Source organism: Aptenodytes patagonicus, chromosome 6 (genome assembly GCF_965638725.1).
Source record: "Aptenodytes patagonicus chromosome 6, bAptPat1.pri.cur, whole genome shotgun sequence".
Classification (NCBI taxonomy): domain Eukaryota; kingdom Metazoa; phylum Chordata; class Aves; order Sphenisciformes; family Spheniscidae; genus Aptenodytes; species Aptenodytes patagonicus.
Genome location: NC_134954.1, coordinates 38,462,357 through 38,750,714, shown reverse-complemented (window position 1 = coordinate 38,750,714; position 288,358 = coordinate 38,462,357). Strand labels below are relative to the sequence as shown.

General features: G+C 39.0%; 1 long non-coding RNA gene and 1 other non-coding gene across 2 annotated transcripts; one reads left to right on the top strand and one right to left on the bottom strand.

Moving 5' to 3' along the window:
- Positions 1–75,266: 75,266 nt before the first annotated feature.
- On the bottom strand, positions 75,267–75,344 carry LOC143162648 (small nucleolar RNA SNORD19). Its single transcript, XR_012995739.1, has one exon. It is a non-coding gene; the product is annotated as a small nucleolar RNA SNORD19 (small nucleolar RNA).
- A 28,553-nt stretch (positions 75,345–103,897) lies between these two features.
- LOC143161631 (uncharacterized) lies at positions 103,898–243,110 on the top strand. The gene is made up of 4 exons (XR_012995566.1): positions 103,898–103,954; positions 105,253–105,354; positions 230,363–230,484; positions 242,703–243,110. It is a non-coding gene; the product is annotated as an uncharacterized LOC143161631 (long non-coding RNA).
- The last annotated feature ends 45,248 nt before the right edge of the window (positions 243,111–288,358 follow it).

Genomic DNA, 288,358 nt, shown 5'->3' with positions numbered 1-288,358 from the left:
ATATTTACATAGAAACATCAAACAGTTTAACAGAAATTTCTGCAATCTTTATAAATAATTTAAAAGGAGCAACAGTCTTGGGAAAGTAATCGCCATTTAAATCTGAACTGAGCTACCTCTTTCTGACTGACAAAAATTAAGATTAATTATTTGAGAAATGTAGCTATATCTAATGCACCTTTTGGAAGTAAGAGCCTGTAAATATCCATACTGCATAAAGAAAATATATTGAATTATTTTATTAGATATTTGTCAAGATAATTCAGTTCTCAAAAAGGAGTTAAAAAATAAAGAAGAAGATATGGTTGCTTCAGCCATAGCAATGGCCCACAGTTCTCATGCCAAATTATTAACTTTCTGGTGCTCGTTCCATGTGTTTGACAACAGATTATTTATTCAAGCTTGTGGACATTTTAAATGTTAGAGGGAGACTGTATAAAAGTGTAAGATTCCCAAATGGATAATATACCATATGTCACAGTTTTGGAGGATCTCTGTGCGTGTTCAGTTATCACTCAATCATTCCAGCTGGTTACTGACAGACGGTTTAATAGATGCAGTTCCAGGCATTATCTTTCCCAAGTGAAGTTAACGCTTAACAACAAGTATTAAGGAAAGACATCTATTATAATGCTTAAAACTAGCCTTCTACCTCAATCGATGAACAGCGCTCGCACAGTCACAGGGGGGCGCTGAGAGCCACCAGAATTGTTGGGCAATGTTTGATTTTAGACCTGGTAATGAGTTCTTTCTCAAATTTATTTTCCAGGTTCCCATTGCACATCTATGCCAGCAGCAGTTTCAGGATGCTGTTTCAGATTGACAGGTTAAGAAAATTTTAAATTGAAAACAGAAAAATTACAGCATGCTGGGGACAGACATGTTGATGATGCCCTTCTTATGATGACTAGCTAAAAATTGTTTTCTGCTAGGAAGTAGTGAAATGCATTTTTAGAAATCGATTAAATCTGCACCTTGTAATTTGATCTAGTCCTGTGATAGTTGGTGATGGCTGAAAAGTTCATATAGTGGGAAAGCTAATTTTAGTAGGTTGTTGTTTCTCTTTGTGCTCTAAATTTGCAAGTTTTGTCCAATTTATTTGGCTTCTTCCAGCAACCTTCAGTGAGGCTAGAAGTGTCACCCAAGTGACAGAAAACAAGGAACTGAATGTTCTTGCTCACCATTGCAATGGGATGCATGTGTTTTGACATTTTTTTAGTAAAGTACTATTTTGAAGCATTCTGAGTATTTCCCTATGAAATTGAAGCAGGTGAAAGGACAGAAAGCCTCGTCTTTTAGTTTACAGTTGGGAAATGGACCGGTGAATTCCATCTTTCCAAAGATAAGCTGGATACCCCTGCACACTTTACTATGGAAATAAAAATAGCCAAGTGGTAGCGTCAGCAACTGCAGGTGCTTCTGGGACACATAAAGAGGCAACATTTGTTACTATCAAGCTAATATCTGTGAGATGTTCTGTGCTGAATTTTTATATCTTTTTAGCTAGACTCTCAAGGGATAGAAAATTTTATTGTCAATTTAGGATGAAGAGTGACCTGAAAGTATGGGATTTGGTCCTGAACCACTATAATGGTGCTTGATTTTGGTGTTCAGGATTGACTGAGGGAAGGAATTCCTGGTGTAGTCAGATGTGTCTATTTCCATTTGGTTTTCGTGTGTATCTTCTTGTATTTTCAATGCAACTTTGTGCATTAAAAGTTGAATAGAAGTATATAACTGTTAAATAAAGTTTTGTTTTGTTTTGTTTTCTGTCTCAGTGACAGCGATTATTGAGTTGAAAGTATTTTAAAAAAGTGGGAATACGTATTTTTTTAAAAAGTGCAGTGCATATAATCACCCAGCCTCATAATCCATTTCAGGCTTACAGATCTTCATGCTCCATTGTCTCTTCCGTATGGCTTACTGGGAGATGTATATGCCATGGCTGAGTAGCGGCAAAGTGAATGCTTCTCACACTTACAGGAATCTTGCTAGAAGTGCTAATAATGAGCTACAGGTAATGCTCATCCAACTCTGAAATCATAGATCCTGCCTTCCTTGCTGATGCTTTGAAGAATGTTTGTTTCAAGGATTTTTGGAGCATAGAGGTCTGATCTTCAATAGTCCCTCAAGTTCAATTTTTGTCCTTTATTATAAGCAGAAGGTGCATTAGCTCTATTAGTCATATTGGGTGGGGTAGTGGATTTTTTTTGTGCAAGTTTTATGATTCAGGTTGCTGTTTGCAGCAGTACTGGATGTACTAGAAAGGTCCCTGCTGTTGGTTATTTCAGATTTAGCGGCAACCTTGAGGTAAAGATGAACTCAGAATTGGTAATGGATTACAAGTAAACACTACAAGTAGAGCTGAGTTAGCTTTCCTTCATCTCTTTTAGGAGCTGCTTGTTTCAAACTTGCTAATTCTGTTGACTCATAAAAGAGCAATGTGAAATCTTCATTGTTTGGCATTGTGGGAGGATTAGGTGCCATATGGGACTACGGCAATAATTTATAACCTGAGACCTGTTCACATTGTTCCTGCAATCTAGGCAGTGCACCATGTCCAGTACCCTGGTTCCAGCTGGAAAAAATGCTGGCAGGCAGTTGATAGGGAAAATAAGTAGGAGTGATGGATAGTTGTTATATTTATAACCAAGATTATTTATTCTTGCATAAGTTCAGAGTATCATATTCTTCCTCATCCATGCTTGTGAGGGAATGCAAATATATTGATTATCTGTCACCTTTAGGGTAAGGATTGGATTCAGGATTTGTCACTGTAATTTCCATTAATCAGTGAAGATGACAAGCAACATGTGTTCTCAGGAACAAACAGCACACAGGTGTATGCAGCTGGGGGCAGCTTGAGGTCAAAGAAATTTGGCAATGGCTCCTCTCTATAAATATGTAATCAATTCTTTTGTGTTACATTATGTATTTTTCTATTTACTGTTATCTCTTACTATATGTTTTTAATTGGTGCATTTTATTGATGTACTGAAAATGTACTCAAGCTATAACAATCATTATCATTGCATATTCAGTACATTTCTTTATAACCATCTGCTTATATTCACTGTACAATACTGCATGTATCTCACAGACCTCCTTTACCCTTTGATGGGCTGCCATCCATGCTTAACTTGTTATCAAACTGTTATCAGTGCACATGCAAACATGTCAGTACTGTGGTAAAAGTATTGCGCTAAAAATATAGATGGGAAGGCTGCAAAATTCTTTTCAAAAATGCTGGATTTTTTTTTTGTCTAAAGACATTGAAGTTGTATATTATTGTACGTGAAGCAGTCTTTTAATAAGAATTTTTATGACACTTTTCATCAACGCTGTACTGATTTCATATTTCTTTTTCCCACACCTTCTCTTTAAGATACTGATCAAGTAGGATAGAGAAGAGATCACAGCATCTAGCTGTTTGTGTGTAGATAACAGCTGTTACCTCTATCTTGGTTAAATACAGTATTAAGCACAAAATCCACTCTTTTATGCTGAGAACCTAGGAACAAGTGTGATATTATGTAGATTGTGTTACGTTTCCCACATAATTGTTGTCTCAGGAAGTGATGGTATATTTGCTTTAGATTGATGCTTCTTATCTTACTCAGGTTGGTGCAAACATCAGAGTACATGGACAATTTTAAGTATTTCATCTGTTATCCTGTACTTCTGTATGCATACGCATACATATTTTTCGGCATGGAATTTGTCATAATGACTTTATTTGTTTTACTTATGTATAAAGTGTGTGTTTTCAAAATTAGGATTCATTTCACCACTTGAGCAATACACGCTGATTGAGAAGTTGCTCATAAAATATTGCTGATAGGAAACTCATATGAAAAGCAGAAAATGCCTTTAAAATTCAGTCAAATATACTTTGCAGTATTTCCTGGACCTAACTTGAACTGACTCCTCTCCTTCCAAATACAGCTCCAATCAGAATAACTCTTTTCCTTACAAAGTATCTTGGATATTTCAGTAATTCTCCAGTTTTCTGGTCCTATAAGTCAATATTTTTCTACAACACATTGGTTAATATTTTCCTAGATGTTTCAGGTATATAAAAGGTGCCTTGCATAATACTGATACATTAAACTAGTCATTCTTTTCCTATTCTGACATGAACTAGTGCCTTGTTTGCCTTTTTTTATTGTTGCTCTTCACTAAACTGATAATTTCAATATTTTCACATTTACACCCAAATCAATTTCCTGAAGACTATGTTTAATTTGAAATTACTATTATATGCTTGCTTCATCTCAAAGAGGTTTCTTCCCTCCCCTTCAGCTTTTACCCCATCTTCAAAGCTCTATTTATCCAACCTCTGCTGTGATTTAGCTAGGCAATTTAAAACCATTTACATTAATGCAAACGGGACTTATAAAATGTTTCACATTATTAAATTCAGATAGGATGGCAGGATTAATTTAGCAGGTGAGCAGTAGTGGTGCAAGGGTGGAGATTGAGCCCAGATGGATGGTTACAATAAGGTCAGACACCTAAGGAAAGCAGGGAAGAGAGAAGTTGATTGGGAACAAAGAGTATATCATTGATTTACAAGGCAGACAATGCTAGCTGGAAAAGGAGGTCTAGAAGACATGGTAGCCTTGCTTAGAAAGTTATAGATTTGTGTCAGATGAAAAGACGCTGGCTAAAGGTGACCTTGGATTAAAATAGTCCAAGAGAAACAAGAGAGGATGTTTGTTAGATATAAACATAGGAGGAAGGCAACTGACACACAGCTCCCTGACTGTGATGACTCCTGACACCACGCACTTAGAGTTCAGCCTCACCAGATGACTGTGAAACTCTGACCACATTGAAGTCAATTTGGACTGCATTGAGGTCAATAGAGCAGAGATTTCGTATTTCACTGTGGTTGTTATTGTCTTTTATTTTGCCAGTTTCCTCATCCAGCTTCTCTTGCTTTCTTATAAGAAAAAAAATATTCTTATAGCTCTTTTGCTGGCAGAGGATAGAAGAGTTCTAGCTGTGTGCTTTTTGTGTTGGGATAAACATTCCTCTGCAAATTGTTAAGAAATAGTGTGTTGTGGTTTAACCCGGCAGGCAGCTAAACACCACACAGCCGTTCACTCACTCCCCAATCCCCCCCACCCAGTGGGATGGGGGAGAGAATCGGAAAAAAAAGAGTAAAACCCATGGGTTGAGATAAAGACAGTTTAATAGGACAGAAAAGGAAGGGAAAATAATAACAATAATAATGATAAAAGAATATACAAAACAGGTGACGCACAATGCAATTGCTCACCACCCACTGACTGATGCCCAGCCAGTTCCTGAGCAGTGGTCACCGCCCGCCAGCCAACTCCCCCCAGTTTATGTACTGAGCATGACGTCACATGGTATGGAATACCCCTTTGGCCAGTTTGGGTCAGCTGTCCTGGCTGTGCCCCCTCCCAGCTTCTCTCTGGCAGGGCATGAGAAGATGAAAAGTCCTTGACTAGCGTAAGCACTACTTAGCAACAGTTAAGACATCAGTGTGTTGTCAACGTTATTCTCACCCTAAATCCAAACCACAGCACTGTACCAGCTACTGGGAAGAAAATTAACTCTATCCCAACCAAAACCAGGACAGTATCCACCCCTTATTCTATACCATCTACGTCATGCCCAGGTCCTCACACTTTCCAATACATCCCAATTAATCACCACCCCTTTTCCTGTCTTTTGATATATACACTCAGATATCATTCCCTTAGTCTGTGGGCCAGCCCTATAAAATGTTTGTTGAGTTCATTTAGTCCATGACTTTGAGCTCCATCTCTCATAACAGTCCTTCAGGGCAGGAGAGATGGTGTGTGGTGTTGCACTGTTGCATGCTGAAGTCAGTTTTGGTCCCGTCATCGCTGCACTTTGCTTGGTTTCATCAAAGTTCATTCTTCATTAATCTAGGTGATTCTTACTGTAATACCATTGATATGGCATATAGCCACCGTAGAAGTGAAGATACACAGTGTTATATAGCAATTAACATAATACAATTTAATTCATTGGCTATTCTCACCCAAAATCAAATCCCCTTGAGGTACACATCGGACTTCCCCATCCTTCCGCATCACCCACCAAGTGCACCCAGGTCCTTGAGCAAAAGCAATCCCACGGATGGGTTTGCCTTTGCCTGAGGCAGGAATAACCCAGACTGTCTTCCCCAGCATATTTTTTATGTGCGCTACAGGGACTTTATTCCCATCTACAGTATGTAGACGTTGCGACTGGGCAGGGCCTGCTCGATTGGCAGATCCCCTCGTGTTGACTAACCAGGTGGCGTCTGCTAAATGCGTATCCCAATGTTTGAACGTCCCGCCACCCATTGCTCTCACCCATTGTAGTCTTTAACAGTCCATTGTATTGTTCAATTTTCCCAGAGGCTGGTGCATGACAGGGGATGTGATACACCCACTCAGTGCCGTGCTCTTTGGCCCAGGTGTCTATGAGGTTGTTTCGGAAATGAGTCCCGTTGTCTGACTCAATTCTTTCTGGGGTGCCATGTCGCCATAGGACTTGCTTTTCAAGGCCCAGGATAGTGTTCCGGGCGGTGGCATGGGGCACAGGATATGTTTCCAGCCATCCAGTGGTTGCCTCCACCATTGTAAGCACGTGGCGCTTGCCTTGGCGGGTTTGTGGGAGTGTGATATAATCGATCTGCCAGGCCTCCCCATATTTATATTTCAGCCATCGTCCTCCATACCAGAGAGGCTTTAACCGCTTGGCTTGCTTGATTGCAGTGCATGTTTCACATTCATGGATAACCTGGGCTATAGTGTCCATGGTCAAGTCCACCCCTTGGTCACGAGCCCATCTGTATGTTGCATCTCTTCCTTGGTGGCCTGAGGTGTCATGGGCCCACTGAGCTATAAATAATTCACCCTTATGGCGCCAGTCCAGATCCACCTGAGCCACTTCAACCTTAGCAGCCTGATCCACCTGCTGGTTGTTTTGATGTTCTTCAGTGGCCCGACTCTTGGGTACGTGAGCATCTACGTGACGGACTTTTACAACCAGGTTCTCCACCCGGGCAGCAATATCTTGCCACAATGCGGCAGCCCAGATGGGTTTGCCTCTGCGCTGCCAGTTGCTCTGCTTCCATTGCTGCAACCACCCCCACAGGGCATTTGCCACCATCCATGAGTGAGTACAGAGATGGAGCACTGGCCACTTTTCTCGATCAGCCATATCTAAAGCCAGCTGGATGGCTTTCACCTCTGCAAACTGACTTGATTCACCTTCTCCTTCAGCAGTTTCTGCGACTTGTCGTATAGGACTCCATACAGCAGCTTTCCACCTCCGATGCTTTCCCACAAGACGACAGGACCCATCAGTGAACAGGGCATATTGCTTCTCATTTTCTGGTAGTTTATTATACATTGGAGCCTTCTCAGCACACGTCACCTCCTCCTCTCACCATATTCCAAAATCTTTGCCCTCTGGCCAATCCATGATCCCTTCCAGGATTCCTGGGCGGCTGGGGTTTCCTATTCGAGCCTGTTGTGTGATCAGTGCAACCCACTTACTCCACGTAGCATCAGTTGCACGATGTGTGCAGGGGACCCTCCCTCTGAACATCCAGCCCAGCACTGGCAGTCAGGGTGCCAGGAGGAGCTGTGCTTCAGTGCTGATCACTTCCGAAGCAGCTCGAACCCCTTCATATGCTGCCAATATCTCTTTTTCAGTTGGAGTATAGTGGGCCTCGGATCCTCTTTATCCCTGACTCCAAAACCCTAGGGGTTGACCTCGAGTCTCCCCTGGTGCTTTCTGCCAGAGGCTCCAGGTAGGGCCATTCTCCCCGGCTGCGGTGTAGAGCACATTTTTTACATCTTGTCCTGCCCAGACTGGCCCCAGGGCTACTGCGTGAACTATCTCCTCTTTAATTTGTTCAAAGGCTTGTCATTGCTCAGGGCCCCATTTGAAATCGTTCTTCTTTCGGGTCACTTGGTAGAGAGGGTTTACAATCAGACTGTAATTTGGAATATGCATTCTCCAAAAACCCACGACGCCTAAGAAAGCTTGTGTTTCCTTTTTGCTAGTTGGTGGAGACATGGCTGTTATTTTGTTGATCACATCCATGGGGATCTGACGACGTCCATCTTGCCATTTTATTCCTAAAACCTGGATCTCCTGTGCAGGTCCCTTGACCTTACTTTCTTTTATGGCAAAACCGGCCTTCAGCAGGATTTGGACTATTTTCTTCCCTTTCTCAAAAACAACTTCTGCTGTGTTGCCCAATATGATGATGTCATCAATGTATTGCAGGTGTTCCGGAGTCTCACCCTGCTCCAATGCAGTCTGGATCAGTCCCTGGCAAATGGTAGGGCTGTGTTTCCACCCCTGGACACCCGCAGCAAACTGTGGCTGAAAGTGAAAGCAAATTGTTATTTCTTAACAAGCCAAACTGCAGTTCCTTCACAGCCCTTTAAATCAAAGGAGGCAGTCTTTAAAAGAAATAATAATGTATGTCTTTAAAGGCATCTGAAAGGCATTAACCTGTTAAAAAAAAAAAAAAGAGGCAAAATACAGCTAAAACTTGCTGTATGATACTTCATATTACTAAAAGTATAGTAATGACATTTTGAGCTTTTGAATGTATCAGGTAAATCATTCACTATTTTAGTGAAGCATCTCTGACATTTCCTTTTTTATAAATAAATATGTATTTATAGAAACTAGTGCTTTGAGAGGAAAACAGGATCTGACATAAAAATGATGCTAGTATTTAAGCTTCTGGAAGATGATAGCTTCAATAAATATATAAATGAGTATTTAGAAACAAAACAGACAATTGGAGTTATGCCTTTTTTTTTAGTGAATATGCAGATTCATATATCTGGTCCAATAGATACACTGGTTTGTCCTTTAGAAGAAAATTAAATTTTCTCCAGCATTGTTATGTTGTTGTTGATAGTAGGATAGGCTGTCTCTGTCAAACTTGAGACAATGGATTTGGTTTGTGAAATTAACTTTCTTGTATTATCTCATATTTATACTAGTTCTGTTGCTTCTTCACAGAAACAAAAGAGAAGCAAGGGGTCATCCCTTTCTTACATTTCTCAGTTCATCTCTTCTGCCATGCTGACGTATTTCCTCCTTACAGCTCATCTATTTCTTTAGTATTTTAGTCTTGTTCAACAACTTATTGAATATGTCAAAATATTTTGGTGTGAGTCTTCTCAAGTAGTGCAGCCATATACTCCCATGTTATTTATACTGTATAGCAGAGATGAAAAGCTTGACATACGTTTAAATGTGCTGCTTTCTGTCCATGTTTCTATTTCTCCAACATTTATCACTTCATTCAAATATTCATTCTTGCTTTGTGATTTCCCACCATTACATTTAATTTTTGTCAGTTTGAAACATGGTGTTAAACACTTAAATGGAAGATGTAACAGGGTATCAAATATGACAGTGGCAAACAGGAGCTCCTCTTCCCTGATAATTTGCAAATATCTCATTCATATTCAAAGAAAGAAGAGACAAAAATAAGAGACTTTTCTCTATGAATATAAAAAACAAACAAAAAAAGAAATTAGGGAACAGAATGACAGGTCAGACTGTAGTGTGGTACATATCCTGTTAGATCCACAAGCACTGTGGTGGGAACTGTGAGCATTTTCTCAATGCTCGTTATAAGGGTGGGATTTTATTACACTTGTCAGGCCAGATCCTGAGCTGCTTTAATCTGTTTTTGCTCTACTGTCTTCAAATGAAACATGACAGTTAAACAAGTTAGGATTCAGCAAGTGCTATGCATTAATTTAACATTCATACTTTTTGTTGTTTTCTGTCACAAATAAGGTTGCTGTTTACTATTCATACTTACATTGTATGAAATAAATTTTCAAAAATGTGAGCTCTTAGATCCATGCAAGTAACCTCAGATTATTATGCACACATTAAAAAAGTATTTATAAATCAAAGTGCAGTTTTCTTAATGTCTAAGTAAGAGGTTGAGATGCTGGTAAAAAAAAAAAAAACAAACCCCAACCTCTATGACTACATATGTTAGCTATTTGGTTTACAAATTTTCTCCCACTGAGTACATTCTTTATTAAATAAATATTAATAAATGCTTAAATATAATATAATGGTGAACATAGACAATACCCATAACAAATATGAAGATTGTATAGGGAGCATCATTAAATAATTCTATACTGCTCTAAAGATTTTCACGTAACTTTCCAGTAGGGAAGAAACAACGGATATGAAATACACATTTGAAGGCAGTAAAATGTCATGTAACTCACAGGATTAACTGTAAAACAGTCTATCACCGTAGGATTGATTAAAAATTTTTAAAGAAAAGAGAAAACTAAAAAAGAAGAAACAAATGTAGCCCTTTCCACTTAAAAAACACTGATTCAGCAGTTTTCTTTATCATGAAAACATACGTACTGTATAAGTGCAGGTATTACAAGTGACTCATCATTTTCATCATAATTTTTAAAGCTAGAACTCCAGTCACTAAAAATGTTTGTCTGTCAGAAGTGTTGTTATATCTGGAGCAATAGCATGTCTTTAAAAAAGTAAATTGTTTCATACAAGGGCTCTTTAGTGGAGCCATCTGTATATATCTGCAAAACAAAAGGCATTTAGTGTGTAGCCTGAGATTATATTCTCTTCTGGATTACTAGAGTGCTATATTACTGCTAGTCATCAGCAAAGGGACCAGGCGCAATATTCTACATGTGGCAATTTAACTTAGAATTAACTTAGAAAATTAAATCCTAGAAAGTTTCTTAAATCAAGTTCGTGTGTGTCCTTGCTTCTTGCTTTTCTCTGATTTTTAATTTTTGTTTATTCAAACTGAAAACTGTGCATGCTCCCATATAGCACATATATTTTCCACTATTATCTATAATGGTTTTAGAAAGAAGAAAATTCAAAATAGAAATTAGATATTTTACTATTCAGCAAACTTCAATTCAATTTGCAATGTTTTCTTCCCTTGGGATTTAGGTAAACTATATATGTTTGCAAAAGATCTATGTTTAAAGATTAATGGGACGAAGGTCAGAAAGCCTCCATTTTTTAAAAGTCCCCTTATATACAAAGATATATGTGTATATATGTATATATTTAAAAAGTTATTTAATAATATATGTTTAAACTGTTCTTGAGTTACTTAGCTATTTATATGTCAGGCTAATAAAATTAATACCTGTATACCTGTGAAAAATCGGCATCCCAAAATTCTCGCAGTGATATTTTACTGTGTTCTAAATGAAGGCCTCATGAAAATGCTTTAAAGCTATTCTCCCTCCCTACATCCTTGCCTTTTTCTCAAATAATAGGAAATAAAAATTAATGCATGTTTCAAAAATATTTTTCTTTCTGGGTTGTTTATTTTATATTACACTATTTGAATGTACTTTTTTCAACTTATGAACAACAAATGTTCATGAATTAATTTCTACATTTGGAGTAAATGTTTTTGAAATAAATAACAAATGTTTTCCTTGCTACACACATTCTTAAAAATCAGCAAAGTCATTGTGTGATTCCCCACTTATTTGCAGTAAGGTTCTTCTGGTTATTGCCACATACTAAAATAATTTCATTTTCCCCATACCTAGCAGAATGCTTTTTGTAGAGAGAGAATTTCCATTCTGTTCCCAGCAAGATTCATTAATTAATCAACATTTTTTATTAATTTATGGATTTGGGTTTTTTTAATTATTACTGTTTAGACAAGGTAGACTACAAAACTGAGAGAAAAGATTATCTTCTTATTGTCATCCAATGTTATGAACTCAATAATTTAGATCATAAGTAGAATTAATTTAGAAGAAATTTTTAGAGCTACAAAAAAGTAAAAATATAAATCTATAATAATTTGATACAGTACTTACATTGATATATGTATGACAATATATTTATTTAGGAAACATTTAGGATGTAAATTATTAAAAATACATTTAAAATTATAAAATGCTTAAGTACACTTATGAAAATGCTTTAAAAAAGTAACTGTATTTTGAACTTAATACAAAAAATAAGATTTGTTCCTCAGCTGAAATAAATCTCTAAGGTAACTCATTCCAGTGAGTCGAACCTTTTTTTCACCATTAAATGATACATTTTCTTCTTTTTCATAGTACGTCACCCATGCTGCAGATACAAGCTTTAGAATGTTTGAAAAATAATAATTCTTTATACCTAACAACTAGAGGTTGGGCACTTGCAGAAATTTGGCCTGTTTTTTAAAGTAAAAAGAAAGGAAAATCACCTTTTAATGCTAACAAGATCATTGCTTTATTAAAAATTAATTCATTACTGAATTTTAATAGAAGCATTTATCATAAGAAAATCTCTATTCCTGGTGAGCATTTATAAATCATGCTATTAAGATGAACAGTACTTACTCAAATTACTCTTAAATATTTAAAATCTTGTACCATTACATTCTTATCTTAGTTTCTCTGTCTTGTTTTTGTTCAGTGCTCAGGTCTGGTATTGTAACAGTAGAGGTGAGAATTTGGTAGTTATAGTCAAGTAAAATGATGTGAAGTCACATGTTCTGAATGAGTACGTAATTCACAAATTCATTACAGTTCTATATAATGTTAGATTAGAAAAGAGAATATGGTTTGTTTTTCTTAGTGTAAATAATAATTGATGGACCTTACCCTATAAAAGTATATTAAAAATGTATTGTGAGTGGCAGAAGTAATTATAGACTCGCTTTCACGTCACTATAGTTGAAGATTTATTAGCATTTTATTTTTTATTCCTGTTCCTTGTGATTTTATAACTTGGGTGTAAGATGTTACTTGATGGTAACTCGTGCAGCAGAAGGTTTCTGCATCAGAACAGTTTCTGAGAAAGTAATACGTGAAAAGGCATGGGAAGAATTTTTGTTATTTCCTTATGAAATCCTTGTTGGCTACAGCTTGGCTTCTTGGCTTAAAGACATGAAAATTTGCTGAAATGTGCCTGTGTGTTTTCCTGTGGGTGCAACACTTGTCACAGCACTAAGTATTGCACACAGGTGTTTTGGTCTTTGGCATTTCCAATGACAACCCTGATTTGTGCTATTGGGAAGCTTTCTTTACTCCCTGGTGGGAATCTGCTGTGGAGCAGTGGGTGTGAAAGCATCTGTGCTAGGGCAGGTCTCAAAAATAGCCATGTCCGTCAGTGTGGACTTCACTTAGTGTAAAGGAATGTCAGCAAATGGGCTTTAGCATAGACACTACTCAAGGAAAGAAATGTCATACTCTCTTACAATAGATTTATGAGGCTATATGTAGGATTGCTAATGAATGTAATCTGCTTGAGCATATATTTTTGGGAGGCAATTATGAGATCCCATTAACTTGTCTTTGCACATGGTATGATGAATTTTGAAGGATCTTATCAGGAGAGTGAGTCAGGGGCTCGGACAGACTACTTCAAGTCCTCTGGGAGGGGTGGTGCCTATGGAGCTAAACTGAAAGGAAAGAAGCACATCTCAATGCACATGAAGTCATTTTCTTACACCTATCCTTATGTTCTCTAATGAACGTTTAATTGTAGGTAGAGATTTGTGTGTGTCAGTTACATGGGGATTCATTCAGTTAGATGGTGTAGTTTTTGGTTAGATTAGAATATTTTTGCTCTTTCAGAAAAAAAAAATCAATGGAGTAGATTTAAAAGACAGTTTCCTTATTTTCAAGACTTAAATTCCATTTTCCTGCTATATACTTTGTTGCTAAATAATAATAAATGTCATGCATTTCAGTTCCCTTTGAGTCTTATTTAGGATGGCCTCTCTAAGGGTATCTTCGCAGGTCTTGTCTAATAAAGGACGTGTACAGTAGAAGTGAAATAATTCTGATAATGTTAGCTGAACACTGGAGGACTTTGGAGAAGTAAAAACTCGATTAAAAATATGGATTGCATAAACAGAAGCTCATCCAAGTCCAGGAGAATTGTCATCTCTGTAAAAGATGAAGTCTTGACCACACTAAATTGTTTGTCGAAATGCTTATAGACTTCAAGGTCCAGAATTTCACCCCAATATTCCAGTAGAAGTACAAGCTGTATTACAGCAATGCTGTGAAGAGTTATTATGGAGATGACTGGAAAAAATGACTTTGTATAGATTTATATGAAAAAAAACCAACCACCTGTATACAAGGAGCTCATGAGAGGTGAACTGGAGAAAAGGGACAACTTAGAAACTACCAAAATATTTTTACTTATAATCCATACTTCCTATTATTGTACATTGTGGCTTAAATAGGTATAGTTTAAATATGATTTATTCATGTCTTCATGACACAGTAGCTCTAACGTAACACAGATAATGAGGTATTTAGAACCTCATAAATGCATATTTAGTATGCATTTTTTGGTCAGTAACTAACTCACCCAAAGTATTTTTTTAGTTCAGTGAAACCATTCATATAACTGCATCAACTCCAGGGAATGGTTTGGTCTGGGAGAAGTGGGAGAAAAAAAAAATGATGTGCAATATTTTTGAAAATTTAAAAATCTTTATTTGAGTGGCCCCAATTGTCCCAAAGATTTGTGGCTCTTGACTTAGTTCCAGGGTTATGTATTATTATTCCTTTCAGACCTGCTTATGATGGACTTGTACCAGATGGCAGATGTTACTTAATTTGTGGTGGTTTTATGATGTCTGTATGTCCACAAATATAATTTTCTGTACAAATGCAATGCAAAATACTGTTCTTTCATTTTAACAAGAATGAGTAGTTGATAAGAAGTTTAATATCAGGATCATTTCAAACTCATTTTTTGTAGGAATATAAGCTTTACATTACAGCAGACTATTGGCCTACCTACTCTTACAGTTTGTCCAGTGTCAGATACCTCAGAGAGAAAAAGAATCTAAAACTTCATAATGGGTTAAGTCAAATTACTTTCTCCTGGGTCTGCTTTCTTCCTAACCGCAGCAATTAGTACAAATCTTATGCTCATGAAGCATGAGAATATAAATTCCTCATAATTTTACATCTAACCTAGAGTATCTTTGGATACTTTAAACACACAATGCTGTATGTATGTGTCAATGTATGGCAACTTTTAAAGCTATTGTATGCTTGGCCTTCTCACTATCTCTTGAACTCCAGGGATTGTATAGCACGCTTAGAATTATAAATGATTTTTTTAATTGATAATTGCGTTTTATTTTTACTTTCTTTGTATTCTTGTTTTGTGAGAAAAGGTAAAGAACATGCAGGTGACCTTCTCTGGATACAATGGTATAATTTGTTGTACTGTCATGTGCTATATCTACCCACCAAACAAATACATCCTTCACTTTTTCATTTCCCTTTTCTAAGTGTCTTTGCCTTTTAATCCCCCTGTATCCTTTCTGAGATGGAGCAGTGGAAACAGGAAATTATATTCTTACTTTTCTAACTCTATTTTTGTCTATGTAAAATTTTGTTTCTTATTCTAAAATTTATCATCTTCTCGATAAAGTGTATTGTAGTTGCTATTGTGATGTTAATAGTGAGGCTGAGAATAGTTTTCTAAATGTTTATCTAATTGAAGATGTGCAAGTATCTGAATCAATTATGTATTTTAAGTGTGTACAGTACCACAATTATCAATACTGCCTTTTGTTTCATATTGCCTAGTTACACAGATTTCTGTTGGACCTCACAATCTTATAGTTTGCCTTCTTTTTAGACTTTGTTTTATATTTCTACTGGGAAAAAAAAATCCAAGACAGTACCAATTTTTTGTCTTGATAAGGAATACGTAAATATTTTGTACCACTCATTCTTCTCAAAAGAGTTACTATACTGAGAGATTTACAATTAGTTCATAGTCTGCAATTTGACAGCAGGTTGAAAAAAGGCAAATATTGAGGCTCAAATGCACAAGTGCTTATTTCTGAGACAGCCAAGTCTGTTATATGCCTGCATGAGAACGTGCAGGCACATAGCAAATGAAGAGAAAAGGATTCCACTGATTCCAACTGGCTGACTATGTAGAAAACATTACTGTGTTTCCAATTATATTTTTTTTTGGAAGGATGGTTTTGTGTTTGTGTTTTTGTTTTGCTTTCATTATGGAAGAAGTGTTTTCTCTTCCTAATTAATCTCTAGACACCTAATGGCTAAAGAATTCCAGACTAGCTAGACCCTAGAGGGACTAATGCGAAGACTCACAGAAAAGTTAATTTTCTTGCCAGGCTTGAAATATGAATCTGAATGAGAGCATAAAAAATACTTTTTAAAGTGCACATGCAGACATGACTCAAGACATGCAAACTTTTTCTACATCTCAACAGTGGGCTAACTTAAGTATTCATATGGAGCCTACAGAACTTGAAGGCTTCAAAATCAGGGTAAAAAGTCTGTCTTTTGACTGTGTTCAGACTAATCTCAAGGACTAAGGAGCTCAACATTTCCACTAGAAGTGTCTTTACGATAGTCTTAGCCTTTCCCAAAAACTGCACTCAGGTTTTGAATTAGTTTTTAGTAGGGAAAATTCACAGGTATTCACTTGTATCTTTTTGATTTTTTAGTTTTGTCACTGGCAATAAAACATATGTAAGGTATGGAAATATTATGGACCAATTTGATAAGAATGTGCACATCTCAGATATGTTTCCTTTACCTCTTAAACACTGTTGTTGCATTGAGGTGAAATGCATTTATCATGTAGTTTTTTCTATAATATACACTGCATAAATAGAGTTGTAGATTGAAGATGAATGTTTGAATACTAAGCATTAAAATAATTAATTTAAATAAGCAAACATATGTGTAACATACAGAAGGTTGAATATTTTATCATGAAAATCCATATTTCCCTAAATGGAAACTCTTCACAGAAATGTATTAGTTTTGCTGGCAGTCCTACTGGGTAGTATTTTTGAGGTCCAGTATGGAATTTCAGGAGAGAAGGAGGAAAGAAGGGTGGCCAGTCTTAGGAATTAAGGCAGTTTTTATGCATCATGCCAAGAATGCAAGAATACAGCCCAACTCCCTGTAGCACTGTCAGACCTTCCAGTAAAAGCTGGCATTTTATTAAACCACTGGGTACTGAACCAATCTCAGGCAGAGTCCTTCAGTCTTAGCATCTGTGGAGACACTCCAAGGCCCAAACTGTTCAGTGAAGTGGTCTTCACAAATACTTCTATGATTTAACAGAGTTTTAATAAAAGTTTCCCAGAATTTTGCATAATAATTCTTCAGAGAGCACATGGGAAGAGGAACATGTAGGAAAAGATAAGCTTTGTCCAAAATTATTAAAGCTGTCAGTGGTTTCACTACAATGCCAGAGGACAAGAGATAAGAGAGCTTTCTAAAATAACAGTAGAGCATTCTGTGTTTCATTCGGGAGTCCTGTCCATGTCCAGGAAAGCAACAATTCCACTCTGCCCCTGGCTTCTGTCCCCACTTCTCATTCTGTTTATCACTGATAGCAGACACAGAATTAATGTCTCGTTCCTTGTCTTTGTATAATGTGTGAGCTCAGGAGGAGCTGATCGCAAATCTTTCCCAAATCACTTCGACAGTGTTAGTATTATCCTGAAAAAAGCAGTCTCAGTAAATTCACTACAGTGATTAAGATGTTTACTTTTGAACATGCCCTGTCCTTCTTCTCTTAGGTCTTTTAGAGTTACGGCACAACTTGGAACTGAAAAGACAGGATTAAAGATAAAGTTATACATCCAAAATATAGTTAGTAGCTCAGTAAATATGCATCTACAGGATTAAGCCTTTTGATACGTTCATAAAACGTGCATAACCCCCCATGGGGATGAGACAGTAAGTAAGGCCATCATGGCAGGGTGGTAAAGTTTCTTGTAAGGTTGCTGGAATTGGAGAGTCACCCACTAACTGCATGGGACTAGCAGAGAGAACAGAGAAAGCAGAGCAAAGATGTTCCTGCAGGACAGGCTGATGTGCAAGAGGGGGAAATCCTCTTTTCTACTGAAAGCATTTTGAAATCCCCCTGACCCTTCTTAATCCTTGCTTTCTCCTAGCATCCTACTGATCCAGGTATTCTATTATCCTTTAGGATCAGCTCTGCCATTTCTGCAAAATTGAATTTTTACCCTCTTCAAAACATGGACAAAATCCTGACAAAAGAAAAATTAAATTCTGCCTATGCTGCTGAGAAACCATGAGCTAAGTCTACAAAGATCTGCTCCTCAGATATGAGGAACAGAAGAACAGGCCTACATGTCTTTCATATCATGCAAATGCGTCAATCACTAGACTTTCTGTGTTTCCTTCTTTCTGGTTTATTGAGGGGAAAAAACAACCAACTAAAACAATACCTGTAAGATGGCTTTGGGTTTTGTTTTAATGTGAAACAGGACCCTCCCTGAAAGGTAAGTAAAGGTTTGTGGGATGAATGTATCGGTACGCACTCAAAAGAGGGATATCTGTTTTCCTACTGATGCATAGGTATCTCTTTCTTAGGTTAAGAAATATACTTGCTGAAGGTTTTATTGGTTTTATTGCTAGCCATCATTAATGTACTTTGCTCACTCTATTAAATCCCATTTGAACTTCTGCTGACTGGACTTTTCACATGGGTACAAAACAAATTGTGCCTGACATAAAATTTATCTGGATGGAGTACTTTAAATTATGTCAGTGAGTCTAATGAACAAAATTTAATGGGTCACTTGAGGCTCTATTAAGTTGAGTACATCCAAACAAATTTGTTTTTCAGGGTTCAGATGCCTTTTATAAAACTGTTGACTCAAATTCACTAGGAAGTTTGGCAAATTCTTTTAGAAGAGAGCTCAGATTTTCAACTGGAATATAAAACCTTGGCAGGTCTATTCAAAAACAAGTCCTTTTCTCAGCAGATGATGCAACACCAACATCTAAGACTTACAGAGTATTCACGCAATAGGCATAGTGGTATCTTTACTTTTTGGACAGATACTTTTTCTTTCTTACATTGTTTTCCAGATGATAAAACTGGACATAGCAATTTAGTGCTTCATAATTCCTGTAGGTTCTAAAAAATCAGGAAGCATGTCCCCTGTTAAATCATTATGTCATAAATTTTTTGTTCTGGTATTGCATGACAATGGGAGGCAATCCATGAAGTCTTTGTCTGAATATGCATGCTTGTACTACTCACTGAGTTGTCCTGTTATATTTCAAGTCGTATAAGCTATTGTTACTTCTGCTCTGAGTTTTGGAAGCTTGTCTTTTTGTACAAGTCTTTCTTATGTTTCCATCAAAGACAGTAAAAAACTATGGGCCAGCTCTAATGCCATTGCCAATTTAGACCAGTTCATAGTTTCCCGTCATCTGTTTTGTTGTAACAGTGTGAAGTCTGACTTAGTGCGAGAATTGGGAAGATAGTAAGATTTTTTTCCTCAGAATAATAATAAAAAAGTTGAATTCCATGGCAATATATTGTCAGTATGGAGGCATCAGTTTTACAAAATACTATGTGACTGCAAAACAAAATCAGAAAGATGGGGTCACTGCAGCTTGTCCCTGCTTGACTAGAACATCAGTAGTTACAGAAAGGTTCTGGTTAGGTTTATAGCATTGCATGCAACAACTCAATTAGGCTAATGCTCTCCTTTGGTCAGCGTGAGATTTTCCAGTGCTGCACACTGAACCTTTGCCAGAGAGCTTCTTATCTGGCTCCAAGTAGAGATAAATATCAAACCATAGTGAAATGCAATACCCCCAGCACAAGTGATAGTCAGTACTCAATCTAGTGCTCATGCTTTCTGTAGTCTGATCTAGTACAAACTGTGGCCCTGACTGACTTCATAAGTAAGTTTTCCTCACTGAGTAAAATAGTTTATATAGATATTATATAGTGATATATGTTATATAGCTAGTTATAGTGAATAATAACAATATTAGGATTTAGGAAAAAAAAAGACAAATATCATAGTGAAGCAACCTCTCTACTATGGCACAGCTTTCAGCCAGGTCATGGCAGTTAGCAATTACTCCATAGGAAAGAAATGGGAATGACTGATATCCTTGAAAGTCATCAAAGCAATAACAGAACTTCCTACAGGCATGTTCTGAAATGCACCAAATTGTAGCTGTCTACTGATTCTGAAGATAGAACCCCACTGTTCAAAAAGCAGTATATTTTCATGTCACATATAAGATGGGATTCTTTTGAAAACTCAAGTCTGAATCCACTTTCTTTGAGATGAATTTAAAAAATCCTCTAAATGATTACAGTGGGAAAAGACTAAGGGACAGTAAAGTAGTTTGGAAAACGTCTATGACATTTTTTCTCTCAAGCCAGTTGTACATGGCCTCGCAAAGAGTATAGGCAAAGTTAAAGCATAGTTTTATAATAAATTGTGATTATATAATATCAGATAATCTCAGGGCTGAGTATTTACAATCTGAACGTGTTGCTCTGTATTAAAGCTTTAAATATATTTGAACATAAGTTCGTGTTTCAAATGTATTCTTATGACAAGTGCTTTCTTTTTATCAAGAACAAGATTAGAGGAGAGGACAGATCTTAGACTGATGCAGAGTAATGGATTAGAAGAGACTCTCAGAAGGAGTTGTATCAAGAAACTGTGTCATTAAAACCTCTTTCATTTCCTTTTGCTTTTAAGAGGTATAGTGTTTTCAGGGTTTTCCTTCCTGTAGCAGGTAGAAGTTTAATACCATCAAAAAATTTTATGCTTCCTTGCAGCTGATAAATTAAGAACAATCTTTGGTTGGGTACATTGAGCATGCTATTTTAGTCTCTCTAAATGCTTAGTTTTTGACAAATTGAAATGATCTCTGAAAACTGGTACAAAAAAACCCCATTCATCACACAAGGAGGTCAGTTACAATTCACCATGATTTTCTTTGCCCTGAGAAACGTGTCCATAACTCTTCAGCCTTTGATGAATGTGGTCTTAGGAGACTGACTTACAGCACATATTTTGTTAATTTACACAATATTAGTCTATTTCCAAAATCTGTTAAGCTGATTTGGAAAAGCTGCTTCAAAAGTGAAAAATATTTTAGGTTAACATGTAAGGGAAAGCATGGTTTCTTAGCCCAAAATTAAATTTACTTCTATTGGCAATCCAGAATATTCTTCTTCAAAAGAAGGAATTTCTATACTAAATCCCAGTGTGATCATTATTTATTCTGAGCCAAGACACTTGCTTTCCTTCAACATTTTGGGATCTCATTGAGGCTTTAACCCTCTTTAAAAGAAAATACTTGAAAAGAAAGGGGACTTTTAAGGAAGAAAACGACGTTGCAATGACATGAGAGGAATTTATGAAGAAGGAATTAACAATTCTGAATTGGAGATGATGATGGGTGCAGACTGAATTAGAAACATTAGACATATTTTATTTCTCAAAACTTCCTGAAAGTAATAATTAATACACTGAAATCCATGTGATAAGCCCAAAGTTAGTACACTTCCTACTGATGCTACCAAATGGGATTGCAAAATGAATTTTACTTGCCTTAGATTGATGCAGATAAAAATGGTAATCTTGGATGAGCATAAACTGCACACAGAGCAGAATAAAGGTAGGAAAGTTATTAGTATGTATGTTGCCCTGTGACCCATTTGTTACTCATGGTTATTACCTGATTGCTGTATTTCGTCTCACCTTGAGCTCCATGTTGCTATGTATAGATTACTTCAAACCACTACACCACCCTATTTAAAACTAGCCAAGGTATCTTCACAACACATTGCATATCCTAAGAAGCAGAGGAGCTTGGCAGTCTGCAACTTACTCGGTCTTGGTTCATGTTTTTGGGCTTTGTGTGGATTTTTTTTAGGAAAAATATTTACACAGTAAATAAATCCCCCTGAAGATGCAACAGTTTACAGTTTTTTCAGAAGTTAGCAGTTTAAGTTAAATGCTTGAATTACACTTTTGCATTGTACTTCCGTACATCCTACTTTTTTCAGCTTGCTATCAGAGAACGCAGAGCTCTAGTGCCATTTATCTGGGTCCTGTGGTTCTCATTTCTCTCTGTGTTCTGGTGTGTCATATGGATCTACGTGTACCTTTGTGAACTTGACCCTGCTGTGATTCTACAAAATGAGGTTCCTGTCTGCTGTAATACATTAAATCTAAAGTCTGCCTTTCATCCGGTAGTAAGGAACTGCCTATATATGACAGAAAAGCAGACTTTTTGCTCTGGCCCTTGTTGGACACTATATATGCCTGGAAAATCTTACTTCTATGCAGTGAATAACAAAATCTTTCATTATTTTATTTTTTCCTATATTTTGCTTACATCAGGTTTGACCATTGCATGAAATAAATCAGTTTGTTGGATAAACAGCCTCTCAGCATCTATCTCTTTGCAGCATCTATGTCTTCTGCATACAGAATTACTGTATATCACTGGCTTCTCATAGAGTGAACAAAGACCATGTCACGTAAAACTACGTGCAGAAGAACGTTAAAGAATTTTTTTTTAGACTTCAGCAGATAATGAAGTGCCTGCTATCAGCCAATTCTTTCTCCCTCTCTGCCACTCTGAAAATTAATCTCTGGAGGAAAATCACATTTCTGATATGCACATACTCTTAAAATTTTTTTTTTTTAAAAATTGAATCAGCATTTTTGGCTCTGAGATGTCATTACCATTCCACAAAGGTTGTAATTATAGAAAATTTTGCCAGTTATTCTAAAAGCAAAGAGAAATAAAACACAGACCATGCCTGGTGTTGGACAATTGTGAACTGGCGTCATTTAACCATATCATTCTAGAATATTTTTGTAGCACTTTCTAGTCTAGCTACTTTGATCAACAATACAGTTGATGTAATAATTAAAGCTAGTTATCAACAACAGAAAAATATATGACTTTGAAAGGGAGGTGATAAATAGAAAAAGTAATTTTCACATACTCTGGCCAGGTACTGTAAAAGATCTACATTTTTTTTATTGAATAAGTCATGATTTAAAATAATTCACCTGGTAATGTTTTTTGTGTATAGGTCTAATTATAACACTTTCTAAAGTCATTAAAATGTACAGTGAGTTTTATATGGGCTAGTCACCAGTAAATAAGATTTTAGATAATAATACTGCTGTAGAATGTAATTATTACTTTCTAAAGTAAAGTTGTTATTACTTTCTGTAGTAATAATTATACCTCTTTTTACACTTTGATTAAATGTACATCTTTTTATTACTTCAGTGATTTTTGCTGGTAAAATGTCAAGGAACACAGTTACATTTTCAGACAGTAGGTTTTTCATGCAACATAGGCAACAATTTTTTTTTTTCAATCAGGTGTTTTGGATGATATGTGTAAAGCATGATGGTAAATTTTATTTTCTGTTTTATTTTGATCAAAGTAAAATTGACAGATCACCCGTTATGTAACACAATGCCAGATGGTAAGGCACAAAAACTGAGCCTAATCTGCCGTCTGTAAAGGTGAGTGCTAACAGTTCTGGAAGGCTGGAAAGCTCACGTAATTGGAAATGGGTTTGGAGCATTTTACTTTTAGGTCACCAATTCACAGCTGATACAGCTGGATAACAACTGAAAGCTATCATCATGTTGTGGAAGGCTGCTGTCTTAATAAAATACTATTATAGTACTAGACCAGACAACAAGGATAAAAAACCATACCACAATCTAGACTTCAAATATCAATAAGTAGCAAAATCCCTTCATGCAAGGGTTGGACGGGAGTGGGCTGAATGACCTTTACTTCTCAAAGGTTCTTCTAAGATGAATGGATTAAATGGTAGGAGGAAAGCACTAGGGAAAAAAAATCTGTTTTGGGAAAGCAAGCCGATTACTCTGTAGACACTAGTTTAAGTCAAGAGTTATTTTTCTTCTCCTGAGAACACTTTTCCCCCCTTAGGTCTGAATGATTTCCATTTACCTTGGATCATAGTTAAGCAACTTCATCTACAAAGAGTTGCCAATAAAATATTTGCAAAATAGCTTGCAATAAAAAGAGCCAGTTATAAACGTGCTGCAAGTATTTATTAAATGTCTCCATTCCAGGTGGCAGGCAGGTATGAATTGTTACTCTGAACACCAGTCCCATAATTTCACAAACCCCCTCTCTGTGCGCTTGACCAAATACTATATTTAGGGTGACAAGAAATGGCTACTAACCCAGCCAGAGCATACCTTTGTATGAAATGTTTTATGTTAATATTAAAAAAAACCAAACAAAAGCACACAAACAAAAACCCTCCTGTTCCACATATGAAGGGTGCTCTGTTATTTTAGTACTTGAAAAAAGCTCACATAAATAAAATGAGGATGGCCTAGGCAGCTGATGATTTTTCTCATGGTTTTGGCTCCTGTGTTTTTTCTGTGGTGTAACAGTCTTGGGAAGATTCCTAATCAAAGAAAATGGGACCAAATATGTTTTGATTTTTAGGGGTTTGTTTGTTTGTTTAACCTTTGTGAAGATATCATATCCTAATCCATAGAAGTCCTAGTAAACACTGCTGACTTTATTTCTATGCCTTTCTAAACCTTTTATTCTAGTCATTTGCATATTCCTGCTCACCCTGGACCCCAAGTGTCCCTGGGGTATGTGAGCATGATCTGGCATGTCCTGATCAATATGCAGATATCAGGAGGCTGTTCTGGGCCCTATAGCCCTGAGACAGCTATTTTTCAGCATGTCAGCTCTGGAGAGAGGCCCGTCTGCTCAGTGTCACTTGTTGTGTCAAACACCAGTTATCTAGATTCACTCTATACACATTTATATGATTTTTTTTTTTTTAATATATATAAAAGGACTTAATATCTCTATATATTCAGGCTGACTGCTTGTACATTGCACAGCAGTAGCCATCTCTTTGGAAGCTTGAACTACAAATTTCTCTCTGTCATCCTTCAATACAGCCCTGACTCTCACTCTTTGCCAAAAGCTGACCTCATGAACAAAATTTTTCTAGAAACACAGAAAAATAAAGTAAATAATAGCTGAGGAGCATTACAATTTTAAGAATGAATGGCTTTATTGTTAGGAATGATTGCAAATTTATTACTTGTCTTTAGTAGTTCTTTGGTAGATATTATCTAGACAGTGATAAAAGAAAACTGCATGATATAGTCAGGGTACATGGTTTACGGTGGGGAAAAATAAACCTCTACTTTATTTAGAATGAAAGACATTAGAAAAATATCTTAGTCGTGTAGGTTTTGTTTGGTTTTTTTGTTTGTTTGGTTTTTTAGAATGTATGTATTTTTTGTTATCTTTTCTTTCATTTGCGGTAAACTTGGGGGCTTGCTGTTCTGCCTAGCCCGAACAAATGAAGTTGAATGTCTTGCACTTCTGCGCTAGAATTAGATGATCTGTTTAAGGCTCAGATTTGATTGTAAAGCTAAACTATAGAGGTAAACTAAATATAGTAGTGGAATTAAGACTGAAATGTTTCTAATTGCTAGGAGAAGTGAGGCTCTAAGACTTCGTTTGCGTAATGAAGAAGTTACTTTCCTGTTTTGAATGCAGCTCCAAATACTTTACAAACACATTTGATTTTTTTTTTTTAATTTGAAAATATAAATTTATAATGACTGCTGTGGTAGAAATTTACCTGTCTCTGGAGTAAAACTTAACTATGGGATAACACTGAGCTACAGTAGAGAAGTAATTTAGAGTGTAAGTTGAATAGAGGTCTTAGTGAATGGAAAGAGAAAGCATATGAAAATGAAAGCTTTGCTTGACTTGAAACATGGGCGAGCCAAAAGCATTAAAAATCCTACACAATTAATAGAACACCACTAGCCGGGTATAATGTCTCACATTACTTATGACTTAGTAGTTAACCTCCCAAACATTAGTTATATTTCTAACAGTGAACAACACTGAAGTCCAAATAATTCCAAAGCTGAAAATTGCTTATTTTATCCCAAAAGTTTTATTCATCTTGCTAACCAATCTAGTGGTTAAGGTTCATGCCAATGCTGCTAAGCCTGAATTAACAACATTTTTTACCAAGTTAAGCTAGAGCACAGAAAAATGGATACTGGGACCAATTCTAATTACTTTAAACCAAAATTCTTGGTCTGTTGTTTTTTTTGGTTTTGTTTTTTAAAGGTGATAGTTGGCATCTAGAGCTTCAAAATAAATTCCAAATCAAATTAAAAATAATTAGAGCAGAACTTTGATAGGAGACACTCCACTAATCAATGCAACTTAATATTTTACATTAAAAAAAAAAATTAAAATGCTCAGGTATTTGGCCTGATAAAGAATCTGCTACTAAATATTGCTGACAAGTAGGAGTAAGGATTATTTATTGTATATGATTTATAAACAAGAATTAACATACTAAGTGGTATTTATCAAAGAATTAACAATTAAAAGGATTAATTACCAATTAAACATTAAATTAAAAATTGAAATGAATAACTAATTATTAAAAAGAAATCCTCTGAGCTGGAAGCAGTTGGAGGCTAGTTGTATATGAAAGGGAAGCAGCCATATATGTTTGCCCTGTTTTACTTTACTCTAAGTACCCTTTAACTGTGCTGAAAACAGAGTAGTGGAGCAGGTGGGCTCTTAATTGGGACCACCATTCTAGTTCATGTGTTTTAAGGAAGAACATTTTTGCACCTTTTTCATTTTTTCTGCCCAGGATGCTTACACACTCCCAACACCTGTCACTGAATGAATCTGAATTTCTTCCAGGTATGGAAAGTCATAAGTTGGACAGGGCTCTGAGCAACCTGATTTAGTTGAAGATGTCCCTGCCCACGGCAGGGGGTTGGACTAGATGACCTTTAGAAGTCCCTTCCAACCCAAAGTATTCTATGATTCTATGTAGTCTGAGATTATACAGGACATGGGAAGTCCTGTTATTCCACTTTACAAATTCAGAACTGAGGTACAGAGGGGTGAATTATGTTGTCTTTGGGAGAGAACTGAACACAGGGTTCTTGTCTGAATTAGTGCTCCAAGCAGTTTTGCCTTCTTAATTTGTTTATTCTTTTTCATTTTATTGCTTTTTTCATAAACATGCTACACACGTAAAATGCCCACACAGTGCTGCGATGAGGCTTAACAGACATGAGGACCTTTGCTGGTAGAGAGGACATTCATTCAGCAAAGACTGATGTTCTTATACTCTTGTTTTGAGCTTCATGTCTTTGGATGACTGTGACACAGGGGAGATTATCCAGTGAAATAAAAACAAATAGGTGGTAGACTTATATAGCATGCACTTCTCATCTCTTATTTTTGGAATAGTGTTTATTGGTATTCTGCTGCATTAAGATCCGTGGCTAGTAAAGATGACTGTGAGTTATAACTCACATGTCAGAAGGGAATGAAAGCTCATTCAAATCAAAAGGGAACTGTAGACAAATAGCCAAATGATGTATAGATACCAGAAAATACCATACTGTATATCAACATTCAATTCTAAAGGTTTATTTTAGTCAGATGGAGTTTGATGTGACAGCTAGAAAATGAAAAAAGATGCACAGACTGACTGATGGATAATGTGACAAAGAAAATTACATTTTTTCAGGATTGATTTGCAAGTATTTAATGAATTTGCCTTTACTTTATCTTTCACCTTTTTCTCTGTATAGTATTACAAGAATAAATGTAAAAAAAAAAATCAAATTCCTAATTCCTTGTGTCTGGAGGTGAAATGTCCCATTGAAGAGTTGTCGTCAGTATGAATTGCTGTGTGAAAAACAAAAATTTGATTTTCTAATACTTAACATTCAGTAAGCTAAATAATCACTAACTGGTATTAAAATACAAAGTCTGGAAAACCTTTTCCATTTCTTGTTACACCTCACAGTTTTCTTAAAAGTGGATGATAACTAAATGATTACCCTTTCTCTAGTGAATGAAACATTTCCACTTTCATTTAACACAAGAGCGCTTACTTAGAGATTTAACTGGAAATAGAGGGAGACAAACTGGAATTGCAATTTCAGCTTCCTCCAGGATCTGGAACTGATCCCAAAATGCGTATTTTTAAGCATCCTTTCAGGATGCTGTTAGGGAGAAGGACTTGGTGGCAAGATGTTACTTATGATTTTGCAGCTTGCTATGGTGAAAGCTTCCACCCACTCCTATTATATAGTTTTTCAAAATCACTACTAGTAAACATAAACAGGATGTTTGTCTTGAAATGTTTGATCTACCTCTGCATAGGATGAAACACAGAAACTAAAAGAATAGAATTTGGGGGGTTTTTTGCTCTTGGCTTTAGACAGCTATGCTGAGTCTTAATTCTTTCCACCAACTACAAAGGTATCCCACAAAATTAGCTGACCTGCAGTCTTTACACAATAGAAAAGATGAATCCCATCCAGGGAGCCCTAAGTTCCTTTTCTGCTGAAATACTCACAGCCACTAGCGTTGGCTGTGGCTTACCCATTCCGTGTACTCTCACGTGAGCTTCTCTAGAGCTGTCAAGTGCTCAAGTCCTCTCGGTAAACCTGGCAAATCATTCGTGCAGTTCTCGCAGCCCTTGCTGTTGTTCAGTGGTGTGGGTTACCTGTTGTAGCATGATTGTTGCACTCAGTTCTGTGTTCTGCCTTACCGCGATCCAGTCAGCCTGCCTGTGACTCTCTGCTCTGAATTCACACCTTCATTTTTGGTTAATGTTCAGTGTGGATCATAACTGGGAAATGCTCAAACAGATTATTCATCCTCATGGTTAATTGAGATGAAAGGTACATTTCTGAGAGATCTGGCTACCTTGCATATTGAAGTATAAATGGCCATTTTCCACATCAATATTAAAATGTTCTGTTTAGATAGGCTACATTTTTAGACCACTAAAAACTTGGAATTACTTTAAAAAGTTGTTACTTTCTTTGTTGTGGCTTACTTGGAATATTTACAGCTGTTGTAAAGCTGTATGTGATAAAATTATTGTTTACAAATGAATGCTCTTAAATACTTTTGTTTAGAAATTTATTATGGACTTTTCATTTTTAAGTAAGAATAGTGTCATTTGTATTTTGTGCAAAGCCATACTTCTTCCTTCACTCTCTTGCGTTGCTTCCCACATGACATAATATTTTCATGGTTGTTTTCTAAAAGTTTTATAAAAACGTTTTAAATCAAACAAGTATTCCTTGTTCTCCTCATTGTGATTGCTCTCACAGAAGTGTAAGAGCCATGTTAACCAGCTGGCTAAGAATCTGGCTTTCTTGATTCAATGAAATAAGCAGTCTTGCAAAATGTACTCAGTTCAGCAGAGTATGAAACGTCAAAGTTATTGGGAGCCTGAGTTCTGGACTCTGATATTTCATTAGCATAATTTTTTCAGTCATGAGTTTAACCTTGCGTTGTAAGATTGAAATCCTTGAATGCGTCACTGTGGATACAAGTTTCTCTAAAAACTCCTCATGCTGAGACAAACTTTCCCTAAATTCAAAAACCAACTGGAATACTCAATTATGTTTTATTTGTCTGTTGATTAGACCAGGGCAGTTGGAGAACAATCAGAACCTCCTTCTGAGTGTCACTATGTCCATTGTCACTCTGTATGGCTGTAGCTTTCGCTGGAGTACTTCAGAGGGAATGAAGGAGGAGGTGAGATCTTAGTGGCAGCAGCAGCAGCCTGGCACTGGAGAACTTAAATAAAAATGACACTTACCCAGTCTCAGCCTGTCTCTTCTGAGGGCATTAAAAATATCGCACTTGGGTTTGGTTGGGGTTTGGCGTATTTTCAGTATGTGTGCATTTTGCCATGTGTTTTCATTAATAATCAGGGTGGTGAAACTTTAGATAATGTTTCAGAAAATATATTTTCCTGTAGCAGAGAGAGAAGCTGATGTGAACTGAAGTGCAAATCTATCATTTGTTTGAAGCAGCCGTAGAAAACGTGATAGTAATTGTGACAACGATGATGGAAAAGGCAGGGTGAGAAGTTACATGATCTATTTTATTACTCTGGGAAGTAATTAAGTACACTCTCCTGCTTTCTGCCCCCCAACCTATCATGAATTCTGCTGTAATTTGTGAAATTTCGATTGTCTGGTAGCATGCAATAGCAGCTTGTGCAATCGAGTTACAGTGTGTGCAGATGTTTAGACATTATGCCCCCCTGTGGCAAGGTTCTCCCTCTTGTTTTTCTCTTAGACAAGATGGAGCAGAAGATTTTAAACACATGTATTCTTGATAACTCTTCCTGTCCTAAGAACCTTAGAAGACAACTAAGCTTTGAAGGTTTCAGAATTTCCCAAAGGTTTGTAAGTTTTATTAGATAGAGTTCTGAAACAAAACTATTATATTCTTGTCAAGGATATGACAGGAATTTATTTTTCACTATAAATTTAAATATTTTAATTTTTCCTCGGATCTTAAGATACCACCTTCTTTTCAGAGTTACCTGAATAAGACGTTGATAAATGAGGAGTTGGGCTTATCTAATGATTGTGCTATTATCTGCCTAGAAAATATGATCAGTTTAAAATGCTAGTATAATTCACTAGTGTACTATTGTAATTCAGTGAAATAAATCCAATGACTCTTGCTGTCAGAAAATTGGAATGAAGGCAGATTAACATGTGCACCGAGGCTGAAGGTTTTTCAGGGGAAAAAACCTCCTTCCTCCTCCAATTAAACGGGCCTGGCTCAGTAACGTTTCGATGAGGAGAGACAGAACTGAATGCTTACTGTGTTATTATGTGCTTTAGGTGAAGAGAGTCAAATTGGTATAAGTATTAAATTTTCTGCTCATTTTATGGAGCTCTGTATTTGCTGATGAATTGTCTTTCCACAGGAAAGATAATATTGCATTCATTTTCTCTTCAGACCTCAAATGCTGAAAAGGTGCCTCAAGTAAAACAAATTTATTTGAGTGCATGTATCCAGCAGCATTCATCCAACAGAAAGCAAAGCCAAATGTCACATATATTTTATGTAGTGATGTTGTTGTAGCTATGATGGTCTAAGGACAATAAGCTGACTAGTCTAGTTTGAAAAGTTTGCATTTTGAAAATATAAGTATTTCTTCAGCTTTATAGTAGACTATCAGCAATGACAAAATACCTAACTTAACACAGAGATTTTGTTACTCTGGTGGTGAGGACTCTGTAGGATGACCACTATAGGATTGTCACAGTCAATTCACAAAGCAGGTTACGTTCTCCATTTAATGTTCAAAGTAAATGTCAACCCCAAGCGTATGAGAATCATCATCCACTAAAACAATGCACAGAGCCCTTTCACCCTTGAGGACCAAAACCAAGTCTTTGTCCGCACATCAGGGAATTAAACATCTAAGCAATTACCACATGCTGATTTTGGTAGTAGTATTGGTAGTCTTTCGTAGTATTCACACAATACTACTGACTTTTTCTTTTCTCCCTATTCAAACTTGTTTGGGTTTCATTACACAGAGAGGCTAGAAATAAGCACCGGTAATGAATCATAAGGTGAAAAACAGACATAATGAAATGGAAAATTTCTTCAGGCTCTTGCTAAGCTTCTCTTCCCAGTCAGTTTTCCTTAAACTGCTATATCCTGTTGTAAGGTACTATTTTAGGATGGGGAAGAGCTTTGTCAGTCCTGCATTGCACTGTCCAAAAAGATGCAGGCAAACAATGATTGTAATGAAAAATTACAATTTTCTTGTCTGTTGAAATAGAAGATTCTGTGCGATGGCTCAGTTGCAATAAGGAATTGCTAGAAGCAGTTAACAAGAGACAGGCACGAATCAAATTTTGTGGTGGATAAATGATCTCTTTTTTTCTCTTTTCTAGGTACAGCAAATTTTTGTTGTATCTTTTCAGTATGTTAAGTATTTAGAAACTATAATAATGTAGATGATATAAGAATGGGAATGGAAAAAGCAACTGTACTGCGTGCATAAGCTCCATAAATACTATTTTATGAGAAAGTCGAAGGACATAAAATGTTTCTGTTACTAGAACTCTTGTTGAATGTAATGATGAAAGGTAATAGTCCCATTTTCACCTAATGTTCTTGCAGGAATTTGGAGGGAAGAAATGTTTTAAATTAAACAATTCTTTTCAAAAAAATAAAGAGTTGCAAGAACACTTTCTGAGAGTTAGGTGCAAAACAAGTATTTTGAAAAGTTATCTGCCTACTCGGGTCATGGTCTTATGTGCTGTTGTGCTAACTGGAAAAATCAATCAAGGAAGGTTTTGAAACCAGTGTGTTGAATGGATGTCAAAACAGCAGGGCAGTATCAAGGACCTAGAAAATACAATTGGAGTCGATGAGGCTTTCTAACTCCTTCTTGTTAACAATCCCTTTTCTTTCTTTATAATTATATTTGGACTGTGTTTTCTTGGGTTTTTTCTTTCTTATGGAGAAGTGCTTAAGTTCATCCTTTTATTGCTTCTTATGGTGATGCTGGTGGAATCTCCAGTTAACAGTCAGTCAAGGCTATCTCTGACATCAAAACCCAAGAGTCTCAAGAGAAAAATTCTTAATATTATATAAAATGTGGAAAATACACCCAAAAAAGTACATGGACTACATTTTCAAACAGTATTAGGGAAGCTGAGCTCTTGGAAAAAAGTGACTGCTAATGTGACATCGGAGCTGCTGGCTGCATGGAAAATATTGCCTCCTTTGTGCATTTTAGCAGTTGCAGGTAAAGCCTGGAGTACTCCGTTTTGACTAAATCTGAAAGGAGTAACATATAGTTTGTCTTAATTTCTGCTTGGACAAATTTAGGACCTACTTATACTAAAATCAAAATGTATTACCAATAAATGAAAATAGCTGCAAAATAGCTAAATTTATCAAGTCATCATACATAAATTCATTTCCAGTAACAACCTGCTTTCTTTTGGCTAAGTCCTTTGTGTGTAATATAACTGGGGTTTTACTGCCATGGTGGGTCGTGTTTTCAGCAGCAACAGCTTCAATGGCTTGCAAGATATGGACTAAATGGGGATGAATACTTACAAATAGTTTGAAACAGAGGTTCTTGAAACATCACACATATCGAGCTGCTGATTTACTGAAAAGCTTAGAAAGAGCAATGGTGTAACTGCCTGTATCTTTTATCCTGTTTTCTTTGATCTAGTCTCACTGGAGTGAGTGACTGCTTGCCGTTTTCAAAAAAGATGGAGCCCCTGAAGTTGCACAACCAAGGCTTTTATTTAAGTTCAATATGAATTTAAGCTGAGGGAGAAGTGTGTAATGGAACATTGTCCATTTGGGATTGCCAGGAAAACTGGCAGTCTGCTCTGCTTTTGATTATGTTAAAGCCTCCTTTCAAAGAGCAATACCTGATTGCTCTTCAAAGCTGTGTCAGTTAGAAATCCCCTTTGGGACTCTGAGAGGATCACAAGCAGTCCTTTTCATGAAGGACAGAAATGATAAAAATGTAAAAAGGTATTTTCTTCGATTACAGTATTTGGCTTGTTATAATGTTTCTTTTAACTGATGTCGAGCTGAAATATGAAGAATGAAATTGCTAACTTACTGAAAATTGATTCCAATTATTGTTTCTGCCCTTTACTATGGTTGTTATACATTACCTTTTTGCTAAGAGATGGTAAGTTTAAAAAAAGCAAAACAGAGGAATAAATTTTTTAAATAACAAGTACATCATACTTTTATAAATGTCTTATACCCACTCTTATTTTCATGAATGTATGATTTTGAAAGTCCCAAGAGAAAAGATTTAAAAGCCTAAATTTTTTGGAGGTTGTCAAATTCTCTGTGTTCCCAAGCAAAGGAATTTTAAATTAATTAAATGTTTATTTATGGCAATTCTGTCACTGATACAAGACTGAATCCTTTCTCCTAACACTTGACAGCTTTAGGTTTTCTTTGGTTTTTTGAATTCTTTTTGTGTTTTGGAAGAGAGCAGAGAATGTTAGAGTACTGTGAAGGGAAAAAGTAAAATATATCTCTGACTTGCTGATTTTAGAAAATGGGCACTGTTTGAAGTTGCTCAGAGATCTCGCATGTTACAATAAATTCTGGGGCCACTGGATTAACAGGTGATAAAGTCAAATGTGGATGATAAATTTGTTTCAGACAGGACTGTGCAATTTATCATTTGGACATAGGCTCCAAAAAAGAGTCTGTTTCTGTATAACATAGAACATACACTGGTCAACGGTACAAATTGCATGAATATTGAGCATATAAAATGCTGTACTTGGAATTAGCATTTAAAAATACATTTGGATGCTGCTAAGCATTAAAGCAGTGCATTTGGAATTCTTGAATGGATTCTTGCCCTTCTTCTCCCCTAAAATCATTAATTATTGAAGATATGTGTTTTGCATATATAATCAGAAGAATATAGAAGAGGTACTTTCAAGAGGTCAGAAAATCATTTCAGTCGATTGGAACTGATAAAATCAAAGTCAGTTTTACGGACTAGAATGATGTAGAAAAATTTACTAAATTTACTGAACATAGACTGGTAATACAGTTATAATTACAGTGTAGTACAGTATGCCTAACTATGCAGTAGAATATATGGAGTTTGCTGTCCTTATCACTGCCCTATACAGTTTCCAAATATGCTTTTTTCTAATTACATAATCTTCATGGCATTTTTTTTTTCATGTTAGATACTCCCTTAAAAATTGTATTGTTGATCTGTTCTGATACCTCTAACTTTGGCAGGATAAAGTGAATACATAAATGTTATTTTTTTGCAGGACAGTACGGATATATAAAACCCACCTACTAGTGAAGAAAAGAATTGAAAGTTCTGTTGATGCAACACAGTAGATTCATACCAAGACACTCGTAATAAATACAAGCTACAGAGGTAATGGCAATTTTTGTGGTGATTTCATAGCAAAGCAAATATCTTCTTAGGACTGATTTTTTTTCAAGGGAGACAATAGGATTAGAATCATATTCCCTACATCGCTAGTTTACTAATTTCTAATTAATTTTGTTGGTTAGATTAATGAATGTCCTGAGACTTTTATTTTATCCCATGTCATATTATATTCCACTATTGCAGAAGAGATTAATAAATATGCAGCAGCATACATCAGTATTATAATAGGCATTTTATTAATTTTAGTATGGGTTGTGGCATTCTAATTTTCCAGGGTAGAAATACCAGTGAACAATCACAACGGAAGTTTTGTCTCTGAAATACAATGTATTCAATGTCCTTGGCTGCCATTGAGATTGCTATCTTGAACATTCAGAAAACTGTGGAATTGAAAGAATAAAATAGTAGTTTCATCACTAATAAAAGAGATGCCACATTTGGGATGTTCACTGGTGCAGGAAACAAGGGCATTTCAGTTCAGTTCACCTTAATAATTCAAATCTCAGCTGTCAATAGGTATATTCTCCTTGTAAATCTCTCTATGAACTGCTAAAGGAATCGAAGTTGATGAGGAAAGAGAGGTTTGAAAGCTCCTTTCATCTGACACGTTATTTGGACATTGAACTGTATAAAGTAATTATTTTGCCTTTCTGTCACCTCCAAACTTTCCATCCCTTAACAACTTACAGAGTCATGACTGTGACTCCTAACCCTTCCTTTTGTCGTTACACACTCTGAAAAGAATCTCTTGGCACAAAACTTAGGGCATCACATATGTAGGGTCAGAAAGGACCCCAGGAGAGCTCCAGAGCATTTGCTCTTCTTCAAAAACAGAATCTTGTGCAGTCTTGACATATTTGAAATTTAGACCTTAGTTCTTTGTTCCTCTTTTTAATTGGGAAAGCATGAAACAACTCCTCCTCAAGTTAAATGACTGTTTCATGGTGCAACTTTCAAAAAGTACTTCCATTTACACCTTGTCTCTCATACCACTCAGGTTGCTTAATTTATCTCTCTCTGTTGAAACAAGAAAAACTGACTGAGATTGCTAGGCTGAGCTACAAAAACATTATTCTTAAATGCTTCCACTTGAGTCAACAGATTAATGTGAGTGCAAATGGGGAGTAGCTATGAACAGAATTTGACTGTGATTTGGAATTAGGGGTGATGGATTCAATAACATGAGTTGAAAGCATTCAAAAGCCTGGCTGATTTTCCAAATGAATTAAGTCCTCGTAGATAAAAAAACAAAAGAGGATGAGATTTAGTATACTCTGATATTATTACTAAATTTAACAATTGAATGAAATTATGTTCTGGCCCTGATAGAAGTCTGTTGTGATGTAATTATGGTTTGTTTGCAAAGTAAACACTCAAAAGACAGCATAAAGTCTTGTAACATACCAGTTGCTTTTGTTCCTTGTATACTCATCATGTGTATCAGAGAGGTGAAAGCAGACAAAAAACCATATGAAACCTCCTTCAAACAAGTCTGAGATAAAATTAAAGTTGTTCGCTCAACCTATATCCAAAATAATCATAATTTCATGTAGATTTTACTGCAATTTCCTATTACTTTTATCTGTCCGAAAGCTGTTCTCTTTAGTCAGCTCTCCTACCTGACATCTTTTTACCAAATGCTTCTGTGGTTTGCATACTGGAGACTGCCTTTCTACCAGCAGGACTGCTGGAAGGTGTGGGTTAGCTCCTGTCCCGAGGCAGGACCTAAAATATCTCCCCAGTAAAAAAGCAAGTCTTACCCCGAGTTTGTTTTCTCTCACTCCCTGAGGACAGCCGTTGCTGCTGGGAACATGCTGTATCCGGCAAGGTTTTGGCTGACAGAAGCTTGGGCTGCCTCTCTCTTGTTCCCATTGATTTAGCCCCTTTTAGAAGCCATTAAGAATTTTCAACAATTTGTCCTTCTTCTGTTTTTCTTTTCTTTATGTTTAATAACAGTAAGGACATTTTGTATTTAACAGTGGTATGGTTATATTTTGTAGTGCAGTAGTCAGATCTTGTAAATTTTACAAGTCACAGTCTTGAATGACAGAGGGCATTATCTTAAACATAGGATGGCCTTCGGTCTCTGCCTGTCCCTACCAGACCTCTCTGCAGCACCTTCAGCAGCTTCCCACGCCAGCCTCTTCGGCTAGCTGCAAGCTCTGCTCTGCAGGACATTCCTATGCGCAGATTGTCTTAGCAGGTCTTCCGTATGAAGAAATGCAGTGAAGAAGGCAGAAAGTTTGTATCTGCCCAAAATCAAACAGAACTGCAAGGACTCATGAGGCTGTCAGTAGTCCCAGCTTCAAGAATGACAGAAACAAACTCGGTTCTTCAGGCTCCTCTTTCTTGGTCCCACTCCCCTATCCCAAATCTCTCTCCAGTTCTTCTCAGATTTCCTATCCCCCTCATCCTTCCACAAGCGATAAACCCGTGATCAGATCTGTGATTTAGGGCAGCATTTAGAAGATCGTACAGCAATGAAAACGTCTATGAAGCTTTGCTCATCTTTGACCATTGTATCCATGAACTAACAGTGAATGTTATGTCGCAAAGTAGGTGGACAAAAGGCAAAATATTTCTGGCAGAGAGACAGGAAAAAAATTGGCATTTTTGTTTTGATAAATCAAAAAGTAAAAATAATTTAAAAAAAAGATTGAAGAACTAAGAACTGTAAATGGCTAAACAATGTATTTATTTATTCAAGCTGTAGAGATCACATTCATTTTTCTCCAAGACAGATCTTTGAAATACGATCCTATTACTGCCTTGTGTCCTCTTTTTCAGTGTGGGAAGGGTTGAAAATAGGAGAGAGGATGACAGTCTGTGCTGCAAAAAAAAAATCTTCCTCCACACCTCAAATCAATAACCTTGTATATTTGTTCTAGATTATGAGTGCAAAATAAAATCTTTACATAAAATGTCATCAATAAAGTCTTGTCATTTGGCCAATTTCCTTCCAATTCCTGAATTGATACTTAATACTATTCTTTGAAATAAGTTTCTACAAAATATTTGCTTAAAAATGTGATTTCCAGCTTCCCATATTTATCAGGACAGCTGTCTGAATCAATGCATCTTAAATTAATAAACAGCATACTTATATTTCAGTTAACTCCCATAACGTTTTTTTTTCTTTTCCCTTTGGGACTTTGTTTTAACCCCAAATGGAACCTGGTTTTGGTGTATCTTGACTGATAATAGTGAACAGACGTTACAATTAATGCCAGCAAAAAAACTTTCCTAAGTGTTAGACAAAATATTTCTCTAAGCTGATGTGTTATTAATGGCCAGATATGATACACTGTACTCCTTCTGGTGTTTAAACTCTTATTCACTCTTTAATATTGGCATAAGAGTTTCACAGAAGAGAAATTTATCTTCTTTGAACAATTGAATTGCTGTCTGAGGGTAGGACTATACCAAATTTTTCTACTCTTCCTGACTCTCATTGTATTTCAAAGAATGGGGTGAGACTTGTATACTGAAACCAAGATGCAGTTCCCCTTTGCAAGCTTAATCTTGTCTATAAAAGGAAGAACACAGTGAAACAGTATTATAATTTAGATCATTTATCAGCTTTGAAAATTCTGCTTAAAATCCAGTATTCCTAATGCTCTATCCTTACAGTTTTGATTTTTAAAAATTACATTCTCATTAGAGAATTTACTGCAGATGTGTTTATATAACAAATTTTATGTAATAAAAAAATAAATACCATTCTTAGCAGATATTTTTTGAAATTACAAAAAAGTATATCATAGAAGAGAGTATAGAGATTTAAATCTGAGCCGTGTTAGAGAAAAAGCAATTTGAAATGAAATATAGATACTTAAGCATGTGTTTATAACTGCTCTTGTCAAAGCACACTGTCTTGCTACTAAGATTCATGTTTAATACAGGCAAATGCAGTTACTGTGTGTAAAAAAAAAAAAATCGTTCAAGGTGAGCTCTGCAAATTTTATTAATATTGACATGCATTCCCTCTTCTATTAAACAATCTTCACAGAAAAATTAATATCTAATTTAAAGTATAGGATGATCTTTATGCTTAAAAATATGCCCTGGTGATAGCTTTTATCAAAGACTTTTTGTCACAAAGAGGAAATCTTATAGATACTAAGTATTTCCTTTTGCTGCCTTTGTGTTTGAAAGATGCACAAAGTTCACATCTCTCTTTTTTTAGCCAGTTAGTATTAAGAACATAGAAGTGGAGGTATTGGAGAAGATGAGGCTCTTAATCATAAGTTACACCTTCTTCAACACTAGACCGTAACTGATACTTGGGGAGGGAAAATAATGTCAGAGCAAGTATCAGAATGATAGCTTAGCTGATATATCCTCTCATCTGGGATTTCTTGCACTAGTTTGTGTATGCTAATAGCCCCTGATGGATTTTCTTTCATTTACACTTCTGGCATCCAAAACAACTTGTGACAATGAATTCCACAATTTAATACACAAACTAAGGAAAACAAATAACTGCTATTTAACTACTAAGTTGTTCATTCATATATTGAGAGAAGCATTTTTGTATTTCTTAAACAAAGCTTGTATTTTCATACTCCATATATTTTGGTATACATTTAATATTCAAATATATTCATCATAAAAATAAAGTTAGAATTTCAAGAAATGGAGTTTTCAAGTAATAAAATGCATTATTCATTGTTTTTACAGCCATATAACAAGTTACAAAAGAAGTTCTCCCCAGACACTGAAATCTGATTCAAAAGTTGCCTTACCTGTTCCACTTCATTTGTCAGAGACAATATTAAATGGTGTTTATATACATAGTCTCTCTAGGATTTTTAGTTTGTTTTATGACAGTGACTATATTTGCAATCAGTGTATAGCCCTGCAAAATACCATATTGCAAAAATACCCATATTTAATTTAAGGAGATCAGATTATATTTGTTCAATCTATTAAAGTAGCAACCACATCAACTAATATGACAGCTGTATTACTCAACATCATTGCAGGCAATGACATATGGTGAAACATAAGGACAAACATGCAAATATGCATTTTATCAGAGGCAGGGCATTGTCTAAGTTTGAACAAACCTTTGTTAGCACAGCTGTACTTAAACAGCAGCACATTAACCTCAATATTTATCTGTCAGAGATTTTCTTAAGTGAACAAATGAAAGTTCCCCTTTTCGAGCAAGTAAAATGGTTGACAAATTAAAATATGATTGCTAAGAATGAATAAAGGCTTCACTGACCTCAGTGAAGTATTGAAAAATAATAGAAATTGTGGGTTTTGAAACTTTTTATTTACAAATGAAGAATACCTGTAGATATTTAAATAACTACTGTAGTAAGATAAATTAATACATTTCTAAAATGACTTTTCAGAAAAGGCCATATTTTAATTCAAACAAGTTTGATGTTTGAAAAATTTTGACAAACGCTGTTGGCTGTTAAAGGAACACATATAAAGTATATTCTCCTTGACAGAATATACTTCATGCCTTCAACTGGGAGTATTAACTCTTTTTTACTGAGAATGAGAGAAGAGATTCCTGGCTTAAAGAGTTTATAGCCTTACCAGTGTTTCTTCTTGGGAGCTATCAGCAATAATTCATCTTGGTGTCCTGCCTCAGTGTCTACATCAAAGCAGAGGACCTAACCCTGTGCTGGCTACAGGGCTTCCCGTGCAGGAAAAGCGCTTCGTGTTTACGAAGCACCTGGTGGGTGCTGGGCTAAACTTCTCCCGAGTTTCAGCAGGCCCACTCATTCAGATGCATCTCTCCTGTTTCCTCCTCACCCCTTATCTTTCCTTCCCAAATGAGGCAGCCTTCATGCAGGCTTTCACGACGTAAGCGCAAAATGTTTCCTGCAGCTTTGAGATAGCAGTTTTATGTGTAACTTTACATTTACGTGGGTTTAGTGACATGAGAGGAACTACGAAAGGGCAGGAATAGCCATGCCGTGGTATTTTCCCCCAGGCCTTTCTTCTGAAGGAGAAACAGTAGTCATTCTGTTGTTGTTCTGAGCATTTCTCTAGCCCTGAAAAAATTAGCTTTCTGTCTGCTTTGTGCCATCAGACTAGTGCAAAACAACTGAACAGGGAATGCAGCCTGGTCCCAAAACTATGTCAAGTTCACAGTCTGTGTACTAGTTGAGATAACACAAAAGTCTTCGTAAATATATCAGTAAAACATATTTAGTGCTGTAGGTTCTTAACCAGCTAAACAAGGTTATTTGAACTGGTGCTCCATTCTTTTTCTTCCTCCTTATCAAATAAAGATCATATGGTTTGAAAAGTGGGGATTGACTTCAGAGGGTTCCAGACCAATAATGAAATAATTCAGTATTAGTATCTAAATCCCCATAGAAGTACAAGTCAAGCTGAAGTATTATGCATGAGTTGGTAGATCCTCCGTATGTTGTTTGTACTTACTCCTTGAGGCATTGTGCTATAAATAACAGAAACTAAAATGCAAAGTAGCACTTATCAGGGACAATAAAAGTAATAACGCAGAGATTTATTCATAAATACAGCTGGAGGGGAGCCATTATGATTGCAGAGTTTGGTCTTCTGCAAGACACAAACTTCCCTTGTGTTAATCTTTACTGAAAATAGGTGCAACTTTTTACTTATCCAAATAGTGTAGAATTGTGGATTTATTTTAAGGAGGGAAAAAAACCCAACCCTGTCTTTGAAAATCATTTTTTTTCACTTAGTAGCGAAGAGACCTGAGGTAAGATGATTTATCTGAAAAACTAGCCAAGGTAGTATCAATATAAAAGACTTCCCAGGCTTATTAGAACTCCAATGGAGTTCTTAACTTTCTTCATAGCATTAAATATATATATATTAGTATAAATACTGGATTTTTTTTTTTTTTAGTACTTGAATGGAACATTGAAATAATAAAAAAATTACAAAAATTGTCTCTTAAATAAGCATGTGTTTGGAAGAAATATGCATTAGTCTGAATTAGTCTTAGATTTGCTGTATAAATAATAGAGAAGAAAAATTTAAGAGTTGACTTTCTTCATGGACTGTGTAGGACAGTTACTCAACCAGCTACATCAAGGTATGTAGATAATCAAGCATCCAGCAGTTGGTGGACATTTCTAGTAGTCTCTAGATCTAACATGCACCCTGACTATGTCCTGACTGCATTTCAGGGCACAGCCTGGGTGAGTCTCCTCCTTGGGCATGCTGCAAGGAAATCTGGAAGGAGTCCTGCCCCAGCAGATCTGCCAGGCTGGCTGATCTGGGGACAGGAGTGAACACTGAGAGCAAGTATCCTGCACAGCTTTAAAAAACTATATTTAGGCAATGCACATACCCAGTTCTGCATCCGTCTCCTGAATTTGAAGCACATTTGCCCCGGAGGTATGTACTTCGAGTTGTAATGATAGCAGGAATTGTAAGAGTCATCCAATAACTTCTCAGTAGAGGTGCTCAGTACTGTTGGCTTTTTACTGCTCTTTCTCACTGTTTTTTTTTACATAACCCTATTTATGGCACTGTACAGTACAACATGTGAACTAATTCATTGATTCAAGCCTGTGATTTTCTCAGAATAGCCTCTTTTAATGAGCTTTGATTTGTCTAGTCTGAAATACTCATTTTTTAAAAAGACAGTATTTTTGCATTCTGAAGGAGTGATTATATCTGCTATAGATTCTGGATTTGTTTTATGGATTCTATTAAATCAGAATTATAACTTAGATTCATAGGTTCTGTTATACGTTGTATTCAGGAAAAAAATTATAAAGGTATTTATTGACTTTTTTCCCAACAAATTACCCTTTAAAAGCCTACCTTATGAGCAAATGGGATCTTACTTTCATTGAGTGGTGTATGGCTCTTTGTGTGATCAAACAGAAATTAGAAAAAACTTACAAGCCTCTATAATTTAGACTGCTTTATATTAACTTGCAAGGTTTAAAGGGCTAATAAATAGTAAATACTTATACTGTCATATTAGAAGAGTATAATAAATTGTAGATACCAAAGTTATGCAGAATTATATAACATTTATTGACTCGTTGTATAATAATTAAATAGCTAATTACTAAAATCTCCATAAGTCTTCCAAATTCTTTGTAATGGTTCTTCCTATTATGGGGGATCATAAGTTATAGTCTATATATCAGCACCTTTGATAGAGACTGATTTTGTGTAGGTTTCAAGTAATTGCAATAGCACTGGTTTTAGATATCTACAAGACATTTTATAGCACTCCTAGCATGCTGTTACAGGTTTTGGAAGGATTTTAAGGGGCTTTCATGGACCCTGTAAAGAACCTGTAACATGAATTCCAGTTATCTTGCAAAAAGTTGCTATATGGATGGGGCTGCAAAACATCATGATTCTCTGACACTAATATTCTCTTTCTAGATTCTCTTATAATCACCTTTTGTATACAGAAAAAAAATCAGGTGCTATAGTAACGAAGTTTTCCAAAATTAGAAGAAAATGTATTCTGTAATACAGACTATTGCTATTTGCAAAATTTTCATTTGCTACATCTTTATTTTGCATTTAATATTTGAGGAAAATAATTGCATGTAAATAGATGCACTAATAATAGCTGATTAAAATGCATTAATTTTACATCACCAAATAATCATCATTAATTTAATTCCAGTACACCATAAAATGGCTAATTCATCTTCAGCCAGTTCACATTTAAATTGATAAAGGAGATGAAAGTTTTTTAGAAAATCTCATTAAGCGTGCAAAGATATATTCTCATTCTTTGTGTGTGAAGTTTATTTCTTTAATCAATTAAAATGCAATAAACACTATGGTAAGACAATGCTGAAACTACACAGGCAAACACAAATCATAAAATGCAAAGTGAAGCATGCCCTAGTAACAGTAATTCTTTCAGTTTGCATGCAGCAGGTTTATTCACTAGGGGCTACACTTTAATCCTCTGTGCCAAAGCACTGGTATTAAATCCTGAGCAGAGCTAGTGATATACCTGTAGCTTTAATTTATGGCTGCTGTATTTTAGGGCCCGTACAAATTAGATAGCGTTCCTTATTTACTACATTGTCATGTACACTTTTTATGTAGCCAGATTAACTATTTTATTTTACTAGTTCATGCTAATTTTCTGCCACACCAATTTCTGAAAGTCCTTCCTGAGACTTTCAAGTAACACTTTCTCTCTAGCTTGACAATTGCTCCAAAAAAATCTCTGCTATTCTAATAATCATTATTTATCTACTAGTTCCTACCTTCTGTTCTGTTAGAACACCCAACGTTTGCTCATGAAATAGGGAGTTAATTGGCTTAATGAGTCATTCTAGATGGCTTCCATAGATCTAATTTATTAATAATTCAGAGGACTACTTAAATGGCTGCCATCAGTTTGTGATCTCTTTTCCTACTCTCTGTATTGGATACAGTAGCTACTGTGTAGTGAAAATATCACTTGAGGACATGGATAGAAATCTGCAATTGTTTTCAAAAATATTTTGCTGTTAGCCTTTCAGGAGGTAAGCAGAATATATAGCATTATTCATATAGAGATTTATAAACTCAAAAAGAGGTGGTGTGAATTCGGTGTTCAAAACGTATATAAGGATCTTTAGAAGTATTAATTTCTTATTCCTGTACATCAGCTATATGCATGTAAGGGTAAGCATTCTCACATTTATTTTTGAGTGCAACTCAATACATCCGATGAGTGACATCTGCGCCCCTGAGATAACTTGGACATGGCTATTTTCTTGGCAGACAGGAGTTAGAAGTGTGCTGTATTCTGAAGATATAGATATCACAGTTAGGGTGCGATTTGACAAATTCTGTAGAAATCAAAGAATATATTGTAATTTAAAACCACGCGGAATCTTCAGCATTTGCTTTATGAATTTGCAAATACTTTTGGGACCATTCAGACAGGCTGCCGATTTCAGTAACTTTTGAAATCTATCACATGAACAGAGTTTCTTAAATTCCTTGTAAACTAGAGTATTTTAATGCTAGTAAAAGAGATGGAAATGGGCGAGGAGGGGTAAAAGGTAAAGGATAAGGTTTTAAAAGAATTCAGTTATAAAAAATAAATAAATAAACTTGGTACATAGATCTCCATTGCTATATTTCTAAATATAATCAGAATCTAAATTTATTTAATTATTTAATTCAGTCTGTTCAGTGTTCATCTTTTAAGAACTTTGTCCTCTGTCTTCCTACACCATGTAGGTGTTCCACTTTCTTGAAAAAGGAAATCGCACTTCTTTCAAGTCAAAAAAATGAAGTGTTTTTATCCATCATTGAATCAAAATAGAATGCTTTGTCATTTTATTCAACCACATTTCTATAACCACACATAAAATAGCGACAGAGTGAGAACAAATTGTACCTAGCCAGAGATTTGTATAAATGCCCTTCTTCTGATCTTATATTCATCTGCTTCTCCATGTATTAGGATTACATATTACCACAAGAAGTTAAAGATTTTTACAATGCTTCAAGTAAAAGGCTCTGAATTAGAGCAACTTGCAGACAGAATCTGATGCAATGTAGAAAATTATCTAAAATAATAAGAAAAGCAGTATCTTATAATGAAGGAAACGGTTTTACTACTATCAAATTTGAAAATATGTAGTATATGAAATGGGGATAATGGCACCCAAGATCTCATTAAGAATTCCTTTTTTGTCTTTGTAACATCTGTCATTATCAAAATGAAATTCAACAGTCATTATTGTAGTCCCTGTTGTTAGAAAAAAAAAAAAATTACTTTGTACATCTTAGTATGGCAGTTAAAAATCCCTGTGGGGAATTTAATTTGGATCCTTTATAGCAGCAGCATAAACTAATATATTCCAAGAAAGTTAAATTGTCTGTGACTGTTCCAACAGTATGTTAGATAAATCCCAAAGTGTCACCTCTAAAAAAAGTCAAATGTCATGGGTTGCAAAGCTGGAGTAAGAACCGCATTTTAATTGGTCTGTAACATTTTAAGCAATAAAGCACATTACGAGTTGGCATCACACTGTCTGTGTTTATATATGCTACTAGATTGTATACAAAGCATTTAAGTTAATACTGTGATTACACAAATACTGGAGCCAGGTATGTTAAAAGGGTTTAAAGCTAGTTGTAATGTTTGGATTGGCTCCACACGTTATTCATTTGCACACACACATATGAGCAAAGCATTAGATCTCCTGGATGTCCTCAACTCTGGCCATCAGAGCTCTGGTTTGCTTATTGGCCTGAGATTCTCCTGATGGCATCATTCCTATTCAAGGCATTGCTCACAGCGGGTACCGATGTATAGGCAGGCATTCGTGTATATGCCTACTACTGAGCATGGAGGGTATCTGCTCTCTTTCTAGAAGAAATCCATACACAGCAGACTGTGTAATTATTTTACTGCCTTGTAATCCTCTCTTGTCAGATTCCCTAAGCTTTTTCCTGTTCCTCTGTTTATACCATACGATGCAATTGATGATGGCTGCGTTTCAAGTGTCAGTGGCAATTGTATAAATGTTTCATCCAAATCAAAGGTTCAGGTTTGGCAGATCTCAGTGTGTCTACTGGAGACTGAAGGACAGTCCAAAGCCATTGTGCTTGATAAAAAGTGGGAAATAAAAACATTTTTTTGAATGAATAGGCTGATAGATGTGTCATTAAAGGGAAGATGAAGTGTAGGTAGCCACCAGTGATCGTTCCACATGCGCACTTTGCTGGTGGATTTTCTTTTTAATATTTAGTGTTCCTGAATGTTTTGGTGAAAGGAAAAGATATGTTTGACAGTTCCAAACCATTTTTTAAATTATTTAAATGTATCAAAATTAATTTTGATTACAGTCTGTATTTTGAAAATTATTTTTAACGATATATTTAACTGTATTAATCTACAATGACACATTTACAGCATTTCGTTATGTCCATAAACTCTAGAATTGTTTTGAAAAGTAAAGTTAAAAGAAAACTTATCTAACAATAAGCCAGGATATCACATTTAACTGAAAGCCTTAGGAAAAAAGATCATCAGGTATCAAAACTCTTGAATAACACAGAGTACAATCCAGTGAAAGATCATTTATCCCCAAGTCTTCCAAATATAAGAATTTGTATGTTGTATCAGTTTATTCACAAGGAACATTTATTGGCAAATGAGAAGTGTTGCAATGCATTTTTCAATATTCTTTAATGGTATATTACAATCAGAGATGTTGAAGCATGGATGTCCAAAGAAGGAAATGAGAAACGGCCACTTAACACAATCAGAGGCCTTTCTGGAACACAACTATAGCTGTGGTTTTATTAATATAGCTGAGGAAATGTATTTACAAGAACCATTACTTTGCCATATAAATCCTATTTTATAGTAACAGGCAGCACGGCAGGAAGTTCTGTTGGCTTGACTGTTAAAGGTCCAGATGCAGTCCCTCTTTCCATACGGAGGAAACGAGGTGGCCCATATTATCTTCTAGGTTTTGAATGTATTTATAGGATTTCTCACAATATATTTGCTACTATCAGAAGACATGATGTAGTCAAAATAGTGGCTGTTTCTTTCCTCCTCTCCTTCCCCTGTCCTGTCCTTGAAAAAATGCCTGTGGGGTTTTTTTGTGGGTTTTTTTAGCATGATATTTTATGTTTTAATGAACATTGATTTAGTTAGTCTGGAAAAAAACCCCAAACAACAAAGAAAACATTACTTATATTACATCTTGCTATTAAGGCTATTGTTTTAGAAACCCCGGGGCGGGGGGGGAGGGGAAGATTTTATGAATATAGAGTACAATTGGGCTCTGCTTGCTGATTGCAGTTCCTAAAGTGGTGGAGCCTTGCTAGCAAGAACTTTCCTGCAGATGTTGATAGGTTACGACACATCAGTTGCAGAACCACATTTTAGCAGACAAATCAGAGGTCAGCACGCAGGTACCCGACTCCAGCGATCTGAAAATTGTCTCCCTGTGTTTTAGAATACAAGTTCAAAGCCTCACTGTCTGCTGAAACAGAGAGCTGGCAGTGGCTGTGCCTACTGGTAGCCCTTCAGAAATTTGAAAATTCCCTTCACTGTAAACTAAATAAATACATAGGATGGAAAAGCAAGAAGCAATTCATAACAAAATGACCTCTTCAATTATTAACTGGCAAAACTCCCAAAGGCGTTAAAATAAATGAACCATAGCTTGAATCAGAAAGGCAAAAATTATAACTTGGGGCTTATACTTTATAAGTTTAATTAAATATAAACGGATTGCTGAAACAGCATATGACTTCCTATATTATTATTGCTAGAAACATATTTAGTGATTTACAGACAGAAGTTGAATGAGAGGTTTGACTGTGTCTCATCTAATTCCATTATTCACTGCTACTTTCCTGTTTTCCCTGAATAGCATCAGTTGTCGCTTTAAAATTTCAGTCCCTGCAGAGTGCATATGCAATTCTCAATTTAGCCCATTTTCCATATATAAAACCCCGTGTGGGTTTTAGAAGCATTTTACTGCTGTTGCTTTGTAGAGCCTTTCATCAGCATGGAATGAATGAGGAAATAAATTTTGAAACAATTAGAAGAAATAGAATAAATGTCTTCAAAATGAGCATTGAGCAGCTTGGAGGGTGCATTTAACTGCTGTTGGATTGTGATACGTTGTGCCACTTTGTTAACCAAATCTCCAACTTCTACTGAGTTCTGTGTCTGACCTTTCCCTATCTGAACTTCATACTTTCTTGAGTCCTTGAGTGGACTACTCCAGCTAATAAAATGTATGAAAGAAAGGAAAGTGACATAATAGGCTTTCCTATCTTTTAAAAAAAATAAAAAAGATACGACCCTGCTTTGAAATGTTTTCTAAGAAAGAGCATAATTTTTAAGGCTTTGTGATTAAAATCTTTGGGTCTGTTTCTGAGGCCTTTGCTGATATACTACACAATAGTTTCAATGGAATTTTGTAGAAAAAAGAAAATGGAATCTGGCTCTATGAAATTCTTTATAGAAAAATAAAACAACACAAAAGGAGAAAATAGATCAGTCATGTAAGTGTTCGTGGAATTTCTGCCTTAAAGCTGAATTCTGCTTATCAGAATGACAGTACTCATAGCAAACTGAATTTTTTAAATCTTCCCTAGTAGTTAGGAAATCAATCTAATTACTTGAAGGCATTATGTACTTTAGCTTTTGGATACCCAGAAAGGACCAGTAGCATTCACTGAACAGCTGATCTGTGCTGGCATAGCGAATGCCATTCACTACCTGTCTAGATCAGAAAGTGGAGAGGTAATTCAATTTAACTGGAACACGGCATATGCCATCATATAAGCTCTTTTGTAGAAACTGAACTTGCCTTCATTTACCCTTTTCCATGCTCAGAATGGCATCCTCACACTTTACGTGAACAATAATTTAATCAGAATATAAAATAACAAAAGAATGGATACGTAAACTGTCAGTGCTCTCTTTTGGACACAGTGCTTTCAGTATGCACAAAAGTGCTTTTAGTATGCACAAAAATAGGAAAATACATATCACTTTAAAGGATAGTACTTTATCGGTATTTGATAGTTAATATAGTTTTAAATTTATTTTTTAAAATTATGTCAGACTATTTTAAGTCTTTTACTGTATGACTATCTTTAGAAGCATAAATGTGAGAGTTCTTATATACATACTATTATCCCCCAAACTGATGTAATCCCTTGGAGGAGAAAACGTCTTGGTAAGTATGCCCTTACAGAGGAACTATCACTGGGGGAAACTGAGGTGTATTTGAGATGAATTGTTATCCGACAAAGTCAAAAACCTGATTAAAGCTTGACACTCACCATTCCCTCTCCATTCCCATTCATACATGTACTTCATAGTAACAGCCAAAACCTCTGTGAAATGTTGTACTGGTAACTAATCATTTGGCATGCTGGCTGGATAAGATGGATGAAGAGATCTCTATATTCCTATCTCTTCCCCTTGCATGCACGAACATCCCCACCTGCCCACACAAATCTAAAATCTCTAGAGTGCAGGTGACAAGGAAAGATTTCTAATCAGAAAAATATCAGAGAAAGCAAATACAAAGTGTTCCTATGAGATGTCAATTATTCCATTTATTTTCATATGAGTTCTTAATTATTCTCGCCTTTAATTCTGTTATTGATTGTTGGTTGAATGACTGCATATAGTCTGTCTTGAAGGAAAACTAAGCTCCATCAAACTCAAAGCTGAGTGATGAAAACTGAAGGTCCACCTGGACCCTACACACAAACCAAAGTCAAGTGTATATAAATGAAGACATTTTTCTCAAAAGAACACAGAAAGAACCAAGAGATGTCATAAATTGAAAAGCACAGTGAATTATATCATTATTCTAAACAGTTCTGAAAAAAAGTAGAACCGAAAAGGTAATCCTTTACACTTCCCAAGAAACAAATATGTTTGTATGATATTCCCCAAAACAGTTATTGATACTATTCAAGTATGCAAGATTACACTTAACAGAACCTAAGTGAACAAGTAAAAGAAAAAATAATTTCCATTGATTTATTCTATCAGAATTGGATGAAAATAAGGTTAAGTGTGCAGTAAAAGAGCTGTGATATTTTTCTTTGTGTTTGTTATGAACGTGGTCTACTTTTGCATTCCTTGCACATGTAAATTCCCACTGAAGCCAATAGAATTTCTCGGTGAAGAATATAACTGAATTGACCCCATAATTTAATCAAAATGTTGAAGTGTGAGCATTTCCTGAAGTAATCTGTAAATCAATGCAACACAAGAAAAAGAATCTACTAAAAGCATAGTGCTGTGGTAGAGAATATGGATGGGCAATCAGAGCAGAAATAGCATGACTTTAGTTACAGAGAGGAAATCTGAAATGTAACTTAAATTGTACTAAATTAAACCTAAATCAACATTATCAACTAAATTGAAAACTGAAATATGTTGTTAGAAGCATTTTACAATTCATAATTTTGTCCTGATCATTGAGAATGACAAATGCATTTAAAAATAAAATGGACAGTCACGTAGATGTGGTTCCTGTATGTAGATAACAGAATAACGGGCTTCAGATTGAGCAGAACCATTATCGACTATATGTGATACAAACTATTGGTAGGAAGAAAACAAAAAATCAAGGGTATTCTGCTCTTGTACTTCGTATTTTACTGACTGTGTTTTCTTCAATTCAGCTCTGAAATGAGCACTGCAAACTAGCATCGTACTTGCAGATTTGATGCTTTCTGCACTGAGTTATGATGAATGAAATCTTTGTTATTGTCCTCAGTGGACACAAAGATTTACCACCAGTGGGCTGTCACTAAGTATGCAGTGCATATTTACATCTGTATAGCTGAAGTTTAATGAAAAATTTTCAGTATGGGTTAGCGTGGAGCTTGCAAGTCTAGATTTGAGTTTTGCCAGATGTGCTTTTCAAGATCTAATGAGACACAATGCACGCGTTCAATGTTAAAGTTAATATCGATATAAGCAGATTTTAAAGTGTTGGATACTGCCTGTAGAAGTTTGCAGGGATAGAGACGTTAATACACTGAACCATAAGTCTCATCCGTTCTTTGAAGGTGGGCTAGAAGATGTGTGTAACTCCTAACAACCACGTATGGGTGAATCTCCCTGTAGTTGGTTCTTACTCTCTAAAACACAATAAGCAGCACAACTGATCTGAATGATGCCAAAAAAGGGCTGTTTAAGTCTGTGGCATCCCTCTCTGTTCCCTTTTGAGAGATTTCCTACAGTGAAGATGAAAAGGTACCCCTGACACATAACGCACATCATGCTTTGTTTTAATTTACTCTTTTAGTTTTGGAGGTTTTTTTGTTATTGTCCATATCGAAATGTAATTTCGATCTTTTACATCCTTTATGTCTCCAAATTTTTTCAAGCTTTTCTATTAATATTAAAAAGCCTCAAAGTTTACTTGCCTGCCCATGGACTTTTCTATGCTACCAATGCTCCAATTTACACTTAAAAATCAAGATAAAAACTTGCTGCTTTTGCTAGGCAGTGTAAAACAAAAAACTGTAAAGGCGGCTATAGACATCAAAATGCATTTCTTTTGCTTAGATAGTCTGCAACCTTGATAAGATCACAGAAATAAGCTTGGGAAGCTGTTGCCTGCGATACAGAACCATTAAACTATTCTCCTTGCAGAAAAAGCAGTGATCACAACATCTCACATCTGTTCTTGTTCAACCTTAGAGCATAAAAGGAAATGAGATACTGGGGGGGGTGTGGGGGGGTGCGGAAATCCCCAACAGCTCAGTGTGCTGCTGCATCGGATTGCAGATTCCACAGTTTCCTCCTTGCTGTGAAATCACTTTCCATACTGGCTTAGAAATTATAACAAATGTAGCACTGTCCTAAATGTGTATTTAAGTACAAGGCAGAAGTAGAGCAAAGTGCTGTGAGATTGTCTGACAAAATGCTCCCAGAATGCTTCTGTGAAGAAGTGAAAGCTTGTTTATGGCCTGGTTACCCCTGGTTATACCAGTGAGTGCTGATGAAAAATGTTGCTTGGAAAGGAAAAGACTTTCATATCCCCTTCATTTAAAGATTAATTCCATGTAAAATCAACCTGCTTTCCTTGCTCTGTCAGTTTGTCATTTACCTACCTAGAACATACTCCAGGGGTTGCAAAACAAGTTCATTAATCTTGCTTGATTTCTAGGGCACAAGAAAGAGCTAGTAGTGTTCTCTGATATGTTAATTTAATCTGTGGCCTATATTAAGGTAGAATCATAGAATAGATTGGGTTGGAAGGGACCTCTAAAGGTCATCTAGTCCAACCCCCCTGCCATGGGCAGGGACATCTTCAACTACATCAGGTTGCTCAGAGCCCCGTCCAGCCTGACCTGGAATGTTTCCAGGGATGGGGCATCCACCACCTCTCTGGGCAACCTGTGCCAGTGTTTCACCACCCTCAGCATAAAAAATGTCTTCCTTCTGTCTAGTCTAAATCTACCCCCCTTTAGTTGAAAGCCATTCCCCCTTGTCCTGTCGCAACAGGCCCTGCTCAAAAGTTTGCCACCATCTTTTTTATAAGCCCCCTTTAAATACTGATAGGCTGCAAGAAGGTCTCCCCGAAGCCTTCTCTTCTCTAGGCTGAACAACCCCAACTCTCTCAGCCTTTCTTCAAAGGAGAGGTGTTCCATCCCCCTGATCATTTTTGTGACCCTCCTCTGGACCCGCTCCAACAGGTCCGTGTCTTTCCTGTACTAAGGACTCCAGAACTGGATGCAGTACTCCAGGTGGGGTCTCAGCAGAGCAGAGTAGAGGGGCAGAATCGCCTCCCTCGACCTGCTGGCCACACTTCTTTGGATGCAGCCCAGGATACACGATTGGCCTTCTGGGCTGCGAGAGTGCATTGCTGGCTCATGTCCAGCTTTTCATCCACCAGTAGCCCCAAATCCTTCTCAGCAGGGCTGCTCTCAATCCCCTCATCCCCCAGCCTGTATTGGTACTGGGGGTTGCCCAGACCCAGGTGCAGGACCTTGCACTTGGCCTTGTTGAACCTCATGAGGTTCACACGGGCCCACTTCTCCAGCTTGTCCAGGTCCCTCTGGATGGCATCCCATCCCTCAGGTGTGTCAACTGCACCACTCAGCTTGGTGTCATCTGCAAACTTGTTGAGGGTGCACTCAATCCCACTGCCTACGTCATTGATGAAGATATTAAACTGTACCGGTCCCAATACGGACCCCCGTGGGATGCCACTCGTCACCAATCTCCATGTGGACATTGAGCCATTGACTGCTACCCTCTGGATGCGACCATCCAACCAGTTCCTCATCCACCAAAGAGTCCATCTGTCAAATCCATCTCTCTCCAGTTTAGAGAGAAGGATGTTTTGGGGGACCATGTCAAAGGCCTTACAGAGGTCCAGATAGACAACGTCTGTATCCCTTCCCATGTCCACTGATGTAGTCACCCCATCATAGAAGGCCACTAGGTTGGTCAGGCAGGACATGCCCTTGGTGAAGCCATGCTGGCTGTCTCAAATCATCTCCCTGTCCTCCATGTGCCTTAGCATAGCTTCCAGGAGGATCTGTTCCAATGATCTTCCCACACACAGAGGGGAGACTGACTGGCCTGGAGTCCCCCAGGTCTTCCTTTTTTCCCTTTTTAAAAATGGGCGTTATGTTTCCCCTTTTCCAGTCAGTGGGAACTTCACCGGACTGCCACGACTTCTCAAATGCGATGGATAGTGGCTTAGCAACTTCCTCTGCCAGTACCCTCAGGACCCACGGATGGATCTCATCGGGTCCCATGGACTTGTGCACCTTCAGGTGCCTTAGATGGTCTCAAACCTGATGTTCTCCCACAGTGGGTGGCTCTTCGTTCTCACAGTCCCTGCCTTTGCCTTCTGTGGCTTCTGCAGTGAGGCTCGAGCACTTGCCAGTGAACACTGAGGCAAAAAAGCCATCGAGTACCTCAGCCTTCTTCATATCCCGGGTAACCAGGTCTCCTGTTTCATTCCAGAGAGGGCCCACATTTTCCCTCGTCTTCCTTTTATCCCCAACGTACCTATAGAATCTTTTCTTGTTACCCTTGACATCCCTGGCCAGATTTAATTCTATCAGGGCTTTAGCTTTCCTAACCTGATCCCTGGCTGCTCGGGCAATTTCTCTGTATGCCTCCCAGGCTACCTGTCCTTGCTCCCACCCTCTGTAGGCTTCCTTTTTGTGTTGGAGTTTGTCCAGGAGCTCCTTGTTCATCCATGCAGGCCTCCTGGCGTTTTTGCCTGACTTCCTCTTTGTTGGGATGCATCGCTCCTGAGCTTGAAGGAGGTGATCTTAGAATATTACCCAGCTTTCTTGGGCCGCTCTTCCCTCCAGGGCTTTTTCCCATGGTACTGTGTCAAGCAGATCCCTGAAGAGGCCAAAGTCTGCTCTCCTGCGTTCCAGGGTAGTGAGCTTGCTGTGCGCCCTCCTCGGTGCCCTAAGGATCTTGAACTCAAGATCTCAGGAGAGGCTCAGCATTGCCTTGCTGTTAAACTCTAGATACCAAATATCTTGACTTTTGCTCCTAAAGTTACTTGGCTGTGGAAGTCTAATTTACCCCCCGCCAAAATTACAAAAATTTACTGGACATATGGTCAGCTTCTTCGTAGAGGTCAGTATCAGAAAAGCATACATATAATCACTAGTCTCCTTGAAAGTATAGAATGAAAAGAACCTAACTGATTTTCAGGATATCTGAGAATAATTTTTGCAAGGTAAAAAGTATTTTGCAACCTTTGTGAGACAGACTTTACTAGACTAAAATAGGTGGCATATGGAGGGTAGTTTTTTGGGTTTGCGCCTGTTAAGTAGATTATTCTCATCTTTAACCCCAAAGTGGGGGTATACTGTATTAACACAACATTGAACTGCCAAAGAACAATTTTTTGATCCTCTTGTATGCCAGAAACTTCATGGACATAATTTCATTTTCTAATTGTTTCATCCACACTACAGTCTGTGGCTTAGTTTTCCACATCGTTCTCATTAACATGTTTTAAGATCTCCCATTTTCTGCTTAGGTGGTACGTTTTATCAGCTATGTCTTCACTAGCAAGTCATGGGGTGCAACAGCTGAATTTTGTGGAGTAAAACCATGGGTGGTGAGGAGGTCCATGATGTATGTTTCAGAGCTTTTACTGTGGTCTAGTCTCCTCTGGCTGTATATAAACTCTGTTCTGTGTAGGTGCCAGCTGCTAAACATTGTCAATTAAATGTTGCCCCATAAAATTTTCATGAGCTCTGTAGGCAGAATAATTGTCTAAGAAACAAATACAAAGACAAAAAGAAACATCAGTTCAGTACACGGCTCCTTTATGTGTTTAATGGTTCAGGCCGCTGAATACTCTGATTTTCAAAGGTGCCAAACAACATCATCTACAAGCAATATAATTTAACATAGGACACTGAAATTCTTTACCTCCCCTAGCAAGTTTGAAAAATAGCAGTGAATTTTTACTAAATGACTTTAATTTTTTGAAAAAGTACGCTATTAAATCTAAATAAGCATTGTATTATTAAAAAGTTTTAAAACTGTTATTTTGAAGCAATGCTTATTGTTAATTCAAGGGGTTTTTTTCTTCTTGGATTAGAGGAAGTTAAATCTAAAGAACAGTAACTGGCTTCTTAAGAACAAAGAAACATTTCAGAAAACTACATTTAAAAACTTTGTTTTCTTTTTAGACATAATTAAAATATTATTTAAAAAATGACAGCCAAAATTATGCAACAGTAAGTCTGTTGTACTCCCATTACTCCCAACAGATAGGATAAGATTTTAGAGAACAATACAATTAAAGTATTTTTGTAATGGAAAAATCTACATTTAAAGTTTCCCTGTGGTGTAGCTTTCTGCTCCCTTATAGCAGGGTGCTGAGGGAAAGAAACAGGAGCCTGAGATGCTAAAGGCAAACATAACTGGAATTCAAGAAAAATGTTTAATATCTTTGGACAAATAATGTCATAAAAAGAGAATGAATTAAGATCAGCAGAGGGATCTATATTAATGTACTCTGGTGAGCAGATTGGTGAGTAAAACAGAGGAGCTAGACTGCATCAGTTTAATATTAAGAAACTGAGTTCATAAGCAGTGGGAAAGGAGAGGGAATGAAAGAAGGGAGGAACAAGTCGTAGCTTATTTTCATAGAAACACAAACTTCATACCTATTTCCTGTCTGGGTTGCAATAGATAAAAGCTGAAAAGAGCTGACAGTTATCTGAATTGATACATGCTCAGTTTGAATAAAGAAGAGTTCTGTAATTTATTTTATTTAGCTCTTTTCCAGTTTTTTGTAGCTGCCACATCTAATTGTGCTTGTGTAGTCCTTTAATTTGCATGAAAGAAGATAATATAATTGAAAAACTGAGGAGTAAGACAAGTTCAGATTACTAGCAGAGGCAAGTTAATTTGTTATTCATTAAATGCTAATGAACCTGGCACCTATGTTTTATTTGTTTCACTCTGAAATTGGAAAGGTCTTATAACACAGCTAAGTCTATGATAAACAGAGATGTTAAATTAAACTGTTGTTTTCCCTGATGTTCCGCTAGAATAAGCAAGTTTATAAAACTAGGTAACTATAAATATATGCGTGTGGTGAAGCATCCTCAAAAGGCAAGCCTAAAACAGTTAGGAAGTGATTTGCATATTCAGATTCCTTTGAGAACTGTGGCTGAACTTTTTGACCCTTCGGGGCCCTGTTTTGGTACAGTTTCCATGCAGAGTGGGTAAAGTGTTAGTGCACTAAAGCTTACACAGTGATTCTGGCTTAAAATCCAGGGGCAGAGTCTGGCTTCCACATCTTTTCTCAGTTGTGTCGCCAATACGACTAGATGTAAGTACATGTAGTAGTCTTTTATTATCGCTGATGTTCCTAATAATACTGCATAAATGGCTAAAACTAAATCTACAGTTGTACATAGAAGTGCTAGAGGCATGCAGAAATCTATGGTTTATTTTCCCTTCGGCTGCTAAAATGAGTTTTGAAACAACTATTTGTGTTTATACAAGTTATATATCATTTTCTCCTTAGTGTCTTCGTTGCTTAACTCTTTAAAGTAGGAATAATGATACTTAGCCTTAGGGGTTAAATTGTATGCCTTACATGGCTAATTTATATTATTTGGTTATTTATGGTATATTATTATACTGAAGGAGAAAATTCAACTCTCTTTTTAAAAAAATTCCGAGGACAGTTTGATGATTTCTTCTTCCGAAAAGTTGCTTTCCTTTTTGCCTAATCTTCATTCACTGTACCTTTAAAGTATGTACAGCCTGGAAAGCAAATAGAGCAAAAGTCTAGTTGAACATAGTACTTAAAACATATCTCTAACTTAAAAATATTGACAAATGTCCACAGATACAGGTCCAGAAATCATTTTGCCCATGCACAGCACTGCTTCTACCACTTGTTTGAAGGACAATTCATGTTTCTGAATATGGAATAAAAGGAATAAAATACAGAATCAAGTAGCTTGACTTTGACAGCCTACTAGTTTGATTCAAGATTAACAGTGTGCATACACTCAAAAATATTCATATGGTTGGCTGTGCTTATATGGAAATGACTGCATATTGACTACAAGTTGAACAGAAATTTGGCTTATTCTATTTGTGTTGATCAGGTAAAGTGGTATGAAAAACTATTGTATAAACTCAATTAAATTTGAGGGTGTTCTTGCCTGAAGCAACACATTTTTAAAATTTAGGGAAAAAAAAATTACCTGTAACGTATGTACTATAATTCAGGGTTGCTATTTTTATTTGCAGCAATGTCTTGTAAACAACTTGAACCTTTCACTCCTGATATTTGAGAATAAATCTCCAGATAACCCATAACTTCATATATTTGCATAAAATCAGTGATGGCAGAGGGAATAGTCTGAGGCTGAGTATTCTGGTGGGGAGAGGGCTGGCAGTTCTTGGGAGAGAGAGGACTCAAGTGAGATTTCCTTTCGTATTACTTGCCGCTGAATCACAGGTTTTGAACAAGTAATGTGCGAGTTATGTATGTGAAAATTACGGTAGCCAAACTACTTTCACAGTTAGCACTCTAGTCTTGGATCAGGACATCAACATGCTGTGTTGCAGAAGGTTAACTGGTACCTTTTAGGTGAGCATCCAAAATTTAGTCATTATCTAAACTTTATTCCTATTATATCATTCTGTGGGATGTGCACAAATGAATGAGAAAACTGATAGAATCAGATTCTTAACTGTTTCAACTAAGAATTTTTGCAACATTTTAGTACCTCCTCACCATGTTTCTTATGCCAGCTATAGCTACAGATCTAAAAGTTAAAATGGTCAAAGCTAAGCTGCAAATGTGTATTTTTTCAATTTATAAGCTGCCATGAATTTCTTTCTCATTCGTTTAACTCTGCTATAAAGTAACAGAAATATATGGTTAATTTGAAAACTAAATGTGATCTCTAAGCTAACTGACAAGCTGATAATGGAAAAAAAATGGAAGTAGATTGATTTGAATTATGATTAATGCTGTGATAAGAATTAAAAAAACCTTTGCTCTAATAAGTTTTAGTATTTGGATCTTTAAGAGATTGAAATTCTCCAGGCCTGGTTCTCTAACACATGAAAAATATTAGTTGTTTTTAAAAGCGAATCTCTATCTTTTGAAGCCTGTTCTTCATATTGTGAGTGTCTCTTAAATTATCTCAGCTCTAAAAGCATTATTTTTATTTTCTTCCACTTTAGTCCATGACTGGTGTACCACTACTTTGGGTACATTTACTCACTAGATGTTTTATCTCTGCTGAAGGGAAATAATAGCTATGCTAGTGACTCCAAGGAAAAAGAGAATCCATTTCTAAGATGAAAAAATGGGCATGTTATTGTGCTAAATCAAAGAAATTACTGTTATTTTTGCGCTTTCTTGTAGCGTGGAGCAAAATCTGCACAAGAGCTTTTGTCAAGAAAAGAGCTCAGCTCTCCATCATGAGTTTTCATGGATTTAACACTTAGTTCTCTCTGATAACATGTGTATGTTGATTTTATATTTTCTGACACATTCTGGAGTAAAGTTGCTTTCCTGTAGGACTAAGCAGAGACCCTCAGACAGCCTTATCATACCACACAGTAATCTCTTATCACTGGACTTGACCTTCCTATGCTTCTGAACCTCCTTGCTTCTGAGAGTGATACTCATTGTCGTTAAATCTTTTGTTTGAAAATTAATATATAATGACAAGTGAAGACATTCAACCTTAAAGAGGCATCAATCTGATACTTTCTGAACACCGAATTAATGAAAAAACTTTAAGATCATTTTATGCATCACTTTTGTCTGTATCTCTTTCAGGTGATACTTTTGGGCTCCTTGAAGCAGCGGATCATTACTTTCTGTAGTTGTACATCCCATTCCCTTGGGATTGGTAGGACTGCTGCACTTCTACCCATCAACCATCATCCTTTTGATGCTGGCCTACCTATCATACACAGACAGTTGATACCATGACTGTCTTCATTGAGGAAAATTTCAAGGAGCCCTAGATGGGCATCTTGCACTCTATCCCATTATGAATTTGTTATTAGGCTTAATCGTATTTCTAGTAAGCAATGAAATGTACGATCATATTAGCATCTTCTAGATCACATCAGTGAACACAGCTGCTAATATGGAAAAATAATATCGAAACAATGCTTTTATATGAAACTAATGTGTTATTTCTGCCATCCACATTCTGGGTGTAATGAAATGGGTGCAATAAAATCTTTTTTAGAGTCTTATAATGCATCACAAGAAAAAATAATTGCATTAAATGCTAAAAGCCCAAATCAATTGTCTTTAGTAGAATATTTGGCTTTTTAATCATTAGCGTAAAAGAGTGGGAAGTGTAAGGAAGTAAGGGAGATCGCTTTTTCAGAGGCAGAAAAAGGAAAAAGTTTTCAAATATTCTTCTCAAATACTGAAATATACACTAAAACATTTTCAGCCAAAACATAAGACATGGTAGCCTTCAAATTGTATCCCGGTTTAATAGTGCCTTTCAAGAAGGCATCCCCCATTTAAGCTCAACTGCTAAGGCTTATAAAAATAGCATGAGCTTTTAGGTACTCTCTCAAAGAAATAGCAACTCAAGAATTGCTAAACCATTTGTTATGCCAATACCATTTCATATGCCGATATCTGAAAATGTATCTGAACTATATAAAATTTTAATCCTTGATCCTGTAATTCCAGTGATTGTTTCTCCTTTGCAGACAGATGTTTGTGAGCATTTGAATCAGGTATTGCAAGTTGCAAGATCACAATTAACCAACTAAAGTAACTCATCTGAAATACTTGTCAGATGGAAAGCATTTTGAAGTACATACGAAGTGCAAAGCAAAAAGAATATCTTAAGGATGACACAGAATTTTTTTATTATTTTTTAAAGAAAATGCTATGAATGAAAGGTTGTTTGTTTTTTTTTTTCAGGTTCTGAGTTCAGGGGAAAAAAACAGGGAGAAAAACCCGTCTCTCTTCCAGCTCAATTTCTTCCCCTCTGATTTTTTTGCATCTCTAGACTAAAACCATGATGTCACATTTTCAACAAAGACTTTCTGAAATGTACCTCATGAACTGAATTACTGTCAGCAAATAGCAATGTAAAAATAGGTAAATTAACTGAAGTATACACAGGTAATTTAATATCAGTAAATTAAAATAGATAAATTAATTGAAGGAAGTATGCATGTTTGATAAATAGAGAAAATATGACATTATTACCAGAATACAATATTAAAATAAAAAATAAATGCTGCATAATTACATTTATTCACTGAAATGATACAAATTAAAATAACGTGGGTTTCTGTTTTGGAAATTCTTCTTTTGATTGGCCTTGTAGTATAGAATCATAGAATCACTAAGGTTGGAAAAGACCTCTAAGATCATCGAGTCCAACCGTCAACCAGTTACCTATGTGAAAATTTGATTAATTCAAATTTACAGAGATTTGTTTATCAGCAGCTGTCATCTCAGTAATGCCATCAACAACTGAGAAAGAAAAACAAGCAAATATTTCAGGTAATATCCGACTAAACTATTGCACACCTGTTTCATTAAGAAGAAATCTAGACAATTAGTACTTGATTATTACTGGTCATGAAAAGACTGATTGCCCTGAAAAGGCCATGGTTATGAGTCTCAACATTAAAAGCTATTAATTTTTAACACATTAATTTTTCTTGCAGCTTTTGTCCATTTTTCTAATCTTCCCATTTACATCATGATGTTCCTTTTTTTCCCAAAACTTTATGTACAATATAATTTACTTTGGTCTGTGATGACTAGGATATTTTTCAAGCTGTTGCAATTTTTTTTTACTCCATTTCCTCACAATTTATGGCTAAAGCCTACTTCTTAGATACTCTTTCTTTGGTTTTAAATGATATTTTTTTTTTTTTTAAATTAAAAAGTGGTATTCAAGCAGACTGTGGGGTTTTTACAGCATTAAAAAATAAATGGTTTATCCTTAAAAGCTATAATAATTACTCTAGTAATATTGAAAACTTAAACCAGGTGCTTAGTAGTTGTAAATCAGTGACGCTCCACTGGAGTCTGACAAGAACCTGAGCCAAAAAGTACTGCTATACATTACATTTGTCTGTAGTTTCAACTTAATTTCCTTTGGGTGACAGTGTAGCACCTTTCATAAGAAGATATGGTACCTTTTACTGTGAAGGTAATCCTCTTTGAAGTAGGGGCTGAGTAAGGGTACAGCAATCTTCCCCTTAAGAAGTTACAGTAGCACAACTACTTCAGAATAAAAATAGGGGGGGTGGAAAGTAATGTAGTGAGAACATTTGCTGCCTGTCTCAATTTGGTGGAATGTATTTTCTGACTATTAATTTTTAAAACAACTTAACTCATTTTCAGTTGACTTTTCATTTTAGTTTGACAGCTGTCCGTTGTCTGACAAGGACTCCCTGCTACACCTTGGCCCTGTGCTAAAGAAAGTCTGGTCAGATTGTTTGAAATCTCTGTACGGCATTTACCAGGGAGAAGTAGAGCTCAAAAAGCATAACACACGCCGTACCTGAAATCTGTTGGATATCAACTCTCCTGCATACGAGGAGTTGAAGGTGAGAGCAACCAAGTGCATGGCAATAATGCCATAAATGTGTTATCAACACAGTCATGGGTTGGTGGTATGTAGGTGGTGACAGTGGGGTTAAGCAGGACTGCTGAACATTGCAGAGAGGTGAAAACCAGAGTCTCTCTCTGTTGGTAACAATTCCAGAGTTATTTGAACACGAAAAAAAAAAGATAAATTACTTTAAAGAATTTTGGAGTTACCATCTGTTCAGGAAAAAATAATTTTTGTAGCATTCATCTCAAAATCAGACACCTCTCATTTACCAACTTAAAAGTTCAGAAGGGCCTTGTATCTTCTCATTTAGTTAATGTGGTCCCACAACCATTGTTGTGTTCAATTAGTCTGTGTCTATGTAGGCAGATAAGGACCTGGTGTCTGAATGAATTCCAGGAAAAATAATTTAAAAGTAGGGAAGAGAATTTAAGATTCTATACCAAATGGGAGCAATGAACACAACTAACTATTATCCTCAGTAAGACCAATTATATATAGCTTTCATGTCATCCTTTTTATCCAATAAACCCAAATTTTTAACAAGTTTATTACAGCTCTGGTCTCAAATGTGTAATCATATCCACACAGGTGAGCCTCTGAATCCATAGAGAGCCACTGCATCCCTTGGGCTAGCTCAGCCTGACTATTGAATTAATGTATTGGGTTTGTGTGGCAAGATTTTGGTAGCAGGGGGGGCTACAGAGGTAGCTTCTCTAAGAAGTTGCTAGAAGCTTCCCCCACATCCGATAGAGCCAATGCCAGCCAGCTCCAAGATGGACCCACCGCTGGCCAAGGCCGAGCCCATCAGCGATGGTGGTAGTGCCTCTGGGATAACATATTTAAGAAGGGGAAAAAGTTGCTGCGCAACAGCAACTGCAACCAGAGAGAGGAGTGAGAATATGTGAGAGAAACAACTCTGCAGACACCAAGGTCCGTGAAGAAGGAGGGGGAGGATGGTGCTCCAGGCGTCGGAGCAGAGACTCCCCTGCAGCCCGTGGTGAAGACCATGGTGAGGCAGGCTGTCCTCCTGCAGCCCATGGAGATTAACGGTGGAGCAGATATCCACCTGCAGCCCGTAGAGGACCCCACGCAGGGGCAGGTGGATGTGCCCAAAGGAGGCTGTGACTCTGTGGGAAGCCCACGCTGGAGCAGGCTCCTGGCAGGACCTGTGGACCCGTGGAGAGAGAGAGGAGCCCACGCTGGAGCAGGTTTGCTGGCAGGACTTGTGACCCCATGGGGGACCCACGCTGGAGCAGTCTGTTCCTGAAGGACTGCACCCCATGGAAGGGACCCACGCTGGAGCAGTTTGTGAAGAACTGCAGCCCATGGGAAGGACTCACGTTGGAAAAATTAATGGAGGACTGTCCCCCGTGGGAGGGGACCTCATGCTGGAGCAGGGGAAGAGTGTGAGGAGTCCTCCCCCTGAGGGAGGAGCGGCAGAAACAACGTGTGATGAACTGACTGCAACCCCCATTCCCCGTCCCCCTGCGCCGCTGGCGGGGAGGAGGTAGAGAATTAGGTGGTGAAGTTGAGCCTGGCAAGAAGGGAGGGGTGGGGGGAAGGTGTTTTAAGATTCAGGTTTTATTTTTCATTATTCTTTTCTAATTTGATTGGTAATAAATTAAATTAATTTTCCCCAAATCGAGTCTGTTTTGCCCGTGACAGTAATTGGTGAACTATCTCTCCCTGTCCTTATCTCGACCCATGAGCCTTTTGTTATATTTTCTCTCCCCTGTCCAGTTGAGGAGGGGGAGTGATAGAGAGGCTTTGGTGTGCACCTGGCGTCCAGCCAGGGTCAACCCACCACCATTAAACAGGTAATTTCAAACATCTCTGGAGTGCTTCCTCTCCTAAGATGAAAGTAGCATTCAACACTATACCCCTGTTTTGGAAGTGCCAACAGGATTGCGTTTGCTCATCTTCACTGCAGCTTTTTATGTATCATCTAAAAGTAAAACCAGATATAGTGGATGTAAAGCATAAATAGGCTTCACCTGACTATAGCTACATAAAGGTAATGCTAAGTCCCAGTTTAGGATTCACCTGACCCTATATCACTTAAAAAGCACTATAACTTTTTCTCTGCTATACTGGAAAGGTCTGAATTGTGATGCTTTGTCACGTGGCTTTTGAGACTGAACTTTTGCAAACAAACCTAGGTAAAAATGGCTAGGGGATAATTTTCTCATTTCCTCATTTTCTCTAAAATATCAATAAGCAGCAAGAAGCCTTTGCTGATGCAGTTCCATGTGATTTTAAGATCAAATTCCCTCAGCAAAGCAAGGAATATACAGTTCTTTGGAAAGCACGTCTGCTGAATTGCTTACATTCATCTCTTGTGACTGGGAGAGTTCCCAGCTCTGTTGGTACTGCTCTATTTATGCCATGGAAGAAAAATAACTCATAATCTTGTCTACAGTGTATGTACAGGACTGCAAGCAAAGAACTTTGTCACAATGACCAACATTCTTCTATTTCTCTTTGGAGGATCCATTTGTTTATTTTCTCTCAAGCCCAAATACATACGTTATATTCTCATGTCTCTCACTCTCAAAGGAGGCGCTGCTTTTATTAACGAGATAAGGATGCCATGAGAAATAACTATTTTATCGTGTTATTGTGGTGGCTAAGATTATGGCCTCCTGACTCTATGTAACTTAATATAAAATAAAACTCAGCATTTTAACATTAGATGAATGAGCAGCCTCTGTTCCATCTGCGAAGAAGCAAACACACAAATCTCTCGAACTCCTTCGGTAGTGACTAAACCAAGCTATGATGGAGTGGCAGTCCTGGTGCTTTGTAATGGTGTACACCATGACCTCTGTGTTATTTAAATGTACTTGCTACAATTCCTGTATTTTTCTAGCAGCTTTTAGGTCTGTGGTGGCAGCTTCTTGAACGACCTTGCTTGCTCTTTTGGCTGCCCACGCTGCTGACTGCTGTGCTGTTTGTAGCAAAGCCTGCAGTCCTAGTGACAGATTTCTAGCACAGATTTCTGATGTACTGGTTTGCCCTTCTGGGTGTCTCTCTCTTTCATTCTCTCTGATTCAAAAAGATTGAGGGCAATACTGAATACAGCATTTTGACTAACTTCAGCTGTGTTAATGCTTCACAAAACACAACTGTGGAGTTATTTTTATAATACAGGAGTATAGAACATATTCTCCTTGTAGCTAAGGAGATTTCATATGGTGTTTTGAAATAAAAGGCTTTTCTTAACCTACCAGAACTTAGTAATTAAACACAACTGAGGTCATATCCCCAGAATATAAAAAAATAACATTTTAATAAAATATGCACTCACTAAGCGAAGGCAGAAAAAAACAGCAATAGCTTGTTGCAGTATGAACTTAAGTTCTAATGAAACTGGTATGTATGTGTGTAACAGAATAATGTATAAAATCCTCAGTTATACTTTTTCCATATGCATATCTATTTATTTACATATGCATATAAAACAAGAGTTTAACATCAGGATTGATTAGGAGTGTGCTGTTATCGCTAACTTTAACATCATGCATTTTCAGGCAGAGACATGTTGTAGGGATATATTATATTGGGGTTTTACTCAGAACTAGCATTGAACTGAGTCAATTGTCTCTGTTAATACAGGATAGGTTGCGGTATAGCTGAGTAGGCGCCAAAAAATCTGGGACTTCTCCAAATAACCAGCAGGTATAACATGAAAGAAAAAGCATGTTAAGAACAGGACTCAGTCCTCCTTCCTCTTTCAGCACTGATGAAGCAGACTCTAGGGTCAGCTGAGCGGCATGTTTGTAAGTTAGAGGGGGTTTTAGTTTTGCTCCTGGAAAGGAGATTTTGAATCTCTTCCTGTTATGTATAAACTCAAAGTAGGAATTGTCTTAGAACAGCCACTGGATAACAGGCGTAGATTTAACCATGTGTAAGGCAAGTATTCATGTGTGCACGCATGTGCACTGGCGTAGCATAGATAGATCCAGATCTTTATGCGCATGTGAGTGTATATAGATAAGTACGATGCATCGTATGCTCAGCTTGCAGTTCAGAACTAGTCAAATGAAGGAATTAGTTTTATTATTTTCCTCACACACACAAAAAAATGGCTGCCAAGAATCTGAGAATGTACCCATGAAATATGATACAGAAAATTAAGTTCTATAGCATAAACTTCACCTTGGGTGTGGGCTTCAAAAGCACTCTGGATTATAAAATTGTAATCATCCTTACTTCAGTCAACATTAAAGATTTTATTTTTAAGGTAATCCTTTGAGGAGGGAAAAAAAGATAAGAAACTCAAAGGTCAAATAATTCAATTACTTTTATATGTTTCTATTTCCAAAGAAAATTTCCTTACATGTCCTTTTTTTGCTTATTTATATTTTGCCAAAAGAATGCACAGACTCTATATCGTTATGTAGAATCCTTCATTAGCTGTAGAAGTTCCAGAACCAAAAAAAGCCAAAAAGCTGGAGTTTCCTGTAAGAGAGTTTTTTTACATAATGACTTCACTACCTAACAAACCTTGAACCATTTAGTATGGGAAGCATTCTCATTTTTCAGATAACAAAAATTCATCTGCAGTATTTTTTCCATAGACATGTAATGAGGCTTGTAGAAACACGACACAAAGAAATAGAATGAATAAATCAAATTGTGAGGAAAAAAACTCAAGGATCTGACAGTAGAAATGATAAACAACAGGGAGTTCTGCAGCTTTTCTCGTTGTCAGCTGAAACCCATTTCTTTTTCTGCTACTTAGGAGAATATTTTAGGACAATATCCTCTCACCGTCGTATTGCCAGTGCAGGCTAGGAACTCTAAGAAGAGATGCTTAGAAATCTCCAAAGTTCATTTTGAGGGGTATAGTGGAGAAGTTGGAGCTAAAGAAAGTGGTTGGATTTACTGAGGCTTCTATAAGGTATTCACTTTATAGATGATAGTTTTGCACCTTGCAAAATGCTTTATAAGTGCAAAAATGCTTGTAACAGACTTGTGGGACAGAGAATCCATGTCTTCAAGCTTGTGAATGCCAGAGGACTCCTCCCTAGAAAGGGAGGGGCGTTAAAGTAGCCTGATCATGCCTGATGGCTGGTACTTATTTGTGGTTTATCTTCAGTGCGGAGAGATTTTGCCAGGCTAAATGCTAATGAGGAAGCATCAGCCTTTGTTTCCAGCAGCTCTCCACAATCACTCTCTGTTTTAATGAGTCTGAGCTGAAAGAGAAATGGATCTTAATGTCAAGCAATTTCTTCACTCTATCAGAAAGGTCGTGAAAAGTGGGGGGTAAAATGACGCTTCCATATGTTCATGGTGCATAGCAGAGTTGTTCAACTGTGTTTTAAGGGAGCTGGATAGGATAAAAATTAGAAGGAAATGACCCAGAGCTGTAGCAGAATGAGCTCCAAGCACATCCCGATGCATTCAAACTCTGAAGATGGCAGGTTGGGCCAGGCTTTCCGCACCTCGCCCTGTGCTCGGGATGCATAGAGCTGCCTCTCCTCCAGGGGCTGCTGGCAGCCAGGGCTGCTGTGTCTGTCTGTCTGCTCCACAGGTCACCGGCATCACGGGCATTTGGGAGCATTTTGATCTATAGGCTATTTTTATAAGACATAGCCTAACAGTTTTTAAAGATACTTGTTTAAGTACATGGAAAAATGAGGGTATTCTGTTACTGCACCAGTCATTTTGCTGCTTGGGCTATAAGCCATCTTAGGTAGTTGCATGGCAACAATTATCATTTATGCTTTAATATTAAGTATTGCCACTGAAAGCTTTGTTTTCAGTAGCATTTAGCTTTATATGTGAGGTCAAACTCCATGAGGGGATACAAGAAAATTTGCCTTCTGTTAAAGCCAGTGGGAACACAGAAAAATCAACCAAAGGCTTGAGTTCTGCATGTCAACACAGAGGTTTTGCTTTGTATGGGGATTTTAGCTGAACTGATGCCACTAGAAAACACAGTCATGTTTTTTTCTAGTTTGGATGCTCAAATAAAGTAAAGTTGCATATGCAATTGTATTTATAGTAGTATATATAATTTTTCACAAGCTAACATTTTGGTCATGTTTCATTTAGTCCTTTTGCTTTTAAGTGGGCTCTGAAGCCCACTTGAAAAAAAAGCATCAGGACTTGTACAGCATTATGTAGTTTTATGCACGTATCTGTATTTTACTATCTGTATTTTAATTACACTATCTGTATTTTAATGTGTTTGTATTCTCAGTAGTAAAACCAACATTTCATACCCATAGTGCTGCAGTTTAGTCATAAATTTTAAACTTAAAAAAAATATATCACTTTCTGTTAAGCTTTAGTTAGTGAAAAGTAAAAATTGAAAGTTGCTGCTACAGTTGTGACCATTACTGGAAACTGCTTTATGCATGCAGCAAGATTTTTTATGAAAAAATAGAAAATTGCAAATGGAGCACTTTTTTTTTCTAAGGGATGAACACTAAAAAAAGAGCAAACATTTCAAGTGACTAATCAACTCGCCTACAATATAGATACATGTAACTTATTCTGAGTTAGTCAAACAAACTAACCATTTTATAATGTTTATTTCACATTGAACTTTTTATAGCATTCTTAAAGATGTAAAGGTTTGTATCATCTGCGACACCAATCATGACTAGAAAATGAGGCCAAAATTTCTGTTAGTAGTTTGATACATCTGTAATAGAGTATTTTTCTTGGAGTCAGAACAGAATTGTATGCGACATTTCATACAGTGCCTGAAAGCTAAGCCAGTCAATGGAAATAGAGAAGCCTAGTTAAGGATGGAAGACTATTTCTGTGTTTATTCAATTGATTGTACACTGAGATTAGGTTTTTACATTTTTTAATTGGAAAATGAGGTTTGGTTGTTGGGCTTTTTCCGTTGTTGTTTTGCTTTAGTTCAAGAAATGCAAGTTTGACGTGTCAGATTATGCGTGTTTACTACTGGCTTAAAAAACCTACATCTTTATGCTTTTTAGCCTTCACTTGTTTTGTTCTACAGAAACACGTAGATTGTCCCTACCTGGTGTGTACACAGAAAATTTCTTTTCCTTTCTCCTTCCCTCTTCTAAACCACCTCATCCCACTGTTCTCAATCCTTGCTTTTCATTTATAGGTTTCATTTCAGTTTAAATCAAAGTGCCCCAAAGTAGTGGAACAGCCTCTCTGGGGAAGCATTGCCAGACACGCAAGCAAAAGGAAAACCTGTGATTGTAACCACTTTGTGGCTTGATAATAAAGACTGCAGGCTCTTAGATTAAAAAAACCTCCAAACTATTCAGAATAAAAAATTCAGGTTTTAAAGCTCAACATGAAAATGTACATATTCTTACTGTAGTTGAAGCAGAAAATACCACTTGTCTTTTTTTTTCTTTTTTGCTAGCAAATGAATTAAAAATAATAATGTCACAGAGGAGCACTTGATGTTCTTTTTTAAATTAGCTTGGACATTGAGAAGTTCCAAGATGTGCCTCTATGTTCCTCCTATAAAGCAGTTTAATAAGATGTCATAATAAACATGTAAAATTAGATTTATTGTATCAAGAGGAAAAATAACCTCATTACACGGAAAGCTCCAACAAACTGAAGCTTGCCTAATATGTAATCCAGTAGTTTAATTTGTAAACCTGATTTTTGCTCTTAACAGAGTTCATTAGTACCTCGGAGTCCTATAAGATGTTTGAATGATACTTGTTATAATTAATATTTAGTCTTTAGTACTGTTTAGTTTCCCAAACTTTCAAAATGGTTCTTGTAATTGCTTTTTTAAAATTTGCCAGCTGTGTAAACTTCATCGCTACAAGGATAGAGGGACTTTGCAGATGCAACATGTCATTGCATTGATTAATTAACCATTTGTATTCTCCCATAATAGAAGATTTGAAATACCCTTTCTGAATGGCATTGCTTCCTCTCATTCACAGGCAAATATTATTCCTGTATCCATATTTATGTCATTTAATGAATCTATGGACATGGACTGGTTGTCTCTAGGGAACGACATGGAAGCATAAATTCTGATTCTTCACTGAATTTCAGGGAGTGTGAAAAATCTACAGAAAGCACATTCCAAAATGTTAAGCGATAGGGGAAGGAACATAGCAAGTGTACGTCTTACCCAGATTAACAGTTCAAGTGTGATTTGCATCAGTAGTATTAGTACACTTGAGTTTTAAAATTCCAGAATGCACTAACTCTAACTATGAATACTTGTGGTATGCTCAGCACGAAAGTTGGAATTAAAAGAGTTGCCAGATCTTAACTACCATCTCTGCTTTCTTGCTTAGAAACAGGGAACAAACAAACTCCCATTAGTGAGTCTGCTGCTCTGCTCCTGCAGCTTCAAAGTGTTGTGGGGTTTTTTGTGGCTCCCTGCATTTCTGCTTGCTCTGCTCCTTAAGAACTGCACATCAGCAAACTGTTATGCCTTTGCCTCCACTGTCTTCCAGGCTGGAGTGATCGTGCCCTTCAAATGCTAAAAGTCTTACTCCTTCTGGATTTAATTGATTATAGGACAGCAGTGCTTCCCTGAAGTGCTCATGTTTCATGACATCACCAGAATAATTGACAAAATGATGTGGCCAAACAATGTGCATATACTTTAAGAAGTATCAGTTACTTGATGCTAGTTCTATTGGTGCTCTCGTGATACTTATAAAAGCTCATACGGAAAGTGTTGTGTAAGCAATGGAGTCACCTCCTCCAAGGCAAGACAAAGGGGCAAAATCTGAGGGGATGCAACGGTTCCTGACAGAACAAAGGATGTGGTAATACATCTGCTGATAGTGTATATTTTAGCTGAGTATTCAAAAAGTCTGGTCTCAGTCATAAACACGGGGTTTCCCCATTGGCACAATGAAGAAGTCTTTTTCACAGCTCGATGATTTAGGGACAGAACTTCTACCTGAGATGACATGAAATTGAGCGGAAAAAATAGGTGCCAAATCCTTGCTATTCCAGTGGGAGTTCTCATCCTGTAGGTCCGGCGTTAGGAATTAAACATTGTTATCTTATAATTTGTTGCTGCACAAAGCACATTAAAAATGGACATAATTTAATTTAAAAGAAAATGTAATTTTAAATTATTTTGGTTTTAACAATAAAGGATTAATGAATACAATTTGAAATTTATACAACAGTTGCCAAAGTGTATTTTCAGATTTTACAGTTAAGTGCTTTACTTGTGCACCAACATAAGACCACAAGGCTCACCTCACAATTCAGGTATTGTGGGGGTTTCACCTGAAAGCTCCAAGCCTTCTGATGTTTGGTCTTCACTGTTTTTTGATAGCGGCAGACCAAATAAATCTTTCAGCATGGCTTGAAATAACCACAGCTGATTAGAAAGTGGTCATAAGTTCTAAATGTTGTTAGATCTTTACAGTAGTTTATCCCAAATTAGAGCTAACTCGGTGGTTTTATTCAGCACCTGCCAGAAACAGGTTCAGCATAAGACCTTAGCTATCTTTTTGCCTGCTGCTTTTGTTTTCCTTTGCTTGGATAGAGGCATTTTGAAAGGTAAACATAGTAGTCAACATCAGCTCTGCTTAGCAGGGAACTGAACTTGGAGAACAACTCTTGTTCAGGCTGTCTTAGAAGTGATCCTGTAGAATATATAGATGCCTGTTATTCTATTAAGTAAATTCTCATAAAGATATGCATTCTATTTTCATTATGGTGTACAGGAAGTCTGATAGGAGCAGGAATGTACCCTAGTTATTTTATATTATTTTATAGAGAGATTTTCATAAGGTCTGCATCAAATAAGCGACAGGAGGTCAAACGCTATGTCGGTGAGAATCAGCGTACTTGAATTGATGAGTAGTAACATTTTTCCACAGTGTACAAAAAAGGATGCTATCAGTGCAGCACTGCCATTATGCCAGCTTGAGTGCTCACTGCCGCTGTGTCTTTTTTTCTCTAACTCTCTTATTCCCAAGATGACAGAAGCAGCCACATTCAAAAGCTCTTATCTCCAGTCTGCAGGTGGAGAAGAGAAGCATGCAGTAGGCTAAGGGTGAAATTTTCAGCAGAGATTGGTAAGTTACTTAGGTGCCTAACTCCTATTTCAGAAGCGATACAGGGCCTTTTTAAAGCAGCTGTTCTGTTCACAAGAAACTAATCTACTTAGTTACTGCAGGAAACACGCAGCTTTATATTAATCATACAACAAACAGGCTGAAGGGGAAAGTGCAACAGAATAGACAGGAAACAAGAGACAGGGAAGAATGTAGCTCTATCCCTTATCTCTTTGGGCAACTGGCTGACTTTGTGACACCCATCTACAAGAAGGGCCGGAAGGAGGATCCGGGGAACTACAAGCCTGTCAGTCTGACCTCAGTGCCGGGGAAGATTGTGGAGCAGATCATCCTGAGTGCCATCACGTGACACATAGAGGACAACCAGGTGATTCGGCCCAGTCAGCATGGGTTTATGAAAAGCAGGTCCTGCTTGACTAACCTGATCTTCTATGACAAGGCAACCCACTTAGTAGATGAGGGAAAGGCTGTGGATGTGGTCTACCTAGACTTTAGTAAAGCCTTTGACACCATTTCCCACAGCATTCTCCTGGAGAAACTGGCTGCTCATGGCTTGGACAGGCGTACTCTTCGCTGGGTAAAAAAACGGCTGGATGGTTGGGCCCAAAGAGTTGTGGCGAATGGAGTTAAATCCAGTTGGCGGCCGGTCACAAGCGGTGTTCCCCAGGGCTCAGTACTGGGACCGGCCTTGTCCAATATCTTTATCAATGATCTGGATGAAGGGATCGAGTGCACCCTCAGTAAGTTTGCAGACGACACCAAGTTGGGCAGGAGTGTTGATCTGCTCGAGGGTAGGAAGGCTCTGCAGAGGAACCTGGACAGGCTGGATCGATGGGCCGAGGCCAACTGTATGAGATTCAACAAGGCCAAGTGCCGGGTCCTGCACTTGGGCCACAACAACCCCATGCAGCGCTACAGGCTTGGGGAAGAGTGGCTGGAAAGCTGCCTGGCGGAAAAGGACCTGGGGGTGTTGGTCGACAGCCGGCTGAACATGAGCCGGCAGTGTGCCCAGGTGGCCAAGAAGGCCAATGGCATCCTGGCCTGTATCACAAATAGTGTGGCCAGCAGGAGTAGGGAAGGGATCGTGCCCCTGTACTCAGCACTGGTGAGGCCGCACCTCGAATACTGTGTTCAGTTTTGGGCCCCTCACTACAAGAAGGACGTTGAGGTGCTGGAGCGTGTCCAGAGAAGGGCAACGAGGCTGGTGAGGGGTCTGGAGAACAAGTCTTATGAGGAGCGGCTGAGGGAACTGGGACTGTTTAGCCTGGAGAAGAGGAGGCTCAGGGGAGACCTCATCGCTCTCTACAACTACCTGAAAGGAGGTTGTAGCGAGGTGGGTGTCGGTCTCTTCTCCCAAGTAACTAGCGATAGGACGAGAGGAAATGGCCTCAAGTTGTGCCAGGGGAAGTTTCGGTGGGACATGAGGAAAAATTTCTTCACCAAAAGGGTTGTCAAGCACTGGAACAGGCTGCCCAGGGAAGTGGTTGAGTCACCATCCCTGGAGGTATTTAAAAAACATGTAGGTGTGGCGCTTAGGGACATGGTTTAGTGGTGGACTTGGCAGTGCTAGGTTAACGGTAGGACTCGATGATCTTAGAGGTCTTTTCCAACCTAAACTATTCTATGACTCCTTTCTTATTCCCAGTTTACGAACAAACAGATATTTTTTTAAAGCTACAAGGATGTCTTTTTTTATGTCAGATGGGAAGAGTTGCTCTCTCTTACCTTAGCTTTCCCTCTCTCAGTCCCTCAGTTCTATAGACTCTCCCAGTGTCTGGTGTTCCCAGAAGGGTGAAATCCTCCTGGCCTCCTTTCCTTCAGAATATCATTAGGAAAAGCAAGGGACTCTTGCACTCCATGTCACTTCATAAGCAAACCCTGTTTTGATGTTTCCTTACAGTTCAAACATTGGTGTAGTGCTCCTTGAATAACAAGGATCCAGTTTGCTCCAGAATGATACATGGTCTACTGGAGGGCAGAGAGCTCTTGAAACATCTGATATACGTCAGGTTCTTTTGGCTTAACTCTTTCTTTGGAGTGATATACACAGACTGATTTTGAAAAGCTTGTTTTACAGTTCTCTTGCCATCCTGGCTTAGATTTAATCTTAATGAGTTCTTGTCTTCCTTTCCATCCAAAGCTGGTGAAGGTTTGCTTTTGTCAGAGCTTATGGAGTTAGACAGCATCTAAAAAGAAATTGTTTTGTCCAAATTGCTTTTAATCATTTCTTCATCTCCCTCTTAGAAAAAATCTAGGATCTGGACCTTGTGATGGAATGGGCATGTTGGATAATGTTTTGTTCCATTCTTGTTTCAAGGGATCTTTAAAATCTGGAGTAGTGCCTGTGACTGGACCTCCAGAAGAGCCTGTTTAAGAAAGGTTTGTCTGAGCTCTCTGTTGGAGAGAGCATGGGTTGTCAAGATCTTTCTGTGTCCTTCTAACCCTTTTGAATGTGCAGCTGCTCTAATAAGAACACTTGCCATTAAAACAGACATACAGAGTCTATCTCGTGGCAGAATTCAGACATTCATGAGCAAGCACGGTCACCAGGCTTATAAGCTTTTCTGCCATGTATAACACTGCTCATACCTCTTTCCTGCTTTTTCCAGGTCTGCTCTATATACTTACCAACTATGGATTTTACACAAAAAAATGCTGGGTAGCTGAAGTGCAGATAGCTCATCTTGTTTTGTGAGTGAAAGATGACTTCTGTGCTCCACAGCCTACGTTCATTTTATAACCCTACTTCTGTACTCCTGACCTTTCCCTAGCAGCATACAGTACATGTTGCTGCCTTTGAGACATGTTAGGATCCTGTCTAGCCATAACGGAGGAAATTTTTACAGGTGTCTAGTTATGATCTGTGAATAATAAAATCTCTCTAAGACGAGCACAGAACTAGATTGGTTTAGGTGAATAGAGTGAATCTGTACTGGCACAGTGCTGCCCACTCTTACTATGAATTAATCATTGGAGTTTCAGGTAAAAGCTGAGTACTATGCACAGCCAGCTGCTTTGGCTGACTTCATAGCTGAATCTTACCAGTCATATATGACATGTCAATCTGGTAAAAGGGATTTCACACAAGTCTAAGTATGATTGTTTTGTGGTTGGGTTTTTTTTGTTTGTTTTGCTGCAGCTAGGAAAAGTACTAGCTAGAGAGATGAAAACATACCCAACTAAACATTTTTTGCTATTTTTTATATTATACTATAAAACTGTCCCAGCTATATAGGATGAACAAAACAAGAGTCATTCTTTGCCCAGATTTGTGTATGCCAAATTGTGTTCTAAATGACTGAGATTCATTCAGATGTCATGAGCTTGTGTTTCACAGAATCAATTTCATCTTTTCTTTGGTCCTGTAGCCTAAGTCTATGCTTTAGTCTCAAAGAAGCACCCACTTTTTTTGACACTGAGTCCTAGCTGCCTTCAGTTTTTGCAGCACTTTCTCTAATGATGGCAGATATTCAGCATCACTTCTGGTTCAGATGAGAGTATTGTCAGTCCTCACTTCAACAGGCTGGATAGGCATATTTTCCATGGCTGTATGAAAAATCCCAGATGCTAACGATATTCTATACAGCAGTCTTGTGATAATACAGTGCTTTCATTACAGCACTACATTTTCTTCAATTCTTCTCTAACTGAGCTTGCTAGTATGCCTGTAGCCTTAAAACTGCACAGGTAAAATAAAGTTGTCTTTTTCTGGCCCGTTTACCTCAATCAGTTTCTTTTTCTCTGAGGCAATAAATAATTCTGATTTCAGGTGGTTTTAGCTAGAGCTCATTCTGCATATAAATCTGACCTTCATACTTATGCCCCCAACCCTTCTTTAGAAGAGCTGAATATACATCCAGGAATTCTTGAATGCTGGTATTTTGTTTAGGGCCTAAGGTAAAAATTTCCTACTGATTTTGTTTCTTATAATAACTTTGCTTAATAGCACAATATTTTTGCTTTTGCTGTGTCAGATTTACAAGGATGAAGACAGGACCTATTCAGTGAGTCATTACTGCATTCACAAATGCTTCCTGCTTCATCCACATATTGCTTCCTGCTTCTAGCCTAATTATGAAATAGCAGAAGCTCTTGTATCTGTATCCATCATTCCTCTGTTATCGGCAAGAGCCTACCTTATACCCCTTTGACATCTGGTACGTATCAACTCCTCTGTGTTTCAGCTTTGAAATGTAAAATGCTCAGAGCTTTTTTTTCACCTTTAGACCTTTGAGTTCATACCCTTCAGCTAGAAATATTCTTTGATGTGTATTTTAGCATTTTCTGGCTAAATGCCCTTGCTTAAGGCATTTAGTTATTTTTGATGCTTAGACATTTTAATTTAAATAACTGATTAGATGTTAACTCTCCTGTGACAGAAACACACATTAGGAGACAGGACCCATTCTATTATGCTTTTGCATTTTCATTTCTTTGAATGAGCTGTTCTTGCTGTGTGGGTGCAAATCTTAAGTTATTCAGTGCTTACAGTGTTGCTGTTAATCATTCTGCTTTAAGCCTTCTGCAGCACTTCTAATTTTGTTTACAGATGCAAAGAGGGGCCTGAGCTCTTAACTTCTGCTGCATAAGAGCATAAGGATGTCTTAAAACTCAAACATGTATCTGTGCCTTCGAAAATCTGACCACAAGTGCCTGTGGCCCACTGAACAGCATCCCTATGCTTCTTAAAAACGTGACAGTACATACATTTCATGGCAATAAAACATGGATGCTTTACATAGGAACATTTCGAAATGAGAGAAGGAATATACCTCTAATGCTGGTGCTGAAATACATGTGATTGTCTGTCAGAAGGCCATAATTGCCCTGGTTAACTTCAGGGTATTTCTAAAGAATAATAGGTACTTCCAGAGATGACTGAACCTTCTTAGCATGTCTATTACCTTCTGGGCATTGCTACAGTACATTGACTAGCGAGGAACCAATGCTCCTGAATTTTGAAATGTCAGTCATGTGCTTAGATTTAGCTGGGATAAAGTCAGACCTAACAGATTTATCCAAGTTTGGAAATCCAAGTATGATGTTTGGAGATGAACTTGGAGGGAAATAAATCCCCATTCAGGAATGTGTTCACCACCATATGTAAATATTAAGCTTTTGTATGATAAACCCCAAATCTAAAATCTGTTTTTTTAACATGCCTTGCTAAAAAGTTATTGCACAATACTACAGCAGTATGTAATGCAGATAATATTGGGGGTGGTGGTGGTGTTTGTTTGTTTTTTGGATTTTTTTCCAAATATAAATAACTGCCTACATTAACAGACAGTTTTGCATACATGGTTCTGATACAATTCACTGAAAAAATCCCTGAGAAAATACTTGACTGACCAGACAGATTGCTTTCCAGTGATGTGATGTCAGTCTCCTGAGGAACAAGACTTTTGATTGAGAGCTAGGGAACATTCCCATACTATCAAATGATTGACACATCAAAGGATAAGGGGAAAAGTTGCAAAAACTATCCTAAGTGGAATTTAAGAGCAGGCATCAAGTTTGGGAGGGGATAGAAGCAGAGCAAAGTTAATAAATAAATGAAGGTGCTGAACAACATGGTTAGATTTCTTTCCTGATAAAGTACTGTAGAAATGGTTTTGTTTTGCACTAATTTTCTTTCAATTGTCAGGATTTTTTTAAAAAGACAAAAATGTGATAAAAGTGGTAGCTTCAGAAGTTTACTGTCTAATTTTGCATCCAAGATTATGTTTAAAAAAGATATTTGCATGTATGTAAAATACGCAAAAGACTTTAAAACTGCAAAGGGTGCATATTCCAAGTGTGGCAATGCTACAGTGATTTGTAGACAACCTTGCCAAATACTTGTTTCTTCTTTCCCATTTCAAGAGAAATATCAAAGGGAGAAAACAACTAAAAATTCTTGTTCTGAATAGACAGGCATTGTCTTGCATACAATCTACTAAGTAATTTCTTTTTTCTTTTTTTTTCATATGTGATTTTTCATATAGGAGGAACATACAAGGCACTAATGTAGCTTGAGTATGGTTCTGTGGGCAAGTGGCAGCAACAGAAGCTGAATGTTGGGACTTGTTTCCCCAACTCATTGAGGATGAAACTTGAGGCTTGAAAAAAAATAATGAATATCCTTTGGTTTTTTGCAGATGTTTTTTATTGGCAGATTCAAATAGCCAGTTCAATGCAATTTGTAACCCCTAGGAGGTGTATTCATAATTCATATGAAATTCTTCTGACACATCTAAGTTAAGATGGAAAAATATGAAAAAAAACAAGAAAAGTAGATTAGTAATAATAATTTTAGCAAGTATTAGCCGTTTAGCAGGTCCTGGTTTTCTATTTAGTTTCTCACTTCAGTGTGTCTAGAAGAAAGGAATTAATTAATGAATGAAGTGCATTAATATTATTTATTTTTAAGACTTGCAACAAAATCCCAGATGTGTGGGTATCAGAAACTGAACAACTGTGAGGTATTTTCCTTAGTCTAGTGCATCTATATCCCACCAATGGCGCTTCCAGGAATGCTTCACCTGTGAAACCGTTGTATAACATATGTGCACTAATCCGTTTGACTTCAATGAAATACACATTTTCAACAAGTAATTTCTATGAGAATGCTCAAAACATCAGAGTTGGAGACCTAAACTGTAAGTTCCTTTGAGGTTCCTACATAATTGAAAAATGCAGGAAATTTCTATTCTGATGGGCTGCAAATTAAACAGTGAGCACCTTCCATTCTGGATGAGATGAAAAAATGTGAATTCTGAAATGCCAAGAAGAAGCCTGCCCTTGATATTACCTCCTTCCAAATTTGTTTTCTTGTTGTTTCAAATAAACTTAGAATAAATATCTAAGTTATTGGATGTTCATAAAAGGTCAGCCTTTTGAATTTTTTTTGCTATTTACAGAATTGTCATGTTTGGGGTTTTTTTTTGCTCTTTAGTACTGCTGGTATTACTTGTGTAGCACTCTGAGAACGCTATTCTATAGTAATATGGAAATGACATATTTCTGATGTCAGTAATTGTATTCATCAATATCAACTGCGATGATCTCTGGAAATATTTCTGTTAAATACCAACTACTGCTCTAAAATGTCAAAATATTAATTAGTTCCTGTTTAGAGAACGCATGTGAAGTATACAAAAAGTGCATCTTGTTTCTATAACTCACAGAAGGTCTATTCCAAATCCCACTGAAGTCTGTAGGAGGTTTTTCAAAGCAAATAAAATCAAGATCATAAAGTTCTTTGTAGTTCTATGACATATAGTGCTTTCTTTGCTTTTCTAATTCAGGCAAAATGGAGTCTGAACTGGGCCTATGAGCCATAGGATTGTGTAACATTTTCATATGGTTGCAATTTCAAGCCCAATGGATAAAAATTAAGAACAATAATAAGCTTATTTGTGCACTCAGAGTAACTCAATGCTGTGCAATTGTTTGGAAGTTTGGATTGTCTATTCATTGCAAATAGCATCTAATTACATTCCGTCCATTAGGAGGTAGGGCTTTCAGAAGTACTAAAAGCATCTTAAGAGATGGTTTGCACTAGAGAGCTAATGATTTCTGAAAAAGACAGACAATTGGGTTGATTCCACAGGTACTGCAGAAAGGAAAATGTTCCAGATGAAATGGAAATTATTTCATGAATCATCTCAGGATTTCACAGAAAGAAGGGGAGTATTATTACCAATTATTCTCTATAAAATGAGTTTAGCAACACATCATCATCTAAAAAGGAAAAGTGAAAGGTTGCTAAATTGGATATTTAAATTTCGCTAATGAGAATGAAGTGCGTTGATGAATGTTGAATCTCTCCTTGGCAGTTTTTAAACAAAGATTATCATTCATTGTCTTTCTTGCACTGACAGATGATGTTTCTTGTTGAAACGAGCCTTCATGACTTTTGATAAGGCCTGCTGAAAATAGCATTCTCCTGCCTAAACTGTATATTCTGTTATAACATGTTGCACTAACAGTCAGGGATTGATAATTTGGGATGCTCCGCAGTCCTCTGCCCTTTTGAGGGGTTTGGGGTTTTTTGTTTGAAGCATGATATGTGCCATTACATTGCTGTATCACGTTACCCAACAATGAATTTAAAAGCTTCCAGAAAAAAAATTGCTACCTATTTAATATTCTTTGCTTAACACTGTCTTGAGAAAATACATGGTACATGTCTACACAGAATCTTACGTACCATGTTAAAATCAGGAACTATCTTGCCAGATGTGACTTAGCTGTTACTTGTCAATGACAATCACCTCAAAGGTATTGCAGCGCTCAATTACAGAGATAGGTACCTAGCAGTATGTTCAGTGGCAGTGCATTCACACTTTGGGATGCTACCAAGGAAAATCAAAGCTCTTGTTTCCCCCTCATTAGTGCCAAACTGGTGTCCTTTGTAGAGGTGTGTTGTATATATGGCTGCAACAGAAGTCATTAGTTCACATTTTGGATAATAACATTCAGAACAGACTCCATTCTTAGCAGTTTAATATTTTCTCCTGGAATTATAATCTTTTGAGTAACTTGTCAAAAAAGAAGATGTTCTGTTTCAGCAATCCATACTGAATTTGTGTAGCCTCTTCTGTCTCCTAAAAGTAGGGCATTGGTAAGTTAAATCAGCCTATCGGGTGTAGCAGACTAGGCAAGGATAAAGGTAATATTCCCTCCTGATTTGGGAAGTAGGTGAATTTCTCCTGCCTTTGGCTCCATCACTGCTTGTCCCTTCCTGATGGCCGCTTTTCTTAGCACATAATTTGCACTCTCCAGATAATAATAGAAAGTTTGATGGACTGCTTAAACTCCTTCCCTCACTTCCCCCGTTATTAGGATTTGTGGAGAGCTGGACTTAAGACTGAAAAGAGCATCTGGTCATAACTAAAAAAAACACAATGATGCAATTTAAAAAATGTATATGCTCATCTTTAGGTGTCCTGCCTATGTTTGTTCATACATAGCTGTGGAAGACTGTAAGCTAGAAATGAGGAGGAGTTTTCCTGCAGGGAGAACAGATTTGGAAGGCACAAGCTTGGAAATAGATTTCAGGATTTTTGGAGCAGACTGTGTGTGTGGATGTGGGCAAATGCACCTGGATTATCTGCTGAACTTTGTGTGTCTCATTGTTATTGACCAAAGAGGAAAGACAATACTGAGGGTACTCATTCATTTATAGGAAATACAAGATTAACAGTCAAAAAAGTGCTTCCATTACTAGTCAAAGGACAAACGGGAAGGAAGCGATGAGGTGGGCAATCAGTTTGTGATACTATGTGTTTCCTGCAAGAGTGCATTGGAAATATTGTAATTTAACATCAAGCATCCAAAGACAGTGTTAATTCTTATTTCGTCAGCAGGCACAGAATGATAAAGCTGCTAATGATCTAAACTTAGAAGTGAAAGAAAGAAATTAAAACGTCTTAGAAAACCAATAGATACTGTGACAGAAAGAACATAATACATTGACAGAATCTGAATAAGAGCTAATAATTCTGTCTATTTAATCTGACAGTTGATCTAGTGTTTTTCCATTACTAGTCTGAAAAATTTTACATAACAGATAGGAATCCTAAAAGTTTCTCTGCTTTTTGTTTTCTTTTTGGTTGTTTGTCAGTGTTTTGGGGTTTTTTTAAGTGCTTGCATGGATGGTCAGCTAATAGTCTTACTGCAGGTAGAATTTAGTTTGAATTTTTTTGAAACGTTGATTAAATGAGAAACCACTAGTGTAGCCATACTGGTTTGTTTCGGAAATTCCCTTATTTTCCTTCATTTTCTACTTCCCGTCACTCCCCCATTTCACTGTCAGAAGAAGAGGAAAAAAAAGTGTAAACGTTTTGTTCATGTATTTTTAAATTGCCTGGAGTGTCTTGCTATCTGCTGTCTGGGCAGTATGGCCGTTCCCTGTACTTTATATATAACCATTATATATGCCTGATTGTGACATTTGTGCTACTTTACAGCATCTGAAGTGGCAGAGTTTTGAGTTCATTTGGGAATTCTGAGCACAGATGTCTTACAAATAATACATAATAAAAAAAATCAGAGTGAAATAATTCATTTCCACTTTGGTATACCATGCTGTGTATACCACATCTAACAAATGAACTGTCACCCACTGAAGTCTTCTCATATACCCAGTGGTAGGTTTAGCAAGGCAAGATAATAATTGCTTTTCTTCCCACCTCTAAAATAAAAGATGTCTATTTTTTACTGAAATATGAAATCAAGGATGCAAAATGGATGGGTTCTGTTTAAAAAAAAAAAAGGTTGGAGCTGGCTCCCGGTCACGTTGTCTGGTCAACAATAATTTTCACAGTGAAATTCCTTCATGTTCACAACAGTTCCATCATCCCACCACATCCTACAGCTTCTCTCTCTTGAAATAGAAGATGATACATCAAAAGCCTACCACGGTGAGACTAATTACTGCAAATTAGTTAGCGGCACAGTTTCTAATGCACACAAATGAACTGTGTATAATGAAAAGCGATTTCATTATGGATTTATTAGAATAATGTTTTGAGAGTGGAAGAGTTAACAGCAGGCAAAGTGTACAACAGGTAAAGTGTTCACAGTGGGATAGCTGTTTTCTTTAAAAGTAACATTGCTGGGCCCTGTGCCATTGTTTGGGAACAGACCTACATTTTTAGGAAGTCCTGCATTGTGGCTGACAACCTTTTCATTGGGTGCTTTCTGTTTTCACCATAGTGTGGGGCTTGTCCGGAGTTGTTCTTGAGTTAGTATGTAGCATGAAATATAACCCCACAGTATGAGCCGTCTTGAAGGTATGGAGAATGACTGTTCTGGATGCTTTCTATGGAAACAGGGTTGTTGTTTTTTGTAAACAACTGTTTAAAGAGTGGTAAATCATAACTGGAACGACCAAAATTTCAGATGTCCAAAAGAAATTTAGCAGAGGACATTATTTTAATAGGAGACCCCTATTCTGTGCTCATGGATGGCCTGTCTGATCTTGTTCATTGTATTCAATCAGAGCTAATTACCGCTGCCTTTTATCTTCATTTCACAAATCAGTTCAGCGTTGTGTCTATACTTCACTAACAAAAAAAACCTCACTGAGAACCATGTCTTCAATAAAATGTAATAGGCTAAATCCTTGGATCTTCACTAAGTCTTTGTACAGCAAATCACACTGAAATGTCACTTCCCCACCCTTCCCTCTATTTGCATGAGTGTAGGAGAGCGTTCATCGTGTAGTCCCATTTTTATTGCCCCCATACATTTCTGGCAAAACCTCCCACTCCTCATTTTGTGCTTCCTGATGTTGCAGCTTGCAGAAGGAAGTCCCAGACAGTGCTACCCAAATGCTTAGGAGTAAATAGCCAGCAGGTAACTTACCTGTTTGTTTTTCAAAGCTAGAAAGTTAGACGTGTGCATTCATTATTGCGCAATTTAGAAGGAAACTTACCTGGGCTTCCTCTGTTTAACTGAATTTACCTTTGATCTTGGACTGCTTAATTTTTGTTTTCTGAATATAAGTAGTAATTATTTTTCTTCTTGTTTGGGAAAAAGAGAAAAAAAAGGGATCCGTATTAGGAAATGTTGAAAATGCCTCTCTATATTTTGTTTCATTCTTTAAGAGTGATCTCATGCTGAACCCCAAGTGAGCTGGCGAGAGAGATCTGTTTATGTGGTTTCCCACACGTTTCTTTTTTTTGAGGGAAATGACATCCATTTATCTAGAGAGCCCTATCTGGATTTGGCAATGAGCACGTTCTGTAGTCGGAAAAGAGACCAGACAGGTATTTGTATCCTTCCCAGGAACAACTTCACTGAGACCTCTCGTGTAAACATAGCTGCTGGCAGTGTGGAATGGCAAAGATGATGAGAGACCAGCAGGCTGCTGATTAATAAGCTGTTGAGTGGTGGTGGATGCTTGCGAGTCTGCTGCATATCTTCTCTTGAAATGTAACATAACTAGGTCTGCAGTGATCAGCGTACCTCTCACACTTCATTATTTGATCTCTAAACTGTCAGCGGTGTAGACAGTAAACTACAAATTACAAGCATCGCTTGAGATGCGCTTGGGCACATTTTTCAGCATTGCAGAAAAAAAAATGTAGCCGATGCATTCCAAATAAATACATTTTCTTTTTGTTTACGGAGCTTGGAGCAAGGACAATTGCTCTATATACACACTGAGATCATATGGCTTGTGGAAAAGCTGAAGCCAGTGGTCTCAATATAAGCTAAAGTTGGCTAGAACAGAAATATGACATTTGATTACAAGAAAAAAATAAATTGATACAGCATTGAACAGACTTATGGCTTTCGGCTCAGATGATTCTGGAACAGTTTATCAGACAGAGATAATTGTATAATCATAAGGCTGAAAGCAGTGAACCCTCTCATTGTCTATGCTGGCTGCCTTTTGCCACATGGGAGATCTTCACAGCAATTTTTGAATAAAGGCATTATATCACCGTCACTCAAGGAGATGAGAGCAGACATCTATTGCTCCTTTAAGCAGCTGTTGTATTATTCCACATCCGTCATAGGATCTCTATAGCAGTTTAACTTGAAATTTAAATCAGAAAGTGGCCAGCTACTAACTTTGCATATGGATGTCTGTTGTACAGGTTATCCAGACAAAGGATTCAAGGAAGAGATGTGGTAGTGGTTAAATATTTTAAGCCAAAGTGTTCGCATAACAGTCTGTATCAGAGTGGTAGACTGTTTGTAAATACCACAGTGTGAACACTTATTAATATAGCACGTTTCTTTGGATGAGATTAGAGAGAGAAAACTATTAACTGACTATTTTTAGTAAACTAATATCAGTGTAAGATTTCTAGGCTGAGCTCATGCAGAAGTGGATTGTTAGTACGTTTTCCAGGAATTGGACCAAAAAAGGCATTAATAAAGCAGCCTGTCATTAAGTAGAATCTAGACTCAGCTCAGAAAATACCCTTAGAACAGACTAATCTAATTTTCTTCATAATAGAAAATATAGAACTTGCAAGAAATAATTTTAACTGAAAGACACTTTGAGAAATATTGTACATGGTATAGAATCCACCACTGCTGCTGGTTATCTGTTTGGATGATTAATTGCCATCACCATTTAAAAATAATGCACTCTATTTCTAGTCTAAATCATGTTTCAACTTCCAGCACAGCTTTTTTCAGATTAAGTAGTCATTTTTACAAGATTTTTTTTTCAGTAAGAAGGTATATTTAATTGCAATTGGCTCGTCTTTTAACGTGATCCTTGAGTATTTTGACCCCCACTATAGTGTTGTAAGTATTTATATCTCTTCATTAATTCATAGATCTGCTCTGCACAGGCTGCATTTTCCCTCCCTGAAGCACACCAAAGCATATGACAAGGTTCTTTGCCAATGGCTGTTAAAGAAACTAACCTGCCACAAGACAAAAGAAAGTGTATTCTCAGAAAATACTTTAAAGTTAGAAAGCAGAGTCAGAAGAAATGGTCTATTTTTACAATGAAATGAGATGCTGGAATGGTTGCTATTTAACATATTCCTGTATGATGAAAAAGGGATGAATAGGAAAGTTTGCTGATGATAGAGAGTATTGAAACTGAGGATGGCTATAGACCATTGTTCTACCATCTCACAGTGCCAAGTAAGCAGCAGATGAAATTCAATGTTGATAAATAAAAAGCCATGCACACAGGGGAAAACAAGCAAACAAACAAAATCTTCATAAATCATGGTAGGTTCTAAATATGCCATTATTGAAAGAGAATTATAAGCCTATCTGTAGTTACCTATAAATGTTAACTTGGTGTTAGGTGGTGGGCAGGAAAGTGAAGGTGTTAGGAAATACTGAAAAGGATGGGATGAAACATCGTTATACAGCTCCATACAGTTTTGGGGAACTCATATTTAAATACATGCTACAAGTCTGCTCACCTTGTTTCAGAAAAGGATAATAGCAACCTAGAAAAAACCAGAGAATAATGATCAGAGGTGCAGAATACCTTCTGTATGCAGAGGAAATGAAATAACTGAGACTCTATAGCTTAGAAAAGAAATGGCTGTGAGTCATTATAGAGATCTATTCTCCTATAGAGATCTATAATCCTGAATGACATGGGGGAAGTCTTGAGAGAATGATTATTCACTATTCAAAGGACATAAACCAAGGCACATGAAATGAAATGACGAGGCAGACAGTTTATATAGAATGAAAAGAAGACCTTTTTTGTGTTATGCATAATTAAGTTGAGAAACTCATACCCTCTGAATTTTTTAGATGCCACAAGTTTTGATGGGTCCAAAATATGATTAAATAAATGATAGAGAGTCAGGTAATCATGATACTGGTGAGGCAACTATCAGTTTGGGAACCGCTGGAAGCTCAGACATACTTCTGAGCCTCTACAAATGGCTATTGTTAAAGGCCAGATACTGGGCTAAATGAATCTTTCATCTGACTAGTACAGTCATCCCTATAATCTTTAGATGTCTGATGCAAATTCAAAATTCTAGTGTGCCAGTCAATCTATCAAATATGGAGTAATCTTTCCACCTGTATGGAATAATTCTCTGTTTAAACACATTGTCACCTTCTTGGTTGCAACATGACACTAGAGCCCAAATCCCCATGAACTCCAGGAAGACATGTTTTCTATAAATTCAGTCCTTTATCTTTAATTATTAGTTGTATTCAAATTCCAGGTTAGCTGTTCCTTTAGTTTTCCCAAACATCAAATTCAGGCTCACAGATCCATAATTATTCATGACTCAATCAAGGCTGGAAAAAATTCATTTGTCATCTGGCTTTGGTCTGGATTTACATGGCATTTAAGCAGCCACGATCTAGGCTGTGTAGTCTGTGGCCAGACCATGTGCACTGTGTATTAGAAAGCATAGTAATACTGCATGTTTTGTCACTTCTCTATTTGTTTTTTGAAGTTTAATCATTAATCATTTAGTAGCCTGCTCCAGTAAGTGTTCTTAGTACCCAATTTATCACCCTTCCCTTTTACACTGCCCAAACCCAAACTATGGGGTTTTTTTCACAGTCTTTTGTTTTGTTGGGGGGGAGTTTATGTTAAAGTAACTACAAGGAATGCAGATAGTCCACAACATGGTTTTTTTCCATATTTTGATATTATTTTTCTATTACACCATAATAGGAATGCAGAGAGCATCTTGTGTACAGCTATGCCTCTTGTCTTTGCTCTGCCTTCCTACTATTGAGATCTTGCTCTTTTGGACAGTTTTACTGGAATATGAATGGGAAAGATCTTATGTTGGTGTATACTGTCCCTGTGTATTTAAATTGTATGTATTTCTTGAGTTCCTGCATGCATTTCCCCACTAGTACATTGAATCTTATGGGGAAAACTGTTTTGCTGTCTATTGAGTTGTAACTGTCACACTTTTCAGGTGTACTCAGTGGATAGCAGTACATGTCTGTACTTAAGTTCTTTGGCTTCTCCTGTAGTCGTATTAATATTTATTACTGTTATGTACTGCAGCGCTAAACGTTTTTACTCTAAAATCATGGTTCCTGTGAGGTGTTACATCTATTTATCTCAGCTTTAAAATTCTATCTATTGAGTAAATGTAGGAGAGATTATCATATTTATTGTAAGAGAGCAAACAGTTTTTACAGCATTGTTAAGTTCTCTATCAGTTCTAAAAGACATTGATAAAGAATGCAGAAGGGCCAATAAAACCAGTAATGTCAATGGGACTCCCTGCCACACCTTTGGAAGTTTCATGAAACTTTTTGTACACTTTTTACTAAAATGTTGAGTTGAGAAAAAAAAGTGGGGGATAAAGACTTGATCTGCTCCAGTCTGCAGAGAGTGAAATCAATGAGTTCTCTCTGACTGACATGAGTGAAGATCCAAATTAATTTGAGAGCCTGCCTCAAAAATTCTTGAGACAGAAAAGCAATAAAATGCTGCTGACTCATAAAGAGTGTTCTTCTACCAAAAAAGACCTTTGTATGGAACAAGTGGAATTATTTCCTCTATATTTAGATTTTTGCAAAAACAAACAGCAGTAGTTGTGTTGTGTTGGGGAATGAATATTTGTATGCAAACATACTAACAAAAAGAGAAAAAAATGCTCTTTAGTACCTACGGTTTCAAAGAATCTCAAAGATTACATCAGATTGTGTTGCTATTTCTCATTCTAAAACTGCAGTAGCTCCTAAGGACTCTGCTCAAGTTGAAGTTTCTGTTTTATGATGTGTCCAAGCACTCAGAGGCATGATACCGACTATGTAAAGAGTTACCAAAAAAAAGTTAAATGTTGCCCTTTGTCCACAATATGCTTCACACTGATACCAGTGAGAATTGTTCATATGTGTGAATGTATGACTGCCTGTTTATCACTGACAGATCAGAATTCATAACCTCAGACCTCCCAAACTGGAACAAAGATTATTGTCTGGAGGACTTTAATGAATACATGTTATCATAACTGAATTTGGGACTGTGAGCACTTTATTGTGCTCAAATAATTAGCATTAGTGCTTTTAAAAATAATTTCAGGAATACTGAAAAACAAAAGCAGAGAAAAATTCAGGTTTTGAGAGGCAAATCCTTTGTTCCTCCTATTATACCCATCATGGCAGTATGCCAAGGCGTGGTAAGCTAGAGACACTGGCTCAATGTTTCAGGGTCAGAACTGCAGCGAGCTGACAGGCAGCCTCTGACGGACGCTGTCAGGGATGACAACGCATGGTGGATTTTCAGCTTTGGCTGTAACAGTCAGTGGGGAGCTGGACCAGGCTGGCAGAGGCTCACTGCTGCTAGCTCATCACTGCCAGGGGAAGCAAGATCTTGTCTAATCACTTCAGTGTGATGGACAGCTGCAATACTGCGGGGGTCCTTCCCTCAGCGTGAGCTGAGAGGAGCTAATGTGGTGATATGTTAAACTTGTCTGACCTGCAAATAGAGAATGAGGCTGAGGAGGGAAGTCAGTGCTGAAGAAAAATGCATAGTCTGCTGTGTTGCGTTGAAAATGTTTGAATATTCATTAAGCACGGCTAGTATTTTATGTTATTAATTGAGATCTTCCGGATTTTTATCTTTTTTTCTCCTGTAAATTCTCTGTGCTTAATTTAGACAAAATGTTCTGTATCTTATGGAAATAAAAGGCTTTCTAAAACCCAGCCTGGCCTTTTATCTACAGTAGGGAAGTCAATGACTGGAAACACTTGAGCGTCCGACTGATTCTTAACTGTTTTCAGGTGTCAAAGTAGGGGATCATAAAATGTGACCTTATTTTTATGTAGCACAGCGTATGCATTCTGTGAAGCTGGAAAAACAAAACCCCATAAATCTTTATTGAAATAAGTACCCAGAGCTTTGAATTCCACAACACAAATATAGTTTAAAAGTTAACTTTTCAATTATCTAGTTTAAGCGATAACAAATTATCCCCAGAAGTAATAGTTATAATACAATAGCAGAAAGGTTGCTTTTTCAATCCTAAAATAATCGCATCTCAAAAACAATTGTTAAAATCAATTACTGAAAGTGATATGCCATGTAGCTTTTCTTGCATTTGCCTTGCTCTCAGACTACTTTTTGGGTGGAGGAAGGAAGATGCCACCCTAGTGCAAGGAACACAAGAGAGTTATCAAGAATGGCTGTGCCCCTCTTGCCATTCTGATCCCAAGGGACTCATCAAGCAGTGAACCCACAGCCTTGTAAGTATAAAGTATACGCATATCTACACATACACGTACCAATCACAAATTCCCACGATACCCTTGCCTGATCTTAGAAATCAGTTAAATAACACTAGCTGTTCACAGCCTTCTGTCCTGATATCTAAGCAGAGGTCCTACACACGCTGTGTCCATCTTTGAATGTCAGTGCCTTGATTCCCTTGTCCCTCTTCCCAGGAAGGGTTGTCATGCTGTTGAAATTCCAAATGAATGAAGCAGTAAGAAGCTGGATGCTAGTAGCCACTGTTTTAATACTGCCAGAAGTGATACTTTGTGAAATTCTTCCTGTGGTCCCAGAGGAGAAGTTAATTTCCATTTGGCTGTCTTCTGATAACCCAGCTGTGCAGATCTCTGCTGCATTATATTCTGCAAGTACTGTAGGATTGTCTTGCCATCTGGTTTTACATCTGAGGGATCTGGATGAGTGATCATTTACCAAAAGTTCATATCTGCAAAGTATTGCCTAAAGTTATCCTTGACTCTAAGCATTAGATAATTCCCTCCAAAAGCAGTACCTACACACACACTCAAAAAGGCAGATGTAGAGGACTGTAATAGAAAGGCTAAGGTCAGTGTGAATGGGGAATTGGTGGGAATGTCTGGGTGTGGGAGCACCAAAGGGACAAAGAGCGGGAAAGAGGCTCTCAGAATGGCTCACGTTAACCCACCAGGGTTGGCATGCCTTCAAGACCCCAGTGTATCTACCTGTAGTTTCATAAGGCACCCAGCTTTGGAGACAAAGGACAGTGATGACTCCTGATGACTCACAGAGGTGGGACAGGATAGAAACTCTCCTCACTGTCAGCTCCAGAAGGTATCAAAAACACATATCCAAAACCTGAACATTGTCGCCAGCCTGCAAAGAACTGCAGAGATCTGTCAAGAACTTGACAGCTGCCACCCCTTGTCCTCCCTATCATCACAACAGATCCTGGACCTAACATCTGAAGATAGAAGCACTGGGGTGCCTGACCACTGCCTGGACCATGTGAGCACCCCTGCCCTGACAGGTGGACAGACTTCTTGGACATCACAGGCATCCAGGTGCTGGTGAGTATGAGTCTCTGAGAGCCTGAGTGAAACCTGGTTTGTTTCAGGTTTTAATTTTAAGATTACCTTCCTCTCTTCTAGGATCTTAGGTGGGCGTTTGCTATATTGCTGATACAGTGTTGCAACAGTATTTACTACACAGACATACACAGAAAAAAATCAGGAATGTGCCTTAATTGTGCCTATTTTAAATGTGAAGAATCCGTACCAGATCCCCAAAGATCTGATTAAAAGCTTTTCCTTGTGGCCATTCATTCAAGACTTCCCTCTAAGAACCCTCCTAGCAATTTATCAAATACTTTAAAGTTACATGGTACAAAACACTTATGGCGGTGCATGCACATATACATTTATTAAAATGTATATATTCATTTAGTTCTCACCAACTTCTGCCTTATGAGTGAAATCAAATTCCCCATATGCTGAAACAATGACCTTTATATTATAAATTCAAGGATTCATAAAACAGATGGTGGAGATGTAAAAAAAGAAAAAAAAAAAAGACAACAAATAAAACCCCAGCTTGTCCGGCGGCAAGGACCAAAGTATGCATATTAAAATAATCTTGGAAAGGTGGCTGAGTTAGCTAAACCATATGGGCTTAGTTATGTTATACGGTACCCTTGAGTTGAAACTTACTAGGGTCTCCTCTTCTGCTGTTAATGAATAATATGTAAAAAGCTATCTGATGGTGGCATTGAGATATTTCACATTAGTGAGCATCAGGATTCATAGGATTTGTCCGTAGGATTCAGGATTCATACTGTTTTTGAATAGATTGTGATATAAAGGGAAAAGAAAAGGGGTACTAACGTGGCTGTAACTACGGTGCTTAATAGATGTAAACAAGAGAAATTCTGTAGGGTTTAAACAGCTGAAAAGAACTGAAGAAAGTTTTATGTGACAGAAAGCTCATCTGTTTTTCCAACTCCATCAGTTGCTCCTGTTAAAAGGTATTGCCTTGTTATTAAACTTTGCAAGAAATTAAAGGGAAAAAAAGCCTTAAACTGTCATTAATTCATGTGATTGTTTTTCCAAGTCTTGTAGGAGGCTTCTGAACTGGCCCCAGAAAGGATTCCTACTTTCTTTTGTCCTTAATCCTAAATCCAAGGGTTTGATTTGTGGGTTCTCTTTATTCTCTCTTATCAAAGATGAGGTCCGTATAGGGGTTTTTTGTTTGGGTTCCCCCCCCCCGCCTTGGTGTACTCCCCCTCCCCCTTCCCCCCCAAATAATAAGAGCTCAATCCTCTCATATTTCAGGCCTTCTGAATACAAGCCAGCTCTGGAGTGGTACCTGTCTGTTTATGCTCATATGCTGCTGTGCTAAGCTAGTAATTCCTGCAGAAAAGAGATTGGTTTGCTTTTTGAGTGTGGCAGTTTCTAGTCTGTAATGTCTGGATATTCAGATTGTGGACCCTGTGCACAGATTTCCTGGTCATGCCTGTAGCCAAAATAGTTCCTAAATGCTGAGACAGATTCTCACAGGGAGGATTTACATGTATGTACCATTGTAAGCATTTGAGACATGCTAATATGTGATTATTGCATGATAACAGAATCTAATCCGCTGAAAGCCAAAAAAGTTAAAATTATACTGACTTTCATATTGCTTAAGAGATAATCTATAAGACTCCAGACCAGTAGTTTTCTACGGTTTATTTATCGAGAACGAGGATAGATATTATATATACTTTGTATCTACATATATTATACATTCCAAATCTGCCTAGATTTCTGCTCCTAGGATTTACAACTGAGGTATAGAGTCTGGCACTTTATAAATGATCCCATGCAGATAAATGCGATAACTGACAGAATTAAGATACTAAGCAAAAGAATCGAAATCTGGACTGAAATGAAGTTGGTGATGGAGAAAAGGTAGAATGAATGTTGTAGAAAAATTTCTTAAACTTTTTTCACCTTTTGTTCCTCCCAGCTGGCCTTGCCTATTTCAGACGTATTTTTGTCCCATGTCTGTTTCCTGCTTTCGAAATCCTGGCTTGAGCATGACAGAATAAGAGATGGAGATTTAATCTCAGAGCTGTTTTCTGGAAAGGACAGTACTTGCGGCCACTGAGACAACTTACCAACTGATAGCATAACTTTGATTTCTCCTGCTATAGTTTTAATTTCTGTTATAGCTAAGTGGACTCACTGTGGGTTCTGTACAGTGTAAATGATAGCAGAATTTATCTGGCCTGTTGTGTTACGTTAGTATGCTGCTGACAGTGTCTTCCTTGCATAAATAAAACATAAATGATGTCTTTAATTAATTTTCTGCCATGCCATCCAACATTAAAATAGTCATCCTCAAATGCATTTGTCACTTTGACATTTTTCTGTGGAGGCAATGGTCAATAACCCTGCAAGTATCAGTTACGTTCCAAAGGTAATTTCTTACATTCCTAAAAAAAGTGTAAATCAATTGTTCTTCAGAACGGTAGAAAGAAAAAGACTTGGTATTTGTCCAAGGGTGAAACTAAGATATAACTTATTTGAGTTAGGACCTACTGGACTCTTGTTTGATCGGATCAAAGAAAGAGCAGACCTTCTTTGTTCAAGGCTTCTCTTTTGACTGCTGTAAAAGTATTTCCAATGACAGCACAAATCTTTTTCTGTCTTGATAGACAGTAGTATGCTCCCTGTGCTGCCCCTAGTTGGTACTTTGTTTGCGTGGTAGTAATTTTATATTATTGGTATATCTGTCTTTGGCATTTAGTTTATGCACCTTAATTCATTTTATACTCTAGTGATAATTCTTGTTTTGCTTTAAATGCTGCAAAACCTAAACCATTTAAGCAAAAATTTGTATTTGACCTGTCAGAGAAAATGACCGACATTTGTCATCCCTGCTCATTGTTTTGAGGCTTGGCAAGTTTTCTATTTGAAAAATTCAAATGTAATGAATGTTGTTCAAGGCTGCCAGATGTAGCATCAACAGATAAGATGGATCTTAGAATAGCAGTTGATATGCACAGCACCTTGCAGGAAGTGAATTGTTTAGTTTTATTCTGTTGCTGCTAAAGTATAAAAAATGTACAAAATATTTTTTATGTGTCACAAATGTGAATTTCAAAGTGCTTTAAATTCAGTGAAAGTACTTTTAAAAGAACTGACTATTAATTTTGGAAAAATGCCTCAATTCTGTATACTTATCTCCCAACTTCATTTCCGTGAGAAACAAGCATCTTCTGTTGAGTTCTGGTATTTTCTGCTGCTGGTAGACTAACGGTCTCTCCAGCCCCAGGCATTGATGATATGTCTTTTGCTTTCCTCACGGTCTTTTTGCTGATACTTGGCCAAACCGTGTTGTATTGTTTGGATGCTAAGGCATTGGCTTTGAAAGACACTGTGCATTTAGCCTGGAAATGCTTTCTGCTGGCAGCTGGGCATTGGCAAAGGACGAAGCCCTGGGGTCGCAGCCTGCTGGTGCATCCCATGAAGTGTGCCACAGGATGGGGAGGGAGTATAGGACCCCAGGGCTGGGGACGGAGTGGAGAGCATGATGGCTACTAATGGGCAAGTACATACTGAGGGAAAAGCAGGGATGGCAGAAGAGAAATGTATCATCAGAAATACAGCAAGAATTACTCCCCCCCAAAAAAACCCCTCACAAACCCAACAACTGATAAAGAGTCAGAAAGGACCAGAAAAAGGCTGCCATAGCAGAAGTAAATTAAATCTGTGCATCTGCTCCCTCATGCATTTTACAGCTCTGAGGCTCAGGTTTCTTTTTCAGTCACATTTGCCTATATCAGACATGAAAAACAAAATGATAGGCCAGTTGTTAGTGTTTCTCAGAAGGCTGGTTTCATTTTCCAATACTATCATGATCTTGTGTGACCTTGGACAAATCATGTAGGGAAAAAAACTCAGCCAGTTTAAATCATCTTAGTTCCACTCACCTTACTGGAAAGCCAGTGGACACTCTTGGTTTTAATGGAGCTTTGACAATTTATGCCAACTGAGGATCTTCCCTACGGTCTCCAGGTTTTAGTGTCCTATGAGTAAAAGGGCGATAATAATGCTTCCCTGCCTCACAGGGATGTTTTGAGAATAAACTCATTAAAAGAGTGTAAGGCACTTAGATGCTATGCAGATGGGAGCTATAAAAGTCTCTCAGACAGAGAAACCTGAGCCATAGCAGTTCTGTGACCTAGATCAAGCAGCTCTGTTCCCGTCACCAGCCCTGCCTGAGCTCAGCTCCCTCAACTGTGTAATTAGCTGGTCTCACATAACCCTAAAAACTTCTAGAAGCTTTTGCAGCTCTCCCCTTTCCCGTAAGGTCTGTCTGTGTCACTTTTTCAGTGATCTACAGCTTTTAGGTTATTTCCTGCCAAACACACTTCAAGGCTAGTTTCTACTTGGTTTTCTTTCCTTCTCGCAGCTGCTCTACTGACACTGTAGCATTCAAACATTAAAAAAATTATTTCATATAATAGTTTTTTCTCTTCTGTAAAGCAGAATTAGAGCTTCTCTAGAAGAATCTCACCTCCATTGCAGTGTATTTTCAGATATGGAGGATTTTAGCTGAAGGAATAAATTATTTCACCCAGCTCTTGATATAGATACTGGAAAATAAGTCATGATCATATAACTCTTCTCTGCAATAAACACTTGTTTGTTCTATAATTTGTTCTAAATGTAGAAATTAATAATGCATATTAGAGAATTCTTTAGATCCTCATTTTTCTGTGCTTGCTTCCAGTTCTTAAGGCCAGCAATTAGAAGGGTTAAGGAATTTCCTGTCCTTTACGGAGTACCATTTCTGACTTGCTACTGGTTGAAGGAGAGTATTGTTACAGCTGAGCTACATTTATCTCCTGTAGGTGACTTTTTTGTTATAGGCAGGTGAGTAATTTGGCAAATCTGATAAATATAATCCATTGCTCAGAGTTAAGGCAAGTGGAGCCACTTATTAAATGGCCGCAGTTGTCAAGCTGTGTGTGTGGAAGCAGCTTTATTCTGCAGTTTTCAGTCTGGCAAAGTATGAGCTTTCTTTGTCAGTAGATTGGTAAGAAAGCCAATTAATACAGTTGCTAGTTTGTTTGCTTTTTCTCCTGCATCCCTGAACAAATATCAAGCACATTTTTGTTACACAACTCTTTGAATTACGTTGTCTCCTTCTTTGTGATTCTTGTCTTGTGGAAGATAGCAGTGAGGAGAAAGGAGGTGGGCAAGAAAAGCGAATGAGGAATCTTTTGACGTGATTTAGGGAGCTTTTTTAAGAGCACTCTCTTCATTCCTACCCACCACTATCATCTTCTTTCACATTTCAACCTCGGAAATGGCCCTGTCTCTCTTTTGTCACAGTGTGTGTGTTGTCTCTGTGCTTGGGGAGTACCCCTGCAACCAGGCAAAGGGCTGCCCCTTGCAGTAGCTGCGCTGTCGGAGGTTCTTGGGAGCAGTGCTCCCAAACTGCTCTGTTTGAGTCTTACACTGGGACAAAGCTACGCCAGTAGTGATTTTTTTTCATGGATTTTGATGAAGACTGTTACTACCATATCTACGGGCAGAAGCCTCGGAGACTACTGACTGATACGGATCAGGTAGAAGGAAATTTCTCTTTTAGCTAATTGATGCTGGTACTTTCCTTTGAAGAGTTACAGTTTGCCACCGTCACACTCGGCAAACACAGTTCAGGAGTTCTGTGCCACCAGCAAACAACATCTCAGAAATTTATTATGAAAGGAGTATAAACCTAATCTACATCCCACTGCAAGATGGAGGCTTGCATTGTGGTCAAAGACTGACCAAGACATGAAGGACCTTTCCAGTCCTGGTGATATCCCTCTGGTTCAAGACAGAGAGAAAGAAATAGAGAAAAATGGTAAAATTTGCCCTCATTTCTTTGCTAGATATAATTTTTCTGGGAAGTGTAACCATTTCCAACCCAAAGTATGTCCCATAAAGACTCTTCATTAATATTATACCTTCACACAAATAAAAAAATTTAAAAAATCAATCAGAGATTGGGAATTGACTTAACCCCCTTTCACAAACCCTCTACTTTTTTTCTGAGTTCAATTAAATTGTTTTTCTGACACTCCACGGAAACGGGAAACTCAGAATATTCAGACTGAAAGAAAAAAATGCACAGTCCTGTACTAAATCAGTTGTGATCATTTATAAATAAGAGTAAAACAAAGGAAGACAATGGGTTGCAAAATAAAGACTATTTAGTGGCATCCTTTGTTCGCAGTGGACTTCTGCAAATTTTTTGTTTCTCTGTTTTAGAAAGGATTAGTTACCATAGCAACTGATACATAACATGAAATCCTTTGCTACTCCTGAGATCTACAGAGCAGTTTTTAAGAGAAAAAATGTTAATTAATATCTAAAAAAATAGAAAAGACAAGGTCTTTCTGCACTACAAGGAAACTGTATTGATACTTGATTTTCCTTTGCGGGTATTGTGTAAGAGCTGCATGAGGGACCTGTACTTCCATTAATGATATGGGGAAGAAGGGGAAGACTCGGTTCTGTTCAGAGATCAGTGAAAGTGACCTGTCCTGTTGAAATTTTGTCTGAAGTACACTGAAGTCAAGTTAGTTGCAATGAGAATCTCACCTCTAATGCTAGAAAGCACTACAGCATCCAAGTAAATTCTGTTCTCAACTCTGCTCTACATTACGTGCGTGACCACAAATAAGACACGCTCATCTTCAAAGCACTTTTAAATACCTGAAGAATGAAAGAAGACACTGAGACCTAGCTACCAAGGATATGGGTCTTAATTTTTCTGCTAACCGTGTTATCAGCATAGGAAAATAATACTTTCATGTAAATTCTCCAGTGCTCCCTTGGCCCTGATTCCCTGGCTGTCCAGCTCAGGGATCTCTTGGGAATAGGGTGTGCTTCTACATGGGCTGGGACATTTGGGCTTCCTTCACAAGGAAGGAGCAGGCTGGAAAACTTGGCATGAACAAGAACTTTACTCAGGCATGGGACACGGCTGGTAGGATCCCACAACCTCAGAAGCACTTCAGCATCCCCCAGTTTAGCATATAGATACTTGAGAGAAAGATTAATATTTCTCAGATCCTTTAACCCCTTAAATTCCAAATATTTATGTGATATGTGTGCAGATAGCTCTTCTTCTCAATTCTCGGTGAAGTACAAGCGGTGCGTACAAGCGGTGCATACATTTTTCTTTGCACATAGTGTGAGAATGGCACCAGTTTATATAGCTGGGCTTCTAGCTGCAATGAACTGATTTTTCCAGTGATTCCCACAGGGTATATAATACAAGTATGTCTGAACAAAATATAATATTCCATCCCAGAAACTTGTTTTGAAGGGGATATCGAATGGGGAGTTGTGATTTTCCACATCATTACTGTCTCAAACGTGCTAGCTGATACTGTCAAGAAAGCTGTTAACTCGTGATATCTCACAGGATAACAGACAGTACCTTCCTGAAAGGCATGTGCTGTTCCTGATGGAAAGTCTAGTATGTGAGGTTGACTCACCTAGGCAGGTAGCAGGAATAATTAAATAGATAAAGAAAACTGCTTATCTCTAATACCTTATGGTAATAGTCCATTGAAAAGGCAAACTGTAGGAAAAGCCCTGGATGCATAATGTAATTCCTCCTCCAGATAAATAGCACACAGAAAGAAATGCATTCTTCCTGCTAAAAGCCTGTAGAGCACGGGAAAAAATCTCTTGCTATGCCTGCTAGGATATTTTTCTGGGTAGTGAAAAACTAGTAATTGGACATTTTACTGCTCTTAGGAATAATTTGCAGATGCTATTTACCTATTTATGGTATGCATAATAATTTTCTCTTTTAAACGACCTGTGGTTTACATCCCAGGAAACTGATATCAGAATGAATGACAAATCCTTGCTTTCTCCTTGATTTCAAAGAAATTCACACAGTTTTTCTCCGTAACATCCATTATCAGTTCTCTGAGCCTGTCCAACTCCCTAGTAAATCACATTAAAAAAAATCACGGTACATTTACTTACCATCGAAATTAGGCTATCTTAGATATTTTGAAAAAAAAAGATGCTTTTGGAAGATGTTTGTCTGGATCAGGACCAATAGAAAGGCCTTTTGGCTAAATTTTCAAACGTTGTATATGGTTTTGTTTTGCTACATTGATGATCCCACTGTTTGCATGTCACTTACATGACTCCTGAACAGATGCAAATAGCATAAAATCTTTTATATTCACTGTTTCTCCAACTATGAACTAGGATTTCCTTTTGTGCTTAATATCGCGGAGAAATTAAAATAGATTGTTTTGCTCTTTACTGTGAAAGCTGTGTTTGAATGAAGAATCATTAAAAGGTTAATACCCTTTCTAACACTTCAGGAACATAAAAGTCGCTGCTCCTATCACCTTCACATTCACATCCTGAGTTCCAGCTGATGAATAAACAGACTGGAGATTATCACACAGGGTACATTCATGTGTAAAATGAAATTCCTATTAAAGTTCATTGCTTCAAATGAAATATGCTTTGTAGCTCTTCCTGTAGGGATTCCTGCTGAGTTCTGTCATGATATGCTGAAATCCAGTCTTCTCTCATCCTTCTACTTAGCCCTAGAAGAAAGTGATCTTTCTGATGAGGCTTTGTAAAGTTTTTGACAGAAAATGCCAACAATTATTCAATTCCTTGATTGGAGACCTACAGAAAGCAGTCTTGGGCCATCAGTGACATGCTCATTTAAATTTATTTTTCTTTTAAACCTGATGTTCAGTTACTTTTAGCTAAGATTTGTAAGTTATTTTGAGTGTGTGCACAGTAAATCGAACTCTTCAGCCCCATGTATGGACAAGACTGCATGAAGGTGGCTTGCTTGCGCCACCTTCCATAGTCCTCCAAGGCTATTCCAGAAGGCCATGCGTTCAACATTTCAAATGACCAGGAGATTACACAACATATTTCTCTCAAGTACCCTTTGTCCTGGCTTCTGACCCTGCAGCACTGCAAGGCTGAGTGTAGCACATAACTGGTTAGAGCTGTGCTTTCCCCTTAGTGACATGCTCAGCATCATTTTGAAGAAGCAAGGTTATGTTTGTTTTGCTTTCTCTTTATGTACCTGCAAGTAACCAACAACTCTGACATCAGTTTCTTATAATCCAGGGTTTTTTTTTTCTAATTTTCTGGTGAAAAATTTTGAGCTTTTTCCGAAGTAATTCTGCAGTTTAAGTGCTATATTAATTTGTATATTGCTGTCACCTGGGAACTGAGAATCATGAGGGCTTGCAGTGATGTTACTTATATGACATTAAACATTCCTTAAATCCATTCCCATTAAACTGTGGTCTATTGACAGAGATGTTAATTTCGGATACAGTATGCTTAGTGAAAACAAATGCATACAATAGCTTGCTTAGCCAAGTATCCTCTAGAAAAGAATCTCAGGAAAGTGAGATAGGGAATTAAGATCTGCAGAACTGGCTTTGTTCGTTCCACACCTATAGAAACAAATCTGTGCTTACTTGGCATTGGGGGTTAATTTTTCTTGTGCTACGATTAGCACTTCCACTTAGCCTGTATTTTTTGGCTTATGCAATGAGCCTCTGCTTCCCTGAGTCACTTCAAATTGTTGTAACAGGCTGGAAATGTGCTGTCCTGGGTACTCTGTTTTAATAGCTGTAATTAATTTCCTTGGAAGTATTCCTGAAAATCATAATATACACATCTGTATTTCATGTGAGACTGGGCAGTTATGTTGTCTTTAAATCAGATGGGCATGTACATGATGCAGCTCTGGACCTAATTTCATCTATTTTAATGTAATGGTCTAGAGGGTGTGCCTGCAAGCTCCAAAGCTCTCTCAGGTATATATTCTGTTTACAAATCATATCCTTTTCTAGCTAACTATAATTATGTCTATTTTAGGTGTATGTCTCTTACTGTCAGCCCCCACTGAGTTATTGTGTTAGGTTGTTTATGTTAGTTTCAGTGAATGCCAACTCTGAGGGATGATTTTACTTGCATGTTCCTATTATACCCTAAGTTCTGCTAAGAGGTGGCTGGGGCAGATAGATAAACCCCATGGGGAAGCGCAGTGGAGGGTATTTTTTCTTCCCTTGGGGATCCACTAAGCACAGTCAGGGAAAGACCATTCTGGAGTCCACGAGGCATTCAAGTGATTTGCAATAGCAGGGTAGGACTCCGCAGCAAGGAACGGCATCAGAGGGGATGAAATGAGTCTCTCAGGGGTTGGAGAGGACTGCGAAGAATTTGCTTTAACTCAGAAATTCAGTGGAAATGAAAACCATAGTGAATAGGCAGAGTTGTTTATGGATCCTTATTTCTATTTGGTCTTGCCCAGTTGCTTTTCCAGACTTAGAAAGTTAAATATGTTGGCCTATATTCCAGCATATAGGAAAGCCCTTTTTATTCAAACGCAGCTCCTTGTACTTTAAAAATGTTTTCATCTCTCTGAGAGGAGATAAAGGGCATTCACCAGAAGAAGGTCTGCACAGACCTACCACTAATCTCAGGGCAATTTGTGGTCCTATAGCACTGGTCTTTTATAATAGCAACGTTATACTTTTTATCTCCACGTGTGAATGTCAAAGCCATCTCTCCTATTCAACTGTTGAGCTCAGTTTTTGTCCTACCATCAAAATACAGAAAACTTCTAGGCTCCAAATTTGTGTATCCTGATGTAAAACGACTTCCATAGTGCTCTTACTACAGCTGCCTAGAATGACTCAGCTGTGTTAAAAGTGGGTCTTTCTCCGTTTAGTCTGCCAAGTTTCAAACTTGTTTCCTATGTAAGTGGACATATTTCAGAAATGTATCTTTAGATTAAATTATTCTTTTTTAAAATATGGCTTACTATCAAGTTATAACATTTATAATTACGGTAAGCTTAGGAAAGTAGATTAGATAAACATTTGTCTACATCCTTCACTATTTTGAAGGATCTTGGTTACTCCTTGTCTATTGGAACAAAAAGATCAATGATAACCTCAAACTTTTGCTCTAACTGGATGCACAGTTGTATTAAACTTTTTCCTAGTTACATTATTTCTGGAGAATAGAATTTTCATCTGTGTTCATCTTCAGCCACTGCACATATCTATCTGGTTCTGCTGCATTATTTTTTCCTCTTAAAAATGCTAAAAGCAAACCTGTATGGCCTGTATCATTTTACATGAAATGCAGCAAACTCCTGTAGCTTCAGTACTCCTCCAAAAATACTCCTCACAGGCAAGTTGCTTTGTCTGATTAACTGTAATCTTTCAAAATAGCAAATGCTTTGCAATTTGTTAGTTTCTGCATTTAAGTCCTTTCCAAATATGTTATTTTGCAAAGGGAATCCCATCATTCCAGCTAACCACCTTTAGGTGCTTTCCTTGGTTTCTGAGAATTTTGACTTCCACTCTGAGGTTTTTTTAAAGTTTTATTGCTGGTAATATGTGGTGTTCAGGAATCACTGAGTCAAAAAGCCTGGCACAGGACAGTTTCATTTATTGTCTGACTTCTAGCTGATTAGCATTATCAAATACAACCTCTGCACAGCTTACTAGAAAAGAAGGCCAAGTTTTTTCTTATGGTTTGTCTTACTATCTCTTTCTTTGGGCCTTTAGACCTGTTCTTTAATGACTTTAAGATGCCTAAAATCAATTTCCTTCATTATTTCTATTTGTATGTAAATAAATAGAACTATGTTATGAAAATACACCAGTGAGTTCTGGTCGATTTCTGTTACCTTAGCGCCATTTGTCAGCATCTCTTTCCCAAGTTCTGATTTACCTTCAAAACAAAGTTTATATTCCTTGGAAATGTACATCATTATTTGCAAACAGCGCAATCGGTGACAGTCAATGGTATTGTTTTCGGTGACTAAGATGAAATCTCTTCAGCTTTATTTTTCGTGGCTGATGACCGGACTGTGTTTGTCCTGTTTATGCTATCCGCAGCATTAGGATATGGTCCGAGAGGTGGGGGGCGCTCTCAATAACTGAAGTGTTGAGGGTAAAGACCGTTAAAGCTTACCTCCTAGCTTCGTTAAAATATAATTTACTCATTTCCCGTTACCTGGCCTGGAACAATAAATCAGGTTAAGTTTATTCATGTTTTGCTTTTTAATCGATTTCACGAGTTTATCCACTATTTTATTAGCATTACAGCACTGCATGAAAGGAAGTCTCTTCTCTCCCCTTCTCATAGTGGCAAACAACATTTTTTTAACCTCCACGTGAAGACTACGGCTCTAAAGATTACTACTACTGCAAAACCCAACCCTGTGAGGCAGGGGGAGGGTTGTATGGTCATTAAGAAAGGAGTAAGGTCAGTTTACGGGTGCGCTGCCCCTTTCGCAGTTGCTAAGTGGGGAATAATGGCAGCGGTTCATTAGCAGGTAGTTGAGAGATGGTGGTTGTAAAGGCGGGCTTTTGGTGAGGGTAAGCCAAACGGCCGGCGTTATTTCTACGTTAGCATTTCTTTGCCTCTCTGTAGCATGTCTTTGTCGTACATGCAACTCCGCATAGGGAAGGACCTTGCCGACACCCGTTCTTAACCTGATGGATCTTTTCATTACTTCACAAAACTCCTGAGACTCTCACAGCTGGGCAAACGGGTTACCCTTTGTTCCACAGCAACAAAATCAAACCATCCCCTACCCCCTGCGCTAAGCAAGCTGAATTTGTTCGGAGGTGAGTAAAAAGGGTTTCAGTGCACACCTGCTGGGGCAGCGCTGTGATTTACCACAGCTGAGGTTACTCGGGGAAGCTCCGTCCTGCCTGCTGCTAGGCGGCCATTTGCAGCGCCACCCCCAGCGGCCGAGCTGCGGTGGAAGAGGCTTTCGGCACAAATCTTTCTTCTCTTGAGGGAAAAAGAGCGGGATCAAGGCAGAAACAACGCTAGGAAGGATTTTGGTGGGTCTGTGAAGGAGGAAGATTTGCAAAACTTTTGAAGGCAACCAGGTAACAGTTTAACAGGTTTCCTGACGGCCAGAACAAGTTTGCTACTGGGTGTGAAGAGAAGCTGGGGCGGTGAGTGCAATGCGTGCTTGTTTATTGTTTAGCAGCTTGCTAAATTTAGCTTTAAATGAAAGTGACATTGTGGAATATGCAGTGCAAAGAGGCTTGAACTTTCCTTTCCTGCTTTTCTCATCTTTGATCTGGTGTATTCCAGTTCTTGCTGAAACCTGTGCAGTTTCTTCTAGCCTTTCCTAGGTGAGGGAGCAGAGCAGCTGAGGAGGTGGAGAGGAACGTCTGGAGTATTCTCGGTCTTTCTCTCTGCTGTGGTCTGCTGGCTGCGGGTTCCTTTTTTTTTTTTTTTGGTGACTTTTTAAAAAATACTTGTGGCTTACGCGTTCTTAAGTTTCAGAATATGCAAGTCCTATTCATCTTTGGAAGAAATCGCATGAAATAGAGGTAGATCTAACAAGTTTGTGTTGCATTGGGTGAGTGGGACAAACAGGTGTGGAAGTTAGTAGCGTAATCTTGCACAAATGGTTGCTCTTGTGTGAAAGAGCTCATTTGAGCAATTATTTGCTATCTGGATGGTGTGCTGGTTGCATTTAGCAAACTGCTAGTGTAAAGTCGTGTGCAGTGATGTTTGAAATACGCATATGCCTGGAACTCAGTTTTTGTAAACTGGATTGTAAAGTTCCTACTACTGCTCAGTAATTAATGGAGTTAGCTAGATCTTTCTGCATATGCCTTATATTTCCTGGTATTTTAGGAGTATGTGCTGGTGTGTGATAGGTTTACTGTCCTCCGAGGGCTGTAATGGTACAGCTGACTCCTGTGGAGGCTGTGCTCCTCCAGGTAGGTAGGTGACACCTCTCTGTGTTAATACAGTGGGTAATGTCCCAGCCCAGTAATGCTTAATCAGTGGTTTATGATTTTATTACAGAGAAAATTAGGTAATTGGATTGTGTGGCTTCTTTGAAACAGCCTTATCTTGTGGATCTCTGTTTATTGTTCTGAATGGAAATTCCATTCATTTTCACATATATGTATCTGGGATACATACAAAATTTCACATACATCTATCTGGGATAGAGTTGTGCAATTAAGTATGGTTTAAAAAAAAAACAGGAAAAATGCAGCAAGTCTAATACATGATTAAATACTTCCTGATTTAAATTTTGGCTGTCAAAGTTGATTTAGAAAAATCTGTCTTTGAGCAATTTATTTCCTTGTACTACACATTTATGATCTTTAAAGAGGATGAACTTACTGTGTATTCTCTTCATGGCAATCATTTACGTATTTTATTTATACACAGGTAGGGGCTCTGAGCTCAAAGCATATCTTCCATGCATTTTGTTTTCTTTAAATAGGGTTTACGCAGACCAGCCACCTACCAGAATTTGCAAGAGGAATTTTTACATTGAACCTGATTTCTCTTCCTTGATTTTGTTCATGTTTCTGCACTTCACAAGGTATTTTACATGGAACTATTTATTGAAAAGCTATTCTGTCTTAAAAAGAGAACAGAAACGAATGCTTTGAGACTATTGATATGCATATACTGTATTCAGCTTTATATCTGATTTAGATTTATTTTGACTTAACTGACCTAACTGATCCATTGTTGCTGACAATGAATGCTGGTCATGTTAGTTTTTCTTGTATGCTGTAAAGATTGTGATTTAGGACAGGACACTAACAGGAAATTTCCAGTTGTAGGATTGGAAAGGAGACTTATCTCCAATTACCCACTTACCTCTCTGGGCTAGGATTCAGAATGTGTTTTTTTTTTTTTGCTTCTCCCCCCCCCCCCCCCCCCTTCCCCCCCCCCCCAATAATATACTCAATTTTCCTTTTTTATCTTTCCACTTTAATTATGTCTTTCTGAAAGCTTTATTGATCGGTATGAAGTAACTAGAAACTCCAGAAAATGAATGACGAGGAAGAACTTCCTAAAATTCAGGAGCATGATGCATATAGAGGCAAAAAGTTCTTATCTTCCTCTGTCTGCTTAACCACGTTTAGTCTCCCTGCATGAGACATGACGATCTCCCTCCCCTCTTTCCCTGGTTTTAATGGAAATTTCTGTAAACAAACAGAAAACACTTTTACGAGGTATTTCTTTTTTCATAGTGACAGGAAATACGACAGACAAATGTACTGCAGCAAAACTTTTCCATGGCATTGTATACAAAATGCATAAATACAGGATCACTTGCCACAAGCTCTTCCCTTGCCTACCTGATTCAAAGGGCTTTTGATAATGTGCGTTAAACTTTGCATGAAACTAAGGAGCACTTTTTTGTACGTACCTCTGATAATGGAACAGTGTTAATGGCACAGTGATGCTGAACACATATATGAATTTACTTGGTTTAAAAAGTAGGGTTTACAGTAGGCAGAAACCTCATGTATCTTTGCCTTGTTGAAGGCAAGTTGTTTGGGGAATATATTAAAATGCACTTTTTTCTCTGAAGCGTCTCAGCATGTTCAGGCAGAAAAGTGCAGTTTGACTTTTTGACAGAAAAATCAAACTCACTGTTGAAGCTCATTTCTTTCTTCAAAAATTGCATACTTGAATCATTAGCACCGTTAACAAGCTGGAAGATCTCCAAATCTATTTGGTCAATAACTTTCAGCTTCAAACGGAGAACTGCAGTAATTTCTTTCATGGTCTTGGCGATATGTCTCTCACAAGACTGATGAGCATGTTCACAGACACTTTCACTTTACAATGAGACATATGGTATGTTTTGTATTTGTGAGTTTCTTTGATATTAACTCTCTGGCACAACTTAACATTCTTTCAATGTAGTGTTTTGTTTGGAGAGGTAGAGGATTTCTTAGTTAAAGTGCAGCAAGTGTGTTTTAGCAAACTTCGTTTAGGAAGGCAATAAGGGAGATGACATGGTACGGTATTTGATCTTACTCTATTAATGGATAGTTACTCTTTTGGGGTACTTCCAGCAAAAAATCCAGGCAACAAATGTATGTATTTAAACATACGCATCCACTATATGTACAGTATGCTACAGAATACTTGTGGGAGATGTTTCAGTTCTTCTCAAGGATTGAGATACCTGTTTTCTCAACAGAGGCTTAGCCTGGCAATAGCTCCATTCCTTAATCAGACCTTGAATTGCTTATATTCGTATCAAGGAAGGAGCCCGTTACTACATTTATCATAACCCTATGGTCCAGCTCTGAAACTGCAGTCAGCAGGTAACACCTCGTATGTGATAGTAGAGGTTTTTTCCTTATGTCCTTGCGTTATGGTATGTTCCATATATATTCATTTTCATCTGCCTCTTTATTCTCCGGTCATTCCGTCATGGAAGATGACTCTGGAATTCTCCACAGTAGTCCCAGAAGTTACTTCCTTCTGGGAAGTGTTGTATTTGCTGAGGATTTTAATTTTGGGAGTGGGGTGGGCAGGATTGCATGTATTGAGAAATGGTCAGTGAAGAAACACTCACTTGCGAGGTGGAGGCTAGCCCAGCAGTCCAAGGGATCTAAAGTTTCGGGAAAAAATGCTCTTTTGGAAACTATCGTCAAGAATCTTGTCAAAGAGGGGAGGACAAAAAGGTGGTTTAAAAAAAAAAAAGAAGAAAAATAGATGTAATCAAATCACTGGGGGAGTAACCACCTTGTCCTGAGTCCCAACCACTTCTGAGACTGACACAGAAACTAGATTGCTGTTTTCAGTAAGTGTCAAATAAACATTAATTGAATAAGGACATAATTGTGTTACTGTGTCTTATATTAAGATCTGTTTGTGGCTGCTGTATTTCCAGGGATAGGGTTCCTGAAAGTACCTGTAATGACCGACACTTGCTCCCATTGAAGATGATAGGCTGCTACCACTGATTGCATCCATAAGGTGCGCTTTATAAAATTCAAGTACAAACATACTTCAAGGGTATCGGGGCCTGAGCTGGAGTATGTATATGAGAACACAGTTTCTCTGATGATGATAAGAGTTGTGTTGATTTACTCTTCCTAGGGATTTTTTAGTTGGCTTATGCTGTCTGCACCACTTTAAGTACTGTTGGTATAGCTGCACTACTAAGGGAGAGCTTATATTATGACTTTTTCCCTTGGCTGTATTTTCTCTTTGCCTAAAGTAAGTCGTAAAGGGTAAAGTGTATAGTTATTCTTCATATGAAAAACTTCCTTTAAAAAAAAAAAAGCAGGGAACAGTTGCTCTGCTTCAGTGTTGTCATTGCAATGATCAGGCAGTAATAAAATTCCTCTTTTGTAATCTTTATTATCATCCAGTGATGGGAACCTTCTGTTGCTAGAAGCTGCTAAACTTTCCTTTTAATGACAGTTTGCAGCCTTTTAGACCCAAGTTATGCGCTGTACACTAAACAGAAAAAAATTGGGGGGAGGGTCATGGAAAACTCATCATTTTGGGGCTTTACTACCTTTTTAATAAAATTTTCTGACTTCTTTTTGAGCATAGAACTACCTTTTTTAATTTAGTGAATGTTAAAGAAAATTACAATAAAGAGAAAGGATCTTTAGGGGCAAACAAAATACAATGTTTTGATACGGATCTTGTATGAAAGCTATTTACCTTTCATTCTATGAAATCGCATGGCCTGTATTCCCTTTGTACTATTGTGAATACAAAGTGTATAGCAGGGGATTAAATATGCAGGTGATAACATGACTGATGGATGTATGGTCAGTTCTGTGATTTGTAAGGACCTTTCCCTGTTTAGACAATTTTGTGAATGTCTTGTGTCCTATAGTTTAAAAACCAGAACACAAAACCCCCTGGAATTGGACTGATCAGGCTTAGAGGCTCCAGGTCAAACACAGAAGTTCAGAAATAAGCAAAACTGGACTGAGGACAAGGAACTGGATTGATGGGCCGAGGCCAACTGTATGAGATTCAACAAGGCCAAGTGCCGGGTCCTGCACTTGGGCCACAACAACCCCATGCAGCGCTACAGGCTTGGGGAAGAGTGGCTGGAAAGCTGCCTGTCGGAAAAGGACCTGGGGGTGCTGGTTGACAGCCGGCTGAATATGAGCCGGCAGTGTGCCCAGGTGGCCAAGAAGGCCAATGGCATCCTGGCCTGTATCAGAAATAGTGTGGCCAGCAGGAGTAGGGAAGGGATCGTGCCCCTGTACTCAGCACTGGTGAGGCCGCACCTCAAATACTGTGTTCGGTTTTGGGCCCCTCACTACAAGAAGGATGTCAAGGTGTTAGAGCGTGTCCAGAGAAGGGCAACGAGGCTGGTGCAGGGTCTGGAGAACAAGTCTTCTGAGGAGCGGCTGAGGGAACTGGGGTTGTTTAGCCTGGAGAAAAGGAGGCTGAGGGGAGACCTCATCGCTCTCTACAACTACCTGAAAGGAGGTTGTAGCGAGGTGGGTGTCGGTCTCTTCTCCCAAGTAACAAGCGATAGGACGAGAGGAAATGGCCTCAAGTTGCGCCAGGGGAGGTTTAGATTGGGCATGAGGAAAAGTGTCTTTACTGAAAGAGTGGTTAAAGATTGGAACAGACTGCCCAGGGAAGTGGTTGAGTCCCCATCCCTGGAAGTATTTAAAAGACGTGTAGATGAGGCGCTTAGGGACATGGTTTAGTGGGCATGGTGGTGTTGGGTTGACGGTTGGACTTGATGATCTTAGAGGTCTCTTCCAACCTTAATGATTCTATGATTCTATGAACTGAACAGTCTGGGAAAGGATGGAAGCAGTGTGTTTGGTTTTTTTGGTACAGTGTAGGAGTAAAAAAGGCTTCTGACAGTCTTTGCAGCTCTGATTGCTTAAAGGCCAAGACTCTGACATGCTTTGTTCCTCGTCATGCTTTGTTCCTCGTCAAGTCTTGGGAATTATTATTTTGAGTGAAGATGCAGCTTTTTAGGCATGTGGTAGAAGATGGTGGTGGTGGTTCACTTCTCTAATGTTTGCAGTTGACTCGAAGCCACATATCACAGAAGGATCAATAGTGCATGTTCTGGTGGATCTTAATTGTCAATATTGTGTCTAATTCTTTACATTCCTCCGTGCCCTTTGCTAATGACTGCTGGTTTCAGAGGCTACTGATGTGTTAAATGGTTCCTCTAGGTTATGGGCAGAAGTGACCAAAAACTGATTAAAAACTCAGAAATGAGTGGTGAAGACAGCTCTTGTGTTGTCTTCACTAGCGTAAAAATTGATAGTAAATGAGACTGTCAGTTCCATCTAGTTTGAAAAATCTGTACTTACTGGGCCATCAGCCAGGGACTCTTGGATCTCAGGATAATTTTGCAACTTGATGTACAATAGGCACTATGTTAATAAATGCTGCTAGACTGCTGCTTTAATGAAAAGAGTGTGTTTTCCAACTTGTTACCTCAGCTCTTCCAGACCTCAGTCTGGTAATGGAAAACTGGCAAGATCAGCATTATTCAATCACAGCTACCCTGAGAAGATTTCAGGTGTATTTTTTGCTGTGAAACTATTCCTGTTGCTAGAAATACATAATTCAAGATTAGGATTTTTTGTTTGTTTTTTTTTTACTTTAAATAATATCCTCAATTAATGCAGACTCTTACGTTCATTTATGCAAAGGAAACCTATCTAACATGAGAAATTATTCCTCGTAAAATACAAAGTAAACTTTGAATATGAAAGTGATTCTTTTGACTTCTGTGGACTTAGCTTTTACTAGATTAGGGAATGTATTTTAAAACCTTTTTTTCCTATTGTATAGTGTTTTCTCCCTCATGCCCAATCTTTAAATGTCTTTAATTAGCTTCATATAAAGACACTGTTTTAAAGTGCAACTAAAGTAATTTGTAATGAATTAACAGAAGTCAGATGTGTTCCATATTAAGACTATAACTGAGCAACAGGTAGCTTTTTTAAATGCAGTCAGATATGTTACAGGAGGAGTTTTCTTAGGAGCCAGGTTATCGTGAAAAAGGGATTAGCTTCACAAACTAGAAATAAAGTCTAGTTCACTTTTGTCCTAGTAGGTGTAGTAAAGGGGAGATGATAATGCCTCAAATGAGGACATGGTACATTGTCATTAGCCATTCCAATGTGAATTCTTGCCCCACTGTTAATAATGCAGCACTATGAGACCTTCTTAGCTTGTTTTTTTTTTAAAATAGGAAATACTTAGTTTTGCCTAAATATGATAAAATGTTTCCTTTTAAGTGGTGAACAACTGTATTTACCCAAACTGCATTCTGTGGTCATTAATCCTGTGTGTTTTAGTTGCCTTGTTTGTTTCCTTTATTCTATGTAATACATGTTAAAGGATATTTTCTTTGACTGTTAAATAACATTAGTATTAAAACAGCTTGCCTTATTAAAATAAACATATACATTTGTGTGACTACAGCTTCATAAAAATCATGCTGTGAACAAAAGAACTATGAAACTAGGAGTGTAGTTTGCATTCAGATTTGCTAAACAAAAAACTAGCTGGTTAAATGGGTGACAGATTGGGTGTTATGGAAAGATTTTAACTGTATGACTCAGAAGCTGTGCATATTCTTCTTAGCACCTACCTCTGTATATGTGAATGTGAACATTTGAACTTAAACAATTTCATTACCAGATTTGACAATGGAAAACCATTAGGTTCACTGTGGAGCTTGGGGCTCTGAGGTTTGAAGTGGTAGATGAGATCGTGGGTAGATACTTGCAAATGTCTACTTACCACTTTATTTAGAAAGCTATTTTTATGGGTCAGGTGCTACTTTGGATACATCTAGCAATTATGGTGGTAGTCTTAGACTCTAGAAATTGCCATCACAAAGAAGAAATTGTAAGCTACATCTGGAGGGTGTGTTGTTATCTGTATGCTACACAACTAGATGGCAACATACCTGGAGACTCAGTTGGAAAGCAACTGAGTGCAAACAAACAAAAAAAAGCTTTTTTAGTTTTGTGGAACTTGTTATTTTTCACCTTTCTATTTTTGGAAACTTTTTTCTGAAAGACATCCATTCTCGTACTGATGAGTTAGTCTTGAAAACATGCTAATGGAGTAAGCATTAAGGAAAATAGTTTTAATAGAGTAAGGAATTAAATTAGTCTAGGATGTCATTTTTGGCCTCCGGATTTGATCTAGAGCAGTGCAAATGGTTGATTAGTGATGCTGTGGGAGGGAAGGGGAAAGGTCAGTTTTAAACAAGTTCACACTGCTTAGCTGGTACCAAATTAATCTCTTGCTAGATATTCCTTAGGAAGTGTTAGAAATGTTTTAAAGACACCATCTAATCTGTCTGCGCTTGTTTTGAACAATGGATTAGCTGAAACTATCAATATAGCACTATGTATGGCAAGATAGTTGTTGTCTTCAGTGGCTCAGCATATTAAAAAGACTTGCTTTTCCCCTTCCTTTTCTCCCAAGCTTTCAAAATTGAATTTCACTTAAATACTGTTAGGATATAGCTCTTCAAAATATAATGGGGATGTCTGGAGAATTTTTTTTTTTGACAGTGAAATGCAAAATAATGTTTACAAACACTTGAGCACGTATGGTTTTTTCTTTTCTTTTTTTCTCTTTGAGTGGTCATGATACCAGATAGTTAAGACGTAACAGTAGCTCTCCTAATTTCCCCTTTTGGAAACAAGAGTTAAATTATCTAAACACTTCATTTCCAATGTACCAACCCACTTGTGGGTACGTTGCCAGAGGTTTTGAGGTTGTTCTTGGCCTGACCACTTAACGCTGTTGCACATTCCCTTTTGTCCTGGTGGAATGACTGGATTTGTGCTAAGTATCTATCACCTTTTCAAATTATCTTCCATAGTGCCCGATAGCGTGTGTGTTTCTGCTAGAACAGCTAGATATTCCCTTAATTTGATTTCCCATAGCAGTTTCTATTTTAAAAAATATCTGGATACTTCAGTGAAATGTGATTGCTTGGTTCTCCCTGGGCTGTAAAAAGAAATGGAAAAAAAAAAATCTGAAAAGCACTTACATTTAAAAAAAAAAAAATCAAACTTTTTAAATTTCCTGCATTTATCAGAGTTGGAAAATACAGCTAGGAAAAGCAGAAACACTTGACCAATTCTGTCTTTAAATTTATGAATTAAACTTGCTGGTTAAGTCCAAGATAAGTCAACAAAGCATTCCAAATGTGTTCCTAGTTGAGTTCTGTGAGCAAAAACTCTTCAAAAGTTAAATGAGTGAGAATTTTACATGACTTCAGTGATTCATGTGATCCTGCAAAGTAAACTTAAAACTTGCACAGGTAAACTGACCAGACCTATTGATCTGTTTTCCATGGGAAGTTGCCTTATATGAAATGTGTTATCTAGACACACGTGATTACAAAAGTATGTTTTTCTGTCAGTCAGAGGAGCAAGCTAAATAATTACTTAGCTTGGTTGACTGAACTTGTTGGTTATGATTAGACTGGAAAATGTACTGAAGGGTATTGGTGAGGTAAGTGAGGCTTGGTAGATCCATGTCTGCATCGTCACATTTGCAGTAAGTTGTATTTGTAGAAAATTGGAGGGTGCTTAGGTATAAAGCTGCTCATCTGTGAATACGATTTGCTTCCTCTTTTTTTACAGTATTTTAATGAACCCAAACTTTATCACTTAAAGTTTCGGTAGAGCTGTTTACATACTCTACCTCTGTGTGTGTGTGTTTGTATAGACAATACACTAATTGGCTTTGCTAGATCATCTGCAGAAACAAAGCTATTTGTGGAGCAGGTGTGGACAAATGTTATATTCCATGAAGATGAGTAGAACTGGGTGAACATCATATTTCTAATTTACAGAACATGGAATAAATGATGTCATGCTGAGCAAAATGAAGAATTATTTGGGATCCAAGAAACACTTCACTAAAAAAAAAAAAAAAAAATCCAGCTTACTACTGAAAAAGCTACTAAATTAGGTATTTCATATGAAAACACTTGTTTGGGAAATGTGCCTTAAAAACTGTTTTGAGTAAAACAGGCAAATTGTTTGCCAGAATAATTGAGTGTGTATAAGTGAAGTTGTCTTTTGGGATAGAAAACGTTTGTCATACTCTGAAATTGTTATTTAGCAAGACCTTTGAACATAGTGTATGTTCTACTTTCGTATCAGTGACTTTAACAGAACTAATATGGTGAAAGAAGAAAAATCTTTGAAGTGGGAGTTTTTCAATTGCTATGGCTAATTGTGTCTGAGGGGAAGTCTAAAATCTCACTTCTAAATGATCATGTATCTCTTCATGGGGATGCTGGGACAAGATCTGGCTGTTACAAATCAGCTGTGCTAAAGCTAATTAATGTTACTGATGCTATGTGGCCAGTAGTCACAATCATTAGATTAAGTTTCTCAGGAAGAAAATTTATTTGATAGCTTTCAGTAAAATGAAAGTGTAGGAGAAAACTTGACCAGTTTAGAATCGGATACTGGTTGGGATTTAGAAAAATGGTGTTAGAATATCCAATTGTAGTACTTGGCAAAAAAAGTTACATTAAGGCTCCAGTTAGTTGACTGAATTTATAATCTTTTTCCAAGCATTTTACTGTACCTGAATTGCAGGTTTTTTCCTACACTACGCTTTTCCATTAAAGTAGCTTGGCTATGTTGAACTGAAGAAGTCTCCCTGCTGTGCCACTGAATGCTCTGAGCTGGGAGACTAGAGAGACATGAATGTTCTTTTCCTGTATTTTTTGAAAAATTTCATGGGGTGTTACATCTCTGCTGGCCACCAATAAAATAATTAAGTAATTAACTAGCTTGAACCCAGCTAACTTACATTATGAAGTTTATTCAAAGAGTTATTTTCTTGACCTCACTGGGATCAGCAGGCGCCAGGTCACTCCAGTCAGAGTTTGTAGCAGTGCTGTGTGCAAGCAAGCACTTGGGCACATACTTATAAAATGTATTGCAATCTTGGGCTTACTTATACATTCTTCCATAAATTATTCTGTATCTTATTTCACTTCTAAAAACTGCACAGCAACTATCAGAATTCATTTAAATCAAAATGCATCTAAAGTAAATTTACAAAAAAACACCACCAGCTCAAACGTGCAGTATATTTTAAAATGCAGGAGCTGTGCACTGTCATGACAAATTATAGTTGTTAATTGTGAGCAAGTTACTTCTTGCATATTGCAATATTCAAAGATGACTTGATTAGCTCTCTTGCACAGTAAACTTTGTGCTGATCTGCAGCAACCTCAGAGTCCTTGAGTCTATCAACAAATATGCATCTTTACTGTGCTACTGCTATAGATGTTGCCATTAGAAAAGCTTTCAGATGACCTGTTGTGGTGGTGGTTAATCAAATTGATGTGACTTTGGGTAACTGGCTTATTAACTGAGCCAAAGTTGCAGTGCAAAAAATTGTACAATAAACCACTTGTGTTTTTTTACCTTAATGCTATCAGAATGAAACTGCAGTTAATAGGGGAAGGAAAAGGAAGCAATTGAGATTGTTTGACTTTTTTTTTAAATATCCCTCCTTTCCCCATGTCTTTTCTTCATTGTGAGGATGCTGAGGGGAAGAAGGAATGTGAAAGCAGAGGAGTATATCAGCCAGGAACACACCTCAAAGTTGACAACCCTTAAAAACAAAAAGCTGCTAAGCAATAATCCTTGCTGTTCTTGGCTACGAAGAATAAAAATCAAGTGTTGCTTAATTTACTAGATAGAACCATGGTGATTCTGTACACCTCTTTTGCTACATATAAGGAAGTAACTTTGGAAGGTTGTTCACAATGGCATGTCTGGATTGTCAAAGCTAAGGGAAATTCTGTCCAAATCAACTTCGCAGGCTAAGGTTTTTAATTCAGGTAATGCTGGTATGCTTAGAGTAAAAACTATTGGCAAAATAATAGGATTCATCTCCACCTGATTTTGTTGCAACTTATGATAATAGTATGTATAATGACATTTCTGCTCCTTGGTACAGTCTTTTCATGTTCTCTGCAAGTAGTCTGACTGTAGTTTGGAAATACCTGATCTACTAACTCTTACTATGTTTCTTTACAGTTTGGAGCATGTGGTAACTTTATTGTATGATGTCTTGTGTTCTCTACCAGTGCCTAATTTAAGCTTTTCAACTAAAAAATGAGTGCTTGAATGTGTGCATGTAATGGCAATGAAAAGGTTAATGCTACTCAATGATTCTTCCTACTTACTGAATTATCAGTACATAATGAGTGAGTCAGAATTGCTGAATAATTGTTGGAACTGGTCCTGCAAAGAATGAGGATCATCATAATCTCACTGAACAACAAACCAATATAGTGTTAAAATAAAAAAAAAAAGCCTGTACAGCCTTAATAGAAGGAAGGATGGTTTGTTTATGAGGAAAAACAAAACAAGGAAGATGGAGAGGTTTTTCAAGAGTGTGAACACCCATAATAGCAGCTTGTATAAATTGTGGTAGAATGGCTGTCTCGCAACTAACTCCTGTGTTGTATTGTTTCTGAAGGAAAAATAGATGAGACGCTCCCACCCATATATGCTGAGCAGTTATGCACTCAAGGCCTTTTCCTGAGGAATGTAAATAAAAACACAAGTTTGTTTTTATGTATTATCTTGAGTCAAAAAAAAAAAATCTTATGTGCTTTCCTTTTTAACAAAACAAAAACCAACCCTGTGCCATGCAAATTTTGAGTCCACAGACAGGCTTGATTTTATCTGACTCTAAATTTTTCTCTTTCACAAATCTTAAGTTCCATCCTTTAAGCACAGAATCAAATTTACATTTATCAGCAATATTATAGTGTGAACAGGTCCTAAGCTCATAATGGCAAATTGTATGGGTTTTTTTCTGTGGATTTATTTTCTTAAACTAGAACTTCTCATTTGTCAGTATGGTCTTAAATATATTCATTAATAAAAATATGAAAACTGAATACATACAAATTATGGAAGCTACTTTGCATGTTATAAACTGTATTTTACTCAGTTAAGCTTAATTAATGTTCCTTAAAACTATTACTTTCTTGGCTCTCCATGTGTCTCATTTGTCTTAAGCTAGCTAAATCAATTATGCATGTCCTAATCTTTGACATAATCTATGAAGATACAGTTTCCCCAGGTATAGCATATTTATCTTCATTTTTAAAAAACTATACCCAGATTTTCTATTACCAGGGGTTCTCAAAGTTTACGTGTTTAACTGTTTTTCTATCTCTCTATATTTTCCCCTGACCTCAGCTTAAATGGAATGTAAATCTATAATTTTTTTAATTGCAAACTGAGGAGCATAAGTATAAATGTATTTAAATTTCCATCCAATATGCCTGTTCATCTGTTTACCGTAACCTAACCTACTTATCTGTAAGGATACCAGTATGAAAGTTTTAGCAAACAAAGTTAAGCCAATGCATTAGACCTGTTTTCCCTCTGTTAAAAATGTGAGAGATATTTTGTAGGTCCTTATCTTGCAGTTACTGAAAAGTTATTTAAAACGTGACACACCAGTCACCCTTTTATTATTGGAAGACTAATTTCTTGACCCTTGCCCTCTTTTCTCCTGCCTTCCTTCCCCTGCCGCTGACGGCCTTGCCTTTAGCAGCAAGCATGCATGAATATTGGAGTAAAAATAGTACTAGAGCGGTTATCCCCAAGGACAAGTATATTTGTTATCATTAGTAAGAATATCGAAGATCTGATGATTAAAAATGGTCATGTTAGTGTTACCATCCTCATCAAATTTAACCTAAGAGCCTGGAGTCCAGCACTGGAATAGAAGTTGGGCCTGTTGAAAGAAATGCAATTCCTCATCTGAATTATGAGCATCGGGTGTTTATCACAGCATATCTGGCTTTGAAGGTAGGCTAGACTAGGCAAAGACCTACTCCTCCACCTATATTAGCTTATTTTGTGTAGTTGGCTGGTGCACGATGGCCAGGGAACCAAATCTGGCAGCCTGGTGATCAAAGCCTGCTGAAGCTGTACAGGCAGGGTAGATAGTGTGCATCTCATCTCCATGCTCAACTTTGTATTTCTTGTCTGCTCCCCCTCTGACTCATTCCCTGTATGCAGGGGAGCAGGCATACGTATTACCTGGCTCCAACTCTGCTGATCAGAGGAAAATGTGTCAGATTTGATGGGAGATAGGATCCCTCTTCTGTGAGACTTAAAGCGGTGGTGTCCCAAGAGGGAAGTTAGCAGGAAGGACAAGCTTTGTGCTTCTGGGTTAGTGTGGACAGGAGTCAGGGCATGGAGATCCCCACCTGGATCGCACAGCTCATGTTGGGCCTGTGCAGTTGTCGTTACAAGTGGATGAAGTGCTCCAAGAACAAATCCTGAGCTAAATTCAGATCAGTTTGGAGAGATGAAGATCTTCATCCATAGCCTTTCCCTGGGCGTTCCCAACACTGGTGACCTCTGTCAGCCATGGCTCTGAGGCCTCCTGAGATGCCACATGGCTGAGGTATGGAGAAGCTGAGCTTCTGTCCAAAACTGAATTTTAATACATATGATGATGGGGGCAATACAGGTTTTTCATCCACCTTAGGGGGAAAAAAAGAACGCTTTTATCTGATGCTTGAACTTGGTCTTGTCACCGAACATCAGGAATAAAATTCCTTAACACTGGGTGTATTAAAGAGTAGGCATTACTTTATTTGGCCAGGTGCATGGGGGATCTCTCCTCCTAGCATGCACACTGGATGTTGCATCAACTGTCCCTTATATGGCTCTTTGATATACATATTCATTATATTTCTAAGAACTAATTATAATATCTGCATAGTCTTTCACACATGCGTTTTAAGTCCTTAGGAGCATCTACAGGTGTCTTAGATGGTCTCTGGTGGTCTCTTGTGGTCTTTGCAGAAGGTGAACTTTTCTTGAACCTTTGGGCCCTTCTCCTTATATGGTCACAAATTTGCTCATCACTGCCATTTGCCACAGTTTTGGTTGTCCTTTTCTGGTTTCTGCTAGTGTTTATCTATCTCACGATGTGCTTGTTAGCTTTGGCCTTGTATGTTTGACGCATGATTGATTAATCCAGCAGTTTATCTTACAACTATTTACAACAGTCTGATTTGGACCAAACAATGCCTCAGTTCATAGCTTAAATAGACTAGCTGAAATTCTCTATCCTGCCCCCAGAGCTCCCCAATACCCGAGAGAGAGAGAGAATTCCTGTTTAGCTTTTATTGGAAATGAAAATTGTCACATTTTGAGAAGGGATACTAATTTTATTATAAAGAAATATTTTATTTTCTACAAACCTGTTAATAGCTTAATAATTTCAAAGTTGCTATGAATATTTTGCTCAGTTTTATCCCTGTCGTGGTACTAACAATGCTAAATATTTCCGCATATGAAGTGATGCATTTGGATTTATGGCATTATGTATGATGAGTTTTGGTAACAGCAGTGTGCCAATGCTGTTGGCTAAAGAATACAGTCTGATCTCTTTACTATGAGGCTATTGGAAATGTATGTTTGTCAGTTCGGTTTGGAGTTGTCATGTTAGCCTTCCTATTTGTATGCAAAACCATTAGGCCAAAGAGCTTGTTGACATACTTCATTAACTGTGAGTGAGCCCTCCTTAAACTGAAGCTGAAATTACTTTAATGGAACCTTAATGGTGTTTGAAAAGTTTTGATTAACTCTTCTTTTGGGGCAAGTTTAGAAGTACTTGTCAGTATTTTTGACTAAAACAGAAAAAGAGAACCTGGAAAATAGCACTTAAAAAACAGTTGTAAGATTTTTACTTGGCCTATTTTCAACAGAGTAGCTCTTAGAAGACTGACTTTATTGTTACGACTACCTAGGACTTTGAGGCATAACAGAACACATCAACGTTTGCTTCTTGTTGCAATTATGTTTTGTGCAGAATTTGTAGTAAAATACTGCACTTAAAATGAGGAACTGTGGGAAATAAAATTGAAACAGTCTCAAATGAAAAATTTAAAGTTTGTTAGCTGTTGCTGAAGTGATGTTGTGAAAATTATTTGAGCCAGTTCCTAAGAGATGTTAATGACCTGCTGAGCATCTTCAGTTCCTGTGGCTGCAATCACAGCTGCAGGTGTTGGGGATGGCTTAGACCAGATTGGTCCACCTGAAAAGTAGTTACAGTCATCTTACCTGAAACTCCTTTAGTGTTGCTTTCTGCTGTACTTGTAATTAGTGTAGCTGAGTCCCTTTCTGTGCAACCCCTTGGAATCCATATCTGACTCTAGGACTACTAGTTGTAAATTACAAACTGTTTCTGTAGCCCACAGTTTTTTTGTTTTCATTCTCAGTAACTTAAATACGGACTGCATGTCTAAGACATTGGCAAGGTAAAACTAGTCCCACTGAACTGAACAGCAAATTTCCCCGCTAATTCATTGGGTCCTGGCTTTCAGGTGAGTTATGAAAGAACCCATGTGTGTTGCCATTGTGTTAGGGCTCCTGTGTGAGAATGTAATCCTTAAAATGGTACCAGAAAGGCAGTGGAAATGAGATAGGCATGCCAGCTGTATTTTGTTTCCTATAATGTCAGGCAATCAGGACAATACGCTGGACAGACCCTACTCTTAGGGAAGTTTTCTGCCTCCCTGGGGCCCAGGTTAGGGACATCACTAGGTGTTCTGGTTTAACCTGGCAGGCAGCTAAACACCACACAGCCACTTGCTCACTCCCCCTCCCCCCCAGTGGGATGGGGGAGAGAATCGGGGGGCGGAAGTAAAATTCGTGGGTTGAGATAAAGGCAGTTTAATAGGACAGAAAAGGAAGGGAAAATAATAACAATAATAAGAGTATACAAAGCAAGTGATGCACAAGGCAATTGCTCACCACCTGCTGACCGATGCTCAGCCAGTTCCTGAGCAGTGGTCCCCACCCCTTGTCCAACTCCCCCCAGTTTATATACTGAGCATGACATCACATGGTATGGAATACCCCTTTGGCCGGTTTGGGTCATCTGTCCTGGCTGCACCCCCTCCCAGCTTCTTGTGCACCTCCAGCCTTCTCAGTCGGTAGAGCATGGGAAGCTGAAAAGTCCTTGACTAGTGTAAGCACTACTTAGCAACAACTAACACATCAGTGTGTTATCGACACTATTCTCATGCTAAATCTGAAACACAGCACTATACCAGCTACTAGGAAGAAAATTAACTCTATTCCAGCTGAAACCAGGACACTAGGAAACTTCCTAGGGGGGTACGGCCCTAGGACTATTACACATTACTGCTTTTCCATGTGGGTGGCGATGAAGCTGCAACGTGTAGTCCAAGGGCAATCAAAAGAGACTTCAGGGCCTTGGGATGGTTGGTAAGGGAATCTGGAGCACAGGTTATTTTTTCCTCTCTCCTTCCAGTTGTGGGCAGTGACATTGAAAGAAACAGATGGGCCCAGTCTATTAATACATGGCACTGTGGCTGGTGTCACCGCCACAACTTTGGGTTTTTTGATAATGGGATGGCCTACATGGCACCAAGCCTGCTGGAGTCAGATGGGATTCACCTTTCTCAAAGGTCTTTGCTCACGAGCTAGTGGGGCTGATTGACAGTGCTTTAAACTAGACTTGAAGGGGGAGGGGGATAATATCAGGCTCACCAGTGACAAGCTGTGGGATGACATGCCAAGGTTAGAGGGACGGGGTGCTAGTGAGGGCCCTCAGCCTTGCTCTGAGACTTGCTGGGTACACTGGAGCGTGCTTGAAGTCTTACGGAGATGAGCCAGGGGCTCCTGAGGTAATAGGAGCCAACAGGGAAACACTGGTGAAGTACCTCAAAGGAATTAAGATTTGTTCCTTAAAAAAGGTCACGTGGCCGACAGCCCAGCTGAAGTGCTTCTACACCAACGCACGCAGCATGAGCAACAAACAGGAGGAGTTGGAAGCCACTGTGCTGCTAGAAAGCTACGCCCTAGTTGCCATTACTGAAACTTGGTGGGACGAATCCTGTGACTGGAGTGCGGCTATCGATGGCTACAGGCTGTTCAGAAGGGACAGGTGAGGAAGGAGGGGTGGGGGGGTTGCCCTCTATGTCAAGAAATGGACAGATTGTGAAGAGCTGTCTCTGAAGAAAAGCCACAAGCAGGTTGAAAGCTTATGGGTAAGAATTAGAGACCGAGGCAACAAAGGGAACCTTGTGGTTCGTGTCTACTACAGGCCACCCGATGAAGGGGAGCGTATTGACGAAGCCTTCTTACTCCAGCTACAGGAGGCATCACGCTCACAGGCTCTTAACCTGCTGGGGGACTTCAACCACCCCGACATCTGCTGGAAAAGTAGCATGGCAAGCTGTAGGCAGTCCAGGAGACTCCTGGAGTGCATTGAGGATAACTTCCTAAGCTAGGGAATAGACAGCCCTACCAGAGGGGATGCGATACTGGGACCTGTTGGTCACCAACGCAAGTGAGCTGATTGGTGACGTCAAGATTGGAGGCAGCCTGGGCTGCAGTGATCGTGCACTGGTGGAGTTCACAGTCTTGAGGGATGCGGGTCAGGCAAGGAGTAAAGTCAGGACCCTGAATTTTAGGAAAGCAAAACTTCCAGCTGTTCAAGGAGTTAGTCAATGGGACTGAGGAACCTGACCGTACATAAGTCTGTGGGACCTGACGAGGTGCATCCCAGAGTCCTGAGGGAACTGGCTGATGTAGTTGCCAAGCCACTCTCCATGATATTCAAAAAGTCATGGCAGTCAGGTGAAGTCGCTGGTGACTGGAAAAAGGGAAACATTGCACCCATTTTTAAAGAGGGTAGAAAGGAGGACCCTGGGAACTGCTGACCTGTCAGCCTCACCTCTGTGCCTGGGAACATCATGGAACAGATCCTCCTGGAAGCTATGCTAAGGCACGTGGAGGACAGGGAGGTGATTTGAGACAGCCAGCATGGCTTCACCAAGGGCAAGTCCTGCCTGACCAACCTAGTGGCCTTCTATGATGGGGTGATGTCCTGGTTTCGGCAGGGATAGAGTTAATTTCCTTCCTAGTAGCTGGTACAGTGTTTTGGATTTAGGATGAGAACAAAGTTGATAACACACCGGTGTTTTAGTTGTTGCTAGGTAATGCTTACACTGGCCAAGGACTTTTTAGTTTCCCATGCTCTACTGACTGAGGAGGCTGGAGGTGCACCAGAAGCTGGGAGGGGGCACAGCCAAACTGGCCAAAGGGACATTCCATACCATGTGACGTCATGCTCAGTACATAAACTGGGAAAAGCTGGCCGGGGGGGCCGCTGCTCGGGGACTGGCTGGGCATCGGTCAGCGGGTGGTGAGCAATTGTGCTGTGCATCACTTGTTTTGTGTATTATTATTATTATTATTATCATATTATTATTATCATTTTATTTCAATTATTAAACTGTTTTTATCTCAACCCACGAGTCTTTCTAACTTGTGCTCTTCCAATTCTCTCCCCCATCCCACCGGGGGGGGGGGGGAGTGAGCGAGCGGCTGCGTGGTGCTTAATTGCTGACTGAGATTAAACCACGACAGGTGACTACAGCAGTGGACATGGGAAGAGCTACAGATGTCATCTATCTGGACCTCTGTAAGGCCTTTGACATGGTCCCCCAAAACATCCTTCTCTCTAAACTGGAGAGGTATGGATTTGACAGGTGGACTGTTTGGTGGATGAGGAATTGGTTAGATGGTGTCATCCAGAGGGTGGTGGTCAATGGCTCAATGTCCAGATGGAGATCAGTGAACGAGTGGTGTCCAGCAGGGGTCCATATTGGAACCAGTACTGTTTAACATCTTCATCAGTAACATAGGCAGTGGGATCGAGTGCCAAGTTTGCAGATGACACCAAGCTGAGTGGTGCAGTTGACATGCCTGAGGGACGGGTTTCCATCCAGAGGGACCTGGACAAGCTGGAGAAGTGGGCCCGTGTGAACCTCATGAGGTTCAACAAGGCCAAGTGCAAGGTCCTGCACCTGGGTCGGGGCAACCCCCAGTACCAATACAGGCTGGGGGATGAAGGGATTGAGAGCAGCCCTGCCGAGAAGGACTTGGGGGTACTGGTGGATGAAAAGCTGGACATGAGCCAGCAATGTGCGCTTGCAGCCCAGAAGGCCAATTGGGTCTCCTGGGCTGCATCCGAAGAAGCGTGGCCAGGAGGCTGAGGGAGGTGATTCTGCCCCTCTACTCTGCTGAGACCCCACCTAGAGTACTGTGTCCAGCTCTGGAGTCCTTAGTAGAGAGCAAGCTGAAATGCCATCCTAAAACAAATTTTCATCAAACAAAGTCTAGCTGCCCTAAACATGCCTGTCTTATTTTATACAGTCTTACAAGAAGCTTTATTAATAGTTCTGAACAGCAGAGTCCGGTTGCTTTATTTGGAACTCAGACTTTGGACTCAACTCAGGTTGCCTGAGTCATCTCACTTACTGGTTTTAAATATAGCCACAGCTTTGGAGTCCCTCCAGGCTTACAGGAATTACTGAAAATCAGTTCTGTATCTTCAGATGACTCTCTTAATTTGTACTCTAAAGATTTTGTTCTAATAAAGAACTTTCTAAATCATGATAGGAGAGGGAAAGGATTGCATCAGTCTTGCAGTATGATTAGTCTAGTCTTTTTTTGTTTTTTTCCAAGCATAAACTAGGAGCATTTGTGGCTGTTAGGTCCTCGTAATAAGACTGTTGACACTTACTAATGTACTATTACTAGTAGTATTCTTACTGTTGTTTGACAGACTCTTGTACCAGAGTTCAGTATGGGGTATCTTCTTGGATCTCATATTTCTGACTCTTAACCTGTTACTCAAATTTTAATTTCTTCCCTTGTTCCATAAAAATCTATGTTTAAGTGGAAACCAATCAAACTATAAAAATTAAGTGCTTCCATTTTGCAAGTTCAAAATCTCAACTCCTTTTTATATAAGGAAACTCTTTTTATAAAACAAATCATGTTCAAAATTGTGACCTTGAGATTTTAAACTACTTCTGGAGAGTCCTGGAAGCTGTGGCTGCACTGGGGGTCTCTGCCTGATAAAGCTTTCCAGGGTGGACCTGAGTCCTGGGCATACTGCACATCCTAAAAGTCAGAAGCTTTTGAACAACTTAGTAGGCAAGTAGCAAATTTGTTCCTCTCAGGCTCGCTTGCTATTAGTTAGCATATCATCAAAACCTACTTTTTACATAGACTGCTGTCACAGTCTGTTTGGATCTCCCAAAATTTACAGGACAATGTACTCTGTAAACTTTATTTTATGAGCTCATTGGGTTTAAAAAAACCCCACCCCAAAACCATACAAATCAAATGAGGACTCAGTCCCCTTCATACAGGCTAGTCTAACATGCGATTTCTCCAATTCATTGCTTTGTTAATTCACAAATGCACTACATGTTCTCAAGTAACTTGTGTGCCTGTGAGCAAAACAGTTCCTTAGCTGAGGCGGGAGAGTGCTCCTCCTTCCTCCTCTGCCACGGTGCCGGCATCCCCTGCACTGTGCTGGAAGCACCAGAGCCTCAGCAGTCTGGCTGCTGCTGGATCTACTTCAAAAGCTTTTTGGGTTAGCTGGCATGTTTATACCTTCCAGCTGGAAGTTTGGTGATACCATTTCTGTAAGTTAGTGGATTGCAGTTACTATGCAGAGATGCAGGGGACAGCAAGCCGCAGGCGATAACCACCTCAGAAAGGCCCTTCCTTTTCCTGTCCCCTGTGTCCTGTGCACATGCTGCTCTGACACAAGGGCACATTTGAGAGTCAAATTATAAAAATATTTTCCAATTGATATAAATAAATGAGAAGTTATTGTACTCTGTTAGAATACTAGGGTTTAATGAAGGTAGTTACTCAGAAAGAGGGTTATAGTTCATTTCTAGAATAAAAAATTATCAGAGCAAAACTGCTCAGTTTTTTAAATTTTAATATTAGTGACATGACATTGCAGTCTCACAACTGCATTTGTTTTAAATAAAATTGTATTCATCTAGCAATATACTGTATAGGAAATAGTATAGTGGCAAAATGAGAATAGAATAACAATTGGAGGTATTGTGATGGACAATATATATATTAAATTACTTTTTTCTCCCACATGTGTTGGTTTAATTAGTCACGAGCTCTTGCAAGTAGTGCTGTGCAACAGTGAATGAACTATTAAAAAAAACCAAAACCAAACAACGAAACAGATTTGACCTTGTCTTGCTCTTGAGGACTGATTGACTTTTAAATTAGCTGGTAGTCTGTATGTGTTGTTTGTATGGCACTAAAACCAAACAGATAAAATGGTTTGATCTGTGCAATTACTTCTTTTAACTAAAGAAGACTTTAAAATAGATACCCGTATAGATACTTTTAAGATGGTTCTATTACAAATTTAATTCTCTCACAATGTTAACTTTTCTTACAAAAAAAAAAAAAATCCACAATGCTTCATTTGCTGTTTCCTGACAGAGTTCAGTGGGCTTTGTGTACCTCAAACTTTGAAGGACTTGCCCCCAGGTGCATTTTTATTAACGAAGCATCACAAATTGCGGGACCACATTTTAATAATTCAAATTTTTGTCATTCCTTGAGAGTCAGTGCAAAACTTGGTCCTGCACTGAAACAATACAGAATTTCAAATACTTGAAGTGAAATTGTACGACTTGTGTCAGAGCTGTCCAAGAACTGTAGAACCCTCAGCTGAAATTACATCAGAATATTTGCTTTGGTATTCCTCTGCAGAACAGGCATGTAATGGCAAAACTGCCCTGAACATTTCTGTATGGAAGTTAAAACTGTCCGTTGTTGATTCCCCCCCCCCCCCCCCCCCTTTCCTTAAAAGCACTAAAAATTCTTCTCTTAGTGTGAAGGAACTGATGGAATTAACCTCGCCTACAAAACCATCTGAATTGATCTGAGAATATATTTCAGGTAACATATGATCTATAAAATAGAACATAGTTGATATTAATAGTGTAGGTTTTCTTTTGACAGGCAGTAGAGGACTATCATGCTTATGTTTACCAAGAACTCTAATGTATTTTCCAAAACTTCACTAAAATTGAAGCTTCTAGTAGTATAACTTAAGCCAATAGATAGTGATTTTTTTTTTTTCCAAAAAATGTGAAAAGTAGGGAATTTGAATACATAGTAGATAGTTAGTATTTTCTTAGAATACAGATGATGTATTGAAAAGGATCATATGAATGGACTTGAATGTGTATGAGTGGGATACAGTGGAACGATTTTTTAAAAAAACTTTTAACTGAACACCATAAAGCAAGAAATACTGGAGATCAAACTTTTTTCTTTTATAGTATACTTGTTTTATGTCCATTATATTTAATTAATTAATTAAAAACAGACGATGAATTGATTTGGTTTAAAGGGGGGTGGACAGGATTTGAAAACAGAATCTTTGCCTTTTTCTGTTGTCTCCAAACATAGTTGTTGCATAAATGAGACTGTAGTGTGATACTTAATTAATTTTATGTGATATAATTAATGTGTTGAATAATTTAATTATATGTGATATATATAAAGATAATTTTGAATGTTCTGATTCTGCAATTTGAAAATAAGTAAATTAAATACCCTAATCACTAAATAACTTAAAGGCTTTATTTTAACTCCAATTTAGATTCCTTTATGTTGGTATTACAGCCTGTCATTTCTTTCAAAGTATCAGCAAAGGAAAATTTTTTAGGATTATAAATTTTTTCTTTAGGACAGGTATCTTCTCAAAAGTACTTTTTTCTGTTCAGTGAAATACTGGAGGGGGTAAAAAGCATGTATTAGAATAAATTACTGTGAAATGGAGCTTTTGTGGGGTTGCCAGTCACACAGTTGGCATTACCCCTTTCTTAAGGACCTGGTAGAGGAATAGGAATTTAATAAACACACTTTTCTACTTTGTTTGGAAAAAAAACCAACAAACCAACCAAAAAACCCCCAAACATAGCCTTTTAAGCAAAGGGTGAGGTGTCAGGAGTCGGGCTAGGCTGATTGCTCATCTTTTAGTGCCACCTTCCCTTCTTCTCCCTGTGCGTGGGCACTCACTGCACAAGCAGGAAACTATTTACCTTTTTATCTTCTGGCTCATTGCAATAAGCTTAATAAGATCAGAAAAAAAACACAGAACAGCAGAGAAAACAGCAAGACTGGGAATGAAGCTGAGGTGGGAGGAACGGCCTTTTTTTTTTTTTTAGTGATTGCAAGTTGCTTAACTCTGCCTCTTTGATAGAAGTGCTCTATTTCTCCCTGGTACTGTATATTTAGATGCCATAACCACCTTGTTTATGACTGTACAGCCAATATGCTGCTGATCCAGCAGCCCTTTACTCTGCACATTGTGCACCAAGTGTATGTAGTGGCCAGCCTCCACTTTGGCTTTGACTGCTGACCTAGAAGAGCTTGTAGGACCTGCAAGTTCATGTCACTCAACAATGAGAACATTATGCTGGATATTTTTAAAGAGTGTGCTTCCTCAGTTGTGTCCTCGATAGAAAAACGAGCAGTGTTTCAGTTTAATCTGGTAATTTACTTGCCATTAATCTTGGCTCACTGATAATTCAACGAAAAACATTATTGAGGGAACTATTGAGAAAAAAGATAAAGGAAGGTGAAGTGTCGTTTGTTGTTTGTTTGGTTGGTTTTTTTTCTTTCCTTAACTCTTACACTGCTTGCTCCCCAGCAGCTCTTTGCTTGCTCCCCAGCAGCTCTTCCTATAGCAGTTATGGCTACAGCGCGCACAATTTTATGGTTGTCTTGTTACCCCTGAGCTGAAACATCACCTTTGCCTAAACTCTAAACTAACCGTGGGTAAGTATGCAAGCAATACTTTGAAACTCGTGAATTTGGGAGTTCAAAGAAAATGTAATTTTCTGGGTGTGCTGTGCTGTCTTGTATTGCTTCATCAGCTGTGATCACCAACTGATGCTTTTTTAGCAAGACAGAGGAAAATCTACTCTAATGGCTTTTGCTGCACTGATTGTGCTGACTCAGTGATTCAATCTGCAAAGTTAATTGGAGAGAGACATTAAATAGGGTGGAATTTGAAGGATTTTAGTGTTCTAAGCCTCAGCCCCTCAGGCTTCACACAGAATGAAACACATAATCAGCTTTCAGTAAGCACTAGTTTTCATTAATCATAAACTGTAGGCAAAGTTGGAGCTTAGAAATTTAGGTCTTATTATTGTTTCATGTTAATGACTATTATCTCTTTTTCCTATTGTATATGACTCCCTAAGCAACTGTGTTAGCATGGATGGCTAAAATCCTTAGCAGAAAAGTAATCAGCATTTGTGAACATGATGCATTCAAAATAAATGACAGAGGAGGAAAAATGCATGGCTTTAGAAATTAGGAAGCAGATTAAACGATAATAATGCATGCAAACACATCCAGGAAAGCAGGTTGCAGCTTTGTTTTCAGTACAACTCTAACTTCAATATATGTAACTTTCTGTTGAATTTATTGACAGGACAGGAAGCAAGTAAAACCAGTTGCTCTCCAATTTTAATTTAATATCAGTAATTTGGAATGTTCTTTTTCTAAAGACTAACAAAATGTGGTATAATTGGCATAGATTAGATAGTACAGTGAAGAAAAAGAAAGGACACACTTTCCTACAGATCCTAATTACCACATTTTAATTGAAATGTGACTAAAAGTTACAGCTGTTGACAAGCACTTCCCTTTGATCAATGTGCGTAATGTATTAACTGAAGTTACTAGCAGCATTAGATTTAAATTCGCCATGTACTGTTGACTTAATCTGGAAACATTAGACTAAGAATTGTTCATAAACCCATAAGTGGGGGTTATGGGAGTACACCACTTGAGTTTATACGGCATGTCAGCTGCCGCCCTTCTCATGAAGAACTAAGTGACTTGTGGCTAATTTCTTCAAATTATAAGACCTGTACTGCAAAGATAATACCTGAATGTGCAAGTTAAATTATTATAACCTCTCACCTTTTCTTGAACTTTCTTAGCCATGGCCTAAGTTAAATGCTAAAACTGAATTCATGCCATAAACTGCGGGCTCAATCTAAATGTCATAAAAGCCTAAAGCTAAAACATATTTTTCTTAAAAGTCAGCAGCTTTTTTCCTGTGTAATTCCTATGGTGGTTCCGTTCCCTGTCCACCCTGCTTTCTTCAGCATGTGCTTATTGCCTGAGTGTTGGTTGGTGTTAGGTGTGGAAATTGTCTTCACGGTTGTTGGCCTGGAGAAAGCAGGCAGCAAGTAAGCAAGGAGAAACAAAGCAAGAAGAGCGGCAGGAAAGCCAGACACTTCCCTAGGGGTGGGAATGAAACCTAGGAGTTCAGATTTGTGTTCCTTTATCTAATAAATAGTAATGAAAGCTGTTGACTTATCTTCCTTCTAGTATTTATTACCAGTTGTCTGTCATGGTAACAGATGGAAGGTGGTGCACAGGTTTGTTATGGTTGTTAGGTGTGTATATAACACTCCTTCCACGGACTCTTCTGCCTGCTGCTCTGCAGAGGATGAATGGTTGTCTGGTAGTGAGTCAGCATCCGGTGGTGCACCCTGATGTGAGCCTTAGAGGTTAGGGGATATGATTAATATAATGCTGTGAATGGTGAGGAGAGGGGATGGTTTCATTTGAAGAGCTGAACTTTGTCATGGAAAAATGCTTTGACTCTTCCGTATGTGTATATTGATGGGAAAGTTTCTTGCACTTTCTTCTCTTCTCCTCTCTTCCCTTCTCCCCCCAGCTGATGAGAAACACATCGATAGCTTCACTGTTGTGGGTAAAGAAATTTAGACCTAAGGTTGCCTTTCAGAACTACAAAGTTCTGCCATATTTGTCTTGAGCTGTTGAACAGCAGTTCAACAGCTGCTGAGTATACTAAGGGAGATGTGAAGTGCTCTTGAATTCAGGCTTGAGCTTCTCAAAGTTGCATATAAAAAGTATTTGATAGTCATGGCTTGTTCTTCTGCCTGTAAATGGGAGGTGATATCATGTCTTTATAGGTGAAAGCTGTCCAGAATGGCTTCTTTACTCTAGGAACACTATTTTTGCTATTGCATCAGGCTGCTGGTTTGAGTTTTACCCCAATGTTTTATGTATTCTGCACCCCCACCCCCAACTATTGGGGAATCACACTTGAAATGCTTGTACCGTTTTGTACTGTTCAGACTATTTTATGTCCGATAATGTCTGGTCTAGAGGAGATAATTCGACTGACCTTATTCTTGAAGATTTCTGTAAATTGCAGTTCAAGAGTGCTTGATCAGTGACAAGAAAATGACTAACTTTTTAAATGACCTTGAAAAACAAAAGTTTCTAAAGCATGATTCCTGCTCAATATTCATCAACATCTCTTCCTGACCTCTTTCCCCCAGCCACCCAAAAAAATTATTCTGTAGTAGATGCATTGTCTGTTTTACAGCTACTTCTGAGATTTGTCACAGGACTGTCTTCCAGTATCTTTGGAGCTTTCATACCTCTGAACTACTTAAATGCCGTATGTCACCATGAAAGAGTTAATGGGCATACAAATGATAGAATTAGTATGGATTTTGGTTACATACAGAGTTTTACAGGAATCATTTTTTTCTAGCAGAGACTACTTCTTTGACCATTTTACTATTATGTCAGCACTCAAATTCTTCTATTAGTTTAGTATTGTTTTCCAAGAAACTAAAGAAAAAATACTTATTAATACAATTTTCCTAAATGGTGTCTTGTAAAATACTGGTTTTAAATAGTCATCCTGTGTAACAGAAATTAAATGGATATTTGTCTTTTTGCTCTAATAGATGTTAAGCTATAGTCCTACTCTCTTACTTTTAAATAATGGCATTGAATTTTGTTTTTAATTCAAAACTGGCACTCTCTTGGCAGCTCACCATCAGAAATTTTATTTCCAAAATATGTGTGATATGGCTTAATCCTTTCTTCTGGGTACAGAGAGGAAATTTCCAGGATGTGGGACTGTTGCAGCAGTGTCATACATATGTACATAAGAAGAGCAGTTATGTTTTTTCTTGTTGTTGTTCTCCTCCCTCCCTCCCCCCCATTTAAAGGCAAGTTGTTTTTTTTTTTCTTGCTTCATGCCCACAGCGTGTCCTTTCTCTGTGGGGTCACTTTGCTCAAGCAGCTTCTACTGTGTGCAGAGAGGTTCTGCAAACAGCATATGTTTGCGAGTCCAAAGCAATTATTTATTGGCTAAACATGCAGTAGACAGCTAGAACTAACTTGATGCTACGCTAACCATCCCACTGAGACTCTTGGTGAGCTTTTGCCAGACAACCCATCATTACTCAGGTGGAGAAGTCGGCCTTGGTGTTTCTTGAAACAGGCTGAATCTCATTGTTGTTGAGTTGCTATCTTCCACTTTGATGGGTTCCCCCCCCCCCCCCGTATGGTTTTATATCTTCTCATACTGGTGTTTTTTCTCTTGAATTCAGGAGGTACTATCACTGTCTCAGCAGCCTCACCTCTGTCTGTGATTTTTACCTTGTTAACTTGCTTAGTTCTCTCTAGTTTTTCATAGATCTTTCTCACAACAACAAGGTTGCATTGCTGAGCTGCATCAAAACTAACCCTTGGTGCACAGACACCTTTGCCCCTGGGAAAAGGCTTACAAAAAGTTCTGACAGAGATTAGGTAGGGTGAGCTGGAATGCTTATTTTCAAATGTGGAAGATCCTAACTGCTGCTCCTTCCCTTCCCAATGTAGGATTTCTCCATAGGTGAGTACTTTTATGAGTCTCCTTTTTAGAACCTATAGCTCTGAAAAAATTTTGCTGCCCGAGACACTTGGGCTGTGATAAGACAACTATTTTGGTTAAGAAGTTGTTAGTCAGAGCTTTCTCCGAAGTTTTTGTGTGTTGTCTATCATGGAAGAGTTCTTAAGAATGGGAATGGCTTATAAACTAGAACTCATTGGGATCAGTCATGCACTTCGATCAATCTTTTTTTTCTCAGTGGTTTGTTCTATGCCAGTATTTCTATGACTCTTCCCACCTCCCACCCTGTAGAAATTCTTTGTTGAAAATGGAAGGTTAAAAAAAAAAAAAAGGTAGGTATAAAGGTACATGAGCTATGATTTGCATAAACTTTTTTAACCCATACTAAATTGAGGTAAAAAATCCTTATGCATGTGAAGACTTATAATTTCAGTTCCTCTAAATGTATCTGGATGTTCCATTTAAGAGAGATCATGAATTGGCATGTCATACGTGATTATTTTATACCTGTGAATAATACGTTGCTGCATGTGACATTAATAGTTCACTGTATAACACATGATTTTTGTCTTCTCATAATCTTCATTGTCTATTACAACCTCTCTGAATTCAGTTATCAAGCAAATCTGTTTAATTTGTTCATGTTAATTGCATACAGCACACATGTAGACATAGCAAGCTGAATATATAATCTATGTATGTTACTTAGTAGAACTCAAAAATGGCTCTATCAAGCTGGATTACAAATGACTTGAGGGGAAAAATAGTTTACTGGTTTTTTTTTTTTAAATTGATAGAATGTCTGACCAGACTTGGAAAACTTCTCTTTTTAATATTGCAGATTCTTTTTGTGTAAATCTTACCCTTTAGTTGCTCCTTAGATTTCAAGCCCTTCAGAATAGGATACCTGCTCTTGTTCAGTACTAACAGAGAAATCTTGTATTAGCAGCCTACAGATGCTGTTACAATGTAGTAAAGCAATGCTTATTCAATTAAAATAAATATATAGAGTCTGATCTAGAGAGACCATATGTATAATAAATAAAAGATTATTCTCAAAATTTCAAGGCAGGAGTGAAGGATGTAACCTTGACTTGTACTTGGGCATTCTGGATTAGTCACAGTTGTTGTAGCAGTGAAATTCTCCAGATGCTTTTAATGAGGGCTATTAATTCTATGTTCTCTAATGACATTAATTGTCCGGTACAGGACACAAATGACTTGCCCTCTGAGAGAAGCTTCGTGGCTTGTTACAGTCTGTGTGAAATATTTTCTGTCAGTAATGCAACTGTTTTTATTTTTTGACTTGTTTCTTACTGATAATGGTGTATAGCAACATGCAAACACAGCAGATCATGTTAGTATCTTGATTGCTATGTACTCTGGATATGAAGAAGTTATGCAAAGATTCATGCACATTAAGACTTGTCCTGGTTTCAGCAGGGATAGAGTTAATTTCCTTCCTAGTAGCTGGTACAGTGCTGTGTTTTGGATGTAGGATGAGAACAAAGTTGATAACGCACGGATGTTTTAGTTGTTGCTAGGTAATGCTTACACTAGCCAAGGACTCTTCAGCTTCCCATGCTCTACCGACTGAGAGGGCTGGAGGTGCACAAGAAGCTGGGAGGGGGCACAGCCAAACTGGCCAAAGGGACATTCCATACCATGTGACGTCATGCTCAGTACATAAACTGGGGGAAGCTGGCCGGGGGGGCCGCTGCTCGGGGACTGGCTGGGCATCGGTCGGTGGGTGGTGAGCAATTGCCTTGTGCATCACTTGCTTTGTGTATTATTATTATATTATTATTATTATTATATTTCAATTATTAAACTGTTTTTATCTCAACCCACAAGTTTTTCTCACTTGTGCTCTTCCAATTCTCTCCCCCATCCCACCGGGTGGGGGGGATTGAGCAAGCGGCTGTGTGGTGCTCAGTTGCCGACTGAGGTTAAACCACGACAGACTACATTCTAGTTAAGCAAAGATTCATGCACGTTAATACTGTTACATAGAATGTAGTTAATAAACATTAATACTACATTCTATGTAACAGTATTAACGTGCATGAATCTTTGCTTAACTTTGCTATGGATTTTTTTTTATGTCACTTTACCTGCTTATGGGATACAGTATTTATAGAAATAATTAATGAAATCTATTAGAACCTTCTCCCCTCTCACTATGGAATTTGTAACCAAAAATTGTGGTGAAGGACTAATGGTTCATTGAGACATCTTTTGGCAGCACTACTTCCTTTACTCTTGTGAGAGATTTTTTTTTTTTTCTTTAGTTTCATCACAGTTGGGTAAAGAAGGACATTTTTACCTCGAGGCCATACAGAAAATACTGTTTCAAAACTCTTGTCTGGATGCTGGTCTGCTAATTGTAGAGCTGGTAGAAGCTCTTAGACCAAAAATGTGCCTACCCTTCTCGAAAAAGATCAGGAAGCATCTGTGTTAAGTTAGCCTTGTGAAATTGAATCCCCACACAAAGAGTGTTTTCAGAAGGACTGTCAGACTTTGCAGACTAGTTCAAATTGACAAGAGGTAAAGTATTGTGGTTTTTTTCAGCTTTGCGTATAGTGCTTTCATAGGTGAAAGCTCTCACTCTTTCATTTAATGGAAGGAACCATCTGAAACTGCTCAGGTAAAGTAGCCTGGCATTATGCAAGACTACAGGGTACAGCTGACGTAGTTGCCACATTGACTCTAGAGAGAAACACTTAATTGGGAACCTGGATTGATTTTATTTTTTTTCCCCCCCTTTAACAGAATCAGTAGTAATTTTTCTATAAAATTAGATATTCAGTGTAGCTTGATCAAAGAGAAATTTAATGGCTTTTAGGTGCATATAACTGGTTTCTGCTTGGTTTTAAAAGTGTCACATCTGATTTGGATAGTCATCCTGGTTGTAATGTATCTATGTAGCATTTGTAGGAGTATGATTTTTCTTTTGAGTGTTGATTTATTTTGAGGGATTTGTATTAGATTCCTTCTCCACGTCTGACTGGGAGTAAATGCAGGGGCAAGGACTGGTTGTTCAAAACACAATTATGCTTAGTAATAGTTGGGTGGGTTTTTTTTGTGTAAAATATAAAATCAGAAACTTTATTTTTGTGAGCAAAAGTCTTTCTCTTGAAGGTCTCTAGCAAGTGGGACCTTGAGATCCAGTCTGTATTCCAGTGGGTGTTTAATACATATCCAGAGGGGAAAAACCTAAACAGATAAACTGAGAATACTTCTCACCAGAATATTCTAAGATATGGAAATCAGAGCATTACCCTTGCAGATGGAAACCCTCAGAGGATGCAAAAGTTTTGGGAATTGCGTCTCAAGACAAAGTACTTAACCACAGTGTTACTGATTTTAAAAAAAAAAAAAAAAAAAAAGGAACACTCACTTCACGAATTTTGCATATTGGGTTTTTTGTGGCTCAAGTCACAAAAAGTTGCAAGTCAACAAAAATGTTTAATAGCAAGTATCTTAGCAAAATCTTTTAAAATGAAGATGTTGTGTACTAGGGTGAACAACAAGGCATAGTTAAAACTACCATTGTAGTGAGTTACGTATTTGCAAATGTATACATGTGAGTAAACTCTCTTGTAAATCTTACAGCAAACGCTGGTAAAATGAACTCCATATAATAATGCAAGTGGAAGAACTGTTGCCCGTGTGTTGTGGCTTAACCTGAGTCAGCAACTGAGCACCACGCAGCCGCTTGCTCAGTCGTTCCCCCCCCCCCCCCAGTGGGATGGGGGAGAGAATTGGAAGAGCACAAGTGAGAAAAAAACTCGTGGGTTGAGATAAAAAGTTTAATAATTGAAATAAAATAATAATATAATAATACACAAAGCAAGTGATGCACAGTACAGTTGCTCACCACCCGCCGACCGATGCCCAGCCAGTCCCCGAGCAGCGGCCCCCCCCCCCCGGCCAGCTTTCCCCAGTTTATGTACTGAGCATGACGTCACATGGTATGGAATGTCCCTTTGGCCAGTTTGGCTGTGCCCCCTCCCGGCTTCTTGTGCACCTGCAGCCTTCTCAGTCGGTAGAGCATGGGAAACTAAAAAGTCCTTGGCCAGTGTAAGCGTTACCTAGCAACAACTACAACATCGGTGCGTTATCAACTTTGTTCTCATCCTAAATCCAAAACACAGCACTGTACCAGCTACTAGGAAGGAAATTAAGTCTATCCCTGCCGAAACCAGGACAATATCCACCCCTTATTCTGTACCATCTGCGTCATGCTCAAGTCTCATATTTTCCAGTACATTTTCATTAATCACCACCCCCTTCTCTCTCTCTCTCTCTCTCCCCCCCCCCCCCCCCCGAGCTATCATTCCCTTAGTCTGTGGGCCATCCCTCTAAAATGTTTGGTGAGCTCATTTAGTCCATGACTTCAGGCTCCATCTGTCGTAATAATCTTCCAGGGCAGGAAAGATGGAGATGGTGTGCGGTGTTGGGTTGTTTCATGTTGAAGTCAGTTCTGGTACCATCATCACTGTGCTTTGCTTGGTTTCATTGAAGTTACTCTTCATTAATCTGGGTGATTCTTATTGTAATATCATTAGTATGGCATATAATATTATGTAGTACTTAACATCACATAATTCAGATCATTGGCTGTTTTCACCCAAAATCAAATCCCCTTGAGGTACACATCAGAATTCCCCATCCTTCCGCATCACCCACCAAGTGCACCCAGGTCCTCGAGCAAAAGCAATCCCACGGATGGGTTTGCCTTTGCCCAAGGCAGGAATAACCCAGACTGTCTTCCCCAGCATATTTTTTACATGCACTACAGGGACTTTATTCCCATCTACAGTACGTAAAAGTTCTGACTGGGCAGGGCCTGCTCGATTGGCAGATCCCCTCGTGTTGACTAACCAGGTGGCCTTTGCTAAATGCGTATCCCAATGTTTGAACGTCCCACCACCCATTGCTCTCAGCGTAGTCTTTAACAGTCCATTGTATCGTTCAATCCTCCCAGAGGCTGGTGCATGACAGGGGATGTGATACACCCACTCAAGGCCATGCTCTTTGGCCCAGGTGTCTATGAGGTTGTTTTGGAAATGAGTCCCGTTGTCTGACTCAATTCTTTCTGGGGTGCCATGTCGCCATAGGACTTGCTTTTCAAGGCCCAGGATAGTGTTCCGGGCGGTGGCATGGGGCACGGGATATGTTTCCAGCCATCCGGTGGTTGCCTCCACCATTGCAAGCACGTGGCGCTTGCCTTGGCGGGTTTGTGGGAGTGTGATATAATCGATCTGCCAGGCCTCCCCATATTTATATTTCAGCCATCTTCCTCCATACCACAGAGGCTTTAACGTCTTATTATTATAATAATATGATAATAATACACAAAGCAAGTGATGCACAGTACATTTGCTCACCACCCGCCGACCGATGCTCAGCCAGTCCCCGAGCAGCGGCGCCCCCGGCCAGCTTTCCCCAGTTTATGTACTGAGCATGACGTCACATGGTATGGAATGTCCCTTTGGCCAGTTTGGCTGTGCCCCCCTCCCAGCTTCTTGTGCACCTGCAGCCTTCTCAGTCGGTAGAGCATGGGAAACCAAAGAGTCCTTGGCCAGTGTAAGCACTGCCTAGCAACAACTAAAACATCGGTGCGTTATCAACTTTGTTCTCATCCTACATCCAAAACACAGCACTGTACCAGCTACTAGGAAGGAAATTAACTCTATCCCTGCTGAAACCAGGTCACCATGCCTCTTAATTCATTGAGCTATACATCACAAGGAATTTAATTTCAAATATCAATGCTGCACATACCCATTGGCTATATAGGTAAAAAAAAGAAGGCGTTTGTGTTGCATCTTGTTTTGATTCATTTTGGTTTTTATTTCATCCAGGATCCAGAAGACTGATTCGCACAGAAAATGTTTTTTTGCTTCTGTTTAGACCCTGAATGGATCAGCTCAAGGAAAATGGGGTTTAGTCTTTGTACCAGAACTCTCTCTCAATGGTTTGATTGCAACTCTAACAAAAATAAAAAAACAAATTATGAGAAGCATTAATGAAGGAAACTCCTTGTCTACTTACTCTAGATACAGTGAAATGATGAATCTTGCTTGTAGGACTCCCTAATGATTAAGGATGATGGGGAAATTCAGACTGCTACAGGTGGTAAGGCAGCTGCCTATTACAACCATTTAATTGTTGTGTTTTCTACAACAGATAATCTTTTTTTTTTTTGATAGTCACAAAATACAAGACTTCTGCATGTTTTTCACATGAGCGGGAGATTTAAGCTTAAGAGCCTACTAGACTGACGTACTGCTGACAGAAATAATTTGAGGGTGATTTAGTAGACCAAAGTAGCCCAAACCAACAACATATGAAGAATAAAGTATTTTGAATTGGCAAGCTGCTCAGGAAATTTTAGTTCAGAGGAGGCTGAACAGTCTATTAGAATAGAGCTGCCTAATTATGACTCTCAAGTAGCTAATCTAAATTGGCATCAGTGTGAAGCTGACTGTTCAAGATGCTTTACAGTGCTTTGTAGGTAAAATACTATGTATCCCCAGTCTCGTGGTGTAATCTTAATAAGATCTTGTTTTAAACACTTGGATTTAAGTGTCATACAGAGGATGTGAAAGGCTGACTTCAAAACTTACGTGACCTCCTGTAAATGATACAACACAGGATATTGTTAAGCCTTTCCTGAAATGGTGTTAAATATGTATTGGTTCCTGTGATGGGCTTAACCACATGAAGGTGAGATGACAAATCAACTGGGTAATTCCAAGTACATATTAACCTTTACTTGCTGAAAAGCTTCCCGAGAAGCTGTTAACAAATTCAGAAGATATGCCTGAACGCTATTTAATCGCAAATGTATTAGAGCAGGAAAACAGTCTTGTATATATTATTTCAGATAGTCAGCCAATATATTTTAGCGTAGTTTCATGGAATCCAGTCCTTTTTTCACTGCTGACATCTTTTATTGGATTAGTGTTATGTAACTACCAGTAGGTGTGCGGATCTTCTGGTTTTTTGTTTGTCTCTGTTTTCGGTTTTTTCCCCCTACTAGTGATGTGTGTTGTGCTTTATTTGGTTCACATAGCTTACTGGATAGATGGCACTTGGCTTTAACAGATCCTTATGGATGTGTGTTTCTCTTGGATGCGATGTAGCCAGTGGATTTGCTTCCTTAAACCCTTCATCAGAAGAGACCATCTTTATGGAGGTTAAGAGAGTTTGTTCTCTGTCTCTGCTCATTTGTTGATCTCAGGGTGATGGACAGTGATTGGAATTTTATGAAGCTGTGTGTAGGTCCTGGGCTGTAAGGGCTGGTGTGGTCTGTATAGGCTATTGAGTGACATTAGCTGGATGACACCTCTCTGGAAAGATTGTTGTTTGTGAAAGTGGCACACCCCTGGAAGAAAAGTTGCATTGCTTAATTCTAAGTCCTAGTTAGGAACGTCTGTTCCGTATGTCAGCCTTCATGGTTCCCAAAGTGGCAGCTTCTGCTTCATGCAGTGCATGTATATCTCTGATGTTCCACATCAGTGCAATAACCTCCACCTTCAGATAAGATGGAACGATGAATAAGCTTTTTCCTCTGGTATGGCCAAAGGTGGTGGTTTCCTTTCTTTGTAGTTAAGAGCCTGGATAATCATCCATTTTCTTCTAAATAAAGGTGTAAATTCTGCATTGAAAACCAAGTGTGTATGACCATTAATGTAATGTGTACCAGCAAGTTGCTAAGGACAAAATGAGAACTGCAGCAGGAGGAAGCATGTGCCAGTGGCTGCATAGGTCTGCACAGGTAAATGGGCAGCTTTACTGAGGAAAAATTTTGGGATGTATTAATGGGAAAGCAGCTGACTGGTGGGTAGAGACTGCTTGTCCTCTTCCACCAAGCTGCAGTCCCTAAGAGAAAATGGATAGCATAGCTACGCAAAGAAAGCTCTCTGGTGAGGATTTCATCAGCACTTCTGCAAGTGCTTCAGATTAAGTCAAGACTTCAGCTCTCAAATCTTGTGAGCTAAAGGCAGGTGCAGAATAATGTAGACATCCACCAGATAAGGTGCAATTTTTGCAATTTGTAACAGTCGCAGACAGCTCAACTGGCAATTAGCTACCTTCATGTTAGACATTAATCATTAAAAAGTCTCCCTCTACTGCAGTAAAGGTGTAAGATGTTTAACAAAAGGACTCATCTGCTTTGTTTGAAAAAGTTTATTTTAAATTTTTTATTAGGTTTTTTTTAATCTAGCATTTTAATGTTTTTAACTCATGCTGACTGGTTAGAAGTTCTTTTCTTCTGTGTACACCTATCTGGCATAAAGCAGGCTATCAGAATGCTTCTGATCTTGGCCTGATATAGAGCGGTAGGAGTCAGAAGCATTTTCACAGGTGTTGGAAGTGCTTGTCCTCTTAGTACTAATTTGCACAAGTATTTCCTGAAAGTTTGAATGACTTGATAAAGCAGAAGAAAAACATTCTCAACTGCAAGGCAAAACAACTATTTTCAGTGGAAGCAAAAATAGTCTAATCTCATTTTCTTTCTCCTCCTCTTGTTTGTGATAAACACAAAGGGCAAGAGAAATTTAGCTCCATTGTGTATGTACCTATGTAGCATCTTAGCAACTAATCATCACGCTTAACAACAGGATAAAATTTAAAAATCAGTGACTTGAAGAAAAATTTCTAGCCTTCTTGAACTAATGCATATAAAATGTCATGTAAAACAATACAGAAGAATACAACCACATACAATCAAAATGAATTTACCGACTTCAGAGAATGAATATAGTAAGTGTTTGTGGGGTAGGTTGGTTGGTTTTTGTTTTTTTCGCTGCTGAGTGTATGCCAGGTATGGTGGTTTTCTTGAGCTACTGAAGTACTACCTCTGCATAAAAACAATTTTGATTGAGTTAATGATGGAGAAGAATTTTTGCCAGAACTAGGATAGCTGTTTCTTTCTCAAATTACTTATTTTGCAGATTTCTATTGTCATGTGGCAAATAATCAGTCACACTGAATCTACATGGGCATAAATAATTCTCTGTGCCAAGACATCTTGTTTCTATACAAGCCAGCTGTTTGAAAATTGAAAACCGTAAAGAACCCCTTAGCTTATTAGTTAGAGCTTCCAAATACAGACTCTGTGGCTACCCTTTAATTAAGGGAGGGAATTGGATCAGCCATATGCATTATGCTAAGTTCCACCGTAGCTAATAGTTCGCAAATATCTTCTGTTCCAAGATTACACTTAAAGCCAGAATTCTTATTTAGAGTCTTAAGCACACTATGTACAGAATTAAAAAAGCAGGAAGAAGACAGTAGAACCTCATAATGTTAGGTTAGCTGTCCTCCTGACATAACCTTTATATTTGAAATAAATTCCTGTTTTGAACAGGTTAGTAGTTGACAGGGACTCAGTCACCCGTCTGTTTGCTAAATACAGCAGCTACGATGGAGTTAAAGGGGACCAAGAGAGCTCTTCAGTTGAGATCATTTTCAGCAATCTAAATTAACTTTCACTCCAAATTTTCTCAGAACAGGATTTTTGAGTATATGTCGTTGCTTGAAACTGGTGGCAGCACCAAAATTACTACTGTGAAAGCGGGGGAAAATGAAGAATTGTTTCCTTAGACCTTAGGCATGTCTTCACAATCTCCTGTGAGTAATTGTCGTAAAGTATGTAAAGTAAATGCTCAGATAAAAGAATGATTTAATCATTCCTAGCAGCTTTTCCCATTTTTTTTCCCAAGTGCGGTCAGCAGCCAGAGGTCGCTGTCTGATTGATTGGGGTTTTTTTCCCCTAAAATGGCATGAGTATAAACAGACCTAAAACATTTAGGGTTTAAAGGCAACTGAGACTCAAAATATAAATTGTACATAGCAGAGAATACATCATTTGGTTCATAAGAATAGGAAAACATAGTTTTCCTACTACTGTGGTCACACAGATTCCTTTAAAAGACATGTATGCACCAAAAAATTTTATGGCTTTTGTGTAGAATGAGAATAAAATCACTTAAATCCCTTTCTCTTCTACCATATTATTGATTTTTATTTTATAGAGAGCTCTTAAACAGTATCCAGTATACCCTGGTGCTTTTGGTATTTTGTTTGCAATTTATGCAGTCAACTGAAACATAACTTCTAAAAATCGTCAAAATCCATGTGCAACTCTGTCCTTTGGGAGAGAAAATTAGTAATAGATCTTACATAATGGCAAAAAAATAATAATTTGTAATCAAGCAAGCATCCAACTTGAACTTTCCCCAAGAGGGATACAGCTGCTAGTGCAGTGATCTGATCTGTCCTCTAATCCTTAAACGAGGATAAATTTTAAATCTGCATCGTAATTCTTCAGGTTAGTTGCCATGGTGATTTCTATCAGTGTTTTAGGGGACAAGATTTCTATGGAAACAATTTTTATGTAGTCTTTTGCTCTGTGTGTTGTTCGTCATCCCCTTCCTCAAAACACTTCAGTCCATTGGCTAGGTTTGACCAAGGTTATCTTGAAGATAATTGGTTTCTGGCAACTTGTTGCGTTGTATCTTACACTTTGTTGTTTGTTTTAAAGGCAGAGCTTGTTTTAGGAGGTGGCGAGAGTAAAGACTATAGAGTATACTGGCAAGTTCACACCTTTTTCACCAATTCCTTCATTTAAAGGTGGCAGTCTGCCTATATGGTTCTATGGAAGGACAGATGTAAATGGGAAAAGAGCAAAAATACTCTGTTGTGACTCGCTGTTTGAGCTGTTGTGCTTGTGTGGAGAGTAACTTAGTGCCTAAATGGGCACATTTATAATAGTCTCTAGAATGCAATATTAATGCAGATAACAGGGCAGCTCATGATGCCATTTAAAGCCTTTTTTTTCCCCCAGAAGTGGAATCTGTCTCTTTCCAGAAATGCAGTGTGATTGAAAGAAGAATAAATGATGTGATGGTTGTGAGAAGGATGGCATGGAGTGGGTAATCACAGCAGTGAGGGTAGCACGTTGACTCATCAATTCAGTTCCAGTTCACGTCGGTGAAGTCTACCCTGAATGATAACAGTACTGAACAAGTGTTAGGAGAGCTCTGGAGGCTCTGCAGGAGCAATCATTTACATTTTAGCTTGCTTTCTAAATTGACAACAACTAAATATGCTGATAGGTTAGGATATAATTGGACTATAACAGGGTGTGTGAAAACAGTCTTGACAAAAATAAATTTTTAAGACTTGTATTAGTGATGGCACTATAATGCAATCATTTCTAGCAGTTCTAGTGATCCTATCAGCTCATACGGTCTTCTGATTATGCAGTTCATTAGCCTTGCGATATCTAAGTATAACTTGTTTTTAAAGAATTGTATTGCCAAGCAAAGCAAGTCTAGAATAGCTTTTCCCTCTTTCATTTTCTCTGTGTATTTTTCCAAAATCTTGCAAGTTTGGGACTAAGCAAACAACTTTAAGCTTGGTCAAGCAACAACATACAGCTGTACAGTTGTTCATTTGAAATTGCTAAATGAGAAAATATGCATTTGTTCTCTAAAAATGTGTGAAACTGAGAAGTGGCACAATGGTTGAGCTGTATTAGGTCTATGTTATTAGACTTGACAAAAATTATGTTTCTCTGGCTAAAGTGGCCCAGTTTTTCCGAGTCAGTAATAATACCAGATTTCCTATTGACTTTAATGTATGCAATCAGAAATAGTATGTGTGTCTCAATTTTAGATTTGGATGGCCTGACCTGGCACAGCCTTCCTACGTGTAATTTTAATGGAATTGTTTTATTTATTATATATGTTGTTTTGTGAAAACAAAAATATAAGTACAACCTATTTCTGACCCTTAATTTTCATCAACTTTCCCTAAAGTCAAAGAGACTGTCACAACTCATGATGTCTTCACAGTAAAGGTGATGCTGTTCTATGTAGAATTTTGGAAAACACTTTTTCCAGGAAAATACAGGTAAGTCAAGTTGTCGTAAGAGAACAAGCCAGCCCTTAACTTGTGAACCACAAATTCAAACTGAAATTTTTTATTTGGAATCAGGCAAGATTCACAAAATGGTGAGGAACAATTGTAAATCCTACTAATGAGAAGTCCAGAATAAACGTATATATGAAGCTTCATAAGCAGGTCTGTGGCTTTTTTTACATGTATTTTAAAGTCACCCAGGCAGACAGCATACTGTGATCTCTATTTGACACGTTGGTTTCACATGGAAGTGGTTGAACTGAGTTCAGAGTAGCCACACTCTTGCTGCTTTTGACAGTTTTATCTAATAGTCATCCTTAAAGAGCTCTGCCTGGCCAATGCACTAACAAGAGGAGACCTACAAAACATGGGCCTGATACTAATTCCCTCTGGGTTTCATATTTCATACGATTTGCTTAGGAATTAGCCATTTCCTGCAGGTCTCTGTCCAGTGATGATTCTAGTCTTCATGCTTACTTTCTCATCAGAAAGTGTGTTAATTATTTATCATTAAAATGGTCAGTTGAATATGGAGTTTAAAGACCATTCCTAAAATAGTCACATACTATGTCTCCATCTTGCCATTTAACTTGTAATGCAACATAGTGAAGCTTTACACTCATGGCATGTCTTTTTTTAAAGGTCTTGTGAACACATTCTCAGCTAGGTTGACATTTCTTTCATATGCAGATATGTTTCATGCAAATTGTTGTGTCCAATGGCTCTTAATTTTTTTTCAAGTGGCTTTCAGGTTTTTCTCACCAGTGATCAGATTCTGTAAGAGACTGGCAATGTATTAAGTACAAGGTGATTGCTCTTCAGCTGTTTTTTTTTCCTCACAGGTTTTGTTTAACAGTAAAAGCCTTGATAGGCTTATTTCAGGTTCTGCCAAGTGAGAAGTACAGTATAGATTAAATTGTGATAGTGTTGCCTGAAGAACTTCCTTCCTTAACCGTTCTCTTCCACTTAAAAGCCAAGGGGGGGAGAGTGGGAGGGGGCTAAGAATTTATACTGCAGGCTTGGTTATTGCTGGCCTCTGAAAATGAAGGTCAGGACCTTGAAGTGATTGGCAGCATTAGTGTGGTGGCTCATATATAAGCAAAAAAAAGTTTCCTGTGGAAACACCTGTGTCTGGTGTCTGCCTGCCAAACACTTCAGGCCTTTCAACTTCTGAATTTGTTGTCCCATTCAGACAAGATTGACAGAAAATTAGAACCCTGAAAAGGACGATTTGGTGGGCAAATAAAAGAAAGGCTGCATGTGTCCTATCTCTGACAGACTGCATGAGCTCAGGTGTTCAAACTACAGATCAATGAAGGGTAGGAAGAGAGACCACAGAGCTGCTGCAGTCTCTCTGCGCGAGCTTCATGTGGAGAGGTTACCTGAGCCTTTAAGCTACAAAACACAAACTCGTAGGAAATCCATGTGCTTACAGAACTACTCCTTTGGTAGGCGGCGTTGGAGAGATTGCAGTCTAAATAGGAGATTTTAGAGTACATGAACTGTCATGTGCCAGTGAAATATTCCCCTTCACTCAAGCAAGATGCAATCTTACTGAGCAGTATAGTCAGCTTTTGTGTGACTGCAAGACTCATTAGCTGTTCTTGTTATTCAAGTTGTCTCTTAGGTTGCATATCACCCTGGCAAATGCAGATAACGCTGGAGAGTCAAACATCTTGCAATCCTTTTTGTTCAGAAGGTTGCACTGTACTCTATTCATTATAATAATACTATCGGACTGACCAATATACCATATTTATGTTGCTACTGGCCTTTTAAGGATTTTATTATTGCAAGATATTTGGGGGACCATTGCAGAGCATAATTCAAATGGCATGCTCACAGGGTGGATAAAGAGGTGGCATTTTAAGGAACTGTGAAGTGAAGTAAACTTAGGCACCAGAGAAACTACTGTTGACGGTAAGCTGTTTGCAAATTTTTGGAAAGCTACAAAATCCTCTTGTAACTTGAAACAATAGCTACATATAGATAAAATCATTAGTTCCCAAGAAAGTTGGAAAGCTAGAAGTATCAAAAAATTAATGTATGACTTGTCTTTTTTTTTTTGTGACCATATATCTTAAAAAAATAAAGACAAAAAAGTTTCTGATCCCATTTACCCGGGAGGAACTGGAATTTCTGCAACGCTTGCGGGGACTGTCGTGAGCATTCAGGGAGAAATATGACTGACTTCACGTCATAGGCAACTTGGGAGTGTCCCAAAATCCTTTTGGCTTTTTGTTCACCCCCACTGATATAGTCTCATTTGTTGCCCCCCCCCCCCCCCCCCCCCAAGTTTATGTTTATTGTCATGGTTTTGATGATTATGTTTGTCTTGGCGTTGAACTGGTTGTGCTGTTCACTATAATTTCCTGTTTAATTTCTCTCTTTTGAGAGATTATTGCCACAGGTATTCAGTGCTGACCAGATTTAATTGTACGTGTATATCATTACTCAATTTTATTTTGAAATAATGCAATTAGTTTACAGAAGTAGTGTTGGTGTTCTGTATTTTTATCTTTGGTGTATATGGCAGAACCGAGGAGAAGCTTTGGGTGCCTAGGCGTGAAGATGAAGCCCTGTCTTGGGCATCTTCATCTTCTGATGGTAGCTGTGATTGGCCCATTGAAGGACTGTTTCATATATTTGTGTTGCTTCAGTCTTGCAGGGTACGAGATAAAGAGTTGCTGAGCTTTGTCTCTGTCTAGAAGTATAAGCGGTCCTGCAACCAGGAATTTGGTTGTGCTCTTTTCCTGTTGCTTTCTTGCACATCCAGACATAAAGTGACAGTTCTAGATGCTATGTATATTTGGAAAAATATAACAAAACACTTCCTTGTAAAAGTAGCTTTTTGTTACTTTATGTTAACAGGCAGCATATTATTCATAATGAGTAAATTCAGTGCAAAATGTCATCTTTTCAGAACGTAAAATGAAGAGACTGACTCTGGAGTTAGTGTAGCACTATAACTGTCAACAAACTCAACGGGGGTGCCAACCATTGTCAGTATAGCTTGTTTTAGATGTAAACAGTGTGAGGAAAAATGCATTCTGAAACTTCATTGTCTTCTTTCTGCCTTATAATTTGATCATAAATATAAACAAAAGCTTCGTATTGAGGGTAAGTACCAGAAATAAAACTCTTATCCAGAACTGGGAGAAAGTAAAAAATAAGGTAATTCCTTCTTAACAATTACCTGAAGTGTCATTCATTTAAATGAGCAATACCATTCATTTATATACAGCGTCACTAATATGGGGTAAAAAGTCTCTTCTGTTCTGACAGAGGTGCTTTTCGCCCCCAGAAAAAAAAAAAACCACAAAAACCAAACCCTCTGCTCTTCACCGTGCTTTGATCCTGTAATCTGAACCTATATTAAATCAGCCCATATATCAGGTAATACCCAGATCATCTAACGGAAGCTGAAAAGTTTGTCTTCAGTCAGACTGTTTGTACTTGGTAACTAGTAGCTTGATAACTAGGAAGATCAGATTAGTTTAATACAGTCTGTGTGAAGATTTCCTCACAGGCAGGAACTGATTTATTGATTGCCCATAAACATAATCTTAGTGTTTATTTCTGTATGGGTCCTAAATGCTTGTTTTAAATTTGATGAAGAGATCATCCCATTTCTTGCAGAGAAATAGAAGACAATTTGAATTGGGGTGGCATAGAGAAATTTTTCTTTAAAAAAACAAAAAAACCAAAAAAAACTTATTTACCTTCCACAAACCTTTTGGTTTTTTTGAGTAATGGTAATCTTTAATATTTTTTAAATTATTTTTTTAACAAAGTTTCAGTTATATCAATGAGTGTGTTTACTTATCTCATTGTTATAATCTCCAAATATTTTTTCTTCTTTTATAATACAATTTGAAGACAGATTTTAGGAAAGGTAATATTCTGGCAAGGAAAGAAACATACAGAAATTATTTCTTAATTTTTTAACAGCACTGTGGTCTCTGCACATCTACGATTATTGGGGGAAAGTTGAGAGTTGTTGGGGGTGTAAAATAACATTAACTGTTTTGAACTGTGAGAAAAGTAAATTTCATGAAGACATACTGCATTTCACTTTTAAGCATTTTAACTGGGAGTTTCAGCTAGAAACACTGATCTTATAGGTTGGTTTTGAAAAGCCTCAAGGGGGAAAAAAACCCCAAACGTAAAACCAAAACTCTGTTCTTCAAAGGTAGTTGAAACTTTTAAAACAGTTCTCAAAGGCTTAGTGTTCAGATCATGGCCAGAACTGCACCAAGTATCATCTTTTTAAAAAGTTTGAAACCTGTACAGAGGCTTTTGTTCCATTGAAATAATAGGACAGTATTGCCAAAAAGTAAAATGCAAGTTGTAATTGTTTTACTGCACCTGAGTAGTCTGAGTTTTTACCGTTACTGTACTTTTCAAATACTTCCTTTCTGAAAATAGTTGTCATGATTTAGACACTGTTCTGCAAGTCAGGAATTAAATAAAAGGAGAGAGACCACTGTAAGGTATATAGTAACTGCTGTATCATGGTATGGTCTTTGATGAAAAATAGTGAAAGGACTTGATTTGCCAATTATTAATAGATATTTCAGCTAGGATGTAATTATTTTTATATGGTGGTAATATTGGCAATAAGATACTTTTTCATTCAGGCAAAGCTGTATCTTAACAGTTCTGAAATCTTAATTTAGATGAAACACTGTATTTGGGTAGAAAGAGAGATATGCCTGATCTTAGTACTGCAAAAGGCTCATTTTCTGTGAGAAAGGAATTTTCAAGGTACATGAGTTGACATGAGGACTTTGTTAGGAGCCCTAATGCTGATATGTTTGGTCCCTTCACTGGTTTTCAATGTAAATAATTGTGAAACATAGTTCTGGTGACAGCATGCAGAACAAATCCTGGGATCCTGGGCAGGATGTTTGGTAAGTCTGAAATTTTCGGTGGTTTAGTAAAGAGAAAGACGGTGAATCCATAAATCTTCCTGTATCCACTGTGTGGTTTGTCTCATTGAGTCCCTGCTTCTGTCCTTCTCTGGGGTGCTTCTGTTTTATTTTTTTTTTCAATCACTCTTCAGGCCCAGCTATCCTGTTAAGAAGAAACAATGATGGAGATGCTGGGTGTTGGAGTGACAGTGAGCTTTATACATCTACTTTCAGATCTGCTGAAGAAATTGATTGTTTAATGCTCAGAAGCTGGCCAGTGGACAGCTATCGGGGCTGTGTGGGCAGGATAGAAATAAAGCTCTGAGGTTGTGGAAAACAATTACTAAATATGGCAAAGAGTTTATCAATCACACTGATAGAAGGTGTTTGTCAGCCTGTTGCTGCCAGCATTGTAGGGTTTTGGCTACATTCCCAACTGCTATTAGAGGATCAAATAACAGCAAGTGTCCAAAACAACCTTTTACCACCTTCCCTGGAGTATGAGATTCTGACAATGTGTGTACCTGGCTGCTGTGGTTTGTGCTTTTGTCACCTGAGAATTGAATTGTCACAAATTAAGCCACGGTATCATTTATATACGTTCAGAAACAGAAGCTAGTTCAGAAAGAATAACTCAAATATCCACAGGCAGATCTTGCTGTAAAAGCAAGGCTTTAGAGGTCTGTTTGTATTTTCTGTGTATATACGAGGTAACAGTGGATACTTGTACACTTGCATGAACTACTCAATAATCTGAGTGAATTCCATCTTAAAAATGAAATGATAGGGTATTCATATCCATTTGCGTAGTCCCAAATAGACTCGTGCTGCATTCTCTATGAGAGAGCAAGTCCTAAAGATAAGAGAACACAGAATTAAAAGAAATCTCTTGATTCTCCCATTATCAACAGCAGTTATGTTAAATAACATAGATTATTTGTTTTGCCTTTCCAATTCGGAGGCTATTCCAGAACTTCGGTACTCTACTGACTGGCAGTCTTACAATTTACAGCTGAAATGTATTGATGCCCCTCTAATAGTAATTTGTTCTTTTCTTGATATCACCTTTTCCACTCCCTGATGTCTATCTTCCTGAAGCATTTGTAGTAAGTGACCACCTCTTTTCTCTATTTTATTTTGAGAAGCCAAAGCTCATTCTGTTTTTGCAATATTTTCTCATTTTTCACTTCTGTTCTTATGTACTGTGGCTACTGGCCAGACATAAATACCATGGGCAGATTGTTCGTAGAGATTTTTCTTTAATGACAATAGTGAAATCTAGCCTGCAGCGACGGGAGAAGCATCATTCAGGTTTCATTTATGAGGTCACACTTTTTTCCTCTCCATCAAAATTGTAAGACCACATGAATTGAGAAAGAAAAGAACATGTGAATTGGGATTAGTATAAGGCAATTGTTAGCTCCTTGAACATACTGGTAGCCAGCACTTCCAGTAATGGGGACATGGGAAGAGAAGGAAGTTGAGATCTTTGATATATATGATAGTTGTTGAAATGTGTTTCAAAAAGCCATAGAAAGCACTGAATAGAAGCGTGTTTTATTTGTGCACCACTGCATCCTCTGCACCCTGAATCTCTCCTGTCTGGGGTTCCTGTTAAGATGAACAGTGGCCACCAGCTTAGGTGTGCTCTGGGTTCGCTCTGCAGAGAAGCTGCAGCCAGGGGAAGAGGGCATGTGCCAAGTCTGGTCCTCATGGAAGGATCAGGAAGATGCTCTGGGTTGTAGATAAAACAGCTGATTTGTGTGAATCAAACCCGGAATGAATGCTGAAAGTGAAAACTAAAAAAAACAAAGCAAATAAGAAACAGAACTTAATAATTTTAGAACTAGTGTTTCTTAGGAAGAAGGGGCAGTCTCTGTTGTGTGGTGAGCAGTGTAACTGTCGCTAGGAATAGTTCTGGTATGACTGAGGCATAGTAAAGGACGAGATGCCCTTTGAAGGTCCTTTCAGTCCTAAGGTTAAGAACTGCCAAAATAATCAAAGGTAAAGTTATAGATGATTTTTTGTTTATGCTTTTATGAAAAAATGCAGATGTTAATTTCCAAAATAACCTCTAAGTATTATAGTGCTGACTGATGGAATAATATCCTTCAGGAATTAAGCACCTTCCCCCGAATGTGATGATTTCTTCTTTGACTGAATTCATACCCTGTTCTTCTGCATAACATCTGGCTGGAAGACACTGTGTGGCTGTTGGGAGCATCCTATTATATTATCTCAGTTTTGTCGTAACTCACATACCTATTCTGAAAAGCTTGATAGTCATAATATTTTTTCTCTTAATTATTCATCCCTCTTAGTTATTCACTACTTGAAACTTTATCCCTGATGAAGGAGAGCAGTATCGGTACATTGGAAAAGAATCTTAAACTGAAAATAACTATCTCTTCTTAATGTGAATTTTTCCCTAATTGAGGGGTTGGTTTGTCACCTGTATTTAAGTATTGACAAAATGTGGAAAATACTTTAGGAGGAAAAGAAAATTCACTTGGCAATGGCAAAACTGCTTGTTAAAAAAAATAAAAAAGCTTGCTGAAGTGCTTTGTGTGACCAATGGGCTAAGCATCATCAGAGTAGGTTCCTGCTGACTCCGTCATGCAGCACATGGCTACATTGCATAAGCCTTACCTCTTTAAAGCAATTACAAGAACTAACAGGATAGAGATACAAGTGCAGTTTCATATAGCTATCTAGGCATGTTGAAGGCAGCTCATTAGCAAGTACCCTTCGATTAATTAACCCTGTGAAAAGCATATGGCAGTTGAGCTTAAGGTAGAGGAGAAGGACCTTGCTATTTCTGATACAATCAGTGAGAAGACATTCTGGAAAGGTTATGAATAAAAATTCACTGTAAGTGGACAGTTTATATGTTGATGGCTTGTAGCAAATCATAACCTGGTATCCTTAGCCTGTCAGGCACTTTACAGTTCCTTGTGTTCAGCCATCCATCCCACAGACAACAATTAGCTTGTCCAAATGAAAACACCGTCATGAGATTTTTTTTTTTCTACGACCTGTCACCTTGGTATAATTGCTAACAGAAAAATAAGAAGTCAAATTTCCATTGACTTGAACAAGTTTTGGTTTAGAGCATTTTGGAAAATCCAGTGAATAAGAATTCTCTCCCCCCCCCTTGCTTCTTAGTCATCTCCTTTCTCACACATTCTTCCTGAGAGGAGGAAACACGTTAGGATGTCAGTACACATATACAAAAAAATCTATGTTAATTTGACCCTGTGGTCGTCAGCGTACGAAGACTTGTACATGCTGTACCGTTTTTCTTTTTTTCTCCATCCCTGAAACTGTTTTTGTACAGCATCTCTCCTTAAAATGTTTTCTCAGTGTTAGCAATAAATGAATGTTCATTATGAAGCCCATACACTAACACCATAGGTTCTTCTGCCAAGTCAAGGGCATCTTCTGAGAGGCAGTGGGAGAACCAGGAGTAAAGTTCATCACTTTGGTCCACACTGCAGAGCCCTGTTGTTCACAGCTGAGTTGCACGCTCTCTGCGTGTGCACAGTAAACCTTCATGGATATCCATAGGAGTGCTCCATGCAAAATAAATTTAGAAACATGTCTCAGTATCTGTGGTTATTCAATGACAAATACTTGTTAATTGAATGGTAAGGGTAATGGCACTAATTATTTTGCATTTAAATGGTCTGCTGTGCGTGGTAACTCTGTACATAAATCTAGATAGTAGCTTGTCGTGGTTTAACCTCAGTCGGCAACTGAGCACCATACAGCCGCTCACTCACTTCCCCCCCCCCCCCGGTGGGATGGGGGAGAGAATTGGAAGAGCACAAGTGAGAAAAACTCGTGGGTTGAGATAAAAAGTTTAATAATTGAAATAAAATAATAATATAATAATACACAAAGCAAGTGATGCACAGTACGTTTGCTCACCACCCGCCGACCGATGCCCAGCCAGTCCCCGAGCAGCGGCCCCCCCGGCCAGCTTTCCCCAGTTTATGTACTGCGCATGACGTCACATGGTATGGAATGTCCCTTTGGCCAGTTTGGCTGTGCCCCCTCCCAGCTTCTTGTGCACCTCCAGCCTTCTCAGTTGGTAGAGCATGGGAAACTAAAAAGTCCTTGGCCAGTGTAAGCACTACGTAGCAACAACTACAACATCGGTGTGTTATCAACATTATTCTCATCCTAAATCCAAAACACAGCACTGTACCAGCTACTAGGAAGGAAATTAACTCTATCCCTGCCGAAACCAGGACAATATCCACCCCTTATTCTGTACCATCTGCGTCATGCTCAAGTCTCATATTTTCTAGTACATTTTCATTAATCACCACCCCCCCTTTTTTTTTTTAATATGTATGCGCGCGCGCACACACACACACAGAGCTATCATTCCTTTAGTCTGTGGGCCATCCCTCTAAAATGTTTGGTGAGCTCATTTAGTCCATGACTTCAGGCTCCATCTGTCGTAATAATCTTCCAGGGCAGGAAAGATGGAGATGGTGTGCGGTGTTGGGTTGTTTCATGTTGAAGTCAGTTCTGGTACCATCATCACTGTGCTTTGCTTGGTTTCGTTGAAGTTACTCTTCATTAATCTGGGTGATTCTTACTGTAATATCATTAGTATGGCATATAATATTATGTAGTACTTAACATCACATAATTCAGATCATTGGCTGTTTTCACCCAAAATCAAATCCCCTTGAGGTACACATCAGAATTCCCCATCCTTCCGCATCACCCACCAAGTGCACCCAGGTCCTCGAGCAAAAGCAATCCCACGGATGGGTCTGCCTCTGCCTGAGGCAGGAATAACCCAGACTGTCTTCCCCAGCATATTTTTTACATGCACTACAGGGACTTTATTCCCATCTACAGTACGTAAAAGTTCTGACTGGGCAGGGCCTGCTCGATTGGCAGATCCCCTCGTGTTGACTAACTAGGTGGCCTTTGCTAAATGCGTATCCCAATGTTTGAACGTCCCACCACCCATTGCTCTCAGCGTAGTCTTTAACAGTCCATTGTATCGTTCAATTTTCCCACAAGCTGGTGCATGATAGGGGATGTGATACACCCACTCAAGGCCGTGCTCTTTGGCCCAGGTGTCTATGAGGTTGTTTTGGAAATGAGTCCCGTTGTCTGACTCAATTCTTTCTGGGGTGCCATGTCGCCATAGGACTTGCTTTTCAAGGCCCAGGATAGTGTTCCGGGCAGTGGCATGGGGCACGGGATATGTTTCCAGCCATCTGGTGGTTGCCTCCACCATTGTAAGCACGTGGCGCTTGCCTTGGCGGGTTTGTGGGAGTGTGATATAATCGATCTGCCAGGCCTCCCCATATTTATATTTCAGCCATCTTCCTCCATACCACAGAGGCTTTAACCTCTTATTATTATAATAATAATACACAAAGCAAGTGATGCACAGTACATTTGCTCACCACCCGCCGACCGATGCTCAGCCAGTCCCCGAGCAGCGGCCCCCCCCGGCCAGCTTTCCTCAGTTTATGTACTGAGCATGACGTCACATGGTATGGAATGTCCCTTTGGCCAGTTTGGCTGTGCCCCCCTCCCAGCTTCTTGTGCACCTGCAGCCTTCTCAGTCGGTAGAGCATGGGAAACCAAAGAGTCCTTGGCTAGTGTAAGCACTGCCTAGCAACAACTAAAACATCAGTGCGTTATCAACTTTGTTCTCATCCTAAATCCAAAACACAGCACTGTACCAGCTACTAGGAAGGAAATTAACTCTGTCCCTGCCGAAACCAGGACATAGCTGAAATCCTTCACTTCCGGGAGGCAGAGGCAAACAGAAGTGCAGACAGACTGCTCCCGTGCCCTTTCTGCCTGTTGCCTGTTCTGACATCAGAAGTGGACTCTGGCCCAAATGACAGCAGCACCCACATGATCTCATTAATGAGCCCATGGTCCAGACATGTAGCTGTGGTGTACTGAGAGTTAGGCAGCATTTGGCAGCAGAGGGGGTAGTGGGGAATTACAGTGTCCTGCAGAGGGGAATTTTGCCTAGTGGTTATGGAAGTTTCGGTCTCAGAAGGAGATACAGAGCAAAGTGGTGAAAAAGTAAAGGCTGTACCTTCTCATATGGAAGTCCTGAGGAATCCACATGTTATTTCTTCACTATACTTTATTTCCACTTAATTGTTTGTCACTGCATTTCTTTTATTTAAGAAGGTAATGTGTAGAGAAATAAAGTATCAAAGGAGTTGGCAGAAAATTGAAGGGTGGAACAAAAAGTTGAATATAAGAAGCTAGTATGTATTTCAGTGTTTCAAAGATCTGATCTTGCAATCTTCACCCATATAGGCATCATTACCTTCCCTTAAAAACACTAATAGATCATTCACAGGTTTAATAAAATCTAATTAGAACTTTGTAACAGGACATTGTAAATGTGTTCAGGATGTAGGGGGTGTGTGCATGTGGTTTTGGACATGTTTGCATGCAGGTGGTTTTACTTAGTTGTTTGCACCTAAGACGAAGTAGAAGTTTGACAAATTCATACTGATAAGTATTGCTTTTCTCTGTTAAAGAGGATCAGGCTTCATTGAAAAAGGAATGAACAATACCTCATTGTTTAGAGTGGCTGGAAATGGCAATAGGTGTAAGCAAGCAGAAATATATGATGTTAAATCCAAGCAAATGGTGCATGCACAAAGCATAATGCCTGTATTTTATAATTAGCAACTTTAAGACTTAGACCAAGATATTCTGATCGGCATTGTGTCAGGTCTAGGAGTGGATGAAAGTCAATATTAATTTGATAATAATTTCAACTGATTAACATGCAATAAATCTCATTTTTAAATAAATATGAAAGTATACCACTATTTCTAAAAACCTTTTCCCCACACTCAGCAGAAACTAGGGAGACACCATATTTCCTATAGTGTTGGCTAAATTTTACTTACTAAAGTATAACTGTACCAGCTGGAATAACGATGATGCCAGTCATCACAGGGGTTATTTGTTGTGTAAGTTAAACCTCTGAAAGATGAGTAAGTAAACTTTTTATGTCATCAAAGTCCCCAGATAGGTTTCTTCTCTCGGATGGTGATACTCTGTTTTTCTGGCAGACTGTATTGGGAACATACTTCTTTGAGGAACTCTTGAGAAGCACTTCAAAAATGGTTTGCAGAAACTACATGATCTTTCGTCAGAACTGTATAAAAAGTCATCAAATTTACTATACCAGGATACTTTGTAAGAAAGTTTTGCAAGCTTAGTCATGATTAATATTTGTAAAATATTTTGAAATTTGGAAGACAAATACTGACTGTGATAGAAATCCAACATGAGATAAATACAATTTTAGTATTTTCTTATACACTAGTGTCAATTTTTCATCACTTTACCCGTATCTCATTAACTATAGTAAAAGTAGAAGCGTGTGTAACCACATGGAATTCTTTTCTCATCCTCTTCCTGGACGCTTGCCTCCATCCCACGCACACATATCCCAAAAGGTTGGTGAAGGTCTTCAATTGCTCACTCTGTGTAAATACTTACTAGTTATGGACTTTGCAAGAAAGCCTACTAAGGCCTGTTGTCTTTTCAGTGAGAGACAGTTCTGCCTGCTCATCTGTTTTATTGGCCTGCAATTCTAACCTCATGCCAAAACTGTTATTGCTGTATAAGTTAATGAGAACATGTTGTTGCTTCAGCTTCTCAAAACTCCATAATTGCAAATGCTAGACGCTTAATTGAAACAACACTTAAAAAAAATTAGTCGCCTTCCCCAAATCTTTTTCATGACAGTGCCATTCAGAACAATTTCTGAAAATACTAAGAGCTTGTATCAAGCTTAACTTTGTGCAGCTTTTGCTTAGATGATAGAATTAACCTAGATTTTTTTTTTTTAATAGGAGGAAAATAGCATTTTTTTTTTCCCAGCCATGCAGGTTAATAGGTTAATAGAGGCACTACTGAAGTTCTTTGAAAACGCTGGAAGTACCTGTCATATAAAAGAAGATTATCAAGAATGTCACATGCCCTATAGTTTTGTGTGGCTTGTGTGCAGGTCTTTGTATGTGTTATTTTTCCTGGAGCATACTGAAAGAATGGAGTTTCATGCTTCATAGCATACTTCTTGCTTTCTCATCAAGTCCTCGCACTTTCACCCAGCCCAGTTGGCTTCTAGTTTTGATGCCACCAGCTTCTTTGTGACAGTAACCAGGACAGTTTAAATTGCTGTCTTGTGCTTTGCAGAAAAAAACCTTCAATAAAAGCTTCTATTCTCTGCTCTGTCCTTGCAGAGGTTATTCATACACTTGCAGTGTGCAAATAGCCAAGTAGTCATTGAAGTCATAGGACAGGTCAAATATCCCTAAATTTAAGTAACACTATGAAAGTCTTTTTATGGTACCAGACACTTGATGGTCAATGTTGACGATTAGAATGGAACCACTTCATGTTTTTCAGTAGTGTGCACTCTCTACCCTATTGGAGAAATCAATACTGAAGTCAGTTTGCTCTCAAGCTAAGAACAGGTCAAAAAATAGTCAGGCAACAGTTTGACCCAATTCAAAATGAGACCATTGGGTATCTAACTCATCTGGTCAACTGTAGATAAAGATGTCAGGAAAGAAAGCAGATGAACAAATCACTGCTCAGCGTGACTTGCGTTTTTTTGTGTGGGTTTTTTTGTGGCTTGACTTATGCTTCAGTATGGCAAAAGAAGTAACAAAGTTACAGGGTACAGTACTACTAGCTTTTGTTTGATTATCTTTAACTGACACATGAACAATAGTAGTGTCCAGCTTCCATCGCTCTTATTTAGACTATAATTATGTAGAAATCAGTAGAAAAATACTGGTTTTTTTTATTTCCAAGGAATTTTTCCATTGGAAAACTAACTCAGGAGGGTGGGAATGCTAAAGCATGCATCCAGAATGCAGCTGTGGTGCCAGAACCCTGTGGGGTTTGCACTCCCAAATGTTACAAAGACATTGGTATAAAGCGTGGTCTACGGATTATATTGACCTATACTGAATCAGAAACTCCTTCCTTCCTTTGTGACAAAAACGTGTCTTGTCATTGCATTGCTGTCAGTGACAGCCCAGATGAATTCTGCGTGTTGACTTCTCTTAAAGAACTGGGTAAAAAGAATGTATCAAAAGCTAAAGCCAAAATTGTATAAGGTTTTCACCTGCTCGTTTTCATACTTGCCTTAGAATATCATGCCTCATTGCTTGTTCTTACATGTTTTTGTTTGCGATGCTCATTGCAAAGAACAGCGTGTGTGATTCCTTTTCTCTTCTTCTTTACCCCAGATAGTGGCATATACCCTTGAGGGCTATTTATTTCCTCTTTTCTTGTTAGGTGTTTTTAGGGTGCGTTACTTCCAATACTGTATGGCAAAGCAATCACTGTTATTTTACTTGGGTCATGGAACGATGGAGAAAGGGGTACATATGGAGTCACAAGTATGTGAACTAATGAATGATTACCTCAGAAATGGTCTGCATTTCAGAAGTATGAGCTAGAAAAATTTACTTATTTGAAAATAACCTGACAAAGAGGTAACTACAAAGTAGGTTTCCTGAAGGAGTAAAGGCCTCCGTGCTGAAATGTATTTCTGTAGAAATAAGGCTGAAAAGTAAGGGGTTTGGATCCCCTTACCCCCTAACTGTAAGTTTTCTGAAGGAGATGAAATGCTACTTTTTAAATCAGTAGTTTAGTAAGTTTATTTCCACATGAAAATGATTATAAAATAGCGAGGGGAAAAAATGTTTCTGTTTGGCAACAGTTGTATAATTAATCTCCCCCCCCCAGCTCTTAAGTGATGCATGACAGTCTATGAAATTTGCTGGCAGGAACTATCATGAAAACTTAGTAGCATTAGCTTGTACAGAATTACATGTACAAATACTCAAAAACAGTAGAGAGAAGATCTAACCTGAATGTATGAATTAACAATCTAAATTTAAGAATACATTTTTTTGCATGGTTCTTTTGTTGCATATTCTCTGTTTTTTATCTGGAGATTAAAAAAAACATTGAGAGCGAAGTGAATTTTTAAAGAAATAAGGTGCCTAAAATGGCACAGTGAAATGTTTAAAGACATCTCCACCTAGATTTAGTAATCCTAACAATCCTTTTCTCTGACAATAAAACAATCAAAACTACGCTTTCCTTTTGAAACTGTAAACCCTTGTGCTTTTGCGTGTAACATTAGATTAAATCATTAATGTGACTGATACAATCTTTTCCATAGCTATCTCAGGCCTTTTTAATATGTTGAAGTAATTGATAGGATGTGTTTGCGTATGAATGTCCTTTTAAAATCAAGACTTGAGAACCGAATTCTCAGCCATGATTATGGAACTAATGTGTGGAACTATGTTAGTCTGAGGAGCAGGATGAAATGGTTCATTTGAAATACTACTTGAAAAATAATCATTCTTGGATAGTTAGATAAGAGATTTAAATATAATACAATTAAATATAATTAAATATAATATTCTATGTCTACAATTATGAAAAAGATCTGAAGTGTTTATGCAAATACAGGCCATAATACACTTTTCTTGTGAAGGTCTCCGTTGCTGGCCATGGAAGGGTTGCTAACCACTGCATTAGAATTTGGTGCATACAGTTGTTTTTAGCAGTAATGAATGCCAACCTTCTTTAATATTTTATATTCATTTATGAGCTCTATTAATGTACTGAAGAGCTGACTGTTAGAACCAGCATTATACTGTCAATAAAATTTAAAGGAAGCATTTAATCAAATTCACCAAAGCAGCAAACTAAATAGAGTATTCTAACTAATTTGATTGAAGGAATTGTATTTACTGCCTATGGTTAGTCTTTTTTTTTTCCTTTACTGGAAGTCAATTAATGTAAGTCTGTATGGATATACTAGTACTCAAGTGTCACCATTTTATTAGAATTTTCAATAATGCACAATTAATACTGGAAGCAACATCAAATAACAAATCACTGAAAGAGAACAATGTTGTCAACATATTCCTACATAATTTAAACAGTGGCATAGGAAAAGTAATTAGCTTGACAGTAGACAAGCTAAGTCTTCTCAATATTTGCTCTTAGGCTGATAATGAAATAATCAGTAGATGAATGCTTGGGAATCAGTGCTGAACATGTGTGGTTTTTTTAAATCAGAAGTCATCAACATGAGAAGAATCATTTGTGACTTGATAAATAAACTACTTTCCTCAAGAGACTTATGATCAGAAATTGGTTATTGGTGAAAAATGATAAAGTTGGATCCATCTTTAAGGTTTAGAGAAGTATTTGAAGCTATATAGCCAGAAAAGGGCAGCATCGCCATGAAGGCTTAGAGGAACAACTTCTCCACTATACTGGAATATACAAGAGTGTTAAGTTCAGGAGGAGCCCTAAAATACTGTAGTAGTGATCCCTGTGGCTGAATACAATTGGATAGTATAAAAAGATCCCCATCCTCACCTTTCAACTCCTAGCTTTTCTATAAAAAATGGCTTCTACTTATGTCCAGTAAATTCTAAGTATATGCAAGGTATAAGAATATTCTAGCAGGGCTTTCATAACGTGAAGGTAGATGGACTTGTATGCTGACAGATACTACAGGTTTTTTGATCTTACTGAATGGCGGGTATCTGATATGTGTGGGCAATGCCGAAATACGAATGTTGCTGTATGTATTTTAGGAGGAATTTAGGGCTAGACTCCTATTTTTTTCATCTCTCACTATGGGCTTAATGTATATTTTAATAGATTTATTTTTTATGCTATTGAGGGTCATAGTCAATTTATAAATTTCTCACTGTGACATGAGCATGATGGACCTCAAATGCCAAGCATCGTTACTTACTCAGTGCTATGGCTTTGCGCATTGGGTGCAGTTTAGATCTTAAGACACTTGCACAGCAATTTAAAAAAGATGGTTACATACACAGGAGACATATGAAAATGGGTTCTACAAATTATTCTTATGATAACTCACGACTGTGACATCTGACATAAATCAGTGTGGCTTTTTCTCTTGCATAAGTCCATCTGATACTGCTCACATAGTTCATAATAACCTATTGAGGAAGCTGTATAATTTTCAATCCACAATTTGCATCATTTCTGGTGGACTTCTACCTGACTCCTTACTGAAAAATCCAATCAGAAATCAGACTTGCTTTGTTGTTCTGGTCTTGCAAAATGAGTGACTCAGAGGTTTTCCATTGTATTTCCAAAAAACTTGTCCTTTTCCACGAATCAACCTTGATTTCCCACAGCTAATCATATTTCATTGAAACTGCAAACGAATACATTTCAGTTGTGAAAAGCAGTCTATTCTGTATCCCCTTGGAGCATTAAGTAAACCTAGCTGAGGTCCCTCTGGTGACCTTTTACTGTGTTTGCTGAACTCTGGCAAATTATCTGTTCCTGCTGCTCTGAAAATCTCAAGTTGTATAGCTGCCAGAAAATTGTTTGAGTTGTTTCTAGGTGATTTGGAGTCGTCTAATTTCTTTGGAGAAAGCAGCTATATTTCTGCTCTATTCCTAACTAGCATTTCATTACTGAGACTGTCACATGCAGGCAATGTAAGCATTAAACACAATGGCACCATACCTGATGCTGACAGCTGTGCATATCAATGCAGCATTCAGTGACATCTGCACAATTGCTATCTTGCCTAGTTCTTAATTAATCTAAGGAGGAAGACGTACCGTTCCCAGTGTACAAATAGTCTAGAAATGGTCCCATTGTTTCCCGATTGCACCAGAATGCCGTGCTTTATATATAGTCAAATATTTGCATACCTGATAGTGAGTAGACTTTTTTGTGCATTGGGTGTCCTAAGAACTTACTTGCAGCACACCCAGTGCATTTTTTTTAATAATTACTGTAACTGCCTCTGTGTAATAGGAAATGTCTCTCTTTTGCCAGTTATGTCTCCCCATGCTCCCTTCCCCCACCTACTGATTTGGATACAGTTAGAAGATGCCTTTGTAGCAGAGTACAGTCCTGATATGGAAGGGGAAATAAGAATTCCGGTAAAAAGAATTTTTATACTCATATGATGGCACCTGTTGGAGGATTTTTACTGACTTAAGTATCAAGGTTTAAAAAAAAAAAAAAAAGGCAGAACCAGCACATTCAGTGTTATGTGAGACGTTTAAAAATTCATGTCGGTTTTTTAGGAGAGCAACGAAAACAATTGAGATGTTTTTCTTCTTTTAAAGAGCATTTTTCTGTTGTTAGCAATGTCACTTTCTTTAGGAAATTTATTTAAAAATCTTGCAAAACTTACTGGAATGAGGAAAAATGACTTCATCTGACTTAATAATCAATTACTTGCATGGTTCAACTATTCAAAATAGTTAGTTTTATGAGATACTTCTGTGGATAATTTTTCTTTTTAAAACCTTCACAAGAACCAGCAATAAATAATCAGTGATTTTGTTAGTGGCTGAAAGAGAATAAACAAAATATTCCAGCAGGGAAAAAACAACTTATGAATTTCTTTTGTGATTAAATAGCTTGACATATTCTATATCAGTGCAGCACCTATACAGCAGATGAGCCACATCTTTATTTTCACTGATATATTTGTAGTTACTGAAGGTTTGAAAAATAAGACCTTATAGCCCATGTGTTTTTGGGGATTCTTAAATTGGGACTATTATGTTGCATGCTTTTTGTACATTCAGTAGTAAAGATTAGATACTTTTAAAGGAAGATTGAGCTCAGAAGTAGAAGTTGGGCCTTGTGATACACAGCATTTCAACTTTTAGATAAACGCCTGTAAACACAACAACATAGTATTGAGCTGCTTGGTGCCAGGCTTGTATAAATCTTCAAGTGAACATCCAGTTGTTCCCCCCAGACTTGTTCTATATTGTCAAATATTTGGATTCTGTCTGCTTGTCTTTACATTGTCTGACTTAACACTGTTGTTCAGTTGACTGCCAGGACCGTTAGACCAGAGATGGTGATGTACTCTTTTCCTTGGTGTGATCAGCAGACGAGGGATGGGATCCAAGGTGTTTGGAAGGGAGAGGAAGTGCAACGTGCTCCAGAAGCCACTTGAGGTTTGTGTTAGGAGAACCCAAACTGCAAGGCACACTGAAACACAGGTGCCCTGTGAAATGGTTGTAATCATTGCGTCAAAGTTTGGGGCAGATTTTTGCTTTCTGAAGCCAGGTAGCTTTCCTTTTGAAATCTCTCTATAGTCATCTTTAAAAATTTGTGTCCACTTTGCTAATCGTTCAGATGTGATGATTCAGTTGGCATGGTACCAATTGTTGTGCAGAGCATGTCTGGTTTTAGTTTGTGATTCTTAATGAGGTATAGTTAGGAGACAGATAAACAAAAGGAATTACAGTTCAAAAACATGGCTTAAATTAGCTTCTTATAATTAGAAAGATCGTTCAAGATATTTGCTGAAGTCTTTTAAAAGCATAAAAGAAGCTTCTGTTTTTTCCTAATGGGGTGTCCCAATTTGCCTGCTTGCAGAGATTTTTATAAAACATCCATTACTTTATTATGGCACTACTGTGTTTCTGTGTTCTTAGAAAACGTTCTTGTGCTTTCACAACAACTGTCGCATGGCAAAGCTGGACCATGTGGATATTGGTAACTGGTAACTTCCTATTACACTAATGCTTGCCCAGTTAAGATGTATTCTAAGAATTCTGTGCTCTTTATATCTCACATGGTCAGCTTGAAAATTGGAAGATGTTTCTGAACTGAAAAATAAGGGGGGAACCTGCATGTTAAATGATGTTTATTTTTATTGATGGGTAGAAACTCATTTGGGGGATTCCTTGTCTTTGAGGAATGACATTCTGTGCATCACCATAATGGCATCATTAATTCAATGACACTGGGTTTAAGTCTTTCCTGTTTTGAATATCTCTGGGTTAATTTCTTCATATGGAGAAGATGTCCATACCGAGACTTATGTACTATTTGTGCATCATTTAGGAAAAAGGAAGGCTTCTTTTGATAGTTGCATTTGTTTCCTGAATTATTATTATTACTAGATTTCATTAGGCTTTTTGTCTCTTCATATTACATAGAAGGCCTGTTTGCAAGATCCAGTCCTACAGACCTTTTCAGGCACTTCCCACTATTGACCCTGATTTTCAGGAAATTCTTTGGATATCCCAGGGACTTACCTGACATGTCTTCAGAGTTTGAGGCATTCAAGTACAGCTTTTGGATGTGTCAGGAAATGCATGCGTAACTTGCAGCAGGCTTGTATAGGAGCTTAGTCTTAGAAACGCTGTGGATGTTACAGCTCTTCCTTGTTCTGTTTTGTTCCTCAAATTACTTTCAGAATGGTACTCATTTAAAATGAAGCTTTGCATCCCTGTATTGTCACCGAGGCTGTGGGCCAGTCTGTTTAATAACGTTATTTAATAAAAAGCAGACATTCCACGTCTTGCTGCGTTATCATGATGTGTAAAAGCTTATCTTCATACAGCAACAAGGTAAAACCACATTTCCCTCCCCCCCCCCCCCCCCCCCCCAATTGCTTCAGTCACAGTGCATCAGTCTGTGTAGTATCAACAACTGTCTGAACATCACCTGCAGCCACTGAGAAGATTGACACAAGCTCCGTGGAGGTCTTGGCAGGTCTCGAGGAATCTTCTTTGGGATCATGTACCTTTGCAATGTCAGCAGCCCCTGAACCAGTTGCCCCCCTCCATCACCCTGGTCCAGATGCTCAGGCGCATCCTTTGGGATGCCTTGAGGTGGAAGGCTTTTCTCTTTTTAATCTCTTGTCTAACAGCCCTAAATAGGATAATTTTTTGTTTTGGCCTATTTGCTATCTGGATTAAAAAGGGCAAATGCTTTTCCTAGGAACCAATGGGAGAAGAAATGAGTGAGAAGTTTAAAGGCTATAAACACCTAGCTGTGATAATGACTAGCTTAATTAGTGCTGAGCCAGCCTGTTGCTACTCAGCAGCAAAACAGACTACTAATGGTTGAATTGAAGAAAGATAAATGTGCCTGTCTAATATTAAGTGTTGCTTTTTTCATTAATTTTGTCTAATTAAGCCAACTGCTCCCTTTTCAGTAGAGTTCAGAGTAAAAAAATCTTTAACTGCGTAATTAGTGTACTTCTGTACTGGCATGTTTAATCTTGAAGTTTGGTGGTCTGCCCACTGATACCCAGTTATTTGTCAGCACCTCGAATGAAATGTTGAGTTTTAAATAAAAAGCTTGGTGATTTAGAATTTGCCAGCATCGTCTCCTCCTGCGTTTTAGCAATCTGCAGCAGTATCTGAAAAGAAAAACGCTGGAAGACAGCTTTCCTGGGGGAACCCCAACCCAGGTACCCAAACCAAAGGACATTATGTGCCATGGTGCTAAATGAAATAGAGCCAAAGTTGAGAAGTTGGGGCTTGTTGGCAGGACTCATGCAACTGGTGATTCTGTACCCTTTCCCTGCTGCCTTCATAATTTGCTGCTAATGAGGAGCACAGATATAATAATTCACAATTTATTTTAGATAGATTTAATATAAAAAGTAGTATCTTCAGCACAATGAAGTGTCTCACATTGGGAAATAAGTGGATATCTTATATTTACATAAGTGATTATATTTCAAAGGTTTAAAAAAGCCTAGGTATTTTTAACAGTTTAGATATGATTCATAAGCACATCGAGTGGCTGCTTTAAGGCACTTATGAAAGCAAGTTATGTTGCTCTGTGAGCCTTACAACATCAACTTACCAAAAAAGACAAATGTTAAGGGAATTTACTAACCTTAGTTAGTATCGTGACTAGCTATATAGCTATAATATGTGCAGAAACCATTTCTCCAGTTCCCTCTTGCTCAGTTTTGCAAATGTTGAATAAGCTGAGTGCACAAAATATCATTATTCTCTAAATGCAGATAAACTGTAGCTCTCTTCCTTCTATCAGTCCTGCTTTGCTGTAATTTCACAAATTGTCTGTTCTCAGTAGGCGCTGTGAAAATTTGGCAGTGGCTAGTCTGAGACCACAAGATTTTTTTAATATTGGATCAACTGTTCTATGCGAAGTTTCTATGGGCTACAGACACTGATGTTTGCTGACCGAGTGAATGACTGGGGCACAGCTGAGGCTGACTCCCTATGAGTTTTGAGCTGCCTTTTAAAGTCATAAGTCTCTCTGTTTCAGTCTGCAGATCCCTAGTAAATCCTCTGTTTGTGAAGCTTTGGGGTATTTCAGGTGGAAAAACTTCTTATTTGTATAAATTAGTATTCTGTGGAGGCAGGGCTTGACTTTTACTCAGCAGAGCAAATGCCAGAAACCACCATGAAAGCAAGGAGAAAACCTGGGATGGGAAGGGGTAGCATGGCTGGAGATGTGGAAAGGGAGGAAGGGGGAAGAAATGGGAGGAGTGATGAGGAAAATAAAGCAGGCTGCTATCAGCTCTCAACTCAGCAAGTGCAGGCTGTCTATTTTGATGTCTTGAGCAGCAGCAAACACAAGTTCCCACAGGGAAGGGCTGCCGTGCCTCCCTTCAGCGTACCAGGGTATCAGACAATACTGAATGTGTGTTGCTTGTACACATACAGATAGAAGCACAAGTGTGTCTACTTGTCCTGGAGTGTTTTTAGTCATGATAGTGCTCATCAGGTCAATGATGTCACTGCTGTTTGGGATGAACAAAAGTATGATGTCACATATCATATATTGTTAGGCTGAATGTTTGGGTAGGAAGCACTGGGCTACATGTGGTTTCATAATATTTTCAAGTAGTCTTGTGTAACACAGATCATGTACAATACTTTGATGTAAACTTCAAAGTCAGCTGTCTTTCCTGAACTTTCATTAAGACATACAGCTGCCTTCCTGAAATTCTAAAATGGGGGGAAAAACTGCTGCTTCAGTCATTATTTTTCCTCTCACAGTGCAACAACGATTTTATTCAAAATTTCATTTGGCAGCATACAAAAAATGTGCAAAACAAGTTCTGTGGCATTTTTGTTACTTTGTATACCTAATTTACAAGACAGGAAACTGATTTGAATAAACAGTAGTACATAATTTAAATAACATTTGGCGAAAAACCTTGGCGTCAAGTTTCAGTAAGATGTAGGTTTAAATGAACAAGTCTGGTAGCCTCCTCAAAGGGACCTGTAACAGAAATCTGCAGACAGATTTGTAAATATAGAAGCAACATTAGTCACCTCTGTAATGGAAAATGTCTAGTATCATGCATACATTTATCAGGATAATTACATTGCAAAAAGTTACCATATGGCACAGAGGTTTATATAGTTTTCAAATGAATTAAGGCTGTGGGAGCCCAGAGAGAGGCTGTTCAAAGGCAATTCTGTACATAAACTGTGAAATCCAAAGAAGTAAGCAGAAATACTCTTGTTGAGGGAATAGTTAAAATAATTACAAAATAAGTAATGAAACTCTAAGGATCTGATTTTTTCCAAACATGAACATTAGCACAGTCTTGTTAACATGCTGTTTTCAGGAATATAGTAAAATAGCAGTTGGAAGAAGTGTCCCTTGCTTTAAAACATCCACAAATACAGAATATAAATAATCTGTCCAGTGATCAACTATGTCTGTTAAAACAGCTTTTCTCTATTGATGTCTGAAATTCTCTGTATGATTTTCATTGCTGGGAATAGTGATCAAATGCTGGTATCGTTTAACCTGTTTTACTGGTTACTGAGAGTCCTGTGCTGCATCTTTTTGAATGTTAAATAAATCTTGCATTAGTGAAATAGTGGAGGCAGTGATAAGTTCTGACAGGTGATTAAGCAATGAGGGAACATCAGAGTTTTTGTAACAGGCGTGTCTTGTGTATATACTACTGCCAAAACAGGAGATTATTTCATTCAGCTTGTTTAAGAGTTGGTTTGGATCTAAAGGCACAGACAATGGAAATGGCATGTGAGGATGAGTGTAACAATGCTTATGAGTCTTTGAGGAAGGCTGAAATGAGAGAGTTGTCAGTCCTGGCCATTTTTCAGAAGATATTGATGATACTTTTGTGTTGTATGACAAGTACTGGGAATCACTGCAGTTGACTGGCAGTTCTTCATTCATGCATCTGTAATAAGTCAAATAAGTCTGCATGTTTTTTTGAAGTTGGGCAAGAATTCAGTAAAAGCAGAGGAAATTCTTGGAAACGTATTTTGTCAAAAATGTCTTGCAAATGTTTGGTTTACTGTCCCTGGGGAAAATACTTCAGGCTAGAACAATAGATACGTAGATTATTCAGAAACTGTTCCAAAAGCATGAGTATAATGGAGGAAGACATCTCAAATCGATATGGACCACCAACATTTTGACAGATTCAGGTTCTAATTCCCTAGGAAAAGTAATCAATGATTGCATCTGTTTACTGTGTTGCACTAGATTTACTGCAGATTTGTATTACAGAATATGTGAAGATCTGGTAGTCATTACCCTCTTATTTTCAGAGCACCACCTGATGGTTTACAATAGCTATGTTGATGTAGTGCTGGTTTTTTTCAGTTAAATATAACATCTGGGGTAGTTGTATTGGATGGGTGGAGAGACTGTAAGTCTGAACTGAGAATCAGATAATGCAGCCTTTCTCCCTAGATTTTTTTTATTGGCCTTTTGTATGTCTGGAGACAAATCACTCACTTCTGTGTCCCAGCTCTTTCATCTGTTAAAATGAAGCTAATGATAGTGATTTCCTACATTAAACACCTTCAGATCACTAACCCAAGCTGCTACTTAAGAGTTAAATATTACTTATTACTGAATTCCCCACTTCTACAATGATCCCTGTGCAGAATGTAAGCCTTGAGCACATGCTTCACTGACTTCCTAAATTAAAATAGACTGAAGCGTATGTTTAACATCTGTCTTTAATTGGGGACCTATAGATGGAGAAGAAGCCTTGAAACATTTCGAGGTATCTGAATTCTAAATTTGCTTCTTTCCAAAGCACACCAAAACTCATGTTTGCTCATCCTCAGGGGAATATTACAAAGCTCATCTTTCTAAGCGGTCTTTTCCAAGACAAGCAGTGTGCACTGTCTGAAAGTGTTTTTTTGTTTGTTTTTTTTATTTGGTTGGTTTTTTTAGCAAAACCAGTTTGTGAATGTATTTAATTGCTTACAGTTAACTTGTTAGTTTCCTTACTTACTCTGAACTGGAAAAATAGTCCTATACTGTTCATGATACTGTGCTTTTCTTCAGATTTCATCCATACTATTCTCCTTATTAATTCTATTTGTTAATTCTTTGTTGGTTTTCAACTACTGATGGGGTTGATCCTGGTTTGTCGTGGAGGTCTCACTTTTAGATATATGATCATGACAACAAATGGCTCCATTTCATCTGGTCAGTCTCCTCTTATATGGTAACATTTTATACCAGCTAATCATCTCTGGCATTAACTAGGTTGCAGTTTATAAAGTCCTGAATGACTCTGTTTACTATTACTGCGGTTTCAGATTGTATATGAGATTGTTTCTGCCCTGCTTAAATGAGAATGGAGAATTTTAGCAGTTCACATTACCAAAAAATAGAAATAGCAGAGAAGTCAGTGCAACTTTGCATCCCTCTTCACAAAGCAGAAGTGCGCTGCTTTGACTTAATGATACTATTATGGTAGCTACTGTTGTGCTTCTAATACAGAAAGTATTCTTTAGGAATTACTCGATGTATAGACTGTTGTAGTCTGTGAATTAAATATTTGTTAAAATTGTGCTATTTTTGTAAAGGGCGAAAGAAAGCAAGTTAAATAAAATGCCAAAGTACTGATACTCCCTAGGCTCTTACGTATATTGAGGGATCGTTGTTTGGACCATTTTAAAGAGTATTTTTTACTTTTAACAGTGAAATGTTTAGTGATACAAATCTGAATGCTTGTACTAGATAAGTGGAGGCTGGATCCTTACGCAGGCTGCATGGGATCGGCACTTTAGTCTTGTTACAGCAGTATGCTCGTAAGACACTTCGCTGTTCTTTATGAGCATGTAGTAAATGGAGGCTGAGTTTGCAGTAGCCACTTAAACATGAGAGGGAAGTGGTGTTCAGAGAGTTGTTTTTTGACTTACATATTACGGCTAGATTTATATATATATATATATATATATATATATATAAATTAATTTCTGGGCCCCAGATGCAAATTTTTGAAGAATTGTTTGAAAATTGGAACACATTTTATACATAGTCAGTATTTGTAAGGATTTCATGTTGGTAATAGAATATGTTTCAATATGGGCGTTAAATTAAGATGAAATACCTGCACAATGGGTCTTGAGTGGAGCAAGGTTTACTATAGGAAGCTAGAAATCATATGTAATTTGAATCCAAATTCAACTAACTCAGTGAAGATTAGAAAGTAACTGTCATCTTTGCTTTGAGGTATGACTGACGTGCTTGCTGTGTTTGCAGCTTTTATGAAAGGAATTTACTGCTGCTTTTGACTATTTTGAAAGCACTAATCTAATTGCTAAGTGGGTAGAAACGTACAGACCATCATGTGCTTACTTAGTAAATGAAGTTTTTTGCAGGGTTGCTATACAGAAATGCAGTACAATAAAGCTTATTAAAGTTGCTGTAATGTAACAAAGAGATTAAATGCATTATCTTCAATGTAACAGCTACATTTTGTTCTCTAGGGAGTGTTTTGAAGCATTTATTCCCTGCCAGAGAGAAAAACTTCTGGTCTGACACATCAAAGTTTCACATAAGAAATAACAGTGTAAAATTAGTAGACCTCATCATGAATAATTCAGAATTTCTAGTTTCATCTGAGGCTTGTCTTTACAAATTAAGTTAATGGTAAACTTAATGGTAAATACTGATCTGAATGAGATAATAGACTTTTTTCTTCATAAAAAATTTAAATACTGGGACCAATTATAAAAATTAGATGAAAGAGAGGCAAAGTTCTGAAACTATTCATTTTACTTACAGTTCTATCCAAACCATCCAGTAATTGACCAATATGACCAAGAAAAATAGTATTGATTGTAGAGAACGGTTTGAAAGAAGAGTATTTAGTGACCATAAGTAATCCCCGTGCAATGTGATTATTGAAACCACTCAATAGCCTCATCTGGATTAAAGCAAGTGTTTGTGCACTTAAACATGCTGGTTACATTTTTAGAAGAAACTGGACTCTTTATGTACTTCTATTGTATGAAATATGATGTAGAGTGAAGATACCTGGATACTGATGGTTCTCCAAAGCAGACTAGCAACTCCTTATCAGACAATTAATGAATTCGTGAATCAGTCGGAAGCCTGGAAGAACTGGGGATTTGTAGCCACAAGCTTTAAGATCCCTAAAGACCTGCTTCTGGGCCCCTGTGGGAGGAAATAAGTGCCTTTCAGCATTCCAAGGAACTCCAGCTACTTGCAGTTCTGTAATAAAGCATTCACTGCAAATCCAAGTTGGAATAAGCATGGACTTCTGGGAGGGTGTTTAATTAGTTGTCATTTTATAATGTTTAAAATACCACTGTTTTATATTTAAAGAAAGAAAAAAACCAAACTGAACAACTGTGAATGGCTTTTTTACAAGAAAAGGTTGCCATACTTGCTGCCTTTTCCTACATTGTGCAGCCCTCATTAGGAACTTCTTCAGGGCATACTCCTGTTGGGCAGCAGAGGCCTGCTGAGTAAAACCTTATCTTGTAGAATGAAGGCCGCATGCAGTAAGCCCAGAGTCTCAAATGTAAGAAACTGAAGTTCTGTGTCTGTTAATATAGCTGATATCTCATTGGAAAGACATGAAAAGTTCTTTTCAGAATACTAAAATAACCTAAATAAAGCCCTTTGCACTATTGCGGAAGCATGTGAGAGTTTCAGAACATGAATCACAGGTAACACGATGGTGAGAATCTTAGCTAAATCCTGATGGGACCACTGCATGCAGATGAAATGAAAATAGTATTGGTAAATTCCTGAACCTACTGTGAACCTACTGTTCAAATCTTGTGATAAATTCTTTTTTTTAATGTGCTGTCCTGGATCACCAGTTCCAGCATGTCAGCAGGTGGCATGGCTGTGGAGGCTTCCGTGTTACTAGTGGCAGGGGGAGTTCAGCACTGCTCTTGTTTGCCAGTGTACCATGTTTCAGTGAAGACAGTTCTTTATTTTTGTTCCGTGTTTGCTTTTTCTTTTATTTTTTAGTGGCAGGAATATTAGTTGTCTGCCCTGTTCTCTGATCTGAGTTAATTTAGTCAGCAAAGTTAAGCGCAGCGCTAGACTCCCAGGGAGGTGAAAGACATGTCACTTGACTATCTCTGTCCCAAGACTGGTATTTATTATGCAAATAAGAACAACTTGCATGTAGAATATTTCCATGCCCTTTGCTACTGATAGCCCTTTCTGTAAGAAGGTGATCTGCAAAGCCTGAAAATCTGCTTATACCATGTACAGGATAATGTTAATGTCAGGATATGTACTAAAAATACTTGGTTTTAAATGTGGGAGCAGTCCGGTTGGAAGTCAATAAGATCATTTCTGCATTTAAGCTTGTATGTAAATGTGTAGCAGAAAAACCTTAATTATTGGGTAGGTGTGTGCGTAAATATTTATACACTCATGTTAATGCACATACTCATACAAGCTTTTAATATATTCCATAGTTATAACTGCATAATACTTAACAATTACTACTGAAATGAGAGAGAGAGCAGAAAACATACTGTCTCTAAGTAGTCTGCATAGCAAATGCACAAATAAACAAAAAATCAGGCTTGGGAACCCTGCTGGCAAATACTTGAATTCTCTTTTGGATCTTCTATATTCTGAGCATGTAACTGTAGCTTTGTTTTTTATGTTCTCTGAGCCCTGTGCATTTTAGTACCCGGAACAGCAGTAAATTGAGTGTCTGATAGCTCTTGAAATCCATGTTCTGTTGCTTTCAGGTTGAATATGTTCTGAAATCAATGGAAGAAAATGTACAATTTTTATACGTTTAATATATTTCTACCAGAAAAGGTCAAATGAAGTGGAACATTTCATTTTCAGTGATCTCGTGTTTGTGGTGGCAGATGAGAATTATGCTGATCAGACCAAGCTGGTAGGCTGAGATGCTGTTGCAATGGGTACACGTTTGTGCCTCAGTCAGTGGTGTGGAGGGCGATACAGAACTGTCATATAAATAACATGAATGCATTAACCTATGCACTTAACCTACTGCTTGTAGATTCAATATGCTCCAGTTAATTGCTTTTATGTTAAACTAGAAGTTTTATTTTGCAACAACTGAAGTGTTACAGCCCTATTTTCTATTACTTTGGAAGTACATAAGGTTACAATAGAGGGGTGTCTATGCATGTGTGTATATATATATATATACGCACACATGTTCTTAAAGCATCTTCCTCTGGATGGCAATAACATCTAAAACATCTGCTTAGCATAATGTTTGGTGAAAAATCTATCAAGTAATCTGATACTTAGTGTGTGCATGGAATTAAATTGACTTTAGCAGTACAAAAAGTGAAGGTAACTAAAAGCTACTCTTTAATATCATTTTATACAGGTTTTAGCCAGTAACAGAATTTATGCAACATATTTCATTGATTTTTTTTTTAAATTAATATTTTTGTTTGTTTTTATCTTTTCTGCAATAAGAAAAAAACCTTCTACTAGCTTCAGTTAGCAGCAAGTTCCCTGAAGGCAGTGATGACATATGAAGGAAAAAGACAGGAACGGGTTTCACTTTATTGTGTGATTTAGAATCATAGAATCATTAAGGTTGGAAAAGACCTCTAAGATCATCGAGTCCAACCATCAACCCAGCAGATCAACACCATGCCCACTAAAACGTGTCCCTAAGCGCCACACCTACATGTCTTTTAAATACCTCCAGGGATGGGGACTCCACCACTTCCCTGGGCAGCCTGTTCCAATGTTTAACCACTCTTTCAGTAAAGACATTTTTCCTCATGCCCAATCTAAACCTCCCCTGGCACAACTTGAGGCCATTTCCTCTCGTCCTATCGCTAGCTACTTGAGAGAAGAGACCGACACCCACCTCGCTACAACCTCCTTTCAGGTAGTTGTAGAGCGCGATGAGGTCTCCCCTCAGCCTCCTTTCCTCCAGGCTAAACAACCCCAGTTCCCTCAGCCGCTCCTCATAAGACTTGTTCTCCAGACCCCTCACCAGCCTCGTTGCCCTTCTCTGGACACGCCCCAGCACCTCGACGTCCTTCTTGTAGGGAGGGGCCCAAAACTGAACACAGTATTCGAGGTGCGGCCTCACCAGGGCTGAGTACAGGGGCATGATCCCTTCCCTAGTCCTGCTGGCCACACTAGTTCTGATACAGGCCAGGATGCCATTGGCCTTCTTGGCCACCTGGGCACACTGCCGGCTCATGTTCAGCCGGCTGTCAGCCAGCACCCCCAGGTCCTTTTCCGCCAGGCAGCTTTCCAGCCACTCTTCCCCAAGCTACTCTTCCAATTCAATATGTACCAGCAGATAGCTTTGCCTACTTCTCTTTCACAAAGCAGTGTTCATGGTAGCTGGTTTGAGCCATGATTTAAGAAAGTATTTGATCATGAGAGGGGACTCTGTTTAAGCCAGTAGTGACCGACTTCTGCATGGTTACTGGCCACTTTTTTTCCTCTTTAGATATTAAGTACAAAGGCATCACCGGTAGGTCCCAAACTTTACACCGAAATCCTTGTTTTCCAGACTTGGTTTGGATGTCATAGAAAAAATCCAAGGTATAGGGTACACTGGGGAGCCTGCCATAGAGGTATTATTAATGGGGAGTCTGTTCAGGTCTTTCAGTACTTACTGTTTCTTTAATGCTCTGTGTTTCCAATTTTTGGAAGGATTATTAGATCCCAGGAAGAGGAAAACTGCAGGGACTTTGGGCTGAGTATGGTTTTGCATCCTTGCCCTATCCCTTGTACCCAGACCATCTCAGAACATGGAGCACTAAAAAGTGTTGTGCAGGATCCAACCAAGTAGTTTTGCTCAGGTCAGTCAAAGCTCATTAGTTTCAGTGCTGCCCAAAAGGGCTGGTTCAGCTGCAGAGCACCAGGAAGCAGTACAGCTCTGCATCTGTCCTGATAAATCCTGTGGACTGAGTGTGCTTGTCATGGCATCAGCTACCTGTCCTCTCCTTTGCAAATCTGCGTCCAGAGATTTTTCTCCTTCTGTTCCACACAGCACAGGCTGCATTATTCATGGGTCTTGCGCATACATAGATGCTCACAAGCATCTTGCAGGCTAACAGCTCTTTGACTACGCTAGCAAAAATGTAAAAATTAACAATAAAATAGATAAGTGGATTTTGGAGTTGAGCACACAATAGTGTATCATAAGGTTTTACAAGTATAAACCTTGATTCTTGTAGAAGGCTTGGGTGTATAAGCTGTGCACGTGACTACTGGTAAAGATGATAGAAAATGAAGCAGTCCTAGGACTACCACTATAGTTCATCAAAATCATCTGTAGTGACTGAAGGACAGTAGTTGTTATGAAACTATGCAATAGGAGTAATGTGGTGTAAAATAATGACCTACAGCAAGTTTTAGTTTAAAGTGAAAATTTGAATAATGTAGCTCTATTTATTTGGATAATGCTGAACTAAGTCGAAATTTGAGGTAGGAGAAAGCAAGCAAGCAAAAAAGAAAACATACCAAGGAAATCAGTCATAACCAGACAGTTATAACACCATCAGGATCTCTCCAGTTTTCTACAGTTGATCAGTGTTTGTCTTCATTCCTGGGGAAGAAGAGATTTTTAAAAATAAAAAAATGTGTGCTCTATAGAAATGAATATCTGAGCTGAATTCTACTTTGTAATCCACTCTTCAGTGCAGAATATGAAATACGATCCCAGTCCAGCAGATATAAAACTGTTAAAACTACCACTCGTACATATGACGTTATTGCAGGAGTTTGAGCAACATACAGATAATCTTCTCTATTTGTATACATAGTCTACCTATCTGGCTTTATGTGGATGGATCGTAATGCAGTTCTGGAGAGGGAAAGTGTGTCTGACCCAGCTCTAGAGAACACTATTGCCATTCTAAAGCCCCTGTGCTGGTTTTGACTGGGATAGAGTTAATTTTTTCCATAGTAGCTAGTACGGGACTATGTTTTGGATTTGTGCTGGAAACAGTGTTGATAACACAGGTATATTTTAGTTATTGCTGAGCAGTGCTTACACAGAGTCAAGGCCTTCTCACCCCACCCCACCAGTGAGTAGGCTGGGGGTGCACAAGAAGCTGGGAGGGGACACAGCCGGGACAGCTGACCCCAACTGACCAAAGGGATATTCCATACCATATGGTGTCATGCTCAGCATATAAAGCTGGGGGAAGAAGAAGGAAGGGGGGGACGTTCAGAGTGATGGTGTTTGTCTTCCCACGTAACAGTTATGCATGATGGAGCCCTGCTTTCCTGGAGATGGCTGAACACCTGCCTGCCGATGGGAAGCAGTGAATGAATTCCTTGTTTTGCTTTGCTTGCGTGCGCGGCTTTTGCTTTACCTATTAAACTGTCTTTTATCTCAACCCACGAGTTTTCTCACTTTTACTCTTCTGAGTCTCTTCCCCCATCCCACTGTGGGGAGAGTGAGCGAGTGGCTGTGTGGTGCTTAGTTGCCAGCTGGGGTTAAACCACGACAGCCCTCTTCCTTCTGTATTAGTCGCTCCTGCTGCGGGTCCTCTGACCTTGCTGCACTGGATTTTGTGGCTGCTTGTGGTTGTGAATGGGTGTACAAGGACTTCCATATAGCTTGTAACCACTGATGGCTTTTAAACAGGATCTTATTACAGGAAGTAAAAGGATTTGCTCGTCCCATTGCGATATTGAGCTCACCATCTCTTCAAGGTTTCATCAGTACCTTAATTGCAGTTTAACTGGTATGAAAGGCTTTGCACTAAAGCAAATCAGAAATTCAATGTATATATTTTTCTGTGCTTCCTTTACCTGTCTTAAAGCCCTTTAAAAATTCTGAAGGGAGTTGCTCCTTAAAAAAAAAAAAAAAAAATTAAGATTTCACTTTAGCTCAGAAGGCACAAAACATTGTATGTAGTAGGATACTTGCGGAATACATCCTTGTCAACCTGCGTGGCCAAAGTGTGCAACCCCAGTGTCTTCTCAGTAGATGCAACTGTGTTGTGCTGGAGTATTCTGTTGGACTCTGTTATCCTGACTGAATTTTAACTATAAAGGGCCTGGGCTTGATCCATAACATAATAGAGTTGAAACAAGTTGTGCTGATGGCAGGTGCTCCTTTAACGTGCTGGCAGCAGTGGGAGGCTTCTGCCTGGGAGGGTAGCTCAGGTGAGGGGAAAATCCTGGGCATCACGCAGCTTAGATGGACTTCTAGGATGAGACTAAACTGCCACTGCAATATTTACGAAAAAAATCTTAAGTATAAGGGCTCATTTTTTTTTCACACTTTGTGTTGACAGTGAGTCTGACTTTGAGGTTACCAAAGGCTGGAGTCTGTTAACGCCTTTTTTTCTAGTAGAAATATTTTGTGAACAGGAAGGTTCAAAACCACTCAATTTTATAGTAGTAGATTTTCATAGGAGGTTATTAATGGTAGGTGATTTTCAGAAGGTACGGACTTGAGTTATTATTCTGTCAAACCTTAAATGGCTTAAATTTCTGAACTCACAAATATGATCCCTGAAAACTTACTTTTTCTTTTTTCCCTGAGTCCCTGACCCTCACATTATGATGCATAAGGCTTCATTTGAAACAAATTACTTTTAAAACCAAAGCTCTTTGCAGCCCCAGGAGATGTACATGATTAGAGAGTTACTAAGCACTTTAACGCAATCACTCAGGCTGTAAGAAAGAAATATATTAATGGAAGGAGATTGGCAAGAATCAATAATTTGCTGGAAGACTTCCGAGAGAGGGAAAAGAAGTCCCTCCAGCTTTTAATTTTGGAATTGGCATTAAGCTGTGCTGAGTACTCATGATCCTCATGAGATTTGCCTTTCGTTATTAACAGCAGATAGGATAATTTTGTTTGTAAAAAGGTACACATGACAAGGATGGAGGGAAAAACACAGATTTAATTTTTGAAATGGTTTGAAAAAGCCCCTGAGTTGATGACGTTTTAAATAAGTTCAGTTGCATAGATGAGACTGGTTAAGGTAAGCAAAACATAAGAGACATAGCTGCCTGTTCTGTGGCCATGAACTTTGAGTGACATACCAAAAATAATGTGACATCTTCTCCCAATACAATTATCTTTATGATCTAATAATTACATGTCTCATATAGTGTCATTTGGAGTTTTCTGAGAGTGTATTTCCCAGTACTTCCGGAGCTGTAGAGATGATCTGAAAATAGAGAATTCGACCTGAATTATCTAGGCCACAGTGCAAAACTGGAGTCTGTCTCACTTCTGCTTTAGTGCAGGGGATCCATTAATGCACATGCACATAAATATATGCGTACATATGGGATCACACACACATATATGTTTTTTTTGTTTTAAGGTTGCAATGGGCTGTATATGGCCTCAGAAAACTGTTCTGGCACAAAGAGATTACAGAACCACTGCACTAAGTTCCCCGTTCCTAGCTTTAATATTTTATGTTTACACCTACATAGTGGCTGCATGTGATAAGCAGTAATTTACCGTATCGCCACACTGTGGTTGAAAAAAAGAATTACTCCCATTTTACAGGTAAAGAAGTGAGAAACATAAACATTAAGGACACTTGAAATCATTTGGAAGTCTGTGACAGAGTCACTGCTAAAAAATCAGAATTACTGAGTATCCTTTCAGTATCTTAACTATATAATCCTTTCTATATGTGAGAAGTTCTATACTCCCTCTTTCTGGAAATCCTTTAACACATTAGAAGGATGTTACTAGCTCTTCATGCTGTCAGAAAGAGTGACAGAAAAAGTTATGGAGTTTGGCCTAATCTCCCTTTATTATGAATTTGTTCAAATATACAGTCTGAGTTTTATCTCCTTTCTAATCCTTCTGTCGGATATGACTGTAAGTTATTTATTCCACTGGAGAGGACTCCTTAATGGTATGTCTGTACTGGAGCAAGTGCTTCCATGAATAAACACACACTGATTATTCTTTTTTTTCTTTTTTTTTTTTTTTTTTAATTCTCTTCTGACCTGTTTCTTAGATTTTACCTGACTTGGCATGACCTCATTGTTCCTCTAGTAGGCAAAATGATTACCAACAAAATAGTAGTTAGTGTAACTAATGTACGCAGAACTCATCTGAAGGTATTAAAATGTATAGGAGATCATACAAAATGACTGCAAAGCGTGTATTTAGGATGACTTAGCTCCATAATATAATGCAGTCAGCTGTGATGCACAAGAAGGCTGCCCCCAACCTGGTATAGTAGCATGCTTGCTTTTTGTGACAGCTCAAAACAGAGCCTTTTACATCTAAAAGTACAAGAGGGATTTAGGTAGAAAGAACAGGTAGTTAGCTGGGCTTTGGCCTTGAAAATGGTGTAACACTCACTACTTACTGAAATTTGCTGCACAACCTCTGGCTAAAATAACAGATTAGAGTAATACTTTAAGAAAATTCCTAGTCTAAACAGACATTGGTTTTGTAATGCTCAAACATTTCAAGGCAGTAACAGGCTATATTGGTAACTGCAAGATTGCAGAGATCCAGATTCGTATGAATATGCTTATTTAACACTCTGTAGCAGCCAGATTGGGTCCACAGTGAGTATAAACAGAGATGCTATTGACGAATGGCTTCAGTATCCCCTTTGGGCCAAGCCTCCCTCCTCTCAGTCTTGATAAGCAGACTTCCTGTGCATTCACCCAAAACCACTGTTCTCAGCTATAACCTCTATTTTATTTACTTACTGCTATATGAAAAGGTTTATTTTTGGAAAGCAGAACGTAACTAGTGTTGCATTCTTTGTGCCCTGCTGTTATTTTCTCTCTTTGAAGAATATTCAGCTCTATTTTTTACTTTCTCTTTGGTCCCCTATGCTCCAGCTGTGTTTTTTTAACACCTAGTATCACTTTGCATTACATTTGCTTACAAATCAGTGTGCATCCTGATGACCTACATTAAACCTAATGACCCTTCTTGTAGCCAGAGAAAATCAAATCAATACGAGGACGTGAGGGAAGCACAAATTCCATTTTAGACTTGAATATAATTAATAGAAACAGATGTGTCACAGAGGTTACTGAGTCAAAGTTAAAACCTACTGAGCAAAAACCTGGGAGCTCCAAAGTGAGTCTTAAAGCAATTCGATTCCTAAGGAAGTGGAAAGAAATCAATAGAAAGTTAGTCATCCATTTTCACAGAGGCCCTACTTCATTTTAGTTTCTATCTTCCTGGCCAAATTTCTGTCACTATTAGGTGGATCAGACTGGCATTTGTCTGTAAACATAAATAAGAGTTGTTCTTGCCCTTGTATCTCTGAAAGCTTTTTCTTGTGTTATATGTGATTGTCACTCTGATAATCAGACAAATAGTCCACTTTCTAATTTAACAAATGTTTTAGCAGAAATGGTTTTGGTAAATATAGTTAACAGGTATTTAATTTCTCTGTTCTTTCTCATTTTGTGTTATACATGTTCCCTCTCTTCCTCTACGTTTTACAATGTACACGCACACTTACATACATAAAATCCTTTGTGTATTGCAATGAGCGATGATACGCTGTGATGTCAAGATCTTAGTTTTATCACTGCATTTCATTTGGCTGGCAAACACATCCCATAATGCTTTATGTATGTTAACAAGGCAGAGATAAACTAATTAGAAAAAAATCCTCTCTGCAGAGTACAAGAGCCCTTTAGGCAGCAGGAAGAATGAAATTATGTGCAGATCAGCTAAGCTGTGGTGGCGAGGATGTTAATGGAACATGCTGTGGTGCAAAATCAAGCTCTTTTATAGCCCTTCGTGTGCTAGGGTGTTGGATCAAGAGAAGGGTAAAGAGCAACTGGATGTGCTTTCACTCTCTTTTTGGACCCAGCTCTCCCCACTTCAGATCCGTGGCTGGTTTCTGTTGCATTAGAATATGAAATTCTTTATACAAAAAGGCACGTGTAGCGGACAGGATACAGGGTTTACAGCTAGCTATATGCAGGCTTCCCCCCCCCCCCCAGAGGTAATGAGGCCATCTCGAAAGTTGCTGCGATCTCCTTTCCTCTCTGGGGCTGGTAACCCTCTGAGTCCTCGTGTGCTGGCAGGCTCATGCAGCCTCAGCAGCTCTGCATGTAGAGTTGAACTTAGTTCTGAGTTAACGCTCTTGTCTCAGTTAGTTTTATCATTTACACCATTAGGCTTGGGATAATTTGTAAAAAAAAATTCACGAGTTAAAAATTTGCTTTTCAGCTTCCCTGCTTTTCTTAACCTGACTATGCTATGATGTTTCTAGTGTAAACGTTGAAGCATTTGTGTATGTAAAGAAGGAGCTTTGAACACAAACACTATAAACCAGCAAGGCAAATAGCACCTCAAGTCAGAGTAAAGGGTGAATTTCGTGCTGTTGTTGTTATTATGTGTTTTCTAGACTTTGGTAGCTGAGGTAAATTTTCCATTGCAAATCCAGTTTTCAACATTCCTGAAGAATAACATAGTCCATTCCAGGAGAAGAAAAGCACTGATGGTAGATTTAGGGATCGGGTAGAGTTTTTTGCCCCTTTGTTTATTTGTTTTTGGTTTGATCGGTTTTGCTTCTTAGTTTAATGAAAAGGTGGGGAGGATTACTATTATAATTTTTTACAGATTTTTTTTTTTTTTTGGTGGAACTTGGAAGTTTCAAGATTAAGCCCTGACCTTCTGAAGTTAATGTCAAAATGTGGTATTTAAAAAACATACCTTTTACTTCCTTTTGAAAAAGCCTTGTTTTTCATACATCTAAAATAGCACAGGCTAATGATGCCATGATTATTTTATTGGCTGAGAATATGGTCTTGTTCACTATTTGGAGTGTTTGGTTACAACCTAGCTTCATGATAGGAAAGACGACGTTTTTCTGAAATAAGAGACAGTCTGATTTTGAGTTAAAAAAGAGTTTAAGATTAAACTGCAGATATTTAATATGTGAAAAGTTAAATGGTAGCAACAATTGAAAAATGTGAATGTGAGACTTTGCTGTGCAATGTAACTGCACTGATCTGGAGCTGTTGCTTTATGTTGTAGTATAACAGTATTTTGTACCATTCTTGCCAGTGCTTTGCTTTGTACATCAGTAAATCTTAATTAATACTAAGGTATTTCCCAGAGCTCTTCTGAAATTTTTTATTTAATAGACTATAGTGCTTATTCAAGCCTTTTGATGTTCTGTGTTCTGTGCTTCTCCCCATCAGTGGCACATCAGTTTCTGCTGAAAAGTAACTGTCAGCAATAAAGTAATAATCTGATTTTTTTTTTTTTTAATTAAAAAAACAAAACAAAAACCAGAAAACATAAGTCTGGGAGGCTGGAGGAGGCATTTGCTCTGTTTGCAGAGGGGTGCATGAATTGTGTAGTGTCTCTTAAGCATTATCTTGTATATACTTTTCTTGGGCTTATCTTTAAGTTGTTGTGGTGATGTATCAAAAAGTCTTGACACTTAGGAGGTTATTGAAGAACAATGGATTTTTGCCCTTCTCTTTCTTTTAAGTAGCATAAAAAGCTGTAGTTCCATTTAAACATCAGGCAAACTGAGCTTGACTTAAGCAGTTGAGCTGCGGTGGCTTTTAGAAAATGTAAGAATCTTCATTCTGTATGTAAATTTCATTTACATTTTAGAAAATGTAAAGATCTTCCACATGCAAAAGAAAATTGTTGATAAATTCTGGTCTTTGAAATACATTTGTATTTCACATAAGATAAAAATAGGTATCCATGGTAACTTTCCAGAGAAAATAGATATTTTTGATGGAGAAGCGTAAAAACTACGTTGATAGAATTCTAGTCTCTGAATTTTAAGCTGCTCTTTATGCTCGTGGCATGTCATTCTGAGCTAATTTCACTTGGAAAAGCACTGATTTTTGTGCTGCACACAAGTAAAAAAACCTCTGAACTGTAGAGAGACATATGAAGAGCTTGATGTAGCGCAGTATGATATCTTCTAATAACTTATTCTGACTAGGAAGTCCCAGTACTAGAGATCCACAAACGTATGGATTATTTCAGTTTGAATTTTTTTCTTTTATTTTTTGACCGAACTAAAGCCTTTGGGGATTCATAAAGATTGTGGTTTTGCGTGTGTTTCTGTAGAAACGAAATCCTGAAAAGCAACTTTGGGGGAAACAAAGATGCTGTTTTCCAAAAAAAGGAAACTCTACCCCTTGTTTTGTTTTCTTACTGCTTTGAAAATCTAAACAAGGTCAACCAGTAAGAAAATTTTTGATATGAAAACAAAGGTGAAAAAATTTTATTTTTGTCCAGCTTACCAACAAACATACTGGAATGGATGTCATTTTTCCTCAAAGCTTTCCTAATGCATTTTATGAGGAAAGCATCCTATACTGACATAATCAGAGAGAAATGGACAAATTACTATATTTAATGCACATAATTGTATCCAGAGCTGGTATTTCTCACAAACTGAAATATCCCAGGCAGCTTCTGCAAAGCTTGGCAGCTGGCAGGGAAGGGAGAACTGGCAGAGGAGCTGGCCAGTGAAAGTCATTGCTCAGAGTGCCAGAGCGGGTGAATGGGGAGAGCCTGGGCTGAAGAGCTCAGATTGTGTTTCTGGACAAAGAACTGGGGTTCTGGGTGGTGTTTGTATGTTTACAGGATGTCTGTCTTTGGAATTACAATGGCTAAAAAAAGCTTCTTCAAATTGATGTGATTGTTAAGTAATCTCATTGTAGTCTGCTGAAATCTGTGGGTGAACCTGGAGAGTCCACGCTAACAGATTTGAGGGAATGATGGGGTCTACCGCACAAAAAAATACACTAGTTTCATTTGAAATGGGAGGAGAGAAGAAACTTGCAGGTGAAGTAGAAGTTTGCTCACTTGATGAAATAGCTTTTTTACTAACATTATAGTGCATGTTTTATCACTTTGCTAACTGTTAAAACTGTTTACCATTAAAACTGTTTAGCATAGGTTCAAATTTCTCCAGATCCAGAAACTCCTATACAGATTCTGATCTGAAAAACCACCCATTGGATGAAATCCTGCTTCACCTAGTACTTGACAGCATTTTTTCCCATTGACTTCAATGGAGCGTTTTTTTTTTTTTCCCTGGACATATTTGTTAGTCTGTACCAATGTAGGAGTGAGTAGTAGACCTAAGTCATAAATCTTTCTCCTTAAATGTTGACAGATACTAAAGTATGACTCATTTTTTTAGTTAATTTTTTTCCACTGCTTCTCTCTTCTCTAATTTTCTTTTCCTTTTTTCATTTTAAACTTTCAGACACATAGGTTGAGTTACTTAGTGGGCAGAATATCTTTCCATAATTGTATCTTCAAAAGCCTGTTTCTCAGCAAAAGCATGTTTTATATTTCAGTGTTTCCTTCCTGACTCCATTGCACAATGTAATGTGGTGTAGCTGATGGACTTCATTTAAAACTTTGGAGCAAACTCACTACATTTTTGTTGCTCTACAGGCTTGATTCTCTCTTGTTAGATTGGAGACTTAAGATGAAACTGAGCAGGATAGTTGTGATGTTTATTGATTAAGCAACACATTTGTAAGAAAGTAATGATACCTGAATTGACTAACAAACAAACTGCTATTAGTAGTAGTATTGATACAGAACTATATTTCATAGAGAAAGAAATCTTACAAATGACATGAGCACTATTAAGTTGCCGTTCTATTTCCTTTCCTCCTGCACTGAGTATTAAGGTACAAGTCTATTCCTCCTAGCAGATATATGCCCTCTTACTTCACCTGTCCACACAGAGTCTTTCAGATGTGGGCCTGATGGAGGGTTGTCTAGCTTTTCCTCGTGGGCCCCAATATCCAGACTCGGTGTTTCTGATGCTAACTTAGGCAGCCAAGCTAAGCAGCAGCTACAGCTATCCAAATGAAGGCAGCTTTGCATCCCAAGACTCCTTTCTTACCCTATGGTTCACAATAGCTGCATTTCATCTGTTATTCGCTCTTTGGACATAATTATCTTGCTTTAGCCTCAACTCCCCTACCTAGTTCTAATTAAGCACTTGCAATTTCTTGTCTTGTGCACAGACAGCTTGTAAACCAGAGCAACAGTGTAAACCATTTTGTGCTCACACCGTGTCTCCCTGCCCTGGAACAGTTTTTGTCAACACTCCTGGTTCCCCTCACGGGCCTTCATTACCGTGGAGGTCTGTGGTTTCTGCAGCACCCCTCTCTCACAAGTTTGTAAGTTTGATATCTTTTAAGAACAGTAGTTAATAACTGTTTTCAAATTGATTAACCTTTTAACTCATGTTAGATGCTAATAAGAACTACTGTCGTCATCATCAATTGTGCCCTTTAAAAAGGACTGAAAACTTGAATGTTTTCAGTATCCTTGTCACATAGCACCAGCTAAAAATGAAGTTGAAAATCAATATAGTTAAACAAGACTGGGCATATTAAGATCTCTGGGTAACTTCTCTGATTGCTATGGATCTGAATGCATAGTTGTCATTAATACTGATACAAGTTATGGGCTTTAGCTCAGGGACATAAGACACAATAGAAAATTAAATATCCATAAAAGGAACGTTATAATTAGCATTCCAGGCAGCATGTTATTAAAAATTTGTGACTGTTTAATCTCTCCTGTGGATGAGTTTCCGTTATGTTTTGGGCTAGATTCTCTGGAAGAAATGGTTATATAGAGGGAATTCTTAAAAAGATCCATTTATCTTCAGTCTATCTCTCTCATAATAATTAGCCGCTTCCTCTATCTGTCCATCAGGTTCCCAGGACATGTATGAAGTAGGATTGCTGTAAAGATTTATTTGCCCTTAATCCACTTGCTTGGTTTTTACTAAGGGAGAAGTTCTGTTGTCTGTGATTTAAATAAATGTTTTGGTTTTTGAGGTTGACAGTGTATACTAGAGTGTTAAGTGTTTTGAAGACAAGTATGGAGGTATTAGATTGTCCATGATTGATGTATAGCATAGATCAAATCCATGGCATTCTCACATTTTAGGCTGAGAGTTTTTTTAGTAGGCTGTAATGCAGCTAAAGCGTATTTTGTATTTTTATGTAAGTTTTATTATTTTAAGTACAGTTGTAATAGCTGGAGCTTGTACAGATTATTTTCAGTCAACTCATCTTTGTGAACAAGATCATCTAATACTTGATCTTTTCCATTTTGATAGTGTCAACATGTCAGCTTTGATCTTCTTCCACGCTTGCTGTCAGGGCACTGCACAGGGCACTGTATGTGGTATCCATGGAAGTTCCTTGCTAGTCTTTTTAAAATTAATCTATGCCTGACTTATATGAGATCAGCTGTTTGGAAAATGTAGGCGAGTGCATTGAGCGTCCCCGCTAATCTTGCTTGCACGAGGTGGTGAAACAACAGCATGTAATCTCCTCAGGTTACTACTTGTTCTCTTTCGTCTGACTGACATTAATGATAAGCATGTCATTTGTATGTATTTAAACTTTGCCAACCTGTAAATTATTCACCAGATAAAATGCCAGTTTTACATGAATATCCCTAAAGATAATTATGCCCTCACAGAACAGGAGAATAATGGAAAAGTTTATTATAGCACAAACCACCCAAGTGCTAGAACAAATTGCGTTCTCATTTGTGTAGGAGTGAACTTGGTTACACCTGCAGGTTTTCTTTCACTGTTGTTCTGTTGTGTGAACTTCAAAAAACCCCAACAAACCACTCTGTAACTTGTGTAATTAAAAGTATGCAGCTGATTTTGTAGGCTCAAATCTCGTAGATGGATTGAGAGAGATCAGGTTTTTTTGATCTGACTCTGCAGATAGGAACTACTTAATCTAGAAGGAAAGTGTAGTCCAGAGTTTGAGTTTTGGCCCCTTGTGAAAAGACATTGTAGAGATCTGTAATACAAATTATAAGATTTGTATGAATGAAATATGAATAGGGAGGTAAGGCTGTGGAAGCACCAGAAGAAGCAACAAAAGAAGGATAAATGAGGCAAGGTTTGATGGCACCTAGAGCAGCAAGATCACAGCACAGTTACATAAAGGTTTTCAAGATCTTGAGGCTGGGAAGACAAAGAACAGAGTGAAATAATGGACAGACAGAAGCTGTTAGGAAATGATGAAGGGAAGATAAGGAACAGGACTACAACCATCAGGCATCCAAATAAAGAGACAAAAGACAGTAAATAACGGACATTGTCTTATTCCCTTAGGGAAAGGACAGAATGGAGAGTCTAAAGGTCAGAATCCCTGTCAACTCCTAAAAGGTATGAAAAGTGCAACCATATCCTCTCCTTTGTAAGAACAGTCCTGGAGACATGAAACCTTAATAGCTGGTGTCTCTTCTGCTCCATGACAGTATAGGTGGTAATGGACGGGGTACTTCAACACATGGGTTTCTGTGCTTGCAAATGTGTGGGTGTGAGAAAATGACAGCAAGTGATTTTATTTAATTTTTTATTTAATTAATTATTAAGTATGATCATTTCTCTCTCTTACAGAGGCTTTCCTACATTCATTCAGCTTTGTTGTCACAATATTGCTATGATATTCCAAGCAAATATTATTACAGCCTCAAAAATTGCCCTGGTTGATTTATAAATAATTACAAATTCTGCTTTACTGTTGGGGAATCAGTGTAGTATAGACAGCTGAATGCATTTGAGGCAGATTTATGAATGACTTCTCTGTAATGTCTGTAATGCATTTTATGTAGTTATATCACAATTACAATTAAAAGGTGTGAAAATGTCAAAAGCTTGATGTTTCTCTGAAGACCAGTAAAACACTGTTTTTTCTCCCCCTCCTTCCCCTTTTTATTCAGTTGAGCTATTTGTTGAGCATCTGTAATTACAATGACTTTTAAAAGTGTACTCGTTGTATAGCTAATCTTCTGGCTTGTAGAGTTTTCTCCTATTTAGAGGCGTAACCACAGAGCTCTTGCTGCGAAATGTATCAAATATGGAATTGGGCTTCGCTCCTTGATTATAGTTCTCCATTTACATGATATTTACAGGTTATGATTACAGGTATCAAAATTAATTACAACATTTCAGTTATACTGTTTTATACAACGATGCTGTTACTTACATGACATTGTAAAAATGCTTGGAAATATATTGATAGAAAATACGAGAAAATTTCCCTTCTCCTGGAGTCCTTGCCTGGGATTCAGTCAACATTTGAAGAGTGAGGAGGTTTGAGGAAACAAGAATGAGAGCATAGAAGACAAAATACGATTCAGTCCAGCTCCTGACCGGAGCAATGGCATACTGCTTTTTGTTGTATGTATAGATCGGTGGTTTTGATAATGAGGTTGATGAATGAAGAATTGGGCAAGACGAAAAATTTATTTCAGAACCTCCAGTTGTTCAGAGGTAGCCGCTTGAGCAAAAATCCCAGAGAGGCTGGGCTTGCTTTGGTTATCTGGAAGTTTGTCTGGGCTTGCTTTGGTTACCTGAAAGTTTTGCCACTTTCCCTTCTTCAGCTACTTAAGTGCTCTGCTGAGGGAACTACAAATACATTCTGTGTAAATACAACACAGACACTGTGTACGTTGTCTCTGTTTCTTTTTTGACTATGTTTATTCATTATCTGTTCTTTGATGTTTAAGCATGAAGGCCATAGTGTCCCTATATTTAGCATATTGTCTTACTTGCGTGTGTTTTTTTAAGCCAGCTGTCATTAAAATAAATGAGGGTACTTTTACTCATTCAAATGGCAGTTAGTGTCAAAACAAAATTTGTTAGAATCTATTTTACCTTGTAATGAAACTTGCAATGCTATATTTGTTGCATAACCAAGAACATTATGAAAATTAACTACTGCACCTGCTCGGTACTTAATATTCATTCTTGCATAAAAATATCTGGCTCATTTCAAATACTTTCCCCACAACACGCAAAGACCTGTTCTGAGGATGCTTGGTAGACAAATTCTAGTCATTTTAATTTAGGGCCTCTCTTTTATTTAGGGAGCAGAAACAGCCTCAACTCGGGTTACAGTCATGTTTTGTGAGGTTCCAGTATGCAAACCCATTTAATGGATTCCAGTGTTTTTCTGATACCTTGTTGTACTAAATTTTACGACTGCTGAGATCTGAATCCATTCAGACAGTGACTCTGAAAATCTGTTTATAAAGCAAGCACCAGCTCAACCTTACATCTCGTACTGCTGCTACGAAAAAACAATAGCATTTTGAGGTTAATGAATCCTTTCTCTAAATGAGATGTCACTAAGCAGATATTAAGTGTATCAGAGTCTTGACAAGTTTTTATATATTTTAATCCCAAACCATGCTTACTTGCAGAACATTGAAGATTACATAGCATTTCTAAATACATCTAATCCCTCGAGTCACTGAAGCTTGTGACACATTATAAGCATTCTTACTAAATCTGGAGAACTTCTGTCTGATTTTGCTTTGCCAGGCTGTGCAAGCAGGTAACAGTCTGGAAGGGCAATGATATGTCTGTAAAGAAAAGTGAGTAACAGGGAGAATTGAAACAATACGTGATGAAACAGAGATGCTTTTGAACCATATCTTTATGTTGTCTTGAGGTCAGATTATGCACATACGTACGTGTACTATAAAAAACTTAAATTGTATTACTGTGCCTGACAGTGTATTTGAGATTAATAGAGTGCAAACAGATTTTGCACCTCAGCAGCCTCCAGTGCAGCTTGGGGACAAACCAAGAGGTAGAGTGTTACAAACCTGTTTAGCAGGCATGCTGCCAGGCACAGGTTCTTGCTTCATGATAGAGCACGTCTCCTCAGGAAGATTTCTGGAAAGATTCTGAGACAAACAGAACTTTCTTTTAAATGGTGCCTTCGCAGCTCTACGGACACTGACTTTGGGTTTAAGATGTAGTTTTCCCTTGTCTGCATTTTTTTATAATGACAACATTACTATTTTATTGTTAAGGTGAAATATGCATACTTATCTCTTGCATTGCTGATGACTACTCTTTTGTTTCTGGATTTGCGTGTGCTGTGCTGTAGGAAGGATGCTTTCTTTTAATTCTTCCACATGCAAAACAGTTGTTAAACTATGCCTTTGCCCTCAAGAATGCTACTTTCCCTCTTCATTTTTCAAAGTGTTCTTTAGTTTTCTTGTGGTTGGTAGTTGTTTTTTTCTCTTTAAACTCTGGTAGCTGTAGAAGCATCTTGCATCTCTGCTACCTCCCTGCAGTTTGGCCAGTGATTAGTTCTCCTTTCTGTTGTTACTTGGGATGGTTTGTATATACTATTTTCATCTATGGCTCCATGCATTTACTAGTGCAGCTTTTAGCTTTCAGTCAACTTAGGCAGTTAGCTGCATTCCCTTTCCGCCAAGGTTTTTGTGTGCTGCTCTGCAGCAGGCTTGGACTCCAGTGCTTTTACTGTGTTAGCCAACAGATCCCTGGGTATATTGTTAGTTGATACCCCCCAACACTACAGTTGAGGCTTGTAGTAGTAGTAGCAGTAATATAAATTAAAAGAAAGAAATCAATACCAAGGAACTCATCTCTTCACATCATGATCTAAATCACACTTAGAGCAACTTCACTGATTTTGCTCAGAATATATTGAGATTTCATTCCAGCATCTTTTGTTCTCTCTAATTAAAACTTGAAGCCTTTTTTCTCTTATTTCTAATATTAGTAAGAGCTTGGTAGCCCATAGCATGGAAATTAACTTTTAATTAACCTGTATTTGGGGTTTCTGCAATGCCTTATTAGTCTGCTTTTTATGTACATTGATAATAAGTGAATATGGAACCTGCAGCATTTGTCTTACAGGGGGCTGGTCTAACACCATATGCAGAAAAAAAATGAACTCCATTTGTTCAGAGCAAGCAGGTAAATTTTTATATGTACTCAGTCTGAGAATGAAAGAGAATGAGGGGTAAAGGTGCGATTTGAGGGGTTGAAGTGATGGTGCTTGAGGTTTTCCTGATAGCTGGCTGAAGGCTGTAGCTTGTTTCATGTGTGCTTCATGACCAAAAGACCGTAATTATCCTTGTGAGAACAGGAAATGTATATTGGCATCAGTTATCATCTGCAGCAAATTGCATTTTAGGAAGCTGGAAAATTAATATATGCTAGAGAATGTCTCAACTTCCAGCAGTGGGGCTCCCTAATTAAATAACTGGACAAAATATCTTGGGGAAAGAAAGTGAGGACCACTTTCCCGAATGTTTTCTTATTCCTGTGTGAAGATTTTAATTAGTTTTAGGAGCTGAAAACTTTTCCATAACTGGAGAATATTTTCACTATATTTCATGTTTTTCCAAAAAAATTATTGGGGCAAGTAGAGTTTCTGTAGAACTTCCTTTCTTATTTCCCCGTTTTTCCCTTTTTTATCCATTATTATTCCATGAAACTTGTAAAGCAAATTAAAATACTGGGATATTTTAATACATTTTGCTGTACATATCATCTGTTTCTTAAACTTAGGAAAACTTTATAATAAAATACATGTTGCTTTATATGGACACAGACACATATATGTGCACGCACACACAGAGCATGAAACACCCGATAATGTGTTTCACGCTGGTGACCAGCAATAGGACACGAGGAAATGGAACGAGGCTGCATCAGGGGGAGTTCAGATTGGACATTAGGAAAAGGTTCCTCACTGAGAGGGTGGTCAGTCACTGGAACAGGCACCCCAGGGAAGTGGTCAGGGCACCAAGCCTGTCAGAGTTCAAGGAGCATCTGGACGACGCTCTTAGTCATATGGTTTAGTTTTAGCTAGTCTTAGGACTTAGAACCCCTTAGACTTAGGGTCCCTTCCAACTTGAGATACTATGATTCTATGCTACAGATGCTATTTGATTCAATAACAGAGCATTTATTTTTTCAAAAATTATGCAATACCCCCTGGAAAATAAGATGGTTAAGGAGTAGAGGGAAGTATCACTAGACTAAGCCAGCAAAGTAATTATCATGATAACTTTTAGAAGTCATAAGGTTTTCTGAGAAATTCTCCTCACCTCTATTTTATCTGTTTAGTATACCAAGGGAACTGTGTTTTGATGGTCCCAATAAAACTCTCCTTTGTCGGTAAAACAAAAGCATGGAACAAAGCTAAGCATGGCACAGGAGTGGGCTCTGTACCATCTGCTGAACCGTAACTAGCTTAGGAAAAGTAGTCCTTGCAATTGGAGGGTTGTTACAAGATGTGTCCTTTGAATAGAATTAGTTTTTGCCTGAATTAAATTACGTACATGAAGAATGATTACAGCCAAGCCCCAAGACTAAAAAAGATTAATCACAGGCCTATTATTAGAAGCTTCTTTTGCATAATCCTCTTAGTTTGATCATATGTTCATTTTTCCCCATATGTGTGGGGGAATATTTACTAGTTTTATGTAATGGAATACACTGCTGTTTATTTGGGTTTTTTATGTTGGTTTATTTTAGCTTTATTTGCCAACATCATTTCAGTCTCTTCTCCCTCTCCGAAGATGGATTTACTTTAGATATTACACTGAACAGTTAATTATGAGGAACAATTGACTATACAGAGCATTAACCCTCTTCCCCTGATGGTGACTCTCTGTATTGGTACATAGGGGTTATTAAAAAGCAAACAAGTGTAAAAGGTGGAGTTTGGTACTTTGAGATTATCACTTATAATAAATGAACAGTTATCACACTGTCGCTAATACAATCGGCTCTGACTTCTGCCTTCAAGTGAAAAACAGTTTATTTGGCTGACACAGTGCATTTCTTAGAAATTATGCAGAGAGTTTCTCTCTTAAAAAATGAATTGTATTGAACATTGGATTTTAAGCATTTGGCTTTCTCAAGGCAAGACTATGAATCTGTTGGGCTTACTCTCTTCTTACCATGGTTGACATCCTCCGGCTGTCAGACTGTAGGTAGATTTCATGCAAAACTCTCATTCAAGATGCTACAGCTCATGGCATGCTAATGTACCAGAGACAGATCACTTGTTTGTAAAGAATACTAATGGCAGCATTGGGGAAAAAATTGGGAAAGTAATCAGTGCAGGATATGGATGTGGACATGATGAACTGGACTGGTCATTAGCTTCTTAGTGTATGGAATCATCTGTTGTGGGCACTTAGATGCAAGGTTTCGGGGGGGAGGAAATCCAATATTTTAGTAATTGTATTGCAATTGTACAAGCAAGGAGTAGAATTCAAGTTGCACAAATCCAAGTATTTTCTTAGATTTTGATGGCACTTTCAACCTTAATCTGGAATTATTTTTTGGAAGTAAATATTGGATCATATAAATCGGAAGCAAGGGCATGGACTCCTGAATGGCTGTCACAGGTTGAGGACACTCCACATGACAACTGAGGTCACACTGAAAAGGAGGGGACATGCACAGGTTGGGCTGGAGCTATAAGCAACTGAAGAGTTGCTGCCTTTTTTGTGCTTCCCATCAAAAGCAAAACCATGTGTGGACCTTCAGAGGTGATTGCAGGCATTGCTCTGAAGACCTATCTGTGCAACAGCTGTTTGACACTTAATATCTTGAGCTTTCCAAATCCCAATCTGCGTATTAATTCTTTTTACTTGAAACTGTCATTCCTGGTTTTGGTGCAAAATTCTCCCCTTGAGAATAGTCATGGTTCCTGGTCTGCAGAAGGACTACTTTATTCTGGTGCTATTCCTTTTCTTGAGGCTGAAGTAAATAATGTGATGCAGAAAATAGCTCTGGGAAATATCTTTTTCCCCCCTCATCCTTTCTTTCCCCATACAAATAGCTGGCCTTCTTGTTTTCACTTAATAGAATGTGCCTACTTGCAGATGAAAATAGCAAAAGATACAGCAGGATTAATCAGAATGTAATATATCTGTTTCCAAATGATTGTGTGTTTGCCAGATTTTTATGTCAGGCCGAATAAAAGCCATAGGTCTCTAGCTCTTGAAATTTCAATGATTTTTTAGGTAGTAAAGTAATTACTGAATGTTGTTAGCTTTGGGGCAGTTTGTTTCCTGAGTGCACTCTTAATATTAAAAAAGAACAAACAAAAAACACCTTGTGTATTCTAATCTAAAAAATGTTTACAAGACTCACCTGGCTATCCATCAAACCAAGAAGCTCTTCTGTTGTGTTGCTGGTGAATACAAACTGTTGGCCCATATAAACAGAAGAACAATCTATTCCTAGCCCCCAGCAGTAAAATCAAAACAATTCCCAGTGTAACGTCTCTGTTGCCAACTTATCAATCTTCTCAGCATATATAAGTCACTGCTGAAAGAATACACAGCTTCTCACCTTTTTTTGGGGTATAATTACAGGTATGTACTATATAGGTTAGGTATATACTGTTATGGGTGTGTACTGCAGGTATAGGTAGGTACTGTTACATGACATCTTATTCTTAAGTCAGAAGGTAAATTTGTTAATATACCAATAGGAAGGAGGAGATACAAAATGAAAGGTAAAAGGAATTGTACTTTGTCTTCTAGAAATGATGATTTTTTTTCTCTTCTAGAAAGGGCTTTTTTTTTTTTTCTTTTTAGAAATCTTTTTTTGGTTTGTGTTTGGTCTGATACAATGGAAGGCCAGCTCAACATGGTTCATGTTGATAATGGCATAAGCAGTTCCATACAGAACTATGTGTTTGTATGTCGTTCATTAAACCAAAAATGTTGACGTTCCCCCAAACTGTGGGCACCTAGTTGGTGCATTTCCTCCTCCAAAACATTACCTTTTTTAAAAGAATACCAAAAAAAAGAAGGCATTATAGTGATGGAGAGACCGTACCCTGCCTGGTTTTGGTGATGCAGCAGTAGCTGTCACAGCCACTAAATGGTTCAGTAGCTGTTCAGTAGCTATCTGGTTTTCAAATACCATCTACAGTACAAATCCTATTTAAGAGGTTAAATTTCCCCAAGCAGTTGGAGATGGTGGGAAGAAATCTTTTGTCATTTCCATGAGAAAGTGGTGTGGTCGATACGCCAGAGGGACGGGATGCCATCCAGAGGGACCTGGACAAGCTGGAGAAGTGGGCCCGTGTGAACCTCATGAGGTTCAACAAGGCCAAGTGCAAGGTCCTGCACCTGGGTTGGGGCAACCCCCGGTATCAATACAGGCTGGGGGATGAAGGGATTGAGAGCAGCCCTGCCAAGAAGGACTTGGGGGTACTGGTGGATGAAAAGCTGAACGTGAGCCAGCAATGTGCGCTTGCAGCCCAGAAGGCCAATTGTATCCTGGGCTGCATCCAAAGAAGCGTGGCCAGGAGGCTGAGGGAGGGGATTCTGCCCCTCTACTCTGCTCTGGTGAGACCTCACTTGGAGTACTGCATCCAGTTCTGGAGTCCTTAGTACAGGAAAGACATGGACCTGCTGGAGTGGGTCCAGAGGAGGGTCACAAAAATGATCAGGGGGATGGAACATTCCTCCTATGAAGAAAGGCTGAGAGAGTTGGGGTTGTTCAGCCTAGAGAAAAGAAGGCTCCAGGGAGACCTTATTGCAGCCTTTCAACACTTAAAGGGGGCTTACAAGAAAGATGGGGACAAACTTTTGAGCAGGGCCTGTTGCAACAGGACAAGGGGGAATGGCTTTCAACTAAAGGGCGGGTAGATTTAGACTAGATAGAAGGAAGACATTTTTTACACTGAGGGTGGTGAAGCACTGGCACAGGTTGCCCAGGGAGGTGGTGGATGCCCCATCCCTGGAAACATTCCAGGTCAGGTTGGACGGGGCTCTGAGCAACCTGATGTAGTTGAAGATGTCCCTGCCCATGGCAGGGGGGTTGGACTAGATGACCTTTAGAGGTCCCTTCCAACCCAAACTATTCTATGATTCCATCTTGGTCTTTGTGGCAGGGGTTCCTGCTGCCTAAAGACAGAACCTTACATCTGGTGTGAGTGTACGACTCTGGAATAAAAGGATAGTGTGTAAAACACCATCCTGTCATGTCCACTTTTTTGTCCTCTGTTTCTGTCTGTCTGCAGTCTTTTTTCTGGTTGAGTCTGGGGTTGATTCCCTGCCCTCCCCCTCCCCTTTTGTCTTGGAAGCAAAGAACTAGCCTGGGCTCTGCTCAGCACACTTCAGGAGGACAGAGGCCAGTTGTCCCCATAACTTCTTGTGGACCAGCTGAGGTAATTCGGTGCTGGAGGTCAGGTGACGAGATTTCTCTTGGAGTTTTAAGTAAAAGGTGCTGTGTGTAGTTCCTGGACATGCAATGCTATTTCTCTTCATTTTTGTATGCTGCTTGGTTTGTTTTTTTTTTTTTTTTTTTTTGCTTTGGAGCTGCATGTATGAAAACTAAGACTATTGTTTCAGGCAGTCCTTTAATATAGGATACTTATCTTAATGGATAAAACCTACTCGCAAGATTTTGATGAGACAAAGTATAGAGCACCTCCATAAGAGAAAGGGCTAATTGCTTTCTTAATTTTCCTGTGCTCACTGTCCTGAAAGAGGCATTACTGCTTATCTTGAAGTGTGTCTGGCCGAAGCTTCTTGACTTGAGAGTTCAAAAGGATTTTCCTCTTCTCCAAGTCTTGCTGTATTATTTCATTGTAGTGGATGCCTTTATTTCTTTTCTGTCTGCCTAGTAAAAGCTCTGCATTGAGAATGATCTGTCTTCAGTTTGCTATCCTTTCTCATTAAAGCAAATAAATTGCTTTTGTGTGCTGGCTTTTCACCATACTCACGTACCTGACTGTATTCCCTACTGGAAATGAAATTTTGATACATGGAGCCATACCAAATTAGTATTAACTTCAGCTAACTGAATGAAGATGTGGAGCAATAACAAGCTTTAGAAGTCTGGAGGATGCATACTTATCTACGCTGTGGTTCTCTATACCATCCCAAAATGCATACCTGTGGCTTCACTGTTACACTGGATAAGCCATCTGTAGCAATTCTTGCCTGGATGTCAGTCCAGAGAATTCTCAGTGATTTTGTAGATAGACCATAAATGATCTCTATGTGGACTTGTAAAATAAGACAAAAACTGGTGGGAGGGGAGCAAACAAAACAAAGGCAAAAACAATAACTGCTGTCCTTGTCAGATAGCAGCCTTGATCTTGGGAGAGGGTGTGTGTGTACAGAATTGAGGTCCCAGGTTCCCACATGTCTGTGCTAAATGTTCTGATAAATAAGTATGGGATTATTGAACAATAAATTGTATTGTGTGCCTCTTATTTTTTCAAATAAAGCATGTCCTCAAAATCAATAATGCTCGTGGTGCTGTGCTGTACCTTTAATAGGCAGGGTGGAATAGAAATAACTGTAAAACAGTTTTGTGCTTGCTTACTCCTGGTGGGACTAGAGAGGTCCCAGGCATAATTTAGGGATTTCTGGGAGGCTGTTTTAATTTAATTTAATTATGACTGTCTTGTTAACTTCTGCAGCAGAATAAGAAATCCTTGCAGTATTGCATGGCGCATGTGCCCAAGCCTAATGTACCCTTGAAGGCTGTGATTCTACTTGAAAGTTATTTTCTTACTGTAATAACAACACTTACCAATGTATCAAATGACCATTTTGCAAATTGCACATTTTAAATATCAAAATTTGGTGGGCTGTACTTTACCTTTCCCTCCTCATCTGTGACTATGTAACTCAAGCTGAAATGACCAGGTGACTGTGGGGTTCTTTTAGTCAGTTGTATTTGTTCGATAATAAAGTGAAGATAATGTGTAGAGTAATGATAATTCAATTTCCCTGAGAGGAGAACGGTACAAGGGCAAAGCTTATCACCAAAGAGGAACTGAATCTTCAAACTGAGGGCATCAGGAAGCAAATCTATGACTCTGCAGAGCATTTACACTAGAGGGAAGCCCCACCACAACTGTAAGTATGACTTTTAGAACTGTTTTACACAGCCATGTTAAAAGATGTATGTCACAGTGAAATTTGCATGATATAAAATAATATGACATTAGGAGAGATGCTCAGTTTTCTAGCAACTACCATCAGTAGAAAATTCCCAGAATTGGTAGGGATCTAGTGGCACTGCTTGTTTGTTCTGTTTCAAACTTTGATAAGAAAAGTAGAGCAAACCTTAATTAGAGACATCCTCAGCTGAATTACCTCATTATTATTATTTTAATAATTTGAGGTAATTATAGGTATACTATAAGAAAGTACCAGAGATAACTTATTTTTCTTAACACTCTGTGCATGTTCGGTTTGGGTGTTGGGTTTTTTTTGTTTGTTTGGGAGGGGTTGCGATGTACTTTGGGATTTTTATAGGTGCTCAACATCACGGTAACACAGATTTCAGTAGGAGTAGCAATAAGTTGACATAGAGAGCTTCTAAAAATCTCATTTTCTGTCTAGCATAAAGTTTCTTGGGTCCTATACTGCAATCAGTGCTATACAAGGAGGTTCTTTTTCACATCAATGTCACAGAGATTCCCTTACATACAGGCTTGGTCAGTTTGCTCTGCTTGTATGGGTCTCATCCACAGCAAGGGGAAAGAAAAATGAGAGGTAGAGGGATTTTTTTGTGAAAATGATTCAATATGGAAGTATAATTGTGAAACTTCACAATTTTGCAGCATGATTTGTAGGTAGTGAAATATTACTTCTGTTTTATGGAATTAGATTTTAAGTTGATGTATCTAAAGGAAGTAATGTTTTTTCCTTATTGGAAGGAAAAAACAAGATATAATGACATTATTATGTTAAAGGATGAGTGAGTAGATTCTTGTGTTGGAGGTAGCAAATTTATCTTGACTTTTTTTTTTGTAGAAGACTTCATGCTCTAAAAAACTAAGCTAACAGTATTTGTAAAGACTCAACTTGCTTTGAAACTCCAACTGTAGAAATATAGCAGCTTAGAGGGCCCTTGGAGGTCTTCCAACTTACACATCAAATAAGCCTTTTATTCCTCTTAAACCAGCTGTTAGGAAGCAGAGAGAAACATGATGTTTTATGATGCTGATTAAAGCAGTAATCTAGTGTCTGCTTTATTCAACATATAAAGATGTGCTGATGAAGCAGTGATAAGCAGTCAAATTACTGCCTCAGGTTAACAAACCTTCAATCAGTTCTATTTTTTTCACCCCTCTAGTAGCTGTTTTTCTTAGACTCCTTGAACAATGTATTTTAGTCTAACCAGATGTTTAATCATGGTAGTTTAATCATTGCTTAGATATTCAGTGGCAAGAGATTTTAGTGTTTGAAGACGTGACCTTGAATTCTTAAAATCACTGATTTTGATACAAACTTGATGTGTAAGGAATGATAACTCAGATGTTAATTATGATTGCTTTAGCATCTGTGAACCACAGCGAAGTCTTTAAGTTGATTGCATTTCATGCAAGTACAGTAATCTGTCCAAATGTATGAAATTGCAGGCTCATGGCCACGGATGTTTTAATTTAGTATAATATGTCAAACAATTTTGAGGTCTTCCTTTGTGTAGATTTCACTGCTGTAGTAGCTTTGGTTTTTGTGCTAATTTCTCAGTAAAAACTGTCCTTGAATTGATATCCTCTAACAGTATTTGTGTTTTGATGTAGCTACTATTTTTAATCCACATCAATATAATAAATATAATCTTCTGTTTTATTTTCATTTAAAAGAAAAAAAATTGAATCCCTCTTTTCATTCTAGTAACTTTCCCTGTGGTTGCTGTTTTGTTTATATATGTGGATTGGGTACTAATAATAGTTAGAAGAATTCTGTATATTCAGATCAGCAGAGGTACTTCTTGATACTTTTCAACTTGCCTTTTGAAAAAGAAGTCTGTATGTATGAATGGCAGGACATTGCCGAGAAGTATAGCTGAAATGTCTTGTTATTTCCAGCCAATTTAAGAGTTTGAGTGGTCTAGCTGGCTCAGTCCAAGAACTTTTCTCCCAACCCCATTAAAAGAGCTCATTCTGTAAGTTTCAAAAGATTACCCAGTTTCTTTCCAGAAATACCATCAATGCAAATGCATAGAAACTGACTTTTCAGAAGACAAATAGGTGCATCAGCTGCAAACACTCTTTAAAGCCTGGTTAAAAATCTGTTTTAATAAAATGGAAAGAAAATAATGTTCTAGATATCTGGACAGCAAAATGCGTAGCAACTCTTGACTTAGGCATAGACTCCTACCACCCTAATCCCCATTTTATGCTTAATGGGCTAGAACATATCTTAGTAGGCTTGGCCATCTTTACCTTTCCTGCTTATCAAAGGTAGAGCTGATTGCAAATATCCCTTCAATGTAGAATAGCTGTTGTATCTTACTCTGAAATGCTAGGACTGATGAGTGTTCTTTATATAAACTCTTCAGAAGGGACAGGCAAGGAAGGAGAGGCAGTGGGGTGGCTCTGTATGTTAGGGAGTGTTTCGATTGTATAGATCTCAACGATTGTGATGATGATACGGTCGAGTGTTTATGGGTAGGGATGAGGGGGAAGGCCAATGAGGCAGATATCCTGCTGGGAGTCTGTTATAGACCACCCAACCAGCATGAAGGGGCGGATGAAGCATTCTACAAGCAGCTGGCAGAAGTCTCTCAGTTGCTAGCCCTTGTTCTTATGGGGGACTTCAACTTCCCAGATGTCTGCTGGAAATACAATATGGCAGAGAGGAAGCAGTCTAGGAGGTTCCTGGAGTATGTGGAAGACAACTTCCTGACACAGCTGGTAAGTGAGCCTACCAGGGGAGGTGCCTCGCTCGACCTGCTGCTTACAAACAGAGAAGGACTGGTAGGAGATGTGGTGGTCAGAGGCCGTCTTGGGCTTAGCAACCATGAAATGATAGAATTCTTGATTCTCCGTGAAGTAAGGAGGGGGTCAGCAAAACCGCAACCATGGACTTCCGGAGGGTGGACTTTGGCCTGTTCAGGACGCTGGTTGAGAGAGTCCCCTGGGAGACAGTCCTGAAAGGCAAAGGGGTCCAGGAAGGCTGGACGATCTTCAAGAAGGAAGTCTTAAAGGCGCAGGAGCAGGCTGTCCCCATACGCTGTAAGAAGAACGGGCGGGGAAGACGACCGGCCTGGCTGAACGGGGAGCTTTTGCTGGGACTCAGGAAAAAAAGGAGATTTTACCGCTTGTGGAAGAAGGGGCAGGCGACTCAAGAAGAGTACAGGGATCTCGTTAGGTCATGCAGAGAGGAAATGAGAAAGACAAAAGCCCAGCTAGAACACAATCTGGCCGCTGTCGTTAGAGACAACAAAAAATGTTTTTACAAATATATTAATGACAAAAAGAGAGCCAAGGAGAATCTCCATCCTTTATTGGATGCGGGGGGCAACATTGTCACCGAGGATGAGGAGAAGGCTGAGGTACTCAATGCCTTCTTTGCCTCAGTCTTTAACAGGCAGACCAGTTATCCTTAGGGTACTGAGCCCCCTGAGCTGGAAGACAGGGACGGTGAGCAGGATAAAGCCCCCATAATCCAAGAGGAAGCAGTTAACGACTTGCTACGCCACCTGGATGCTCACAAGTCTATGGGGCTGGATGGGATCCACCCGAGAGTGCCGAGGGAGCTGGCGGAGGAGCTCACCAAGCCACTCTCCATCATTTATCAGCAGTCCTGGTTAACGGGGGAGGTCCCAGATGACTGGAGGCTTGCCAATGTGACGCCCATCTACAAGAAGGGCTGGAAGGAGGATCCGGGGAACTACAGGCCTGTCAGCCTGACCTTGCTGCTGGGGAAGATTGTGGAGTGGTTCATCTTGAGGGCACTCACAAGGCATATGCGGGACAACCAGGGGATCAGGCCCAGCCAGCACGGGTTCATGAGAGGCAGGTCCTGCCTGACCAACCTAATCTCCTTCTATGACCAGGTGACCCGCCTAGTGGATGAGGGAAAGGCTGTGGATGTGGTCTACCTGGACTTCAGTAAGGCCTCTGACACCGTCTCCCACAGCATTCTCCTAGAGAAGCTGGGGGCTCGCGGCTTAGACAGGTGTACTCTGCGCTGGGTAAAAAGCTGGCTGGACAGCCGGGCCCAGAGAGTTGTGGTGAATGGAGTTACATCCAGTTGGCGGCTGGTCACGAGTGGTGTTCCCCAGGGCTCAGTACTGGGACCGGTCTTGTCCAATATCTTTATCAAAGATCTGGATGAGGGGATTGAGTGCACCCTCAGTAAGTTTGCAGACGACACCAAGTTGGGCGGGAGCGTTGATCTGCTCGAGGGTAGGAAGGCTCTGCAGAGGGACCTGGACAGGCTGGATCGATGGGCCGAGGCCAACTGTATGAGATTCAACCAGGCCAAGTGCCGGGTCCTGCACTTGGGCCACAACAACCCCATGCAGCGCTACAGGCTTGGGGAAGAGTGGCTGGAAAGCTGCCCAGTGGAAAAGGACCTGGGGGTGTTGGTCGACAGCCGGCTGAACATGAGCCGGCAGTGTGCCCAGGTGGCCAAGAAGGCCAATGGCATCCTGGCCTGTATCAGAACTAGTGTGGCCAGCAGGAGTAGGGAAGTGATCGTGCCCCTGTACTCGGCCCTGGTGAGGCCGCACCTTGAATACTGTGTTCAGTTTTGGGCCCCTCCCTACAAGAAGGACGTTGAGGTGCTGGAGCGTGTCCAGAGAAGGGCAACGAGGCTGGTGCAGGGTCTGGAGAACAAGTCTTCTGAGGAGCGGCTGAGGGAACTGGGGTTGTTTAGCCTGGAGGGAAAGGAGGCTGAGGGGAGACCTCATCGCTCTCTACAACTACCTGAAAGGAGGTTGTAGCGAGGTGGGTTTTGGTCTCTTTTCCCAAGTAGCTAGCGATAGGACGAGAGGAAATGGCCTCAAGTTGTGCCAGGGGAGGTTTAGATTGGGCATGAGGAAAAATGTCTTTACTGAAAGAGTGGTGAAACATTGGAACAGGCTGCCCAGGGAAGTGGTGGAGTCCCCATCCCTGGAGGTATTTAAAAGACGTGTAGATGAGGCGCTTAGGGACATGGTTTAGTGGGCATGGTGGTGTTGTGTTGATGGTTGGACTCAATAATCTTAGAGGTCTTTTCGAACCTTTATGATTCTATGATTCTAAGATTATCATGAAAAAAATTGCTATTCCTATTCAGGTAGATAGTATTTTATCCCTCATGCCCTCATATTTTTCTTTCATATTTTCATATTCATATTTCATATTCATATTTTTCTTTCCTGTATGAAATTAGAAAGGTAGATAAGAGCTGACATTGTTTCAAGCATTATTGTCCATTTATTTCATTTGGAATTGCTACACGCAGTTATCAATTTGCAACTTAAAACTATTAGAATCATATTTACCCAGATTTGAAGATCTGAGTATCAATACAAAGTTGATTAGTATTAGATAATGAAATAAGTGCTGGTTTTATTTCCAAAAGTAATTAAGGTAAATTAATCTTCAAAATAAATGCAAAGCTTTTAAAGAAAAAAAACATAAATGCATATACCAAAAAAGTTTCAGTTAGTCTCAGTCAACTTTTTCTCCTTTTAAACTTAAAAGCCTGGATTGAGTGATAATAAAGAAGAACTTGTCTGACTTCCTATGCTGGACTGCTTTTGCTGCCAGCGTCCTTGAAAAAAAGAACTGCATTGCTCACTTTGCTTCAAGTAATTCTTCAATTCTTAGGAAATCTGCACATTAGTTTCTATTACATTAAACAACCTCACGCACCATATTTGCAAACTTTCGACCTCCCACAAAAATAGAACCAAACACCAGAGCGTTTGCCTGTGCTATACCATTTCAGGGTCCAAAAAACATGTCTTCTTTCATTCCTGTTAAAAAATAAATCATTATGTAAGGCATCAACAGGTTGTTACTAAAAACTGGCATAGCTTTATTGATCTTATTGCTTGGAAATCAATTATCCTCACAAGTGCCCTGTCTTAAGCCTGCTTAGATAGTAAGATCTTAAATGACCACTGACAGAAGTAGCATCCGTGTACCACACCCACCTGTATACACAGACACATACACATCTGTCTGTGGACTACAGTGGACTGTACATTGCATAATACCACATTATGTTTATGCAGCTAAGTAGTACTGAACAAGGCAATAGGACATGGATTACTTTATCGGTTCATAAATAGCAGCCATCTTGTACCATTCTGGTGACAAGGACTGTTGAAATTCATGCCATAATAAGACTGATCAAAAGGAATGCAGCCAAGAACACGCTGGCTGTGGTCATTTACCTTCCCACCCTACACACACTACTGGAGAAACCATGCAAGCTTGAGAGGTGGTGGAATCATAGAATCATAAAGGTTCGAAAAGACTTCTAAGATTATTGAGTCCAACCATCAACACAACACCACCATGCCCACTAAACCATGTCCCTAAGCGCCTCATCTACACATCTTTTAAATACCTCCAGGGATGGGGACTCCACCACTTCCCTGGGCAGCCTGTTCCAATGTTTCACCACTCTTTCAGTAAAGACATTTTTCCTCATGCCCAATCTAAACCTCCCCTGGCACAACTTGAGGCCATTTCCTCTCGTCCTATTGCTTGTTACTTGGGAGAAGAGACCGACACCCACCTCGCTACAACCTCCTTTCAGGTAGTTATAGAGCGCAATGAGGTCTCCCCTCAGCCTCCTTTCCCTCCAGGCTAAACAACCCCAGTTCCCTCAGCCGCTCCTCAGAAGACTTGTTCTCCAGACCCTGCACCAGCATTGTTGCCGTTCTCTGGACACGCTCCAGCACCTCAACGTCCTTCTTGTAGTGAGGGGCCCAAAACTGAACACAGTGTTCGAGGTGCGGCCTCACCAGTGCCGAGTACAGGGGCACAATCACTTCCCTACTCCTGCTGGCCACACTAGTTCTGATACAGGCCAGGATGCCATTGGCCTTCTTGGCCACCTGGGCACACTGCCGGCTCATGTTCAGCCGGCTGTCGACCAACACCCCCAGGTCCTTTTCCGCCAGGCAGCTTTCCAGCCACTCTTCCCCAAGCCTGTAGCGCTGCATGGGGTTGTTGTGGCCCAAGTGCAGGACCCGGCACTTGGCCTTGTTGAATCTCATACAGTTGGCCTCGGCCCATCGATCCAGCCTGTCCAGGTCCCTCTGCAGAGCCTTCCTACCCTCGAGCAGATCAACGCTCCCGCCCCACTTGGTGTCGTCTGCAAACTTACTGAGGGTGCACTCGATCCCCTCATCCAGATCATTGATAAAGATATTGGACAAGACCAGTCCCAGTACTGAGCCCTGGGGAACACCGCTCGTGACCGGCCGCCAACTGGATGTAACTCCATTCACCACAACTCTCTGGGCCCAGCCGTCCAGCCAGTTTTTGACCCAGCGCAGAGTACACCTGTCTAAGCCGTGAGCCGCCAGCTTCTCTAGGAGAATGCTGTGGGAGACAGTGTCAGAGGCCTTACTGAAGTCCAGGTAGACCGCAGCCACAGCCTTTCCCTCATCCACTAAAGTGGATCAAACTAAAGATCACACATCTTCAGAAGGAATCTCTTGTACTAAGGTGTAGGGGTGCCTGTAGAGCACCTCTCCCGTTCCCCTCCAGCCTTGGCAAAGTAAAGTGGCCGGACGAAAATCTCTGCCGAGTGTGGGTGTGAACACTACATGTAAATGGATTACCCCCAAATGCTGGAGAGGTGGGTGTAAAACAGAAGAGGGGGAGGTGTAAACTTGTAGCTCACGCTTCATGTTGATGGGTTTGTGCATGTAGCTCTGTGTGTGTGATTAGGACTTCTCGGGATTAGTTATAGATGAGTATTTAGAAAATTACAGGTATTAACATTTCGTAAATGTTGAATACAGTGGTTTAGCTGTTTTATTGCAGATATTGATCCTGAAGGTATAGTTCACCGATTCCAGTTAATTTTATCATTAATGAATCAATAGACCGCTCCAATTCTGATTGGACTTTAAAACCCTGAGAACCGAGCAGTTTTTCCCTGCAGCACTGAGGAATCTTTCCTTAAGTTTAGTAAATGTGTACATAATAATGTTTCTGTTTTTAAAAAGTGAAAAACTGCTTGACACAAATGTTTATACTTTAGCTTTTGTAGCTTGGCAATGGGTTTGAAAAGAAACCAACAAGTTCCAAGCATCATAAACGTTAATGCTGCATCTTGTAAGCTTCAGGAGCCCAAGGACAGTCTTCAGTCAGTCTTTTCACATGTGGTACCCTGTGTGACTAAGAAAAAATAGGAAAAGTCAGTCACTTGAACAGACCGTTCAATATGGTTATTTGTTCAAAGGATCCTAGAGTCCATTGCTTCAGCTATATTAAGGTGTGCAGTATGTGTTAAATTGCAGTGAGCAATGATGGTCACACTAGGAATTAATGGTAACAAAAAGAAATGCATTTAAATTCCAAATTCTATGGGTCACTAAAATTTTTCTTCATATCAGAGGAAAGTTACCTAGGAATCATAAATTTTAGACAGAGGTGAGAATAAGCATACAAGAAAACACCAAAAAAAAGAGCAGTTGCTTTTTTTTTCTGGCACCTGCTATAAAAAGGGAAAGAACAAAATCCTAAATGAACTTGCAGAAAAGCTAAGCTGAAGAACTTCTTAATAAACAAAATGTTGAAAAAAAACCTGAAAAATGTATTCTAGGTAGGAGCAATCAGTTCCGATCTTGTAAAATTGTGGGTAGTGAAGGGTGACCAGAAGTATCCACTGATCTGTGCTGCGCCCACCCCTATGTGATTACTTTCCAGCCTCCTACAGTAAGCTTAAATGCCTGGTGGAAAGCCAGTGGTCAAAATAGGTTTTTTTCAAGGATGAAAAATCAACAAATCAAATTTTCTGTCACGGACATTAGTGACTATGGGTGGGAGAGATCTAATTCTACCTGGTTCCTGCACCCATCCAGTGGAAGCCCTTGGTGATTGGATTAACGTAATACACATTTGGTGCAAAAATAAAGTGAATTATTTTCCTCTCAAAAGACTTTGGAGGAGCACAGATCACTGATAAAATTGATGATTTCACACTTTGTTTTTCTTTGTAGCAATTCATATACACAGTCAGAGTCCCTTTCATAATTTTAATTTTAGATGAAAATGTCTCAGCTGCCCTGCTTGAAAGGCTGTTTCAGAAATTCACTTCTCACATGACTAGAAACTTAATTTCTTATTTAAATTATTAGTGAGCAATATGTATTGATTTGGTCTTTTGCCAGTGTTTATACTTTAAAAAATTCTGATGATTATTATTATTATTATAGTGGAATATAATATATTCATTTTTACAGATGCAATCGGAAACATTCATACAGACCTAGGAATAATCTTCACCACAAACCATTCTGGTGCCAGTTTTTGTTCTGAGAAGATTTCTGCCACAGCTGAACTACGTTTAATTTTGTTTAGTGTGTTGATTTGAATTAGAATTAAAGTTGTATGAAATCTTTGGACAAAAAAGATTACTTTTTTCACCAAAACAGATGTTCTCTTAACTGTATGTCAATTAAAATTTAACTGAAATGATGTATGAAACAAAAATGCATGTTACCTTTAAAAAATATTGTGAAAGTGAAATTTAATTTTTGAATGCCTTTTTGCAAGAGTAAGGTATACTGTTGTCTTTGAGACTTTAGTAGTACCCCTTCCTGTAAAACTAATGATAAAGATATTAAATCATTACTGGTGACTTCTCTCATAGTGATGAACAACTCATGCCAGATTGGTTGGGTTAGTGCCCTTCCCTTTAAAATACAGAAGCAGAATATGCTCATCCACTGTAGATGTCTCAGTTGTATTTTCAGTATTGTCCTCTGCCACTTCGGACTTGCTGCAGTTCCTTGCGGTAGGCAGCCAATGGAGAAACCAAGTACCGGAATGTGTTACCCATCGTGTAAATCTCAGGATGTGATAGGGTGGAGATGGGTAAGTGAACAAACTGAATGGGGGTCTGCAAAAAAGATTCTTGCAGTAAAATTGTACAGCTACATGACATTTTATGACCACAGGGCTTCCTGGAAATTCCATATATTTAGCAGCTGTGTTATCAGTGGCCAGGCTTGGAGCCCCAAAACTGCTCCAGCCTAGAGGTGTCCGTTGCTTGTGCACAGCTTCTGGGAGATGCCTGTGTTGGTTAGCTGTCTTCCAGCTCCCAGGTGCCCTCCTGCCTGCACAGATGCTGGGGTATCATTAACATCATCTTCTTTTTAACTGGTCTGACAGTGCCATGGCCACAAACATCTCTAATGTAGCCTGAGTACCCTCCTGTTCTCTTGTACCATAAGGGTATGGGTTTGGTTTTACTTCTGCACAGACCATTTAAAGCATAAAGGAAGGTTGAGATTCCTGCCTGTGTTCCCCCCCCAACCCCTTTTTAATTTTAAAGACACAAGAAAATAAACATAGATAATATAATAGAAGAATCCATTATAAATGAATTGGTGAACATTTAACAGTTAACAGTTTGTATTTACGTGTCATACTTACAAAGTGGATTTATTCTTTTAAAAAGTGGTTAATAGCTGTCCATTCAGTGTTCCTTAAAGGAAATGAGTTTCCTCTCACCCCATGAAATAGTTTACTTGCTGGTTCCCAAAGATCACACTTTGGGTTATATCTCAAATTGCATCAAGCATAAGAAGTATCTGGATATGGAAAACAGAGTTCAAGAGTAGGTAATTTTAATTATATTTATTGTTAACTATTAGTATTTTATAAATCAATGGATGAACGCTACATTCAGTGGCATTTTTGTGATTTTGATATGTTGGGATAATTTTTTTCTAAGGCAGAAATGATATCTTCCATTTAAAAGAACAACAACAAAAAAGCAAACCTCTGCTGTATTTTTCACTTAATCTTAGGAAAAACCAGGTGGGTCTAGAACCCCTCCAGTAATTACGGATTACTGCATATTGCCAATTGTTCGTATGTATAAAATCTTTTCAGCTTTTATAAATCAATTTTTCTTTAGATTTTGTTGGGTTTGCTGTTGTAGTACCTTAAAAAAAATAAATCTCTCTAAATGACTTTACACTTTCTGATAATCCAGTTGATGAGGCAAATGTATAAAAATCCCACTAATGTAGGCTGAGACATGTCCCAAAGTAGCTTGCTTCTCTACTCAGAAAATCATAGAGCTCTTAATAATCCTTCAGCCTTCTTGAGAAACGTATAACAATATTATGTTTGCTTAGATAGATTTTATTTAATACTTTCAGAATATTGTATTAGGCTTGGAGGCTGTATTTACTCTTGTGTGTTTCCAGTTAGCAAAGGATAAAGTTGGAAAAAGGAATTTAGGTTAAATTGACTTCTAATAGGAAACTATTCTACTGAAACTCGGAAGCGTATCTGCGTGTGATAAAGGACTACGTCACTTTGACTTCCAGTCATAAAAGTGACTAAATTCTTCTTGACGATATAATTAGGGATGTGCTACTTTCACACTATTAGCATATCAGTTTGTTTTTGCCTTCCACATGTTAACTGTCCTCCAGGAAGAAGCATTAGTTCTTCAAACTATGTACATGACTTGATTGCTTCTGCAATGTTAAAGTGGAGCTCGCTCTGTAGCGGCCAGATACAGAAGACTCTCACTAGGAGCGGGTAAACATGAAGCAGTCCCGAGCAATCTTGTCAGCTTAGTAGGTTTGAAAGGTGCTTACCAAAACTATAATCAAACTTTTGAAGTCTCTTGATGTTGCAGAAGTGAGCAACGTATCCCAACGAAGCAATGCATGAAGTAGTTTCAGAGTGAATTCTTCTTCTTCTATTGACCTTAACACCATCTACAAATGGTACTTTTTCAAGGTCAAACTTGTATGGAAATCGTGATTCTCTGCTAATATCAAACAGGTAGAAAGCAACCCTGAACAGGCAGTAGGAGACTCTGCGTAAGATTCTGATGTGATATACATCATAAGCGAGTACTGTTAAGATGGCTCCAGTATGTTGTACTGTGGAAATCTGAGAACAGTTGGTTCCCGGAGAACTACAGCTCTTGGGAAGTTCAAACTGGCCTCCCTCTGACCCAAAGTGGGCAAATTGCTGTTAAGTGTTTTAAAGCCATTTTCTAGGAGACTCCAAGAGTTTATTCTAACTCTATACACACACACACGCACAACTTGTGTTTTCAGTTGTCATGATTTAAAAAAAGATAATTTTTGTTTTGTTTTGTTGGGTTTTTTTTGTTCCTCTAGTGGATAAGTGAATGATAGCTTCATACAGTTGCTTAGCTGAAAACAGCTGGTATTTGATACGGGATTTGGGGAGGTATCATAAATACTTGCCATACGTTTATAACTTTCCTAGGCATCATCTTCTGGCTCGTAATAGGAACATGGCACAGAATTAGACGGTCCCTTGTTCTGACCCAGGACAGGTGTTTTTTCTAATGTTGACAGGAGACTGTAAACCTTGCCCAGAGACAGATCAACCCCGTCTACAGCATTTCTGACAACTGTTTGTCAGAGTTGGTTTCTTTTATTATGACTTCAGTAATGAACTTTGCCTGGATATGCTTAGGAGAGCATCTGCATTGTATTCTTGACTTTATACTGTTAGTTCTTCAAGTAATGAATAATAGGCAGCGATATGCCAACAACACACGTTTTGCTTGTCTGTGTATTAAGGCATTCTGTAATGTTTAAATTCCTTATTCCTTTCTGCTTTGTGACCTGGAGTGAAAAATGCATGAATAAACAGAGAAAGAAATTAATTCTGGTCAGAATAAATGTGAAGAAAATCTGCTAAGCAAAATTCAGCACTGGAGAGAGAGTATGAAAAATAGTAAACATCTCTTGTTAACATATTGTTATCGTGAAATCTTGTCTTGAATATTAATTAGTACTTAAGGAAAAAAAGAAGAAAAAATGAAGAGCTATTTCTGAACTGACTTTTTTAAAGCAGCGTAGTCTCTGTTAACCTTTCTGGGTTAAATAGCTAGTGGAGATGCTGGCGAGAAAATAATTTCTCTTAAGAGAGCCCTCAGGTCATCTAGCTTATTGACTGCACTTAGATCAGGGACCAACTTCAAGAGTTCATTGCCAGTGTTTGCTTTCTGGAGTTTCTGCTTCTCCTGTCTCGTTCCACCAGCTTTTAGGTGAACAACCACTAATATACACAGGGATAGTCACTTTGTGGTTCTTCCACAGGTTTCTTGGGAAACTTGACTTGTCCATTAGTTAGCAACGGTCCTTATTTGTATGTTTTTCCGGTACCGCACTTTCTTTTTATAACAAGAGAACATTAGATATATGAAAGCCAAGCAAATGTTCTTTGCTGTAAATGTTGGTAAATGAGCAGTGGCAAGGAAAGATTGGATGAGATTGGATAAGTCTTCCTGTTCGTAGAGTTCCTAATAAAAAGGAAAATTCTTAGGAAAAATTAATTTATTGTAAAGATTTGAGAAGTCTTTACATGTGTGACATTTTTCTTCTTTTTTGAGGAAACTATATATTCTAATGAAAATGTGAAACAAGGATCTTTGAATGCAATGCTCAATTCTTATTATTCTTGTTAATTGTCTGTCAGAATGTATTGAATCAGTAGGCTTCTGTTTGCTTTGCTTTTCTAATCAGAGCATTATATTCACTTAAAATCTGTTTGGGAAACCTACTGGGACAGCATTACTCTGAATCAAACTGATAATGGAAATCGATGAGGGAAAAATAGTACAATGTTGATGTGAGCAATAGCCTTTAAAAGAATCAAAGGAAATTTCAAACACAAACGGGCTTTCTAATCATGTTTTCTTTAGGATTGCATCATAGACTAAAGGAAATAGCACATTACTGAAGTGTATTGCATGTCTTAACTCGAACCAACAGCACAATTTACCTTATGTCATTAAGTTTTACACAAATAGACAATATTTTCCCACAAGGGGAATATTTACTTCTGCTTGAAATATGAAGTAATAAGTCTAATAGAAGTAGGAAGGTGTAATATATTGTAAAGCTATTTTGTGTACCAACAGAATTTCCAATAAGCCTAGCTTTTGCATTCATCAGCTCTGCTGTAAATAATTTACAATGATAATGGATATTGCAAGGTTTATGTTGGACAGAGGGGAAAAAATTATGGCTATGGGTCATAATTAGCAGTAGACTTGATACGATTTTTTTTTTAAGGTATATGAATTGTAAAATAGATGGTAAGAACTCCTAAAGTTTAATTGCAGTCTTAGCAATGTACTTGCTTTTGATGTAGGGATACTTGGAGATTGAAGGACAGGGTTTTATTTACACTTTTTAGGAGAAGGTCTGACTTTGAAATTAAGAAAATGGTTGTAGCAGATTTTATGCAGTGAGCAGTATGAGTTGGTGGTGTGTGGTGCCTGCTTGGAAGGAATGAAGTTAGAGATGAGAATTTTGTACTTAACAACAAAAATAAGGTGGTGTTTTTACTGTTTAGGGGGTGTTTTAATTTCACGTCCATTAAAACATTTTGAAGAATGGACAAACTGTGGATTAAATTAATCAGAAATTATTTGGTTTCTCCACAATCAAATTCTATATTATTGTAGTCATCCTTCTTGGCACAAGCTTTTATTTCAAATTCTTTTTTTTTTTTCCTTGAAGTTAAATGTCTAGAATTGCATAGACAATTGTGGATAAGGTTTTAACAATAAATGAAAACATTAAAATAGCTGAAAATATCTGCAGCTTCCCAGTGTTTATTGGAAATGCATTAATTGAGGAATCTTAGGGCAGTATTTATGACTGTAACATATGACACTGTTGAGCCGTATTTTATGACACTGCTGGGTCATGGTTTGCCACCGATGAATCTGTGTAGCTAAGATCTTACTCTCTTCAAGGGCATCCAACTGACTGCCAAAAAGACAAAAAGCGGTGGTATCAAACCACGGGTAATATCTGCCTTCTGTTCTTTAATTGGGGAAATTTTTCTTTGAGACATACTTAGTCCAAACTGATGTATTTTTGCTTAGCTAGTGTTGCATTTTATAAAACTTTCCTTTTATATCTGTATCTTTAATTATTTTATAATCCAAAATTCCCACTGTAGTCTTCCATACGTTTGAGAGAAAACTAATTACCCAAACCCTTTCTAGATCTTTCTAATTTGCTACTTAGATTAAAAAAAAAAATCCTCCTTTTTAAAACATTTATTACAGTACTTACTACTGGATATGCAAAAGCATGTATCAGTTCTTCCAGGTTCATGGACTCAGATTACTTTACCTTGAAGGATTGCATAATAATAATAATTGCACGTTGTTTCAAATTTGGTTGTAGTAGCTTCCTTCTCTGGTCTCCCACTCCTGTCTATCTTTCTACTTGTATTCCACCTTATTGTTATTTTAAAAAGGTGATATTTTAATTTAATTTGAGCTCTGATTAGATTATCTTTAATCTCCATTTCTAGCTGTGTATGTTCTTCTTCTTTTACTGCTTATAGCATTAAAGCATTTTCCTAGTTTCATGAATTTCTTTCACATGTTTAACCTATGGCAATTTTGATTTTTCTTTTCATTGTTACGGCAGTAGTGGTGTGTCAGTCCTGTTCTGCTAATAAGAATATTAATCACATCTCTGCTTATGCCGGGTTTATTTCTGCACCATACTGTGATAGCATCATGATCACAAAAATGTCTTTTAATGCAGACTTAATAGTTATCTCTACCTTTCAGAAAATATGCTGAGTTGTCAGAATATGTGTCAAAAACCACCTCAGATTTTTTGTGGGCATAGTGAGAACAGTACTATTTCACCTCTTTAGGCAGTAACCTAAGTTGACTGATCACTATAGTAAATAATGGTTTACTAGATGTTGTGAAGGAATGAATAAAATTAGATTCAGGAAAGTTCTGGTCTACCATGTTTGTTACTATTTATATAAGCAAAGTTTCCAGCACTAAAGGACATTTCTCCTTTGCCTGAGTTCCGAAATTGTTTGCTTAATGGAGTAAAGCAGTTTGTAGTGTCTTGTTGGTTTTGGGGTTTGTTGTTGTGGTTCTTTTGTTATTGTTGTTGGGTTTTTAACCTCTTTAGATGTAGCAAAGACTGTTTTGCTGAGTTCTAAGCTCAGCAAAGAAATCTTGCAGAAAATTCTGTTCTACATATTTGGGAAGGAACCGGCAGGATTCCAAACTTCAAAACTAGTAAACAGGTTTTTCAGCTCTTCACAATAGCAAAACAAGCCACATGTGAACAAAATCCATTCAGTCATTGTTTCATTGTATAGACACCACTTCCAACTGAAACATGTGGGACAAGTGTATGTTTTATTTACATGTAAAGAATTTAAAACCAGCTGGAGTTTCATGAAACTTTGAAGAGATACGTACCTTTTGAGGAGAGGAGGAGTTCAATTGTGAACTTAACACATGGATTTAGAGTTGATAATTGATTTCCATGTAGATTCCTCTGTCTTTATGGTTGGGGTAAGGGAAAAAGTAATTTGCTGCTTCTGTAATGTTGTCCCCTGTGAACCTCTTGTTTACTTGAGAACCTGGTGAGGAGAGCTGGGAAAGTGAAGAGATGAAATGTACTGGCAGATGGGTATTTTACATCTCCTAGTCCTGTGGTATTGCTGCTATAGGGACCTTAGTTTTGGACAAATACATGGATCATCACATGAATAGGCTAAAAATAGAGACCTTGGTGGTGTTTCTCTGATAACCTGCCAAAGTTAGAAATGGCTGTGTTGAAAGGTGATACGCATTCTTCCATGAAGAAGTAACAGGTAGGAAAACTAGTGAGAGGGGCTTGCAGAATAATGTCACTTGCTGGAGTCTTTGAAGATCTTACTATAAAAGCAGCACATTTCTTTATCAAAATTATTATGGGCTCTCTCATGGGTATTTGTACACATTTGTTTGAGGTAAAGGTTAGGATGAGGGTTTTAAGTGTGCATGAAACTGCTATTTCTCTAAAAATTCAGTGTCACTCATTTGAAGTGAAATCTCAAGGAGAAGATGGTGAATTTGGCAGAAACTCTGGAATAGCAATGACAGAGAAGTTTCACTTTTAATTTACTGTGACTTCACTGACAATCTCTACTTCTTTAACCTTATTAACTGGAAGAGACTAAACCACTATCCAAGAGATAGCAGAGAAAAATTGATGGCACTTTAACTCCCTGCTAATATCTTTGTGAATGAAAGAGCTCTTTTGAAGACAGTGCAGTAATCGGATGACAGATCCTGTGATAGTTGGGCACTTTTTAATGGCTTGGATCCTGAGGGGTCACGGCTCCACAGCTGGAGAAAAGGTAGCATTTCTGGAGGGACATGAGTTCTCCTGCCTCAGAAGTCATCTTCTATTCCTGGATGACTGCTCTGTAATTGAGTTAAAAGAGTAGCTGCGTTGGTTCAATAGAGACGTTTTTATATAGAGTAGTACCATTAATTCCTTAGAGGAACAAATATTCTGCTGGCAGAACGATGTTACATGGTACTGTCTTCCCAAGTCAAGGACAGGGAACCAATTATAGAAGAAAAAGATAAGTGTAAGGAAATGACTAACAGCTCAGTGAGCTGCAGTCTCAGTGTAGCAGAGTTATGAAAATACTGACTTTGCCAGGTCCAGATAAAAACAGGTCTGGACTTAACAGCCTGTGGCTATACTCTAGCAGTGCCTCTCTCCATCTATCAGAGGTGTTTATGATGCACTTATTTAAAGTGAAATTTTCTTTTCTTCTTAGATTATGCTTTAGCAGACTCTTATTTTGTGCCAAGCACTTCTGTGAATGTTTGGGGTTTATCTTTTAATCCTGCTTGTTTGCTTTTCTATTCCCTGTCTCACAAGCTTTGCTATTAATAATACTGCCAACAGTAACAGCAGAGACTTCACCAGAAAGTTCTCCTGGATAACTAAGTAACAATTGTAGTGAGGTTTGTTCAGGTTTTCTCAGTCATAAAACTGATTTAAAGAAGGTAATGACTGACTATGGTATATGAAGGACCCAGGCTCCTAAGATTGGTAGCTGCCAGCGAGTTGCCTAAAATTGTACTTAGTTATGCACCTTTCAGTACCTCCTATTTTCTTCCCTTTTCTGGGTTTCTGTGCAGTATTTTTATGCTAGACTCCTTTCCAAACAGTGGAAAAAGGTACTTTGGTCATGTTCAATCTCTGCAGACAACACACGAAGCTCCCTGCTGAAGAGTGCAAACATTTGATGAGTGTCTGCCTGCTCCCAGGCATCCAACAAGAAAAGACTTTCATTGCAGTGTGCAAAGTCACTGTAATACTGGTGACCACTACCCTGTTCTTCGTGAACGTGTCTGGCTTTTGGATAGTGCTTAATCTTTTGGATGTCCCAGCAGAATATGAAGCGCATGAGGCTGCAGCTGTTGATCTGCAGCCCATGCAAAGGAGAGTTGCATAAGCCATAGGGAAACCAAGCCAACCCATTTGTAAAAAGTTTTCCCCTGTACTTACAACTTTAAAAGTAAATATTTTTTTAATAGGTTGCAGTCTGTCTCCTGTACCTGAACAAAACTCCTATTCAAATCAATGGGAGGTTTTACTGCAGAAAGTTAAAGCAATAGCAGGAAAAACTGGTCTTAAATTATTTTGAAAACTGTTGCTCTTTTCAGAGATAAATGTAATATACTCCAGAGGGTACAGTTTCCCTTTATGAAACATGCATGACTTGTATTAGCTGCTGTTTATTGCGCCTGTGGTTAGTACTGAAGTGGTAACTGAATAATTTAAAATTGCAGATGCGAGTCATTAACTCTCCTATCTTACATGGTTTTATCAGAAACTGACCTCTAGCGAGTCTGTCTGCAAAACAGAGCGAAGAACAGTAGTGAAGCTTTGGTTGGTGCTTCTAGCTATTCTATAAACAACTTCTCTTCACTTGTTTGGTAAATACAGGTGGCTTGGGAAAATAAAATACAATTCTTACAGGATTTCTAGAACCTTTTGTCAAAAGCTTGGTCACAGCACAAGACATATAAGAGAGATTGATTAGTCTTTTTTAAAAAGATTTTAAAATATTAGCTGTAGTTTGGGGGGAAAAAAAGGCACGTTTCCTCTTGTTTCTGTCAGTAGGTACTGGTATTCACCATAGCAACAGGAAGCACCAGATGTTTGGGACAGAATATCTTTTTCACTTGCTAAATAATTGTGACTTGCGTACTTATTTTTTTGCTGGTGGAACATGCTTTAGAGGCTTGAAATAAGGCTTGATTATTGTAATCAACACTTAAAAGAACTTTTGGAAGTTTCTACTCCATAGTGTGTGCAAGAATACAATTGAAAACTCGCTCAGTGGGGACAACAGTCGTGACCACCCTGTGCCAACCTTGCATTTGTCTGTCGACTGCATATAATGATCGTTGGCCTTAAGGCTGTTGTGTGCTTCTTGGCTTGCTTGCCTCTTCAGACATCCAGCATTTGTCTTGGAGGGAGCAAGAAATCAGGGAAAGTCCTGGGACACTCGGCACATCTTACATGTTTAAGGGCAGTTGCCCTGTAAGATGTTGTTTACCTGTTGCAAGTTGCCAAGTGGTGACACTGAGGTAGGGCCAGACTGAAAGTCTTCCTAAGTGATAAATGCAGGCTGCCATATGTGCTTTTCTATTTCTATTTTTTCTATTAGCCTCATTCACAAGTGGTACTAGTCTGTTATTAGCATCATGGGCATAGAATACAGGTGAAAGCATGTGCTTCAAGATGAACTTGGGAATTGCTGTTCTCCTATGACTTAAGGAAAAATAACTTTGCTCCTGATACTGTTGTAATAGTGATGCTTAGCAACCAAGCTGAATTATAATACTGCAGCCGTGACCACTGCGGTGTGTGCTGAGCTCAGGCAGTGTGCGCTGCAGTCAATCTGTCAGACCGTATCTGCTGGGGTCTCCTGGCTGATACGCTTAGGAGCTGGAGAGACTCAGAGCTGTAAATTATTAGTTCATGGCACATACCATGAAAGAAGCACTCTAGGGGTGAGAACTGCTCTGAATTTCATGCTGATTCATGGTCACATTGCTTGTTGTGAAAGTCTGACAAGATGGATGTGAAAGTCAAATGTAACCATAATATTCAAATTTCCTAAGATCATTATTCCATAATCTCATGGAGACTACTTAATACTGTTGTTCAGCATTATGACTGTGATTTTACAAAACCAGAAGGCAAAGGACAGATTACATTTTTCTGTGTGACTTTTTAAAGGTAAGATTCCTGAATACGTTTAAGCTCAATAGCTCAGTGCTTTATTCCTGCCCACAATTAGAGCAGTGACTGGATGTAAAATAACAGAACAGGCCATTAAAAATAGTGCTTGGTGGTTTATCTTCTGAGGAGGGATTAATGGGCAAAAAGACTTGCCATCCTCTTGTTTTTCTTTTCAAAACCACGTCTAAAGTGGAAATTGTTTTAAGATGATGTGGACTATAAAATGATGGCTTTCATAAGTTATATACCTGCAGTTAGTTTACTTTATAAATATGTACATATAAATTACGATATAAGCGTAGTGTTATGTATGTATAATATACATACATATCTATAACTAATCAGCATTTAACCAGCAGATTTTTTTTAGATGTTCTTTTACCATTCTGTTAAAAGGTTGTCATCTGTTAACCTCTACAGGATTTTTTCATAGAGGGGTCTAATCACAGAACAAAAATAAGAGTGTATTAGCATTTGTGTTGCTCGTTTTCTTGGTCTTGCAACTCATTGCATTGGCTGTCAGTGTCTTCTGACCTGGCCACAGATCCCAGCCTCATCAGCCTCCCTGGCCCATCCAGTGTGAGACTAACCATGAAACGTGACTTTCTGTATCAGGTTCTTAGTTCACACTAAGAACTTGTGCGCGTGCTGGAGGACAAGTCCAACCTTGTTGGCCGTGTATTCATGATTTCTGGAATATGAGTAATTATGTAGTGAAAAGTGCACTGGAAGGAAAAATGAGCATGCCATTTCCAGAGCAAAGGCAGTTCTCCTGTGGGGTGTGGATAATGTGCAAAGTCGTCTTGATGTACGCGGCCCAACCATTCAGATAGGTCACTGAAAGGCCCTCAGGCAAGAGCAATTGAAGTGTACCACAAAATCTGCAGCTTTTAATAGCTGAAGTTCTGGACCAAAATCTGTTTCTTGTCTTATTTTGAGTTCATATCTTCCCATTCTGGAAAGCAAATACTTAGCTAAGTTACTGTTTTTAAGGCCACGGTTACAAAACAATAGGGAGGAGAAGCGTTACTACAGATGAAAATAGGCTTTATTACATGTTCTACAAATCTTTTGTTTGTGCAACTACCCTCGTGACACCTTCATGCAGTAGTTTTAAGCCATGCTTTACAGATTGGAAAAGCTGGGAAGTGGAAGGTTACAGTAAATTATTTGTCTGAACTTCCACAATGAGTTAGAGAGTACTTGAATTACTGTCTGCTTGTTTAGATAGACATAAGCTCCATAAGAACCCAAAACTAGTAAGCAGATAAGCAGTAGACTCCCATGTTACCACTTTTGGCACCCACTTTCCAGATGTACAAATCTGCATTTTGAAGTCAAGTTCCAAGAAGTTTGGCTGTGGTATTAAAAGCAGTGGAGCATCTAAAGTTTGGCAACTCAGATCCATTCTCACCATTTTTTGGTAAGACTACAAAATATTTGTTTAGAGAATCATTTTTATCTTCCTCTTTTTTCCCTTCAGGCAAATTAGCAAGTCTTCTGACAGGGCAAGAGAAGTTTCACCTACTAGCATCCAAACTATTCAGGGAGCGATGATGTGAAAGAACTGTAGAAGCAGAGAAATTGCACAGGCTCAGAGGTTTTATAGCTCCTTGCTCTAAAGGAATGCCTAAGAAACGAGTGGATCTTAGTGAGGGCGAGGGAGTCCAGCTGATTTGGAATAAGTAGCAGGGTGGATATGTCTGACACAAAAATGATTGGAGCAGTAAATTGAAGGGTTTTGACTCTGATCAGAAGCTGCTGTGTATGATGCCATCCTCCTGAATGTATTTGGCATGAGAAAACTGAACTAAGAGATGCAAAAGTGAAAATAGCTATTGCTGAGCAAGGTACAAAAATAAAGCAGATGAGCACAGGATGGAAGACTTTTGGAGCTCTCTGTTAGTTGTGACCTTCCCCACATGAAAGATAATCTGTTTACTCGACAACTGTGGTAATTTCCTGGTGCCTTTGAATTGGCAAATGTATTGGTAATGGAAGATTGTTTCCTGTATTTTTTTTGTGATGGAAAACTACTACTACTGTAAAGGCTGATTTCTGAATCTTGCAGCATTTTTTTTGTTTTGTGACACTTGCAGATACAAAAAAAAAAATTCAAGGGTTACAGCAGCTTCAGAAATCTTCTCTCCTGCCTCCTAGCAGTTTAAATGACCTAGAGATAGCAAGTGATACCAGTTACACATAGCAAGTGATGCTTTTTGGCTGAAACTCAGTGAATTCAGGAAGAAAAATCACCCCAGGAATTTATCTAAAGCTTGATATGAATCAAAAATGAGTTCTTGGTAGGATGGGTGTTACAAACAATGCTTGGTGAAAATGACCATGCAATGAAAAGATAGCTATACATTCCCAGAACAGGAAAACAAGCGTATTACTTGAAAAATTTATAGTAATTCTAAGCAGAGTAGCGTATATTGTCTAGGGGAAATTTTCTTTTACATGCTATGTAAAGAGCTTAACTTGAAGTAGAATTTTCTACATGAGTGGACAGAAAATACTTCTAAATACTTAAGGAGAAAATGTGCTCTCCACACTCGGGCATTTCAGCACCACAGATAATTGTGTGTAATGTTAACTTAATGGTGATGACACTTGGTATGTTGTAGTATTCCATTTTATTTCTTCTCCATTGGTTTTGAATAAATGAGTATGCTTTTATCTTCACTTAGAAAGCATGACTTCTATTACACCTAGTTGGCTTTCCCAACAGCTTGCTATTAGTTGCAACAGTAACTTAAAAACCAGCTGATTCTTTTAAAAATTTATTGATAAACATTAACAATTAGGCAAAGTGAATTTCTAGGATAAGTAGTTTTCTAAATAAAGGAGTCTGTCTCATACCACTTCAGTAGGAAAACAGAATAAATAAAACAATCAACTGAGATAAATTAGCACTTCCCTTTGAGCACAGCTCCAGCCAGTGACATCAGTTGGTTTTGTCTCTAGGTCCTTTTTCTTAAAGACTAGTTGCTTTACTGCAGATGTCACCAGAGCAAATACATGGTGGCAATGTGAATGATGCTTCAGAAAATTCCTTCCAAGAGTACAAGAGCTCCACCTTCCAAATGTCCTACATAGCCTAAAAATCATAGAAAAATCAATGGAATCTAAATTTCTAAACAAAAAGTTGCAAAGGGGCTTGGGTGGGGACTTAGTTGTCTCACTCCTGCTTTCTGTGTCTGAGACTAAAGTAGGACTCTGAAGGTGAAGTAATTTTCTAGTTAAGGAAGGGTCTGGATCATGTGTCTTTGTATTTCTTACCACAAGTGCTGTAACTCCTGAAAATATTAGAAATATTTAGCATTTTCCAAAGGTGAAGAGCAAAAATTCAGTTGGCAGTTAGTTTTACAGAATGTACCATATTGTTTTTAGAAACTGCAAAGGAGTGTTATTTTCCTTATCCTACAATAAAGTCCAACATAAAGCATTTTAATGAGAGGTTTGTGTTTTGGTATGTTATTGCATGTAAAATGAGGAGTGAATTTGCAAAAGGTGTGGAGCTGCCTCATCTTTATAACAGCAGTAGTTTACTCTGTAATACGGTAGATGCCAGCAAGGCCACACTTCAGTTTACCTTAAGTAGCACGTTCATAAGTCCAACCATTCGCTATCCAGTTATTTATGGAATCTGGACAAGATTTTGTTCTGTTACTCATCTTAGAAATAATACTGACTTCCTATACTGTGTAATGCATAGTAGATTTTGATTCTTAATTTCAGGACAATGGAGGTACAACATAACACTACTCTGAGCTAATGGATTTCACAGAAGCAGACTATAGCTCTTTTTAAAGAAAAATCACATACCTTACTAAAACATGAAGCATGCATTAAAAACAATGAAAATAATACTTTGGTTTACTCAGAGATACTTAGATGGATGTAGTTCTAGTAAGATGATAACAGTTGATTGCCCATAAAGGATCAAATTAAGTTACTGGTTTAAAAAAGGACTAGGTCTGAATTCGCTGGGTTTGTGATTAGCTGTAGTTTTCCAAAAGCATTAATCCACCAGGTACTACATAAGAAAGGAAACGTGCGATTTATTTTTAATGTCAAAGTGTCAAAGAGTGAGACTAAACGTGTCAGGAAAAAATTCCCTTCCATTTTGATTTTGAGCTAATATCTTTAAAGGTTTCCAGTCTGATTTGTCTAATTCCTTTCATAAAGAGATAATGGGGGATGGAGGTTTATCAGCACTTTAGGTGTCAGTACAACTTTAAATGGATTGTTGTTTTAAATTAACAGCTGTGGTAGCAACACTGTCTTTTTAACAATTTAAAACTGCTATGGAAGCATGTGCTTCAATGGGACAAGGCAGTGGCCATCTTCTTGGTTCAGCTGATGACACACATAAAACAGCCAGTAAGTTGTTTGTATTGTAGTGGTTTTAGATGAGACTAGGAATTGAAGGATGTGATTTCCTTGTCTGTCTCTGTGTCTTTTTGGGTCAATAATATCAACTTCCTTTGAAAGTCTTAGCATTCTTGGTAGGTTTGTCATCTTCAGTAGAGCCAGGATTTTTGTCTTCTAAGTGTGTAAAATGTAGTCTTCCTCATTAAAGGCTGGGATATAAGCCACTTCTGTGAAACACTTAAAAATACTTAGATGAAATTCCATAAATTAGTTTGAACGCAATAGATATTGTTACCTTTTTTATTGAATGGACTCCATACCACATAGAAGTATTCTGGTATACTGCAGTAGTGTTAGTGATGTGAAATGTGGATGTTTTCTTTATGATTTTGAAAACATACTTGCATAATATATATCCCATAACTTCTTACTCCATTACTCAGTTGAGAAAACCTAACGTTTTGCAGAGGCTGAAAATACATTGGCTTATTTTAGCTGTCATCATGTATACTTTTGGGCTTTGTCTTTAATCTATGGAATAATCTGTTCTTCATTGCAGTCTGTAGAACTGTCTTTCCCTGAAATCAGACTGAAATCATAATGATGCTTGGTTGTAAAATTGACCTCGCAGCATCAGCTCAGAAAATTCTTCTACATTGGTTTTTGAAATTTAGAAATTAACTTCTGAGACAAGCAAAAATTAACCAGTACTAATAAAAGTACTGAAGTGAAGGGGAAAAGAAATCAATAAGGGAAGGTGGAAAATTTAAATACTACATTAATTGCTCGTACTTTAATTTAGATTCACTTAATCTGGAAAGGTCAAATAACTGTTTATGAAACTTCTTCTGTCAGTAAATTACTTTAGTAAAATCATAACCTGGGAATTCATTGGATAAGGTCAAAATAGCGGGCGAACCGAAGGCAGGATTGGACATTATGAGCAAACATGCAGGATAAAATCATGCTTTCTAGAACTCACTTTGGGCCAGGAATACTTCTGCCATGTATTCATTAATTTAATACATGCTGACAAATGAATAACAGCAGCAGCAGTGAATAGAGATGATTTTTTTCAGGCTGTGCCCACAGTAGAGAGAACCATTTTACTTCGAATGTTTTCTAGTTCAGCTGACTACCTATGCTAGAATTTTGTTTCGGTCTCATTCACATTAAAGTAGGTATTTTGTATCAACCAGAGTTGACATGTTCCACATAACGAGGATGTAAAATGGAAGTGATTATGATTTTATGAGGACAATGGTATTATTTCAAATAGTCACAAATTTTCTAAGGATATTATACAAAACTCTAAATTCTCTTTGATATTCTAGTATGTTTTTAGGTATACTTACACAAAACAAAGAAAACAAACCAGACTTCTCTGGCAGGAAATCTAATAATTTTCAGAGGTAAAAGATAAGGCATAAACCACATAGGATTACAGTCTTTACTACCTAAGAAAGCAGAACTTCAAGATTAAGAGTAGTGATTAAGACCTTATTATCTATTTTTAAATATATACAGGCAATAAGCACTTCATGATATAGGAAATGAATTAATATAAAGTCAAGTTCTCTCTAGGATTATGCAGAGCTATTTGTCGGTACTTCTAAAACCTCTGAAGATTTTAGATTTTCTATTTTAAAAAGAAAACTGTAGAAAATATGCATTACTCAAATAATTAAGATAACAACCCAAACCCTTTTTTTTCCATATAAATTAATTACCCCACCCAGACCTCCATAATTAACAGAGACAAGAACTCATGTCAGTAAAATACTACTCTTCCGAAAGACTGAAGAGATGCTTCTTACTCCCACAGTATACTTTTAACATCTCTCTCTCAAAATCCCATGAGATGATTAGTGGGAAAAAAGCCATTGCTCACTTGCACTTAATATTTCTTTCATTTTTTTAGCCCTTTCCTATTGTTTCACACTTACTATCATCCAGAAGTGGAAAATTGAGGAGTAGTTAGATTTATCTTTTTATTTAGCAAAATTTGAAAGTAATACTGGAAGTATTTAGAAGCTCCAAAGATTCTTTCTGTACAATCTTTTCTGCAGTCTGGGAAGAAGTAGGGATATAATACAGCACAACAATTACGTGATTGCTTCTTGAGGGGATACAATTTTAATTGCTTTAAAAAAACCAGCAGACTTCTCTCGTTAAGACATGCTGTGACAATCTCCTTGTGGAAGATGAGCTGCTCCTGCAATATCAGGAAAGGCTTGAGTGCAAACCTGGATTGCCTGTAGATCTTTTTGGCATGTGCAGTATCAGAGAGTTTCTTTTTGGAAAATGCAGTGTGGTATCAGTGAAGACTGGTTTGACTGGCAAGTTGTGCCAACATCTGGCTATAACACCCCCCCCCAGTAATAGTCAAGAGCGTGTGAGCAACGTCGCCACGCAGAGATGTCTGACACAGCGTAGAGCAGAGTGTGTGCGGTGGGAGGCTGTGTGTTGGGGTCAAGCTGGTGCCAACACTCATGGGGAGGGAGCATGGGCTTCCCCAGGGCTCTGCTGTGCCGTCTGGCCAAGCAGTACGTGGGGCAGGTCCCAGTCACCCGCACCTGTACATGTGTGCGAGTGTAAAGCTTTCCCTGATGCAGCCCATCTCCCACTTGGTCCACTAAATAAATGTCCACTTGCTGTGTCATGTTGTCTGGTGATCCTCTTTCCCCCATTAAGGAAAGAGGGGAAAAAGCTCACCACAAAAGCAGTGCAAATTTTGTAGGAAAGACTAGCAAAATTGTGCTTAACTGTTCTTTATGATGATGGTTTATTCAGTATGAGAGCAATACTTTTTTTCCCCTCTTAAGTTGTTGGAATTGGGATGCAGACTGGAATCTGTGCCAAAATTTTAACAATAATGAATCTAGCTTCTTTGCTTTCTTTTCTGAGGTAAGTGGTGGGTACACTACATAATCCTTTCCTGACGTGTGTGTATATACGTGTATACATGCATACATATATGTATATATAAATGCACATACAGGTTTGTCTACAGGGAGTGATAGGAATATAAACCAGTAGATAGATATATTGACATCTTCAGCACACTGTTAATATAAAATGGTTTTTGAAGTGTAGCAGCATCTGTTTTAATAAGATAGGAGCTGGTGTGCTACTTTGACCAGATACAGCTTTCTAAACATATAGGAGTAACAGACATTTGTAGGTACTGTTCTTAATCTGTAGCTAAATACATGTTAACCCAAAGAAAAAACATAAATACATTACACAGTATGAAGAAAGAGAAATAAGTATGTTTTATTGTTAGTTTAACATGAGTAGCGTAAATGGAGAGAGATACGATGTATGCCCCAAGCTGCTCAGTTGAAAATTAGAAACATAGTAAGGTCATTAACCTGACCGGTTAGCTATTGTCTTGTATTTAATGCATAATATGTTTGAGATTATAAACTTACACTGAGTGATGGCAGAGGTATAGATACAGAGATGTGACCTTTTTTTGTTTACCTGATTGTACTTCTAAGCCTTTCCTCTGTGTTCATAGCCTTTTTCTTTGCTTGTTTTTATTTATTCCTAGTTATACTTCAGTGGCCTACTAAATGTGTTCTTTTCAACAATATTTATCTTTCCTTGCTGTTTAATTCTTCTAAATATTTATAGATGGCTATATTCTCACTCAATAGGCACTTGGCTAATCTATACAAATTTCTCTCCTTTATAAATTATTCCTTCTGGCCCCTTGCCAGATTACACGTAACTGAATGCAAATTAAACATGCTTCAAACCTTATCAATCAGCAAACCAAGAACAACAACTCGTCTTATTAAAGTGCGGTGGCTTAAGCCAAAAGAATGGAAACTTTAGTTTTTCAAGAGAAGTCATGAGAGGATTTGGCAAAGCAAAACAAGTGCCCATTCCTGCACTGATCAGCCACCTGGTGAAGTGCCGGAGATCACTGCTGCTTGTTTGGCCATATTTCAGTTCTGTTTGAGACCTGACCGCTAATTTGAACCTGGTTCACACTGATGGGCTGCCCTGTGGTGACCGGGAGCGTTTTAAGCAGAAGATGCCCCTGTGCCCATGGAACAATAGATCAAGGGCCCCAAAACCCCTGTGTATAAGCAAATGTATAATACAGAAATGCATCAAATGTTCGTTGGTTATTTGAATAATATTAGAGAGTTGGTGGTACTCTTCTGCCTGAGGGCAACCTGGAAGCTTTCTATTTATTGAGAGCCTTTGGATTTAAACAAAACAAACCCCATTGCAACATGAACACAATTACAGAATTCAAAAGCTTTTCAGAATATTTTATTTTTACTCTTAGTTATTTTGATCCTTTAGCAGCAGCAGCAGCAAAATGTAACTGTGAAAGGTGTTTGAGCTTTATGAATAGTTTTGTTTTCTTTTTAATGGAAAGTTTTAACATATACACATAGATTTTAAAAGTTTGGAGGTTTTTATCATTAAAAAGATTGCCTGGAGGGGGAAAAAAAAAAAAGAAATCCCTGATTTTTGCTTGCAAATATCCACTGCAGGGGAAGATATGTAACAGTACGATTCATGCTTAATTACGTAATGACTATCAAGCTTACTTCTTGAGATTATCCCTTCTTAGAGTATTTGGGCTTGATTTGACTTAGTTTAACTGTGCTGTAAGTAAAAGAAAAGTTAAGCTGCCTCTTGGTATTTAGGAGCAATGGAGTAATGTCAATGGCGTGGAAATAACATCTGTGGGCAAAATCCCTGAAATCAACAGGAATATTCCAAAAAGCTTTTGTGGCTTTGGATCAAACCTGTCTCTAAGTTTGGGAGGAAATTTGCATGCACATCCCTTTGCCCATGCAGATGTCTGTTCTGTATTCAGAATAAACAATTACACACATCAGCAACTGTTTTCACTTGCAAATATGGGTTACTGTGCATATGGATTTTTTTTTGCTTTATGGAAACAGTCCCTGTAATAACATAGCCAATAGCACCTCCTATTTCAGTGGTGTTATTCTGGAACGATCATTGGTGCCACAGTTGCCTAACAGTTGTGAAATGTTATTTCTGAAATTGCATGTTTGTAGATTACCTAAAGTCAGCTTTGGAATAGAGCAAGACAAACAAATAGTGGTTCAGTGATGAACATGATGTATGAGTTTAAAAGCTTAATGTTTTGTTAGGTTTAATAACTCTTAAGCTTAGCCATCTAAAAAGGGTAAGGTGAAACCTCTAACCTAACTTAGTCACGTAGACTCTCAAGTCAACCAAATATGTCAGGTATCACCAGAAGGACTTTATGGACACTGCTGTAAGATAGGTCTGTAAGACATCTAGTGGGTCATAGTTTCCTTTAGGAGCTGCTTATCTTCCTCTAATTATCTAGAGGACTCAAGGGACATGAATACTACCTTTTGTCTGGGGATGAGCCTAATAATATTAATTCCCTCTGATATATTTATTTGTATAAAATGTTTTCCTAATATCAGCATGTTTCTATAGAAGCCTGGAGTTTTTCTCTGCTAGAATGTGGGAAATAGAAGGGAATAGACCAAGTAATAAGGAGTGCAAGAGACACCTTACTTTGGTGTGGCCTTTTGTTTTCCTTCATTGCAATATATGAAGCTGAGCCTTGCAAAAATGATAATCGTAAAGTTTTTTGGCATTGTCACTTGGAAGACAAATTTTGCCTTTTAGACATAGCGATAGGGAAGTCCTACACCACGGGAAGATCATTAGAAAGAAAGAGCAGTCCTCCTGAACCAGCCTCCTCCCAGTTTCTGCCTGTTATTCCAGAAAATTTGCACTTTGCTGCTGGCTTATGACAGCAAACAATTTGGATGCCTTTGTTCACCCTCAGTCGCTGATTCAGCTGTGGCGAGGAGGGGAATCACTGCTACTGTGAGGCTTGAGAGCTTACAGCACCATGCTCAGACCGACTGGTCGTATTGTTTGCGTTAGTGGATGGAGGCCAAGTGACAACTGAGCCCCAGTCGTTTACAAAGACGTTTAGCTTGGATTCAAATCCATAAATATAAAATAAAACAGTTTTTTAAAATCAGCTCACAGCTGCAGTGGTTGAATATCCCCGATCAGCATGCAGACGTTACATTTTTCTTTGTGTAATGCCTTCTGTCCATGAATATACAAAGAGGGACTTTATATATCATTTACTCTCTGTTTGCTGGAAGCACAAAGACTGTACCGCATTTGTCACAGAGGCTGACAGAAAGCATATGGATGTAGGTATTCCTTGTTGCAGGCAGATGTGTGCTGCTGACAGAACCCGAGAAAAATCTCCAGGCTGCTCCAATTTTTCATACTAGCTGTGTTTGGCATTTAATGATACAATTGTAGCAATTTGGTTTTATTATGCAGAATAGAGGGGGATGTTTAATTTCATAGTGTTTTGAATGGCTGCCTATTTATATTTAATATCTTGGGGACAGACTGGAAACCCTTTTACTCATCAGGTCTAGCCTAAAATATGCAGAAAACTAGTAGGTGCTCTACAATGCAAAAGCAGTCCAAGCAATTGCTTGGTTCCTTTTATACACAGGGCTCTAAAATGACATGGCCTATCCTAAAAAGGCCTTGATGTTTGCTGCTGAGTTAGCTGATTATATGCAGGCTTTTGCCCCACACATAAGGTAGTTTAATTCTCCTGTGAAAAGGAGGCAGATAAGACAGATAGGGAGATAACCTCAAATAATATTATAACTGCCACAAGATAGATGCCTGTACAGCAGAAGAGAGCTTTAGATGCTCCCGAGAGAAAGAAGAGATCTTGGCTTGCAGCTCCCATCTCTGCTCCATAAGGGCTGCAGGGGCAAGGCACAGCATCAGCGCCCTGATTCGAGGGGTGTGGTATGTTGTAGGAACATGGGAAGCATAGGGCTGATGGCCTATTTTGGCTAAAAGGCAGGCTGATCTGCTCTGTTAATAGAGCATGTAATGGGAGGGAAGTTAGGGAATCTCTGCTGCCCTCCGTTGTCAGTTACTGGAATGGGTCCTGCCATTAATTTTAGTTTCAAAAAAATTGGCAGCCATTGGTAGAAGGGTGTTGGGTTTTTTTATTCCATTATCTGACTACACCTATAACTTCATGAAAAACTGTAAGTTGATTAAAAAACCACCAGGGAGACTGGATGTAGAAATTGCCACAAACAGCAACACTGAGTGTCAGATTGGCTCGGATTGAGGGTTTGGTGCAATGTTGGCTGAAAATGAACAGGCATCACTAGGCTGGTGCTCTTACTGTGTTCAGTAAATGCTGTGTTAATCTTCCAGTCTTTGGGTGATTTTTATATTTCAGCTTTTTTTTGCTCAGGATAGTAATCATAAGAAAACCATAAGCCTTTAAGTCAGATAACTTCCTTTAATTCTAAATACACTTAGAACTCAGATCGAGTTTCCACAGTCAAATTGCATACTCAGTTCAAATAAATGGATTGTCCCCTTATCAGTGTTTTCTACCTCTGTAATACTTTTTCATTCTCAAATGTATCAATAATTAAGTCTGAAATAGTGTTGCTATTGTGTTACTCTGAAAATACTTTACAAGACCACCGATAGTTCTCATCTCTTTGCTATAGATGTTGATAATGGAAGTGCTAAGGGGTAAAATACTTGAGAATGCAAAAACCCCTCGGCAATTCCATTTTGACATTAATTCAAAATTGCCAGTAGCTTGATGGATACAGGGATAAGAGGAACCTGGAACTCCAAGATATATCCCTGTGTAAGACTGAGTGACACTCTGAGCTATTTTAGACTGATCTTAATTGCATTCTGAATCCTTCCTAACAGAAATTTAACCAAACTCTTTTTTTCTCCCCCTTAGAATGTCTGATCATATCTGCAAACATCCTGTACCAGATGGGAAGCCAACAACAAGAAGCGAAGAGCAGTTCTCCTGCGTACCTCGTACGTTATCTGTCCCTTTAGTAGAACTGAAAAGAACAGGTAATGAACTCTAGCAATGAAAACTGCAAAACAAACCTTGGAAATACTTGCTCATGTTAGTGGTTCCTTTTGACTTAGGAAATCATGTTAAGGACTGTAAGAAACGTTAGTATCAAGAAGAAAACGCTGCCATTCTTCTACACTTCATCCTGTAATGTTTGGCTGGGGCTTTTTCCCTCCAGTGTCCTGTACTTTTCCATTGTGGAAACTTTATGCAGTCTGAATAAAGAAATAAATTAAATTATAGGAAGCTGCTGAGGTAACGTTGAGTGCCTTGTAACGTGACAATTTCTAACACGAAAGTCTCTGATATGATATAAAAGCCCCAAGTATGTTGTGCCATCTGCATCGTACTTGCAGACATTTACCTTATTTGTCCTTGACTTTCAAAAGCATCCTAGAATTAAGCTCAAAACCTGCTTTGTCTATCTTTCCCTCTTGTTTTCCATTGAACAGTGACATTTTTCAGTGTTTCATATATTCTGGATAGTTGACATTATGTAAGTTCTGGAAATCTAGAGGTAAAGATCTTTCCTTTTAGTCCTTCCATGCTATATCTAGAATGGTTACTACACTCCAGATAATAAAGTAATTAACTTGTGTGGGATGTAAGGTATGATGACAGTGAGAATTTTGGTAGTATCAACAATTTCACATTGGGAAGCTCAAGTGTCTGAAGTTGTTTGGCCTGTGGACTTTAATAGTCTGCGAGAGAATCCTTCGAACTTGTTAGTACCATCTATGATAGAAAAAAAACGTTAAAAACATTTTATACTCAGCAGCATATTAATATTTTGAGAGTAATTGGGAAGATCTCACCAAGAGATACTATGAGAAATAAAAATGATGGCAGCATCCAAGCCTGTCCGTTTTTATTTGCATGGTAATGGTTTTCTAGAATACAGTGAGGAGACCACACAAGCTTAGCATTTCAGCTTGTGATAATTTTTCCCTCTTGCATTTTCTTCTGTGTATGCTTTAAAAAAAAAAAAGCCAACACTTGATTAAAAGCATAAGCATGTTACTAATTGCAGTATCATATATACTCAGGGATTATTTAAGGATTTTTTGCTCTTAAATTTGAGAATGTTGATGATTATTTTTATTTTAAATATGATTTGAATGGATTAATTCAAATAGTGCACAGGATTGCCATACGTATTCAGTTTGTTTCCAGTATAAATTGCTACTTACTTTAAGGTGAAGTTTTTGGATTGTTTTAATTGTCTCAGGTAGTAGATGATGGCAATATTATACGAGTGCCTATATATAACGACATGAAATTTGCAGGTGTTTCACTCTAGCCTTTTCTGACTTTATGAAATACTCAATATCTGTTTCTAGTGCTTTTATGTGATACATACTTTAAACTTAGCAAAAGAAATAATCTCAAATCATTGTTTTTCTCATATATGTGCTAGTTTTTAAAACCATAAGCTTTTAAAAAGTCTATTTTACCAAAAATGTAGTAGAAAAAACTTCGAAATATCTGTGCCTTTGGAGGTGATGTTTTAGTATAACTAGAGCATGAATTCTGTCACTCAGTTCTGTGTCCAAAACCCAGAGAGAAGTAGGAATTAGATGCTGTTATATGAGAAGTAGTTTTACTTACATTTGTTGTCATTGTTGACAGCTCAAGATGGTATTTAATTTTAGACACTATATTTCAGTCGTTGAAAACATTAAAAACACAGAGCCAGCCAACACTTGTAATACTATAGCTTTTAAAGCTTGTTTTCCTTCGTCTTCCAAGCTGTTTCCAGCTTAGTAAAACTTACAGGAGTGGTAGTGTCTAATATCATACAGTAATGTAGGAACATAAAGTTAAAAAATTTTTTGGAGTCGATCGTCTTGCAGACTACATATTATTGTCAGGTGGCCGGTCAGGACAGCGTTCTTTTCTTTTGAAGTTACTGTTTTTTCCTTGAAAGTATTACGAAACATCGATTTAGAAGGTATGGTAGATACATATTAGGTTAGAAGCTTAAATACTCAGAAGTAAGGTAAAGTATTATGTGAGAACTTTAGACTAATTGCCTAATTCTGGAGACATAATTATTCAGTGTGGGTGAACTGTGTTTAACAGTATCATTGAGGTAGATTTACGCATTAATTTAGAGGATGATCACTAATGACAATTCTGATGCAAAATGTAATTGTTATTTGTGGGTAAGAGACAAATTTACATTTTTGTTTGTTCAAACATGGTGATGATCTTTAAATATGTAAATGGTCAGGGCATTTGTTAGATGCCAAAGAAAGACTCCCTAAATTCTTAATGGATAATTTGTATAATGTGTGGTGTTTGTATCCAAAGATCATTGTCTTCCTGGGGCTAAAAAACTGTGAAAGCATGCAGCAAAAGGATAACACTTGCACCAAAGAGCTTACGGTTTAAATATCTGAGCATAAATGGAGTACGTTTGCTATTGTATGAACACAAGATGACGTGAAGATAATGCAGTGACTTACAGTACCATACATTTTCATTGCTCTTCTCAACATGTATATAACGAAATCACAAAGCTTTCCTTTCAAGGTAAATCTCTGCAATGTAAACTCTGAAGTCCATCTACTCTTTGACTTTGTCCCCTTACAATTCTTGTATAAAACTCAAAGGCAGAAGTACACTAGGGGATATTAAAAGGAGATTTACGGTTTAATACTGATTAAAATATTCATTAATGATTGGGGCAAATCCTCCGTGTGTTTGAAATTTTCAACTGATGCTATAAAATAGAAGTCAAAGTTGTGGCTTTATAAATGGGGAACTAAATGCCTTTCAATTGGTATAACAAAAATAAGATTAACTTAATTACACAAGGAAATGTACTTTGAATCCTAATATCACAAGATGTACTGTAGAAAGTCATGTCCTGAGGGACTGCTAACAAGAACTTCTGTAGTTAATCATGTGGGTGTTACAGAAGAGCAGAAAGAGCCTGGGTATATTTGTAGCTTTCTATGGCTGTGACCCACGTCTGTGCCACCGCTGAGAGAAAACTAGTGTAATTTTCATGTACCAGGCATGGTGTTTTCTGGCATAATCAGAGAAATACTGTAAAAGTATTATTACATTGGTAAGCTTTCATGTAGATTACTGTAAGCAGTCCCCTTAAAAATATATATCACTTCATTGGACTGGATGAACAAAAGAGCTACTACTCTATTTACAGAAAAGACAGTGTACCTGTTGAAAAGTTGAAAAGATCTTGAAATAACTTTTCTGGGCTTGTTTAGATTAGCAAAATGAAAGGTGAGGAACTACATTAATATCTAATGATTACATCAGTGGAGAAAATCTCAAGATTAGGCAATAATTATTTGGTTTAAAATATTGGTACAGAATTGAATGGATATAGATTGACCATGAATAAATTCAAACTTGATATCAGGAGAAAGTTTCTTACTTTAAAAGAGTAAATTTCTTTTTAAAAAAAAAATCATGAGTGCTACACAGACCTGTGACGTCGTTAATGCCTTTAGATCTGTACTGTGTGGGTTTTTGTTGCATACTGTGGTTTCGTTTGCAGTGCTTTGTTGTATTATATCTCAAGCTTGGTCTAGATAGTGGTTTTGAGGGTAGAGTGTTTTACTTGGAAAAACCACACATTGTTGTGTGTACCCTGTGTGTTGCTTTGTAGCATCTTTGGGCATGAAATGTAACCTGTACATCTGTATGTGGCATCCTAGGGACTCTGGTACAAGGACATCTGGAGAAAGATCATTGGCAGCAACTCTAGGAGATGGTCTTCATTCCTCCATTGAGAAGAGTAAAGGGAAGGAAGGCCAGTACAGGTTTTGGGAAAAAAGGGATTAGACAGCTGTATGTAAACCTTACAGTCAGTAAAAGAACCCTGAAAAACCTGCTCACAGCAAAAGAGTACCAACAAGGTTGTCTAAACCTTCGCAGGCAGTGGGCTGAGGTGGAGATGAGACGGGAAAGGCACGAGTGGCATTACAGCTCAGGACAGTGGAGATGGACAGACAGGCCTTGCCGAAGGGAGGCATGCTTATCCAAAAGACCCGCACAGCACCACAGGCGTTTTACGTCTAAGTGGCGATTACTCTTTTTGGGTGTTGTTCTACCGAGGTTGTTCATCAGTACTGGATGTGGGTGTTTCTGAGACCTTTCATTGATGGTGTGACTCCCAGGCTGACTACTGCTGCTTGGTGTGGTGGGGGGGAGTGACAATGCTGAACAGCACCGGACTTATTGGTACTGTAGCTGTTTTGCTGTAAGACGGTTTTACTCAGACTAAATGGAGAGCTATGATGTTTGCATACCTTAGTACCAAAATTTCTGTAGCTGCTGTGTGTGATGACAGGTTTTTTTTGCTGGCCTGAATTTGCATTTTTCTTACACTCTTTTTCTTTGGCTTTAGAAGAACTAATAGCCCGGAGGCACGCAGTCTCACAGTAGACTTTAGTTACATTTGAAAAATGTGTGCCAAGTTCCATACAGGTGAAATGAAAGAAATAAAGATTACCTTCAGATGCCTGTAATTACTTGTGTTTTGTTCATCTCTGGAGACTCTGTACGAAGCAATGTACAAACATGCCGTTTGTACAAATCCAGCTGTTTCTCCCAAATTTACTGATGTATTTATTCGGTAGCATCTAGATGCTTTTTCCTTAGCATCTTTTGGTGTTGTCGTTAGCTTTGATAGGTATTTCCAGCAATTTGACTGTAATTACTTCTGTTATACGTGTATTTATCAGGTGGCTTGTGTTTTAGCGAAATAGGAAGATTTAAGAGAGCACTGAGAATCACCCGCTTACTTGAAATGCTTTGGGTATATTGTTTTCATGAGAGTCCAACCAATCTGTTCATCATGGATGTATCTCCCTTTGAAAGCAGTGACAGCACTGCTTGCAAGACAAAACGAAGCAGCGGAGCAGCTTGTGCTCCTGAACTGCCTTCAAAGGAGCTTGCTATAAAGAGAAATCAGAAGCACCTGACTGGCCTGTGAAAACACCTCAGGGATCTTGTTCTTCTGAGAAGGAAGGTGATTTATGTACTTCTTAGAATGAAAAGTCTACTGGACATAGTATGTGTAGTCTTATTTGTCAGTGAATCTTCAATTCAGATATTGTTGACCTGATTTAGGGCCAAACGCTGAGCCCCAGTTACATCAAAGAACAGAGCTGTTGTGGATGCTTTCAGGTGATTTTATTTTCACAGGACCATTAGAAATTATACTCTCTGATGCATCACAGGGAATACAAATACCACAATTATCTGGTGATTTCAAAATTAAGCTTTTTAAATTTGAAGGCATTACACCAATAAGATGCATTTAATCAGGCATGGAAATAGGCACCCCCATAGGCTTTTGCCCATGTTAGCACCGCTCGCTGTAGCACATGCTTTGTTTTATGATAGGGTCACATTTCTTCTGCCCTTCCAGTCAGAACAAGACTACGATTGCCCATTAATTGTTTCAGTCAGTGTCATTCTGAAATAAAATGATGTGCTTAAGTGGTGCATAAAGACCGATCATCCACTGAAGTTGAATTTTATACTTATTTTCTGCAAACATGTTTGAATAACCAGTCAGTGGCCATGCAGAACACAGTTTGATGATGAACTGTGCACGGACTTACCTCTTTCTAGTTCTACAATGATACCTACCTCATTATTCACACCCAGAGATGGGTTTAATGTAAATGTGGAAATTGAAAAAAAATGCACTGTGCAAAAATACTAGCTAGGATTTGTATTCCACTTCTTACAAATGCCACAGGTCTTGGTTACTTGCAGTAGACTACCATCTTACTGGACTTTTTTTTCTCCCATCATTTTTATGTGTGTTCATATTACAGGTTTTATGAAATGCCCCCACACCAGTTTCCTCTGATAAATCAAATGATACCTTACAAAAGTAACCTCTGTCTTTCTCAGAAATTAAAGCCATTTGTTCTGTGTTGCTCCCCTATTACAGATATGATTGTTTCAGAAGTCAGGTTGAAGAAAGGGAACTGCTCCCATTGCCCAGCTCCTGTAGTGCCTTCTGGACCTAAAACTAGGAAAATCATCTTGCTCCCAGTTTGATGCTTTGATGGGCTTTGATTCGAAGTCACAATGAAGTTTTCAAAATTTCTTAACATTTTATACAAAATAGGTATGTTTATTAGCAGATGAGGGAGAGGAATGCCTTGCTGGGCCATAACTTGCTAACTTCCATAAAAATGAGTTGCTGGTACATACAATTTACTGCCTCATTCTGGGCAGAGAGGTTTTGAACAGTAGGAGTAGCTCCAAGACACAAAGATAAATGAGCCTTTTTCTTTGGGGAAAGCTAGTACACCTGTATTAGATGTTTTTAATGTATCCAAGTTCTACTATTAAATAGGAATATTTTTCTAAACCAGTCAATAGGTGGTACTGAAGCAAAGTGTAAGTTGATGGTATGCTTATAGCAACTTGTGTTGCAAGATCATCTGCCCACAAGAAAATATGTTTTGACTCCTCTGAAAGATCCTGGTGCACACTGTTAAAGGACAGTGGTACAGGAAAGTTATAAATTTCCTAGGCTGGATTTAGATGATAATGAAACCGAAGAAGAACCCTACAAGCTACTCAGAGCAAACTGTCTCCTAATCTGTTTCCCATTAGGTCTCTGAGGACTACTTTTGTGCAATCCTGCTAAACATTTAATTGAGTGGAGGAGGGGGGAAGCTTACTTGGCTGCGAGAGAGGTTTCTGTTGTTGTGGGTCCACTTCAGTTGTACCCCAAGCTCCTCTCTAGCCATTGTCATGGAGGGAGTCGCAAGTCACTACTTCAGAATAGTGCTTCTCTTTTCATAGGCAAACAAGACATAGCCTAAGGATATTTAGGGTGGAGCATCATTTCCTTGGGCCAAGCTTTCTCTTCTAGTGCATATTTGGGAAAAAAGGGATTTGAAATATGTGCAGTGTGTCCATTTGTATTATAGTCAAAGAAGTCTGTCTTAGTGATCTGAGCTGTGTGTGATTATGTAGGAAACCATTTTGGCTTGGCTCTGTCCTCAACGTGCTAGCTTAAGCTATTTCACACAGTAACCAATAGAAGGAGGGTGTTTGATTGCACTGCCTTCACTTTCTCCTACTTATATCCAAACTGCCTGTCCTGAGTTTGGACACAAACCAAATTAAACAGTCTGTAATTTCCTTGGAATTAGATGAATCTGCATTTTGGCAAGCTTTACTTCTAAAACATGAGCCCCTGTAGGTGAACCATTTAATTCATAGATTGCCAGGCAAGAAGCTTGTCTGTATGCTCATCTTGAGTTGTGCCACTGGAGGAGAACAGTCAAATTCTCTGTGTACCTGCCCTCTCCTCTGCCCTCCCAGGGGACTCGGAGAAGAAAATACTGGCATCACAAAAGGGTTCATGGCCTTTATGCCAACTTATATTTTTCCTGTGAACGGGCTCTCTGAAACAAGGGTTCTGCTGAATTTTCACTTTCAACTATTTTCTGAAAAATGTGGAAGACATTTTCTGTAGCCTGAAAACGCTTTTTCTAGGTTAATTCTAAAACTCAGTATAGTTTACCTGAAGGAAATTGTTGGTGAAAAAAGTAAGTCTGATTTAGGCAAGTGATATGTTTGAAAGTTGTTATCAACACTCCATGTTTACTTACCCTTGCATAAAGGAAAAGCAGTGTCATAAAGTTAAACTAATGACTGTATCGATGTAATCTTTTTCCCCAACACTGATGTCCAGTGATGCTGTTGTGTAAGAGGGTCATGTCTCTTTATGGCTTGGAAAATCAGATTCTGAGGTGCTTCTGTAATTGAGAGATCCTGGTTTTCCATCTGTAATAACCCCTTTGGATCGCAGCTCATGTATCCTGATGTTCATAAATCGTTAGAACTATTTTGCTTTATGATATTCCTGGTGTGTTGGACCGTGGTAAATGTATTCCACTACAGAGAGCAAGTATACATGCAATTTAAAATTCTACAGTATTAGAGTGACCAATAAGCAAATTAGGCTGAACCTCTTTTGTCAGAAATTACTTTTCAACTCGATATGAAGACGTTTGAAGATGAAGTTATTGAACAAATATTAACTTAAATAATAACTTGCTGCTTGCACGGAATGATCATATCCATGCTGACAAAGACACAAAAATTACCAGCCTACCTAACTGAGATTCTGAATTTCTATAATGTTTTCTTTTAAACACTGTTGGGTTGTGCATTGTGCACAGACAGGACCTTTTGTCTGTGGTAGCGGTCGGCAGGGGGACAAACTAGAGTCCATGGGCAAGCTAGAGTACCAAAGCTTGTTTTGCTTAGGCTTAAGCATCTGTTGTTCATAGCAGCATTATCAGTTGTCACAAACAAATGGCAGGGGCTACAGCCTCTCTGTGTCTAGCCTCCAGTGAAAATCTCCCTCTGTCCATACCCGAAAAATGAAGATGTCAGCAGCATGTCCAAACCCTCCTCTCCTAGTGACAGGCATGAGCTATTGTCAGAGCTGGAGTAATTGCAGCCAGTGTAGATCTTGCTTCACCTACACAACGCTGCCTGCTTTATAATGAAAAGTGCAGCTTTTTCATTACGAAATCCTGGCTAGATTTTCTTCAAGCACTGTGGACAACAGCAGAAACCTTCTGCGACTGTCTACATAGATGTGTCTCTACAACTCGGTGGTGGGCATACAGCCTATGATTTCCATTTGTTGAAGAAAACTAAGGGTCCTCCCACAGCTCTTCAGGATTTCTTATTGTCCTGCCTTTCCTGTGTACGTCCCTTTTTTTTCTACAGCTTTTGCAATTATGGCGAGTTCATAGATTTGTTGTTTGAAATGGCCTACACATCACAAGCGTGAATGCTTGTGATGGATACACTTGACTCCTAGCTGTACTTTGACTAAGGAGCAAGAGTCCTCACGTCCTTGCGATGAACTTGCAAACTGGAAAGCCCCTGGCTCACGTACAAGGGAGTGAAGGTGTCTTGAAAAATATTTCGAAATGTGGTTTCGAAACCCAAAAATCCAAGATAACCAAAGTGCAGAACAAGATACCAGAGCTAAAACGAAGACATCTATCTTGTCTATACTATTGACTAGAAGCCAACTACTTCACTCTATAAATTTTACCATCAGGATCGGCCCAATTTGAGCTCTCCCTGAATTGCAGCTGGACTGCATGCCAGGTGACTCTCCCCTTGAGCACGGATGCCTCTCAGAGATCCTTCCTTACCCAAGGCGGAGAGATCCCTTACCCACGACAGATCCTCGGTAGGTGACTGATAGCATGCTGAATTAATACTATGAAACATTACTAATCCATGTAACTACTGAATATTATTATGAACATTGTATGGACAATTCCATTAGACATAAACCGTTGACCAAGTCTGAGACTAAGATCGGACCCAGACATACCTAGGCTCCAAAAAGGAGTGTTAGAAAGCCAGGGGGTCCACTCTGAACCTCGTGACTCAACAAGAGGGTCGTCCTTACTCTTTGTGTCTCTGGTCTCTGGGTGAATCATTCTAACTCAATTCTAACTCAATTTTCCTTTGTATGTTTCTTCCATGCAGTAATTAATAAGGTGAACCTTGCCATGAAACTTACTGAAGCTTGTCAAACCACTGTTAAACTTTTTAAAATTCCATCGAACTTACTGAACTCTGTCAAATTATTCCTTTACCTCAGTAAAACACATTCTTGCTTCTCCCTATTGAGTGAGGTGCATTCCACTCATCCATGACAATGCTGACCACAGTGGTGGAATATACGGGCAAGACAGCAATAGGACAGGTAAGTAAGAGGAAAAGTTATCTTTAGAGTATGTTGTGAAGATTACAAAACTAGCAACCCCAAGCCCTCAAACCTTTTATTACTAATACATTACAGAGATTCAAAATTGTACTGTTAAGTGTCACTTTGTTTCCTGGATGTCTTCTAATTTTCCAGCTTTCAGGGGAAGCATTTCAGAGTGCAAATGCACTTTTAAATGTAACCCAGGAATTTTAGTATTGAGGTTATTAAATGGTTTGGCAGACCGTAAGAAAAGTGTGTACCCAGAAGTTTGCACATTTTTTCACCGATGTGAAAAAAAACAAACCAAAAGAAGCCTTCCCCAAGAGAGGACTACCAAGGTTTCAAAATGCTGGATTTTCACAGCTTTTAGAGAACAATAATGTTGTTATTAGTCTGTAGGTGCTACGTCTTCTTGTAGCAACTTGTGACAACATTTGTGTTAAGTACTCTATCAAGTATTCCTTTTATGAAGGATGTCCAAAAAAAATCATCGTTGGTTTACACATATAAATAACTCTTGTTCCCCCCTGCCCCAAAATGTAGTTTGCGACCCAAATGAATTACCTTCAGTCCTGCTTACCAGATCTTCCTTGGCCAGTTTAAATATGCAAACTCATCAAACTGAAACTTCTTCACATTCATCTTGTTAGGATCTTTATGCACTGTTTTTTGTCAAGTGGATCACACGTTAATATCCTCTGGTACCCTCTCATTGTTAATAGATATACTGATAAATCACAGCCAGATTCCAATTGCCATGCTTCTGTGAGCATCTAGATGTCTATACCTCTGCTCTAGTAAAGCAGAACAGAAAGAAGAGAATACTTAGCTCTACTTTGAATTCTATAAATTTTACCACAGTAATGCAAGAAAACTCATGTATCGTTGACCATTTAAAAACTCCTGATAACAACTGCATTATTAAATAACGGAGCTTTGTGAGCTACGTAATGGGCAATGTAGTTATCAAGTGTAGCTTCTTTCCTCTTGTCTGCAGGCCACTCTTGGCTTCTCTGAATTACTTAGTTATTCATAACTGTGCATCAAATCATTTGCCTGCAGAAATTACAGTATATGGATTTATCTCTAAGTGGACTCCTCTCAGAATTCGTTAGCTCTGATTCAAGACACAAAGTGATCTTTCCCTTCCCTGACTGAACATCTTCAGCTTTTTTAACAGGAGGCTAGCGAATGATGAACTGAAGTGTTCTTGTTCATGCCTTAATATACTTGTTCTTATGCAAATACAGATATTTGTAAACACTGAAGCACCTCAAACATTTATAGGATCCAGATTGGACATGTAAAAGTGTTCAAGAAGAGTCTGTTGAAGTTACCTTTTGATCTGAATGTCAGTGAAATTGTTTCTGATAACGGGGAGTGAAAGCAGCTGTATCCAAAGGCCACACCCCCTGTTCATACAGTAGTACTTCATAGCACAGGTCAGTCAGTCAACCCAGGTCATGCAATGACGGAAGCATTACAAGTAACAGTCTGGTAAAATCTAAAGGCTGTACCGTTAGTGTCCTTTGCTGTCCTATTGATGTAGCTCGATTGGTTTCAAAGGGACTATTAGGAGAGCAGCATCCCCTTAATCCAAGGAATCGGTTCTGCACCCTGGATGTTGCAATGCTGAAAATGATTAGAACTCCATGGATCTCTTGATATAACGGCAACTATTCTCCTATTATAAATCAAAGGAACTTCACAGAGATCAAAGGAAGTCTTGAAAGTTTAGGTCAACTGAAGGTGTTGAGTTTTTTTCTTCTCCATATTTCCATTTCTGGACCAATTCTCATTGCTTTCTGTAATTTGGCTAGTATTTTCCAACACATTTCTTCTAAATTCATAGACCTATTAGCTAACACAGTTCAGCATTTGACCCTTGTCTGCCTGATCTGATCTCTGCTTTCAGCAGTCTCCTTTCAACTCTTTCACGTGACTGCCCTCCGAGGTGGCTAGTTCCTCACGCGAGTCTCTCATTCATGCATGCATACACATTGTTCTTTGTTAGTAGAATATCATTAGAGAAAAGAAGAAATAGGAAAGAAATAATGTTCTCATGATAGCATCTTCCATGCCACGTGGTGCAGTGATGCTTGAATTTTAAGCTCATTAATGATGTCAGTCTGCATTTCTCCATCTAGCATTTAGCTCTGAGCAAAGTAACCATCAATCTCCTTTGATAGCTATTCAGTACTGTATCTCGGACTAATGTTTAAAAAAAAAAATCGTTATGTTTTAGTACTCTTTTTTTCTCTTGCTATTTGATGACTTTATTAAAGAAGAATTTTGACTGCATTACCCAGATTGGACTTTCATATTTAGGATCCATATGTATGGATCTCTACACACCTTGTAAAACTGATTTATGAAATACACAGTTATGAAAAAATAGAATACATTGCCCATTGTGTGTCCAACTTCCTTGTCTCTCAAAACCTGTCTTTTCCACAGCTACCAGGACACATACGATGAAACAGATGCACAAAACGAAGAAGGAATTGGCAAAAACAGGCAATGTGTACTGCTCTGTCATGGACAAACAAACCCCGTATGATTGTGAGTAAAAAGAGCACAGAATTATCAATTCCTAACTGTACCACAACATTAACTGTTCTCCTACATAAGTGTGCAGTGTCCAGATAGGCATTTGGTTAACTATAGTTAAAGAAAATCTTACAGCTTTTTGGCAGAAGTGTGTTCTTTCAAACTTACTGACACTTTCTTACTTTACTTGAGTAGGATATGACAAAAATTATAAAGCTACTGGAGAAACACTGTTCTTGTTGACAGTTCATGGTAAGTGAGGTTCACTGAAGTTGAAAAACGAAAAAAAAAGGCAAAACAAAACCCCAAACAAAGCAAACGCTGTGAGCAAATAGTGAATAAACTGACTGTTGCAGGGCTCTTCAGTCTTGCCCTAGAGGTTCATAACTGGAATAGAGGTGGTTTAAAGAAATTCTGTATAATTGCAGTATACCGCATTTATTTCCAAAGGTCTGGAAGAAACCTTTCATGTAAAACAAGTCCATTTTATCTGCTTTTAGTGACAAGAGGATAGCACAGTAATACTTTGGGGGGGGGGTGTTGCCACTCTGTAGTGCAATTCATGCTCCTTTTGCTTGCGTGTATCTTTTGGGGAGGGTTGACAGTGGTTTATTTGGTGTTAACAGCGTCTAAAAATCGAAACGTTGTAACAACGCAAGCGTATGTGTCCTGTGAGGCTGATCCCCAGAAGGAACGCGACTAGAGTCTGTGGGGCGCTCGCTGCCTGCCAGCAGCGATGGAAGCTGGCAGCAGCAGCAAGAACTGGCAGCAGCCAGAGCAGACCGTGATGAGCCCTCCCACGCTATTTGTGTGCTAAGAAACCGATCTGTTTCTCTCCACTCTGCACTGATGGTAGAGATCGCCTCGCTGTTGATAAATAAAAGTGTAAGGTTTTGAGTATGCATTAAGCCTGGTCAAAATTAAGGAATTCCCTGAGCCAGTATTTGAAATCTGTGCTTCTGTAGATGGCGAGCCAAATTCTGTGCAGATTCTTAAAAACCATCGTATATTCCTGGGTTTCTTGTGGAACAATATTCTGTTCCCAACGTCCCTTTCTGTCTGAGCAGAGATTGAGGTACAGTGGTATAACCAAAAAGGTGATGATTTGAATTAAGGCACGCAGGCCATAAATAAGATTGGACAGTTTGTAATACTTTTCATTACTGTTTCTGTCATCATGATAATAGATAAATGTGGTATCATTTTCTCCTCCCTTTACAAATTTTCACATAGAGAAGATGCATGGGTATTTTAATGCCTGTTTTTTTTTCAGTCACGGGAGCATCGTATATTAGCTTGACCATTCAACTGTCTGCTGCTTATTTTTCTTCTTTTGGTTTGTTATTCCATTTTTTTTTTCCTATGCAGATTAATTATCCTCCGGTAAAAAAAAGATACTGTTAAGTATCATATCCTTCAGAAAGAGAATACGAGGAAGATAAATTCAGCACAGCCTTCTGTTGAATTTCTGTTTCTTTCTCTTTACTCACTTAAAAAGAAATGTACATTAATTAAGATGTGTACATCATGAAACCATTTTAGAATGAGCAGTAAGGAAAAGTTAGCATCGTAGGAGTAATTAATAGTCTTCTGTAGTCTGAAAGAATCAAGTTCAAGTACTTCTACAGGTCTTCATATGCCAGTCACGGATTGGCAACAACACAGAAAGACTGTATTGTATCACTGAACAGCACTTTATTTGGCCAGTTGAGCATCTACACTGACAGACATTCTTTCCTTTCAGGTTTTATTGTAGCCTGACTGAAGGGTGTTCAGCAAAAAAAAAAAAAAATTAACAAGTCCCACAGATGTAACAGGGAACCCTATGGGAAAGGAAAAAAAGGAATATTCTGAAACTGTTGATTTTATTCAATAAAAAGCATAGCTGAAAGTGAGCTGGCTTTTCTGGGGAAAAAAAAAATTTGGATGTAGATGACATTGAAAAAATGTAACGCTGAAGAGCCAGGAATTCTCTGAGTTATGAATACATCATCTGTCATACCGGTGCCAGAAGTTGTGGAATAGAGCAATTCAGTTTATTTCTGCTGTCAAATCTGTCACATGACCATTATCGCTAAGATTCTCTCTGAAAGAGAGAATAAGGGCTTTGTGTAACTTAATTAGGCAATATGGATACTGCTAGCTGAGACATAGTTCTTAAGGAGAAACCAAAGAACCTAGGAATTGCAAAGAGGTAATATTGCACACAGGCTTGTGCACAATAGCTTGTGTATGAGTAGCAGATCGAGTGGATGATCCTAGGCCCAGGGGCAGGTAAGCCCATGTTTGTTGTCATTTGCCTTACCGGTATCCCTAGCCATAGGGACAGAGAGAGTAATGTCTACACATTGTTACTAGAGGAACTTTTCCCCTTCTCTGTCACCAATTCTAAGGGCTTAGAGAACTAAGTTTCAGAGCTCCAGCTTCTGGGAAATTTTAAATTGCTTGATCCCATTGCACAGGCATTTTGTGTTATGAAGAAGCAAATAGGAAAATAATAAATAGGAAGATAACCTGTTTAAGAGTGCTTTGTAACAGTTGGTATGCTGTGCCTTTAATGCTGTGAAACTAACGTTAAGAAACAGGAATAGGGGACTGAAATGCATGCTCTGTGGGGCTCACTATGTAGAAAGCACCAAAGCTGCTATAATTAGAAGAAAAACTGTTTCTAGTGCAATATTTTTTTTTTAGTGGTGGTGTAATAATTTTTTCATCTTTAAATTGTGAAACTGACCTGTTTTCCAGACCTTCAGCTGATTAAATAAAAAAAAAAAGCACAAAGACTTCTTATGGAATCTCTTTATTGAGTGGCAGGTTGCAAATATAAAATGATCTGACTGTGAATGTTGAAGCACAAAGAAGGAGAGAGCGCATTAACATTTGGACTTGGTAGAGAAAAGTGGATTGCATAGAGAGAAATACAAGTAAGTAAACAGTTAAACAATGCAGGACATAACACGATAAAACTCAGCTGGATAGCATGAAGCTTCAGGCAATCTTTTTAAGTCTCCACCTGATTTTTCCCTCTTCATAGGTTAACAGAGAGACAGATGTTGTTCTGAAAAAAGGGACAGATACCTAATGCTGATTGGTTTCTAGTCACTCATCATACACTGTTTCTGTAGAAAACATGGGACTTTTGCTAAGACTGAGGGCGTAAGTAAGTAGTCTATTGTAGGCTGTGACGTTGAGTGTAAAGAGGGATTGCCCTGTTTATAGGTGTTTTGCTGGGAGGGACGTCAGGGAGGACAGGAGGCCCTCTGCTGTAGGAGGTATGGAAACAAGCATGATGCGATGGAGTCACGTGCCCGCTGCATTGTAATATCACATAAATGCCCTCACAGGAAAACAACATCACTTCATAACTTCTTGGAAATATCTAGAGTAAAAAAATGCTAAGCAGCAATCATTACTGACATAAATGACTAGTGATTTTATCTTTGCATTACTTCACTGCGTTACTGAATTGTTCATCCAGACATGTACTGGTAACCGTCTTATTACAGTTACCTAACAGGCATGCTGCAATCTGCAGTAGGAAAGAGACAGAGCTGAGGACCCAGCACCAACACCACGTTTCCAGAATTTTGTTTTTGACTTAGATATAGTCTGATTGTGCTGTTGACTGTTGGATAACAGTAGGTGTGTGCTCAGACAGCATCTTTCAACCTTATGATGAAAAGAAACTGGCCTGAGACATGCAGCAAAACTATGGTAAATTGGGAAAATCATGAGATTACTTTAAAAGCTCTCTCCTGACAGGAACTAATGTGGTGACATCTAGTTATCCAGGAAAAAAGAGGTAGATAAAATGCAGGCTACAAGAATTTCTGTACTTCCCTGAGAGAGATTATCTAGGCTCAGCTATAAAAAAAATATATCCTCAATACAGACTCACCGATGTGTTCGAAATATCCAGAAGAACTGATGACCACTGAAGGCTGATGGTTAATTGCGAAAGGCATTTCCTTTCTTTTACCACCACTGCGAAATAGAAAGATCTTGGCAGAGGTTTGACTATGGATCAGTACTGGATCTGTATAACTAAAATGTAATGCAAAGAATGGCATCTGAACGAGTGGTAACTACAGTGATTGGAAAACTGTCTGATCCTTGGTTTTGTATGTTAAAACGTTGAAGTTCTCCATTTCATGAGCTTGGGTCATTCTGAACTGGAGCCAAAGGAAATGCAACCTTAAGCATGTCTGAGACGTTCTTCATGATGCACAAAAGAAATAGTGGAGACTACTCTGCTTTACAAAGTCAATTTTTTTAAAAGACCCAACATGGAAAAATTTTGTCTTAGTAAAAATTTTTACCATATGTCTCCAAAATAATTTGACTGATATAATGAATGTGAGCTATTTTTTGAGATATTGCAATCTCATATTATATTGTTACATTGCTTACATTGACCAAAGCCACCTCTAATAGCCTACAACCTCAAAGTTTCCATGCTGAAGTTGTTTAAGGTATAGACACAAATTTATAAAATTATTTACAGAACAATTTACCCAGAATTTACATCGGGTATTTGTTATGCGGCTGGGGGTAAATGAGGAACGTTCACTTATTTCAGCAGTTAAATAGCTTCCTTTTTTAACATTTCGTCAGTCTGTCTATTCTAGCCTCACACGGGGAAGTGTGGATAAATATGTGGATGTGGTCACATCTATTTCAATCTTTATTAGTCCTCCATGGATTTAACTACTTCTATCTCTGCCTTTTCTGGAAATACATTATCGTATCTATTGACTGACATCCTTTGATTGAAGATATTTCTTATGACCCTTTTATTTACGGATTATGTAATTTTGAGGCACAACATCAGTATATGTGAGATGTTCCCTCCCATAGCAATTTAACTCTAAGGATTACCATATAGGTAATTTTTATTACTGTTCAAGTATTAAATTAACCAGTAAAGTACGAGCCTAACAGACAAATCACATTAATGAGCACATACACTGGCAAGATGTCAATGAAAGTTCAACTAAATTACTTTACTTATTCATAGCTCAAGAAACTGGGGGCATGATTAATCCTGTCACAGCTTCTAGACTGCAGGTAACAATAATGATTACAACAGTATTTTACAGTAGGCTACAAACATTTGTTTCTGAGATTTTATAGGAATTTTTTATAAGTTGGTTGTTTTTTTTTTTTACTATGCAAAAAAATGGGCTTCCAATAAAGTATTTTAATGTGACAGATCTTCCTGTAATTTGTTGATGGGAGCACATACATGTTGAGGAAAAAAAAAATGGTAAGCTTTCAGGAGTTCTGGTTTAAAAAAAACCCTATCAAGTCTTTATGTGTGAATCCCTACAGTTATCCCATGCTTTCCTTTTACCTCTATATTTCCAATAGATCAGGACCAATAGAGTTTATGAATGTACAGTCAAGTCACTGTTTGTTAGGAGTAGCAGTATCTTACTCCATTAGCAGTCACTTTGACTGTATCTGGGATGCACACCGAGAGTAGTGCACGGGTGGCCTTCATAGCTATGCAGATCACAAGCCTGTGATGTGTTCAGGCTTGCAGAGATGCGATTGAGGGACACCCCTCAGAGCCTGCCCCTCTCCGTGCCCCCTCGGTTTGTCAGCAGGAGACACACATGGGCTCTCCGCAAAGGAACCAGCCAGTGGGAGCTGGACGCTTCCCATCCCGATAGGGACCTTGGAGGCTATTTTCTCCTGTGTTACGGAGTCCTGGCCTTTAACTTGTATTGGAGCTACTTGTTTTATAAGCTACTGCTAAACAGGAGTTGAAATTCACAGTCGGAACTGTGATAACTCTGGTGATAAACTGGCTTGAAGCTGGGATTTCTCAAAATTTGGGAAGAGTAATTTTTAGCATAGTGGTCACCTTCCATCAGAATGTCTCATGCCAGGAAAGTTGAGGGCATCCGTTTGTTAAGACTCATTATATTGGTAGAGGAAAATGGGAATAAATTATATTAAGCAAAATGAAATCAGACACATCACTGCAATATAACTACAATACCCCCGATAACACTAAGTAGATTCTTTGCCAATTAATTACTTCAAGACAACAGTAACTTTTATGAAAACTAAAAATGCTTGTCACCATAGCATGCTGATGTCAATCTCACAGACAGCTCAGAAGGGAACATTAAAAAAGCCAGTTACACTGTTTCTCTTGTACTAAAATAATGTCTTTTTCACTCTCATTTTTTTCACCCTCCTATTGTCTCCTCTATGCCAAATGTCAGCTCCATAAAATAAATAAATACAAGTAATAATACTTACTTGAACTTCAGTGCTTAAGTCTGACTTGCAGCGTGATCCTTTTTATTAAAGAAAACAGAATAAAACTGATTATTTCTGGGTACGTTCATTTTCTTTAATGAAAGAAGGGAAGAAAATATGAATGGCTTGCAGATTAGAAATTCAAATCCAAACATATAAAAGTAATCCCTCAATATTGCTGTCTCATGTTCATCCATGGTCTGAAATGAGTATGGTGGATATTATAACAGCCCAGGAATTTTGCAGAGGATTTAAGGACTGGGCAGACAAGAAGCAGAAACAGGGAAAATACAGAATTAACCTTAACTGAAAATTTCTGAGTGCGGTTTCAAAGTGTGGCACTAGAGACCAGCTTCTTCCGAAAGACAATGACAAAAATCAGAAACACACTATAACTATGTCATTTAACTCCTGACATCCCAACATTGTAGAACTGCAGAGACAAAGAAATAGCTGCTCCTGAAAAGACAACTAAAGGAAATGAAACAGCCACCCTACAAGTTTGAAATGCCAGTTTCATACAGTAAGCACCACAATAATCAGAAAGGGGAAGATAAAAATGGGAGAGTACAGAGAAAAAAACATACAATGTAGAAACCAATTGTTAAGTATTTAACGTCGTAAAGAGTCTGATGATACTTGGACATAGCACCAGTGTACCTTTCTGGAGATTTTTGGATGTTCTGCACACAAAGGACTGAATGGCATTTTTGGTTTATCAAATAGTAATTCTAACTTGATCCAATGGACTTGGGCTACTACTGATCCGTCTGAATCTTGGGTGCTGTAAGTTAGCTATAAAAAAACGGACCCAGGTGAAGTAAGTTATAAAGCGCTCTTTCTCTGGAAGTGATTCCATTCCAGGGATTTTCAGAGAAATCTAGAGTACCTCATCTGAAGACAGGTTTGCGGTTGGCCCTTTGTTACAAACAAGTTGTTGTAGTAAAAAAGCACTATAGCTTGGAGTAGTCCACATTTTGGATCTCAAAGCTATGAAGAAGTCAAATTTTAGGTTCCTTTCTTCGCTGTGAAGATGCTTAGGGGAAATGGCTGTTCTGTTGGTAGGCTTGAGAATAAGTTTGCTATAAAATATTGAGCATGGCTCAAATTGCATTTCTTTCTTCTTTATACTGTTGTATAATATCTGAAAATGCCTGCTTATTTGTAGGTGCTGTTGCTATGCAACTAGTTCACCTTTCTTTCTTTCTTTTTAGAGATAAGCGGGTAGTAATTCCCCCTAAATGTTTTAACCAAACTTGCAAACAACTAAAAAAAAGAAAGCTGTTTTTGCTAATGCTTTTATAGGTATGAATATATTCCAGCTAAATTTTAAGACCTGTTAAAAAGAAAAGTCTTCATTAAGTACTTTAAACCTTTTTCCAGATAAGCAGCATTTTGGTAGATAAACAGCCCCATGAAAAAACAGGAAGTCCAAGTAAAATTTTGCAAAAACCAGAGAAACCAACCCAAAGAAGGTGAAGAGAGGGGAGCTCTTCCCAGAAAAACACATTCACATGTATATGCCCACCTGACGTTATGCAAAAGATACCGAAAGATCTCATTTCAGCAAACCATCTATGTATGTGATTATAAAAGTATTCACATAAACAACAGAAAATTAGGGGGATATATGTATTATAAAGGCAATAAATGAAAGGCCATATGACGTATGATCTGCATTTTTTTTCATATCAAATGGTAGAGTACCTGATGGTAGACATGCCTATGTATAATAAACTGGTAGAAACATATTTGACAACGGTTAACTACCCATATGCAGGTTTTGGCTTTACTGTCATGGTAATACAAAGTATTTAGCAAGACTGCCTATATTAGTTTTGTCTTGCAATTTGAAGCACTAGGAAAAAAAAAAACACCAAAAACCAACTAAAAGCACGCTAGTCTTTTGTTGTACTTCAGAAGGGTATTGCAGAGCAGGGACAGTCTTGTCCTAAGACACGTTCTTCACGTGCCGTATCCTATGGTATCCTTTTAGGATTTGATATTTTTACTTTTCAAGACTGTGTGGAGTACACAGGCTAGTCTTTTGTTGTACTTCAGAAGGGTATTGCAGAGCAGGGACAGTCTTGTCCTAAGACACGTTCTTCACGTGCCGTATCCTATGGTATCCTTTTAGGATTTGATATTTTTACTTTTCAAGACTGTGTGGAGTACACAGAGCAGGTGCTGCATTGCCTTTTACATAATAATAATAATAATGCAATCCACAGCTGTAACTAACTATCTGTATTCATCAAATTCACAGTACCATGTTTTCTAGCTCTCTGCTTCACCCTCAACTTTCTTGCGCCCACTCTAGTCTCTTTGACTGCTTTTATAACCTCAGCCTCCAGGTCTTTCAGCTGACGTGCTGCGGTGCCCTCTCCATCACCTCTTATACTATCATCTTTGCTCAGTAAAGGAAGGATTGAAACAAAAAAAAAAAGAGGAAATACCCATGAAAGCCCAAAGATTATTTTTTTTTTTTTTCCCCCCAAGTACAGTGCAGATTATACACCTCCTATTCAAATCAACATAACTGACCTTGACTCAGGTTGAATACAAATGAACAAGGATGTAGACTAGGTCAGAGTCTTCTTGCTCTCAGCATAAAAAAAAGTCGCCCTCTGCTCCTTATAGGCACTGTTCCTCAGTTTTGCTGAGACACTTCACCAGCTAAAAATCGACCTTTCCATGCGTGGTACTTACTTATAACTTTGTATGCGGTCACAAGCAATGGCATGTACGTCTTTAAATAGTCATATTTAACACACTAAGTTGTTCAAAAAAGCATGACATAAGGTAGTAGAGACCACTTACATTACGCTGTTACTATCTCTGTTCTTCATCCGAGTGTAATTCTACAGCAATAAAATAGTATTGCACAGGTTAGTTAATTCATGTCCGAGAAGTACTTTGATACTGTAGCGATGAGTGCCACAGAGTGGGGAAAGCATGAGAAAAATTAATAGCTCCACCTTCAGAGAGAATTTGCATAGTGTACAATAAATGAAGCCTGGAATCACGCGGATGGCATCCTTCCATACCTATGTATAAAGAAGGGACTAAATTAAGATTACAGAGAATCATAATTCTGCTTTTTCCATCTTGAATACATGATCTGTTATCTTTAATATTATTTGGTTCTATTTTCCTCTATGTAAATGTATACACCACTATTTCCCTTTTTTTTTTTTTTTGTTTGTGTCACAATTCCAGTTAATAAAGTATAGATTTTTCCAATTCAAGATGATATTTTATTAAGCTTTATTAGGAAAAGTGCCGGATGGTTTGTTACAAAGAAACACCCAACATAATCAGAAATAATGCTGAAACTGGATAAGCTTTTCCATTTAGGTTAATAGTACAAGGTAAGCTTCATTTTTTTTGAAGCTGAACAGATTATTTGGAGAGGTAGATTAAAAAGGTGTCCTGGTTTCGGCAGGGATAGAGTTAATTTCTTTTCTAGTAGCTGGTACAGTGTTTTGGATTTAGGATGAGAACAATGTTGATAACGCACCGATGTTTTAGTTGTTGCTAGGTAATGCTTACACTAGCCAAGGACTTTTCAGCTTCCCATGCTCTACTGACTGAGAAGGCTGGAGGTGCACAAGAAGCTGGGAGGGGGCACAGCCAAACTGGCCAAAGGGACATTCCATACCATGTGACGTCATGCTCAGTACATAAACTGGGGGAAGCTGGCCGGGGGGGGCCGCTGCTCGGGGACTGGCTGGGCATCGGTCGGCGGGTGGTGAGCAATTGTACTGTGCATCACTTGCTTTGTGTATTATTATTATTATTATCATATTATTATTATTATCATTTTATTTCAATTATTAAACTGTTTTTATCTCAACCCACGAGTTTTTCTAACTTGTGCTCTTCCAATTCTCTCCCCCATCCCACCGGCTGGGGGGGGAGTGAGCGAGCGGCTGCGTGGTGCTTAGTTGCCGACTGAAGTTAAACCACGACAGTCCTTTTTTTGGCACCCAACGTGGGGCTCGAAGCGTTTGAGATAATAACAGGTTAACCGGAGTGTATTAAAGAACTTATATCTGTTAGTAGTTGTGGGTCACAATGTTGGTTTCTCTGTTCTCGATATTGATTTGTATAATCTGCATCGCGCTCTTTTTCCTGCTGTACATGTTAAAGATTGGTGTTGGGTTTTGCAGTTTGCTGTGGTCTGCAGTGAATAGTAATGTCTCGCTTGTGAGGTTTGTTTTTAGAACATTGACCTTGACGTTAGTGTGGTATGTAAACTTCACAATGGAGCCGTTACTGTACCACGGAGATCATTTCGTGGAGACAACTAGCAATTGCAGTAACTTTTCTGAGAGTTTTTTTACGGAGGAAATACAGAATGGCAGGGTCACTACCTTCTTCTATAATGTTTCCTCCTTCATTACAGTAATTTTTCAGTATTTTGAGCATCCTTGGGCAGTTAAGATACTTCTATTAATACTTCTTGGGAATACTGTTTCGGTTTTGTCTGAAGTTGGTAAGCAATTTAAGAATATCATCCAGAGATCTGCCCCAAGGCTGAATAATTATGAGTGGCAGGGTGTGTGGTACAAGATGGGCAAGTACCTAGGCCAATGGGCACCCCCAGTGTTTTGGAACTTCACCCCTGAGCAAGTGCAGAATCCTGAAAAGTTAGTAGAATATTTGGACTAAGTATGCTGTCACCCTGGCAACTCCAGAGAGATGCAGCTCATTGCAACGTGCTGGGGCCTGGCCCATGCCTACCGAGCCCTGTTCAACACCATTCAGTGCCCTCAAAGGGAAGGGAAGGTCTCTGGCTCTGACAGTAAAACGACACGCACTGCGGCCACTCAGACCCGGGCAACGCGCCCTGCGGCCACTCTGACCCCAGCGACAGGCCGTGCAGCCACTCAGACCCCGGCAACAGGCCCTGCGGCCACTCAAACCCGGGCAACACACACTACGGCCACTCCAACCCCAGCGACATGCACTGCGGCCACTCAGACCCCGGCGACACACCCTGTGGCTGAACCAAAGAACCAGCCTGTGCCGGTATCAGTCGCCCCTGTACACAAGAAGAAATCTTGGAAGCGGAAGTCGGCTCGTTTAGTAAGGGAGGAAGAAGCTGCTTCTAAAAGGGAACCGGAGGAAGAACTGTACGACTACCCTGGAGAAGGGCCATCACGAGAACGGGAGGAGGAGAGCCGGCCGCTGATCGGGGAGGAGGAAGAGGAGGAACTCATAAACGAGGCAGTGACCACCCGATCTCTATCCCTGAGTGAGCTGCGAGATATACGAAAAGATTTCAGCCATCGTCCAGGTGAGCATATTGTCACCTGGCTGCTCCGATGCTGGGATAATGGGGCCAGTAGCCTGGAATTAGAGGGTAGGGAAGCCAAGCAGCTGGGATCCCTTTCTAGGGAAGGGGGCATTGATAAAGCAATTGGAAAAGGGACACGAGTCCTCAGCCTTTGGAGGCGACTCTTGTCAAGCGTGAAGGAAAGGTATCCCTTTAAGGAAGATGTCATATGTCGCCCAAGCAAGCGGGCCACCATGGAGAAGGGTATCCAGTTTCTGAGAGAATTAGCTGTGCTGGAGGTGATTTATGATGACCTGAACAATAAACAACTATCCAAAGATCCAGACGAAGTCAAGTGCACACGACCCATGTGGCGGAAGTTTATAAGGAGCTCACCATCGTCATACGCCAATTCATTGGCAGTGATAACCTGGAAAGATGGAGAGGAACAAACAGTGGATGAATTGGCTAGTCAACTCCGGCAATACGAGGAAAGTCTTTCTTCCTCCATCGTCTCGGCTGTGGAGAAACTGTCCGAAAAACTGTCCCGGGAGATCCAGCAACTCAGAGAGGATAGGTCCTACTCCTCACCTGTACGGACCAGTATCTCGGCTATTAGAAGTAAGCGTTCTTTTGCTCAAGAGAGAGAATATAAAGGGTACACACCATGGGGCACCCTATGGTTTTATCTGTGTGACCACGGAGAGGACATGAGGAAGTGGGATGGGAAACCTACTGCAGCCCTAGGGGCACGGGTACGCGAATTGCAAGGGAAAACAATCACAGAAAGAGGTTCTTCCAGGAAAATTGCTGCTCCAGTTTCCAGCGGGCAGTTCCCCAGACAGAGTAGAAGGGCTGATCTTACTCTTGATCTTAATGAAGAAACTTCTGACCCGTACGTACAAGAAATGAGAAATGAGTACTGTGATGAGGATTAGAGGGGCCCTGCCTCCAGCCAGGGGGAGGAAAGGGACAACCGGGTTTACTGGGCTGTGTGGATTCGGTGGCCTGGCACGTCAGACCCACAGAAGTATAAGGCTCTGGTAGACACCGGTGCACAGTGTACCCTAATGCCATCAAGATATATAGGGGCAGAACCCATCTGTATTTCTGGGGTGACGGGGGGATCCCAACAGCTAACTGTATTGGAAGCCGAAGTGAGTTTAACTGGGAACGGGTGGCAGAAGCACCCCATTGTGACTGGCCCAGAGGCTCCGTGCATCCTTGGCATAGACTACCTCATCAGGAGAGGGTATTTCAAGGACCCAAAAGGGTACCGGTGGGCTTTTGGTATAGCTGCCTTGGAGATGGAGGAAATTAAACAGCTGTCCACCTTGCCTGGTCTTTCGGAGGACCCCTCTTTTGTGGGGTTGCTGAAGATCGAAGACCAACAAGTGCCAATCGCTACCACCACAGTGCACCGGCGGCAATATCACACCAGAGACCCCTTGATTCCCATCCATAAGCTGATTCGTCGACTGGAGAGCCAAGGAGTGATCAGCAAGACCCGCTCACCCTTTAACAGTCCCATATGGCCAGTGCGGAAGTCTAATGGAGAGTGGAGACTAACAGTAGACTATTGTGGCCTAAATGAAGTCACGCCACCGCTGAGTGCTGCTGTGCCAGACATGCTAGAACTTCAATACGAACTGGAGTCAAAGGCAGCCAAGTGGTATGCCACAGTTGATATTGCTAATGCGTTTTTCTCAATCCCTTTGGCAGCGGAGTGCAGGCCACAGTTTGCTTTCACTTGGAGGGGCGTCCAGTACACCTGGAACCGACTGCCCCAGGGGTGGAAACACAGCCCTACCATTTGCCATGGACTAATCCAGACTGCACTAGAACAGGGTGGAGCTCCAGAACACCTGCAATACATTGATGATATCATCGTGTGGGGCAACACAGCAGGAGAAGTTTTTGAGAAAGGGAAGGAAATAGTCCAAATCCTGCTGAAGGCCGGTTTTGCCATAAAACAAAGTAAGGTCAAGGGACCTGCACAGGAGATCCAGTTTTTAGGAATAAAATGGCAAGATGGACGTCGTCAGATCCCCATGGATGTGATCAACAAAATAACAGCCATGTCTCCACCAACTAGCAAAAAGGAAACACAAGCTTTCTTAGGCGTCGTGGGTTTTTGGAGAATGCACATTCCAAATTACAGTCTGATTGTAAACCCTCTCTATCAAGTGACCCGGAAGAAGAATGATTTCAAATGGGGCCCTGAGCAACGACAAGCTTTTGAACAAATTAAACGGGAGATAGTTCATGCAGTAGCCCTGGGGCCAGTCCGGGCAGGGCAAGAGGTAAAAAATGTGCTCTATACCGCAGCCGGGGAGAATGGCCCTACCTGGAGCCTCTGGCAGAAAGCACCAGGGGAGACTCGAGGTCGACCCCTAGGGTTTTGGAGTCGGGGATACAGAGGATCCGAGGCCCGCTATACTCCAACTGAAAAAGAGATATTAGCAGCATATGAAGGGGTTCGAGCTGCTTCAGAAGTGATCGGCACTGAAGCACAGCTCCTCCTGGCACCCCAACTGCCGGTGCTAGGCTGGATGTTCAGAGGGAGGGTCCCCTATACACATCATGCAACTGATGCTACATGGAGTAAGTGGGTCGCACTGATCACACAACGGGCTCGAATAGGAAACCCCAGTCGCCCAGGAATCCTGGAAGTGATCATGGATTGGCCAGAGGGCAAAGATTTTGGAATATTGCCAGAGGAGGAGGTAACGCGTGCTGAAGAGGCCCCAATGTATAATGAACTACCAGAAAATGAGAAGCAATATGCCCTGTTCACTGATGGGTCCTGTCGTCTTGTGGGAAAACATCGGAGGTGGAAAGCTGCTGTATGGAGTCCTATGCGACAAGTTGTAGAAACTGCTGAAGGAGAAGGTGAATCGAGCCAATTTGCAGAAGTAAAGGCCATCCAGCTGGCTTTAGACATTGCTGACCGAGAAAAGTGGCCAGTGCTCTATCTCTATACTGACTCATGGATGGTGGCAAATGCCCTGCGGGGGTGGTTGCAGCAATGGAAGCAGAGCAACTGGCAGCGCAGAGGCAAACCCATCTGGGCTGCCGCATTGTGGGAAGATATTGCTGCCCGGGTGGAGAACCTGGTTGTAAAAGTCCGTCACGTAGATGCTCACGTACCCAAGAGTCGGGCCACTGAAGAACATCAAAACAACCAGCAGGTGGATCAGGCTGCTAAGGTTGAAGTGGCTCAGGTGGATCTGGACTGGCAACATAAGGGTGAATTATTTATAGCTCAGTGGGCCCATGACACCTCAGGCCACCAAGGAAGAGATGCAACATACAGATGGGCTCGTGATCAAGGGGTGGACTTGACCATGGACACTATAGCCCAGGTTATCCATGAATGCGAAACATGCGCTGCAATCAAACAAGCCAAGCGGTTAAAGCCTTTTTGGTATGGAGGACGATGGTTGAAATATAAATATGGGGAGGCCTGGCAGATCGATTATATCACACTCCCACAAACCCGCCAAGGCAAGCGCCATGTGCTTACAATGGTGGAGGCAACCACCGGATGGCTGGAAACATATCCCGTGCCCCATGTCACTGCCCGGAACACTATCCTGGGCCTTGAAAAGCAAGTCCTATGGCGACATGGCACCCCAGAAAGAATTGAGTCAGACAATGGGACTCATTTCCGAAACAACCTCATAGACACCTGGGCCAAAGAGCACGGCCTTGAGTGGGTGTATCACATCCCCTGTCATGCACCAGCCTCTGGGAAAATTGAACGATAAAATGGACTGTTAAAGACTACACTGAGAGCAATGGGTGGCGGGACGTTCAAACATTGGGATACGCATTTAGCAAAGGCCACCTGGTTAGTCAACACTAGGGGATCTGCCAATCGAGCAGGCCCTGCCCAGTCAGAACTTTTACGTACTGTAGATGGGAATAAAGTCCCTGTAGTGCACATAAAAAATATGCTGGGGAAGACAGTCTGGGTTATTCCTGCCTCAGGCAGAGGCAAACCCATCCGTGGGATTGCTTTTGCTCAAGGACCTGGGTGCACTTGGTGGATAATGCGGGAGGATGGGAAGTCCGATGTGTACCTCAAGGGGATTTGATTTTGGGTGAGAATAGCCAATGATCTGAATTATGTGATGTTAAGTACTAATTATAGTTATAATAGTTATACTAATAATACACAGATATACTAATAATACTAATAATATTATATGCCATACTAATGTTATTACAATAAGAATCACCCAGACTAATGAAGAATAACTTCAGTGAAACCAAGCAAAGCACAGTGATGATGGTACCAGAACTGACTTCAACATGAAACAATCCAACACCACATACCATCTCCATTTTTCCTGCCCTGAAAGATTATTATGACAGATGGAGCCCGAAGTCATGGACTAAATGAACTCACCGAACATTTTAGAGGGATGGCCCACAGACGAAGGGAATGTTATCTCTGTGTGTGTGTGTGTGTATATATATATATATATATATATATATATATATATATATATAAAGGGGTGGTGATTAATGAAAATGTACTGGAAAATATGAGACTTGAGCATGACGCAGATGGTATAGAATAAGGGGTGGATATTGTCCTGGTTTCGGCAGGGATAGAGTTAATTTCTTTTCTAGTAGCTGGTACAGTGTTTTGGATTTAGGATGAGAACAAAGTTGATAACGCACCGATGTTTTAGTTGTTGCTAGGTAATGCTTACACTAGCCAAGGACTCTTCAGCTTCCCATGCTCTACCGACTGAGAAGGCTGAAGGTGCACAAGAAGCTGGGAGGGGGCACAGCCAAACTGGCCAAAGGGACATTCCATACCATGTGACGTCATGCTCAGTACATAAACTGGGGGAAGCTGGCCGGGGGGGCCGCTGCTCGGGGACTGGCTGGGCATCGGTCGGCGGGTGGTGAGCAATTGCACTGTGCATCACTTGCTTTGTGTATTATTATTATTATTATTATCATATTATTATTATTATCATTTTATTTCAATTATTAAACTGTTTTTATCTCAACCCACGAGTTTTTCTAACTTGTGCTCTTCCAATTCTCTCCCCCATCCCACCGGGTGGGGGGGATTGAGCGAGCGGCTGCGTGGTGCTTAGTTGCCGACTGAAGTTAAACCACGACAAAAGGTTTTAACCTCACTTACTTATGTGTGCCTTTTTACTAGAATATGGATCATCGGCTTAGTGCCTGAAAAGATTTTTGGGAAAATACAGATTTCCATTCTCTGGTATCTCTTCAAACAAAAGGGACAGGGTCTCATTACTTTAAGAATCCTCTTAATTTCTGGAATACCTGCAGGAAGAGGACAATGCTCTTGGCACTGGATATTCCACTCAATCTCGCTGTAATGTTCTGTCAGGCACTAATAAACATAGGTAAATGTGTTGTCTGGATTGTGCACTCCACAGAAACTAGGCTTTGTCATTTGTAGAACATCTTACTTCAAGTCTATTTGCTGGAATAAGACTTGTGCTTGGAGACCGATACTGGGTAGCATCTATGTGATTTGCAGTACCTTGAGGTTGTTACTTTCATTAATTGCTCTGGATGTTAATGGTCATTTAATCATATGTTGTGTAATCCAGCAACCACTATTTTGTAAAGGTTAATGAAGCCTTTAGGCAATTATCATATTTACAAAATTCCCTGACCTTTATGTAATATCTTGTTCCTCTAAAAATTGCTATTGACAGCAAGTGTTTCACTGAGGGTGAAACTATTTGTGCTAATCACCCCAAGAATTAAAAATACAGTTTAAAATTCTCTTAATCAAGAATCTAAATTGGGATATGTGTTTGCTTTATGTATTGCTCAGTGCATCCAGAATAAGGGTGGATAAATACAGTGCTTGCTACAGTCCCTGTTGGACTGCATTGGTAGCATCTGACAAATACATAAGGACCAAGCGAGCAAAATCCAGAAGGAGCGCAGTTGGCATAAGTGGAGACTAATACTGCATTTTTTATCAGTTTGTGGACCTCGGCATGGATCACAGATGACATGTTCGATTTACGGACAACTTACTCATCATACCTTCTAAGCACAGAAGCTGTATAGTGTTGGAGCTGCATGTCTCTGTGGCTACTAGTTTCATTTGCAGGATTAGCTGAGTATCTGCTTGTTCGGTAGCCTTCCCATCACAGTTGTTTCTTTCATTTAAGCAGTCAATAGTATGCAGAAGAGAGAGTGCCCAATCTGTAGGACCAGAGGGCTTTTTTTATACGATTGTGCTTTGTTAATGGTAATTATATTTCTTACTAATAATGCAGCAAGATTTTATGTCTGTCATTACTTCTATGTATTAAATCCCTTTGGAAAATAATAATATACTCATTTCAAACTTAACTAAATGGAAGCTGAATGACATTTCGATAGCTGACCGGCAAGCTAATTTTTCTAGTCCTAAAGGCTTGATGTTTGCATTTCTGTTCTGCAGTATGATCATAAAATTTGTTTACTACCCCAACTGCCTGAACTGCAGATTCCTGACTTGTTATGGGTGTTTGTAATTATTTTCACAAAATACACTACCAGTTAAAGGAGAGAGTGGTGACTATGGTTTGGCTGGCTTAACAGGCACTGCTATAAATGGCTCTTTTTTGGAAATGCTCTCATTACCATGTTGCCACCTTTGTTAAATGCCAGACTGAATCGTTTTCAGTTAAAGAAGTGTCTTTTTGTTGTCCTGTGTAATTCATCTCCTACCTCACTTGTGTTTTCCAGAGGAAGCAGCTCTGTCAGTCTGCCAAAAAAGTAATTTCCTGTAAAAGCTCTTGAAGACCATTTCATTCCGAACAGCCTTTGGAGCAGTTGGAGAAGAAGGAAGGCAGCCAGGCTGGACATAGGGCAAAAGGAAGACATCATATGACAGGAGTTCCACCTGGTTAAATTTTTTTAGTTTACAACTGCAAACAAGAAAAAGGAGTGTAAAACAGCCCACCCAGAAGTTCCTAGTAAAAGCTTTTCATTAGAATATACTGATTTGTCAACACCAAAGTGTTTTACGAGTGTGTTAGTTTTCAAAAAACTCTAGTCAAACACAGGTTGCTGAGAAACACCTTGTTCCCTCCATTTTCCCTGACATGCTACTTGGGACAGCAAATGTTTCAAAATTGGTGATTCTGAGCCAGAAAGCAGTCGAATACACAAAAGTCTCCATGAAAGGGGAAGCCTGGGTCCATCACCCTCTGACAGTTGGCAGGGCTGCACAGCTCCAGCTGCCCTGGGGAGCTGGATGCCCAACAGCTTCATACCTTGGGAGCAAGCGACCCAGGTTTTCACGTGCTTGCCTCTGTTTGCAAAGCAGAGGAGCTCTAAGTTGGAAACCTGACCTCTCTGGACAAGCCTCAGCCGGTCAGACACTGTGAAAAGGATTTCAGATCCTAAAACCTTGGGCTCCCAGCAGGTTGCAGAGGTATTTCTGGGGAGATGAGTGTGTGAGCTGCAAGAAACAAGATACTCTCTCACCCTATATGCTTGCTTTCTAGACCAAATGTTTTTAAATAATGTCACTATTTATTACGATTAAAAAAGACCACCTGCAAATTTTTCACGTGCTCCAGTAAAACCTATTTTGTACACATGGTGAAATACAATTTCTGAAGCTGAAAATGTGTAGTTTAATTTGACCATGCAGCTTTTTTGGTAAGAAGTTTTTCTTTAGGAAAGAAAGAACCTTAGGTGCAAGAGACCCTTGCTGACAGCTTATCTTGTTAACCAAACCTTTCTGAGCCAGTTTATAACTACATACGGTTGAAAACCTTAAAGACTTCCACCTTTAAGGGTATTTTTTTTGCCTAGTGCACTAATCCTCTTCCTCTGGAGAGCTAATCCAAATCTTGGCCTGGTCACACACACACATAACCCTTTTTTTCCTGAGGAGCACAAGTTACACGAGTGGCAGCTTCTCTTTAATGGGAGAGCCCAAAGAACGGAAGAAACTGGTTTCAGAGCTCTGCAGTACGCTAAGCCACTGCAGTCAAGATAAGCCAACATCTCCTACTGCTCCATCTTCTTTTCATGCCTTACTGAAAAGTGGCCCTACCCATGCACTTTTAAAGCCACTGTCTGGAAAGATCCCTTGCTATATTTTGTGGTTCTCATTTACCCACAATAATGAAGGATCCCCTGCAGCAAGCAGGATGCAGTAACTTCACTTGCAATCTCATGATCGCCTAGAAGCTGCCGATGCTTGCTGAGCTCACCTTGCTTCAGTGACCAGTGCCTCCGAAAGAAATGGGAGTCCTCAGCTGAGGACCATTTACCATTTAGTCTAGTATTTATCTGGTATTCGGTAGAAAAAAATCTGAAGTCTGTATAGTATTCAATAAATTTGCCACTTACAACTTTTCCTTAAAACTCAATTCTACTATGAAAAACAAAAAACACTTTCAGCATGGCTAGAAAATTGCAGCTTTTATAGCTTGCTACTCTCCAGAATTTTCTTGTAGTTGCCTTATGTCTTCTCTTACACTGATTTGTTTTAATCATTAAATATAACTGATACTTTCTTTGGAGCAGGGGATATTTTTCTTCTCTCTGTGAGACAAGTTTGTGAAGAGAGCTAATATCTTTTATTAAACTGATAAAGTTAGGACAAAAAAAAAAAAAAAAAGGCTTTCAGGCATACAAGCTGGCAGCAGCGACATTTTTATTGCATATGCTCTTATAGAGAAAGCCTGAAACTTAAGTAGAGCCTCTGGAAAGTACTATAAAAATGGATAGGAGTATAAACTCCGCTTAATTCAAATAACATTTCTCATATCTAGACTGCCACTCAAGAATCTCCTTAGACTGGGAATCCTTTTAATGCAAAGAAACCTACTCGGCACTGATTACCACTTCATAAAAACTAGAAATTTACTGCAAGACAGTATCCTATAACAGTATTTAGTACAAAAATAACATTTTTCATCTACTAACTGAGCAGAAATATTCAGAGACTTCACAATTGCATTTATATATGTGTATGCATTTATGTTACAGTTTAGAAGTGTTCTAAGGTACTTTTCTTCGTGATACTCTGCTAGCTTTACTGTACATCAAAGCTAAACAAACTAGTGATATGCAGAGTTGTGCGACAGTAAGCTAAAGCAATGATACCAAACAGTTAATTGATTTTTAAATGGGATGAAAGAGTGCTACATCTCAGTTACGTTAGCTTTTTTCTTATTGTTGTATAGAATCATAGAATAGTTTGGGTTGGAAGGGACCTCTAAAGGTCATCTAGTCCAACCCCCCTGCCGTGGGCAGGGCGACCTTCAACTAAATCAGGTTGCTCAGAGCCTCGTCTGACCTGACCTGGAATGTTTCCAGGGATGGGGCATCCACCACCTCCCTGGGCAACCTGTGCCAGTGTTTCACCATCCTCAGCGTAAAAAATGTCTTCCTTCTATCTAGTCTAAATCTACCCCCCTTTAGTTGAAAGACATTCCCCCTTGTCCTGTCGCAACAGGCCCTGCTCAAAAGTCTGTCCCCATCTTTTTTATAAGCCCCCTTTAAGTACTGATAGGCTGCAAGAAGGTCTCCCCGAAGCCGCCTCTTCTCTAGGCTGAACAACCCCAAGTCTCTCAGCCTTTCTTCATAGGAGAGGTGTTCCATCCCCCTGATCATTTTTGTGGCCCTCCTCTGGACATGCTCCAACAGGTCCGTGTCTTTCCTGTACTAAGGACTCCAGAGCTGGACACAGTACTCCAAGTGGGGTCTCACCAGAGCAGAGTAGAGGGGCAGAATCACCTCCCTCGACCTGCTGGCCACGCTTCTTTGGATGCAGCCCAGGATACACGATTGGCCTTCTAGGCTGCAAGAGTGCATTGCTGGCTCATGTCCAGCTTTTCATCCACCAGTACCCCCAAGTCCTTCTTGGCAGGGCTGCTCTCAATCCCTTCATCCCCCAGCCTGTATTGATACTGGGGGTTGCCCTGACCCAGGTGCAGGACCTTGCACTTGGCCTTGTTGAACCTCATGAGGTTCACACGGGCCCACTTCTCCAGCTTGTCCAGGTCCCTCTGGATGGCATCCCGTCCCTCTGGCGTGTTGACCACACCACTCAGCTTGGTGTCATCTGCAAACTTGTTGAGGGTGCACTCGATCCCACTGCCTATGTCATTGATGAAGATATGAAACTGTACCGGTCCCAATAGGGACCTCTGTGGGACGCCACTTGTCACCAATCTCCATCTGGACATTGAGCCGTTGACCACTAGGTCTTCAGCAGATTAAGATATGGTACATAAAAGGCCAAGTTACCTTCTCTAAGAAGAGCCAAAGCACTCTCAAATAAGCAGAAAAAGGTAACTTAAAAATCCCAATGAACTGCAATGTGATGTACTGAATAGTAGCTAAAGCAGTAGTTGTGTTCCACTTAGTGCCACTCCAGTGATTGCTTCTGTGAGAACAACAGAGGCCATAACTGAGAAGATAGCAGAAGGGGAGCACAGGTGAAAGAGTGAGGGATCAAAAGGAATATTGCATAGCCATAAGCCAAATAGGAAGATCCAAGTTGGCTATTTTTGCAGCACAATGCTAAAAATGTCATTGCTACTTCTCCCTAATGCTTTTATACTCACAAATGTCAACATCAAAACCAGACCGATCATCCGACAGACAAATGTATTACATCTTTTCTATCTGACTGTAATCTTTTTCTTTCATTGCTTCTCCTGTTTCAAAGCCCTGTGGATTTTGGTTTGTTTGATCCGGTCACAGAGTGAGCAAATGGAAGCATCAAAGACCTTTGCTCATGTGAGAAAGCAAGAGGAAGAAAAAGAAGAATGGCTGATAGATAATAGCTACTAAAAAAGAGAGAAAGTGATAAAGCTGTATATGATTTGAAGATTTTTAAGGCTGCCTTGGTGTGACAAAACTTACAGATCACCACTTGCCGTGGCTAACACCATCATCTTAATAATCCATTGCTAGGAACTACCACATCATCATCATCAGACAAATGATAAATACCCATTCGTAACAATTGCTGTGGATTTGTACCTACCTTTGCATGGAGAGGGTGTTGTGCAAAGGACTATTAATTTTGCAAAGGAGCGCTAGCTCTTTGTTGCCATGGGTAAAAGACGAGAGCTGTTGAAAAGAAATGGTTTTAAGAAAGGTAAGTATGCAAATAGCAAAAGAAAGCTAGAAAAAATACCCAGACACAATTATTTTTTTTTTTAAGAGAGTACTGTAGATAAATTGAAGGAGCAGGAGAAATACACAGTTCATAAAACCGCACTTCTGATTTCTCTTACGCTCTGTTGTTCTCAGTCTCAGCCACCTTTTCCAAGCCAGCCCCTTCCCTTAGCAGGAATTGCATTGTGCGCTACAGTCAGCTTGCTTCTGCCTGAAAATAATTTCAAACTGAACACTATAGCAGAAGATTTTTTTTCAGCTATTACAGTTGTTCCAGCCCATGTTAGCACAAACCATGAAAGCCAAAAGTGGTTGAGTAGGCACAGAGCAGACCCGCCAGGAGTTAAGGTTGTGTCTTACTCTCTCTTCAGGGGAGAAGACCTGTGCTAGCCCTCTACTATTTTTTTTATGAATACCTTTTTTCTTTTCACCAGTTAATCCTAGGTAATACCAGGCAGAGCTTTCATCTTCGGGCTTTGCTTTCTTTCTGTTTACGTAGGACATTGGCTTGATTGCATGAAATGATGTTGCTAGAGGACAAATTACTGATTGCTTCTTTGCCCCTTTGCCTTGAGCTACAAGTAGTAAAAGCAATTAAAAATTATGGACCCAGAGAATTCCTAGAATAAACCTAATACTTTTACAACTACTACACACAGTTTCTCAAGAGACAGGGTTTTTATGATACGGCACTATCAAATATGCTTAGCTTTATGAAACAGTCAAATGGTCTTATTTTTTACTTATGTAGAGTTTGCAATACAAGGAGTTGTAAGATGGTAGCAGCCCTCAGGAGTTAGTCATCCCCTTCCTTCCTATTTTAAAATCTTCATGGAGTTGGTCTTTTTTATTCCAAGTTATCCAATGTAAAATACTAGCGTTAAAACTTTCAAAATGAGGTCCATATGCTCAACGTTTATAATTACTCTGAAAGAAGGAGCTTTAGTTCCTCTATCTGTAAGCACTGATGTATTTATCACTCTTTCTGCTGTCCCTGCTATTTTTCAGGTTTTCAGTCGCATGTATTATAGCAAGCCTCCTTCCAGCATGCTAGTCCTATTACCAATATATACTTAAGTCTGCTTCCAGAAAATCAGTTCCACAGGGAATTTCAGTAAGAGAGCTTCTAATGTGTGCTTTCTGTGGTGATCTGTTCTCCAAGACTGATCAGATTTCGGATCAATTCTCAGGGCATGGCAAACGCTTTCTGGATTTTGGATGTGCAGTAACTTGACCTTCAAAAAGTGGTTTTTTTCCCATCATTAGTAGCATTACTCATACGCCACCAGAGCCACATGTTTTGTTTTTCCTGGATGCCTAAATGTACATTATGCTTTGCTTTACAGAACAGGATGACAAACAAGAAAGCAATGGCCACGCTTAGTGGATGAGGAAGCTGAAGTTCACTGAAATCAAAAGAAATACATTTATTAATCTTGGTAGGATGTGGATCACACCCAGACTGATTAATGGATTAAGTGCGATCACACTAGAAATATTTGCTAAAGATAATAACTGAAATCAGATTTCTAGAGTCCCAATCTGCTACTTAGTACAAGCCCTCTTTCAATACTCATATGAAGTCTGATCACACCAGTTTGGCTTCCCAATTTGTATGAATTAGGAAATGGCTGGACAAGAGGGGCACCTGCCCAGGAGCAGAGTTGTAAGAAAACAGTAACGTGTGGCATGAAAAGCAGCCAGTGTAACAAGATCTGAATAAGCTGTGGAATTACTGTAGAATTTGGGAGCACAGTTATAAAATACTTTGCATTTTTTCTTGATTGTTAGGATAAAAGATTTTGTCACTCCAATCATGGTAAGTGGAACAGAAATTTTAAGCTCATTTAGATCCTGCTCGCTTCTACTAAATAGTGTGTAAGCAATAACAGTGCACAACTTTTGCTATGCTATAGCCAACCCCAGGATCAGCAGGGGAAAAGAAGGGGGGAAAAAAAAAAGTAAATCAGTCAACACTGAAACGTTTCAATAATACTGAAAAGGTAAGCGGCAGATGCTTATTTTTGTCTTAGAAAGACACTATAGATGAAAATGATAACTGTTTTAACTGCAATAATGCCAAGAACAGGAGTAACACCCACAGAGATAAATGTGTGCAGCAAATCTTTCCCAATTATAGGCCAGCTGTTCTGTTCAGCACATCTCCACAGAAGATTAAAACCATAGGCTGGAAGGTAGAAGCAAGAAATCAGCCTTTAAATGTCAGAAGTGCATTGCTAACCAGTCACACCAGCCTGACTTTTGAAACAGCCTTTGAAATGTTACTTGGAAAATTTGAGTCTCCTGCAGCACAGATTGGTTGGGTTTTTTTATGCTTTGTTTCAAAGTGGTACGTATGAGCCTTAGATTTGGGGGTCCAACAGTTTATGTTTGTTTAGAAATATAAGTTAGTCACAAAAATAATGAGGGAATTTCAAACTGAACACAGCCATAGAACAACAACTGGGCAGAGAAACGCTTCCCTTAACACCATGTAATTTGCTCACCAAAATAAACACCATCTACAGGAGTTAGCATAGCTTTTTAAAATTGCCATTACGACAGTCGTACTTAAAGTACCAGTTCTTAATCTGAAGGACGCTATGTAAGCTTCGTTCAAGATGCTGTTCCGTTTATGGCATTTTACAATTGGTTATGGCCACTGAATAGTTCAAACCCGTAAGGCAAAAGTATAGACCAGCCAGTCAGACAGAGAATTCATGTTCCTTAAATGACTAGAGACAGCTACATCTTCCTGGACCTGGATATTGGTGGTTCTGATAGAGATTAACAGTGGTGGCAAGTACAGGATTTCCTTTGCTGAGCTAAAGCTAGGAGGTTGGTTTGAATACCTTCCCCCAGCTCCCCACCACTTGTCTAAATAGGCGCTTCCCCTGCAACCCAAGAGGGAAGCAAGGTGGGAAGGAGGATAGGAAGCCCTTTTAAAAGAAACCTGTTGGCAAGATGGGGAACAAGATGATCGCAGGCATCATCCTCACTGTAAATCAATCCTGCTTTCACGACCTCTCATGGGAACAGTAGTAAAAGTGACTTAAGAAAAAAAAGTGTCACAATCCTGTCTATTGATTTCAGCTAAACAGCTGTGTTGCATTTAGAAATAACTCCAGCTTCTGAGATAGTAATACCATTCACTAGCACTTGTCTGGTATGTGTTCGTACACTTCAAGAATCACATTTAACTTTAGCCCTTGCGGAACGGAAGGCATTTTAGCTAGACTTTGTTTAATCAATACATTAGTAATATACAGTATTTTTCTACAGTAAACAAATCCTTTTTTGTTACCACACAATCTGTCTTCACTCACATCCTCAAAGTCCCACTCTATCCCTCAGGAGAAAATTTGTATGGGATTATGGAGCTGTGTTGAGATTTCACCCTGGCTCCCGCCACAGGAATGGCAGCAGTAAATTCCCAGCCATAGGGCACTTTCCGACCTGTAGCTGCCAATGCTGACCAGCTCGTACTGTGTTTCTCTCATAATGCAACTACTGTGCACATCAAGGAATTTCTTGGGTTGGGAAAGATCAGCAGAATATGTATCTCTGAAATGCAAGCTATATTCTCTGCTATTTGAGAGTCACAAAAGCAATTGTGACAATTTAAACTAGCCGAGTGAGTTTTAACTGCAGGGTTTTTTTCCTTACTATGTGGACAGACATAAATATTCCAACCACAGCAAATGTGCTAGGTTTGATTTTAGCTCCATTTCCAAAGTGATGAACGGTGTTGCATAAAAAAGTCCTCAAAATGTTGCAAGAGAGAATGCTATGAATGCAATACCCCAAACACAAATTAGAAACGTTTCAAGATAGCACTCACAGTTCCTAATTCCCTTGAAGCGAATCGGCGAAGGTAAAGCACAGTAAATAAACTAAAAGCAAAGTGCTCCTCCAACTCCCTTTCAAGACAATATTGCCTGGCTGAATCTCTCTCATCATGCTAGATTTCCACCACAGATCAGTACTTTGTCATTTTGTCACCATTTGAAACACTGTCATTTTAAATTATACAATAGTCACAAAGAAAGTACCTGATGTGTCCAAATGATGAACCACCAACTCCCGCCAAAAACAATAAAGTGGCAATGCTTATTTTCTGCTGGGTAAACCGCTTCATTTCTGGATTACAGAAGACTTCCTTCATAGCTGAAAAATGGCACGTTAGCAGCCCAGGAACATTTGCAATCTTGAAATCCTCCCTTTCCCCCCTCTGCTTTCTATGCTCTCCCTCACCCAACCAAGTTTAAAAATCTGATGGGAGCAGAAACTGCTGGAAGTTTTAATCTCTATATTTTTTCCAGCATTCTTTCCAAGTCGTTCATGACTATTCAGCACATACCTCGAAGAATTGTGTAGTGCACCATCTGCAGAAACGGTACAGATTATACAGACTGTGGAAACAAACAGGTGTTTGTCTCGTCATCCCACTGAACATTTGAGAGATGTCTGGAACAACAGCAGCCCCGTCATCTGTGGGGAAAAAATACACCTCGCTGCAAATGGACTCGGCATCAGTGACACATCAAAGTGAAGAATGGGGAACGTGTGCTCTAAGCGTAGGCAAAGAGCATGATTTTATCCCAGAGTGTAAGATCTTAAAAGCATACTATTGGGCCAGATTGAAAAAAATAAACAAATGAAAGAACAGAAATATTCAGATGTTCGTTAGCAAAAGTGCAAATTGAAGTGAAACACTTGAAAAACTGGTAGTGCCAAGGGATTTTACAAGCACTACTACGGGACTTTGTGTTTTATCCAGGAGGCTTTTTTTTTTTCTTATTGTCTGACCATGCAACATCTCCCCGAGTTATTTGAACTGCTTTTTTAAAATGTTGGTAAAATTCTTTTGTTTGTTTACCATGCACTTATAAATCACCCCACACCAGGCAAGTAGGGATCTGTTACATGTATTGCAGGAGTTTGTTTATGCCAAATTCCTCTGCAGCCTGCGTTGCTGCACGTGGATCCAGTCACTGAGAAGGCAGGATGCCCTGATCCCATGCCAGGATCCCTAGTAAAGTACAGAATGCCTGGAAAAAACAAGCTGCCTTTGTGACTAGTTATTCTTATGCCATGTTGTTGCTCCTGGCACCTAATGTATAGGTCAGAGATCTGCCTTTCTTGGGGACCATTGCCATGAGCTCCCTTCTGTCCTAGAGGAAGCGAGTTCACATTTTGGGGTGAGTAATTTTGTAAATGGCCCCGCTAGAACTGTTGAATATAAGGAATGGTTATCTTTCTTTTCTGTGTAAAATTGCATGTAGGTAAATTAGTTTGGCTACAAGAAAATCACTTCAGACAAAAATCTAAATTTTTAAATTTTTTAAAAAACTTTGTCCTGTGACGTCTGTGATTTTGGGCATTTGTCTGACATATATGCAGTTTGGTTCTGAAAAAGATCCAAGGAGATCTAGTTTGAAAGCATATACCCAACATAATTCCCTCAAGAGGCTGCTACTTAGCTCCTAAAAAAAAAAAAAATTCTGCCTTTTTTTTTTTTTATTATTTTTTCCTTTGTGAACAGGAACATCCTGGTAGTTTTTGAAAGGTGAATGTACCATTTCACCACTTACCAGCTTAACAAGGCGACAGGCTACACTTGCAGTCCCAGACCTTTTCATGTAGCTTCCCCTGAAGTTGGTGGTCTGCCACTTCAGTTCACCAACAGGGAGGCTTTCTTCTTTCAAAGGTCTTCAGCATCTAATCTGCAAAGTAGTGCAAAAATAGATGAAACCAGTTTAAAAAGTTATGGCAGCATAAAGAAGCTCAATCAAATCTAGACAGGTTACAAACATCACTGGTCTCATTTGTCAGGTTACAGTATGTCCTCAGAATAAAACTATGCAGGAGGTTCCTGACTGAGTTCAGGTTTTGGACCATCGACTCTGGATTACAGTAAATTCCTCATCAAAAATGAAAAGCAGTGCCAATGTCAGATCCAGAGCTGTAATACTTTGCGAGTGGGTTTTGCAGCAGGATAATTTTCTGTGCTAATTTTTGAGTATTGCCACAATGGACATTCGAACACTAGCAAGCATTCCTTTGTTTTGCTTTTATGTCCCCACATAGTGATATAGCATAGCCCCTTTTAATGGAAAACTATTAAGGGTTTTGTATCCATCAAGGCTGCTTTATTTGATTTAGCAGACCCAGAACTGAAGCTGTTTGATAAAGACCTCAGTTTTATCATGCACTTTGGAATATGTTGCGTCCAGTCAGCATAGATACAATTAGGTTGTGAGAAAACAAGCTATCCAGCAAAGCAATGCTTTGATTTCGAGGTGACATGAAGCTACCAAAGAGACTGTCAAGAAAAACATTTTGTATTTCTGAACAGAACTCATGATTCTAAGCAAGTATTTTGCTTTTTGACAACCATTGCTAGGTAGCAACAGCAGAATTTCTAGTTTCCCATGCTGCGGAGCAAAAAGGCTTTTTTTGACATCTGCTGTTTCTTTAATTCAACTTGCAAAAGCAATTCCCTTCAAGAGGTATTACTAAATCAGGACACTTTTTTTATTCAGCATTACTATCATCATGGCTTTCACTACAGTTAACGAGGTTTTCTGCAGTTGTGAAGTCTTTCAGCATTAGCAATTAAGTGACATACATAAAAAAAGATGGTTTAATATGTACAGCAGTGGTGAAACTGGCAATATTTTTCCTGTTTCCAGTTTACTTAGCTGAAGACTCACAAAAAAACCCCAAACAAAACGACTTACTGGACTTCAGTAAGGAAACAGAAAATGATTGCCCCCTACAATCCCACCTCAGAACCAGTTTACCTGCTTTCTACATTAGTTGGAAATGTTAAGCTGCTTTAGGGAATTAAAAAAAAAAATGTTTTGGATATACCAACAAATACAGTATTTTTTAGCATGCTTATACTCCCTTCTTTAAAATACAGGAGATTTTTATGCCATTTCATGAAAGCAGAAAGGTGACTGTTTCAGGACTTCATCAGAGCATCTTCAAGTAGTGATTTTCCACTTGAAATATACAAATATATTTTTGTATATTATTTATAAAACTGATTCTTAATCTAAACTAAAAGCATGCTTTCCTGATATGCATACTACTCCCTTACTAAGGAAACATGCACTAAGATAATCCAAATGAAGCCCATGTGGAACACCAGCCGCAAATATTTCCAGATGGAACTCTAAAACAAACAAACAAAAAAGCCCCACCAAACAAAACCCAAAAACTTTAAAAACTGACTCTGCTTTATTTCAGTCACTGGGCATTTCTGAATGAGGTCACAAGATCCCAAATTATTATGGAACCAACAACTCTGGGTGCAGCCTCCAAAACACTTCCTGCAGTTCATTAACAACACAAAAGAATGATTTAGGCATCTTCAAAGCTTATCCTTGGAGAACAGATCATCTTACAATTTTTCCACCCACTCATTTTAGGAAGTCTGCATGCTGTAAGCACTCCTCCTCAGAACAGTCAGGTGAAGGGTTACTGAGATAGCGCTATCACTTAGTTGTGTTTGTATTACCAGGGGACAAGATATGTGAAAAGAAGTGGCTTGCGTAAGCCTGCTTGAGTGGAGTGTTCTAGTGAAACCTTAGCTTCTTCATAGGTAAGATTGTTGAAATTAATACAATTATTTGACCATAGTCCAAGCATAGTCAAAGGGCGCGCACCCAAAAATTGAAGGTGCAAAAAGGTTTTCCCTCTAAAAGGTTTCCATGTATATAAATAGTGACCCAACAGTAAGCGTATTCATGACTTTCTAAAGTTTGAATGCATTACCAAGCTTTATCTTTACATTTTTCATTTTCCAAATTAAAAAGATATTTTGTACTTTTTAATGCTATCTGTATGGCTATGAAGACTTCTGTACAGAAGAACTCTCTGTGTAGAAGCCAAATTTGAGAAATCTCTGATGAATTTTAGATGATTCTCTGATACCTGAGATTCTTTTGCATTCAAATACAAATATAGCATCACTTTGCCACGAGAACTGATTGCAACTGAGCAGGAAGGAACAAGAAATTCAGTTGCAATACCTTTTGGGGTTTTTTTTACTTAAACATCATGCCAAGGTTAGTATACATTTACAGATAATAAAAACACTTGTAGCCCAGCGCCTTAAGTTTACATGTTCATTTACACCTTTTAAAGGTAAAGACTTTCCAGTCAAATATATCAGAGAGTAATACAAATAAAGAAGTTAACCCTCCACTGCACTTAGTTTCACTTTCAATATCCTAAAGTATCATTTCCAGAAGTTAGGTATGATAAGAAGGCACCAAGAAACAGTAAACTTGCCCTTTGTCTCTTCAGGCTGCTCTGGTAGTTTCATGATTTTTGAAAGATTAAACATTTGGGCCTAGTATCTCATTAGAATTTGTCCATAAATCAAAATGTGTCGTGCTCTTCCCTGAAAAATTAGAGGCCCCTTCACCAGCTCTCCTTTTTGTCAATGATAAACTATTCACACAGCAGCAGTCAAATTCCATCTCAGTTCTCATCTTGATAAATTAAACAAATTGACTTACTTCAGTTTACCAGTATAAAGAAACTTTCTTTAGCTTTGAAAATGTCAACGTGGGTCTTTTTTGTTCTTGGACTTTTTAACTTTATTTCCAAAATGTGGACATCAAAGCAAGACCGAGCATTGCAGTATCAGAGTTTTAAGAAATGCCTTGATTTTAGATTTTGCCATCCCCCTTACATAGCAGAGAGGATGAATACTGCAACAGGTCTAGAAGGAAAATTCCCAGGCTGATAAATATTAAGCAGCAGAGAAGCATGTACAGTATTACAAATTTAAGGCCCACTTGAATTCACTGTATTTTTAGTGTCGTTTACTTATCTTTCTTATTTATCGCCTTCACCTTAGTTTATATATCATAGATCTGCATTCCAAAATACTTGGTCTGGCTTACCAGACAATTTATGCAAGTTACTTTTTTTTTGGGGGGGGAGAAGGTGAATGTAGTAAAATTTGAGTTTCAAATTCTAATTCAAGTCATGCTTGCCAGCTAGTCCATTAACATTTTCAAACCTGACAAGGTACTCCTGCTTTTACAGAACACTAAGATTGATTTAAAACTCTGCTGACTGAGCTGGTATTCACCACTCGCTCAAATCCACTCTAGAGATACGACTGGCATGTTAGATTTAGTATCTTCAGATAAAAACGGAGAGCAAATGATTTTATTGTAGGTATAACCATCACACCACTGACATTTTTTATTACCACCTTACTTAGCTGAGGAGAAGAATTGACAGAGGAGGAGAATAATTGAATTCTTGCTTATGACTGAGTAGCCTTGCCTTTAAAGCATTAATATATCTCTACCAAAAAAAAAAACCCAACTAAAATGGAAGTGTCCTCAGTTTTTGTATTTGGAATGCCTTTGGAACCAGAATAACAGGAATATCTAAAAGCTATAGATATGAAGAGACTTTAAAAGCCTCAGAAGTAACTAGGGCCATCAGTTTAGAGTAATCTGGGTTGGACAGTCACTGCTGGAGGGTCAGCACAGCAGTATAAAGTGTCCTTCCCACCCCCTTTTTAAGCTGCAGGGCAAGTCCGTCCTTGCTATAAATTGTCACTAGGTGTTTACCAGCCATTAACTTAAAAGCGGCTATAATTTCTCAGTGTGTAATTAGCAACAGTGACTAAAGCTGATCAGGCATCATCCTGTCAGCTGTCTCAGATTACAGATGCAAGGCACCTCTCCCTCTCTCCCAGTCATGACAATTCATTAGTTCTGCTGTTTGAGAGCAGCTGTACCATTTGAGATGTAATTTATTCAGATTCCCTCAAAATTATTGCTGAAACATGGGAAGATAAGTGATTTGATGAGGCTATGTATTTGCTGTCGGATAACATTATAGGTTGGATGTGTGGTCAGAAGTGATAGGAGATTATGTTTCATGAGAAATATTGCCCTTTTTAAGGCAAAAGATTAAGTTAGATGAGGCAAAGGACAAAATGCTTTAACATGTCAGTCATGTCTCATACTGTTATCCATAAAACGCCCCTAAGAAGAACCTGTGAAGATCATAAAAATTTTACTTGTCTGTCCCAGTTTATTGATGTATTTTTTTAAAAAAGCATCTGATGCAGTCAAAAGCAAGCTGTTCAAAGGATAAGAAAATATAAAATGCTCTGCTTGATTAGTAAGAAGGGCGGGACAAGTAAAGTTCAGACAGACTTAAATGCCAAGCTAAAATTGATGAATCAAGAATTAAGGGATTTAACTCATGCCCTGAGAAATAACGTCTACGTGTATCTTCTGAACAGACCTGAAACAATCCGCAATACTTACAAAACTCAACAATGTAACTTGTGTCTGTTTAACGCCAGTGACAACACTCGTCCCTGTACGTGGCAACATAAAGCCAACATGGAGTGAAAGAGCAGACTGCGGGGTTCTAACCAGCTCACTCCCCTGAATTTTCATTTTCTTATTTCACATTAATAATACACTAGATGACTAGCCATACCGAGCTAGACCCAAAGTCCAGTTTTTAACTTCAATAAACTACATGTCTCAGTTCTGCTTCTGTTTTATCAGAATGTTTCTTCTGTTTCTTTCATAGCATACAGATTCAGACTTGCTTCTGGTACCCATGACTGACTGTAACTGAGGATGCTCAATTGCTTATGATGAAAAGTTTTCCTATGGATTTGTGTTGTGGTTTAACCTGGCAGGCAGCTAAACAACGCACAGCCGTTCGCTCACTCCCTGCCCCTCCTCAGTGGGATGGGGGAGAGAACTGAGAAAGGAAAATGTTCTGGTTTCGGCAGGGACAGAGTTAATTTCCTTCCTAGTAGCTGGTACAGTGCTGTGTTTTGGATTTAGGACGAGAACAAAGTTGATAACGCACCGATGTTTTAGTTGTTGCTAGGTAATGCTTACACTAGCCAAGGACTTTTCAGCTTCCCATGCTCTACTGACTGAGAAGGCTGGAGGTGCACAAGAAGCCGGGAAGGGGCACAGCCGGGACAGCTGACCCAAACTGGCCAAAGGGACATTCCATACCATGTGACGTCATGCTCAGTACATAAACTGGGGGAAGCTGGCCGGGGGGGCCGCTGCTCGGGGACTGGCTGGGCATCGGTCGGCGGGTGGTGAGCAATTATACTGTGCATCACTTGTTTTGTGTATTATTATATTATTATTATCATTATCATTTTATTTCAATTATTAAACTGTTTTTATCTCAACCCACAAGTTTTTCTCACTTGTGCTCTTCCAATTCTCTCCCCCATCCCACCGGCTGGGGGGGAGTGAGCGAGCGGCTGCGTGGTGCTCAGTTGCCGACTGAGGTTAAACCATGACAGTCCTTTTTGGCGCCCAACGTGGGGCATGAAGGTTGAGATAATAACAGATTAACTGGAGTGTATTAAGGAACTTATATCTGTTAATAGTTGTGGGTCACAATGTTGGTTTCTCTGTTCTCAATATTGATTTGTATAATCTGCATTGTGCTCTTTTTTCTGCTGTACATGTTAAAGATTGGTGTTGAGTTTTGCAGTTTGCTGTGGTCTGCAGTGAATAGTGATGTCTCGCTTGTGAGGTTTGTTTTTAGAACATTGACCTTGACGTTAGTGTGGTATGTAGGTTTCGCAATGAAGCCGTTACTGTACCACGGAGACCATTTCGTGGAGACAACTAGCAATTGCAGTAACTTTTCTGAGAGTTTTTTTACGGAGGAAATACAGAATGGCAGGGTCACTACCTTCTTCTATGATGTTTCCTCATTCATTACAGTAACTTTTCAGTATTTTGAACATCCTTGGGCAGTTAAGATACTTCTTGGGAATATAGTTTCGGCTTTGTCTGAAGTTGGTAAGCAATTTAAGAATATCATCCAGAGATCTGCCCCAAGGCTGAATAGTTATGAGTGGCAGGGTGTGTGGTACAAGATGGGCAAGTACCTAGGCCAATGGGCACCCCCAGTGTTTTGGAACTTCACCCCTGAGCAAGTGCAGAATCCTGAAGAGTTAGTAGAATATTTGGACTAAGCATGCTATCACCCTGGCAACTCCAGAGAGTTGTACCCTCAGTACCCTCAAAGGGAAGAGAAGGTCTCTGGCTCTGACAATAAAACGACACGCACTGCGGCCACTCAGACCCAGGCAACATGCCCTGTGGTCACTCAGACCCGGGCAACACGCTCTGCGGCCACTCCAACCCTGGCAACAGGCCCCGCGGCCACTCCAACCCCAGCGACAGGCCCTGCGGCCACTCAGACTCCGGCGACACGCCCTGTGGCTGAACCAAAGAACCAGCCTGTGCCGGTATCAGTCGCCCCTGTACACAAGAAGAAATCTTGGAAGCGGAAGTCGGCTCGTTTAGTAAGGGAGGAAGAAGCTGCTTCTAAAAGGGGGCTGGAGGAAGAACTGTACGAGACAGATGACCCTGGAGAAGGGCCATCACGAGAACAGCAGGAGGAGAGCCGGTCGCTGATTGGAGAGGAAGAAGAGGAAGAACTCATAAATGAGGCAGTGACCACCCAATCTCTATCCCTGAGTGAGCTGCGAGATATGCAAAAAGATTTCAGCTGCCGTCCAGGTGAGCGTATTGTCACCTGGCTGCTCCGATGCTGGGATAATGAGGCCAGTAGCCTGGAATTAGAGGGTAGGGAAGCCAAGCATCTGGGATCCCTTTCTAGGGAAGGGGGCATTGACAAAGCAATTGGAAAAGGGACACGAGTCCTCAGCCTTTGGAGGCGACTCTTGTCAAGCGTGAAGGAAAGGTATCCCTTTAAGGAAGATGTCATATGTCGCCCAAGCAAGCGGGCCACCATGGAGAAGGGTATCCAGTTTCTGAGAGAATTAGCTGTCCTGGAGGTGATTTATGATGACCTGAGCAATGAACAACTATCCAAAGATCCAGACGAAGTCAAGTGCACACGACCACGTGGCAGAAGTTTATAAGGAGCTCACCATCGTCATACACCAATTCATTGGCAGTGATGACCTGGAAAGATGGAGAGGAACAAACAGTGGATGAATTGGCTAGTCAACTCCGGCAATATGAGGAAAGTCTCTCTTCCTCCCTCGTCTCGGCTGTGGAGAAACTGTCCCGGGAGATCCAGCAACTCAGAGAGGATAGGTCCTACTCCTCACCTGTATGGACCAGTATCTCGGCTATTAGGAGTCAGCGTTCTTTTGCTCAAGAGAGAGAATATAAAGGGCATACACCACGGGGCACCGTACGGTTTTACCTGCGTGACCACGGAGAAGATGTGAGGAAGTGGGACGGGAAACCTACTGCAGCCCTAGGGGCACGGGTACGCGAATTGCAAGGGAAAACAATCACAGAAAGAGGTTCTTCCAGGAAAATTGCTGCTCCAGTTTCCGGCGGGCAGTTCCCCAGACAGAGTAGAAGGGCTGATCTTACTCCTGATCTTAATGAAGAAACTTCTGACTCGTACGTACAAGAAGTGAGAAATGAGTACTGTGATGAGGATTAGAGGGGCCCTGCCTCCAGCCAGGGGGAGGAAAGGGACAACCGGGTTTACTGGACTGTGTGGATTCGGTGGCCTGGCACGTCAGACCCACAGAAGTATAAGGCTCTGGTAGACACCGGTGCACAGTGTACCCTAATGCCATCAAGCTATATAGGGGCAGAACCCATCTGTATTTCTGGGGTGACGGGGGGATCCCAACAGCTAACTCTATTGGAGGCTGAAGTGAGCCTAACTGGGAATGGGTGGCAGAAGCACCCCATTGTGACTGGCCCAGAGGCTCCGTGCATCCTTGGCATAGACTACCTCATCAGGAGAGGGTATTTCAAGGACCCAAAAGGGTACTGGTGGGCTTTTGGTATAGCTGCCTTGGAGATGGAGGAAATTAAACAGCTGTCCACCTTGCCTGGTCTCTCAGAGGACCCCTCTGTTGTGGGGTTGCTGAAGGTCGAAGACCAACAAGTGCCAATCGCTACCACCACGGTGCACCAGCGGCAATATCACACCAGAGACCCCTTGATTCCCATCCATAAGCTGATTCGTCGACTGGAGAGCCAAGGAGTGATCAGCAAGACTCGTTCACCCTTTAACAGTCCCATATGGCCAGTGAGAAAGTTTAATGGAGAGTGGAGACTAACAGTAGACTATCATGGCCTGAATGAAGTCTCGCCGCTGCTGAGTGCTGCTGTGCCAGACATGCTAGGACTTCAATACGAACTGGAGTCAAAGGCAGCCAAGTGGTATGCCACAGCTGATATTGCTAATGCGTTTTTCTCAATCCCTTTGGCAGCAGAGTGCAGGCCACAGTTTGCTTTCACTTGGAGGGGCGTCCAGTACACCTGGAACCGACTGCCCCGGGGGTGGAAACACAGCCCCACCATTTGCCATGGACTGATCCAGACTGCACTGGAGCAGGGTGGAGCTCCAGAACACCTGCAATACATTGATGACATCATCGTGTGGGGCAACACAGCAGGAGAAGTTTTTGAGAAAGGGAAGGAAATAGTCCAAATCCTGCTGAAGGCCGGTTTTGCCATAAAACAAAGTAAGGTCAAGGGACCTGCACAGGAGATCCAGTTTTTAGGAATAAAATGGCAAGATGGACGTCGTCAGATCCCCATGGATGTGATCAACAAAATAACAGCCATGTCTCCACCAACTAGCAAAAAGGAAACACAAGCTTTCTTAGGCGTCGTGGGTTTTTGGAGAATGCCTATTCCAAATTACAGTCTGATTGTAAACCCTCTCTATCAAGCGATCCAAGAGAAGAATGATTTCAAATGGGGCCCTGAGCAACGACAAGCTTTTGAACAAATTAAAGAGGAGATAGTTCACGCAGTAGCCCTGGGGCCAGTCCGGGCAGGGCAAGATGTAAAAAATGTGCTCTACACCGCAGCTGGGGAGAACGGCCCTACCTGGAGCCTCTGGCAGAAAGCACCTGGGGAGACTCGAGGTCGACCCCTAGGGTTTTGGAGTCGGGGATACAGAGGATCCGAGGCCCACTATACTCCAACTGAAAAAGAGATATTAGCAGCATATGAAGGGGTTTGAGCTGCTTCGGAAGTGATCGGCACTGAAGCACAGCTCCTCCTGGCACCCCAACTGCCGGTGCTGGGCTGGATGTTCAGAGGGAGGGTCCCCCGTACACATCATGCAACTGATGCTATGTGGAGTAAGTGGGTCGCACTGATCACACAACGGGCTCGAATAGGAAACCCCAGTCGCCCAGGAATCCTGGAAGGCATCATGGACTGGCCAGAGGGCAAAGATTTTGGAATATCGCCAGAGGAGGAGGTGATGCGTGCTGAAGAGGCTCCAATGCATAACAAACTGCCAGAAAACAAGAAGCAATATGCCCTGTTCACTGATGGGTCCTGTCGTCTTGTGGGAAAGCATTGGAGGTGGAAAGCTGCTGTGTGGAGTCCTATATGAGAAGTCGCAGAAACTGCTGAAGGAGAAAGTGAATCGAGCCAATTTGCAGAAGTAAAGGCCATCCAGCTGGCTTTAGACATTGCTGACCGAGAAAAATGGCCAGTGCTCTATCTCTATACTGACTCATGGATGGTGGCAAATGCCCTGCGGGGGTGGTTGCAGCAATGGAAGCAGAGCAACTGGCAGCGCAGAGGCAAACCCCTCTGGGCTGCCACATTGTGGGAAGATATTGCTGCCCGGGTGGAGAACCTGGTTGTAAAAGTCCGTCACGTAGATGCTCACGTACCCAAGAGTCGGGCCACTGAAGAACATCAAAACAACCAGCAGGTGGATCAGGCTGCTAAGATTGAAGTGGCTCAGGTGGATCTGGACTGGCGCCATAAGGGTGAATTATTTCTAGCTCAGTGGGCCCATGACACCTCAGGTCACCAAGGAAGAGATGCAACATACAGATGGGCTCGTGACCGAGGGGTGGACTTGACCATGGACACTATTGCACAGGTTATCCATGAATGCGAAACATGCGCTGCAATCAAGCCAGCCAAGCGGTTAAAGCCTCTGTGGTACGGAGGACGATGGCTGAAATATAAATATGGGGAGGCCTGGCAGATCGATTATATCACACTCCCACAAACCCGCCAAGGCAAGCGCCACGTGCTTACAATGGTGGAGGCAACCACCGGATGGCTGGAAACATATCCCGTGCCCCATGCCACTGCCCGGAACACTATCCTGGGCCTTGAAAAGCAAGTCCTATGGCGACATGGCACCCCAGAAAGAATTGAGTCAGACAACGGGACTCATTTCCGAAACAACCTCATAGACACCTGGGCCAAAGAGCACGGCCTTGAGTAGGTGTATCACATCCCCTGTCATGCACCAGCCTCTGGGAAAATTCAACGAGACAATGGACTGTTAAAGACTACACTGAGAGCAATGGGTGGCGGGACGTTCAAACATTGGGATACGCATTTAGCAAAGGCCACCTGGTTAGTCAACACGAGGGGATCTGCCAATCGAGCAGGCCCTGCCCAGTCAGAACTTTTACGTACTGTAGATGGGAATAAAGTTCCTGTAATTCACATAAAAAATATGCTGGGGAAGACAGTCTGGGTTATTCCTGCCTCGGGCAAAGGCAAACCCATCCGTGGGATTGCTTTTGCTCAAGGACCTGGGTGCACTTGGTGGATAATGCGGAAGGATGGGGAAGTCCGATGTGTACCTCAAGGGGATTTGATTTTGGGTGAGAATAGCCAATGATCTGAATTATGTGATGTTAAGCACTAATTATAGTTATAATAGTTATACTAATAATACACAGATATACTAATCATACTAATAATATTATATGCCATACTAATGTTATTACAATAAGAATCACCCAGACTAATGAAGAATAACTTCAGTGAAACCAAGCAAAGCACAGTGATGATGGTACCAGAACTGACTTCAACATGAAACAATCCAACACCACATACCATCTCCATCTTTCCTGCCCTGGAAGATTATTACGACAGATGGAGCCCGAAGTCATGGACTAAATGAGCTCACCAAACGTTTTAGAGGGATGGCCCACAGACGAAGGGAATGATAGCTCTGTGTCTGTATATATATTGGTTTTTTTGAAAAAAAGGGGGTGGTGATTAATGAAAATGTACTGGAAAATATGAGACTTGAGCATGACGCAGATGGTATAGAGTAAGGGGTGGATATTGTCCTGGTTTCGGCAGGGACAGAGTTAATTTCCTTCCTAGTAGCTGGTACAGTGCTGTGTTTTGGATTTAGGATGAGAACAAAGTTGGTAATGCAGGGATGTTTTAGTTGTTGCTAGGTAATGCTTACACTAGTCAAGGACTTTTCAGCTTCCCATGTTCTACCGACTGAGAAGGCTGAAGGTGCGCAAGAAGCTGGGAGGGGGCACAGCCAAACTGGCCAAAGGGACATTCCATACCATGTGACGTCATGCTCAGTACATAAACTGGGGGAAGCTGGCCGGGGGGGCCGCTGCTCGGGGACTGGCTGGGCATCGGTTGGCGGGTGGTGAGCAATTGTACTGTGCATCACTTGCTTTGTGTATTATTATTGTTATCATATTATCATCATCATCATTTTATTTCAATTATTAAACTGTTTTTATCTCAACCCACAAGTTTTTCTAACTTGTGCTCTTCCAATTCTCTCCCCCATCCCACCGGGTGGGGGGGAGTGAGCGAGCGGCTGCGTGGTGCTCAGTTGCCGACTGAGGTTAAACCACAACAGAAAAAAAAAGTAAAATTTGTGGGTTGAGATAAAGACAGTTTAATAGGACAGAAAAGGAAGGGAAAATAATAACAATAACAATGATAAAAGAGTATAGAAAACAAAGGATGCACAATGCAATTCCTCACCACCTGCCAACTGATGCCCAGCCAGTTCCTGAGCAGCGGTCACCGCCCCCTGGCTAACCCCCCCAGGTTATATACTGAGCATGATGTCACATGGTATGGAACGTCCCTTTGGCCAGTTTAGGTCAGCTGTCCTGGCTGTGCCCCCTCCCAGCTTCTCTCTGGCAGAGCATGAGAAGCTGAGAAGTCCTTGACTAGTGTAAGCACTACTTAGCAACAACTAAAACATCGGTGTGTTATCAACATTATTCTCACACTAAATCCAAAACACAGCATTGTACCAGCTACTAGAAAGATTAACACTATCCCAGCCAGAACCAGGACAGTATCCACCCCTTATTCTATACCATCTACGTCATGCCCAGGTCCCCACACTTTCCAATACATCCCAATTAATCACCGCCACTTTTCCTGTCTTTTGATATATACACTCAGATATCATTCCCTTAGTCTGTGGGCCAGCCCTATAAAATGTTTGTTGAGTTCATTTAGTCCATGACTTTGGGCTCCATCTCTCATAACAGTCCTTCAGGGCAGGAGAGACGGTGCATGGTGTTGCACTGTTGCATGCTGAAGCCAGTTTTCATCCCATTACCACCGCACTTCTCCGGTCCCATCATCGCTGCACTTTCCTTGGTTTCATCAAAGTTCATTCTTCATTAATCTAGGTGATTCTTAGTGTAATAACATTAGTATGGCATATAGCCACCATAGAAGTGATGATACACAGTGTTATATAGCAATTAATATCATACAATTTAATTCATTAGCTATTTTCACCCAAAATCAAATCCCCTTGAGGTACACATCGGACTTCCCCATCCTTCAGCATCACCCACCAAGTTTGAACGTCCCACCACCCATTGCTCTCAGCGTAGTCTTTAACAGTCCATTGTATTGTTGAATTTTCCCAGAGGCTGGTGCATGACAGGGGATGTGATACACCCACTCAATGCCGTGCTCTTTGGCCCAGGTGTCTATGAGGTTGTTTCGGAAATGAGTCCCATTGTCTGACTCAATTCTTTCTGGGGTGCCATGTCGCCATAGGACTTGCTTTTCAAGGCCCAGGATAGTGTTCCGGGCAGTGACATGGGGCACGGGATATGTTTCCAGCCATCCGGTGGTTGCCTCCACCATTGTAAGCACGTGGCGCTTGCCTTGGCGGGTTTGTGGGAGTGTGATATAATCGATCTGCCAGGCCTCCCCATATTTATATTTCAGCCATCGTCCTCCGTACCACAGAGGCTTTAACCGCTTGGCTGGCTTGATTGCAGCGCATGTTTCGCATTCATGGATAACCTGTGCAATAGTGTCCATGGTCAAGTCCACCCCTCGGTCACGAGCCCATCTGTATGTTGCATCTCTTCCTTGGTGACCTGAGGTGTCATGGGCCCACTGAGCTAGAAATAATTCACCCTTATGGCGCCAGTCCAGATCCACCTGAGCCACTTCAATCTTAGCAGCCTGATCCACCTGCTGGTTGTTTTGATGTTCTTCAGTGGCCCGACTCTTGGGTACGTGAGCATCTACGTGACGGACTTTTACAACCAGGTTCTCCACCCGGGCAGCAATATCTTCCCACAATGTGGCAGCCCAGAGGGGTTTGCCTCTGCGCTGCCAGTTGCTCTGCTTCCATTGCTGCAACCACCCCCGCAGGGCATTTGCCACCATCCATGAGTCAGTATAGAGATAGAGCACTGGCCATTTTTCTCGGTCAGCAATGTCTAAAGCCAGCTGGATGGCCTTTACTTCTGCAAATTGGCTCGATTCACTTTCTCCTTCAGCAGTTTCTGCGACTTCTCATATAGGACTCCATACAGCAGCTTTCCACCTCCAATGCTTTCCCACAAGACGACAGGACCCATCAGTGAACAGGGCATATTGCTTCTTGTTTTCTGGCAGTTTGTTATGCATTGGAGCCTCTTCAGCACGCATCACCTCCTCCTCTGGCGATATTCCAAAATCTTTGCCCTCTGGCCAGTCCATGATGCCTTCCAGGATTCCTGGGCGACTGGGGTTTCCTATTCGAGCCCGTTGTGTGATCAGTGCGACCCACTTACTCCACATAGCATCAGTTGCATGATGTGTACGGGGGACCCTCCCTCTGAACATCCAGCCCAGCACCGGCAGTTGGGGTGCCAGGAGGAGCTGTGCTTCAGTGCCGATCACTTCCGAAGCAGCTCAAACCCCTTCATATGCTGCTAATATCTCTTTTTCAGTTGGAGTATAGTGGGCCTCGGATCCTCTGTATCCCCGACTCCAAAACCCTAGGGGTCGACCTCGAGTCTCCCCAGGTGCTTTCTGCCAGAGGCTCCAGGTAGGGCCGTTCTCCCCAGCTGCGGTGTAGAGCACATTTTTTACATCTTGCCCTGCCCGGACTGGCCCCAGGGCTACTGCGTGAACTATCTCCTCTTTAATTTGTTCAAAAGCTTGTCGTTGCTCAGGGCCCCATTTGAAATCATTCTTCTCTTGGATCGCTTGATAGAGAGGGTTTACAATCAGACTGTAATTTGGAATAGGCATTCTCCAAAAACCCACGACGCCTAAGAAAGCTTGTGTTTCCTTTTTGCTAGTTGGTGGAGACATGGCTGTTATTTTGTTGATCACATCCATGGGGATCTGACGACGTCCATCTTGCCATTTTATTCCTAAAAACTGGATCTCCTGTGCAGGTCCCTTGACCTTACTTTGTTTTATGGCAAAACTGGCCTTCAGCAGGATTTGGACTATTTCCTTCCCTTTCTCAAAAACTTCTCCTGCTGTGTTGCCCCACACGATGATGTCATCAATGTATTGCAGGTGTTCTGGAGCTCCACCCTGCTCCAGTGCAGTCTGGATCAGTCCATGGCAAATGGTGGGGCTGTGTTTCCACCCCCGGGGCAGTCGGTTCCAGGTGTACTGGACGCCCCTCCAAGTGAAAGCAAACTGTGGCCTGCACTCCGCTGCCAAAGGGATTGAGAAAAACGCATTAGCAATATCAGCTGTGGCATACCACTTGGCTGCCTTTGACTCCAGTTCGTATTGAAGTTCTAGCATGTCTGGCACAGCAGCACTCAGCAGCGGCGAGACTTCATTCAGGCCATGATAGTCTACTGTTAGTCTCCACTCTCCATTAAACTTTCTCACTGGCCATATGGGACTGTTAAAGGGTGAACGAGTCTTGCTGATCACTCCTTGGCTCTCCAGTCGACAAATCAGCTTATGGATGGGAATCAAGGGGTCTCTGGTGTGATATTGCCGCTGGTGCACCGTGGTGGTAGCGATTGGCACTTGTTGGTCTTCGACCTTCAGCAACCCCACAACAGAGGGGTCCTCTGAGAGACCAGGCAAGGTGGACAGCTGTTTAATTTCCTCCATCTCCAAGGCAGCTATACCAAAAGCCCACCGGTACCCTTTTGGGTCCTTGAAATACCCTCTCCTGATGAGGTAGTCTATGCCAAGGATGCACGGAGCCTCTGGGCCAGTCACAATGGGGTGCTTCTGCCACCCATTCCCAGTTAGGCTCACTTCAGCCTCCAATAGAGTTAGCTGTTGGGATCCCCCCGTCACCCCAGAAATACAGATGGGTTCTGCCCCTATATAGCTTGATGGCATTAGGGTACACTGTGCACCGGTGTCTACTAGAGCCTTATACTTCTGTGGGTCTGATGTGCCAGGCCACCGAATCCACGCAGTCCAGTAAACCCGATTGTCCCTTTCCTCCCCCTGGCTGGAGGCAGGGCCCCTCTAATCCTCATCACAGTACTCATTTCTCACTTCTTGTACGTACGAGTCAGAAGTTTCTTCATTAAGATCAGGAGTAAGATCAGCCCTTCTACTCTGTCTGGGGAACTACTCACTGGAAACTGGAGCAGCAATTTTCCTGGAAGAACGCCCTTTTGTGATTGTTTTTCCTTGCAACTCACATACCCGTGCCTCTAAGGTTGAGGTAGATTTTCGATCCTGCTGCCTCACATCTTCTCCGTGGTCACGTAGGTAAAACCACAGGGTGGCCCGTGGTGTGTATCCACTATATCCTCTCTTGAGCAGAGGGACGCTTACTCCTATTGGCTGAGATACTGGTCCGTACAGGTGGGGAGTAGGGACATATCCTCTTTGAGTTGCTGGAACTCCTGGGACAGTTTCTCGGCTAACATGTCCGGCAGTTTCTCCACAGCTGAGACGCAGGCCTGTAGGGAGGAAGAGAGACTTTCTTTGTATTGCCAGAGTTGGCCAGCCAATTTATCCACTGTTTGTTCCTCTCCATCTTTCCAGGTCATCACTGCCAATGAGTTGGCATATGACGATGATGCACTCCATACAAACTTCCACCACATGGGTCACGTGCATGTGACTTCATCTGGATCTTTGGATAACTGCTCATTGTTCAGGTCAGCATAAATCACGTCCAGCACAGCTAATTCCCTCAGGTACTGGATACCTCTCTCCATGGTGTCCGCTTGCCTGGGTGACATATAACATCTTCCTTGAAGGGATACCTTTCCTTCGCACCTGACAGGAGTGGCCTCCAGAGGCGGAGGGCTTGTACCCCTTTTTCAATCGCTTTGTTGATGCCCCCTTCCCTGGAAAGGGATCCCAGCTGCTTGGCTTCCCTACCCTCTAATTCCAGGCTACTTGGCCTGTTATCCCAGCATCGGAGCAGCCAGGTGACAACGTGCTCACTTGGACGATTGAAATCTTTTTGCATATCTCGCAGCTCACTCAGGGATAGAGTGGTTACCACCTTATTTATGGATTCTGCCTCTTCCTCCTCCTGTTCTTGTGATGGCCCTGGTTCATCTTCATCCCCTACTAAACGAGTTGATTTTCTTGTATATTTCTTCTTGTGTATAGGGGTGACTGATACCAGCACGGGTTGGTTCTCTGGTTCAGCTGCAGTGCCTGTTGTCGGGGCTAGAGTAGCCGCAGCACTTGTCGCCGGGGTTGATCTCTGGATGGTATTCTTAAATAATTGTTTAACCTTAAACAAGACCTGAACCACATTCAGGAGAGAGCAAGTACGACAACTTTGAGAGTAAATTAATCATTGTGACCAGCGACTATTAAACCTATAGGAAAGTGTTTATAACAAATTT